Source organism: Sabethes cyaneus, chromosome 1 (assembly GCF_943734655.1).
Source record: "Sabethes cyaneus chromosome 1, idSabCyanKW18_F2, whole genome shotgun sequence".
In the NCBI taxonomy this organism is placed as follows: domain Eukaryota; kingdom Metazoa; phylum Arthropoda; class Insecta; order Diptera; family Culicidae; genus Sabethes; species Sabethes cyaneus.
In genome coordinates, this window is record NC_071353.1 from 113,700,567 (window position 1) to 113,944,359 (window position 243,793).

The window sequence follows — 243,793 nt, forward strand, 5'->3', positions numbered from 1 at the left end:
ATTGGATGAGAAGAACGCAGCGCGGGTACAAATGCTGCGCAGACCCTCTCGTAAGAATGTGGAGCGATACAAACAGAAGCGGAGACAGCAAACCCGACTCTTCTAGGGGAAGAAGCGCCACCAGGGAAGAAGCTAGGAGGAGGAGTAGGACACACGGAAGTTCTATCAGAGACTCAACGAATCTCGCAAAGGCTTTGTGACGCGGGCCAAAGGCTTTGTACCGGGAGTATCTTAGCTGACGACGGCGGAAGAACATGATAGCAGAGAAAGTGACCACATTAGTGTAACAAGCAACGAAGATGTGCCACTCTCATCGATAAGGGTTAATAAGTTAAAGAAGCCATCCAGCGGCTGAAGAACAACAAACCAGCTGGAAAGGATGGCAAGTTGGCCGGCTGTCTGCATCAACTGATTGTCAAGATTTGGGATACGGGACAATTACCGGAGGAGTGGAAAGACGGGATTATTTGCCCTATCTACAGGAAAGACGATAAGCTGGATTATGAGAACTACCGAGCGATTACTATCCTGAATGCCACATACAAAGAGCTGTCCCAAGTCATCTTCCATCGACTATCGCCAATAGCCAATAGATTTGTGGGAAGTTATAAGACGAGCGACAAGCGAAATGCGGGGCACGGTTTTCAATAAATTCAGTCAATTTATCTGCTTTGCTGACGACGTGGATGCTGTCGACAGAACATTTGAGGCAGTGGAAAATCAGTACACCAGACTAAAACGCGGAGCAGAGAAGATTTGGTTGATGATAAATATGTCTAAAACGAAGTAAATGCTGGCGGGCGGGACCGAACGCGACAGGGCCCGCTTGGGAAGTACCGTGGGAATTGACGGGGATGAGTTTGAGATAGTCGACGAGTTCGTATACCTTGGCACCACTGGCAACAGAGGACAACAGTACCAACCGTGAGATTAAAAGGCGTATTATCAGCGGAAGTCGGGCCTACTACGGACTCCACAAACACTTGCGGTCGAACAATCTGAGCCCCCGTACAAAGTGCACACTGTACAAAACGTTATTTTTTATAGAGACTTTGGCTATTTTAGCATTCGCCTCTGAAACGCTAATTAGACCGGCTGTACTCTACGGGCCCGAAATGTGGACACTGCTAGAAGAGGACCTACGAGCACTCGGAGTTTTCGAACGGCGGTGGATGAACCTTGAACTCGCACAGCTCTATGGCGAACTCAGTATTCAAAAAGTGACTAAAGCTGTACGGGTACGTTGGGCAGCACATGTTGCTAGAATGTCGGGCAACTATCCTGCAAAAATGGTTTTCGTATCGAATCCAGTCGGAGCTAAACGAAGAGGGGCAAAGCGATCGAGGTGGCTAGATCAGGTGGAGCAAGATCTGGCTAGCACTGAGTGCCCGCGAAACTGGAGACCAGCTGCTATGGCCCGAAATAGATGGAGATATTATGCTACACGAGCCTTGTTACAAGACGTTAGGCCTATTAAATAAGTAAATAAGTAACAGAAGAAGATTCGTTTGAGCTTATTTGGGATTGGGCTCATTAACCAGATTAGAAACCTAACTCATTTTGATCCGAAACCGAAAAAGAGAGTACGCGTTCCCTGTCGGATTGGGAGCAGTTCTTCTACAGTTCCATGGAGGTACTTCAAGAGTTGTATCATACGCTAGCATAAAACTCACGGATTTGGAAAAACGATATTCCCAAACGAAAAAAGAGGCTTTAGGTCTCGTATGGGCTGTTGAAACGTTTAAAGTTTATCTCTCCGATTTACGATTTGAATTAGAAACACATACGCAATCGAGCAGCCGAACGGTTCAGTCGCAGAAGTAGTCGTTGTGTGCTAAGTGGTAGTTAATCCAAATTAGCCGAGGAAGTGCGCGAAAGTGTCAAGCCAAAGGCTTGAAAGTGGCGAGTGATCCGGGCAACCTTACTCTCACCCATATTTGTTCTAATCAGTTGCATATGGGAATGGGATCGATGGAAGCGCTTAGCCTCGTGGAAACCGCGATCAATACTCCGCCGCCACGTGATTTGTTGCTATTGTACGAGCTCCGGTCACAGCGGAATACCGTGAATGTGCTGCCGAGCAACTGCGTAGAGTAGATTTTCTCGTCGAGCCAAGTTTCAGTGAGGACGATGATGTCAAAATTGGATTCCGCAATAGCAACGAAAAATTCGTCGATTTTAGTGCGCAACCCTCGCACATTTTGATAGTAAACCGACAAGCGCCCTTTCAGCGTGCTTTGAGTGGTTGTAGGTTGTACGTTAGCTGATGGTGAAGGGAAGCAGCCGCTGGAAGATGTGGACACTTCAGGCAGTAAAACATCACCAGACAGTGAGTACTTGCCTGAGTCCGGCGGGAAGACCCCTTCTCCAGTTCCGACCGCAGGACCGGGACGGCTATGATGAACGCAGGCTGCGAGAGGCTCAACTGGGTCGGACGGACAAGGGGCTTCCGAGATACTGTACACATTGCGTCCCGGTAAAGATGCGCATACAGCGTGAGAGTCGACAGCAGAGAGCATGCATGGGTTGGTACGAGCATTATTGCTGAAATTCGACGAACCATAAGGGAGCGAAAGATGTCCGAAAGCAAAGCGGTACTTGCCTGTGCAAGCATGATGGAAGACCTCCATTCCACCAACAACCACAGGACCGAGACGACTATGATGAGCGCTGGCTGCAATGGGCGCGACTGGGTTGAGGTTCATGGAGGCTTCCAAAATGCTTTCTGCGGTGCATCTCGGTTTGATGTCGTCAGCGTTGAAAGTTACATTTATTTCGTGTTCCACTGCTAGTTGCTATGCACTATAATCAATGGTGGCCTTCTTCTTGTATCTCATAGTTTGATACACGGGACATTTTTCACTCCATGCTGCATGGTCGGCGGAAGCAGAATTATCATTTTTGTGCTTGTGACAATTCGCGCATTTGAGAGTCGTTAACACGCACTCTTTTACCGAGTGGGCACCAGCGCACCGTGGACAAGTTTCAGTGCTTTCTTTGCATTCCGATCCCTTATGGTTATAACCGCAGCATTTGAAACACCTCAGAACATCCGAGCCATCGATTGCTCGACAGCTCTCCCAGTTACACAAAAGTTTCCCCTTTTCCATTATTTTACGGTATGTCACTGCGTCCACCTCAAAAATAGCATTATACTTGCAATCCTTTTCTTTAGTTGCAGCGTAGCACTTCCGCAATTTAAAATGGCCCGTATCACATAAAAAGTGGTTGTCTTGTATTAAAGTTCTTCCATTTTCTCACTCATGCCTAGCAATTTCACCGTAGGTTTTGGTGGCTCAGATTCTTGCACTTCATACAAATCGCCCATACACTTAACTACACTCCCTTTCAGCTCATTCATAGATCTTTCGTTGAGTAATTCAATTACTACAGCCCCGTCTTGTCGCGTGTTCACATCTTGAATATCCAAAGATTTTCTGTACACTTTTTCCTTCGAAACCTTATTTATACTCGACACATCATTTTGGTTTCTTGCTTTTATCACCAGTTTAGGGTTTGGCTTGCTATCTCTAACTGCCTTTGTTGTCCCACTGAGAGCCTTGGTCTGATCTCTTGTTTTGTTCATCTTCACAACTTCCGTGAATGAACCCACCACACTTGACTAAGGCGTTTCTTCCACAACCTCAAGACTTTCGCTGTTGCTTCCGACTGCGGCAACTTCAGAGGGTTCGGCTAATTTGTGTTTCTTCGCGGACCGTAGAACTCGGCCAGGTGTCACATTCTCGCTAATATCACTCTTCAATTTCGCAGAAATAATTTTGGTACACTCTTCTCTTACCATTTTATCTTACTTTTTTTCGAAATTCTCTACAAAATCGAGCACGTACTGTAGTTTATTCATCTTCGATGCCATATCATTCATAGTTTTTTCAAATATTACTCTATCGTCATAGCCGTGCAGTGCAAAGCAGAAATTAGCATCTTTGGCTCGAGCAGCACGTTCCTCACAATCATGTGGAAAGTTTGTGCCTCATCGCAGACATCGCAAACGTTCACAGCATTTTTGTTCTTCTGTAACACTTCGATTTCTTCCTTAGGAATATCCGGAATCCCTTGTCCATCTTCAATGAACGTCAGATATGTAATCCTGGAATTATGGCTAGATGTGGTGGATTCAGAAGCCTTTCAACATGCCTCCTCAGGAAAGTATATCCAAGAATTAGTTCATTCGCTGCCTGATATTGATCCAATTTACAGCACTGCGGGCAACGATAATCTCAGCGAAGATAGCTCCATCTTGACCAGGCCTTCTACTGACGTGAGGATAACGCAGCCCAACGACGATGGCGGAGGTTCCTTCCTCCAGCATTGCTAATGGACAGCATTCATCCGACATATTCGTAATTATTGTGCAAAATGATCGTCCGACCCCAAGTCGCAAGCAAGATGTCGTAGTCCTCTATCAAAATGTCGGCGAAATGGATTCCGATATTAAAGACCATATCGACTAGTTGTATCGGAACGGCGCTATGATATTATTGTCATATGCGAAATATGACTTAACTCTCGGACGATTTCCAGTCAAGTTTTTGGACCCAATTATGAAGTTTCCCGTTGTGATCGGATCCCTAACAACACACACAAATCTACCGGTGGTGGTGTTCTGATAGCTGTCCGTCGTGGATTGGAAGCGAGAAACAACTAATGTAAATGCGTAGAGCAGCTTTGGACGACCATCAGGTTTGTACAGCGCACCTGATCGCGTTTGCGACGACGATCTAATTGGCGCTCTCTGCCAGTCAGTTTACTTAGTTATGGGGGATGCTTCACCGCTTGACGAGATGGTCATATTGGGCGACTTCAATCTACCAAATATCTGGTAGAAACCCATCAATATTGATATTCACTGTCCTGATTCCGAAATTCATGCCGGTGCAATGAATCTTCTTGATAACTATAGTGCTGCAATGCTCCATCGTCAACGAAGACGATTCATTAGACCTGTGCTTCGTGAGCTCACAGAATGAAACCCCATCCACCTCAGCGACTCCATGTTCGTTAATCAAGGGAGTTAATCAACCTCCTCTGATCGTCTGTTTCAAAGGTAATCTCCTTCGAGACTTCGATGAATTTTCAGCTGCTATTTCCCATAACTTCCGTAAAGTTAAAGCAAGATAAGCGCAACGTAAGAAACTACCGAAGTATAACAAACCTTTCGACTGGATCCAAGTTGTTTGAGATTATTTTGGGCAATGTACTCTCTAGTCAAATTAAGACAATATGGATTTGTACCAGACCGCTCGGCTACCACCAACTTGCTGGAGTTCATATTAACTTGCATTACACACCTCGAGAACAAAACCCTAGTTCACGTCTAATCTGAATCACCGATCTGAAAGCTGCATTCGACTGAATTGATCGATCATGTAATCCTGTTGTGTAAATTAAAACGCCTGAGAGTATCTGATGAAATGACCCGTACGATTGGATTCAAACCCATCGGAACCATTCGTCAACGCATCCGATGTATCACAGGGTAGCAACTTGAGCCCGTTACTATTTATTTTCTATATCAACGACATTGTACTTATGGTTGGCTCAGGTCGCAAGTTATCATATGCGGATGATTTGAAGATGTTTTAAGAAGTTCGTTCACCTGATGATTGCATGCACCTCAAGAACTTCTGGATAGCTTCGTTAATTGGGGCAGAAGAAATTGAGTTACGAATGTTACGATTAGCATTCCAAAATGTGTCGTCATGTCGTACAACCGAAATCATTTTCCTATTATAATCGACTATAGAACCGTTGGTGCCGTACTGCAAAGGGCAAACCAAAAGCGGCGTGGTTTCGGACAGCGTTGCCAGATCAGCGGTTTTCCCGCTAGATTTAGCGGGATTTCAAGTCGGACAGCGGAATTTAATAACCAAACAGCGGCTAGCGGGAATCTAGCGGTTTTCTTAAACAACTCAGCGGGATTTTAGCGGGATCTCGATTTAGCGATTTTTGGTAGGCAAAAAGAGTGCTGAAAGAGAGGTTGACAGCAAAACACTTCGTTTATTGAGATTCTAATGTCTGCTCATGCATTGGCAGATTGTTCAGCATATTCTGTGGATTAGAAAACTCCGTGGTTTTTGCCTAGAATGGGATGAGTTCTGACAAATACTCATTAGAATTTACTGAATAAGAAGACGACCAAACCAATCCGTTTTTCGTATTCCTAATTTTTCCACAAACTAATTCGTTGCCGATGGTAAAATCCAACTTATTCATGAATTGGAAACAAAACAACACTTATGTATCTATATACATCATAGAGCCGTATTCTGCAAGTCACGTCGAGCAACTCGGCTCGACTCAGTCACTGTCGAGTGTCGAGTGCAAGAAGAACGGGCAATATAGCGGCTCAATGCACGACCAAAACAAAGCTAGCTCAGGCGTCATTTGCTAACCGTTTAGTCACTAGCTTTTTGGCGATAGACTCAGTCGAGTTAGTCAACAAAATTGGGTCGCGTGTGACTTACATGTTACGCTCGGCGTGACTTACAGAATAGGGCCCATAGTTTGGTATATACCACAATATTTGTACGATAACAAAACCAAAACAAATCGATGCTAAAACAAAATATAAGCGAGAACAAAGAGCCGATGCGCTTTATAGATATTTTTGATTTCTGGGTGCTTATGAAGATTGAAACATATCTTCTTTTGTCACCAAAAACCATAACCAGCGCCAGCGTTGCTGAAATTTTGCATGATTTTTATCATAGCTAGACACAGAAAAAGAATTTGTGCTAAAAGCTTCTTTCGAAATTTTCGCCTGTGTTCTTAGACTCTTTAATCTTATAAGTCTTGCGAAATTTCGTAGTAAACTGTCATTATATGAGGGATAACAAGATATTTCTTTTTCTGTTTCCTGAAGCCAAAAACTTCATCAACATGAATGCAGTAAATTTGCATAATGTTCAATTGCAATTTCTCAATTTCAGTAGATCATTTTAATTTAAATGCAAGCCTTACTGAAATGAATATATTTTTTATTCTGTACCAAAAACGAAAGAATAATATGACTTTTGATTTAGCGGGATTTCTAGCGGGAAATTGACTCTAAACAGCGGGATTTCAGCGGGAAATCGACCTCTAGGCAGCGGGAAAATGGGCAATCGACCTGGTAACACTGGTTTCGGATCAAAAATTGTCATTTGGTCTATTAAAGTTGTCAAAGCGATTTCACTAAAACTCCATTATGCGAGGATAGATAATTTATACAGGCGAGTCAGTCGCCGTCAACGCAGTATTCAACGAAGACTGAAGCCTTTCTGGAACTAAATAAACGAGCAACGCAAACCTTCCGTCATCAGTGGAATACAACGGGGAAGTTGCTGCCGCTCCACAGGATATATGCCGTTATTTTTCTAAGACCTAGGTGGTGCTACATTCCGTTATAGAAACTTGACCTTCTGTTTTTATACGACAGACTTCGCAGCCAGCCGTTGGAGTGCAGGACAGTTGCAGGGCCAGTTGCTACGATCCTATTGACTCGAACAGCCTCTCCTAGTCGAAATTCGAACATACAACGACTGGCTTATTAGGCCAGCGTCATACCTCGGAGCCAACTGGGAGCTAAGAAGTTCTTTTTCAAATTTTCGAGAAGAAGTCGAAGAAGGTGCAAATGAGGCCAATGAGCTCAAGCCGTCCTTCAATCCTGGACCCGAAGGAGTACCTTCCGTATTCCTGAAGAGACATATAGCCTGTTTGCTGGCCCTGTTCCTCCGCTTATTACGAATGTCCATCTCCAGGTTGAGTTTGCATTGTGTTGGCACGCCAACCTTTTACGATGGTTTAGCTCATATCTCACCGAGTTATCCAGCTTGGTCAAGGAAGTGTCACCTCAAGGAAGCCACCTAGGCCTCAGATTTTTTTGGTTTTATTTCAACGACGCTAATTTGGCCATTATGAGCCCACGACTTTCGTATGCAGATGACCTTAAAATTTACTTCCGGATCCGCCCGACTGACGATTCAACATTAATTCGAGGCCTTTTTCACCTGGTGCGACGTGAACTGTATGATAGTAAACCCGGAGAGCAATCACATTTTCCCGAAAGAAAGATCCAATCCTGTTTCGTTGTGAGCTCGAAGGCACAGTAATTGAACGTGACCTGGGTGTATCCTTAGATTCGTAGTTAATGTACAAGCAGCATATCTCGTGTGTTATTGCTAAAGACTCAAGGCTTTATCTTCAAGAAAAATTTGTCTGTCATATACTAAAATCGCTATACTGTTCTTTGGTGCGGTCAGTTCTGGAATACTGTTCGTCCGTTTGGAATCCTAACTACAACAACAGCGCTGAGAGAACTGAATCAGTTCAGCGTCGATTTCTTAGATTTGCTTTGCGAAAGCTGCAGTAGAGAAACCCATTCCGTCTTCCCAACTATGAAAGCCGCTGTCAACTGATATGGAACCTCTCCATCTTCGTAGGGTTACCTCCAGAGCACTGTTTATTGCCTATAACCTACAGGGGAAAATAGACTGCTCCGCGCTATTGGGACAAATTAACATAAATGTTCAACCATCATCGACGGTCTGCAGCGGGCCTTCAATCAAATGTCGTCGTTATTCGACGGATACTGCTCGCTTCGCTTTTTAGACAGAGGTAAACCTCAAAGGATATACATTTATTTAAGACCTATTTGTGTACGTTTGAAGCAATTTACTCACTTGACTGTTTATATGTAAACCGGATTACCTACGAATGGCCGAAACACGAATGGCCAAAACACGAATGGCCGAAACACAAATGACCGAAATAACAAATGGTATAATATATCTAATGGCCGAATCACAAAAAGCCGAAACAAGAATGTCCGAATGTCATATTTGGCTGAAGATATTCACGGCCTTCAACTTTGCACAAATATTGGGAACATGTTGTCCTTACTCGCCACCGAACTCGCGTTCGGACTTAACTAAGGGATAATCCCTATTAGTCAGTAAACCTAGGAAAATGCATGCACCTAAACGGAAGTGGTTTCTGCAGGGGGGCTGCCCCCCACCGCAGTGGCCGGCGCTTACGACGGCGGGTCACCAGCGAACACTCGCGGCTTGCGGCAGTTTCGCCCTGAATCATCTAGAAAACATTTGCTACTGACACGGTAAATAAGTATTGCACCTTATAATGATCGTAAATCATTTGAGCTTAGGGGAAGAAAGAACTTTCAATCGTCTATACCCTATAGTAAATAATTGTGTTTCTTATTGTGTTTTTATGTTTGATTAAAGTTATTTGTTAACTCCTCAAAGTTAACTCCAAGTTTTTTATTGAATAGTTATTTAGGCATTGCGAAAAAATTCGGACTTTCGTGATTCGGCCATTCGTGATTCGGCCTTTCGAGATTTGGCCTTTCGCGATTCGGCCTTCTGTGACTGTTGTTGAAATTCGGCCACTTGGATTTCGGCCATTCGTGATTCGACCATTTGTGTTTCGGCCATTCGGTACCAGCCCATGTAAACCTGACAGTTATTGGGGCTAAATTGAACGTAGACTAATCTCAAGTTTTTAGTCTTGACCTTGAAATGAGGTCATACATATAAATTAATATTTTTTGAAACGATGGTTCTACAATTGATGAAGGCACGGTAGGGGAAAGAAATGAATTTTTTTTTTTTTGGGAAGGAGGGGAAGGGCGGAAAGGAAGGGGGGGGGTATTGGTAGCTATGCTTGACAAGTAGTCATTACCTTTTGTCCAATGCTGGTTCGACTCATGCACCTTCCAGCATTGGACAAAAGGTAGGAGTCAAAATGACTACTTGTCAAGCATAGCTACCAATACTCCCCCCCCCGCCCCCTTCCTTTCCGCCCTTCCCCTCCTTCACAAAAAAAAAATAAAAAAAATTTTATTTCTTTCCCCTACCGTGCCTTTATCAATTGTAGAACCATCGTTTCAAAAAATATTAAATTGAACCTGTTAATTGATAAACAATAAACACTCTGCTGATTCCACTGCACTCCCATTTCAAAAGCAGGTGCGTTGGTCTCACTTCACCCAGATCGTGGGCTCCTAGCAATTGCTCGAGACCTGGATTCATCAGTTTTCATGTTTGCCAAGTAGAATTGCGTTTCAGCTTGCGCAAACCATATACATAGTTTTACAGAAATCAGATGGCACAGAAACTTGTCGTTGATTTTACCACATATTGAGGTAAAATGGCGCTTCCGGTAGTATTCGGGGTTTTATGTTTCGTAATGTCGTGCGTAACCACTGACTTTGAATTTCTCAGTCGCCTGTTTATTTTTTCCAGTGTTGCGAAGCATGCGCCAATATTAATGTTCTGCTTCGACCCATCCAAATGCAGCTTTTTCAACACGTTGATGTGAGGCCCATTTTTGCAGTAAACGGTTTTTCACTATTAAATCTGCCAGGAGTTTTTGTGAAACCAAAATTGTAAAAGTATATAAAGAATTTCGTATACACACGCATACAGAAGTGCCATCTAAAACTACACACTAGTTTTATGCGGATTTCTTTCGGGATTTTGTACATGCAACAAAAATTAAATAACAAAAAATAAATCATGAAATAATCTCACTCTTGCTTTTATTACATACCAGAAAAGAAAGCGGCCGTATTTCACAAAAAAATAAAGCTACGTCTTGTTTTTGCTCTACGATTTTCGATTAAGTTAAAAATATAAACAGCGTAAAATAGCAATAAAATAAAGCGAATAAATCTAGCTATACACAGGAAAAAAGGACTGCTACAGATGGATCATATAAGATACAAAAAAAAATAAACAAAATAAAACAGTCATTTTCAGTCGGACTGTGTTGTGTTGAGATTCTCCTTGCCTCGAGCGAGAGCCTATCGGTAATTTCCTATATTCTATGATACAGAGCAGCCCCGCAGTCCTTTCTCTGTCAGTTTCTCTTACCCACCACGATTACACGTACGTTCATACATACATCACACACTCACGCGCACACACGCACTCAAAGGCCCGTGTTACAGTACCCTACTCACTAGATGCGAATGTATTCTCACTGTTGTATTCTTGCTGTAATGTTTTGCTTGCATTATACATATCCCGTATCACTTTTTGCACTATTCCAAATCGTTGAATGTGCTCTCCTACTACTCTCCTCCATTGAATAATATCAGCCGTTTCGTTTTAAAAGGGGGTGTTTCTTTTATCTGTTTTCTCCGCATGTGTGTATGTTGTGTTTTCGTCAATTTGAAGTGTTGTAGTAGCACTAGTGACAGTGTGGTTGTAGTGTTGTAGCAGTAGTGGAAGTAGTTGCAATACTAGATTGTATTGTACACTAAGCAAAAAAAACGATCCTCTATCTATTGCTATTGTATAAAAAATCACATTGTTTGTCGTTTTATCTTTCTCTCTCTGTGTGTGTCTGTTGTTATCATCTATTCTTTTCACTCTAGCTTGGTTAGATGACCGAAAAATTAAGGGAAAAATTGTTTTTTAGTTTATAATTTTGGCCTGAAGTATTTTGTTTAAGTAACAATCCTTTTGTGTGGAGTATACTGCTGCTGATGTTTAAATTAATGTTTTTTTTTCTTTTCTCCATCCGAACTTAAGCCTACTTTGTATAAATGCATTCCTATAATCTCTCGATTCAGTTAGAAGTTAAATTATTTCGCTTAACTGTAGAATTAACATAAAAACAATATACAAAACAGTCACGGGGCATGCCACTGGAACTGGCACTGGCATCACTTTGCGTTCGATTGTTTGCTTTTTTTCTTCGTGTTTTTAATTTGAAAAGAACTTAAATATTATCAGATAAGTAGGTGCACGCATGTAAGATGCACAGCCGTGGAAATGCATCTAGCTTTGAACTGGGACCTTGGACAAGTCGATTGTTGTAGTAGTAGAATGTGTGTGAAATAGAAATCAGCAGCTTGGCTAGCTCCGATTTAGGTGTGATGTTTGGACTATAGTTGGTTGGTACGGTGTTGTCTAGCTTCTAGCTTCGGGGAGCGTGTTTCGTCGTCATGTGTCACTCGGTGAGAGAAGTCTGGTAGCGGATTCAATCGTAGACAGGCGTCTCTCTAACGGCGCCATTATATCGTAATTAAATTATGGTATCTATCTGTCGCGCTTGGTGCAGAATCTTTTTCTGGTGTCCCACAAGGGTGATACCCATATCGGACAACTGCTGGGCCGTTAGCCGTGATATCTGTGTGACGAGTGAGGATGGCAAAAAACGATTTTTCGTATAATGGAAATTGACATCGGTAAGAAAAAGATTGGGTAAAAGTCATTCAAAGTCGAGAATTTCATAGTCTGTTATTTTCCAAAAGTAATGTCTGGTCTAAATAGAAGCCAACAATCTCTAGGGATGTGTTCACGTCACTTCTTAAAAGTAACTCACCTGCTGAGCCGTGGCCAGTCCTGCTTCCTTGAAATGCTGTGAATACCTGGACATCTTGATGCTCTCCAGCCACAGATCGGTGCTGATAAACACACCACCGGCTGTTCCCGTGCCCGTCATCGTCCCGGTATTACTTAGTCCACCGACAGTGGACCCTAGCGTACCCATGCTGGCTGCACTCATCCCCACACTACCGACGGTGCCAACCCCACCCGGTATACCACCGGAACCGGCGCTGCCAGAACCACCGCCGCCATTGTTCAATATCCGCTCTGTTGTTCCCATACCACCGAGCATACTCCGCTGCTGTGCCGCAGCCAGCATTTCGTCGCTGAGATCGTTTCCGAGTCGCGTCACCGGGTTATCCGGGGAGTTCCGCGTCGTCAGCAACACCTGCGGCTGTCGTGCTAAATTGTCCAACGTTTGCGTAATGCTGGAAAACGTTGGCCGGTGGGTTCGCTGCTTCTGCCAGCAATCCAGCATCAGCTGGTACAGCGCCTCCGGACAATCCATCGGGGCTGGCAGCCGGTAGCCTTTTTCGATGCTCTTTATCACATCCTGGTTGGACCAGTTCCAGTACGGTCTTTCACCGTACGACATCACCTCCCACAGCACCACACCGTAAGACCACACGTCCGAAGCGGACGTAAATTTTCTAAACGCTATCGCCTCTGGAGCTGTCCAGCGAACGGGAATTTTGCCTCCCTGAAAAAAAAAAAAAAACAAGTCAAGTTAACCCACCGCACCCAACTGTTGCAACTGTCTTTACTCACCCTCGTCGTATACGCGTCGCTCGCGTTCTCGATCTCCCGCGACAGTCCAAAGTCGGCAATCTTACACACTAGTGAGGAATTTACTAACACATTGCGCGCCGCCAGATCCCGGTGGACGTAATTCATGTCGCTTAGGTAAGACATTCCGGCGGCGATCCCCCGAAGCATTCCGATCAACTGCAGCGTCTGGAACTTACCGTCGTTGGCCCGAAGGAACGTATCCAGGCTGCCATTTTCCATGTACTCGGTGATAATCATCACCGGATTCGAGCGCGTCACTACGCCCTGCAGGTAGATCACGTTCGGATGATCGAACTGGCCCATGATGGATGCTTCCGTCAGGAAATCGCAGCGGGCCTTCTCCGACGAACCCGGCTTCAGTGTCTTAATGGCAACGTCGATCTCCTGGACAAAGTTCGGCGGAATCTTCAACCGCCCTCGGCAAACGTCCCCGAATTCGCCTCCTCCTGCAAAACAAAAACCATCCAGTTAACCAAATCCGTATCGTCCCACCAACAACGCAAAGCGAACAAACCGATGATGGCCTCGATCGTAATGTAGCTGGCATCGATCTCCCGGGCGAACTCGCGAATCGCCTGGTTCGGATCCTCGTAGGTGTGCGGGTCGACGTAGCTTCTGCTGGTGCCGAACAGTGGCGTGGTCACTGCAAAATTGTTACGACGTGGTCGGTAATACCCGTAAGAACCACCTTCTCTCGCAAATTTGAGCCAATCGTCAAAGTTATTGGTTTTATTTTAAACACACACGCACACACAAATTAACGAGTAGAAGAAGTACAGTACCAATAATGTAATGTGCACAGGAAATGAACGGAAAATTCGCACAAAAAACGCAAACGTTAAAATGAAAGGAAACAATGAAGGGAAGCAAATTTTGATTTTACAAAACCGAAAGAAAAAATCGAAAGCAATTATATGTTTAGTTATGAAATTAATAGGAGCACAATGCAGCATTTTGTTTGTTTGTTTGTTTTTTTTTTGTAAAACGCGCAGAACGAGCAGTTTTTTGATTTGCGGTGGTTTCAGGCGTAGCAGTTAATAATCAAAGCCAAAAGAATGGTTTATTTTAATGGTTGTAATTTTTTTTTTTCATTAACAAAGCGCACATCATGCAGAAGTAGCCATCACACGCACACATAATAAGCGATTATACATATGAAAATAAAAAAGAAGAGAAAAAATAGTTTCAAATTAGTTGGTGTTTGTTAGTCGGTAAACCGTACTAAGTTTGCGTTGCTTTTTGCGGGGGATGATGGTGGAAAACACTAGTGAGAGGATTTTTTTTGTACACTTTTACAGAGATAATAATAGTACAACAGTAAACCGAGCGGTAGTAGGGGTAAACGAATTAATGAATGTGAAACAGTAAGTTCAATAAACGTTATACAAGAAGGCATTATCCTTGGATCTGCCTAGTCTAATTAGTTCGAAAGAGCCAATTGGATCTAATTTTAGATTACTGCGATTTGCAAGTGGCAATCACCATTGTAATTACAACACTGTACAAAAGCAATAACGTTGATAATAAGTTTAGTCGTTAAATTTTGGCCGAAAACACAACATATTCAAGACAAAAACTCACAATGAAAATTCGGTCAGTGTCCCGGTAGTAGAACGGCAAATGAGAGACTACAGTTTGCAAAAGTTGATCAACGTGATCAGCAGAAGCAGCAGAGTTGCATCTGTGATAGTAATGGTTGGCAGAACCACCCTACAAACCAACAATACACCACCTGAATGTCTGTGGACACGTCATCTGACAGCCTTGCAGAGCGATCGGCATCTACTACTGTCAGCCGACAACAACAGTATACCTAATAGCGAATTCATAAATTAACCTGCAGACGTGCTAACTCGAACCCGAAATTTATGAACGATACGGGCAGTTGGACAGATCGACCCGTAAACCGTAATGTCAGACCGTTGTAACCGTTGAACTGAATGCTGTCAGTTTAACCGACATGCTATCTCGGGTAATTTATGAACGCTTGGACAGCACTTCGATTAAAACTGAGTGCTAATCGACCACGTTAATTTATGAATTCGCTATAAGTACCATATGAAGAACAGCACCAGAACTTAGACTCAATCAGTGAAAACCACTTGGCGCTTTCACCTCTGTAAGTTGTCAGTTTTAATAAAGATTTCCATACCCATGTGAGTTGTATAAAACATCGGCGATTTATTACAACAAAATGGCGACGAGTATTGCCGGTTGGGCAAAAACACGGGGTAAATCACTTCTTGCACTCTTAAATGATTCTACCCGTAAAGAGGTCGGATGTAGCTAAAACTGGGTTGAAACTACTTAAAATGCCCTTAAAGTGTACAAACTCAAATTTTGGGTAAAAATTGTACCAATTTTGGCTACTTGCTACCGATAATTGAATTATTCTCTGTGGCAAATAACGCACTTTCAAGTTCCTACTACCATTTTTTTTTTTGGTAGAAAAACTACTCAAAATCTGAGTTTGTACGCTTTAAGGGCATTTTGAGTAGTTTCAACCCAGCTTTAGCTAAATCCGACTTATATACGGGTAGAATCATTTAAGAGTGTGCATAAATATTCAATATGTGATAAATATTGCTAATTGCAAGGAAAATTTTATCATCCAAAGTGCGCAATCGTTCATAAAAGTGCTATTTTGGCTTAAATCGTTTCGGTCTCTTCGGCGCACTTATTGCTTGGAATGAAACGAAAAAGTGCGCCGAAGACACCGAAACGATTTAATGCTGGATCGCAGTTTTATGAGCGATTTCGCACTTTGGATGGTACAATTTTCCTTGCAATCAGCAATAATATTTACTATTTTAAATGTGTCCACCTCATCATAACAACTCTTGCCACATAGGACTATTACACTCAAAAAACTCGACACGTCGCATCCACGTGAAAACTTATGTAAACTTCTGTACAGCAACTTACGTGAACTTCATGTACTAGTTAATGGGAAAACTGATTAAATTTACCGGGATCGTACGTAGACTGGTTAGTATGAGTGCGAGTTACCAACAATTCACGTGAATGTTACATGAAAAGTTTGATGGATGAGAATTACCTATGTTTTCACGTAAACTTGACGTGCGGATTTTTTTGAGTGTACGGAACTTGACAGCTCAAGCTCGTATGGAAAAAGGTGGAGACTTTCGTAAAATATTCATTAATACCGGTAAATAAATGCTAAATGGGTGCTAAATGGGTGCTAAATCTCGGGAAAAAATAAGTAAATATGCATAAATATATTTAATATATTTAATAAATTAGAAGTGATTCACCCCGTGGGCAAAAATCAATGTTTTTCCGTCACGTACCAGCCAGTTTTGTCGGTCGATCAAATTTCTGCGTGGGAAAAGTGAAAAATTGAAGTTAGCATAATGCCGGAACTAGTACAGTGGACCCCCGTTCGTTTGAACGATTCCCCATGCAAACTAACGGGGTCACTTTTTAATTTGAACAACTGGTAACCCGAAATATTCTGATACCTGTGTAAACTGACCACCCTGCTCTTTGTTATTGTTTTGGTGGTTTGTTTTAGTTGGTCGTTACAAGCGCAAATATTGCATTCTCCGATCGGACACGCTAGGTCAGTAAAAACAAATCGTGTTTATATGCATTGTCTGCATAAACAACTGATGAGAATGACATTTGAACCATTTTAAATTTGCACGTCGTGAAAACCAGCGGAAACGGGTGATTGGGTGGTGGCCAATCAATCCTCGAATGTGTAGGTTGAGAATTAAGGACCGATTCTTCAACATAAGCATTATCAACGTGCACAGCCCTCACCTCAGAAGTACCGATGACGACAAGGATGAATTCTACGCGCAGTTGGAGAGTGAATACGACCGCTGCCCAAAACATGATATCAAGATCGTCATCGGGGATTTCAATGCTCAGGTCGGCCAGGAGGAGGAATACAAACCGGTGATTGGAAGGTTCAGTGCACACCAGCGAACCAATGAAATGGGCCTAAGACTTATCGACTTTGCCGCCTCCAAGAATATGGCCGTACGTAGTACCTTTTTCCAGCACAGAATCCACCATAAGTACACCTGGAGGTCACCCAATCGGACAGAATCACAGATCGACCATGTTTTAATCGACAGTCGGCACTTCTCAGACATTATCGACGTCAGATCCTATCGAAGCGCTAACGTTGACTCGGACCACTACCTAGTGATGGTTAAGATGCGCCCAAGACTCTCCGTTGTGAACAACATTCGGTACCAACGCCAGCCTCGGTTAGATCTCGCGCGGCTGAAGCAGCCAGACGTCGCCGCAAACTACGCGCATTCACTCGAAGCTGCGCTGCCGGAAGAGGACGAGCTGGACGAAGCCCCTCTCGAGGACTGTTGGAACACTATCAAAACAGCCATCAGCAGTGTAGCGGAGAGCTCCATCGGGCATGTGGCCCGGAATCAGCGGAACGATTGGTTTGACGATGAATGTAGGAGGGTGATGGATGAGGAGAACGTTGCGCGGGCGGCCAAGATGCGCAGTGCCACACGTCAGAACGTGGAAAGACACAAACAGAAGAAGATGCAGCGAAACCAAATCTTTCGGGAGAAAAAGCGCACCCTGGAAGAGCAGGAATAAGCAGAGTTGGAGCGGCTGCATCGTTCTCAGGAAACGCGAAAGTTCTACCAGAAACTGAACGGATCCCGCAAAGGCTTTGTGCCGCGAGCCGAAATGTGTCGGGATAAGACTGGCAGTATTCTGACGGACGATCGTGAGGTGACGGATAGGTGGAAGCAGCACTTCGACGAACACCTGAATGGCGCCCAGGCGGAAAACCATGGCGGCGGGGAAAGCGATTTCGACGGTGCAGCAAACGGGGAAGAGGTGCCAGCCACAACGATAGGCGAGGTTAAGGAGGCCATCATGCAGCTAAAGAACAACAAGTCTGCTGGAAAAGATGGCATCGGAGCGGAGCTTATTAAAATGGGACCAGAAAAGCTGGCCGTTTGTCTGCACCGACTAATTGTTAGAATTTGGGATACGGAACAGCTACCGGAGGAGTGGAAAGATGGGGTTATCTGCCCGATCTACAAAAAGGGCGACAAGTTGGACTGTGAGAACTATCGAGCGATCACCGTTCTCAATGCCGCTTATAAAGTGCTGTCCCAAATCATTTTCCGCCGTCTATCACCAATTGCGAATAGATTTGTGGGAAGTTATCAAGCCGGCTTCGTCGAAGGTCGGTCTACAACGGATCAAATATTTACACTGCGGCAAATCCTCCAAAAGGGCCGTGAATACAGAGTTCCCACGCATCATTTATTCGTTGACTTCAAAGCCGCATATGATACCATCGACCGGAAAGAGCTATGGAAAATCATGGACGAGAACAGCTTCCCCAGGAAGCTCATCAAACTGGTTAAATCTACGTTGGATGGTACACAGTGCTGTGTTCGGATTTCGGGTGGATTGTCAAGTTCATTCGAATCACACAGAGGGATTCGTCAAGGTGATGGTCTTTCATGCCTGCTGTTCAACATAGCGCTACAAGGTGTTATGAACCGAGCGGATATCAACACGCGGGGCACGATATTCAACAAATCTAGTCAATTCGTCTGCTTTGCCGATGACATGGATATTATCGGCAGAACATCTGTGGCGGTGGCTGAACAGTACACCAGACTAAAGCGCGAAGCAGAAAAGATTGGGTTAAAGGTAAATACGTCTAAAACAAAATACATGCTGGCCAGCGGAACCGAGGCCGAACGACACTGCTTGGGCAGTAGTATATTGATCGACGGCGATGAGTTTGAGGTAGTCGATGAATTTGTCTACCTTGGCTCACTGGTAACGGCGGACAATGATACCAGCCGTGAGATTCGGAGGCGTATTATCAGCGGAAGTCGTGCTTACTATGGGCTCCACAAGCAATTGCGGTCGAGCAGACTAAGTCCCCGTACAAAGTGCACCCTGTACAAGACGCTTATTAGACCGGTTGTTCTCTACGGGCATGAAACATGGACAATGCTCGAGGAGGACCTGCGGGTGCTCGGAGTTTTCGAACGACGAGTGCTAAGAACGATCTTCGGCGGCGTACAGGAGAACGGAGTATGGAGGCGGAGGATGAACCATGAACTCGCACAGCTCTATGGCGAACCCAGTATTCAGAAGGTAGCTAAAGCTGGACGGATGCGATGGGCAGGGCATGTTGCAAGAATGCCGGACAACTACCCTGCAAAGATGGTGTTCGCCTCAAATCCGGTAGGAACAAGACGACCAGGAGCGCAGCGAGCAAGATGGTTAGACCAGGTGGAGCGAGATCTGGCGGAGAGTACTCGGTGTCCGAGGAATTGGAGAGCGGTAGCCCTTAACCGAGTTACATGGAGAAATTTTGTTCAACAGGCTTTGTCTTAGGACAAGTAAAAAGTAAGTAAAAGTAAGCAAACCAGCGGGGTTCAAATTAAAAAGTGTTCAGATTAAAAATGGTCAAACGAACGGGGGTACACGGTACAACCGAATTCCAACCAGATACAGCAGCAGCATTTGATGGCTGGTCTCACTCAGACAGCAGGTTTCAGTCATTCAGAGGATGCCATCGGTCGAAATTGTTTTGGATTCGTCTTCCAGGGCTGTACCCTTGGTAATAGCGATATGAAGATTTGTTCGACAAAAACGCCGAAAAATTAGACGATGCAGCAAAAGTCCGATTCTGCCGAAACTGTCGAAGGAGTTAACATTCAGTGAAACAGTTGCAAAGTTGAAAAAGACTTTCGAATCTTCTGTTTCTTTGTTTCACTGCCTTCAGACGGCAAAGGACGGTACCGAAGATCTTGTGTCGTATTCGTGCAAAGTGAATAAAGTGTAGCGTGTGTGGATTTTATGTTGCGAGGCTTATCAGAAGTTTCATAGTTGTGTGCGGTTTGAAATCACCCCGAGACTCAGACATTCATATGAGGTGGATAGACAAACTGAATGAGCCAGAAGACATCTAAAATCTAATAACAAACAAGATGGCGGAGATTGCTAGGGATTGCCCATTTCGTAAACATCGGTGCAACAAAAGAAGGACCATAAAGTGGGCTATTGTACCTGTTTTTCGTCCGGCAATAACAAAAGCAGTAGCAAGAAAAAGAAGGTGTACGGTGGGAAGAACCAGTATGTGAAGATAGCGTCGGTGAAGTAAGCAGAGGAAGTATTCCGAGATCGGAATCAACAAGCGAACCAGAACGCTTGCAGATCGACTCAACGTCGGATATTACGATCATCCTCGACAAAAGTTGGAGGCAAATCAGACAACCTCAAGAAATAGTACCCCCTTCTGCAATGCCAAATCTGCTTCTGGGGGATCACTTGATCTAGCCCTAGAGTTTTCTAGAACAATCTGGGTTCCAACAGGATTAAGTTTTTTGGATTATGGACGTGCCTTTCAGTTCTTTCTGTAACAAAATTAATAACCATCAGTCCCGTATAGATGTTTCTTCACAAGCCAAGTTGTTTCAAATGAAGCAAGACTTAACAGTGTTAACTGGCTAACTTCTCTTGCCAATTGAGCCAAATTGCCTTTTGGTGAAGGGTTAAGTCCATGTTTTCATGCTACAGGTTGTTACAAAAAATCCTGATCGATTCCTATCTTCGTTTTCTGTAAGTTACAAGTTAAGACAAGCCCTGACGCTCACAATTTTAGACTGACGCTAAATGGAGATCCTAAGCCAGTCTATCGTGCAAAGCGTTCAGTCCCGTAAAGTGTTTGAACACTTCGGTAGAAGATGAACTTTAATGGTTGCAGAATTTGGGAGTCCTCCAACCAGTCGATCATTCAAATTAAGCAGCAAGCATTAAGCACCGATCGTCGTTGTACGGAAACCGAGCGGTAGAATCCGCATCAAAACGCAAAACTTGGTATAAACGTTTCAAAGAACTTAGGACTTTGAAGAACTTCTTTATCGACAAACTTTGTAGCTGGTTCTAACAGTACAGGACAATTACGAGGCTAGTATGTACAACGATCCTCCTGACCCTATAGACGCCGATTCTGCGCCAATTTTTCGACGGGCCCTAACGATGTTTTAACGATGTTTTGGAGTCGAGTCAGTGTCCACTTCCGCTACCAGAAGACGTCATGATAGCCGGAAAGAAAGTCTTCAGTCACATTAATCTGTCCGATACCTATTGTGATATTCTGATGCATATATATACTCTGTATTGAGTGGTTTACCCGAAGTGTGTAATAAGGTGGTTTACACAATGTTTGAGAAGTCACCGGTAGTGTGTACCGGTCGTCAGACTGAAAGGTGACAAGTCGCAGAGAGCTGCCCGCGAAATAGTTGGTGAAAGATATCATGTTAAAACGGGATATAACTTTTGATTTTCAAGTGGAAGTGGACCCCCAAGATCAACCTCTCCTGACCATAGATGCCATTTACACAGATTTTTTCGCACGCAGTTCCTGTGAGATCTGGTTCTACAAATGTGTCTGATAATTAAAGTACTTCATAAGCTATGTATATTACAGAAAAAATATACTGGAAAAATTAAATATTGCGAAGGAAATGATAGGGTCGCTCATTTATGCGTGTGAAAAAATCTGTGTAAATGGCATCTCTGCTCCTGACAGTCAACACCAACAAGGGACTATTCCGCTGTACTCGCCTCACCACTGAAATCAAATCAGCTCAGCTCAGAAGAGCATTTGGATTTGTGGTACATTTGGATGATGAATTAGTTGGTGGCCGTACAAAACGAGAACATAACCGAAAGCTGAAACAAGTGCTTCAACGTGTTGAAGAATACGGATTTACAGTGCGAAACGAAAAGTGCAGGTTCAACATGGACAAAGTGGAATATTTAGGGCAAATATTGGATGAATGCCGCCGCCTTGAGATGATCCGTCACTCCGTTCATACCTTGGAACCGTCAACTATCACGCAAAATACTTTCCGGAAATGCGGAAGCTACGGTTCACGATGGATCGACTCTCAAAGTCTGAAGCAAAGTGAGTTTTGTCAGTGATCATTTAACTAATTCCATAAAATTCTGCAGTCACCGTTAGCGTTCACGGACTACAATTCAAGCATGAAAATCTTTGTGTCAACGGATGCGTTAAGTTATGAAATTGAAGCGCCAAATGCCCACAAGCTGTCAGATGGGTCAGTGAAACCGATTCGGTCTGCGTTGAGAAATCTTACAGCAGTCAAGTCCAACTAAAGTAAAATCGAGAAGGAAGGGTTGGCGTTGATCTTCGCAGTAACACGGTTCCATCGGATGATTGCAAAGATTGCACACACGTGGAGTCTAATTTTCTCATACACGCCGGCATAAGAAGCATCCCTTTTGGACTCTCGCTCCTATTTATTCATGTAGTGCGATAAGTTTTTGCGAGCGGTTATTTAGCTAATAGCCACGGTCGTCACTCTTGCTCGTCATTGCTGCCCGAACTGCTGACACCGATCACTCGTGAGGGATCACATTCCCACCTGTGAGTGGAATCGAAGGCGAATATGAAAAAGAAAAGAAAAACTCACAGGTAGCTGGTTGCACATGAGTTGTTTGACTCGCGAGTGGGCTATGCAGAAAAACGATATGAGGCCGTGCGTTCGCGATTGTTTAGGTAGCAAAATGTTTGCACACAGCAATGGGGGCTGTTTGTTGCATGCTTGCGGAAGTGGCGTAAGCGTTGAATGCTATGCTTATCCTACTCGCTCACATGAACGCAGGCATCGTTGGCTTTTCGCTCGGTTTTTTTAAAATTGGACATTTCTTTTTGAAAAAAAAACCACAAACCTTTACTAGCCATCTCTGGTTCGACGTCGCATCGATCGAGAATAATTCAATTATCGGTAGCAAGTAGCCAAAATTGGTTAAAATTTTTACCCAAAGTTTGAATTTGTACACTTTATGGGCATTTTGAGTAGTTTACGCGTGCAGGGCGCTATATCTCTGCATATTAGTGTTGATAGGAGGAAATGCTTATCAACTTAGGGATTATATTGGCACACTTCATTGTGCCTGATTTTTATTTTAATGTATAATAAATTTAAGTTTGTCACGAGGTTTTCAAGCCACCGTAAATCTCGCATGTGCTTAATATTTCTCGATATAAATTTTCAAACTATGGTTCATTATGTAGTACCATTACCATTATATTAGATTTATAAAAAAGTTGCATTTTTGATCTAAATTTTCTTAATTACTGGCTTTACACGAAAATTTCCGAATATCCAGGTTAGTCTCATACAACCGGTGCTTACATACTGAGAATCTTTTCGTATGGTAATTTAGCATCGTTTGCTTTCGTGTCTCACTCATTGCATTTTTCCGACAGCAGTTGTTTTAGAACGCTATTTTGAATTAATTTGAGCACACTTAGCAATGGTGCGTTTACAAACCGGAAGTTTTATTGAAATCTTATAAACGTGCATTTTAATCGTAAAATCGGTTACCTAGGAACATCGCGCGTTATTTCTATCATATGATTATCAAATATCAAAAACTTGATAGCTTTTATACAGCTCCCTAATAAAGTAATCAGAGTTTTTAAGCAAGTTCTATGATCGAAGGATGCCAAAAGGTATCTCGCGCAGTCAATGTTTTCGATTTAATTGCCAAAATAAACCCGTTTGTCTCAGGACAGCTTTCATGCATAGTAATAAATGTCTATCGGTATTTAATAACTGACTGCGCGCGATTTCGAACAAATTGAATATGTTGATAGCACATAACTTTCGGTGCGGTAAACTGACTTCTCATAGTTTCTTCCTATATCGGTATGTCGGATCTCCACTACCTGTTTCGCAATGGCCACGTAACCAAAAACGTCCTCAAATCGTACGCGAGCTCGAATGACTGTGATCGCACCACCTGCCTCGGTGGATCCAGATCAATTCCTTTCTACTAACAACAACTCCTTCCTGTGACACTTGTGGATGATGCAGAGGATTCCTCGGTCTCTAGTAGCAGCAAGTGTCGGACTAACATTCCTTTCCCTCCCAAATTGACCTGCATGGGCGTGGCCAGCTTTGCTATTGATCATCACAAAGAATTAGATCACCAGAAAATGCACACTGAGAATGATCTGCTACTCCCAAGCATCATTCTGATGGCTCTTTATGCAATCTCAGCTGACCTAGATCAATCGCGGGCAACTCACGGGCGGTCAAACTATGCTATGCTATGCTATGGTTATGGGCATTTTGAGTAGTTTCAACGTAGCTTTAACTAAATTCAACCTATTTACAGGTAGAATCATTTAAGAGTGTAGAATTCAGCATGAAGCAAGAGGCCTGAGAATAAGCCCATGCTTAAGTCATTTTGACATCGAGTGGCCTGATTCTACTAAGATTCGAAACCAAGACCCCTCGCTTGTCTAAGCGAACATTGGTAACCATGCGGCTACAGATCCCCCCACAAAGGGATAGACCGTCATGTATATTACTTAATATCGTTAATGAAGGTGTGATCCACGAGATGATCCTCGCTTACGAAAAAGTCGGATGCCTGGCAGAAATCGAACAGAACCAATATGGCACCGGCAGAGTTTGACATTCAGAACCGGTTCGACGTTTACATTTTTCATTCGATTCTCTTTATGTCAAATGTGACACTTTGAGGCAAGAGAAAAGCGGTTCATCAGTTTTGCAGTTTCGAGCAAAAGGTAAGAGAATAATATGGAACATGATAAAGCAGGTATAATTTAATTGTTAACCTGTTTATTGCAAGCTTCTTGCTGCTACAGTCCGCTGCTGCTGCCCTCCAAAAAAGGAGGGAAAGCTGAATCGGTACAAAACCGGTTTTTATTCGAAACCTCTGGCAGAAATCGAACAGAAATCCGGAAGAAAAACCGTAAGGCGAAATTTCTGCCAGAATCGGTTGTTGTATTTCTGCTAGTTTTCACGGGTGACGGCGGCCAGAAATCCGGCAGAATGTTTGGCAGAAAAAGTTTTTCGCTGCCAGATTTTTGTTCGATTTCTGCCGGACGCGCCTGAAGACCCGTCTTCAGCAAAAGTAGCCAACACCTAGCCTTCGCGGACGAGCTTAACATCATTACTAGAAACTTTCGGGCAGCGAAGGTAGAGTATGACAGACTAAAAAGGGAATCTAGTAGGATTCAGGTCAGATCGAGGCTACGGAGAAAACAACGTTTGCGTCCATGAACAGTGACCATTGACGGCGATGAACTCAAAATGTTGGTTGACGAGCTCATATATTTGGGATCTCTGATCAATACGGTCATCACCTGGTAATACGAGTAAGGAGATTCAACATCGCATTCAAGATGGAAGTCGGGTCTGCCTTTGCTTCCACAAGACGATTCGATCAAAGAGTATATGCCGCTACACAAAGTAAACGATGTACAAAACGCTAATTAGACCATCTTTTACAGACTGTAGCTTTGGTTACAGAAAATACACGTACACTTGCGGTATTTGAACGAAAGGGAGTGCGGACTATTTTTGACGGAGTACAGACGGAAAGCGAAGAGTGCCGCAAGCCTTTAAACCACGAATTACAGGCACTACATTCTACTGATTCCTACTGTATACCTGATAAAACCAGGAAGGTTACGGTGTAGTGACTGCGTTGCAAGAATATCGGACGAACGTGCAGCGAAATCTGTCTTCTTCAAGAATCCCACTGGAACCAGGAATAGGGTGACGCAGTGTGCTAGATGGCTCGACTAGGTTGAAACTAAGTTGCGGATGACGAGGTGCTCAACGAATTGGCGACGAGTGGCCGAGAACCGAGTGGAATGGAGACAAGTTCTCGATACAGCAAGAGCCTCCCCGGTTTTATGATACTAGAGGAGGAGACTACTCCCAGTTGCTAACACTTTTGCATCGAAACGTCACACAGCAGCTTGATTTGGTTTGTATAATGAAGTAGGAAAAGATGTTAATGTGTCTGTGGCAAAACAGCAACGAATTATGGCGACAATGAGCTGTTCAAAATGATGCTTGCAGTAGTTTCAATTGGCGATGTCGATATCAAAGATACATGAAGGACTGGAGACCTTTCTTAGTGGGAAATTAAATTGAGGTTCCTCAAATTGGCAATTTGGAAGCCACACGAAAGAAGTTCTGCTTTAATGAACACAATGGTGGCGTCACTGAAGGGGGCGGAGCACAAATTAATCTAGGCGTGGCCATGGAAGATAGTAGTGTTTCAGATCTCCAATAGGTTGAACGAGAAATCGGGTTGCTGCCAACAAAGCCGCCGATAAGAACCGACTACCAGCAAAGACAGAAAGTAGCTGGCAACGATACTATATGGGATAATTTCCAACATCTGGCAGAAGAAGGTGTTGTTTGTCCTATCTACAAAAAGAGTGATCTCTTTGATTTGACTATCAGAGCATAAAACTGATTAAACCTGGCTACAAAAATCCTTTAGCATATCTTGTTACAAAAGCTATCAACGATAACCCGTTCGGACTCGTAGGGAACTACAAAGTACGTCGTCTGAGTACAAACTGAAAGCGGAGCGTGGCTGTTGGATATGAATCACGATGTTCAGGAGAGATTCCCATCGTACATCTCGCGAAAATCGGTAGGTTACGATGAACCGGATAAATCGTAATGATGCCGGACAAATGCGTAAGGAAAACAATTGTTTTCAGCATCCCCACTGGTCAGTGGGAACACAATGAGCGACATGTGCGACATGGCTTGATCACACCGAGCCAAATGTGAGACATGCGCAATACTCGACCAGATCGAGAGGGACTTCTGAGAAGCCTAGGAAATTGCCGACGACGACTGCTTGAAATAGCACTAGCCACGCCTGCTCTACGCTGACGACGCCGTCCACGATGGATATCTCACCTAAGAGTGTGTGCAATTCGTGGTTCATCCACTTGCGACACTTTCCAATTCCATTTGAACTTCACTATAAATAGTGTATAATACCTATCGTTCGAATACAGCAAATGCACATATGTCTTCCGTAAGCAAAGTTATAGTCTCAAATCCGTAAAAAAACTACTGGTCTGTTCAACTACATGCACCTTTTTAAAGTTGGGTTCTTGCAGTCGTCACCTATTTTATTTAAAAAATTATCTTAAGAGCAGCTTTTTAGTTTGTCTGAAGCAGTAATGGCCGTTATATTTTTACAATTCCTATGACAATGCAGAACTAAATGTTGCTCGACGGGTTAAAAGATACCTAGTAACTGGGAAGATTTATACCCCCTACCATATCCAACAGATTTACCGAAATCTGAGCACCTTTTACAAAAAAATTAGTTTTTATTTTAAAAAAATCATAAATAATTAGGCGTTTTGTTACTCCAAGTTTTATCATGAAAACCAAATCTACTCTTTCTTTTCATATATCGTTACTTTTTCCAAGCGAAAACCTACCAAAAACAGAGACAAAATCGACGGTATTGTTTTTTATCGCTTTTCGGCCAGTACACATTGTTTGAACCTTCTGTTTCGTGCTAGGAGCGGTAACGCTCCATACAGTAATTTTCCAAGTTTTTAGAGACCACAGATAATTGGTTTTAGAAACAAAAAAGTTTTACTCGTGTCCAGCAATTTCGGGGCCCCCAACTGTTGAAGTCAGCTTCAAAGGAGGGGAATGCAAAAAAATTTATAGTGGCCAAATTAACCGTTCGAAATACGATGCTTATTTAAATTGTTCAAATCAATAAAGTGAGTACTGTGACCAAACTTTCCTGTACAATTTTAGTAAATGATTAAATGAAAACAGCTAACAGTACCGAAAGGACAAGTCATACCTAATATTGTCACGAATCTGGGGAAACAATTATCTAAGCTTCGATCGATCGCGTGTGTTAGCTTAGTTTGGCATGACGACAAAGCAAGAAGGAAGAATGGCATCTACATACAAGAGAGATAGAAAGAAAGGAAACTAAACTATATGGAAAGTGGGACTTTGCTAGTTTGGTTCAGTAGTGGGACAATTGGTTGATAGCAGGAAAGAGACAATTTTTCTAAGCAGGATCAACTGCTCTGCGCTAGAGAGTGTCAGTGAATGAGAGACAGGCTGAATGTCTACGCGCGCGCGATAAACAACAAATTTACCATTGTTTTTCATCGTTTTCACGATCGGCGTTGTGTCCATTGCGTGAACTATAATTGAGAAAGAAAGATATAAAAAAGTAGAAGAAGCACACAAACAATAGTGTATCGTCTTGGTTGGTCGGAATGATGATGAGTGTAAAGAGACACTTGGAGGCAAAACCAGCCACGGTCGGTTTTAATGATTATGTTGTATTAAAAAAAAACGAATAGGTAAGGATAGAAAGTGCTAGTAACACACAAAAAAACAGCTAGAAATAATTGTAGGTACTGCTTTTCATACTCAGGAACAGGCATCGAAAGAAGTAGTGCAAAAAACACACGCACAAAAAAACACATAAAAAAGCAAACATCAAGTAAATGGCAAAATATACACATGCGACACTACTGTTGGAGTTCTACGTCCAATTATCCCATCCTATATGGTCGGTGTTAAGTCAGACCAAACCAAGTGACAAAACTATGATTTCGAGAAAAACGCGTTCAAAGTTTGCTGCTCTGTATGGTTTATAGCTATCAATCGTTCGAAATCATCCCATAACTTGGCTGTTCGCAACATTTATGCAGTCTGATTAGAGTAAAATGTAGCTTAGAAATTTCTTGATCGTTTGCTGTCACTAACTCATTTTTTTTAAATTTTGCGGCTTAGTCCGATCTGATTTTTGGGAACGGGACAATTGGGTGTAGAACAACGTAGTTTACTTTAAAAGAGCAAGCTAATAACAAGTTGAATTTTGAAAAAGAATATATCATTATTCAGCAATCACTTGCTGTCTGTGCCGAGGTCAAATCAAATTTCAATCGGCTTTGCCACTTACTATAGGTCACTACAAGTCCTGCTCGGATGGGAACCCGAACCGAAATTTACGGAGGCAAATTGTTTGGGTGCGCGGTTGAGGGAAGGTTCACAAATGAGATGCACAATAGGAATAGAGAAAAATATGAGGTGAGGATTTCGTCACGGCTCGTATCTTGCACCTATGTCGATGCTGTGCTACTCCACCAAGGGAGTAGCAGCACGCACTCAGGTCAGTCACAATCTACTCAGGGGTTTCGGTTGCATGATCACCGGTTGGAGGCTATCGCATTTCTGCCTAGCGTTTGCGGATGAAGGAGTCTAGGATGGGGGGCGGGGGCGTTCATTTTTTTCTAAAACATAAAAACTCGGATCTCTATTGGTAGCAACCAAAAGTTGGTGGATTTGGCGAGGGATAACTAGCTTATACAGCAGGCAGTAACAGGTGGATGGGTGGAGCAGTAGAAGTTGGAAAACTTGACTCAAATTACCTTCGTTGCTGGCGTAGTCCAACGGCAGCGGTAGATGATTGTTGGTCTTTTTATCGATGTCGTCGTGGCTCTTCGAGCGCAGAAATAGAACGGTGACAACGATCACTACAATGGTTGACGTTAAATTACCATAAAAAGTTATTCGAGGGATAAGTTTATGAGCGACAACTTACCTAAGACTAAGATGAAAACAACTGCAACTGTTGAACCAGCAACAATTCGCATTTGAAAGGAATCGTCGTACACTAAAAAAAACGAAACAGAAACGGCGTTTGAACTCATGTTCATAATGATTTTAAATGAAGACAAAGATTTGCAGCAAAAATTCACCTGGACTGACACTCTGATGCGTCTGAGCGTACACGATGTTACTGAAGGTGCCCCAGCCGTTTAGCGTCTTACACCGCACCTGAAATCCGTACTCGGTGTTCTCCTGCAGTTCGCTGATATGAATCTTGGATTCTTTGGTGCTCAGCACCGATTTGTTCATAGCGTCCACCTCCGACTTCGGGAACCACCGTACCTCGTAGTACTCGATTGGTGAATCGCTGTGCATCGGTTTGTCCCAAACCAGATCGACCTCCCTGTTGGTGATGGCAATTACTCTGTCGAAGGAAAAATAAATAAAATTCAACGTAAAGTTTTGATAGAAAGTTCGACCGAAACTAAGTTCTTCATCATGATCATACTCACTTCACATTGAAGACCGTACTGAGGATGGCCGATTCAGTGGTAAACGTAATCTCCGCAAACTCGGTCTTGATGTCGTCCAGATCGGATGACGATCGAGCCTGGTTGGGTGCTTCCGTTGCATGATGATAATGATTTCCATTGAAACCTCCGCTGCTGTTGTCATAACCGGCACCACCACTAGCGCCTTGCGGCGGTTCGGGACTAATAAGATAGGACACTCCATGCTGGGAGTGAATCTGCACCGTGTAGGTGGTTACCGGTTCCAGATTTGTCAGCGTCAGCTTCGTGTCATTGAACGTTTCCGTGGACGGATTGAACACGACATTGGATGTGCATGCCGAACACTTTATCCGAAACACAATGTCACTTCGATACTTCGTATCCAGCTGTTCATCGACCGCTCGCTGCGGTGCGTTCCACGAAAGAATGGCACTGGTTTGATCGATAAACAGCAGGGTAAGATTTGTTGGCGGTCCTGGAGGTTTGTAACATGGCATGTGTTTCCCATCCCGCGGATGACGATAGTGTCCACTCAGGCAGGGACAAAATGGTGACCCGATTTTGTTGGTTTTCGAGTTCAGTGGACAGATCGTGCAGGTTTCCACTTCCGCCGAACGGAATTTGCCCACCGGGCAAACGTTGCAGGTCTGTTTTTCATGGTCCGGTTCGTAGCCAACCTTGCAGCGGCATCCACCGCTCAGAATCGTCCACTTACCGTCCCCTTTGCACAGATAGGTCGGTGTTTCGTATGCTTCCGCATTCTCGACGCAAATACCCGTCTGCTGCTCGATGATTGTAATTTCCCGTCCGGTCGGTGTCTCATTGAAATGAGCAAAATTTACCGTGACGGCCGGACACGTGATATAGTACACCTTCACGGCTAGCACGCTGATGCAGGCTCCTTGATCCCGGAAGGCAAAATAGACACCCTTCTTTGTGACGGCTATACTTTTAACTTCCACATTTATGTCCACATCGGAGTTTTGGTTGAACCGACCCTCACCGGCAGCGATCCGGCCGATCAATTTATAACTTTCCGGCTGCCAAGGAGGTGGCTCTCGCGTCGCTGCATCAAACTCGTAGAACAGCAAACTGAACGTCTCCTTACACGAGAGGGCATTACCCGGAAACAGTGAACAATCCCGGATGGTGAAGTGAATCTCGATGTACAGCCTGTTAGCCGGTCCCCGGTCGATGAACGGCGACCACAGCCAGTTGTTGACGTTGTTGTAGGCCACGTCGCACACCACATAACTGCGCCAGTTGATGCCCTTCACAAAATTGGTGAACGATTCCTCCACCCACTGCAACGAGAAAATAGAGAAGGAAAAATAATCGGACATTAGACGGATGTTTCAAAACGGAGCCGGCAGCTGCAGCTGCGGCTGCGGTGGCAGTGGCAACGGCGGTCGTTGACTAGCAATAAATTATGACTGACAAGCATTTCGGTGCAAATTAGAATCATTTTTATCGCTTTCTCCCTTCCCCCATGCAACTGTGTTCGCATGTGAAACTAACCCTAGATTGATAGGCGTGCAGGGAAAGTAGGCCTGCTGCTTGGTTGAGCAATAATCGATCGAAAACAATTGGATTAGAATCGGATTTAATTGATCGCTGCCAGTCCGATAAACGAACCGACTAGCGGTCCGCGGAATGGTGCTGCTACAATGTTGTTTACGATTATATTGGGCCTAGATTTATAGCCTATCACACTGTGCGTGCAGACAGGACTAGTTGCTTTACGAAATCAGCTCAGCCGAGTGAGGCTATTGGGAACCATAATGACCAGCATCGAACATAGTGTAATTATTTGAGAAAAAAAATCGTGTCACTCAATTTGCAATTTGTAATTTGCTCAATTCAAGTTCAGAGTTATTGCAAATGTGTGTCATCAAACCGGTGTAAAATTGTTCAATTTAGCGGAAGAAAATGTCCAACGCACCACGGTCCTACGGAAGGAAGGTTTTATTAGAGTAAATTACCCCAGAAAATCATAACCTTTGTTTGTCGAGTTGTGACCATTCCCGGGCAGCATTCATTCGAGCGAACATCAGGGACACATAGGTATAATGTTTACGTGCAATAAAAAAAGAAAACTTGACCACAGTACTTGCGGCACAATCAAACGAAATATCTCCTATTATTAGAGAGCTGCTACTGCTGTTTGTTATCCAGTCTTTCATAGTTAATATATAAAAATAAAAAAAAGAAGCAAAATAGCGCGGAACAAAAATTCAAATAAATTATACCTATCTATATGTTAGCTTTGATGACATACAGCAGGCGCATTCCTCAACACAACACATCTGTCTAGTTTCCTTTTTTCCTGAAAACCTGTTCTGGTAAATCGCAACTTTCGCAACCTTTTATTCCGAGAGTAGGTCCATTGTAAGTACGCCGTTCAATTGTGAAATGAGACTGTTGAGCTTGAGAGTGATGCTGTTTCTTTCAAACGGTACGATTGAAGAGCAACAGAGTACGATTTACACGCTACTACATGAGCAAGTTGTAGGTTTTCAAAGCAAACATTCAAAACTATTTAATAAATTATAATGTTTGCTTAATTTTACCCCTTGAAGGTGAAGGTACCGCTTTTAAAGTGTATTTACGACCTGTTGTAGACAATTGAACTGTTTTGTCACGGAAAAAGCGCATTAATTTTGAGTAACCATTTTGAAAAACTGGTCAACAACTTTTATTGTTTCAAAGTCTGGCTAAACGTAAATTTGGACGCCCCTCGTGCTTCACCGGTACCGCTCCTTGTGGTAGGAACTGGAACCATTTGATATAACTTTGTTTACATGTTTACAAAGAACAACTGGTGCAAGTTTTGTCAAAATATTCTACCACGTTGCGGAGCAGTATAGAATGGAAGTCGAACGACGTAAAAAAATCTTGCACAAACACCTTAAAAATCCAGAGTGGTCTGAGTCTGGAGTGGAGCAAAGTTGACTAAAGTGCTAAAAATACCAAAATCAACAGTGTGTAATGTTCTAAAAGGTTATAAGGAGAACCTAGGTGTAGAAAGGCGGCAAAGAACTTTTAAGAAAGCCGCAACTAAGGACCGAAAGCTGAAGGGGAAAATATTGAGGTGCGCTAAGTCTAATCTTACCCTCAAAAAAATCGGCACGTCAAGTTTACGTGAAAACACAGGTAATTCTCATCCATCACACTTTTCATGTAACATTCACGTGAATTGTTGGTAACTCGCACTCATACTAACTAGTTTACGTGCGATCCCGGTAAATGTTATCATCTTTCCCATTAATTAGTACATGAAGTTCATGTAAGTTGCGGTACAGAAGTTTACATGATTTTCCACGTGGATGCGACGTGTCGATTTTTTTGAGTGTAGCATCTCCATCCGGGATATGGCTAGAAGGTACGATGCCAACTATTACACACCGCGAAATATTCTCGCTCGAGAAGGCTATAGGTCTTACAGTCAGTGCCAGTAAATATCCGAATCGGCACTTGAAACAAAACTTGGTAGCCAAGGAGTGTGCTACTGTGTTACCTGACTCACTGCGAAATGCGTTGTATTCGCGGTATCGTGTTGGTTCGAAAGGTTTCGAAAAATATCGCCCTTGTATCGAAAATCTCGTTAATTTTGATCACTAAAAATAACGTACTTAAACGTTATATTTCATGTGCCAGTAGTACGCAATAATTGTATTGTGAAACTGAATTGTTATTTATGCAACTTTTTACAAATTAAATGCAATAACAAAAGCACAACTTACAAAAAATCGTTTGTTATCGATATTAACTGCATATGCGTTATAAACGAATAAAGCGTATGATTACGTTTTATTTCAATAATACGTATATTCGCAGTGAGTCAGGTAAAACAGTAGGTGTTTGTACGAGCAAGTTTTGACGAAATTCAACAGATGTATCTTAATGGTCGACGAAACCTACGTGAAAATGAATTTTAAGCAACTTTCCGGTCAAAAATTTTACATTGCAACTGGGTGCGGCGATATGCCAGGCAAGGCCATACAGTAACCGGCACAAAAAAAGATCCACCCCAGTATGAAAGAAATTTTCAACAAACTTGTTTTTTTTTCTCGAACAAACCATGATTTAAATTGAAGAAACATAAAAGCACTGACGAACTGACATGACACGTAGAAGAAAATCCATTACAAACCATCGTCCTACACATTTTGCTTGCACACTAGCACCCTCTGTTATGCATGTTGCGGAGTAGCTTGCATTTGCAGGGTTTTACGCCGTAGGGTTTTTACATTTATTTCGTTTTATACTGAAAACTCGAAGCAACACTCGCGTGCCGCGATGTGGTCATGTTGCGAAACATGCTTTTTTGAAATGATGAAATTAATGCGAGTGTCTCGTCTGTTTGTCTGTGATAAAAGTTAAGCTTCAAACTTCATTTTGGTATACAAACATTAATGGTATTTGTTTAAAATACATTTAAATAAAATTTTCTCAGAAAAAAGATCCACTTCATGTTTTTAAACGAAACAATAATTAAAACAAATTATTAGTAGTCAATATGACCTCCTTTGGCCTTAATCACAAATTAAAGACACATGTTTTCGATTAAGGAGGCATGTTTTCGACGAGGTGCTGTAGGTCCGAATCGTTCCAAACCTTTTGCAGAGCCGCAAAATACGTTTGTTTGTTTGTCACATATGTTTTATTCATCTTGTTGCCAAGTATAGCCCAAAGATTTTCAATTGGGTTCAAATCGGGTTTTGGGGTGATCATTCCATTGATTTGATGCGGGTTGACCAGAAGAATGCTCGTGTTTTCTTCGCTGTGTGCTGGGGTCGTTGTCTTGCTGGAACGTATAATAGAGGTTTTCCGTCAGATCGTACCCCTTCTTTTCTTATTTTTTCTTGAAAGTACTCCCAATACGAGTGACAATGGTGCAAAAATATATTTTTTTCATCGACTCTAGAATTTACTATGATTTTTTAAAGAATGCAAAATTGTAAGAATGTTTAATTTCTTCCAAAGCACGAATGTTAAGTTTTAAAACATGCGTTTCGGCTGCACTGTTAATTAAAACTATCAGATTTTCTGGCAGCATTGCACAACAGATTTTGACATATATGTATCAGCGGCTGAGTGAAGAGGGCAAAACGAATGAAAAGTTAATGCTTACCTTCTTTTTCCTTTTTGGGTGTTCCTTGCCACATGAGTAAAGAGTGGCACAAATGGTTTCGAAGTGGTGAAAATAGAGGACAATGGTACAAAAAGACTCCGCACTGTCCTGTATTCTAACAGCTGGTTGCGAAGTCTGTCGTATAAAAACCGAAGGTCAAATTTCTATAACGGAATTAGCACCCATGCTTTGCTTTTTGGTACAAAAAGGCGTGTAATACATAGGAGAAGTGACGGGTTGAAATATACGAATTTTATTTTTTTTAATTTTTACAGTATTAAAGAAAGTTTTATATGGATATCATTTCCAAGAGTCAAAACCCAACATTTAATGAAAAAAAAATTTTTGACGGAAAACCTCTATTATTCTCCAGTCCCATATTAAGCAACGACTCCTCCAAGTTCTCTCAAAATGTCGATATACACTTCTGCCGTAATAAAGCCGTTGATATGGGCCAAATTTCCTACGCTGAACCACGAGAAACAGCCTCAACCCATATTGTTTCCAACGCCGTATTTCATTGTTGGCTGTAGAGGTCTATCATAGTGCCCCTCATCGCTCTTCCGCCAAGCTCAAATTTTGGCTCATCTGACCAGATGACATATTTCCAGAACTCCAGGGGCTTGTTGATGTGGTTTCTAGCGTTTTTTTTTGTTGACCTTGCTGATTGTCGGTTACTTTTTTGCAAAATAGCTCTTCAAACCCCGCTCTGCAATGCATCGTCGAATGGTGCGATCAGAAATGGTCAACTTCAAGTTTTTCCTAACCGCACGCACGGTTGTGCGTGGATCTTTCTTAATCTCCCGGATGATCAGGTCGTCGGTTCACGCACTACTCTGGCGTTCGCTCCTCTTCCCGGTCGATCAGCGACATTTCCGAGCTGTTGCTGTTTCAGTATTATCGGCTCACTCCATACTTCTCCGCTATTATTCGTTGAGCTTCGTTGCGCTTAGCATCACGCATAATAAGGTTTCGGACCTGCATTGAAATTTTGCCTCCGGTCATTTTCCCACAGCTTCTACAGCTCTAAAACAAATCCTTTTTATCACTTGAAGTTGTCTTACGATTTCTACAATGAACAATGAAACTTCAAAAACAATGAAGTGTCAAAATCGGGGGGTTCAACAACGTGAACTACACGGAAAAAAATTACGATGGTGGATGGTTTTTTCTGCCATACTTAGAAAAACTGAAAATTTTATTCAAATGTTTTTTAAATAAACATCATTGATGTTTCCACAGCAAAATATAGTTTGGAGGTTAACTTTTATGTTCCTCAAATTGAAATCATGGCACAAGTTTGTTGAAAATTTCTTTTATACTGGGGTGGACTTTTTTGTGCCGGTCACTGTAATAGTGCAATCTGGCAAGGAATATGTGGCTGTGGACTGAAGACTGAGCCTTACAACACGTCCTCAACAATGACATAACGTGTATGCATGGAAGAATGCTTGAAGAAACGGATTTTTCCGTTCATTCATAAACATAAAAGTAACGTTATATATTGGCCTGATTTAGCCAGCTGTCATTACTCTAAGTCAAGTGGTGCTAGAGTCCTATGCAGCTAATGATGTCGATTTCGTTCCAAAAGAGATGAACCTTCCAAAATATGGAGTTTTGACCCATTGAAAGATTTTGGGCAATTGTCAAACAACGACTACGGCCAAGCGGTAAAACAGTCAACAGTAGGTAGTAAAGAAATGCGTTTAAAGTGGTAGAAATATGCTGATTCGGTAGCATTTTCATTTACCATGCAGAGTATGATGAGTTCTATTAAGAAAAAGGTACGAAATTTTATCAGAATCAGAGAAATACAGTAGTGTTACACTGTGAAACTGAAAAATACTGCAATCTTATCAATTATGGATTTTTCTGCGACACTCCAATCCCGAGTTATAGCCTATTATATGCATCCAAATTTACTTTTATCCATGCTTTAACAGTTTCGGTCAATCACGGATTTATGTAGGATGGTTGTGTGACCCCTCGTCAAAAATTCAAAGGAGCTGTAGTTGTTAACGAGCCGTTGGCCTTGCGAATGATTAATGCCAATAAAATTATTCCACTGTCGCTAACAACAATAACTTTCATTTTGTAATTTGTTATTTATTCGTACAATTCATCGGACAATTTGAAAATTACTTAATGATTAGTATTTACATTGTCATGTGCAAGAATTCGTTGGCAGCAAATACGTGATGGTTCGTCAAAATTAAAAAAGTCGGCAAAGCAGTTGAATTGTCTGGTCATGCAAGCGATGAGAGAGTTGACAGCATATTACGTTAAACAGGAGTCTTCCTGTAGCATCATTCTAGGTCGTAAAACTCTTGAAGGTGCGTGGGTTCCGATTTGCGATAGCAGGTCCGGTGCATCATATTCGCCAGTTAAAAGCTTGCAGACAAAGATTGATAAGATAAAGATTACGAAATCTGTCTATGTGGACGAAGTGTGCTTAAACCCAACAGATGACAGCGGTTTTCGTACGGCGTTAAGTACTGCTGATCCCTCCAGGGAAGATGACGAAGTGCATATCGAACCCTATTCAGTTTGACTCCGGAAATTTCGTAATCGAATTCTGTTGTGCTTCTAGTGCGATGAAAACTGATGACGCAACATTTCTTCACACTCAGTAACAAACATTTGATTTCTTACGCACCAGTCACTAAACAAATCCAGCAGCTTCTGCAACATCCTGCAGTCCTCGATTCTTCTGACTAAGATAGATTTTCAGATCATCAGCGAAGAAAAGCCTTCCACCTTCATTGAGTAGTATCGCTGCATCATTTCAACTTTCTGCAACTTTCTGAGGGGCTGGTACCGAATAGTCGAAACACAAGTGGCCGAATAACTAATAGGCAGAAGGCCGAACCCGAATCACGAAAGGCCGAACCCCTATTTAGCTGAGTCTGGAGGGGCTCACATGAGAAAATAATTTTTTTCGGAATGCCTAAATTATTATTCACCGGTGATTGGCCTTCTGAAGCACCTGTCGCAACTGCTCTGCAATTGCGATGCTCTTGCATTATCTAGTCATAACTACTTTGAAAGTTTCCTTCTTATTCAGTATCTAGTATGGAACCTAAATCCCAAAAAGGTCATTGGTTTGGTTTCATGAACTACTAGCTGACCCGACAAACTTTGTATTGTCACAAATTAAACTGTGTTGTACATAAATCCTGAATCTCGGATGACCTTTATCACAATCTCGAGTTTTGCAAGTTTCTGAGGAGTTCATGGGTGTTTTAATATACAAATTTTTCTCACAGTAAAATAGAAAACAACTCCCTCCATTTCTTAGCCTGATAAAATAAAGTGGATAGCAATTATATATTCCCCATCATTACAAACCATTTCGCCGAATACCATTTTGCAGACCACCAATTTTCGGTTGACCATAACGCGGAATATAGTTTCGCAGAATACCAATTCGCGAAAAACCTTACGCGGGATGTACCATTTCACGGAAAATCTTTTCATAGAAAGTACTATTTCGCAGGGGTGACCCAACTGAAGGAAAGTAATAGAGGTCAGTAGAACTAGGAAAATAAATAAACCTAGATAGAGGTGATCTTTACGGGGGGCTGAATTTAGTTCCATTTGCTTGATTAGTTCTCGAGTTATGAGGAAATTTGTATTTCATTTGTATCGGAGCCCGCTTCTTAATGGGGGGGAGGGGTCTCTTACCATCCTTAGAACCTTCCCTGGTCCTAAAAACCTCTACATGCAAATTTTCACGCCGATTGGTTCAGTAGTTTTCGATTCTATAAGGAACATCCCGACAGACAGACCGACAGAAATTCATTTTTATAGGTATAGATGTAGTACCGAATTGGGGTACAGGATTACAACTATTTAGCTCAACTGCAAGTGACCTTTTACCTTCTGGCATATAAACAAAAACGCTGTCTTCATCAAAGATTAACTTAAAGAAGACGGACCTTTCAAACGGAAGCGGAACCTTTTAAACCAATTTGTAGCAGATTATATAATCTTGTAAAAGAAAAATGAACGGAAAGTCATTTTAGTTAATCCCATAAAAACCGTAACGTCTTAATGAACAGATATTATTAAATAGAATGCGAAGTTAATCAAACATTATTTCCGGATTAAAACTGCAAAACAAACAACTAATCGCCAGGTCGATTGAGATCAAATCGTGCCGGTCCGCCAGCGCCATTCTTATTTCCTGTGCTGCTGCCCATTGATTCTTAACATCGTCGTTCATCGAAGTTTCCCGTTTTATTCCTTTCTTCCACCGCCGCCACCGCACCGCAGCAAAACGACCAGGCCAGAAACGAGCATAATTGTGCATATCGAATCCAGACACCTTCGTTCGGGTCTTCGTCGTTCGAGGTTTTGTAGCTTTTGATAAAATTTTAAGTTTTCCTCGAAAATTTTTAATGACCCATCATCCTCCTCCTCCTCCTCCTCTGGAGGTTATAATAAACTTCGGCACCAATCAAAAGGTGCCGTAAGCCCCTCCAGAAAGAAAGCCTATTTCCATTCGCACGGGTCTTAGATGCTCTCACGAGTTCGCCTTCCTCGCGGGCTGCCCCTCGATAGATTGTTTCGATGTTGTGTTTTTTTATTGCATGTAAAATGCTTGTGTCCCACATTTTTTTTTTTCTTCGTTCGTTCAAAACTGACAGCAGCCAGCCAGTCAGCCGAGCCGGGCAGGCAGGCAGTCCTCCATTGTGATCCATCACCTATCAAACCTTGCGCGCTGGCTGTGTGCCGATTTTGAATGCCTGTTTTAGAGCGGCCAGGCGTTTCTCTCGAACTGCACTTTGCCACGGTAGATTTTCGCATTTAGATAAAATTATCAGGTCTATTCTTCGAAGCGCTTATTTGGCCTTTTTCGGGCTGCTGGTGTTTTGGTTGTTGTTTTTTTTTATTTTTTGTGTTGCGCGCTGCTCAACGTTTCAGAGTTTCGATTCTTCAGTGGAAGACTCGCACTGTTTGATTCGGTTCAAAAGAGACGCTCTGCCTTTTAGGTGGATCGGTTTATACTGCTTCAATTATGGCAAGACAAACTTTACGACAACGTCGTCGATCAGCCTCGGATTACGGTTTTTAAAATTACCGATTATACTCTTAATTTTTTACACCTGCACCTCCCCTCACCGGAGGTGCGGCGTGCGAGCAGATTGCGACCCATCCACGATGGCAAGACATTTTTTTTCTTCATTTCATCTCTTGCTGCAGCACAGCCAGAAGTAGGGAGGCCAAAGAAAGCGACAAACAACAGGTTTCCAGCGTCTTGCAAGAGTTGCTTGAGAAAATTGCCAAACGCTTTGGACAGCACATCCCCAGAAGCCGTTGTCGGTTTCAAAGCGAAAGACAGCAGCAGCAGCAGCAACCCCCGCTGGTGGATGCTGCCACCCGTTCTGTTTTTCTGACCCGTATCCAGACGCTTTTCTTAGCATTGTTGCATTAAACAACAACAACAACAGCACGCCTCAATTGGTTGGTTTTGAAGTAAACAGCCGGAAGGAGTGTGCCAGTAGGATGTAGTCTACTGTGCTGCGAAACAGCTAATCTTCGGCCACCGTCTTGTGATGAAAATCAATCGAAAGAAAAGCAAGCGGCAACCCGATACCCGGGCCGGCTGCGCTCTAGAAATGGCTGAAAATGTCCCTCTGGGGCACACGACGCGCCGGAGAATGACTTGCACTGTATAGAGGTTCAACGGTCAGACGTTCAGTGAAATTTGCTGATAAATAGTTTCCTTTGCAACGCGAAGTGCAATCAAACAGCAAACAAATGGGAAAGTTGTAGAGAACTCGAGCCTGGATTGGGGGTGAGTTTCGATTATATGAAAGTTTTTTAAACTAGTTCAACATATTCTTCATTTTACGATTTTGTTTTGATTGATCGCTTGGTCGGTTCGCTAAATAATACCCAATTGCAGCATAACTGTCCTTGGCAAAGGAAATAAATAAAGTTTTACAGCTTGTTTTATTTTTTTCAATTCGAAAGCCATTTTTTCAATAATCTCGTTAAAGTTGTTATTGAGAAGTTAAGAATGGTTTGCCCGTAGCCTGTAGGCGATAGCACTTATACGTATAATTGTACACGGACAGAAGGACAATACGCCTCCACTCAATGATTACGCCGCATGGAGTCTAAACTGTCCTATATATCAAACTATGAAACATAAACAGATGGCGAATGACCAAATGGTTAATACCACATTAAATAAATAAAAAAAAATTAACAGAAAGTGGCCATTGATAATACTTTATAGCAATTAACGGTCAAGCGTGAAATAAATGCGCGAAATTACTCAGAGGACATTTGGAAACCTCCAATCACGGCAACTCAGTCGCGTCCCCCCAGCCAGCACTCATCGTAGTCGTCTCGGTCCGATCCTGTGATTGCGTGCTGATGGAGAGGTGATCTTTCATCAAGCTTGTCACAGATGTGGTTAATTGTGATAACAACTTGTCTGGATGGGACGCTTTATTCTGCGTTGAGGTTACTTATCTAACATTTTCTAACAGGCTCGAGTACGAACATTAGAACTACCCTGACACGTGTGGTGTTTCTTACTATATACTATCGGAATGTCAGAGGATTTACAGTGAAACTTAAAGAGTTTTTGAATGCGGTATAAGACAACGAGCCTCTCGACGCATATTTGAATTTGGACTGAGAGAAACTGTTATTGAGAAACCCAGCAGTTCTAGTTTCTCTGGAGCTGTAACACTAAACCATACCTTAATCTTCCGGACCTGCGCCGGTGTGCTACTAATGCCGATTTTTTAAAGCCCATAGATTCAACCTCCGGCTGGTAAATGGCTGGGTAATGCGTAACATCGGTACCCCGCGTACCTGCAGTTATAAAGTAGACCCCGCAGTGGTCATTAGCCTCTTATCCAGCAACTCCTCTCCCTACCTCCTCGTGGTACCAGACGGAATACGAGCAACCTTGGTGGAGATCGGGTAACCAACCCCGGTGGAAGCTAAAGTCGTATACCGACAGGGAAGGAGGCACTCATGCATCTGCTGAGCGTGTGGGCAAAAGGAACAGCCTTGCCAGCCGAGAGCGTCTGACTCCAGGTTAGGAGCGGCTCGCGACGGCGATTCCACTGCACGGTAAATCGCCGTTTCCGTACCAGGTATGCGCCTGTATCCCAGGTTAGGGGCGGCATACAACAGCGACTGATCCGGAGCGGACGGCTGACTTATGAAACGCTTTGTCTCGCCAGCTATACCCAAGACAGCAGCCCTGTCCGCGAGACTAGGCATCGCAGCCCAAGTAAGGCAGTATGCTTAAACAACTTTCGCTAAGAGAAATTCAGGAAAGGAACTACAACCGGATAATCGGCATGGACCCAGGCAAAAGAAAAAGGACAACGATTATTGGAAACTTGGTACTTGGAATGTCAGGAATCTACTTGAACCGGCACGCACGGGTATCCTGGCAAGAGAGCTGCAGAAAATGAAGGTCGAGGTTGCAGCCATCTAGGAAGCGCAGTGGCCGAAGACGGGAGAACGCGAATTCCGCGCAGTAGATCCTATTGCGGGCACAACATTCAAGTATTACATCTACTACTGTGGCGGCGATAAAGCAGAGCATGGAGTCGGATTCGTATTACATGGAAAACAAATGAAGCGTGTCATTAGGTGGAGGCCCATCAATGACCGTCTATGCGTGTTGAGAATTAAGGGCAAATTCTTCAACTACAGTCTGATAAATGTGTACGCACCGACGAACGACAAGCCCGATGACGTAAAAGAGGCGTTCTATGATCTTCTCGACAGAACATATGGAGAGTGCCCAAGACATGACATAAAGATAGTCATCGGGGATACAAATGCACAGGTCGGACGTGAAGAGTTCTTTCGTCCCGTTATTGGTAGAGAAAGCCTCCATTCTACCACAAACGACAATGGCCTGAGGCTAATCAACTTCGCTGCAGCCAGAGGAATGGTTATCTGTAGTACCCATTTTGCACGATGGAACATTCGGAAACACACCTGGAAACACCCTAATGGAGAGGCCTGCTCTCAGATCGACCACGTTCTGGTTGATGGCCGGCACTTTTCTGATGTCGCACACGTGCGATCCTTCCGGGGACCAAACGTTGACTCGGACCACTATCTCGTAGTAAGCAAGATCCGCGCCCGGTTGTCCAACGTATTCAAATCGAAGCCAACGAGGAAGATACGACTGAACATTCGGCGTTTATCAACGGGGGGAGTTGCTGCAGAGTACTCTCGGAAGACTGATGAGCGGATCGGTGAACCTCTCGGAGAGAACCTGAACGAACAGTGGAGACACATCCACGACGCGATCAGTACTACAGCGCGGGAAGTGTTGGGTTCTACTGCTGCAACCACTTCCAGTGAGTGGTTTGACGCAGAGTGCCAGCGAGTGACTGATGAGAAAAATCGAGCCAGAAGTCACATTTTGGCTACAACTGTGACACGCCAGAGCAGAGAGAGATACCGAGATGCTAGAGCTGCCCAAAAAAACTTCACCGTCGTAAGAAACGTCAGCACTGGGATCGCGATCTTGCGGAGGCGGAGAATTGCTTAGAGAGGCACGATACAAGAAGCTTCTTTAATACGATCAACGGAATCCGAACCGTGCCAACCCCTGTTATATGCAACGACAAGGAGGGGAATATGATTACCGAAAGATCGGAGGTGGTTAGGCGTTGGAAACAATATTTCGATGCATTGTTGAATGGTGAACAAGATGGAGCGGTCAACAGAAACAGGATAACGATTGAGGATGATGGACAAGCTGTGGATCCACCAACTTTGGACGAGGTTAGGAAAGCAGCGAGAGAGCTGAAAAACGGCAAAGCAGCTGGAAAGGACGGCATCCCCGCCGAACTTTTGAAAGTCGGGAGCGAACGGCTGTATTGTGCAATCCTTCAAGTTATACTAAAGGTATGGACTGAGGAGGAATTACCTACGGACTGGTTGGAAGGTCTCATATGCCCAATTTACAAAAAGGGCCATCGACTCGAATGCAGCAATTATCGAGGTATTACTCTCCTCAATTCTGCATACAAAATTCTCTCCCGCATCCTGTTTCTCAGACTGAGGCCGTTACAGGAAACCTTTGTTGGCGAATACCAGTGCGGTTTTCGAGAGGGACGCTCCACGACCGACCAAATGTTCACCTTGCGACAGATCCTCGATAAATTCCGGGAATTCAATTTTCTGACTCATCATCTGTTTATAGACTTCAAGGCGGCGTACGATTCAGTTAAACGAAACGAGCTGTGGCAGATTATGCTTGAACATGGTTTTCCAACAAAACTGATTAGGCTGATACGTGCTACCCTTGATGGTTCAAAATCAAGCGTCAGGATAGCGGGTGAGACTTCGGACTCGTTTGTGACGTTAGATGGTTTGAAGCAAGGTAACGGACTATCGAACTTGCTGTTGAACATTGCATTGAAAGGTGCTATTCGAAGGGCCGGCGTGCAGAGAAGCGGTACCATTATCACGAAATCTCATATGCTCCTAGGGTTCGCGGACTCGATGTCGTCCGCGTTAATCATCGGTGTTAACCGTAGAGCTGTGGAAGAAGCGTACACGCATCTTAAAGAGGAAGCTGCGAGGATAGGGCTTATCATAAATTTTACCAAAACAAAGTATATGATGGCTGGTAGAGAGCGTGGTAGCCCTTCGGGTGTTGGAACTGCGGTGGTGATAGATGGAGGTACTTTTGAAGTGGTCGACGAATTTGTTTACCTTGGTACGTTAGTGACATGTGACAACGATGTGAGCGGTGAAGTAAAAAGACGGATAGCGGCTGCCAACAGAGCCTTCTACGGGATTACGTAGCCAGCTGAGGTCCCGTAGCCTACAACTCCGTACAAAACTCGCGCTCTATAAGACGCTAATTCTCCCGGTGGTACTCTACGGCCACGAAACGTGGACGTTGAAAGAGAGCGACCGACGAGCTTTTGGCGTTTTCGATCGTAAGATGGTGCGATCAATTCTTGACGGCATATTAGACGAAGAAGTGTGGCGCAGGCGCATGAATCATGAAATATACCAAGTGTACAAAGATGCGGATATTGTGAAGCGACTAAAATACGGCAGGCTACAATGGGCTGGCCACGTAGCAAGGATACCGGATGAGAGGCCAGCGAAAACAATATTCAGCAGAGAACCCGACAGAGGCCGACGACTTCGAGGCAAACCCCGTACCCGTTGGATGAGCGCTGTTGACGAGGATGTTAGAACAGCGGGTGTTAGGGGCGACTGGAGAGTGGCAGCCCAAGACCGAATAATGTGGAGACGGCTCCTGAATTCGGCATTGATTCGATAAGCGGATTGTCGCCGAAAAAGTAAAGTAAGTAAGTAAGATTCAACCTCCAACGTAACACTCTAATTGATAATAATATGACTCAAATACTAAACATGAAACTAGCTGCTGAACTCGAGAAGAAATTTGTGCAAAGATACTATATTGATACGGAATTTTCAGAACCACTGGTTCCAATTGGTGAACCAAACTCGTAAGGGCTACGTACCTAAACCTGACATGTGCAGGGACGAGGGAGGAGATCTAATCACAAACGAGCGCGAGGTGGTCGACAGGTAGAAGCAGCATTTCGATGAGCACCTCAACGGCGATATAGCAGCAGGAGACGCAATGGAAGTTAACCTTAGCGTGCCGGCTATCCCGATCTCGAAGAGATCCGGCGAGAAATTCGTCAACTGAAGAATAATAGAGCCGCCGGAAAGGACCGACACCCTGCCTACAGAGCTCTGCCTACCAAAATGGCCAAGAACCGCTAGCAACGGCACTTTATTGGATAATTTCTAGGATTTGGGAGGAGGAGAAACTACCGGGGAAGTAGAAGGAAGGTGTAGTCTGTCCCATCTATAAAAAAGGTGACCGGCTAGACTGCTGTAACTACCGCGGCATCACGTTTACGTCAACGCCGCCTACAAGGTGCTCTCCCAGATTTTGTTGCGTTGTCTATCCCTAATAGCAAGAGAATTCGTAGAGCAGTATCAGGCGGGCTTTATGGGAGCCCGTGCAACTACGGATCAAATTATTACTCTCCGACAAATCTTCCAGAAATGTCGAGAGTACAACGTGCCCACGCATCACATTTTCGTGGATTTCAGGGCAGCATCCGATACAGTTGAACGAGAACAACTGTGGCAGATAATGTACGAGTACAGTTTTCCGGACAATCTGACGCGGCTGATCAAAGCTACTCTGGAGCGAGTGATGTGCTACGTGCGCGTTTCGGGGACACTCTCGAGTCCTTTCGAATCGCGCAGAGGGTTGCGGCAAGGGGATGGACTGTCCTGTATGTTATTCAATGTCGCTCTTGAAGGTGTGATCTTGCGAGCGGGCATCGAAACGATCTTCAACAAGAGTTGCCAACTCCTAGCCTTCGCAGAAGACCTCGACATCATTACTAGAAATCTTGGGACGGCGGAGGCAATCTACGCCAGACTAAAAACGGAGGTTAGGAGGATAGCGTTACAAATCAATACGTCGAAAACCAAATATATGGTAGGAAGAAGCTCCAGAGAAAGCAACGTTTGCCTCCCTCGAACAGTGGTGATGAACTGGAAGTGGTTAATGAGTTCGTATATTTGGGATCTCTGGTCACCGCCAACAATAATACGAGTAAGGAGATCCAACGACGCATTAAAGCTGGAAATCGAGCCTACTTTTCCCTCCGCAAATGCTTCGATCTGGGAGCATGCGCCGCCGCACAAAGTTGACGATGTACAAAACGTTAATCAGACCGGTAGTCCTCTACGGACTTGAGACAGTAACTTCACGGAGGACATACGTGCACTAGCCGTGTTTGAATGAAAGGTTTCGCGGATTATTTTTGGTGGAGTACAAACGGAAAGCGTAGAGTGGCGCAGGCGTATGAAGCACGAGCTACAGGCACTGCTTGAAGTTGGGAGACTACGGTGGGCCGGCCACGTCACGAGGATACCGGACGACTGTGCAGTGAAATCCGTTCTCTTCAAGAACCCCACCGACACCAGAAATAGAGGGGCCCAACGTGCTAGATTGCTCGACCAGGTTGAAGCCAACTTGCGTGTGTCGAGACGCGCAACGAATTGGCGACGAGTAGCCCAGGACCAATTACAAAGGAGAGGAATTCTTGATGCGGCAAGAACTACCCCGGCTGTCGGCTGCTGAAGTAGTAAGTTACAGTAGTCTGAAGTAGTTTAGTTACATGGTACGTACCTGTAGGTATAAAAAAGGCCCCGCAGAGGTCCTCAACCTCTTATTCAGCAGCTCCAATCGCTACCTCCTGCGTGATACTAGCTGGTATACAAGCAACCATAGCTGAGATCGGGTAACAAACCCCGCTCATTGCGATATAACTGCGGAAAGAACCACTGCGGAATAATCGGTATGGAACCAGGCGAACGAAAAGGACAACGATTATTGGAAACTTGGTACTTGGAATGTCAGGAAGGTTGAAGTACCAGCCATCCAAGAAGTTCGATAGACAAAGACGAGAGAACACAAATTCCGAGCAGTAGATCCTATTACGGGCACGACATTCAAGTATCACACCTACTACAGTGGTGGCAATAAAGCAAAGTATGAAGTCGGATTTGTATTCATGAAAAACAAATTAAGCGTTTTATTAAGTGAAGACCTATCAATGATTGGCCATGACCATGCCCATGCAGGACATGACCATACGTAGTACGTTTTTCCAGCATAACCTCCACCATCGACCTGGACCTGTAGATCATCCAACCAGACGGGTATGCTGTACGCACACAACATGTTTTAAGAATTACCCACGACACAAAACGACACATTTCCCATAACACAAAACGATACACGAAAAGACATTATAATGACAATTTCTGAGGTCAGACAATTCACCCATCTTACTGGTACCGAATAAAGCGCTGGATAACACAAAGAAATGGCGTCCAGTTGTAGATTTCAGGCAACTAAACAAAAAAATTTTAGCGGATAAGTTTCCCTTACCCCGCATAGACGACAAACTGGAGCAATTAGGAAGAGCTTAATTTTTCTCAACCCTTGATCTAATGTCAGGATTTCACCAAATTCCACTTGACACAGAATTCAGAAAGTACACAGCTTTCTCAACAAAGCACGGTCATTATCAATTACCGTTACTCGATTACCGTTTGGTTTAAATATCAGACCAAACAGTTTTCAGAGAATGATGACCATAGCAATGGCAGATCTAACGCCAGAATTAGCCTTTATTTATATTGACGACATCGTAGTAATAGGATGTTCGGTCAATCATCATTTTTCCAACTTAACACAAGTTTTCGAACGTTTGAGATTCTATAATTTGAAACTCAACGCTCAAAAGGGCAAATTTTTCAGCACAGTAGTAACTTACCTAGGTCATAAAATTACTGATCAAGGTATGTTACCTGATGATTCAAAATTTAATGCATTTTTAAATTACCCAATACTAGCAAATGCTGACGAAGTCAGACGATTTGTAGCTTTTTGCAATTATTATAGAAAATTTGAACCGAATTTCGCTGTAATAGCACACCCTCTCAATCAACTTTTAACGAAGAACACAAACTTCGTATGGGCAGCAAACTGTCAAAGAGCATTTGATACATTGAGAAATGCTCTGATTTCTCCAAAATTACTCCAATATCCAGATTTTTCAAAAGACTTCATAATCACCACAGATGCTTCCGACATTGGATGCGGAGCAGTTTTGTCCCAGGAAACGGAAATTTACCAGTAGCTTTCGCAAGCAAATCATTCACACCAGGCGAAAAAAATAAGCCTGTAATTTTGAAAGAATTAACGGCAATTCATAGGGCCATTAATTACTTCAGACCTTACTTATATGGAAGAAAATTCATCGTAAGAACAGACCAGGAGCAGACGCATTGTCACGAATGGTAACAACGTCAGAAGAATTAAAACAATTAAACATTTTAAGAGTAAATACGAGGTCTATGACTCGAAATTTACAAAATAATAATATTAGGGAAAATACAACCCGAGCAGGAGCGAAGAGCAAAATAATATCAAAATGTGTTATTGGAAATCGAATAACTCATATCAAAATTTGGTCTTGTTTTGGCTGACATAGTTGGTAAAATACCAAAAAATAATATCAAAATTTTGCTCCTTTAAGGCCAAAAGAATAACTACTTGTGTTATTTGAATAACAAAGCAATAACATGACTGTATTCAGAGTTTAGAATAACATATTTTAGTATTATTAAGGTATTGAATAACAAATGTAGTAGCATATGACATATTAAAAAATTGTTTTATAAAATATTTATAATTTAAAATCCCTTTAATCAATAAAAAGTTTTTTATGAAATATATCGAATGTCATTTTAAGGGGAAACCGAAAGTGGCTCAAAGATGGCTGGATAAATGGCTACCATTCGAAGCATGTATTGTTTTGCGCCTTAAAAATGCATCTGTATTGGCAGAGCACGCTTTCGCCACGTAATCAGTGCTTCCAGCGCTGTTATAATGTCCTAAAACTTGTAATTCAATTTATCGATCTGCTGTGTATCAATAAACGCTCAGCAAAACATAATTGCTAATGGAAAATAAATTAAACTGATCATATCGATCATTACGTGTTCATAAAAGCGACCAATGTATAATTTGGAATTAGTTAATAGATATTTGGTTACGCACATATTTCGTTGAACTAGCGATTTCCGAAAAAGCAGCAACACAGTATCAAACTTTCGTCACATCAATGAGCTTTTAAAGAGCTTTCAACTTTCGCCGCATCGATGAGCTTAGAGTGAAATAAACAAACAAAACGCAAACGCAGGAATCAAAAACGCAATCCGATGCAAGCGGATTAATTAAACATCCTAGTGATCTTACGCATTATTCAGTTGCTGGTGTTAATTTTGATTGAATCGGAATGCCTTGATAAAGAATGGGGGGGGATTCGGGATGTTTGTAGTCAGTGCGGTTGGCTGCGGATCAGCTGTTTATGTTTGCAAGCTCCGCTATTTGACATATATTACCAATACTAATGCAATATTCAAATAAACGTTTAGGTTTTTAACGAACACATGAGATGTACAGTACAGTGTTTGTCGCACTAACACAATAACGTTAGCCACTTTCGGTTTCGCCTTAAGATCACAATAAGATATTATAACAAAATCAGTTATTAAACTTATCTTACAATGTTTTAAATATCTACTCATTAACAAAATGTGTTATCAATGTATCTCAATATCTATTCAATAACAAAATATAGTATTATACCTTAGTTTGATATAGTTTTGATATTATTTTGCTCTTCGCTCCTGCTCGGGAAGCAAAGCTCAGAATCTGACAGACTCTGTATTTAGAGAGATTGATCACCTCTCGACGTACATGACGAACAACCCTTGTGAAACAAATAAATTACTTAAGCTCGAGACAAAAATTGATAGAATCATTTCATTGAAGTTTACGATAAAGAAAAATAACAAAATTGTAGCACAAGTGCATCAAAACATGAATGGAAGTCAGATATTAGAATCTGCTCTTCAAAAAATTAGAAAAAGAAATGAGAAAAATTTATCAACAAAAATTTGCACTGTCCACCAGAGACGATATATTCAATTTCATAGCGCTGAAAATTTTTAAAGCAATTGCAAACGCCGATAAGCCACGCCTCCAACTAACATAGAATAAGCCACACTAACACATTAGGCAATAAATTTGCATTGATTGTCAAGATTTGGGACACGGAATGACTACCGGAAGAGTGGAAAGACGGGACTATTTTCCCTATCTACAAGCAAGGCGATAAGCTGGATTGTGAGGACTATCGAGCAATCACCATCCTGAATGGCGCCTACAAATCGCTTTGCCAAGTCATCTTCCATCGACTGTGGCCAATAGCCGATGGATTCGCAGGAAGTTATCAGGCCGGCTTCATAGAGGGTCGGTCTACAATGGACCAAATCTTCCGAGTTCCCACGCATCACCTGTCCATCGATTTCAACGCCGCATATGATAGTGTAAGCCGAAAAGAGCTATGGAAAAACGGCTTTCCAGGTAAGCACACTAGACTTATCATGGCTACGATGGATGTGTGAGAATTTCGGGTGGATTGTCGGACCTATTCGATTCTGGCAGGGGACTTCGACAAGGAGATGGTCTTTTCTGCCTGCTATTAAACATTGCGCTTGAAGATGTTATAAGACGAGCGGTGATCAAAATGCGGGACACAATTTTCAAGAAATCCAATTAATTTATCTGCGTTGCCGATGACGTGGATGCTATCGGCAGATTATGTGAGGCGGTTGAAGATCAGTACACCTAACTAGAACGGGAAGCAGAGAAGATTGGGTTAGAGATAAATACGTCTTAAACGAAGTATATGCTGGCGTACGGGTGACGTAGTGATTCTCACATAGATCAGTGTGCATGTTGTAGTGATTCTCAAAGGGTTCATTATGATTTTCACATTGTTCAATATGAGTTTTGCAATGCACGGCCTTGCCACAAGGCACCGCACAGGTCGAAGGATGCGGATAGCGAGCGGCCTCCAAGTATGGTGGTTCTTGACTTCTTGAAGGCGACTACCGATGCGTTTGTTCTCCAGGAGGAGCAACCCAAACAGCGTCTGTATTCCAGAGAAGCGGTTGAGTTTCGAAATGCTGTGTCTCGGTAGCTGCCATCCTACCCCATCTGCGAGGCTAGGTAGCGCAACCCTGGTAAGGCGGCCTACTGAACAACCAACAAATAACCCAGAAAAATGAATTTAGGAAAACAGGACTGGACCATCGGCATAAGACACGGCAATGTTTAATGGACTCTGATTGGAAACTCGGTACTTGGAACGTCAAAGCCTTGTTGGAACCTGCACGAGTTGGCCTACTTGCTCGAGAGCTGCACAAAGTCAACGTTGAGGTGGCAGCCCTCCAAGAAGTAAGATGGCGAGGCTCAGGAGCACGGGATTCCGGGCAGCTGGACTAACAGCTGAAGCCTCGTTCAAGTACCATATCTACTACAGTGGCGGTGAAAAAGCAGATGACGGTGAGTGACCGTATCTGCCTGTTGAGGATCAAGGGCAAGTTCTTCAACTATAGATTGATCAGTACATACGCTCTAACGAACGACAAACCCGATGATGTGAACGTGAAGGAATCGATTTATGAATCCGTTGATAAAACATATGGAGAGTGTCCAAAATATGACGTCTAAATCATCATCGGGGATACGAATGCACAGATCGGAAGGGAAGAGTTTTTCCGTGCAATCATTGGAAAAGAGAACCTTCTCTCGACGACCAATGATAACGGCCTGAGGTTAATAAACTTCGCTGCAGCCAGAGGTATGGCAATCTCTAGCACCTACTTTGTACGCCAAAATATTCGAAAACATACCTGGAGACACCGGAATGGTGAAACGTGCTCCCAAATCGATCATGTCTTGACTGATGGACGACACTTTTCTGACGTCATAGATGTCAGGTCCTTTAGAGGGCCCAATATCGACTCTGATCACTACCTAATAGTATGTAAGATTCGCGCTAGGCTGTCAAGCGTAACAGTTTCCAGAAGACAGAGAACTATGCGGCTGAACATCTAGCGACTATCGGTTCAGGGCGTGGTCACAGAATATGCAGAGTATGCGGTCCCTTCACCCATGCGAAAGCTAAGTGTAAACTCTCCGCCCGCAAGACGGTTCTTGTAGAAGGTAACACTACTAAGAACCAAAGCAAAGGGTCCAAAGCCCCTAAAGGATGATGGTTTTAATAGCTGTTATCCATGGCTATTATGTAAAAACTTGAATGGGTAAACCCCTAATCCAAGGTGTGACGCGACCCGTGCCGAGGAATGAATGGTGGAGGGGGTTCTATAAATTCTCTCGCCGCAACGGAGCCTGTGGAGTACCAGTAATTTGCCCTTGCTACATCAAGCCGATCACTGATGCAGTGGACGATTTCTTACCGTGCATGCTCTCTCTGCCGAAAAACAAAGAAACGAATGCGATGAAGAGGAGAATAGGGGAGGAACAAGGCATGAACGATGCGCTAGCAGAGGTTCAGTCCTGATCATCATCTTTCCTCAACACGCCGACTCGTTGTGAGTCGACAAACTAAGATGTGGCTCCAACTCTCTACTCACGGGTCGAGATTCACTCTGCCTGATCTCTGACTGTGTGCTGGAGGGTGGGCGGAAGCAAAAGGAGAGCCGAACAGTTATGGACAGTAGGATGGCTGTACAATCGCTCAAACAATGTAAAAATATATAACGTCGAGTATGCACCCCTGGGTTACTCAAAAGTTGCTGAGTCTCAATAAGAGAGATCTCAGCATGCTTACCGGTCTTGCGACAGGACATTGTCCGAGTAAATATCATCTTCGGAATCTCGGTTTCGTACAAGATGATATTTAACCTCGGAACACCTGCTCTGCAATCGTGGAGCACAAATAGTACGCAGACTGCAGTATCTCAAAAAGGGGAGAACCTAGTCATCCCTGATTGGCACATGTCTCGCTCCAGCTACCAGCCTGTCACTTCCTCAATAAGTGATAGGTAAGCTTGAAGCGTATAGTAAAATAATAAAATGGGGCATACCACAATAGTTCAAAATACTGGACGCAGTGGTAAGAGTACCTAACAGAAGAGGGAAAAAGTATACTAAGATGCTCATATTGTAAGGAGACTAAAACACGGCAGGATACAGTAGGCTGGTCACGTTGCATGGATGCCGCATGAGAGACTAACGAAAACAATATCTAGCAGAGAACCCAATAAATGCTGACGAATTCGAGACACGCTGTCGACACTTTTACACATTGGTAGTGCATTCGTGTCGGCTTGAAATAGTATTTCGTATATTTACAATCTTATCCAGTCCATTTTCATTTCGGCACCAAAGACGATGAGAACTATTTTTTCCATCGTTTTCAGCAAAACACAATTAGTATTCAGATAAACTTAAGCCATTGACAGAGATCTTTCCTTCGTCGACAAAAAGCGAAATATCCGATTAAACAATAAATTTGATACCTTACAAAGCCCACATGCACACACACCGCACTTAATGCAACCACCCAACCTGACCTGACAGAGCCATGGATCCACGGCTGCAACAAAGTGTCCGGTGTTAATTCCACTGAGGTTGGAAATACTCATTGTCACCGGTCGGTCCTGTCGGTGAAAAGTTCACTAGCCGATTTACGGGGTAATTAGCCCAGCGAGCGGTTCGTCACTCGACACGAGCGTTTCGCCATATTTTATTTTATTTTTTTTTCTGTTCTTCTCTATAACAGCCCAGCAAGCCGCAAACCGAATGATGCAAATAATCGACAGTTACATTCCTGTCGTACTTATTGTGCGCTGCATTTTTCCTTTTCGGTTCTCCGAGTTTACTGCCGCGAGTTCTGAGTCCTACACACACACACGGCGGACACCGCGAACATAATCTGACATTCGAATCCCACCCTGTCAGTATCCCGCACGGAGACATAAACCAATCGCGTTTATTTTCCTTCGCAGTGAAATCCCAACCAGAAAGGTACCATCCGCAAATGATGCCCCCGAACACGCAACGCCCGCTCTTCCTGTGCCTTTGTTGGGTTGGATATTTGTTTTATGTGCGTAATCATTCCACCCATTAAAAGATCGAAAAAAAAGAGTGGCCTCAGAAAGTCGCAAAAAGGGTCGTAAAAGGTGACGAATGTTCCGCCCGCTCGCCGGACTCCGCACGCCTATGGCGGCCTGCTTGGTGGGACGCCATTTTAGGCCAGACCTAAAACGCCAACGGCCAGCGGAGGAGCAGCACACACTGTGTGCATCGCCGGTTGACTTGGCTGGAATGAATATATTAAACATGTATTTTTATCGATTTTGTATTTTACCCGATTTTATAGCCTTTAATTTGATGCTTTATAGGTTTCATATATTATTGAATCTACGGGCGCCCTCTCTATAGTGGGTCGACAGAATTGTTCGCACGCACGAACAAATCGCAATTTTTAAAACGGAACGAAAGTTCAAATTTTCCAGGGAGGGGAATAATCTGACAATCTCAAGTACCTACACGTTGATGCTAAGCCTTCATTAGAAAAAATAGAATGAGTAAGTTAGTTCTAGAACTTTGCAACGTTGCTTCTCGTTGGAACGGAATTTCATAAGGTTCAGGTTGATTGAATGATGCCACACAAAACGTCGGCGCTCAAAGTCCAGTTTGATTCGGAGCACCCACTAGAGGTCGGTGACACATTCGCTTTTCAGATGTTAGAGAATATCAATAAGCCAGACTCCATGGGGTGGCCACCACCTAACCCAAAACTATAATGAATTTTAAGACGATCATTTAGAGTGATAGTAAAATCTCAAGTTCCTGTCCTGTGTCTTCAGCTCAGACATGTACAACGCTGTAGACTCGAATACAAAGCATATGTGTCATTCGGTGGATGCCTCTAGCACATTATTGTTTACTGACGAGGACCACCCCCCGCCAGCATCGTCCCATTGACGGAAGGCTCATTTCTCAGCACTTTCGAAATTTTGATCACACTTCTACCTATACCAGGAGAGAAGAAGCGCCCCGGTTCCGTTTTCTTCGTCGGACTCACAAGACCAATTTGAAACGCGCTCGCGCTTCTTCCTAATGGACATTTATGAGATTTTAATAGATAACGACTTGAATATCTAATCAAGCGTGAACCAATCAAGCCCAGCAAGGAAGCCGCATCTGTTGTCACACTGACTAGCGATGGCGAATGGGCGAACAAAAAAAACGGTCTCCGAGGGATTTCAAAGTTGCTTCAAGCGTAGTGCTTTTTGCTGAGCTCCGATGTGATGTGTGTGACGGGACTTATGAAGTCCATTTCTTCCGCAGAGATTAGTTGTTTAGATGTTATGCCATATTTTTCGTTTTTTGCATAAACAGTCTACACTAAATGATACAATTAGTCACTGATTGTCCATTGGTTATACAAATAGGATACAAAAATTACATGAAAGTGATACGAAAAATGAATACAAATAGGTACGATACAAAAATGATGTTAAAATGGCACTACAAAAACACAAAAAATAACAGAAAAGAGATTCAAAAATGAAACAAAAATCAATATCAAAAATAACATTATAAAACTCCCATAAAACCTACGAAAAATATCACAAATTGCAAAAATGAAACGAAAATAATACAAAAATGATGTCGAAAATGATCAAGAAAACCGTAAAAAAGGGGAATAAACCTCAAAATATTATTCGGGAATTATCGTGTTATTAACTAAATTTCATAAATTTTTCCCAAAATGTAACAAGTCATTGATAATAGCTTTAAATAGTAGGATTTCATCTATCGAATTTTAAAACAGCCACAAAGGCTTCAAATTTTAAAGAAATTAGCCATAATTGGACATAACAGGATGTCGCAAATATATTCAGATAATAGAGAGAACACCTATTCTAACAAGGGTTTAGACCATAAAAAATGGTTTAACTAAGCCATCTTGCTTATCTTTTTTACTTGTATGACTCTATACGCGGTCTTGACGTAAGATCTTCTTTGGACAGGGAAGAAATATCTGATGCGAGGAATGATTAATTGGGTGAACTGGAAAATTACGATATATAGATCAAAGATCTATCTCACACGTTCGCACTCACGCTCTTTCGGTTGCCGGCCGAATGTTTTACTGAATAAACTACTGTCGCAGCCTTATATTAGGTAGCCTACCCGATCAGGAGGAGCTAACAAAATTATAACAAGTTATGTTACCAATGCACAGTGGTCCAAAAGGGCGAAAAGCGGAACTTTTTTCCTAGTGTCTTTTGCTTTCATATTATCATTTATGGTCTTCAGCATTTTTGTTCGTATGAATATCCCCCTTAATCTAAAACTGTCAAAAGTTAGTCATTGCTTACTATAACGAAAATAAAACAAATAACTTTTTGTGTTAGGAAATATACACATAGTTTCTTCGACAAAGTTATGGAAAATATAAAGGCTAACAACTTTGCTAAAGAAATGACATTTCAATCTCTATCGAATGCAGAGCTATAGAGCATTTTCCTGGGAAATTAGTTTTTAATACTTAGCTTATGTTGGTTGTATTTTACAAGAATATATGGTTCTAGGCGATTAATGCAAGACTCAAAATACACATTTTTGCAGAAGATTGCAAATCTCTAGAATCTTTCCTTACAAAGTTATCCCTTTTGGCTCGTGAAGTTAAGGAAAAATAAAGCTTAAATAAGCGATAACTTTGAAAGGAAAGGGCCTAGAGATTTGCAACCTTCTACAAAAACATGTGTCTTGAGTTCTTCAATAATCGCCTAGAACCATATACTCTTGTAAAATGCAACCAACATACGCAAAGTATGAAAAACTTATTTTTAAAGAATTTCCAAAGTAAATGCTCTATAGCACTGCACTCGATAGAGATATAAATGTCATTTCTTTAACGAAGTTGTTTGCCTTTATATTTTTTATAACTTTGCCGAAGGAACCATGTGTCTATCTACTAACACAATAAAATGGACGTATATCGAGCCTTTAGCGAACGCGGAACACTTAAAACGTATGCTTGCCGTGCCCTCATTTGGTTGGTTGGGGACAAGCGGAACCCATACAAGTTTATAGTACTCGACTTCAGCTTCTATATGAAATGCTGATTTCATAAATCCGCTTGCCCCATTATACCCCATGGGCTCGTAAAGCTATGGAAATTTAAAGCTTGAATATGCGATAACTTAGCAAGTAAAGGTCCAAGAGATTTACGGACTTCTGCAAAAACGTGTATTTTGAGTGCTTCGATAATTATGCCTAGAACATTGTATTCTTGAAAAATGCAACAAAGAAAAGCTTAGTATGAAAAACCAATTTTAAAAGAAGTTTTAAAGAATATGCCCTCTAGTTCAGCACACGATGAAGATAGAAATTTTAATTGTTCAGCAAAGTTGCTTGTTTTTACATTATTTACAACTTTGTCGAAGAAACTATGTCTATATTTCCTAACACAAAAAAGTTATTATTTTTATTTTCATTATAGTAAGCAATGACTAACTCTTGACAGTTTTAGATTAACATTCATACATTCATACGAACAAAAATGCTGAAGACTGAAGACGAACAAAAATGCTGACGTCAACAAGTGGAAATCACTCATACTAATGGTGATAGGACACCGTGACGTGGCTACAGTAAAAAGGGGCCCGCCACAATAGATCAAATAACTGGTCGCAATGGAGAGCGTACCCAACAAAAAAATAGTGGTGGAATCTAAATAGCTCATTCATAACTCAATGTGCTACTTGTATCTGAATCTGTTACAAACTTGAATTTGCCTTCTAATTGGTTTATAACATGATAGGGTAAAGAACTAGTTTTAAGCAGTCTAAGCGGGTCACTGATTGTTTTACCTTATTACAAGCGATGGGTTGACTAAGTGGGGGATATCAGCATACCAATCTTCTTGCTATCTTTAGTTCTTCAAGCTGTTACCATTGGAAGACACTATTGTTGAGCTAAACTTTTGATTTTTCGCTTTAAAAGTTGGAGCGACGGAACTAATTTTGAACACACCGAACCCATTTTCACCCGCAAGGTGCTATTTTAAGCAATCCTGAAATCTGAATTTTCTTACGTCCCGTTAAAAAATCCCTCGAACTTTTCCCCCTATTCAGTAAGTTCGCGTTCCTGTCCGCGACCTACTAATCGGCATCTGATGCGTAATCGGCATAGATGCGACAGATGCCATCTGACTAAATTGTTTATCGGGGCATACACTCACCGCACCGTTCGGCAAACGGTATTCGTCGTCTCTTTTATTCTCTGGTGTTCTTATGGGAAACTGCGAGTTTGACGTCTCACTCGCTGTTCATAAGGATGGTGGGAGAACAAAAGAGGTAAACATATGCAGTACACACGGTCCGACTCAGAACAGTGTTGTCAAAGCAAATAACATTGAAACACATCGTTGCTTTATTAAATCACTGAGAAAATCTTCGAAAATTATTAAAAAAGCTGTCTTTTGTTGTTGTGTTGTTTTTAATAAAGAAAAATTAATTATGAACATACATTTCTCTTGAAAGTATTGAACCACGTTTTCACCATAGGAGGTTTCAGTTAATTTCAAACTTAAAATTCTTATTTCCAGAACCGAAATAGTGTCTTGGCAACACGATAGTTCATCAGTTGTGCTGCAGCTGCTGCTTGTGGTGAACAGGTTCCGTCAATTCAGAATTTGTTTTCAGTTTTGTTAGAAAATAATAAAACTTTTGGCTAGTGACAAAGCCTTAGATAATAGAAAAAAAGAGACTGAATAATATGGTATGTGACAATTGAGTGCTTGACTTTCAGAGTGGTTGTAATCAGTGCTGAAAATTTGATGAATTCGTTAGTAGCGAGGTGGCGATTGCTGAAGAGCAGCTGAAAAATGTACGTTTTTGGACAACAATTTTTAATTCATCATATTTCTTGTCGGAAAGCCAGTAAATTGTGTTTGTGTGAATCAAATGTATGGTTAAGTGATTTGTGAAGATGATCCTATCAAAAGATTTTGAAAATATGAACAAAAAAGTGCATTTTCGGATCATTTATGTTCAACTGATTAAAATAGGTAACACTGCTTAACTCGTTCCTTACCCTACGTTAAAAATATCAAAATGTGTTATAAAACAGATATAATCTTGTTATGGCCTCCTAATCGGGTAGGTTGTTACCAACTTTTCTAACCACGGTTGTTATAAATAAGATAAATATTAACAACCGCTGTTATAAATGAGCGACGGTTAATTGTTAAAATAACAAAACATCTAACTAAATTCATTCTAGTCAATATCTCTTTCTGAACAGGCCTTGGTATGGTTTTATCTAAATTGTAACTAATTTTGTTAAGAATTATTTTTCAAAATTTCTAGATATTTAAATAAAAATATTTTGAACGTGAATGTGACGAAATTCATTTGCTATTGCAATAATCATATTGATTAGACTAATTTTTTTCCAAATAACATATTTAGTTATAAGAGTGATATTTAGCAGGTTTAGTGGCTAAACCCATATTACTCATTTATATTTAAATGAGTTATAACGATCAGAATTTGTTACAAATTTATTTTTTTTATTGCTTCTTGATCAATTTGTTGATGAAACCGAGTTGCCTGTTAGCTTTTGAGATGATCTCTTCAAAGTGCAAACGAAAGGTGAGAGCACAGTCAAGATTCACGCCCAGGTCACGAATATGATTAACCCGTTGCAGCGCATGACCCAGAATAGAGTAATCAAAGGTAATCGGGTTCAGTTTGCGGTAAAACGAGATAACACTGCATTTGAGTACCCTGATTGTTAACAGATTATTCGTACACCACGCCTCAAATAGGTCAACCAGCTGCTGCAATCTCAAACAGTCAAGTGTGGTTTTTATTGGCAGGTATATATCTCAACATCGTCCGCGTAAAACAGACGACATCCAGCAGGCAGCAGTATAGAGAGCTCGTTGATGAATAGTGTGAAAAGCAAAGGGTCAAGTTGCTTCCTTGTGGAACCCCTGATAGATTACAAAACAGTTCCGATTCTACAGGACCGAGTTTGACGCATAAACTACGGTCAGTGAGGTCCCAAGCAACATTGTGAGTTTTATTGTACCCTTATGGTGGTGTTCAAAGCCAATTTTGGTCTTAAATGCCATCATAAGAGTGTAATAAAACCCAAGTTGTTACTTGGGGTAGGACTGATAAAATCGACAGAAATTCCAAGTTTCTCCATACGATTCAACAATATCGCGTGATCAACACGATCGAAGGCAGCTTTAAGTCTGTATATATAGGTAACCTCCTCTTGCGCATTTTCCTCCATGACGTTTTGGCAAAACGTTAGATTAGTGGCAACTGATCTTCTAGGGAAAAATCTATGCTGATCAACGGATAAGTACTGCGAACTGCACATAAAAAGTGCATCGTGGACTATGATTTCCACCACTTTCGAGCAGGCACAAAGTGATGTGATACCCCGATAGTTTTCCACGTTCCTCTTATCTTCTTTTTTGTGTACGGGAAGCATGATGGATTTTTTCCATGACTCAGGAAATACATTTTGCCGGAGAGAAGTTTCGAATAACAACGCCAGTGGGCGAACGATAGCTGCAGCACATTTCTTCAGAACACAAGAAGGAATTCCGTTAGATCCAGCAGCGAACGAATATTTGAGCTTTTTGATCGCGGTTTCAACGAGTTGATCGTTTATATGGAACTAGCTGACCCGACAAACTTCGTATTGCCTCAAAATAACCTCTGTTGTACATAAATCATGAATCTCGGGTGATCTTTGTCACAATCTCGAGTTTTACAAGTTTCTGAGGAGTTCAACCTTAGATGATTCATTTTGGCAGTTACGTAACTATGAAAGCATCACAGGTAACCAATAAGCATCACCAATGCTATTCAAATGTAGGCCAATAAGCATTTAAGTCGCCTTAAATGCTACTTAAATGCTATTTTGGCAAAATATACAGCTACTTTAATGTTAACCTTCTTATAGTGCTGACAACGCTAATTTACAGCTAATTACCGACACGAAGAATTTGAATAAAATTTTGGATGCCAATTTACAACACCTATGCAGAAGATAATATGCAATACAACAACGTGCAGTATAAAATGCCAGATATGCTGATTTGCTGCTTATGTTAATGCTTATTAGTTACCAGGAATGGGTAGTTTAATATACAAATTTGCAATTTGCCCTCACACTAAAGTAGAAAACAACTTCCCTGTCCCCTCATTGCATAGCCAGAAAGCGGATAGTAATATTCGCTATGATTGTACAACATTTCGCCGAATATCATTTTGCGAAAAACCTTAAGCGGAATGTACCATTTCACGGAAAACTTTTTTGTGGAAAGTACCATTTCGCGATCCTGTCCTTACTCGCTATCGCTAGTTTCAGGAAACCCAGGTAGACCTAGGAAAACAAATAAACCTCGGAACCTAGGAAAACAATTCTGCGGGGAGTTGCCTCCCCCCAGTGGGCGGCGCTTCCAACGGCGGGTCACCGGCAACACCCGCGGCCGTTTCGTCCTGAATGATCTAGTGTTCTATAGTAACACTTTTTTTTAGCTTTTATGGTCTTGTTATTGACTAATGTTTTATGGAAGAGTCTCGAATTTCTCGAGTTCGATTAGTTTTTGAGTTTCGCAAAAAATTCTGTTTTATTTGTATGAGAGTCCAGATCCCCCTACCACAGGGGTGAGAGGTCTCTAACTATCATAAAATAAATTCAAGAATCCAAAATCTCACACATGCCAAATTTGTTTCCATTTGCTTGATTAGTTCTCGAATTATGGGGAAACTTGTATTTCATTTGTGTAGAAGCCCCCCCCCCCTCTTAAAGTGGGGAGGTGCCCTAATTCACCATAGAAAATATTCTTGCCCTCGAAAACTTTCACATGCCAAATTAGGTTCTATTTGCTTGATTAGTTCTCGAGTTGTGAGAAAATTTGTATTTTATTTGTATAGGAGCCCCCCCCCCTCCTTAAAGTGGGTAGGGGTCCTAATTCACCATAGAAAATATTGTTGCCCTCTAAAACTATTACATGCCAAATTTTGTTTCATTTGCTTGATTAGTTCTTGAGTTATGAGGAAATTTGTATTTGATTTGTATAGTATCCCCCCCTCCTAAAGTGGGGAGGGGTCCCAATTCATCATTAAAAAAAAGTTTTGTCTCCAAAAACACCCACATGCCAAATTTTGTTCCATTTGCTTGATTAGTTCTTGAGTTATGAGGAAATTTGTATTTCATTGGTACAGAAGCCCCCCCTTCTAAAGTGGGGAGGGGTCCCAATTCATCATAGAAAAAAAATTTGTCTCCAAAAACATCTCATGCCAAATTTGGTTCCAGTTGTTTGATTAGTTCTCGAGTTATGCAGAAATATGTGTTTCATTTGTATGGGAGCCCCCCCTCTTAGTGGGGGTAGGGGTCTCTAACCATCACTAAAAGCTTTCCTGGCCCCAAAAACCTCTACACGCAAATTTTCACGCCGATTGGTTCAGTAGTTTTTGATTCTATAAGGAACATCCCGACAGACAGACAGAAATCCATTTTTATATAGAAGATATATTCAAGTTGATCGCATCACATGGAGTATCTCGGATTGCAGAGGCAGTCTGCATTTCCGAAGCAACAGAAGTGATAAAAGAATTCTTGAAGGGAGTGGCAAAGAGCTTGCATTTTTCCACGGCAGTGTTCGCACAGACGGTACCCAGAAACATGTTTACAGGCAGTCCTACCTCGTTTTTTTTGGAATTCACGAACGACCAGAATGATCTAGGATTCCTGCGCAAGTTGGATTGCATTCGTAAAGTGTACCTTTTGTACAACAGTAGATTATAAGCTCGGTAATTGTTGCTGACAATGTTAAACTGTCGCTTAGAGAATGGACATCGGAACTTACTGTATTTTCGTAGAGCACCCCACGCTGGTTTACGAGGTGGTCTACGAGTGGGAACACTTCAGAACTTCAAACAATAACGTATAATAATGTTCTACAAAAACGTTGGTTTTAGCAAAATAAACAACTTTCTAGAACACTATGAACACGTAAAAGTTGACCAGAATAAGTCAGGGTTTAAAAACTGTTTTAAAGGGTTTGTCCACGTATAACACTTCACAGATAGTTTCCATGAAGATAAATAAGTATGTTGTCTTTGACAAAGTTGTTTGTATTGATATTTGCTACAACTTTGCAGAAAGTACCAAACCTCTATCTCGAATATACGAGAAAATAAATTTCGTATGTCACTTTTAAGGAAATTAATCAACCAAATATTTCTCTCACAAGAAGGGGCTTGTTATACCAAAAAATGTTCCTGAAGACACTACATGAGAAAAAACTTTACGTTTCGGCGCAAGATGACACGATCACGTATTTCGCTGTTTGGACCACTGTGCAGTGGGTGAAAACCCTGAGATTTTGCGGTAGTCTAATTTTCGCTAATCACACGACAGCTTCCGTTATTGACAGAATGTACTAAGAAAGTGCCAAGAACTTTATCTTTGGTTTTTGGCAATTGGTGGTCGGGTAAACTAACAGTAACAATTCATGATATTTTCAACTACCGGCGGAATGGATTTTTTTGCTCATTCTATGATGATCGATTGAGTAGCTATTATTTTAAGTATAGATACTTTATGATTATTTTTTCTGTTGTGGAAGAATAAATGCTTAATGCGAAAAATGTAGATTCAGGCAAACTGAAAAATTCTTGATATTAGGCCCAAAATATAGAATTAGCGAGGGTGAGATTCGTATTTGCATAATTTCTATGAATGAATCGGTCTAGCTTAAAGATAATAATCCATGATAATTTTAAGCTATTCTTCAGCAATTAAATTATCACCGAGTGCGTCTCGTTTTTGTAAATCGATAAACAGAAAGGGAAAAAAGTTGCCAGTTTCCCCTCAATCCGGCTTGTGCGCCGATGGTCGGCTCAAAACCAGCGCCGCCGCGCCAATTCCGGAGACCATCTTCAGCGCTTCACACACAGTTTGGGCGAACTCGGGGCGCACTTTAAGAGCCTGCTATACCAATAATAGGCAACACAAGAGGGCACTTACAAACGAGTCCGATGAGAGGCTAAGTCCCGCAGCTAGTGCGGATGAGACCTAAATGGAGAAGCCCTCATAATTCTGCGGACAGTGTGTACATCTTGTAGATGCTCCATTGTACTTGCTTGGGGTTTATCTGGTTGCTTTCATCTCGGTTGCTTTCCATGTGGGGCTGGATGGGCAGCACCACAACCTGGCTGGCTGACTGGCTGGTTGGCTAGCAGGCAGAGCAAACAAGGAACCCGGCGTCTGGCGGGGCGCGAGGGGGATACAGGAAGGAGAAGAACGCACATTGGTCGATAATAGTTTTGTGAAACTGAATGGGAGATGCAAGAGTAAAAGAGAGAGAGAGATGGGCAGGATTTCACGTGGAGATTGCTAGCAGCAACGACGCAGATCAGCAGCGAAATCGCTATAGACTACACACATCAAGAAGTGAATGTATTGGCGGCAGCAGGCAGCCAGCGCCGCCCGCTCTGGGGATGCCGGGGATAAAGAGAAGATTAAGGGTATTTGGTTTTAAATCGTTTATTTGATCGTCATAATAACAGAGGAAAAAATATAGCCCGCTATAAAAACTGCATGGATGCGAGCGAACGAATGAAGCGGCAAAAACAGACGAACCCGAACGAAAGGACGCGCAAACCGCACGAAAATGATAAAAAATGAAGTCGAAACCGGTGCGAAGATAAACCAGCGAAGAAGCCCACCAGAATCATCGCAAGATTGTCATGCAATACTCCTCCGGTTTCAGTGATCGAGTACTCGTACGTCTTTTTATTTTCTTCGTTTTATTTTGAGGAGTGGGACAAGTCACTCCAGGAGGCTTCGAAGATTCAACGATTCCCCGTCCCTCCCCCCATCATGTTCCTGCAAAAGCCCGCTACGGGCTGCGTTCGCACTGTGGGCGTCGGTTGATGAGTTTGTGTATAGTTTGTGCGCTTCGGAGCGAGCATTCGAATCGAACTTTTAGCTGAAATTTAAACCGTGATTGGTAATTTCTTGGAAGTAGTAAATCGTTCAAGTTGGACACGATCGGGAAAGTAACTTCCCACACACACATACTGGTACACACGCGCCCGTATATTATAGGGGGCAGTGAAAACGTCAGTGGAGTGGCGTAAATTCCTAACTTGGATGGCCTGGAACTGGAATCAGCATCAACTTCCTCCCAATCTTCTTGCCTTGAGCAGCATGATGCGAGAACGAGGCCAGCAAGTCAGCCAATCGTGCCCACCAGTCAGTCCAGTAGCGGCGGCGGAGGTCTAATTATCAAATCCATCAAATGGGAAACGACCAAATTAGCAAACACTTGGCCTGGCCTGGCTGGCTGGCCGGTCGGCCGTGAATTACCCTCTCCGGCATGCGTCGCTGTTGCAGTCTCCGCGGATGAAGCCACTTCAAACAAATTCAATTGGCCTGACTGGTCATCCATTATCGGTCCGCCAGTCTCGTGGCCACCACCGCACCACGCACCGGAGCAAACGGAACCCTTTTCCCCCCTTGCGCTGCTGCAAGCGGGGTGAATAGTACACAAATGGCGCGCTCTAATTATGACACTGACATGAAAGGTCGCTATTGAGCGGGCATGATGTTATTTATTGTTTCACAGGGTGTTATGATAGTTGTTATTGTAATCAATCAACCATTACGAACGAGTCGGATGGCGCCAAATTAGTGAGAGGCGACAGTTTCTCTATACGGCGATGCAAATGTGAGATGAGTTGTGTCGGTTCGAACTTCGGTTGGGCAATCACCGATTTTATTTTACCCTCTCCTGTTGTAAATGAGGGACTTATGTTTAGTATAAACTCGTTTTATGTTGAATTAATTGTGTAAAACGTTACATCACGGAATAATTTTGCACGATTGCGGTTTGATGTATTCAAATGCAGTTTTGATAGCCTAGAACAAGGAACTAAAGCATTAAACTGATGACTAACCTGGTTCGAGGATAGTGTCATAATATCTGTTAAAATGCCTGTTCCATTAAGAATTTGGTCGCACAAAATTTGCAGCACCCGCCACAAATAATGGTTTGAGTCAATGTTACCGCGAATGGACGCTCACCAATCGTTATAATTGAATCAGGCGTCAAAATGAATGCGATGTATTAACGAGAATGTGTTCTGGAGGCTGCTTTGAAGCCGTCGATAGACTATGGACGTTTCAAGAAGACACGACGTCGTGTCACACTGCGCGAGTAAACCAAGGAGGGCGGGATCTCGATACTAAAGGGGTAAAAGTGACGCCATCGACATAAAAAATCTTCGACCACGCTTAAAGAGAAAAAATAAAACCCTTCCCGTGAACCAGGTGGTCGGCCGAGCTATTGGGAATTGTATTCTGCACATGCTGAGAGCAGGATGCAGATTCTCTCAGTCGATCTCTTTAAAAATTCCGCTGCTGTTCTCAGTGGCACTACTCCGACTACTTTATCGTCTTCAGGATGCACCTCCTCATCTTTCATTTGAAGGACAGTAGATTTTCGTCGCGGATGACTACTAGCTGCTTCTCAGGAATAAATACCGGGAGATCGCCAGCGCTTGGTTCTACCCTGAAACTGTGTCAAATACTCCGACAAACTGAGCCAGCATTATGCACGTCTTCAATTGACGCAAAGCGGTCCCCGAGAACATGCACCAGGTGGAATTTCACAGATTTGACTACTGTTTCCCACAACCCTCCGAAGTGAGAATTAAAAGTTATTTCTTTCGTCTATGGTCTTACCGAACCATATCGTTTCATTTAGGGTAATGCCGTTATCGTCGGGCCACTGTTATGCTCGGGCCACCACGATTTTTTCAGTTTTAGTAACTCGGGATACGTATATACAAGCAATGTAAAACTTCTTACTGTGACAGCTAACTTTTCACAATATTGTGAGTTTCAATCGTGTATTCAAAACACGCGTACTGAATTCACTGATTGAATCAATACAAAAAAAGTTTTGCAGGTGCAGTTAACTTTTCTTCAAGAAATGATTCATGAAATGCAATTATTGGAATAAATATTGAAAATTTATTAAGTGTGTTGGGCTCTATTCGAAGGATATTGAAAAATCCCGTCCAGTTAGGACGTAAGGGGGTTAGGGGGTAAATGCTACAAAAGCGCTTATTGTAAAGGTCGGACCACTTGTGTAGTCATGGTTGGGCCACCATAATTTTAAGCACAGAAGCGCAATTTTCGCTAGAGAACGTCAGTCGCGGGAAATGGAATGAAATAAAGCTAAATTAGTATAATAAAAACCTAGATTGTTGTTGATTTTTCATTGCAGTAGTACCTTTCGGGAAACGCGATTGTAGTAATATTTATTTTACAAGATCACCAAAAATTTCGCAAAGATGTTATTAAAAATAGGATATTTATACTTATAAGGGCCGTAGCTCACGAAATTTATGCTTTTGATGTCTCTACATAGAATTTCAAAACGTATTTCTTAGATTAAGAGCGGTGGCCCAACCTGTACAACGTGGCCCAAGTATGACAACATTTTTTGTCTTCACGTAAATGTCAATAACTTTATTATTTTTTAAGCAATCAGTTCAAGATTTTCCAGAAATATAGCTTATTCTTAGACCTTTCCAACGACATATTTAGATTTTAAAAATTCTTTTTGAAACGGAAGTTATGGGCGAATGTCAAAAAGGCGGCCCAACCACGACGACATTCCCCTACCTATGGTCGTACCGAACAATATGCTTCATGCAATACTGATCGCACCGAATTGATTCACTTACAAATAGTCGTACCGAACCGTTTTACCAATCTTTGGTCGTACCGAACCACATACTTCACTCAACAATGATCGTACCGAATCATTTCATTCATCTATGGTCGTACCGAACCATATAGTTCATTTTACAATGATCGTACCAAATCATTTTACTTGTAAATTGTCGTACCAAACCATATATTTCATCTAATAATGAGGCACCGAATCATTTTAAAAGGTGTCCCACATCAAATTGCACCACGAAAGAAAGGCTGTAGCAAATTACCCATTGGGTATTTTATCTTGAAAATTTGAGTAAAAGTAGTTTAAAGTGTATTGTTTACATAATGTTTTTATTGCGATCAGTTTTTCAAAAATTGGAAAAAATGGCGTCACCCGAAAAGCAACGTCGCGAATTTATTTTGCGCAAACACCTGGAAAATCCTCAATTCTCTCATTATGAATGATGAGACTTACGTCAAGGCGAACTTCCGGGGCTACTGTACTTCACCGCCCAGCACAAGTTTGATGTTCCGGAGGAATTAAAGATGCAGAAACTTTCATAGTTTGCCAAGAAATACATGATTTGGCCAAGAAATACATCATGTGGCAAACGGAGTTCGCTGTTCGTGACTATCGAGACTGTAAACGGGAAGATCTACCTCAAGGAATGTTTACAGAACCATCTGCCTTCTCTGTCGAAGCAACACGAGGACCCTACGATCTTCTGGCCGAATCTACCTTCGTGCCAATATTCAAAGGATGTCCTGGAGTGGTACGAAGCCAACGGAGTCACTTTCGTACCTAAGGACATGAACGCCTCCAACGCACCGGAACTAAGGCCTATCGAAAAATACTGGGCTATTATGAAGCAGGCACTACGGAAGCATCCCAAGGAGGTCAAGTCTGAGGAAGACATGAAGAAACGGTGGATTTCCGTACAGATGAAGCTGCAGCTAGGTTGTACAAAACTTTTTGAATGGAGTCAAGCGTAAGGTGCGAGCATACGGTTACGGCATAGAAGTTGAATGAAACAAATTTGCCGAAAGCTTACTAATGGGTTATATTTTGTTGTCTGGAAGTTTGAAAAGGATCAGTCAATTAGGTAATTTTCTACAGCGTTTCTTCCGTGGTGCAATTTGATGTGGGACACCCTTTACTTACAAATGATCGCACCGAACCGTTTAAATAATCTATGGTCGTACCGAACCATTTGACACATTTCAGCATTACGGGATACTATGCCCACCACGCAAATCAGTTTCAACTTAACCAAATCTCTGGCATACAGCTCGAACGTAAAGTTTCTTTACGTCTTAGTGTCTAATTTTGCATGCTATTTGCCAAAAATTTGGTGAACCACGAACCGATTAACACAGTACACAGTGTGACTCGTAACGCTGGAAAATGTCATATTAGAGTGTCCCAAAATAGCACTATGTCAGAAAACCCGGAGGCTCACCCCTCAAATGATAGCTTAGAGTGTCACCAATTTAAAATTAAAATTAAAATTAAAATTTTCGAAATTTCATTTAAATAAACGTCAAAACATGATATCGAACAGTATCTCAGAGCAACGTAGCTATACTGTATAGATGGGAAATTTTATGACGAACAACTTTTCCGAAGAAAGTATGGACGTATCTTTAAATATCGCTGAGATATTTACCATTTTCTGAAGGCGGAACAAAACACATTTCTGTAATTTTCAAATTTTAGCAGTTTCATGTGAAAGAGGTAAATGAAAAAACTTGAACTATTTACTCTGAAAGTCACTTACGTTTTTGATAGGAGGACACATGCACCTTCCAAAGAATTTGGCACTATTTAGGCTCAAGAATCTCTTTTTAAAAGGGCGTATTTATTTTAATAACTATGTTTGAGAAATTGTATGTCCTGAAACTAGGTTTGCTCCATAATGAAGCCTAAGCGTGAGTTTTTGAAAATTGAGTTTTAAACATGAAAAAATAAACACTGAAAAAAATTCACTGTGTTCTAAAGTCAGCAAAAAATGTAAAATTAAAATATACAGGAAATAGCAACTCCGTTTTTTTTTGGAAAAATAGTGGTGATTTGATGCATTTTGAGACTTTTTCTGAAATGGTGCAACATTTATCTAAAGATTTTGTAGAACAACGACTTTTATGAATGTTTTGTAACCTAAGATTATTATTATATTTCTTATTATTATTCTTATATTTCTCGTTATACATATATGTAATTCGAATTTGAAGAACAACTTCGTATGTGCTTGACAACACGTGTTCAAAATAATAATTAGCTTCTAAATGCAGCCGTATTTAAGATATTAGAAAAAAAAAAGTTTAATATATTTTATTTTTTTATTTTAAACGAGACCTTTTCATATTTTATCCGTGTTATATTACCAAGTTTGCAATAGAATTTTATAGAAAAATAGAAAATAGAATAGAATAGAATAGAAAATTTCAGTGTTTATTTTTTCAGGTTTAAAAATCAATTTTCTACAACTCACGCTTAGTCCTTATTTTGGAGTGACCCTAGTTTCGGGAGATACGATTTTTCAAACATAGTACCTAATAAAATAAATACGCCCTTTTTTATAGTGATTCTTGAGCCTAAATGGTGCTAAATTCTGTGGAAGGTGCATAATTCTTCCTATCAAACACGTAGGTAACGTTAAGAATAAATACTACAAGTTTTATCATTTACCTTTTTCACATGAAACTGCTAAAATTTGAAAATTGCGAAAATATGTTTGGTCCCACCTTCAGAAAAACGTGAATACCTCAGCGAGATTTGAACATACGCCCATACTTTTTTCGGCAAAGTTGTTCGTCATTAAATTTCCCATCTATACAGTATAGCTACGTTGCTCTGAGATACTGTTCGATACCCTGTTCTGACGTTTATTTAAATCAAATTTCGAAAATTTAAAATTTTTGCCAAATTCAATAAATGTTTGTAACCAAATATGACTCTAGACATGCCACCATAACTTTTTTATGAATGTATCAGATCCCAATGCTTGTGAAAGTACCTTTTTTCACCTACTTTAGCATTTCTAAAAATATTTTTCTGAATTTACTCCTGAAAAATACCATTTTTTTCAGAAAACTCAAATGTGCGACCCCTAAATCACGGCAACCAATGTTGACGTCATTTAAAAGTTTTGTTGTGACACCCTAAGCTATCATTTGAGGGGTGAGCCCCCGGGTTTTCTGACATAGTGCTATTTTGGGACACTCTAATGTCATATAGTTCATTTAACAATAATCGTGCCACATCATTTTACTTGTTAATAGTCGTATCGAACTATATTGTGTAGATAATACCGAATCATTTTACTTATAAATGATCATACTGAACCGTTTAAATTATCCATGGCCGTACCGAACCGAACCAAACCAAATTTTAAACATTTTGTGGAGAAACCTTTTCTTTGTGTAAACATTTACGTAAAAAAAGTTATCACTTATGATATTGCAGAGTATCATATTTTTAAACATCCACACGTAATTGACTGCCATTTCGAAAGTAGTCAAAACAGTCTTGTTCGCTAAATTTTCAATGATTTTATCTGAATCCACCATAAAGCGCTAATAAAACAAATATTTCTTGCACAAGACAACTCTCAAACAATTCTTGGACGAAAAATCCGCAAAGATGATTCCATAACGTCAAATTCTCTTGCAATTCTTTTCTAACTGAGATGAGTGATGCTTCTCACCAGCTTTTGCATCGGTGATTCATCGCGAGCGAATAAGATAAGAGAATCAGATCCCAGCGGTCGAAATTTAAAGCGCTGATGAGCTCTCACCCCGATGAAAATTAACAACACTAAGTTACAAGATCACTATAAATTTATCTCCGCATCGTATTCTTGAGAAAATAAGTTTTACGCAAAATAGCCAAACACAAAGTTCAGTGCTTCCAGTATAAACAAAGAAAACGTCGACGAAGTGTCAAGTCCATAGGAAAAATTGGGGAAGAATCAGTGCTTAATGAGAAAAAAGTAGATTTATGCAAACTGAAAAATTCTGGATATTTTAAGTCAAAAATATAGACTTAGCGAAGGTGAGAGCCGAACTACCAGCTCTCAATCTCTAGTTGAGCGTGTTGTTTAACCAATTACAGCACTAATATCAAGAATTTTTCAGTTTGCCTAAATCTACATTTTTCACATTAAGCTTTTATTCTTCCCACAGAGAGAAGTAAGCCGACTGCTACATGTCAATAAAACGAGAAAAAAAGCTAGAATGTTCTTTCATAAGGGTATGACTTCTTTTTCAAAAATATAGGTTCGGTTTTCAGAAAGTTTTTGGTGGCTTTATTAAGAATGTCATAGAACTTAGCCAAAACTACTGTTAAGCTGTAAAACGTTGTATATTTAAACTGCAATCAAGTAACCATTAAAATAGCTAATAAGGTGAATTAGAATTACACTTATTGCTAATGCAGTTTTTTAAGTGTTTCATCTATTTTCTTCAATCATATTTCAGAACTGTTAATCAATTAAGACCAACTTCACTTCAGGAAAACCGGTATAAAACCTAATAGACTCTGTAATCTATACCTATAAAAAAGGATTTCTGTCTGTCTGTCTGTCCGTATGTTCTTTATAGAATCGAAAACTACTGAACCGATCGGCGTGAAAATTTGTATGTAGAGGTTTTTGGGGCCAAGAAAGGTTTTAGTGGTGTTTAGAGACCCCTCCCCCCACTAAGAGGGGGGGGCTCCCATACAAATGAAACACAAATTTCTGCATAACTCGAGAACTAATCAAGCAAATAGAACAAAATTTGGCATGTGGGTGTTTTTGGTGACAAGAATTTTTTCTATGGTAAATTGGGACACCTCCCCTCTTTAGAAGGGGAATTATGATTCCTCTCCCCTTTAAGAGTGGGGCTTCCATACAAATGAAATACAAATTTCCTCATAACTCGAGAACTAATCAAGCAAATGGAACAAAATTTGGCATGTGAAAGTTTTCGAGGGCAAGAAGCTTTTCTATGGTGAATTAGGACCCCTCCCCACTTTAGGAGGGGTGCACCTATACAAACGAAATACAAATTTCCTCATAACTCGAGAACTAATCAAGTAAATTGAACCAAATTTGGCATGTGGGTGTTTTTGGAGACAAAATTTTTTTCTATAATGAATTGGGATCCCTCCCCACTTTAGGAGGGGGGCTCCTGTATCAATGAAATACAAATTTCCTCATAACTCGAGAACTAATCAAGCAAATGGAACAAAATTTGACACGTGAAAGTTTTCGAGGACAAGAATATTTTCTATGGTGAATTAGGACCCCTCCCCACTTTAAGAGGGGGGCTCCTATACAAATGAAATACAAATTTCCTCATAACTCGAGAACTAATCAAGCAAATGGAACCAAATTTGGCATTTTGGAGGCAAAAATATTTTCTATGGTGAATTAGGACACCTCCCCATTTTAAGGGGGAGGGGCTTCCACACAAATGAAACACAAATTTCCTCATAACTCAAGAACTAATCAAGCAAATAGAACCAAATTTGGCATGTGGAGGTTTTTGGAGGCAAAATTATTTTCTATGGTGAATTGAGACACTTCCCCACTTTAAGAGGGGGGGGGGGGGCTTCTAAACAAATGAAATACAAATTTCCTCATAATTCGAGAACTAATTAAGCAAATGGAACCATATTTGGCATGTGGGTGTTTTTGGAGGCAACCATTTTTTTATGATGAATTAGGACCCCTTACCTTTTTAGGAGGGCGGGGGTCCCATACAAACGAAATACAAATTTCCTCATAACTCTAGAACTAATCAAGCAAATGGAACCAAATACAGCATGTGGGTGTTTTTGTAGGCAAGAATATTTTCTATGGTGAATTAAGACCCCTCCCCACTTTAGGAGGGGGGGCTCCTATACAAATGAAAAACAAATTTCCTTATAACTCGAGAACTAATCAAGCAAATGGAACCAAATTTGACATGCAAGTGGTTTTGGAGGCAAGATTTTTTTCTACGGTGAATTGAGACCCCTCTCCTCTTTAGAAAGCGAGTTATGACCCATCTCCCTTTTAAGAGGGGGGACTTCTACACAAATGAAATACAAATTTCCTCAAAATTCGAGAACTAATTAGGCAAATGGAACCAAATTTGGCATGTGGGAGATTTTGGAGTCTTGAATTTATTTTATGATAGCTAGAGACCTCTCACCCCTGTAGTAGGGGGATATGGACTCTCATACAAATAAAACAGAATTTTTGGCGAAACTCAAAAACTAACTCCCCGCTGAAATCACTACTGTCTAGGTTTATTTGTTTTCCTAGGTCTACCTGGGTTTCCTGGAACGAGCGACAGCGAGTAAGGAGTGGATCGCGAAATGGTACTTTCCACAAAAAAGTTTTCCGTGAAATGGTACATTCCGCTTAAGGTTTTTCGCAAAACGATATTCGGCGAAATGTTGTACAATCATGGCGAATATTACTATCCGCTTTCTGGCTATGCAATGAGGGGACAGGGGAGTTGTTTTCTACTTTACTGTGAGGAAAAATTGCAAATTTGTATATTAAACTACCCATTCCTGGTAACTAATAAGCATTAACATAAGCAGCAAATCAGCGTATCTGGCATTTTATACTGCACGTTGTTGTATATTAGCTTTTTGACTGCATTGCATAGGTGTTGTAAATTGGTATCTAAAATTGTATTCAAATTCTTCGTGTCGGTAATTAGCTGCAAATTAGCATTATCGGCACTATAAAAAGGTTATCAGTAAAGTAGCTGTATATTTTGCCAAAATAGCATTTAAGTAGCATTTAAGGCGAATTTGAATAGCATTGGTGATGCTTATTGGTTACCTGGGATGCTTTCATAGTTACGTAACTGCCAAAATGAATCATCTAAGGTTGAACTCCTCAGAAACTCGCAAAACTAGAGATTGTGACAAAGATCACCCGAGATTCATGATTTATGTACAACACAGGTTATTTTGTGGCAATACGAAGTTTGTCGGGTCAGCTAGTCTACACATATAAAAATGAATTTCTGTCTGCCTATCGGTCTGGATGGTCCTTATAGACCCGGGAACTACGGAACCGATCGGCCTGAAAATTTGTATGCAGGGGATTTTGGGGCCGGGAAACGTACTGATGACGGTTCGAGACCCCCCTCTGTGGAAGGAGGACTTCCATACAAATAAAACATAAATTTCTGCATAACTCCAGAGCTAATCAAGCAAATGGAACCAAGTTTAAAATTTGTGGGAGGTTTTGGAGGCAGAATTTATTTCTATGGCAGTTTGGGACTCGCCCCGCTCTGGAAGGGAGGGGCTCTCATAAAATAGAAATTTCTGTACAACTCGAGAAATAACCAAGCACATGGAACCAAATTTGGATATGGGGTTTTTCGGAAGCAGGATTTTTCTATGGTGGTTTGAGACCTCTCCCCTCTTTGGGAGAGTGGGGGGTCTCATGCAAATGAAACACAAATTTCTGCATAACTCTTGAACTGATCAAACAAATGAAACCAATTTGGTGTGTGGGCGGTTTTGGAGGCAGGATTTTTCTCTATGATGATTCGAGACCCCACTTCGCTTTTGGAGCGGGGGGAGGGGGGCTCTCATACAAATGAAACACAAATTGCTGCATAACTCGAGAACTAATCAAGAAAATGGAACAAAATTTGGCAGGTAGAGGTTCTTGAAGGCCAGAAAGGTTTCTGTGATGGTTCGATACCCCTCCCCCTCTGGAATATAATCGAAGTCACAAATTAGTAAACGAAAAAAAATTAACTCATTCCGAAAAACAACCATAAATTGGTCAGTTATATTAAATTTTCATTCATTTAGATGCAAGCGTAGCAACGCTCGCACTGACTGGGTTCAGCTACAGCTATGATAAAATTACTATGAGAAATGAAAAAAAAAAACAATTTGCAATTGGATTGCTATTTGGGTAATTTAGAATATCAAGAAGTTAGAAAGGCAAAACAAATCTATTCTAGGTCGCTGTCATTCGCTGACATTCGATATAATTGCGAAAATCAATACGTGCCATGGAAACAAGGTTAAACAGTGCATCTTCAAGATGCCAACGAAACCGACTTCTCAATGACACAGCTCTTGATTGTCATAAGACCATGCTTGCCAGATGCCAACCATTTGAGAAATAATTCTAGTATATCGATTCATTTACACAACAACAAAAACAATCAAGTGATACTTACACCGGGAGTCTGCGCTTGCGGTCCATAGGGATACCGGGTCCATTCCAAGGTCGCCTCCTTTGTCGTGTCCAGGAGAACAACTGTAAGGAAGGAAAACACACAGATTAGTTATTCTGAAACTACAATTGAACAATAATATCCAGCGAATATGAGTTGAAATCAAATATGTAGACCTCAATAGCAAGTGAAAACTAATTGGAGTGAACTTAAAAACCCTTCATGCTGCATTGCAATCTGCTGACACGCAGTATGCACAACTTCATTGAACTTCTCTCTTTCCTAACAACCAGATACGAAGATTCATGTTCGGTACACACAATCCAACCACTCTAACGTATAGTATAATTCCAACAAACAACGGAAAATAAAACTTTTCAAAGATATTGGTAGTCTATCCACTTCACATCCGATCGAGCTTACACTCACAGTGCATTAGAAAGATTGAAAAGAATTTTGATTTCCTCGCAAAGGCGTCCGCCGCCACGTTTGCCACCCACACAGAAACTTCCGCCTTGCAAGCAACTCAATGATTTTAACTGCCAAAATGCTCCATTGTCGTTTTGACGCCAAAGGCGAACTATGCTATGCCCTCTTCGCTTGTGCTCGTACCATTTTCAGCTGGGCGTGAGTAGCATTCAATAGCCATCAATAACGGGGCGGAGGTGGGCTCGTCCTCCGAAAATCATCTCTCGATTTACGCTCGTCGTTGCATGCCATCGAACGCCGAGAGCAATTAATAATTTTACGATGCACCGGGCGTAAGCCCATTGCCATTGCCTCCCACTCCTACTCATCCTCCTCCTAGTTCTTGCCGTCAATTCACTCGATGAATGGTACTTGCACATTCATTTCACCTCCCGCATCAACGCATTAGAGGTGCGTTCGGATGGAAACGATATGGTGATATGATGCGTATGGAGTGGAAAAGTATGGAAAATTGGGCGAATCGTAAAATGCCTGGTTAGGTAGGTAGGTGCTTGATATTTATTTCCCCTCGCCCATCCATTCTGTCTCCACCAACTAGTCCTCCAGAGTCGGTGTCGATTGCCTTTATATCGCATCCGTTGCGAAGCTGCTTGACAGACATATTTCAGTGACTCCACTTTTGCGATTCGGATGCCAAGCCGATTATACACGGGGGCACAAGAGTAGAGCACCGATAGCACCGAACTGTGCTCGATTCGAGCTGATACGATTGGAATTGTCATCGATTCGCTGGCTGGCTGGCTGGCAGGCAGGCAGGCATTTCAGTTTGCCGGAGGGCTGTTGTTGTTCGGAACAACACCACCAACCCGCCGCGTAGACTCGTGCTGGGAAATTTCCGGCGCGGAGGAAAGTTTTTTTTGCGCAAATCAAGTCAGTCAGTGTTTCATATGTTGGCCTAGTTTCATATGTGATCGACGTCTAGAAAATACGACTGTTTGATTGCACTGTCGAATTGACACTTTGAATTTCAGGATACATCCACAGGCCAAATATAGTGAGACTAGAGTATGCAACTTCAACGGAATGTGAACTAGAGCTAGAGTTCTAGAGCTAGTCTTCTTACTAAACATGAAACATTGTACAAAAATGCTATTCTAGGTTACACGGAGCGACTGTTTTAATTTTTATTGCGAAAACCCATTTCATAATCTAACCTAATCTAATCTAATCTCACACCAGCGCAGCCAATTCTTGAAGGCTGCCTGGAAAATGACGATTACTTGAATCAATCATTTTTCTTTTCAACGGCCAGGCCATCTGCGCAGCATGTACCGCAGAGAGAATTCCAAGGAATCAAGTGGAACCAGAATAAATACCTAATTCCATTAAACTCCTTGAAATTAAGAGGAAGGAAGAAAGCGTGGTCCTCCCGTACCAAACGCTTCCCATATACATAGATAATGATTTATTTACAGACGTTGGGAGTATCTTTGCTAATAAAGGTTAAGTGATACACGCGACCCTCAGGGAAAAACTAATGGCATTCAGACCAGAAGCCAGGCTGCAATTGGCCAAGGGTATAGCGCCTTATTCCGCTCTCTGAAAATAGATTAATTTGCCAAAAAAATATTAGTTTAAATCATATAATACTTGAAAATAAAGTCATGTGGTTCAATGGGCACCTAAAACTACATTTGTAAGGTTAGGACCTGAAAACCACAAGACTCCGCACCTCCTAGCTTGGCTGTTCAATTATACAAATTGAAGTACTTCCAGGTATGGCCACGTGGAGGCGCTAGGTAGGGGCTTGGGATGGCTTAGGCGCTTTTTCCTACTTGCCTTCCCCATTTCATACCCAATGCGAAGACCCATTTCTTAAAATGAAAAACTATTTTATTCAACATATTAAACATATTTTATTCAACATATTCAACTGAGTAAAATCGGGCACTCAGCTAGTGATCAGCTATTTCTCTCTCTTTATCAGTATCAGTCCATCTTTCATTGATATTCTAATTGTATGTTTCTTTATCTTTCAACCGTCTGTGAGAGAAATATATTCAATGTAGAACTACTATCTCTTACTCAGCAGTCGATTTGTTCTCTTACCGATCCTTTTTTCTTACGTTTGCGTTCAATTATGTTTTTTATTTCTCTCTTTCATATTATTGTTCCTTTCAATAATCTTTTTGTCACTTTTTAATTGCTTTATTTTGCATTTATCGATGATCTCTTCATCTCTCTGAATGCCTCTGAATGTTTCTCCTAATATTTTTATCTCTCGGGATCTTATCCCGAATTGGGAAATCTTATCCCATATTATTGAGGATAGAGTTGAAGAAGAAAGAGGCACGGAATGAAAGAATAAAAGTAGGAGTCACAGAACGGGTGAAACAGAGAGTCGTATAAAGGCAAAAAAGAGACAAATAAAAAATAAAAAACAAGAGTGAAAGAAAGGGTCTAAGAAATGGCCAGACAAAGTCAATTAAAAAATAAAAATCAGAGGGGTTGTGTACAAGGTACGACCGCATATGTAGTTGACGTCGGACTACGTAAAAGTCTCTTTGTAGTGATAGTAGCATGTATCCATGCATGTAATCATTCGATTCTTCATGTATACATACTATAAAGCAAAGCAGCAAGGCGACGACATTCCGTTATCGAAACTTGGCCTTCGGTTTTACGACAGATACGACAGACTTCGCAGCCAGCTGTTAGAGTACAGGACAATTGTAGGGCCAGTTGCTACGATCCTATTAACTCTAACAGCTTCTCCCAGTCGAGATTCAAACATACGACGACTGGCTTATTAGGCCAGCGTCATACCTCGGAGCCAACTGGAAGGAGATACATAGTATACATACTATATGCAGCATAAATACATGCTACATGCGTTGTATGTAACATTTATCAAAGTAGTAACATTGTATACGTCCAATCCTCGATGTACATCTCAGAGTTATTTCTACGTGCATTTGGAAATAATTGAGCAAAATTTAGAACACACACTATTGCTCTCCTGTTACCTTACAGAAATTGAAGATTATATTGCCAATCGTTTCACCACGCTGAAGGGATTTGGACAATTCAATCCTATTTTATCAACAGCACATCTTTTCACTACACTTCCAATGAAACATCAAACATGCGGATCCATACGGAATTAATTTATTACCGAACACCACAGCTGTAACGCACTTTTCTAACACAGATTTCAGATTCGCCTAGACTTAATCGACTCGCCGTAAAGAATTTGCTTTTCTGTTGAAGATAATGTTGAAGAATCTGTTGAGATAATGGGCTTTAGTCATTTTTCCTGGCACACTTCCCTAATACAGACATCAAATTGGACAAGGTTTAATCGCGTTCGAAAGAAAATTTTTTGGCACGAGGGGGCTTTGTCACTTATTCTGGCGTACTTCCCAAGCAAGGACATCAAAATGGTCTAGGTTTGATCGCGGCGTTAAGAAATCTTGTTGAGATGAGGAAACTTTGTCACTTGTTTTGGCTTACTTCCCAGGCATAGATATCAAATTATTATAGGTTTAGATCATCGTCAAGAAACTTTCAACCAGTCACGAAGCGAGGATTCGCAGTTGCATAATGCTTCATTATTTTCAATTTTTCAGTAGTACGCACTTTGAAATCAGTAGGTATCATTATTGGTGTAGATGCGTAGAAGATTTTCCGATCGATTGGCGTAAAAATATTTCAAATCGATCTGGAAACCGCTACACAATTAGCGCTCAAAATCTTCCATTTTTCGTCACGCTCGCATTTTTCGATTTTTTGGAATGACACCCTATCCCAAAGCTTGCTGTAAGACGTAGGTCTACGTCAAAAATAGAAGAAAGAGTCAAAGTCAAAAAAAGAGTTAAAGAAATAGTCAAAGAAAGGATCTAAAAAAGAGGCACGGAACGAGTCAAGAGTTAAAAAAGAGTCAAATAAAGATCCAGCGAAAAAGTTTAGGAAAGAGTAAAAGAAAGGGTCAAACAAGAAGTCAAATAGTGAATCAAACAAGAGGCCAAAGAAGAGTTTAAGAAAAAATTAAAGAAAAAGTTTTTGAAAGAGTCACGGAATGAGTCGAAAATGAGTTAAAGAAAGAGTTAAGGAGTCAAAGAAAGATTCAGCGGAATAGTTTAAGAACGAGCAAAACAAAAAGTAAAAAAAGGGTCAAATAAGGAATCAAAAAAGTCAAAGAAAGAATCATAAAAGATGCAAAAATAGAATCAGACAGCCAAAGAAAGAATCAAAAAAAAATATCAAAGGACAAATCAAAAAAAGAGTCAAAGAAGTAAAAAAAGCGTAAAATAGAGATAAAAGAGTCGAAGAAAGGGTTCACCAAAAGTCCAAAGAGACAAAAAAGAGTCAAATAAAGAATAGAAGAAAGTGTCAAATAAGTGAAAGAAAAAGTAAAAAAAAGAGTTGAAGAAAGGGTATAAGAAGGCGGCACGTAACGAGTCAAAAGAGTTGAAGAAAGAGTCAACGGAAGAACCAGCGAAAATATTTATGAAACAGCAAAAGAAAGAGTCAAAGAAAGGGTCAAATAGAGTCAAAAATAGTCCAAAAGAAGTCAAAGAAAGAATCACAGTCAAAAGAAAAAGCCAAAGAAGTGAAAGAGTGAAATTAAGAGTCAGAGAAGAGGTCAAATACAGTCGAAATAGACTAAAAAGGGCTAAAGAAAGAGACAAAGAAAGGTCCAGCGAGGGTCTAAGACAGAGCCAAAGGAAGAGTAAAAGAAAGAGTCTAGAACGCAGTCAAATGAAGTCAAAAGAGAGTCAAAGAAAGGTTCAAATAAAGAGTCAAAGAAAGAATTCAAAAATAAGTCAAAGAAAGGTCTAAGAAAGGGCCAAGGAAAGGGTCATACAACGAGTCAAAAAGGAGTACATGAAAGAGCACTCGAAACAGTCTAAGAAAGAGCCAAGAAAAGAATCAAAGAAGGGATTAAATAAAGAATCAGCAAAATAGCTAAAAAAAGCCAAATAGAGTCAAAAAAGAGTCAACGAAATAGTCGATGGAGTGAAAGAAAGATTCCAAAAAGTATCTAGAAATGTCTAAAACTATTAAAAGTTCAAACAGTCCAACGAGAATCTAGAAAAAAAATATAAGAGATAGAAAACAAAGAAAGAATCAAAAAAAATCTTAAAAATGAAAAAAGAGCCAAAGAAAGATACAGGAAGGAGTCAAAGAAGAGGTGAATTAGAGAAACAAAAAGCAAAAAATAATTAAAGAAAGAATTAAGTAAAGTGAAAAAGACTCAAAAAATTCAGAAAATGAATGAAAGTGAAACAACACAAGATCCAGCGAGAGTCTAAGACAATGCCAAAGAAAGAGACAAAAAAGTGCAAAGAGAGAATCAAGGGGTCAAATAAAGTTAAAAAAGAGTCAAAAAAGAATCATTGTAAGAGGCAAAAAAGGATCAAATAGAGTCCAAATGTGTCAAAAGAGTCTGAAAAGAGTTCAAAACTAATCCAAGCAAGAATCCAAAAGAAGTCCCAAAATAGTTGAAAAAGAGTTCGAAATGAGTCCAAATCCCGGAAGAATCCGAAACAATCCAAGAATTCAAGTCCAAGACGAGTTCAAGTAAACTCCAAGGCAGAGTCCAAAAATTGGATTTCGAACAGTTCAAAAGGGGCCCGGAAAGAGTCCAAGTACTGACTAGAGGTATTGACTCCAAGTATTTAAGAGTCCAAGAACATAAAAATGGTCAAAAAGGAGAAATGAAAAAATTAAAGATTGGAAAAATATAAATATGGAAGACTGGAAAAATGGACGAATTAGATAATGGAGGAATAGAATATCGTCAAAGAAAAGACCAATAATCTAAGAATCCATATATCTAGGAATCCAAAAACAGAAACACGGAAGACTGAATGACTGGCAGAATATAAGAATGGAAGAATTAAATAAGAAAAAGGAAGAATGAAAAATGGAACAGTAGTCAGTTAGTAATTGTATTTACTGTATCGAAAACGATGTGTTTATATTTTGAGATTTTTTCATTATCACTAGTCTTCAAAACCTTCTCACCCTCTAGGTACAGTTGGTACAGCCTGAAACAATCGTAGAATTTGTGTTTATCTTGGCAATGGTGGATTAACTGATTTCGTTTAACTTACCCATACGCTTACTTAGGGTTAAAAAATTACAAACAAAATTCACAGCACAGACTTCTCAACAATTTTACTACATGATACTGTAGTAATCTGACATAGAAATGCCGTCGATGGTTTGTGAAATAATGTGATTAGTTCGTTCGGCTGAATTGATGGTTAAGGTCTTCAGCAAAGTAGCTTGCAGTAGGTTTTTCTTACTGTCTTCAGCAAAATTATTTATAATGCAATATTCCGTAAGTTTTCTGCAGAGCGTAAAACTGTATTATAACCATCAATTACACCGAGAGAACGGTTTTTTGGAATGCAAAATTTTTATTTTCATGTTTTTTTTTCACAGGTGAATGGACCATTACGATTCAAGACCAATTTCTAAAACGGACGAATGTATTTTTTGAAAAATCGTAACTCGAGACATGTCGATTATTGCGGAACGGTGTTTGAGAAAAAGTGGTAGGGGTTTTTGGTGCCAGTTAAGGTTCTTATGATGGTTAGAGATCCCTCCCCCCACTAAGAAAGGGGGCTCCCATACAGATCTATACTTATAAAAATTTATTTCTGTCTGTCTGCGAATGTTCCTTATAAAATCGAAAACTACTGAACCGATCGGCGTGAAAATTTGCATACAGGAGTTTTTGGGGCCAGGAAAGGTTCTTATGATGGTTAGCGATCCCTCCCCCCACTAAGAGGGGGGGCTCCCATACAAATGAAACACAAATTTCTGCATAACTCGACAACTAATCAAGCAAATAGAACAAAATTTTGCATGTGGGTGTTTTCGGTGACAAGAATTTATTCTATGGTAAATTGAGACCCCTGCTCTCTTTATAAGGGGAATTATAACTCCTCTCCTCTTTAAAAGGGGGGGCTTCCATACAAATTTCCTCATAACTCGAGAACTAATCAAGCAAATGGAACCAAATTTGGCATGTGGGTGTTTTTGGAGACAAAAATTTTTTCTATGATGAATCGGGACCCCTCTCCGTTTTAGGAGGGGGGATCCTATACACATGAAATACAAATTTCCTCATAACTGAAGAACTAATCAAGCAAATGGAACAAAATTTGGCATGTGAAAGTTTTCGAGGGCAAGAATATTTTCTATGGTAAATAAGGACCCCTCCCCACTTTAAGAGGGGGGGCTCCTATACAAACGAAATACAAATTTCCTCATAACTCAAGAACTAATCAAGCAAATGGAACAAAATTTGGCACGTGGGTGTTTTTGGAGACAAAATTTTTTTCTATGATGAATTGGGACCCCTCCCCGCTTTAGGAAGGGGGGGTCCTATACAAATGAAATGCAAATTTCCTCATAACTCAAGAATTAATCAAGCAAATGGAACCAAATTTGGCATGTGAAAGTTTTCTAGGGCATGAATATTTTCTATGGTGAATTAGAACTCCTTCCCAATTTTAAAAGGGGGGGCTCCTATACAAACGAAATACAAATTTCCTCATAACTCGAGAACTAATCAAGCAAATGGAACGAAATTTGACACGTGGGTGTTTTTGGAGACAAAAATTTTTTCTATGATGAATTGGGACCCCTGCCCACTTTAAGAGGGGGGGCTCTTATACAAATGAAATTCAAATTTCCTCATAACTCGAGAATTAATCAAGCAAATAGAACCATATTTGGCATGTGGGTGGTTTTGGAGGCAACCATTTTTTCTATGATGAATTAGGACCCCTTACCTTTTTAAGAGGGGGGGCTCTCATACAAACGAAATACAAATTTCCTCATAACTCTAGAACTAATCAAGCAAATGGAACCAAATTTATCATGTGGGTGTTTTTGTAGGCAAGAATATTTTCTATGGTATATTTTCTATGGATTTCCCCACTTTAAGAGGGTGGGGGGCTCCTATACAAATGAAAAACATTTCCTCATAACTCGAGAACTAATCAAGCAAATGGAACCAAATTTGAAATGTAAGTGGTTTTGGACGCAAGATTTTTTTCTATGGTGAATTGAGACCCCTCTCTTCTTTAGAAAGCGAGTTATGGCCCATCTCCCCTTTAAGAGGGTGGGCTTCCATACAAATGAAATGCAAATTTCCTCTTATCTCGAGAACTGATCAATCAAATGGAACCAAATTTGGCATGTGGGAGTTTTAGATGGCAGAAATTTTTTCTATGGTGAATTACGACCCCTTCCCCTTTTATGAGGGGAGCTCCCATACAAATGAAATTCAAATTTCCTTATAACTTGAGAACTAATCAAGCAAATGGAACCAAATTTGGCAGGTGGGAGATTTTGGAGTCTTGAATTTATTTTACGATAGTTAGAGACCTCTCACCCCTGTGGTAGGGGGATATGGACTCTCATACAAATAAAACAGAAATTTTTGCGAAACTCAAAAACTAATCGAACTCGAGAAATTCGAGACTCTTCCATAAAACATTAGTCAATACAAGACCACAAAAACTATATATATTAATACTAGATCATTCAGGACGAGACGGTCGCGAGTGTTGCCGGTGACCCGCCGTCGGAAGCGCCGCCCACTAGGGGGCTTGCAAAACTCGAGATTGTGACAAAGATCATCCGAGATTCATGCTTTATGCACAACACAGGTTAATTTGTGGCAATACGAAGTTTGTCGGGTCAGCTAGTATGCCTATAAAAATGGATTTCTGTCTGTCTGTCCCTATGTTCCTTATAGAATCGAAAACTACTGAACCGATCGGCGTAAAAATTTGCATACAGGGGTTTTTGGGGCCAGGGAAGGTTCTTATGATAAGACCCTCCCCCCCACAAAGAGGGGGGTCTCCCATACAAATGAAACACAAATTTCTGCATAGCTCGAGAACTAATCAAGCAAATGGAACCATATTTGGCATGCATAAAATTTTACATGTAGGTGTGTTTGGAGATAAGAATTTTTTCTATGGTGACTTGAAACCCCTCCCCACTTTAGGAGGGGGGCTCCTATATAAATGAAATACAAATTTCCTCATGACTCGAGAACTAAATAATCAAATGGAACCATATTTGGCATGTGGGTGTTTTTGGAGGCATGAATTTTTTCTATGATGAATTAGGACCCCTTACCTTTTTAGAAGGAGGGGCTCCCATACAAATGAAATACAAATTTCCTCATAACTCAAGAAATAATCAAGCAAAAGGAACCAAATTTGGCATGTGGGGGGTTTTGGAGGCAGGATATTTTTCAATGACGGTTTGAGACCCCTCACCCCTGTGGTAGGGGAATAAGGACTCTCATACAAATAAAACAGATTTTTTGCGTAACTCAAAAACTAATCGAACTCGAGAAATTTTAGATTCTTTCATAAAACATTTATCAATAACAAGACCACCAAAAACTATCAATAGTTTTGGTATTGATAGTTTTGGTATTGATAGTTTTTGGTGGTCTTGTTATTGATAAATGTTTTATGAAAGAATCTAAAATTTCTCGAGTTCGATTAGTTTTTGAGTTACGCAAAAACTTCTGTTTTACTTGTATGAGAGTCCTTATCCCCCTACCACAGGGCTGAGGGGTCTCAATTCATTTCAGTTAAATAATTCTGCGGGAGACGGCCACAGGCCGCGAGTGTTGCCGGCGACCCGCCGTCGGAAGCGCCGGCCACTGCGGGGGGCAGCCCCGACTTATACAGGGTCCGGAATTACCAGAAACGTGCCCATGCATACGTTAAATGATCTGAAATGTCAAAGGGAATACAAAAGGCAACAAACGTCCTATACATTCCGCACCACTGTTGTCGGTCGGAAACGAACGGTTCCGTAAACATCCAACTTCAGATCCGGTCTCATCGAGGATACAAATTTCATTGATAATCGATGTGGAATGTTTCATGGTATTGATAAGAAAACAAGACCCAACCTGGCTGGCTGGCTGGCCGACTATTAGTACAGCAAAATCACTGACAAAACCGGAAGGGTTCTTTCAACAAAACCGACGATCTGTTATTTACACCGTAAGGCAATTGATACCTACCTATTTTTTTCCCATACACAGCAAAGCTGTCAGTAAGTTAAAAGCAGTTGTACCCCATCGAGAAGCTTTGTAATGTTCAGGAAATGCTGTGGAATTTTCCCCGACGAAAAGAGTCAGGACCTATTAATCTTCTCACGAACCATCGTCGTCGTCCTCATCGTTATCGTCGCCGTATTTGATAGAGCAAATCCGAATCCACCACGTCCGACGGCGGTACGACACAGCAGCAACAAAAACAAACCATCAACTCATAAAAACTTCAGTCGTGTGTGCATTACTCGATTATGGGATCGGTCCTTGCCCAGCGTGGCTGCCTGGTTGTACCATTGCTTGCTGGTCGGTCGTCGGTCCTCGTTCGTCGGAATACGTATCCTGGAGATTCCTGCTGCTGTGGGTTGAATAGATCGGATCCTCTTTCAAACGGAAGAAGGATTGACACTAATGGGACGCAAACGACGACGACGATACGATGCGGCGAGCCCTTTGCATCATGCGTCAATAAATTTCCAGTCCCATTAGGAGTACACTAGCGTACAGGCTATAGAATTGTCGTTATAACTCCCCTGCGGGTATTGATTGAAATCATCATTGTACCAGCTTAAAACTTCCGGTTCCATCCGGGTGCCGGGTTCATTCGAGCGGAGGAAGTTTGTTGATACTTATACGTGAAGAGAGTGTTAGACATGCTGCGTACGAGCTCGAACACATACATACGTACAGACCAAAGTTGAACAGAACCCGAACTAAATCCAGCCTCGCCTGGAGTTATTTAACGACGGAACGTGACTCCATTGCTCACGGCTATTCTTACTATTTAGTTTGCTAGTCTCAAAAACAGAACCGAGAACATCTGCCTGTTTCTGTTCGGTCCGGCGGGGTTTCAATTTTGGAAATCTTCTCGGAAGCTAAGACACAGAACATGAGAAAAAAAACCTCTTGTTAAAGATTACCAAGAGGGAAGAGCGCGACGGAATGGATGGAATTGAACGATTGTCGGTCTATAGAAAATGTGTCGTTTTCCTCTGCTTTCTTGTAATTTATTGACCATGATGGAATGGGCACAACAGAACGAAGATACGGTAAACGACCCTCACGTCCCGGCCGGGCCCGGTGCCAGTGCCAGGGCCGAGGACAGGATCAGGGGGAAATTTTCGGTCTATCAACTAATATACAACAAGCAAGCAACACGACGACGCTCGGGGTCGGTCGGTCGTCTATGGGATTTCGCTTTCGCTATGCTTCATATAAGGCAATTGTCATTTAACATATTTAGCAGCCTCATCAATTTGCCAACCGGCAGCAACAGCAGCAGCAGCAGGGTTGTATGTTTACAGGGGAAGGAGGAGAACGAAACAGTAACCTATTTGAGGGATTTTAATTGGCCTGTGTAGGTGCGTTGAGTGTCTGCCGAACTCGATGGTGATGGAAAAATGTCTGTAAAATGGTTAAGCTGAGTATAGGGTCTGAGAAGTTTTTTGGAATGGCATTTTTGTTTTTCTAATCTGCGCTGACAGTTTTTTTTCTATTTTTGAGATGGTGCGATCAAACGAGAGGAAGATATATTGCATTTATTCCTTATTATTAAAAAATGTTTTTACCGCTTTGCGTGGAGAATGAAAAATTCTAAGTGTTCCAAAGTCATTAGCAGCTGTTAAAAAAATCCTATAATTTCTTTGACGACAATAAATGGCCCATGATAATACAATTAACATAACCACTAAAAAGTTTGGTTGAAAATCTAAACAGACCCCTTGGCTTTTAAACGTATAGGAAACAACATTCATCAAAAATGATAACTCAAAGAGTGTATAGTCGATGGCGGAATAATAATTTTGCATGCATCGGCCTGTGCGTATAGACGATGAAACCTTTCTGATAACAAATCACAAAGTGAGATCAGGTCAATGACAAGACGACGACGGCCATGACAAGCACCTTTTCAGTGAAGAGTGTGCTGATAGAGTGTATTTATGTATAGTTCCATGCTTTTATTTCTTAGGCTGTTTTGAAGTTCGTTTCAAAGATCTAATGGAGAAAATAGGTTACATGAAAAAGCTAGCAAAAAAACATACGTGTCTTCAGAATGGCACACTTGCAAAACGATTAGACCATTACCAACTTTACTGACCAATAACCATCTGATAAATCCGTCAATCCTTTACCATCTGACCAATGTTTCCATCATTTCTGCGTCAAATTACCACAGTTTCATTTCATAAAAATTTCAAAACTTTTCTGTTTTCCAAAATTCGGTAATTTTTGTATCGTCAACCACACTGTTTTGCTCTTTACTAGCGTTAAACAAGATGTTAAAATAAATATTAAGTTTTTCTATTTTATTTGTTTTTGATTCTGTCACGGTCCAACGTAAACTACTTTCTTTAAGTGGGGGAGCGTTTGGTGAGAAGAATGGTAGACTGGATGAAACTGTGAAACTTCGATATGAGGCGAAAAATATATTGCGTAGTTTAATTGGTAAGTGGGATTCTAACCCATACTCTCTCGGTTGGCGCCCGAGTGTTTTGACAATCAAACTATCACCACACGACACACTATATTAGATAGTCTCACATCTAGTTTCCGTCCGACACTTGTTTCTCAATCGTAAATCGATCATAGAACTTGTAATTCAACGATACTCGACCAATAAAAGGATAAAACGGCCATAAAACTGTTATAAAACTAGATAGGTTTACACTACCCTAGTAACAATTCTAAAGCCACTTGGTTTTACTTGAATTTTATAATGGTTTGATTGCGGTGTCAATTACCTCTGGTTTTATATGTTCGAGAAACCGTGAAAAAAAATTCCGCGTAAAAAATCCGTTTAAAAAAAGAATTGCATGTACAACTGTTTTTGGCGAAATTTTCGAAAAACCGTGTTATTTCGAGAAACCGTGCTAAAAAAGTCGTGCAAAGTTAATCCGTGTAAAAAAAATCCGTGCAAAAAAGAATTGTGAGTAAAGTATTTTCAAATTGAGTTTAACATCGATATAACAATAAATATTTTCATTTCAATCATACATGGTCGGTGTTAAATTAGACCGGACCAAGTCGCTTTAAACTACACAGCAGCAAACTTTGACTTCGTTTTTCTCGAAATCAGATTTTTGTCACTTGGTTCAGTCTGACTTAACACCGACCACAATCAGTTTGAAATAAAATGAAATTTCGGTTTGTGCGGAAAACAACAAAAATGTGTTTGAAACTACATTTTTACCCTTGTTATACTAAATAACAAAGGTTTTATTCTCCGTAATGGAATAGGCCAACTGTCGAAGGTTTCTACAGTAAACGGAGGAAGAGGCACAATTTATGTCTGAAAATATTGCTCTTTGCATTGAAAGTTGGATTTTGAACACACTTGTTCAGTCACACATTTGTAGGCGAGAAAAGTTGGCAAAATTTCGTGAGAAAAAACCATGAATCTTGGTTGATTCCTATTTGAATTCTAATACTTACATAGAGTTGTTATCGATGCTAAGAATAATATAAAAATAGTTTCTAAATACATAATTCATAACTTGAACAAATATGCAGCATATGTGAAATAAATGAAAAATTAAATACTATTTGCTTTTCCTACAACTGGCACTGGCGCCACTGCTAAATCAAATGTCAGCTCAGATGTGAGAGTTGTAATGGTGGGAAATGCCGATCAAAATCTATAACGATTATTGATAAAGTTTTCTTATCGCTAATAATTAATAACGATAATATGGCAGTATAAGCAAAAATACGTAAGACATTGAACAAAAATGTTAAAATAATAACAAGCCAAGAAGAAGATTTCACTTTAAACCCTCCAATTTTCGATATTCTTCCATGACGATAAAGTTTGATGGTATTATCGATATAAGACTACTAGCGATATTATTAGTAGCACACTTTTCATCACAGTTTTGAAGGTTGCACTTTATAACTGTGCAGTCCAATTGAGTGCGAAGAGCGCAATAACTCAACCTGCCAAGTGTTGGTAGAGTTCGTAATACGTCGCACGCTTAATAAGGGGGTTGTGAAATCTTTTGTCCAGCACCTCTGTGGTTCAAAGGATCATTGCCACCGGCGAGCCACATGTCCTGGTGGGAGGAGTGAGTTCGAATCCGGCTGTAATGCTCCGATTACAGCTTGGTTCAATCCGTTGAATCCCTCAGTTTGGATAAAAGATTGTGGTACACAACATCTTAAGCATTGCTTCCTATGACCCTCCCTTACCCCCTCATCTTTCCTCTTCAGGCCTGGTTCTCTTCAGGCCTCAATCTGTCAGATTCTATCGACTCTTTGTTTTATTACTTTCTTTTACCGTTCCCTTCGTAAATTGTAAAATCAACCGCCATAAAAACTCAATTATATACAGTTTAACATTAACCGTTATGTGTTCGACAAAAAAAACACCTTTAAGTGCTCGACAAGGGTACCCGGGTACCCACAAATTGAAACACTTGTAACTTTGGCAATTTTTGACCGATTCGGACACTTTACCACCAAAAGATTCAGGAACTTATCCACTTCCAGTGTGGTTATAACAGAGCCGGAAGTGGTTCATCTGGTTCCCGGAAATCCGCATTCCGAGGATGTGTTCCGGAATTAAAGCACTTTTTATATTTTTGGATGTAATTATAGTAATATGGGTGTCCAAAGTTCTTCCAATTACTCCGACAGGTCATTCTTCATTGTTTTAAGACAATTCAATGATATATCCTTGGAATGGCCATTCTGCGACAAGTTCCCGTGGGACCTCCTGTGGCCATAAAACTGTTTGGTTTGTAACACTGGCAATATGGGTGTCTAAATTCATGAAATTACTCCAGAAGGTCATTTTTCATTATTTTGATTCTATCTGATGATTTTGCCACGGCATGGCCATTCCGGAGCATATTCCCGTGGGGCTTCACAGTTGTCCAAAACCAAAAATATGTGCGCATTAGAGTTTTGAGTGGGAAAACTTGATTTTAGGTTTATGGAACCTTTGGGAGAGTTTCTTGAAATTAAAAGTTCTATCGTATGGTGAAATTCAAATTTTGAATAATCCCCCTAAAAGTGAAATAAAAAATTTATTTTTCTGCAGCTTCAATATAATACATTGATGAGTTCTGCAAAGTTTTAGAGCATATTATTACAAGAAATTTTGCTGAAGACCGTAACCTTCTATCTCTTCAGCGAAGATAGAAAAGTCCTATTTCTTATATGTGAATCTTCAAAATCAGTTTTTCTATTTTAGCATTTTTTGTAGTTGTTGTATGATTTTTTCATGTTCTATAAAGTTGTACAAATAGCAAAGATACACAACTTTGCCAAATGTAGTATACCTCTATCTTTGCTTGTTTAGGAACTGTAAAACTTTTGATATAAAAAATACCCTAATTTTGATCCCCAATTACGCGACTATGCGCAGACGGATACAAATGAAACTTCCTGACTTTTTTGTAGTTTTTTATTTAGTTTCAGATTCATGTAATGTAATTTGTATCTGTTTGCGCATAGTTGAGTAATTCAGGGTCAGATTTAGGGTATTTATTATAACAAAAGTTTTACAGCTCCTAAATAAGCAAAGATAGTGGTATACTACATTTGGCAAAGTTGTTTATTTTTACTATTTGTACAACTTTATAGAACATGAAAAAATCATACAACAACTACAAAAAAAGCTAAAATAGAAAAACTGATTTTGAAGATTCACATATAAGAAATAGGACTTTTCTATCTTCACTGAAGAGATAGAAGGTAACGGTCTTCAGCAAAATTTCTTGTAATAATATGCTCTAAAACTTTGCAGAACTCATCAATGTGTTATATTGAAGCTGCAGAAAAATAATTTTTTTATTTCACTTTTAGGGGGATTATTCAAAATTTGAATTTCACCATACGATAGAACTTTCAATTTCAAGAAACTCTCCCAAAGGTTCCATAAACCTAAAATCAAGTTTTCCCACTCAAAACTCTAATGCGCACATATTTTTGGTTTTGGACAACTGTGAAGCCCCAAGGGAATATGTTCCGGAATGGCCATGCCGTGGCAAAATCATCAGATAGAATCAAAATAATGAAAAATGACCTTCTGGAGTAATTTCATGAATTTAGACACCCATATTGCCAGTGTTGCAAACCAAACAGCTTTATGGCCACAGGAGGTCCCACGGGAACTTGTCGCAGAATGGCCATTCCGAGGATATATCATTGTATTGTCTTAAAACAATGAAGAATGACCTTTCGGAGTAATTGGAAGAACTTTGGACACCCGTATTACTATAATTACATCCAAAAATATAAAAAGTTCTTTAATTCCGGAACACATCCTCGGACTGCCTGATTTCCGGGAACCAGATGAACCACTACCGGCTCTGTTATAACCACATTGGAAGTAGATAAGTTCCTGAATCTTTTGGTGGTAAAGTGTCCGAATCGGTCAAAAATTGCCAAAGTTACAAGCGTTTCAATTTGTGGGTATCCGGGTACCCTTGTCGAGCACTTACTTAAGCGGTAAAAAAAATCGAAGCCCCCCCATTCCACCCCCTTAAGTGCTACATGAAAACTTATTTTATGAAAAGTTTCAATTCAATTAGTTCTTAGATGTCACAGAGTTTCAGTATCCTTGATCAAAGAAAACTTTAGAATTTCGTACTTTGAAAGCTGAAAAGGTACTCGGGTACCCTGTCGAACACATAACGGTTAAGAATATTTTTTACCAAAACACATCGCAGATTGAAGATATTATGGTTTTGTTAGCTACTGCTGTGCTAATTTCATGAAATTAAACTTCGCACTTTTGCCCCGCTAGTGCGCGGTGATTTTATCCACCTGTCATATTCATGAAAAAAATTTAATGCGCAAATGCCACACAACTTCGGAGACTGCGGAAAATTTATTAATTATTCTATGGGATATTTTATAATGGTCGCTACAAACCAAATCGATCAGGATGACCTTACAGCAAAACTTTCCTTCATCTCTAATGGATGTATTTTCAAGTTAACAAAGTCGGCGGACTAATTTTACTTTTTTCCTGAGCAAGCTGTATGCTTTATAGTTTTGTAGCGAAAGCTCCATTAAATTATAACTACCGATAACTATCAAGCAGCGAAAAGCTTAATCGGTTCTATTACTGCTTTCTGCAGGATGTGATAAGACTGCTTGAGCTTATTAACTGATTCTTAGAGGTTATAAAAACCTTATCAAGAGCTTCCGACCGACTTGGTCGGAAGGCAGTTTTATAACGGTCATCAGAAAGTTCTGGTGGAGCTCATAATTTAATTAGCGGTTTTATGAAACTGATCATAGGCCACTAGAGAAACGTACCCAGCTAGCACCAACTCGTATATCAATGTACGAAAATTATCGTAAATATCTCTTAACAAACTCGAAACCGTAACTAAAGCTTGATAAAGTGGGTTCAAGTTGATTTTCTATCGTATATAATTTTGATAACTGACATACATACGATTTTCAGCACAAAATCGTATAGCACTACGAAGCGAGTCGCGCTTAATCGGATTTTATCGTACAAAAATACTAATATAGTCGTAAAACGCATAAAATTATTCCTAATCACGTATATCGCCTCCAAAATAGTACGGATATGCCAATTTTGCGCATCAAATACGATTTATTAGCATGTGTATCTGTACCTAGTGCTGATTTTTATCTTTTATCTACACCTATAAAAATGGATTCCCGACAGACAGATCGGGATGTTCCTTATAGAATCGAAAACTACTGAACCAATCGGTGTGAAAATTTGCATGTAGAGGTTTATGGGGCCAGAGAAGGTTCTTATGATGGTAAGAGACCCCTCCCCCACTAAGAGGGGGCTCCCATACAAATGAAACACAAATTTATGCATAACTCGAGAACTAATCAAGCAAATGAAACCAAAATTTTGCATGTGGGTGTTTTTGGAGACAAGAATTTTTTCTATGGTGAATTGAGACCCCTCCCCTCTTTAGAAGGGGAATTATGACCCCTCTCCCCTTTAAGAGGGGGGGGGGCTTCCTCACAAATGAAATACGAATTTCCTCCTAACTCGAGAACTAATCAATCAAATGGAACCAAATTTGGCGTGTGAAGCTTTTTGGAGGCAAGAATTTTTTCTATGGTGAATTAGGACCCCTCCCAACTTTAAGAGGAGGGGCTCCTATACAAATGAAATACAAATTTCCCCATAATTCGAGAACTAATCAATTAATTGGAACCAAATTTGACATGTGGGTGTTTCTGGAGGCAAGAATTTTTTTCTATGATGAATTGGACCCCTTACCTTTTGAGGAGGGGGCTGGGCTCCCATACAAATAAAATACAAATTTCCTCTTAACTCCAGAACTAATCAAATAAATGGAACCAAATTTAGCATGTGGGTGTTTTTGTAGGCAAATTTTTTTCTATGGTGAATTGAGACCCCTCCCCTCTTTAGGAGGGGAATTATGACTCCTCTTTCGTTTAAGAGGGGGGACTTCCATATCAATGAAATACAAATTTCTTCATAACTCGCATAACTTTGACATCTGAAGGTTTTTGAAGGTAAGAATTTTTTCTATAGTGAATTAGGACACCTCCCCACTTTAGGAGGGGGCTCCTATACAAATGAAATACAAATTTCCTCATAATTAGAGAACTAATCAATCAATTGGAACTATATTTGGCATGTGGGTGTTTTTGGAGACAAGCTCAGCCCACACCAAAAAGCTCAGAAAGAGCCCCCTGGTAGTGGACACTTACAAACAAAATATTAAAAGAAAAACGCGGAGATTTAATTAACAACGAAGTGAGAACCCAGTGGAACTTAGTTCCTTTGAAGGGTTTCACGTACAAAACGGAAAAATAATTTACAAAACATGAAAATAATTTAAACATTGATAACGTAAATTACAATTAAGAATGCAGGAAAAAACCAGCAGGAGCCAGAAAAACCTACATTTGCAAAATGGTCAACAGATCTATATAATATATTCATTCACGTTCCTGATTAAGTGATGTTTCAGTCTGTTTTTAAAGAGAATGTTATGTGTTATTCCTTTCAGTTCATTGGGGAGCGAGTTATACTTTGATGGACCATAATTTAGAATGCGCGACAGGCCTAGGTTCGTGCATGCCCTATTTCTCCAAAGTTCATTCACATGTCTGGTGTTCTGAGGATTGACCCTAGTGGAGAAAGAAATATTGTGATGGAATTTAGGGTTGTGCAAGACATTGTGTACAAACACGATCGTTTGAAATGGTATTTTGTGAAACTCTATATTCCGCTTTATGGTCAACCGAGAATCGGTGTTTCGCAAAATGGTATTCGGCGAAATGGTTTGTAATGATGGCGAATATTTAAATGCTATCCGCTGTATTTTATCAGGCTAAGCAATTGGGGGAGTTGTTTTCTATTTTACTGCGAGGAAAATTTGTATATTAAAACACCCATGAACTCCTCAGAAACTTGCAAAACTCGAGATTGTGATAAAGGTCATCCGAAATTCAGGATTTATGCACAACACAGTTTAATTTGTGGCAATACGAAGTTTGTCGGGTCAGCTAGTATACATATGAAAATGCTAGCTGGGTACCCAAGTAACAATTCTAAGTTTTATTACGTCTCTAGTGGTTTTCAATTTCATAACTCCATCATTCTAGTATAAACAAAACGAAATCTTTCAGAATGTCGGAGAAAATGTTTAGTTGGATTCATACTTGTGGCACTATGCATGGAGGTATAATGGACGTTAGGCATAATGGTAGATATAATGGACGATAGGCCTAATGGATGGTGAGTATATTAGACGATAATATTTTTAAGGTCAATGTTAAGTAGGATGAATTATCATCAAAACAATTAAAAGATACGTTCAAGCGCTTTGGAAAATATCAAATAAGAAGGAAAAAAGCATTTCGTAAAAGACGTGAAATTTCGTCTTTGAACAAGACTCACACACACACACACACTGCATCTTATGTTTGATTTGCATTTTATTTTGATAACTTATTTGGTGTACAAACAATAAAGTATAGTAAATGAATTACCCTCATTATAAGGTGCGAGACCTATTTACCGTGTCAGTAGCAAACGTTTACTCGATGAATCAGGGTGAAACAACCGCAGGTCGCGAGTGTTCACCTCAGAAATCACCTCTATTTAAGCGCACCTCTATTTTTCCTAGGCTTACTGGCTAGTAGGGGTTATCCCTCAATTGAGCGAACGAGCGGAAGCGAGTAAGGACAATATATACCCATTATTTGACTGCGAATATTCGAGATGACATTCGGCCACTCCGAACCATCCCTGGCCACTCGTGTTTCAGTCATTAGATCTACTACGTAATTTGTTATTTCGTCCATTTGAGTTTCGGCCGTTCGTGTTACGGCCATTTGTAAGTAATCCGACTCACCCTATATGTAATGCGGTCTAAAAATAACTGACTCGATTGTACTGCTCGCAAGCTAACGACAGAATACCTAACGTCCGTTATGCCTGCCATACATTATCGTCTATTATGCCTAACGTCCGTATGCTTAATAGGGTACACCCCTGTGCATCACTATCCTGAACAACATCGTTGTTTTGCGATTTCGTTGACTGTTCAAACGAAAGAGTATACACAATGTTGTACAGATTTTTGCTTAATCTACGTTGAAGATGTCCATTTTTTCTTCAATTTTTACCAGGATTTTACGTAGACAAATCAGTTGTTTATACTGCATATTAAATGAGGAAAGTTACTAGAACAAGTAGTTAAACAAAACTCTGGCCCTCTCAAGCCCCTACCTAGCGCCTCCTCGAAGATATAAGTCAAACTATGTCGATGACCATACCGGCAAATGCTTCAAACCATCCAGCACTACGCAAAACTTTGTATTAGTCACCTATCAGCAATCTGAAGCTGATTAGTCATATATCAGAAATCAGTTACGTCAAAAATCTATTGGCTTTGTATTGGCATCATTTCGGCATTCTAATGCGCCTTAAAAGCCTAATAACAGGGTTGAAAAAGGAAACGACTAACGTCAATTGTGCCATAAACATCTCTGCGGAAGTCTGATAGCTCGTATTCTGGTTGCTCCGACAACTTGCCAATGTGTACTCGACACTCATATAGGGCAGTATTCTGGCTACAGCGAGATGGCCATTTGGCACAGTCAACAAAAACACTGGGACTCAATGTCGGTTCGTAGTTTTGTCTCAACGCAAACTCCAAATTAACAGAAAAAAATCTCAATCGCAGCAGAGAGAAAGAGAACAACAACAGAACAAAGCAAATATGGCTACTTTTTTGCTCTTCTTTCTTTTTTGACAGTGACGGTAAAGAAGGGTGCACTAAATCGGTCAGAAGACTGGCACTATACCCGCTTGAAATACTGTTCAACAGCCAATTATCTGTTGAACAGTATTTCAAGCGGGTATAGTGCAAATAGCCTGACACTTTAGCATTATATACTTGTTATTGTTATATATGCTCATAAATTGCTATTTAAGTGTCACTTTTAATGTTGGAAGGTTACTTGGGTGTACATACTTGCGCAGCTAAGCTAGGAGAGGTGAACTTGAGCACCTGTTCCCCAGGTGAGGCGCGGCACAAACAGCATCTGCCATTTCAATTTTTCATTTTCATTTTTTTGCAGATTTTTTTTACATAAGAATCACTCATCGCTCCGAGGTATTCTTTGCCGATCCCGAGATACAGCGTTTTAAATCAAGCCATACCCCATTTTTAATGTAAAACTATAAACAAAATAACTTTTTTTTAAGCAGTGATCTTTCGCAATGTAAAACTACTTTGCCATATCGGGAAAGCAGTTATATATAGTAAAAGTTTTTCTTATATAGTAAAGTTTTTCTTATATAGTAAAGTTTTTCTTAACAGTGTTGCCAGCTTTTCACTTTTTCGTTTGATTTATAGCATTAGCTGAGGAAATGTTACTTCAAAAAGGCAAAAATATATGTTAGTTGTTTGATCATAGCCTTGTAAACTGTTTTCCATCTCGCAAATAGACATGAGTTCTTACCTTAAGGAATCCTTGTTTATTGCGTTTATTGTTGCTAGGAGACTAATATTCCCTTATTTAATGTAACTAATGATGCGGGAAACTGAAAAGTTGGCAACACTGCTAAGAAAAACCTTTTATATACTGTATAAATGCTTTTCCAATATGCCAAAGTATTTTTACATTGCGTAGAGAATTACTGCTTCAAAAAAAATTCTGCTCTTAGTTTCACATTAAAAATGGGGAATTGCTTGCTTTAAAACGCTGTATCTCGGGATCCGCAAAGAATACCTCGGAGCGATGAGTGAGTCTTCTGTAGAAAAATCTGCGGAACACGATGAAGTTAAAAATGTTGAGATAAAATTGTCTTCATTGAGAGAAAAATGAAAATATATTTTTCAAATTGAGTTTAAAAATGGTAGACTAATCTCAAGATTTTAGTCTTGACCTTGGAATGAGGTCATACATATATTAATATGTATGTATTAATATGTATGTAGAACCATCGTTCCAAAAAAAAAAAAAAATTTAAAAATGGTACTAATATCTTTTTCGAATTCCTTGGATGATTTTCTTTGAAAATGTGTAAATAGTGTCTTTTTAAACTTAATATTTCCGGAGATAGGGTATGTTGCTACATCCTCGTAATTGCCTATTCCCGTCCTATCCAACACAAATTATTAAAAATATCAGCATTTTTATGACACACAATGCAAAACTAGTTATTCCCTAATATTTTAGTTAGTTGTCTATCGTACGCGATCAATCAAAGTGAGCTGAGATCTATTTAAATGCTTTTTATCATTAACCTTCTGTCTGTACAAAAAAATACTTACGTTGTCTGTACATTGGGGTCAATTTGACCCCAAAATTCAAACTGCTATATCTCAGCGGAAAATAGACGGATTTCCGAATTTTCAATTGTTTTAGAAAGGTAATTTAATGTACTAAATGATAAAATTATGAATGGCGACTTGACGGGGGGGACGTTTTACAAGGAGGGGTTTTAGTGAAAACAAATCGAAAAAATCGGATTTTTCCAGATTTGTGACGTTTATATCACGAAATCCTTACCACCTAGAGCGATGGTTCCTTCTACAAAAATATACGCGTACATGGGATCTTCAAACGTGGTGGTATTTTACAGGATTTGCTCGCTAGGTGGCGTTTATCCAAAAAAAAAAAACGATATTTTCTGGTCTCAAATTTATGGTTTCTGCTCGTGTAAATCGTTCTCGCTGAAGTTGATTATATAGACAAGATACGAAGTATACAAAGTCCGGTGGTAGAAAAGACCTTGGTGAACGGTTCAGAATTCATCCACCAGGTGGTGTACGTGTACTATTTTATAAATATTGGTCGCAGTCAAACAAGTAGATGACTTGCAAGTTTCCTGTCTACGGCAAGATTGGTCAGGTCATTCTATGTCTAGCACAGCATTTAACCACCAGGTGGCGCTAGTATACCTTTTGTTTTAATTTATTTATTGTGTATGAACATATTGTTTCGATAAGAGATCGTCGTCTTCCACATTAATTAGCAAAAATAAACTAGTAACAATTATTCGCAATACTATATAGCCAATACATTACCGATTCAGCCAGGATGTATGTTAAAACGATCCGCAAAAATTGAACATACTACCGGAAGAAAATGAATACATCGTCAGCGTCACCTGGCGACCGAATTTTGTACCAAAATTTTCGGAATAGAGTGGTCTCGACTATTTGAACAATTACACCGTAGGCAAAAAATATTCTATCTAGTCAGTATACTAAGCTGCGATAAAAACATAAAAACAAATGGAGCATCAATGCCACCTAGCGATCAAATTCTGAATCACACTATTAGCCATAGATTTTATCTGTCACAAGACCATATTTACTGCAAATCTTGTCTATCTGTCTAATTTTCCGCGAGCAAGAACGATTTACACGAGTACCATTCATAAATTTAAGACAAAAAAAGTTTATTATTCTCGCCTTACCGCCACCTAGCGAGCAAATCCTGTAAAATGCAACAAGTAACTTTGAAGATCCCATGTACGCGTATATTTTTGTAGAAGGAACCATCGCTCTAGGTGGTAAGGATTTCGTGATATAAACGTCACAAATCTGAAAAAATTCGATTTTTCCGACTTTTCTTTACTAAAACCCCTCCTTGTAAAAGGTCCTCCTCGCCAAGTCACCATTCATAATTTTACCATTTGGTCCATTAAATCACCTTTCTAAAACATCTGAAAACTCGGAAATCCGTCAATTTTTCGCTGAGATATACCAATTTGAATTTTGGGGTCAAATTGACCCCAATGTACAGACAACGTAAGTTTTTCAATAAAATTGTCGCAAAACGTAAGCTTTCGAGATTTTTTTATCAATTAACTTCTATTATAAAAGATCTCCGGTAGACACACCTAGTCGCGAAAAAAGTAGATTAATTCATTGAAAAATAAAAAAGTTATAGCTACTCAAAGTGGCCTGGGGTCAAATTGACCCCAGTGTACAGACAAAGGGTTAAAGAAGTCCTACCAGCCAAATTTCCTACGTTTTTTCGTGACAATATCGACTAATCGTTTTAATTTCCGTCATTCATAAATGAAAATAACTCACGCAAGGCATTGTCGTTATTCTACAGCTAGAAAAACTTGCCTGACCTGCAGAAATTTTGTAGAATAACATTTGTCATGCCGTCCTACACAAATACATGTGCGTTAGCTTCGTAAACATTGTTGTGATTTTTAGTTCGGACGATGAAAAATTTTGATGGACGGAAACGGTACGACGAATTTTAGAAATAAAGTCAGTTCCGTAATTTCAATAATATGCTTTAATAGTCGCTTTTCAGTCATTTCAAAGTTCACGGATCGGAAGGTAAGCGTGTTTTAGTCAAATCAGCACAAGAACTTTTGGAGTATTCATTAAATCCATCAAGCAAATGATGAAAATTAGAATGGCTTTACTTATTACGACGGGAATTAGAAAAAGGCCCTATAAGCAAAAGCAAATTTGGGATTTTTACTCTCTGATCGAAAACGAATAATGGAAAATGGAAATACCGATCGGATTAATCGGTATAGGATAAGGCAAAGAACAAGAAAACAATAAATGGATAACGATTGGAAACTTGGTACCAGGAATGGTCGAATTATTCATGAATCACAACGAGTTGGTTTGGTATAGAGTCGGAGTAGAGATCGCTACTATTCAGGATGTTTAGTGGTCAAATGCCGGAGAAAGGGAGTTCTATGCAGTAATTTCTATTGCAGGCTCTTCTTTCAAGTATCACATCTACTACAAAGGCGCTAGAAAGGCAGAACATGGAGTCTGTTTCGTAGTGTTGGGAAAATAAAAGCAACTGTCGACCTGATCGACATGGTCTGTGGCTCAAAAACTTTGCCGGAACCATCGCCGGTTATCTGTGCACCTACTTTCCATGTCTGAATTTTCGGAAACATACCTGGAGGTATCCAAGTGGAGACTCAAGCTCTCATGTATTATGTCCTGATATTTTTCAGTACGGTCTTTTCGGAGACCCAATATTGACTTTGACCACTATCTCGTCGTGTATACAACTCGCGTAAGGTTTTCGAACGCAGCGAACGCTCACACAGCAATGTACTCTCCTGTTCTGTAAACTGGGATCGTTAGCGGAGTCCTTCGTCGGCGAGTACCGACTGCGTGAGATGTTTATCCTGCGTTGGTAACTAGACAAGTTCCACGAGTACAACTTGCAGACTCGTCATATGTTTACGGGCTTTGAGGCGGCGTACGATTCAGTCAAACGAAATGAGCTGTGGCAGATAATGCTGGAACATGGTTTTTCGATGAAACTAGTTGCGCTGATGCGTGTGACGTTGGATGGGTCAAAATGATCATGAGACCTCAGCCGCTTTCGTGACGTTGGATGGACTGAAACAAGGGAACGCACTCCCCAACCTGCGATGCAACATTGCCATGGAAAGTGCAATACGAAGAGGCAAACTTGGAAAGGAGCAGGACACGTGGGAGTCCAAATGGTGTTGGTGCCGAGGTAGAGCTGGATGGGGATCGATATGTAGTGGAGGAATTCATATATCTTGGTACGTTCGTGACATGTGTCATCAATGCAAACCACGAAGTATAACGAGGAATTGCAACTACGGTCCTGTAGTTTGAAAATTTACACAAAACTGGTGCTCTACAACATGCTAATAATCCCGGTGGCCCACTACGGACGTGAAACATGGACGCTAAAGTAAGCTGATCGTCGAGTGCTTGGGGGTTTAAGCGTAAAATTCAGCGACCAATACTTGGTGGCAAAATGAAAAATGGAGTGTGGCGCAGACGCATGAACCAGCACGCTGAGCACGTGGCCAGAATGCCCGACGAAAGAGTAGCCAAAACTATTGCCAGTAGAGAACTTGAAAGAGGTCGCAGACTTCGGGGCAAACCGCGCACCCAATGGATGTGCGCTATCGAGAACGACGCACATTCAGTTGGTGTTCGAGGGTACTGGAGAACGGCAGCCCAGGACTGATAGTACTGGAGGACCATAATTCGTTCGGCGCAGGATCGATAACGAACCATTAATTTTGATACTTAGCCAGCAATAAAATACACTTGTGGAGTTGCACTGATAATATAATAAGAATAATAAAATTTCATAGTTCAAGATCCATAAAGTGTTTTTTTTATATCTAGTACTTTTACTAGTGAATGGAATGCAGTCGAAATGTCATTGACAAAATTAGGCATATATTAAACGTGACTAAATTTTACTTGACGAATATTCTTGGCTGTGAGAAATGTTCTGCATGACGAAAATTAATATGCAACCAAACGACGGTGGATGTTCTTCGTGGCGCAGAGCAGGCAGGATGTCCCAAAACAACTCCTTTCACTGGGTTGCGAAGAGCCACTACCACCTACTACAGTTTAACCGCATCGCGTGTACATAGTTTAACTAAGCTTCAAGTTGGCTCTATAAGCAACCGCGTAGCACACCAACAACGCAAGGCGACAGGAAGAAAACGGAAGCACTCGTACCCGCTTCCGAAGCTACGGCGACCGGGGCGACAACGAAGACGACGACGTCGTGGAAGCGAAATTATCGGATTTATCCTTTGCCTGATGCGGGGCGCGGATGGTACCACCATCGCAGCACCGTGCGTCGTGAGTAGTCCGTGAGACACTTTTCGTGGAGGTGTTTTCCTTTCTTCCTTTTGAACGCTTGCTTGCTTGCCTGCTTGCCTTCACTCCCCCTTGTTAGGTATTCCGCCTGCATCAGTCTCATACTCGTAGCGTTTAGCAACTGGCTTCTTCTGTTCGGTGATTATGTGTTCTTCCAGTTTATCGCAGTTGGAAAGTTATGTGTATGTATGCCTAACCCTGTGTGTGTGTGCGAGAAAGTTGCGTCGGATTTGCAGACAGCAGAAGAAGTAGATATTAAGTTGAATTCCATGGATTTTTGGAATTTGTTGAAGATGTTGCTGTTGCGACATTACAGAGCTTGAAAGAAAGTTTGATCCTGGCGCAACCGGAGCGTGCAAAGAGCAACAGGATCCACCAGGAGGAGGCGGCGGGCGGAAAGCCGACAATCTACTGTTTCTGGAGCATACAGTCTAGATGTATGAAACAACGATGACGGTTCTACACTGATCCGATGTAATCCACTTGATGAGGGTTTATTACAGGAATTTACTAATATTATTCAACGTCAAGAGATAACATTTGAGTACGATTTCCATTCTTGTATTTTTAGTCAAGATGGATTTTGCCTGCAGCGAAGAGAACATCTGCTGTGCATTCCATCATAGCTATCATTTCATTCAACGCAGAACGAGCAACTGCAGGATAGAACTTTCTCCATTGCTCTTGGGAACCTTTTGAAAAGAAACTATTACAAAAGTGATGGATCTGTTTCCCGGCTGCCAAGTACTAAATTGATATCATTTATTCCTAACCGTTCGTTTGCCCTTTGTTGTTACATACGTTCCAGCTCAAAGGTTTCGCCTGCAATGGAAAGTAGAACAGGTTCAAGTCTTGGTATTTTTTCTTTTTTGGCGAAACATCAACTCCTTCCCCCTAATCGCAACAATCCCCGCCCGACCAAGCAATAAAACTAAACTCCAACTGAACCCCGACTTCGTTTCAAGTTTCGCTTTTGTAGTATTCTTTGACGTCAATCCTAAGCTTGCCAGCCAGCAACCAAGACTCCCCAAGATTGAATTGAGGATTATGTTCCCACTCTCTGTCTCTTTTTCTTTCTCTCTCTCTCTCTCTCTCCCTCTGCCATTCCCATCATTCTTCCTTTTTCTGCAAATCCTGTTTCAAAGGGAAAACAAATCTGCTCCGTTAGTTCGGTACCATCCATTTGCTTCTGCTCATGCAGGAGGCAACAGCAACATCCCGGCCGAGCTCAGCAACAGCAGTAGCAGCAGTCGTGCAATAACGTTTTCATGAATCCCTAATTCAAGTTATACTTGCTGGTGCTTAGTTATGGTCTTCTTTTACCACTCTACTGCCAGAAAGAGCATCATCACGCAGAGCAGCAACAGCATGTTTAGATAGATACCGATGGCTATAGAGAATTCCTTCGCTTGACCTGAATCTGCCATATGTATTCATGTGATCACTCAGTCTGTGCTGTGAAGTCTGGAACGGTAATCTTTAATGTGCCCCGGCAGTGAGCGAATTTGTCCCCTTCTAGCAGCTTCGGGTCGCCACCAGGACGAGAGATGGAAACAATGGTGAAGGTCGACTTGGGTATCTGTGCAAGACAGCATTGATGTAAGCGGTCGTTCGTTCCTGCTTTACGACCCGGCCCGGCTGGCTAGGGCTGGAGTGCGGATCTCGGAATCGAATTGCTTCCGAATGCGATGCTAATTGGGTGGAATGCTTTTACGAGCGCAACCGAGCGCCGGCAATAAGTTCAACCGATCGCTTTCGGACATGGTTCTTGCTTGCAAGTGTTTCCCACGAAAAATTCATCCTGCTGTTTCGGATGCTTTTCACTACAAAGGGAAAAAAGAACTCAATTTATTTTCGTCATGAAAAAGATGATGGAAATAATGAATTGTTACCTATTCAGGGGAGATTTTTTTTTGTAGTGCGAAATGAATGATTGACCAAGTTCAACTTTAGTCAGCTTTAGCTTTTTTTCCTGGTTGGGGACCTTGGACCACTGCGACCAGTTCTTTGAGCTATTGTGGTGCAGCTTTAGCTTTAGTCATACCGAGCTTTACTGTAGTACAGTCACGCCTAAAAATATATGGAAGTCTGTGCCTAGGGAAACGAACGAGGGGTTCACGTAGGACTACGAATGCGGATACAATTCGACAATTTGAAAATATTCAGCAGTTTGTTACGCAAATTTATAATTATACTGTATTGTATACTGTACTGTATACTGTACTGTACTGTATTATACTGTATACTGTATTGTAATAAATGACCTGGAACATTTATGTGCATTTGTTAAATGAAGTTAAGTTTAAATCTGGCCTGAATTTGGAATAGGTCATAACTCTTTTTGCGTCTCCTCTCTTACGTCTTTCACGACGCTGCAAATACAGTTGACGGCATCTTTTTCGCATGATATGATTCTTGGCATCATATGCTAGCTAATCATTAAGGGGACATACACGACTAAAATTTTTGGAAAAGTCATTAATCTTTTATTTCAGATTTTGATTCTGCAGTCTTTTTCGCTTATTTTGATACTAATTTTGTAATGATCCGATCACGAGAAGTGGCCGAAAAAGGATCGAATGCATAAGCGTTCCAGTGCGGCATGGAACAACTTCAACGGAATAAAACGCCGCTCCTGTAAAACCACGATTTTCAAACTTTATGTACCTTTTTCTCAGAAGCTACTCAACCTGTCGGAACAAACTTTTTTTTTGTTTTGTTGATAGAAGCTTGGCAAAGACTTTTATAACTTTTGAGCTTTGTAAACGAAACACAGCTGGAGAAAAAGGAAAAAAGAAGACAAATTTTAATTTTCTCAGCCATGTTTTTTTCTTCTTTTTCCTTTTTCTCAAGCTGTTTTTAGTTTATGCTTTCATGCACCCATAATAGACGTAAGAGAGGAGACGCAAAGAAAATATCTCATTTGCAGTTATGTTATGACCTATTCAAAATTCAGTTCAGAAATATCCTCAACGTCTGTACTCTGTAAATCATTCTTATCAGTTTCTTAGAGTTAGTAGTTCACTAAGCGTAGAACCATCAAGCTACAATAGGACACCGCCTCTAGTTTCTGATAAGAAATAACAGAAGTTGGCGCAAGTGTTTCATCATGCGCCGTGCGTGAGAGTATGCTTGAAACTATCAATGTTTCCCTGTTGAATACAACAGATGTCGTTACTTCGTAACGTATATTGTACATTTGCATAACAGCTGAATTTTGCGCGACAATAAATTTACTGAACACAACACCCTTACTCTCTTATGCATCTCAGTTTCTTTTTGTTTATCGCTAATCGCAACATAACCTTTGACACCTGAACCATTAAATAGTTGGTAAACATTGTATTTATTTATTGCGTTCATGTTCGAAATTTAATTTTTTCGAATTGAAATGTCGCAAACATATCAACTGCTGGCTCTCGGTCAGGCTTTTCATAAAGCCCTATAAATGTATATTTATAGGGCTTTAGCTTTTCAGGACTCTCGGATGACTGGTAGTAAGATGCTATGGAGAGGTATAGGAAATGTTTGTTTTTTATCAAAATTAGGCAGAAGTCAAGAAAATTAAGTATAACAGAGTAACTGTACCACTTGATAAAATATGAGTAGTGATTGTTTTTCAAGTAGGTAAACATAAATAAGTGAGCAATTTTGATTTTATTACCACTAGAAAAGCGCCATCTCTTGAAAAGCAACGGTTCGTATGGTGGCCTATTACACATGTTCTAATGGTTGGCGATGATTTCGCACTTTGACAAATTTTGCATTACTCGTATGTAGCACTAGTCAACTTTAAGTAGCTGACTTGCAACTGGTGTGCAGTCCCAATACCTAAGGAACTTGCTTACAACCACGGTTAAACCGAGAAAATAAAAAAGTATTCTGCGTTATCACTAACAACACTGATTCGTATTCGTCAATTTCCACGAAATTATTCATAGCACCATTCATTGTGATAGATTGATTTAAAGTATAATTGTCTTACAATTAACATGTGGGCAGCCAGTTAAAATATCAATTAGCTAACGTTCTCTGCAACTTACTAGTTCCTTTCGAAACTCTACTTTACAGCTATTTGCCTACTTGAGGGAAATACAATTGAAACTATGTAAAAAATTGCAATAAGTAACGCAAAGCAGCAAATGAAACGCTTAAAAACTATTTTCGGATAAGATAGTCGCTATTTTTTCTCGCATTGAAAATTGCTGCGTCCCGTCACTTGCACAAATATCCCATCATCACTGTTTCCGTGCAAGACAACAGTTCCGAACAAATTTTTACAGTATACGAACGCAATCTGGCAAAAGGAAAGGATAACCGCTCACTTTCCTATGACGTCTCACTTTTGGGACATCAAATTGGACTAGATGCAATGTTTAAAGATAAACACCCATATTCTATATTTCGAACGGATTACTATTTCGAACGAAAGTGGATGCTATTCTTCATTCCGCCAGAAAAATCGAATAGGCAAAAAACTCGTTCGAAACAAGTCGAACGAAAGTTATACCTATAAAAATGGATTTCTATCTGTCTGTCTGTCTGTCCGTATGTTCCTTATACAATCGAAAACTACTGAACCGATCGGCGTGAAAATTTGCACGTAGGGGTTTTTGGGGCTAGGGAAGGTTCTTATGATGGTTAGAGACCCCTCCCCTCACTAAGAGGGGGCTCCCATAAAGATCTATACCTATAAAAATGGATTTCTGTGTGTCTGCCCGAATGTTCCTTATAGAATCGAAAACTACTGAACTGATCGGCGTAAAAATTTGCATATAGGGGTTTTTGGAGCCAGGGAAGGTTCTTATGATGGTTAGAGACCTCTCCCCCACTAAGAGGGGGGCTCCCCTACAAATGAAACACAAATTTCGGCATAACTCGAGAACTAATCAAGCAAATGGAACCAAATTTTACATGTGGGTGTTTTTGGAGACAATTTTTTCTATGGTGAATTGAAACCTCTCCCCGCTTCAGGAGGGGGGGGGGGCTCCTATACAAATGAAATACAAATTTCTTCATAACTCGAGAACTAATCAAGCAAATGGAACCAAATTTGACATGTGGGTGTTTTTGGAGACAAGAATTTTTTTTATGGTGAATTGAAACTTCTCCCCACTTTAGGAGGGGGGCTTATATATAAATGAAATACAAATTTCCTCATAACTCGAGAACTAATTAATCAAATGGAACCATATTCGGCATGTGGATGTTTTTGGAGGCAGAAATTTTTTCTATGATGAATTAGGACCCCTTACCTTTTCAGTAGGGGGGGCTCCGATACAAATGAAATACAAATTTCCTCATAACTCGAGAACTAATCAAGCAAATAGAACAAAATATGGCATGTGGGTGTTTTTGGAGACAAGACTGTTTTCTATGGTGAATTGAAACCTCTGCCTGCTTCAGGAGGGGGGCTCCCATACAAATGAAAGACAAATTTCCTCATAACTCGAGAACTAATTAATCAAATGGAACCATATTCGGCATGTGGGTGTTTTTGGAGGCATAAATTTTTTCCATGATGAATTAGGACCCCTCTCCCTTTTTAGAAGGGGGGGGGGATCCCATACAAATGAAATGCAAATTTCCTCGAAACTCAAGAAGTAATCAAGCAAATGGAACCAAATTTGGCATGTGGGGGTTTTGGAGGCAGAAATTTTGTAGCCGGATGCGCCGGCCACTACGAGGGGCAGCCCCCCGTAGAGATCACGTCTATCTAGATTTATTTATTTTTCTAGATCTACTGACCTCTATTACTTTTCTTCAGTTGGGACACCCCTGCGAAATGGTACTTTCTACGAAAAGATTTTCCGTGAAATGGTACATCCCGTGTAAGGTTTTTCGCGAAGTGATATTCTGCGAAACTCTATATTCCGCGTTATGGTCAACCGAGAATTGGTGTTCCGCAAATGGTATTCGGCGAAATGGTTTGTAATGATGGCGAATATGTAAATGCTATCCGCTTTATTTTATCACGCTAAGCAATGGGGGGAGTTGTTTTCTACTTTACTGTGAGGAAAATTTGTATATTAAAACACCCATGAACTCCCCAGAAACTTGCAAAACTCGAGATGGTGACATAGGTCATCCGAGATTCACGATTTATGTACAACACAGTTTAATTTGTTGCAATACGAAGTTTGTCGGGTCAGCTCGCATTTTTTAATTTTTTAGAATTACTCCCCATGGTACACCGACCTTTGTGGCCACGAACCATAAAAAACCATTATTTTTATCAGGAGACATTTTTACCGTTAAAAGCTTAGGAATTGATAAACAGGAAATTTTTTTTGCATGATTTAGAACAAAAGTTACCCGACTTTCTTTGGAGTTTTGCACCACCATGAAAAACATAAAAGTACATAAACGAACTAACTGCTCATTCTGCCTTTCACCAAAGCAGAAATAAATATACTTTATTGTAAATCCAGAGGAGGAAAGCAGATATCAATCACTGGATATTGACGTATTCCAAACTTGCTGTTTACAGTCCAGTAGTATCAGGAAAACTGCATTCAGTTGATTTTTGATTATAGCATTTGTAGATTTAAATCGTGTGCTTTTGTAACTTAATCCATAAAAATATTTTAACCAAATTGCGAGAAAACATCATAGTTGCCCAGACGAAAATGTGCATTTGGAAACAATTCAACACAATCAAGAACAAAACTACTGCTGTTCTGTGTTACCTGAGTAAGGAGATTCAACGACGCTTTCAAGGTGGAAGTCGAGTTTACTTTTCCCTCCGCAAGATGTTTCGATTTCGATCAAAGAGCATACGCCGTCGCACAAAGCTGCCAATGTACCAAACGATCGTCAGACCTGCAGTCCTCTACGGACTTGAGACAGTAACTTTGCTTACAGAAGACATGCGTGCAGTTGTAATATTTGAACAAAAAATCTTGCCAACTATTTTAGACGGAGTACAAACGGAAAGCGGAGAGTGGCGCAGACGATTCATGTCGTACACTTGGCGATAGTTGGGAGACTACGGTTAGTCGGCCACGTCGCAAGGATGTTGGACGACTTTGCAGTGAAATCCGTTCTCTTCAAGAACCCAACCGGCTTCGAATAGAGGTATAGAGTGGCCCAACGTGCTAAATGACTCCACCAGTTGAAGCCCACTTGCATGTGTCAAGCCGCCCAATGAATTGGCGACGAGTAGCCCAGGACCGAGTACAACGGAGAGAACTTCTTATTACGGCAAGAACTACGTCGACTTTCTGCTGGTAGAAGTAAGAAGTCCTGTTACCTTACAGAAATCTAAGATTGGTTTTATTACCAACCTTTTTCCCACGTTGAAGACATTTTACCAATTCGATCCTATTATATCAGTAGCTCATCATCGATGCCACAACACAATCCACTCTCTTTTCACTACTCTTCCAATGAAACGACAACCTGCGCATGCATATAGAATTATGTTACAACCAACCACTACAGCTGTAGGGATGAGGGGGTTTTGTCATTTTTTCTGGCGTATTTCCCAAGCAGAGACATCAAATTGGTGTAGGTCAGGTTGCGGTAAAGAATATTCGATCTGTTGGGAGGAGGAGATTCTGTCTTTTTTTTTCTAAAAACATGTTAAAACTTTGATGACATCTTTTCAACCCAATCACGAAGCGAGGATTTCCAGTTGGACCATAATGCTTAATTATTTTCAAATTTTCAATAGTGCAACATTAAAAATCAATATGTTTCTTCATTTGGGTCGGCACATATTTTCGATGGATTGGAGCAAAAATATTGGAAATCGATCAGGAAACCGCCGAGTTATTAGCCTTCAAAACCTGCCCACTTTTCGAGAGATTTTTCGGAATGACTTCCTATAGGTACAAGCTACTTTCAGGAAGACGTAGTCCTACTTTAAAAAAGCATTCGTATAGGGCGATTCGGGTTACCCGAATCGGGTATGGCCGAATCACGAATGGTCGAAACACACATGGCCGAATCACGAATGGTCGAATGTGATAGAAAATATTCACAGTCTCTTATCTGCTCAAATGTTGGGTATTTACTGTTCTTACTTGTTCGGACTAAACTAAGGGATAACCCCTCTACTAGTTAGTAAACCTAGAAAAATGCATAGAGGGGCTACTTCTCCACAGTGACCGGCGCTTCCGAAGGCATTTCGTGTTTCGGGGGAAGTTCGACCTTTCGTGACTCGAGCCTTTAGTGACAGTTGTTAAAATTGAGCCATTTGGATTTCGTCTACCTCTTATTTGGCACCATTCGGTACGAGCCCGGTGAGTTGATGCGAGGGCTAGGAAAAACTAACAAAAGTCGGTAGACCTAGGAAAGCGGATAATCCTACAGTTTATAACCAGATGATAATTTTTAATAACGGTAGAATTTACAATTGACGCAGGGTACAGTAGAAGTTTATAGTAACCAAACAGAGTGGGACAAGACGTGAAAGGGAAAGAGCAGAAAATTAGGTAAGGAAGGCTTATTGATCAATGCTTATTAAGTATGTGTACCGTTTATCTTTTTCCAAGCTGGGGGATTCGCTGATCCGAATGTTATATGCTACGGCAGGTGAAAACGGTACCAGACTAAAGGGCCAAACAGAATGCTGTTCCCATGAGTTTACTGTCAAATTGACACTGACGGATACGTTGACGCAGCATTCTGTTTGGCCCTTAACGGTTGTATGCACACTACAACCATATGTCAACGTAACGTGCTGCAGAAACGATATAGTCACTCTAATAATACATTTCGCTGGGTAAATGTGTGAAGAATTGGAAGTGGCGAAAAGAACGTTGGATTTCAGACTCCCTGATGATATAAGCTGGTCGGTACGCGATGGTGTAATTGAATAACACATTCAACCGGAGGTTGAGTATTTTGGGCTCAAGTCCCACCTGTCCAGTCAATTTATTTTTCACGGTTCCGTTAGTGCGGATTCTTCTCAAAAATACATTTCCTCCTTCTATAAGAAAGTAAAAAATCCTCCATAAAAATTAAAAAGCTATAAAATGAAAGATGTTAGCTTCAGTGGAAATAGCATTCTGTTAACTGTAGTTATGACGACGTAAGATTTTTTATGTATTTTTCTAAATCTTCTGCCATCTTTAATTCAAAACGAAATCGGATAGGGTAACCAACGTATTTTGGACCCCCTCAACAGCTGTACATAATTTGGACACATAGCAAAATCAAATGGAAGTGTCCAAATTATGTACAGCTGCTGATGGGGTCCAAAATAGGTTGGTTACCCTATTACTTTTTCGATTTAAACTCGAACATTGATTGACCTTTGAAACAAGCATTATAGAACATTTTGTAAAATAGTTTCTTCTTGTTCGCCACTATCAAGTCTGGTCATAAACAGCCAAACTGATGGACAAGCAAAATGCGTACCTTTCAAATTAAGCGCGTAAATAACGAGCTTTTGTGTGAATTTTAATTAAAATCTATACCTATAAAAATGGATTTCTGTCTGTCCGTATGTTCCTTAAAGAATCGAAAAATACTGAACCGATCGGAGGGAAAATTTGCATCTAGGCGATTTTGGGGCCAGGGAAGGTTCGTATGATGGTTAGAAATCCTTCCCCCCACTAAGAGGGGGGGGGGCTCCCATACAAATCTATACCTATAAAAATGGATTTCTGTCTGTCTGCCCGTATGTTTCTTATAGAATCGAAAACTACTAAACCCATCGGCGTGAAAATTCGCATACAGGGGTTTTTGGGGCCAGGAAAGGTTCTTATGATGGTTAGAGACCCCTCCCCCCACTAAGAGGGGGGGCCCCATACAAATGAAACACAAATTTCTGCATAACTCGAGAACTAATCAAGCAAATGGAACAAAATTTTACATGTGGGTGTTTTTGGAAACAAGAATTTTTTCTATGGTGAATTGAGATCCCTCCCCACTTTAGGAGGGGGGGCTTCCATACTAATGAAATACAAATTTCCTCATAACTCCAGAACTAATCAAGCAAATGGAACCAAATTTAGCATGTGGGTGTTTTTGCAGGCAAATTTTTTTCCTATGGTGAATTGTGACCCCTCCCATTTTAAGTGGGGGGGGGTCCCACACAAATGAAATACAAATTTATGGTCAACACAGTTTAATTTGTGGCAATACGAAATTTGTCGGGTCAGCTAGTTAGGTATAAACACGAATAAAAGGACAAAACTCGCAAAAGAAAATTCTCTCAAAAACGTCGCTAGACATATTTTACAGGCACCCTCTGTTATACACATTTCGAAGCAACATTTGGCAATCGGGGCATCCCTCATACAGTAAAGTTTTTGACGAAGGACTACGTCTTACGGCAAGGTTTGGGATAGGGTGTCCTTTCAAATGGATGGATTTTGATGATTTGAATTACAATTTTAGTGAATTGTTCTGTAACCAACAACCAAAACAAGACAAAGAACGTATGAGTATCGAATGGATGAGATGAATCATTGAAGTTGCAATACTCAAGCGCCGCCATGCGGCGTTTGCTTGTCTGGGCTGTAACTGATAGATGACGAGAACAGGAAGCATCTAATGAAACAAAATGCATCTAAATTAGTATTTTATTTAACTTTAAAATGTAATTTTCAACCAGAACAGCCTTTTCTTGCTGTGTTACTTTGCTTTTATCGACGAACGTCACATGACCAAACTCAATCAAGCACAGCTCGATTCTTTCTTTCCACCTGCAGTGTCAAACCTGATTGCCCTAATCTTCCAGACCTTTTACGTTCCCATTCCGAATTTATTTTTATCTGAACCACATTCTACCGCACACGGCGAAAGTTCAAAATCCTCTCGTGTTGTCGACCTCGATGTACGATGTCCTCTTATCGTTACTGAACTATAAACGTATCTACCCAGAAAATAAGATAAAACATCCCCCGTCTTCAGCCTTCCCCCTCCCCCTACCACCCCGCTCTGTCACTGCAGCAGGTGATTGTATTCCGTCAAATGATTCATGCATTTCTCCGACCGACCGACCAACAAAAAAAAAGCGAGGGAAACCCACGCGAGAAAAGGTGCCATTGCTGGCTCAAAGAAAAGGCAAAAGCATAAAATTAAGAGCAACTACACGGGACAAAATAAGGACCAAGTAAATCTGCTTATCTGCTCGGCTAAAGCCAGAGCAAGTGCGGTGCTCCCGTTCGTGAACCGAAACAGAAGTCGTCGTCGTCGTCGCCGTCGTCGTCATCGTCCTCGGCGTAGCTTGAAGAACTGAAGCGGACACTGAGCTATGGAATGGCGGTTTGGGACGACAAAGTTCTGTAAATAAGCACAGAAAAAGAAAAGGAAGGGGCAAGGATCCTCCATGAATCACGCCATTTCCAATTGTCCAAAAAGTTATGCGAATTTGACGACCCAAACCCACCTGCCAGGGCATCATTCCGGGACAGTACCTCGGCCTCACTTGATGAATCATTCACCCTCGCTTGCTGTTCGTTCCAGTCAGCGCAGTTTAGTGTGGCAGTGAACCAAATGCTTGTCCGCTGCTCCCGTAGAGGCAGACACATACACAGGATCGACATCGGAAGTCAACTGCGGGAGGTGGCTGGCTGGCAGGTAGGCAGAGAGGACCAAAGCGAAGGGGCGCGCGCACTGTAGCACAAGTTTTCGGTGAGGGTTCCACCACCTGAAATACTGCGGCTGCGTTTTGGGAGATACAGACAGGGTAGCGCAATGCTCTGTTGACGCATCCGTTCTACACCGTCGTTTTGCAGCTTCTCTCGGATCGGAGAATATCTTCAACAAATTTTCACCGGCAGCAACAAGACGAAAAGTTCACTTTCGGATGTGGAAAGCGACAGCGCACGGATAAGAAGGTAAATTTTGAGGAATCACTCCCCCCTCTTGGTCCATGCGACGGAATGTATGATGGGACCAAGAACGGTTTAGGGCAAAGAGGAGAGGGGAGTTCCGTTATCCTTTGCCTTTTCTTTGCGTCGCGTGTTTAGCCTGGGTAAACCTGGAGACCTCCTTCCCCCGCCTCTTTCCACCACCTGCTTTCTACTTGTTTCAAAGCCCACACAAGATATGGCGCGATTGGCGTGTGGCTGCTTTGGTCGCGTCAAAGACATTCCCGCAAATTCGTTTACCATTCTGGTCGCAAAGTAAACGGTCGCGTCGGTGGTAGCGTGCACCGAGGAAACCCTGGCGCGTGTTTCGGGGTTGGATCGCGAATAGACTGTGTTTTGTTGGAATCCTCTCGTTCGGAAATTGTTGCGAAACATTTTAATTGGCGAAATCATGTGGAATGTTGCTGCTTCACATGGGATATATTTGCATTCTATACGAAAAACTTTTTAGTAGCAGACTCGCTACATTGTGAATATGCAAATTACACGAGTAAAAAATTATCTCAATTGTACTAGACAACCGTTTGTATCATTCTCCTAAATGTTCGTAACTTTTAGTAACCATTACTATTTTTCAAAATATTTTTACACCTTGAATTGCGATGGTTTTTAAGGGGTACATAGAATTTTAAAATTTAGAGAAAAAAAATTGCACGAAATGTTCTTTATCTCGAAAAAATTTCAATGCCAAACACTAAAAAACATTGTACTTTGAGTAATAATATTTAGCTTTGGAATGGGAGGAAGTGTCTTACGCGAAGAATTATTAATTTGATGAACAGGAAAATTTCGAAAGTGGGTTGTGCTATGGCAGGTGGAGCTCGTACCCACGCTTTTTCGGTTGGTACCCGGATGTTTTACTCACTAAACTACTGCTGCCCGCTATATTAGGTAGTATAATACCTAGTTTTGTTTTGTTGTCCGAACTCTATCTTTCCCGTATACGCATCACACATTCCTATGCGACGACATTATTTTTCTATGACCGCTCGTTGTTTCTACAGCCGAGAAGATAGACTGTTATCTACTCGGTCAGTGCGATAGAAACAAGCAGTGCGTTGCCGTTAGTCGTTTCGGCAAGTCTCGTGATTAACCACCACCGGGAGTGTTTATTTTTTCCTTTTTTATATACTCGTATATGACTCTACATGACGGTGGTGATGGTCATGACCACTGCGATCCCCCCGATTTGCTTAATTTTTTTTTTCAAAGGAGCATTTTCAGCTCAAAACGCTGAAAAACCATTTCCGACTTGACTATTTTTGATTGGAATACAATTTTGCTGAAGTACAAAACCTCAGATGGCAGAGGATTGTTTAGCAAATAACTTGAAAACTTGCAAATTCAAAACATCGGATGCATAATGGGATCATGAAATGACCAAAAACCATCGACGAAACTAGGCGAAGAGAGGGTAGGAGGAGGGCATCTCTTGCCGTTGCTAGAACAATTTTAGCCCGCATCCTCCTCTAAAAAATTCACCTGTAACTTTGAAAAAACTTACATTTATTAACTACTAGCTGACCCGACAAACTTCGTATTGCCGCAAATTATACTGTGTTGTACATAAACCGTGAATCTCGGATGACCTTTGTCACAATCTTGAGTTTTGCAAGTTTCTGGGGAGCTCATGGGTGTTTTAATATACAAATTTTCCACACAGTAAAGTAGAAAACAATCTCCCCCATTGCTTAGCCTGATAAAATAAAGCGGATAGCATTCAAATATTCGCTATCATTACAAACCATTTCGCCGAATACCATTGAGGAAATTAGTATTTCATTTGTATAGGAACCCCCCCCCCCCCCTCCTGAAGCGGGGAGAGGTTTCAATTTACCATAGAAAACATCCTTGCCTCCAAAAACACCCAGATGTCATATTTTGTTCCATTTGCTTGATTAGTTCTCGAGTTATGAGGAAATTTGTATTTCATTTGTATGGAAGCCCCCCTCTTAAAAGGCAGAGGGGTCATTATTCCCCTCCTAAAGAGGGGAGGGATCTCAATTCACCATAGAAAAAAAATTGCCTACAAATGCTTGATTAGTTCTTGAGTTATGAGGAAATTTGTATTTCATTTGTATGGGAGCCCCCCTCCTAAACAGATAAGGAGTCTCAATTCATTATAGAAAAAATTCATGCAAAAACACCCACATGCCAAATATGGTTCCATTTGATTAATTAGTTTTCGAATTATGAGGAAATTTGTGTTTCATTTATATAAGAGTCCCCCTCCTAAAGTGGAGAGGGGTCTCAATTCACCATAGAAAAAATCCTCGTCTCCAAAAACACCCACATGTCAAATTTTGTTCCTTTTGCTTGATTAATTCTCGAGTTATGCAGAAATTTGTGTTCCATTTGTATGGGAGCCCCTCCCCCTTAGTGAGGGGAGGGGTCTCTAACCATCATAATAACCCTGCCTGGCCCCAAAATCCCCTATATGCAAATTTTCACGCTGATCGGTTCAGTAGTTTTCGATTCTATAAGGAACATAGAGCAGACAGAAATTCATTTTTATAGGCATAGATTTGTATGGGATCCCCCCCTCTTAGTGGGGGGAGGGGTCTTTTGCCATCGAGAGAACCTTCCATAGGCCCAAAAAAACCCTACATGCAAATTTTCACGACGATCGGTTCAGCAGTTTTCGATTCTATAAGAAACATAGGGACAGACAGACAGAAATTCATTTTTATAGGTATAGACATGGAATTAAAACTCGAGTGCAATTTTCATTTGCAATGCTTTAAAAGGATTCCATATCCATAGGTTTGGTTGAATTTACATTTAATATGCTCACGAAATAAAACAGTTGAAAATTGGGGAGAATCGCCAATGATAAAACTGGTATAAAAGTGAAAAATAGTTGTCCGATACCATGTAAAATTAGAGACCGTGCATTACGAAGTAGGGTAGCCTGGGGTAATATGCACCGTTTAAGGGAATCGTGAGTTTTCCCTATTAAAGCTTAAAGCAAATATTAATTTTAAATACTGAGCATAATCTCATTAATATTAGTTAAAACTTTTTGAAGCTGTCATGCCGAAAACCTTTGTGAAAAAGGCGTGCAAAGTGATTTTTGATAGTGATAGTTCTTATTTTTTTACCGTTTTCAACCAATCAAGTGCAAAAGTTGCAATATTTGAAGACCTCGTATCAGTAGTGGCGCTGTTGCAGCGAGAATTACTCATAGGTCAGAATCACTAAACTCATTTGAAAGGTCAGAAAAGGCCGAAAAACAAAATGATCCCAAATTTAGCTCAGAATCGATCTAAACTCCATTTACAGGATAGGTAGTAATAACTGTCAGTCGGTTTTTTGGACGTCTTCAATTAAAAATGGGTTAATCACAGATGTGTCTACATATTTTTCGTTCAGAGTGTATTCCAATATCAACAAAGCTTGCAAGTTTGATTTGAATTTTCATTCGTTTAAGAGTCCTAGTAATCTTGGACGCAAAAAGGGAACTTGGGATAAATCTGTTTTTGAAATTTTCAACCCTGTGACACTTTAAAGAAGCTGAATCCACTCGGAATAAACGAAAGATTCATCTTTCGTGCCATCAAGCGATACAAGGAAATCGGTTCTTAGAAAACACTCCCCAGATCCGGTCGTAAACGCACTGTGAGGACACCGGAAGCCATCAAACGAGTAAGAGAGCGGATTCGACAAACGAAAAAAGCCAGCTCATTCTGGACGTAAGATGGCCAAGGAACTGGGAATTTCGCAGTCAACCGCGAAGAATATTTTGAAAGATAATCTCCGATTGATTCCATACAAAAAACAATGAGGGCAAGGTTTGACCGAAAAGCAGATGGTTGAAAGAGTCGAAAGATGTCGGTAGCTGCTCAAGCAGCACGGTAATCGTGAAATTCTGTTTTCGAACGAAAAAATTTACCTGCTAGAGGATCACCACAACCAACAAAATGATCGGATATATGCAGCACGTCTCTCAGAACACTCCTCGAGACAAATTGGCTGCTCAAAGGTTCCAGAATGTTTCCAGCGGAAAGGTATGGGGATGTTTCTCCAAAACTTGGAAGGTTTTATTGGTTTTCATTGAACCTGGTGTTAAAATCAACATTAAATATTGCACTGATAATATTTTGAAGATTCATTTGCTTCCCATCGTCAAAGAACACTACAATAATGCACCACTCTGCTTCCAACAAGATACTGCGCCGTCTCACCTGGCGAAAGCTACACAGACCTGGTGTGAGGACAATTTTCCGGTTTTAGTTTTTCGAAAGAGTGGCCTGCCTCTTCGCGTGATTTGAATCCTCCCGACTTCTATGTGCAGGGTTACAAGCTAGGTAAACTAGGGATCACCAAAGGATTGACTGTGGATACTTTCAAGCAACTTTTGGAAAAGATTAGGAATGAAATACCTTAGGATATCGTGCGTTTTCGCTGTAAGGCTTTACATCGATTGCGGTAATTAAAGCAAAGGGAGAAAGATTTGAATTTGTACATTTTTTCGGGTGATCCAGCTGGTCGCTTAATAGGGTGTAAAACTCTATGCCGGACCCTTTTGTGTTTCATTTGTATGGGAGCCCCTCCCCCTTAGTGAGGGGAGGGGTCTCTAACCATCATAATAACCCTGCCTGGCCCCAAAATCCCCTATATGCAAATTTTCACGCTGATCGGTTCAGTAGTTTTCGATTCTATAAGGAACATAGAGCAGACAGAAATTCATTTTTATAGGCATAGATTTGTATGGGAGCCCCCCCTCTTAGTGGGGGGAGGGGTCTTTTGCCATCGAGAGAACCTTCCATAGCCCCAAAAAAACCCTACATGCAAATTTTCACGACGATCGGTTCAGCAGTTTTCGATTCTATAAGAAACATAGGGACAGACAGACAGAAATTCATTTTTATAGGTATAGACATAGAGTTAAAACTCGCTTAATAGGGTGTAAAACTCTATGCCGGACCCTTTTGTGTTGTCATCATCAGAATATCAGGGAGACCTTAAACATCAGTTGTACCTGACGAGACAGGTAATGTCGGCTACTAGAACAAAAGCAGAGCCCCTGCGTGGTCGCCACGAAATGATTCTGAGATCTCTCCACTAAAGGCTGAAATTTTAAATATAACGATGATGATGATAATGATGATAAGGGAAAATGATGGTTGTAAATGAGCTTTGCCCTGGACATTTTGTATTACTTGAGTTGTATAATGTAGTATAGTGAAGAAGTGGAGATGCTGACTGCCCCGCCCAAAACCGGTTGTCCTCAACCGCGCACCCACCATAAATTTTCCAACACAAAGAGCCTCAAATCAACCAATAGGAAGTCAAATCTCGGACCATCAGTAGTTATCAACTTATCAGGGCTCTCGACCCATGGAATAAATGTCATCTTTCATGTCCGTGGCATTTATGCACGGTCCCGAGATAGGTCTACTAAGTGAATTGAGTGCACCACGACCTGGCCGTTCGCGGTAGTCGACAGAAGCTTTAAACCATACAGTCGCACCCTCTTACCAACCCTCGAGATCAAAGAGCTAGTGTGCAATATTTGTAACGGAAATCCGTCACCAAACTCCAAACTCCAAAGTATTTTGACATATACCCACATTCACAAGTAAGCGTGATCGCTGTTTATTTATTGATTAGTTAAAACGCGTTACACCACGTCAAGGTTCAGTTTTATCATAGGGATCAAAGGGAGAAAGATTTGAATTGTACTAATTTAAGACGAGTGTTTTGGAAATTATTTACACAAAATACACTCAAAATTAAAGTTTATGCAAGCGTCTTATTTTTGTGACTGTTTATTTTACTGATAGTTATTACTTCTTCTTCTTCTTCTTCAGCAGCATAGAGCCGGGGTGGCTCGTGCTGTTTCAAGCACTCGTCTCCATTCAACTCGGTCTTGGGCCACTCGTCGCCAATTTCCTAGTCGTCTCAGAAGTCGCAAATCGCTTTCGACCTGGTCGAGCCATCGTGCACGTTGGGCCCCCCTGTTCCTGGTGCCGGTGGGGTTGTTGAAGAGGACCGTTTTCGTCGCACTGTCGTCCGGCATCCTTACGACGTGTCCGGCCCACCGTAGCCTGCTAACTTTCGCTAGATGTACGATGGGAGTCTCCCCAAGCAGTGCCTGTAGCTCGTGATTCATACGCCTCCGCCACTCTCCGCTTTCAGTTTGTACTCCGCCAAATATCGTCCGCAGCACTTTCCGCTCAAACACGGCAAGGGCGCGTATGTCCTCCGTAAGCAGCGTTACGGCTTCAAGTCCATAAAGAACTACCGGTCTAATAATGGTTTTGTACATTGTTAGCTTCGTGCGGCGGCGTATGCTTCCTGATCGTAGCGTTTTACGAAGGGCAAAGTAGGCCCGATTTCCCGCTTGGATGCGCCGCTGGATCTCCTTACTAGTGTTGTTGTCCACGGTCACCAGCGATCCCAAATACACGAACTCGTCTACCACTTCTAGTTCGTCGCCGTCAACGGTTACCGTCCGTGGGAGGCGCGCATTTGTTTCCTTTGAGCCTCTTCCTTTCATGTATTTGGTCTTCGACGCATTTATTTTTAGCCCAATTCTCCTAGACTCCGCTTTCAGTCTGGCGTAGATTGCCTCCGCCGTCGCAAAGTTCCTGGCTATGATATCGAAGTCATCTGCAAAGCCTAGAAGTTGGCTACTCTTGGTAAAAATCGTGCCTCTCGTTTCAATGCCCGCTCATCGGATCACCCCCTCAAGAGCGATGTTGAACAGCATGCAGGATAGACCGTCACCTTGTCTCAACCCTCGTCGCGTCGCGAAGGGACTCGAGAGTGTCCCAGAGATGCGTACGAAACACATCACTCGATCCAATGTAGCTCTGATCAGTCGCGTCAGTTTGTCCGGAAAACCGTATTCGTGCATTATCTGCCATAGCTTGTCTCGATCGACTGTATCGTATGCTGCTTTGAAATCGATAAAGATGTGATGCGTGGGCACGTTGTACTCCCGACATTTCTGCAAGATCTGTCGGATAGTAAAAATTTGGTCCGTAGTTGCGCGAGCCCCCATGAAACCCACCTGATAATTCCCTACGAAACCTTGTGCTATCGGTGACAGCAGGCGTAACAGGATCTGGGAGAGTACCTTGTAGGCGGCGTTTACCAGCGTAATACCACGATAGTTGCAGCAGTCTAGCCGATCACCCTTTTTGTAGATGGGACAAACCACTCCTTCCATCCATTCCTCCGGTAGCTTTTCCTCCTCCCAAATCCTCGAAATAACCCAGTGTAGAGCCTTTGCTAGCGTTTCCCCGCCATGTTTATAAAGCTCTGCCGGTAGGCGGTCCTTCCCAGCGGCTTTATTGGTCTTCAGCAACTTGATTTCTCGTTTGACTTCTTGGAGATCAGGTTCTAGGACATCACTATCTTCCATGGGCGCTCCTAGCTTAATTTCCGTTCCGCCTCCTTCTGCGACTTCGCCATTGAGGTGTTCATCGAAGAACTGCTTCCACCTGTCGACCACCTCGCGCTCGTTTGTAATTAGATTCCCTCCCTCGTCCCTACACATGTCAGGTTTCGGTGTGTAGCCCTTCCGAGTTTGGTTCACCTTCTCATAAAACTTGCGCGTGTCATTAGCTCGGAATAGTTGTTCTAATTCTTCACGATCTCTGTCCTCCTTTTGGCGCTTTTTTCTCGTCAGGATCGTGGTCAACTGGTTCCTAGTTCGTCGGTACTTGGCCAGGTTCTCTCTAGTGGCAATACTTAGATAATTTTTCCAAGCGTTTTTTTTTCTCCTCCACCGCTTGTTGGCATTCCCCATCAAACCAATCATTTTGTGTACTCCGAGGCTCAATACCTAGTGCCGCGGTAGCGGCCTCTCCGATGGCCGAGCGTATTCTGCCCCAACCGTCTTCGAGGTTTGAAGCACCTAACTCCTCGTAAGAAGGCAGTGCCTCATTCAGTACTCGCGCGTAGTTCTCGGCAGCTTGTGGGTTATCTAGCTGCCTGATGTTCAGCCGAGGAGGGCGGCTTTGACGTGTCCGGTATACGGTGGACAGCTTTGAGCGCACATGTACTGCTACTAGGTAATGGTCAGAATCGATATCCGCACCCCGACGGGAGCGTACGTTCGTGATGTTAGAGAAGAACCGGCCCTCTATGAGAACGTGGTCAATTTGGTTCATTGTACGTTGGTCAGGTGATCTCCAGGTGGCTTTGTGGATATCCTTGCGCGGGAAAAAGGTACTTCGGATCATGATAGTTATTACTACTCACCCTATAAAAACCAAAAAAAAAAAACAAAATCAAAATTAAGTGCAGAATCGTTCTAAACCCCATTTAAAGGCAATAAAAACCGGAGAATAAAATGATCCCAAATTAATCCCAGAATCGCTCTATAAGGGCCTCTTTTAAAGGCCGGAAAATAAATTATTAAGTTTAGAATCACTCTAAACCCCTTTTCAAAGATCATAAAATGTCGTGATCGACTTCGAACACAAAAGGTCGAGCTCACTTACATTCCCTGTATTACTCGTATGCCAGTGATTGCCGCAGTTTCCAACAATAACGAGTGTCGGACTAACATGTGTTACCGTCCCACGAAGTATAACATTTTGTCCATGGTCAACATTGTTATTGGTCAGCATCAAAAGTACTTTAGCCAGCTTTGTTCTCATGGGTCATATTAATCATACCTACCACATATTGCATTTATGGAATGTTTATAATTTTTTGTTGTTATATTAAGTACCCAGTTCCGTAAATGACCTTTCAAACATACCATTTCGCAATATTACAGTCGTCCTAGGACTATTAAAACGAATGTGAATTAGTAAACCAATTCAACGAATGGTCAGTGGGTTTTTTTTATTTACCGCGGCATGTTTGTCCGATACTGATTCAGAGAGTGGCCAGGTGAGTTGCTTGAAGTAGTGCCATAAAAATAATCTTATATTGCCACATTCGAAGCACCCATGCGAGGTCGGTAACTTCTATCACGTACCCGTAGGTACGTTGCAATTTAGCGTGGCAGCAAAATTGTGTTAGATAATTGCGCCTGTTTCAAATTGCAATTAAGTGTCCATGGTGCGGTTGTAAAACTTCCAGAAAAAAAAATCGCTCATACTTGTTGTAATTAATGATGACCGATTGCAAGATGCTTGCAATGCTCGCTTATTTCTTTCGTTGTTCAAAAATTTGAAAATATGAAAGATAAACGCGCTTGTTTGCATAAAAGAAAAACAAAAAAGAAACTGTAAGCGATAACATACCCCAACAAGAGATGTGTGACCGTACCACCTGCGCACAGAATAAGGAGTTGAAGGCACCGAAATAGCATTCGGTTTATTTTTTTTTCTTTTTTGGAAGAATGTCAGTCAGTCAGGCCTACGACCACCACACCACCCAGCCACCCCAGCCCTACCAGTGGGCGGTTGGGTGGGTGGTGAAGATCAAAGAACCCCGGCGAAGAAAATAACCCCCGAAAATGCGCGGGCGGGATGGGAATAAAGGAAGACGCCAGCAATTTCACCTTTCTTTCGAGTGAAATTTGCCCCCGGCCGATCGTCCTGCACTATTTATCTGTGTTTCTGTATGTCTGTATGTATGTAGGAGTTGTTCGACACACGTGGGGAGCATGGGACGCTTGACAACGCCATCATCCTAGCACGATCCATGGCGTAGGACGCACCGGCGGAGAACCGGTGGCGAAGATGCGCTCGGAATAATAACGACGTCGGTTGTTGGACGGTGATGAAAACGACTCTGCGCTCAGTGCCGGTGGATGACGACGATGATGATGGCGGTATGACGACGATAAACATATCTTACTGGGATGGAACCTCATATAAATGATTACACCGCATACATAAAGTTAACCGAGCTCTTTGCCGTGCGCTCCGAAGGAATTGCGCTGAGCTGGCGGCGACCGGCCGGAGCAAAATGAAGAATGCCGCACAGAATGCTTCGGTGGTACGGATGCAGTAATGAGCAGCCCAGAGTAAATGAGTAAAATAAAATCGCATTATTATCATATGTGTGCTTAGAGACAAACCACCCTGTAGAAGTAGTTGAAATGCTACAGGATGCACGGTCTTTTCACAGGCGTCGCGAAGTTGCTAGCAATTTAGACAAATGTGTTTTTTTTCGCGTGTGAGCCTTAGTCATTAGAGTCGAAAAGTAAAATAACACAGCGGCTTGTGCAAGGATTTTTTGTGTGTGTGAATAACTAGGTACCAAGCAGTCATTAGTGGTTTTCCTAGTGAGCTGGAATAGTCAACAGGCATTCAATTCTAAAACTTCTAAATCCGTTCTCGTGAACCTAGAGACCTAAAAATGTGCTCTAGGCTGGAGTATCTACACGAGTTTCACAAGTATCGGAGTAGTTTTAGATAATCTAGCACAATTAGGATGACGAGATACTGAAACCAGAATGCGAGAGTGCAAAGCTTACAAGATGGTCTTCAACATATAGTGCACTCCATTCAGTGAATGAATGAAACTTGTTCGTTATCCATGCCTTTAAACGAACACAAAGTAATAAACATATATACACACACACAACGAGCATTTCCGAAGATAGGACACGGAGAGCACACGTACGAAACATCATCAAGACTTGCCATCTGAGCGCCAAGGAAAAATAACCTTTCGGCACTCTGGCACTTCTCATTAAACAGATTGAAGTGTGTCTTGCTAATACATTATTCTTTCATTTTTTAGAATGATCTCAAAACCTAAAACTGGCATGTGCCTTTTTTCCTAAATCCATATGACTAAATAGAAGAAGAACTGCTTTCCAGTTTTAGATGAAATATTCAGATTCAGGAGGGACGCCGCAAACGGCTGGAAAAATATTCTCTAGTTTTTTAACGTAGAATAAGTTTCCATTACGACCAGAAATATCTGTACCATGCATACGTGTGTTGCCGCAAAGCATATCGTTTTGATGCTACCCAATACTGTTCCGTTCCATCTGAACGGGATCTATCCTACTATCACAGAACAGAAGTGGAAGTCCGAACGATTCGGCGATCAAAACTGGTAACAGAGACTTTTTTGTTTTTCTTTTTCTTTGGGAAAGTTTAGGCTTAGAAGCGAATAACAGCAATATAAGCAGAACGCTCGCTGCCAATCGCTTAGCAGATTTCACATGCTTTCGTGTGCATTCGTATGCGTTCGTGTGTTTTCGTGGGAAAAAGTGACTCGCTACCGCCAGGTTCGCTAGTATCTGTAGAAAGTAGCATGTACGTGTTTGGATTTCTTCTTCCACTTCTGTTCTGTGCTACTATTCCTGATCTGCAACCGTCAAAGCGCGAAATTTGATTCACAGTAGCTAATCGGTGTGTGCATGTGTCGTCTGTGTTTGAGATAGTGGAAAAATCATGTCCAACTAGCTCCAAAGAAACCAAAGGATGGTAAATGGTTGAATAATGCACCCCAGAACCACCATGAGGTTCCACAGCCTCTTATTCAGCAACCCCTATCTCTACCTCCTCGTGGTACCATCCGGGATACATTCCTTAGTGGAAATCGGACAACCAGTGGAAACTAGGGTCGTATGCGGACAGAGAAGGGGGCACTTATGCGAAGGCTGAAGTGTAAACTCTCCGCCTGCAGGACGGTTCTTCTAGACTCCCAAGAACCAAAGCAGAGGGTCCAAAGCCCCTAAAAGAGATGGTTGTAATAGCTGTTATCCATGGCTATTATGTAAAAACTTGAATGGATAAACCCCTAATCCAAGGCGTGACGCGACTCGTGCCGAGGGATGAATGGTGGAGGGGATTCTATAAATTCTCTGGACACAACGGAGTACCAGGGCGCCTTCCACAGTAATTTGCCCTTGCTGCATCAGGCCGGTCGCTGATGCAGTGGACGTTTTCTTACCGTGCATGTTCTCTCTGCCGAAAAACAAAAAAACGAATGAGGTGGAGAAGACAATAGGGGAGGAGCAGGACTTGAATGATGCGCTAACAGAGGTTCAGTCCTGATCATCTATCAGTCTATCCTCAACACGCCGACTTTGTTAGTCGACAAACGAAGATGTGGCTCCAACTCTCTAGTCACGAGTCGAGATTCACTCTGCCTGTTCTCTGACTGTGTGCTGGAGCGTGGGCGGAAATAAAGGAGAACCGAACAGTTGTGGCCAGTAGGATGGCTGTACGATCGCTCAAACAATCTAAAAATATATAACGTCGAGTATGAGGGTTACTCAAAAGTTGCTGAGTCTCAATCTCAGCAAGCTTACCGGTCTTGCGACAGGACATTGTCCGAGTAAATATCATCTTCGGAATCTCGGTTTCGTACAAGATGATATTCAACCTCGGAACACTTGCTCTGCAATCGTGGAGCACAAATAGTACGCAGACTGCAGTATCTCAAAAAGGGGACATCTGGTTGGCGTCGCCGATCAGGGTAGTAGGTTCATCCAACTCAACTACCAGCCTGTCACTTCCTCAATAAGTAATAGGTAAGCTTGAAGCGTATAGTATAATAATAAAACGGGGCATACCACAATAGTTCAAAATAATGGACGCAGTGGTAAGGGTGCCCAACAGAAGAGGAGGAGGAGCTCCAAAGAAAACATATCAAATAATTCTACAAGAAGAATTTTATAGGTAAACCTTCCGAAAATTTTAAGTAAACTTTGAAAAATTTTCAAGAGTGTTTTTCTCTGCGATAGGGTTGACGTGGCGGAACGGAAATTAACCTAGGAGCGCCCATGGAAGATAGTGATGTCCTAGCACCTGATCTCCAAGAAGTCAAACGAGAAATCAGGCTGCTGAAGACCAATAAAGCCGCTGGGAAGGACCGCCTACCGGCAGAGCTTTACAAACATGGCGGAGAAACGCTAGCAAAGGCTCTACACTGGGTTATTACGAGGATTTGGGAGGAGGAAAAGCTACCGGAGGAATGGATGGAAGGAGTGGTGTGTCCCATCTACAAAAAGGGTGATCGGCTAGACTGCTGCAACTATCGTGGTATTACGCTGGTAAACGCCGCCTACAAGATACTCTCCCAGATCCTGTTACGCCGGCTGTCACCGATAGCACAAGGTTTCGTAGGGAACTATCAGGCGGGTTTCATGGGGGCTCGCGCAACTACGGACCAAATTTTTACTATCCGACAGATCTTGCAGAAATGTCGGGAGTACAACGTGCCCACGCATCACATCTTTATTGATTTCAAAGCAGCAAACGATACAGTCGATCGAGACAAGCTATGGCAGATAATGCAGGAATACGGTTTTCCGGACAAACTGACGCGACTGATCAGAGCTACATTGGATCGAGTGATGTGTTTCGTACGCATCTCTGGGACACTCTCGAGTCCCTTCGAGACGCGACGAGGGTTGAGACAAGGTCTATCCTTCATGCTGTTCAACATCGCTCTTGAGGGGGTGATCCGAAACGAGAGGCACGATTTTTACCAAGAGTAGCCAACTTCTAGGCTTTGCAGATGACTTCGATATCATTGCCAGGAACTTTGCGACGGCAGAGGCAATCTACGCCAGACTGAAAGCGGAGTCTAGGAGAATTGGGCTAAAAATAAATGCGTCGAAGACCAAATACATGAAAGGAAGAGGCTCAAAGGAAACAAACGCGCGCCTCCCACGGACGGTAACCGTTGACGGCGACGAACTAGAAGTGGTAGAGGAGTTCGTGTATTTGGGATCGCTGGTGACCGCGGACAACAACACTAGTAAGGAGATCCAGCGGCGCATCCAAGCGGGAAATCGGGCCTACTTTGCCCTTCGTAAAACGCTACGATCAGGAAGCATACGCCGCCGCACGAAGCTAACAATGTACAAAACCATTATTAGACCGGTAGTTCTTTATGGACTTGAAGCCGTGACGCTGCTTACGGAGGACATACGCGCCCTTGCCGTGTTTGAGCGGAAAGTGCTGCGGACGATATTTGGCGGAGTACAAACTGAAAGCGGAGAGTGGCGGAGGCATATGAATCACGAGCTACAGGCACTGCTTGGGGAGACTCCCATCGTACATCTAGCGAAAGTTAGCAGGCTACGGTGGGCCGGACACGTCGTAAGGATGCCGGACGACAGTGCGATGAAAATAGTCCTCTTCAACAACCCCACCGGCACCAGGAAAAGGGGGCCCAACGTGCACGATGGCTCGACCAGGTCGAAAGCGATTTGCGACTTCTGAGACGACTAGGAAATTGGCGACGAGTGGCCCAAGACCGAGTTGAATGGAGACGAGTGCTTGAAACAGCACGAGCCACCCCGGCTCTATGCTGCTGAAGAAGAAGAAGAAGAAGGGTTGACGTGGCGTAAGGCTTTTTTACTAATGAGTAAATGAACAACGGCCACGTTTAATTCTGGATGTGCGTATAGATTATAACATTTTTGTGAAATCAAGTGATATTCGGAGTATAAATTACCAAACGTGATTGTTGCGTTGTTCAGAAAATACCTTCATTCTGAATAAGAATAAGGCCAGAACGGGGATCTCTGATAGCTAATAGGGTAATTTGCCAATTATTGCACACCATTTAATTATTGCGCACTTCGTAGTGTTTGCGCCTTTTCTCTACTATTGATTATATTAAACTAGCTGACTCGACAAACTTCGTATTGCCACAGATTAAACTGTGTTGTACATAAATCGTGAATCTCGGATGACCTTTGTCACAATCTTGAGTTTTGCAAGTTTCTGGGGAGTTCATGGGTGTTTTAATATACAAATTTTCACAGTAAAGTAGAAAACAACTCCCCCCATTGCTTAGCCTGATAAAATAAAGCGGATAGCATTACAATATTCGCCATCATTACAAACCATTTCACCGAATACCATTTTGCGGAACACCAATTCTCGGTTGACCATAAGGCGGAATATAGAGTTTCGCAGAACACCATTTCGCGAAAAACCTTACGCGGGATGTACCATTTGACGGAAAAGCTTTTCGTAGAAAGTACCATTGCGCAGGGGTGACCCAACTGAAGGAAAGTAATAGAGGTCAGTAGATATAGGAAAATAAATAAACCTAGATTGAGTTAATCTCTACGGGGGGATGCCCCCCGCTGCGGCCGGCGCTTCCGACGGCAGGTCGTCGGCAACACTCGTGGCCTGTGGCCGTCTCGCGCTGAATTATCTAATGTTACTATTGATAATTTTTGGAGGTCTTGTTATTGACTAATGTTTTATGAAAGAGTCTAAAATGACTCGAGTTCGATTAGTTTTTGAGTTACGCAAAAATTTCTGTTTTATTTGTATGAGAGTCCTTATCACCCTACCACAGGGGTGAGGGGTCTCAAACTATCATTGAAAAAAATCCTGCCTCCAAAACCCGCCACATGCTAAATTTGGTCCCATTTGCATGATTATCCTAAAAAGGTAAGGGGTCTCAATTCATCATAGAAAAAATTCATGCCCCCAAAAACACCCACATGCCAAATTTGGTTCCATTTGATTAATTAGTTCTCGAGTTATGAGAAAATTTGTATTTCATTTGTATGTAAGCCTCCTCCCCTCTTAAAAGGGAGAGGGGTCATTATTCCCCTCCTAAAGGGGAAGGGGTCTCAATTCATCATAGAATAAAAATTGCCTACAAAAACACCCACATGCTAAATTTGGTTCCATTTGCTTGATTAGTTCTCGAGTTGAGGAAATTTGTATTTCATTTGTATGGGAGCCCCCCTCCTAACAAGATAAGGGGTCTCAATTCATCATAGAAAAAAATCATGCCTCCAAAAACACCCACATGCCAAATATGGTTCCATTTGATTAATTAGTTTCCGAGTTATGAGGAAATTTGTATTTCATTTGTATGGGAGCCCCCCCTCCTAAAGTGGGAAGGGGTCTCAATTCACCATAGAAAAAATTCTTGTCTCCAAAAACACCCACATATAAAATTTTGTTCCATTTGCTTGATTAGTTCTCGAGTTATGCAGAAATTTGTGTTTCATTTGTTTGGGAGCCCCCCCTCTTAGTGGGGGGAGGGGTCTTTAACCATCATAGGAATTTCTCTGGCCCCAAAAACCCCTATATGCAAATTTTCACGCCGATCGGTTCAGTAGTTTTCGATTCTATAAGGAACATAGGGACAGACAGACAGAAATCCATTTTTATAGGTTATAGATGTAATTTGACAACAACATCGGCTATACAATTCCATTATCTATCGAATGTTTCCGCCATCGAAATCCATCGATTTTTTCCTGTTAATCAATGAGATTTTGAAGCGTAATAATAAATTTTCTTACATGTGTCCCAATTACGCCTTCACCAAACGATTTGCTTGTCAAAATTAATAAGAAAGTTGAATCATAAAATAAGCTTTCACCGAATGTTTGATGCAAATAAACATGTTCTTCAGGCCTCGAAGCATTGATAGAACTTACTATACTCAATAATCTTATCTTATCTTATCTCACACTAACGCAGCCAATACTTGAAGGCATCCTGGAAAATGCCGATTGCTTAAATCGGTCATTTTTCTTGTCAACGGCCAGGCCAACTGCGCAGCATGTACCGCAGAGAGAATTCCAAAGAATTAAGTGGAATTAAAAATGATACTTAATTCCATTCAACTCATTGAAATCAAGGGGAAGGAAGAAAGCGTGGACCTCCCGTACCAAACGCTTCCCTTGAAGATATTGATTAATTTACAGATTACAAATTGTAGTCGTTGGGAGTATCTTTGCTAATAAAGGTTAAGTGATACTCCGGACCCTCGGGGATGAACTTATGGCATTAACCATAGTCTGGCTGCAATAGGCCAAGGTTATATCGCCTTTTTTTCGCTCTTTGAAAATTGAAAAATTCCGTCTACCTGGCATCATTTTAATTACTTAGTAAAAGAATAAAATTTAGAAATAATAAAATATATGAATGCAGGAAAATCAAATAGATAAACGAGTGAAGTTATGAAACGACCTCACCGGCATTTGTTTCTTCGTCCATTCCATTAAATCCCGCCACTGAACAGCATCTTCGATTAAACCTGAAACAGTCCAAAGTCCCATTCGAAAGCCAGGTTTTGGGTGCCTCCGGGGCAGAACCCCACAAACCGCAAAAGTCACTACCGTATGCACAAGCGTAAATTCGGACCGCTTCCAGTAACAGTTGCCTCCAGTAATTCCGTCTGCATCCAAACATGTAACTTGCTTGTCACTGTCTTCAAGGCACATGCCAATTCTATATCTGCTGCCGCTGGCCGAAAAACTAATCTGTTTGACTATTTCCAACTTCCCAACTCGTACGGAACCGATAATTCGTTTTATTAAATATTGCTTAAAATTTTGCTGCCGTCCACACGCGCTGTTTACTGCGATCCGTCGATAGAACTTACTATACTCAATAAATAAAAAAATTGGATCTTTATAACATAAATTACCGATAAATTCGCAAATTCAATAATTAGAACCACGTACGACACTCCTTTCAATTTTATTGCACACCTGGGGTGACATTGCGCATCTCGTTTCGAGTGATTTTGGTTCGAGGCGCCCATTTGTTTAACGTGGTCGAAACGAACCAAAATCACTCGAAACGAGATGCGCAATGTCACCCCTGTTTTTCTTGTCCTAACCCCTTTTTTCTGCAGCGCGCATTTGACAGTTCACTTTTCTGCGGTGTTGCTTTTTGTTTATCTACGCAAGCGGTGAGAGCCGTAGTTTTCGTATCGCGATTCCCGTTTTTAACCGTTTATGCCAAGTTTCCAGGTTGGATAAGGCTAAAACAATCCTAACGTATGTATATATGAGCCGTTCCGAATTATAGTGGTCTATTGAGCATTTTTGTCGAAAATGAGATTTTTGAATAAATCGCATCTTTTTTGATAGATGTACTATATAAACCTTAAAAATTACAAAATAGTAGGTTTCCAACCTGCTTTTTTTCATGTTGAATTTTTGGTCCGGAATAGAATGACTATTCTGTTCCGCATTATAGTGGTCTATGTGCATGGGAATTATTTGTGACAGAGATTGAGATAAAACTCCCATAATTTGGGCATTAGATGAAAGTAGTTAATAAGCGTAAGTCGACTATTGTTTTTTTTTTGGTGCCAATTGGACTCCCCCTCCATCTATGGGAGCCCCCCCCCCCCCCCTATCGGCAAAAGCCTTGTTTCCGCCGCTAATTTTCTTTTGCTTATATCTCCGGAAATATTAAGTCTAGAAAGATACTATTTTCACATTTTCAAAGAAAATTGCCCAAGGAATTCGAAAAAAGTGGTATTTTTTTAGCACCAGTGCTGCCAAATACTTTTTAATTCGATTTGAAAACTAAAGTTCTATTTTTCTCTCAACAATTGGGAATGAAGTGTGCAATAATAGGATTTGAATGTTATTTTGGCGTGCAATAATTGGGTGCAGAGTTGCTATGCAAAAAAACGTTTTTTAAACAGTTTTTGTAAGGAATTCCACACAGATGGCTATGGGAACCTATTTTATATTAGTCTGTTGGCGTAAGGACCGGTTTTGCTAAAAAAAATTGCTTTTATTTGCTCAAAATCATCAAATTGCTGTAGACGAGTGCTTAGCTGTGCAATAATTGGTAATTTACTCTTGAATATCCATAGTTCTCATAAAAACCGCCTGAAAGTTGCTATGAATTTAATGTTTTTTTTTGATAATGAGCAAAATCGCCAGTTCCGGTTGAATATAGAAGAAAAATCTTATCAATTTAATTATTGATTACAATACAAATATTAGGGGATGCAAAAATTCATGTTGAATTCAATCCTACATTTTACATAATTCATTCTTAAGATGTTCTCATTCAGGTCAAGTAAGATTACTGCTCATGTTGATCGAAGTGTTCGATAATGTATAAAATCATCTCGATAAGCAAGGAAATTCAGTTAAAGCTGAACAGGTAGAAAGTGAGAAGAGGTAAAGTGAACCTCTGAAGAAAGGTAGGAGCAAAATATTAAAAAATGGAGTTAATTTTATAAATTCAAAAGGGCGAGAAACACGTTTCGACGTCTTAACGTTGCATGATTGGTCATTCTACCGCATTACGCAGTTGCAAACACGGTACGGTAGGACACTTAGCAGCAATCGCTTTTTGGGCTTTGCCGACGGATTCCTGTTATAAATACTGCCCACTAGTTGTTTGGTCTCAAGCGTTAGGAGGCGGGTGCGACTGTATGGTTTAATGCTTCTGTCGATTACCGCGAACGCCCACGTCTTGCTGCGCTCAATTTACTTTGTAGACCTATCTTGGGACAGTACAAAAAAGCCAGGGGAATGGAAGATGAAATTTGTTCTATGAGTAGAGCCCATAATAAGTTGATAACCACTGATGGTCCGAAATTTGTCTTCCTATTGATTCATTTGTGGTTGTTCGTGTTGGAAAATTTACGGCGAGTGCGTGGTTGAAGAAATCCACTACAATATACTACTTTGTACAATTCAGGTAGTGCAAAATGTCCAAACCGCTTAGTTGGTTTCGAGGTACGATGTTGGTCTAACAAGCCAGTCGTCGTATGTTCGAATCTCGACTAGGCGGTGCTGCTAAATAGAGTCAGTAGGATTGATGCACTAGCCCCGTAACTGTCCTGTACTCTAATAGCTGGCTGCGAAGTCTGTCGATAAAGAAGGGTCAAGTATTAGAAAGTTAATCCCACGGCTGTGCTTTAATGCATTTATAAATTCGATTTCCACTATTCCACTCATCATCATCATCATCATCATCATCATCATCGACGTGTCGATGCTTGGGGCTCTACTTCTGTTTTAGTGGGCGGCATTGCCTGTCTTTTCAGGTAGAAGTGGCATTTGAGGTCCAATTCCAGTTCATTGCCGTCAATAGTCACTGTTCGTGGGAGGCAAACGTTATTTTTTATCCTACCATATATTTGGTTTACGACGTTATGATTTGTAACTCAATCATCCTAGCCTCCATTTTTACTCTGACGTAGATTGCCTCCGCCGTCCCAAGGTTTCTAGTAATGTTGTCAAGGTCGTCTGTGAAGGCTAGGAGTTGGTTACTCTTGCTGAAGATCGTTCCTCCCGCTTCGATACCCGCTCACACCTTCAATAGCAATGCTGAATAAGATATAGGACAGTTCATCCCGTTACCGCAACCCTCTGTGCGTTTCGAAAGGACTCGATCGAGTGCCCCCCAAACACGCACGTAGCACCTCACTCGCTTCAGGGTAGCTTTGATCAGTTGCGTCAGTTTGTCCGGAAACCCGTACTCGTGCATTATCTGTCATAGTAGCTGTTCGCACTGACTGTATCGTATGCTGCCCTGAAATCCACGAAGACATGCGTTGCGCACGTTGTACTCTCGACATTTCTTGAGGATATGTCGGAGAGTAAAAATTTGATCCGCCGGATACGGCCCTACGAATTCTCTTGCTATTAGGGATACATGACGCAACAAAATCTGGGAGAGCACCTTGTAGGCGGCGTTGACCATCGTATTGCCGCGGTAATTACAGCAATCTAGCCGATTGCCCTTTTTGTAGATCGGACAGACTACACCTTCCATCCACTCCTCCGGTAGTTTCTCCTCCTCCAAAATCCTAGAAATTATACAGAGAAGTGCCGTTGTTAGCGGTTCTTGGTCATTTTTGTAGAGTTCTGCCGTGACCCGGTTCATTCCGGCGGCTCTATCATGCATCAGCTGACAGATCACCCGCAATTTAGACAGGTCTACTTCCAGTAAATTTTCAAAATTTTGGAGGAGAAGAAGCTACCGGAAAAATGTACGGACGAGGTCATTTGTCCCAACTACAAAAAAAAGGGATCGGGTCCACCGCTACTCGTATCATGCCTAGTGAAGTAACAACTCTCCGCCTCCGCAAGATCGCGATCCAAATGCTAACCTTTCCTACAACGCTAGAGTAATTCTTTTCGCTTCGAGTCAAGGTACGTACTGGATATACCTATAGCCAAAGTATCCAATACTTCTGCCGTTATAGTACTGAACGTATCGTGAGTGTACTTCCAGAGCTTGGTGATGTTTTCTACAATGTGTTCACTGATCCGCTCATCAACTTTCCCGGAGTAGGGATTTAGGGCAGCAAACTCCCTCCGCTGATAAACGCTCGATGTTCATCTGTGTCTTCCTCGTTGGTTTAGAACTTGGGTCCAGTACATCGTCAGTGTTTAGCAATAAATCTGAAGTTCCTCAAGGTAGCAACTTGGGGCCTTTGCGTTTTTCGCTGTTCTTTGACGATGTGGCGGTTCTGTCGGAACTTGGCTGTAAGTTAGTTTACACTAGTGACCTGAAGCTGCGTGCTACGATAGGTAATGGAGACGACTGCCGCCGCTCGCCAAATTTGCTCAATCGATTCGCCGAATGGTGCAGACAGAATTGGCTTATTATAAGCATAGCGAAATGTTGAAGTTATGAGCATTCATCGTATTTGCTTCAATTATACTACCGTCAGCATCGAACTACGGAGAGTGATTCGAGTTAATGACCTTGGTGTCTCTTGTTGGACTATAAATTGAACGTCCAATTTACACCGCCAGTCTATTATTTCTAAGGTATCTCGGCACCTTGGATTTATTGCTAAGATTGGGCGTAACTTTAAAGATGTTCACAGCCTTAAATCATAGTATTGCGCCTTAGTTCGTCCGCTACGGGAAAACTCCTATTTAGTTTCGGTTCCCTGTCATCTTAGCTGGAACTTTCGGATTGAACGTGCGCAACGAAGATTTATTCTGCTGAATTTACGACATCGCCTATGCCGACATCCTGGTAACATGCCATCTTATCCGAATAGATACCGTCTACTTAACCTCGACACACTCGAGCGCAGGCGCAAAATACAGTCGACCATATTGTACCAGGACGTTCTCAAAGGTAGACGAGCTGTTTAACTTCGATATGCCTTCGCATTTATTCATGCAGAATATAAAAAGTTCTAACGGAAGGACCGTACGTCTGTGATATCTGGAAACTGCTGACCGTCAATCAGAATGTGATCGTTCTGACAGGATATCACTCCATTTGAATGATTCCAGCTGTGCTCTTGAAGTTATATAGTTACATATAACTATACCTCTAACAAATCTTCCCGATCGATTTATGCATTTATGTCGCCGATGTCAACCCTAATGTCATGTCTTGGGTATTGTCCAATCTCCATAAGTGTGAAATCATCCGGTTTGTCGTGCAAATGCACAGATCGGGAGGGAGGAATTCCGTCCTAACATTGGAAGACATTGAAAGCTATGTCTATCGACCAATGATAACGGTCTGGGCTCATAAATTTCACCGCGGCCAGACGAATGGCCATCTGCAGCAGCTACTCTCCACGTCTGAATATTCGGAAACACACCTGGAGGCATCCAAGTGGAGACTCTAGCTATCAGATCGATCGTGTCCGGATTGACTGGACGACACTTTTCGGATGTCATCGAAGTACGATATTTGCGAGGACCAAATATTGACTCTGACCAACATCTAGTGTGTAAGAAGCGCGCGAGGTTGTCGAACGCGACGAAGGCTTGCACTGAGAGAACGCTACGTTTTAACATCCAGAGGTTGACGGCAGATGACGTGTCAGCGAAATACGCCAGAAAGCTTGAAACGAATCGTAGAACAGCAGAAAGAAACGGAAGAAGATATGAGTGGATTGTGCAGGAACCTCAATGGTGCCATTGAAACAACGGCGACGAGAGGTGGTAGTCACGACGCGTGGAAAACAAACAAGCTGGTTTGATGCCGAATGTCAGAAAGTGATAGATGAGAAGAACAACGCCAGTTGTCGCATGCTCACTGCGGCTGCACGTCAGAATAGAGAAAAGGTACATAAAAACTAGAACTGCGGAAAAAAGAACTCGCTGTCGGGTACGAGGAGCAAGTGCTCGCCGGCGCAATGGAGAGATTCGCCAGCAATGACATACGGAGTTGTTGCAAAACGGTGCACAGAGGGACCGGCCCGGACAAAAATGCCAAAATCGATTTTCGATTTTTATTGCTTTTATATTTGTTCTTAAATGTACTATCATTGAATATATATTTGCCAAATTTTGAAGTAAATCGAGTAAAAACTAAAGCTTGCACAATTTTTTGAAGATTCCAAAGTCAGTGAAATTTGTTGAAAATCGTAATGCGAAAACTTTACTCCCTTTGATATTTAACTCGTTCTAGTTAGTTTAAAATATTGAACACCAGTACATGCAAAGATGTGTTTTGATAGGAAATTTTCTTGGGAATCCAATGGGATTTTTAGATTTCACAAAACTTCATTGTTATAAAAGTTACAATATAAAATACACATTTTTATTTGATTTTTAAACAGTGTTTCTGTCTGTAGGACGTCATCTACTTAGGAGTGCACACTAGTGCATCGACCGCTCATGTTTCATTTTACTGGAAATTTTGTCTAGTTTTCAAAAATCATAGTGGCATCTTGCGTCGTTCTGCGCCAGGGTCTCAAATTTGATGAATTCTGAATAGGGTTGGCGCGATCACTTTGACTCAATTCACATTCATTTGACAGCACCGTCTCAATTAAGCAGAATTTGAAAAAGTTGTATGACGTATTTGTAGAGCTAGCTAAAGTGTTCAATTTTGCTGAATAAAGCTAGGTTGTATCTTTTGTAATCACTGTGCTACAATGCTGCTGCCCCGTTGGTAGTTAAGTGAATGCTCATTTGGTTACCAACAAGGTAGCAACCGTATAGTACCTTAAATACAAAACATATAGATTAGCTTTATTCAGCAAATTTGAAGACAATAACTAGTTCTACAAATGCCCCATATGTAACTTTTTCAGATTATGCTTGATTGAAACGGCACGGTCAAATGAAAGTGAATTGAATCAAAATGATTGAGCTATGCCTGATTCTTTATTATTTCTTTATCATCTTAATTATCTAAAAGTGAACGAAATCTATCTCTGATTATGTAGCTTCCATATTAGGTTACTATTTTTGTTATCCATCAATATCTTTCAAACTGCTTCAAAATTCTAAGGATAGCAAGAAACACTATAGCCAAAAAACAGTTTTAATCTGCTATTTGACATACGTGAATATGAAATAATCGTTAAAATTGAAACACAGTTATGTTTTGAAAACATGAGCTTGCAAAATTTATTTTATTTTTAGTAGTTCAGCTTGTTGCAAAACACTCAGAATACATAAAATGTATATACAGAAAACAAAGTATATGATTTACAGTATTAATATTCTTTTAATCAACCCCAGACGTTCATATGATAATTTTAGAACATTTTAGATGCAAAAATCAGATTCAGCGACCCAAAATTACCCTTAGGAGGCATTTTCAGCATCTTTGGACAACTTTTTCATTTTTGTCCAGCTTTTGTATGGAGAGAATCCACTGTGCGGTGAGGTGCCATGTCTGTGATATGCACTGATAATGCGGGCAACCTGCTTACTGACAAAACGGTGGTAGCAGTCAGATGGAAGCAGCACTTCCAGACGAAGAGGTAAATATGGAAATCAGCAGGAACAGGAGTAGAATTTGTTTATTTATTTGCAGTCAATTGTGTAGAAAGGAATTGTGTCAAAGGAGTAGAATTATGAGCGATGGCCAAGCTCCACAGTCACCAACACATAAGGAGATGAAGAAGGTAATTGGTGAGTTGAAAAACGGTAAAGTTGCTGGGAAGGACGGTTGTATGAAACAATCCAACCAATCACTATCAGGATCTAGGAGGAAGAATAAATGCTAGTGGATTGGTTGGAAGATCTCATTTGCCCTATTTTTAAAAACGGATATCGACTTAAGATTCTGCCCACTCAAGATCCTGTATTCTGTTATGTAGACTAAGACTGTTAGTCGGAGTTCTTCGTCGGCAAGTATCGGGCCGACCCTGTGTCAGTTACTAGACAAGCTCCTGGAGGACAACTTGCAGGCTTCTTATCTGTTTGTGGACTTTAAGGCTGCGTACGATTCAGTCAAACGAAATGACCAGTGACAGATGATGCTAGAAGATGGTTGTCTGACGAAACTAATTACGCTGATTCGTGCGAATCTGGACGGGTCAAAATCATGCGTAAGAATAACAGGTGAGACCTCAGCCGCTTTCGCCCAGTCCCAATTACGGGCACCTTGAAGAAATATTTTGTGTTTTATAATTATTATAGAATTGTATGTAATATTGCTTAGCTTTCTTTGAAATAATGACGTTATGCGACAACACTGTTTTTCAGCTCAATTTAAAATTAGGTTCTGGATAATTTTTCAATCCTGTTTTTTCGAAAGAGTCCAATATTCTCTCATCCGAATGTTTTCTGATTAGAAATGAGATGGCAAAGTTTCACAGCGTTCGTTCGTATCAATATTTTATATTGCACAAAAATAAAAAAAAAACTTCCAACAATCATCTCTAGCAGTTAATTCGTACGAAGCGTACGAGCTGGCATTGTTATAAATTTTGTGTGCTTTTAATCCACAGAGAGAGAGAGAGAGTTTCCGGTGCATCGGAATTGCCAGCTTTCGGAAGTGGGTCGAACGTGCCAGAGCAACTGGAGAGCTAGCCGTTCAGCATAATGTTTTAGAAATGTATTCTAAATACTTTGAAGCTCTATTTGATCATATCGAAACGGTGACGCATGATGATGATGATGATGCTGATGATGATGTGGCCAAAGTGCTGAAACATTCCGCCCGGCGGAAGCTCAATTTGTTCTCGAAGATGAAAGCTTCTGTCGTAGTTGCCGGGTTTTTAAACTTGATTGCGCATTCATAGAAAGCTGTATCATTTTAAAATGGTACTCTAAACATTATCGTTGATTTGAAGCCTGGGAAATAGCTTTGCCGGTTCTCTCGTTGAATTACGACGCTCGTTGGGAAGTTTGCGAAACGATACGTTGAAATCTAGGCCAGTTCCTTGCCACCGAAAAGTCAGGAACAAGCCCGGTGGGAACCCGGCAGAAATGTTCGGTGGAAAGAGGAAAAACAAGTGGTTGTTGAAATTTACTGCAAACGTTTTTCCGCTCTGCTTCCCCAGTACTGCCCATGAATGTATGCATGCAGACGGTCGCATGCGGCGGGTGTTCGAGTAGCGGCGAAGAGGGCAGCGGCGGGGACGCGGCGGCTGTGCATGCGGCTACATTTTGCAAGCAAACTTTCCTGCCGGGTATGCTTTTTTCGTGCTTCGCTCTGCCAATATTTTTTGCCGGTTATCCCTGCTTTTCCTTGCTTGGGGCTGCATTTTCAAGGGTAATTGAAATTTGAGTCGCCTTAATGCCTTTATACATGACGGAAAGCGAACCAAGGGTCAGTGAACTGAACCAGGCGATGTTCGAAAAGTGACAGAAAGACAGCACAGGGTCGCAGCTGGGAAGGCGATTCATCGGATCAAGTCGGCATCTCGCGTCAGGTTCACCCTTCGTTCCGAACCTGAACTGCTCAGAGGGTGGATATTGTGATGAATTTCTTTTGAGTTTTTTTTGCCCAAAAACCCACTCGGGCTGCGAAAGATCCACTTTTGGAAAGTGGTTCCTTTTGAACTCTCCACGAAGGAAGGCAAAAAATGCGACCAAGTGCCCGGCAGAACTCTGAGGACGATGAGGGCATTTACGCCCAAGTCCACCACTACACTGCACTACCGAATACTGGCACACGGTGGTAATCCGCAATTAAGGGACTGCCTTGTTTTCGTCATTAATTTCCATGCGGTCCAGAAGGCACAGTCAGCCAGTCAGTCAGTCCGGGACTGAAGGAAACGGTGGCTGGTTCCTCTCGCTGTCGGGGGGCAACATCCAAATCGCTTTCGAGTGTTGACGAGGAGCATGTCCGTTTCAGGGCGGCAGAAGAGCGTACATCAAGGCTCCGAGAAGCTGAACACAAAGAGCACCCCTTTGTGCTATCGGTCGTCGTTCATTTTGGGGAGCAAATTTTTTGGGGCTTTCGAGTCGAAATATGGGGGGACTCAATATCAGAGAAATTCTGCTGTTTTGTGATTGAAGATGATTGAAGTGTCTGCAGAAAAGCATAGCTCTTTCAGACCCATCGGAGGGGAAGAAACAAATCTTGAGAGCATTGAAAAGTGTGCATTACCACGATCTAGCACTTTCGAAAGATGGACTAATGAATGTTTCACACCACCCACCGACGACGGTTTCATGGAAAACATTATCAGCAAAGTGTTATTTTCGGTTGTCTGACTATGAAATACTACAGAGGACAAAGAGGATACTCTCTCTCTCGCTGCATGGTTGAATTGTCATTATATGGACGAAAAGTTAAAAGCATTTTGCACTTTTCAAACATAGATCATAGCAAAAGCAAAAGAATCGAGTTGCAAGACAACAGTAAGTGTTTATCAAATGCAAAAAAATAATAAATTAAATGGAAACTGTAAGAACCGAATAAACAAAATAGTTTTCATAGGTTGTAATATTATTTATATAAATTGTTGAAAAATGAGAAAAACAAACACTGTCAGCAGTTCAGTAGTCATGTCCATGGGCTTAAATATAAAAGAATACTACCAATGGTAAAACAGCACGCGCTGAATGCGTTTTATATTTGCCTTCATGCAGGGCTATCAATTTTTTCGAGTACTGGTTATGATTTTCAGTCTGATCTACAAGAAAGGCAATAAGCAGTATTGTGAGAACTGTTGTGCGATCGCCGTTCTCAATGCCGTCCACAAAATGAGATCCCAAATCATTTTTCGGAAATTTCTGTCTTCATCTTTGTGCGGAGATATCAGCCCGGCTCCATCGATGGACGAACCAAATCCATACGCAAGAAAAAGGCCGAAAATACAGAGTTGAGCTCCCACGCATTATTCGTTCGTTAACTTCAAGGCTGCATATGATACAACGACCGAAAAGAGCAAAATTGATCACACTGATTAAACCTACGATGAATGGCACACAACTGGGTATTAAGACGCGGGACTCGATCTTCTACAAATCTAGCCAATAATCTGCTTCGCCGACGATACTGACAATGTCGAGAGAACGCAGACACAGCAGAAGGTGTAAACATTGGTGTTTCGTTCTCAGGAAACGCGAAAGTTGTACCAGAAATTGAACGCATCCCACAAAGCCTTTGGGCCAAGAGCCGAAATGTGATTGGGAAAAAAATGGCAGTATTTAATTTAGGTGACACTCATTAGGTCGTTTGTTCTCCACAGGCATGAAACATGGACAATGCTCGAGGACGACATAGAGAAGGATTTCTCTATTGTGGAGTACAAGAGAACGGAGTATGGAGCCGGAGAACACACGATGAACTAGTGCAGCTCTATGGAGAGAACCCAATCTACCCAATTCATATTAAAGGAGTTCAAGCGGGATCGTTCACAGAAGGAACCGCAATGCTGATCTGTAGAATCTTCTTTGCATAGCTTCAATCCTCGGGGATCACGCTTTATCATATAAGGACAACAAACCACTTCAATCGTTTCGAGGGTAGACCAAACTAATGAATAGTAAAGAGATCTCCAACAGTAAGGATCACAGAAATCCCTTCCAATCCGCATGATGAATCCCAGGTTTTTGTTCGCTTTTGGCAGTAATGTGGCTATAGAACTGGCACTGGAAAGTCAATTCGGTACCCATTATAAGCATGGGGAGCGTTAATAGTGTAGCAGAGGTCCAGAGGTGATTTTTTTCTGGTAAACGTAATCACTATACATTTTGCTACACTGATAGTAAGCCGTTTGTCAAATCAATTAACTATTGAAGCTGATCGCAGTTCTTTTTCGGTCGTACGACGAAAAATATTTTCAAATCGGTAGCATACAGGGGAGGGGGTATTGAGGAGAGGGGTCTCAATTCACAATAGAAAAAAAATTTGCCTACGAAAACACCCACATTAAATTTGGTTCCGTTTGCTTGATTAGTTCTGGAGTTAGGAGGAAACTTGTATTTCATTTGTATGAGAGCACCCCCCTCCTAAAAGGTAAGGGGTCCTAATTCATCATAGAAAAAATTCATGCCTCCAAAACACCCACATGCCAAATTTGGTTACATTTGATTAATTAGTTCTCGAGTTATGAGAAAATTTGTATTTCATTTGTATAGGAGCCCCCCCCCCCATCCTAAAGTGGAGAGGGGTCCTAATTCACCATAGAAAAAAATCTTGCATCCAAAAACCTTCGCATGCCCAATTTGGTTTTATTTGCTTGATTAGTTCGCGAGTTATGAGGAAATTTGTATTTCATTTGTATGGAAGCCCCCCTCTTAAAGGGGAGATAGGTCATAATTCCCCTTCTAAAGAGGGGAGGGGTCTAAATTCACCACAGAAAAAAATCTTGTCTCCAAAAACACCCACATGTCAAATTTTGTTCCATTTGCTTGATTAGTTCTCGAGTTATGCAGAAATTTGTGTTTCATTTGTATGGGAGCCTCCCATCTTTGTGGGGGGAGGGATATCCAACCCTCATAAGAACCTTCCCTGGCCCCAAAAACCCCTATATGCAAATTTTCACGCCGATCGGTTCAGTAGTTTTCGATTCTATAAGGAACATACGGGCAGACAGACAGAAATCCATTTTTATAGGTATTTGTTGTTGTTGTTTTTTATTTACGACACTTTACACTCGTTAGTGCATTCGTGTCGGTTTATAGGTATTGATTTATAATCTAAAATCTCTTTAATCAATAAAAAAAAATTATGAAATAGATCGAACGTCATTTGGCCAAAATAAGATATGATAACAAAATCAGTTATTAAACTCATCTTACAACCACTGTTTTAAATATCTTCTCAATAACAGAATGTGTTGTCAATGTATCTCCATATCTATTCAATAGCAAAATATACCATTATAACACAGTTTGATATTGTTTTTATATTATTTTGCTCTTCGCTCCTGCTCGGGTTATTCTTAGACTTGAAATTTTACTTCCCAATTTTACTGATAGAACGCGGTTGGAGAGAAACGATGCCAACAAACGCACGAATGAGAAAGATACTCCTAGTCGTTTCAACTTTGCTAAAAGCAGACGATGGTTGACGCGATCAAACGCTGCTTTAATATCGATGTAAACAGTATCCACCTGGGCTCCGTTTTCAAAATGCTGGATACAAAATAAAGTGAATTCAATCAACTTTGTGTCAATTGAACGACCAGAATAGAGCCTGTGCCGATCAGGTAAAATGTAACAAAAAACATTACGATTCTGCACACAGATTGTTAGTTAGTGAATACTTCTTTCAAATTGCTGGGAACGTTTCTTCGCGTAGATATCGATTAATTATTTTGCGGAGTGGATGCACGAGTGGACCTGCACATTTTTTCAATACGAGAGCGGAAATACCATCCGACCCGGGACTAGTAAACGACTTCAATTTATCAAAAACATTCATAACATTGTTGACGGAAAAATTAACGATGCTGATATGGGAACAAGCTTAATAGCCTCATCAATTTCTTTAACTGGTACATTTTTCTAGGTTTACTGACTAGTATGGATTACCCTTAGTCGAGCATATACCCAACATTTGTGCAGGTTGAAGGCCGTGAATATTTTCGGCTGAATATGACATTTGGCCATTCGAGTATCGGCCATTTGTGATTCGGCCTTTAGATATATTATGCACTGTACCAATACAACTTGGTAGTATTACCCAAGCTATAAGATGAAGTACTGATTTTATGTCTTCACTTGCCGCATTCTACCGTATTGACATGTAAAGTTGAGGAAAAATAACGCGTAAATATACGATAACTTTGTAAGAAAAGGCTTTACGGACTTTTGCTACCTTTCGCCAAACCGTGTGTCTTGCGTACTTCGATATTATCTAGAATTCTAGAATTCTAGTATTCTTGTAAAATGCAACTAGCAAAAATTAAATATGAACAACTAATTTTTAAAGAACTTAAAGAAAATGATCTGTAATCCTGCACCGGATGGAGATAGAAATACCATTTCTACGACAAAGTTGCCTACTTTTACATTTTCTACAACTTTGCCGAACAAAGGCTGTGACAACACTATATTCCTAAAATGAAGGCAAAAGACGTTAGGAAAAAAGATCCAATTTTTGCCGTTTTGGGCCACAATGCAGCGCCTCAGTTCCGATGTAGACCGAAAATATATTGGTTTGTGCAATGGCTGGTTGGTATCGCATCCTCGCTCTTCCGATTGGTACCCGAATGTTTTACTCACTAAACTACTACCGCCCATTATATTAGACAGTTTAATACCTAGTTTTGTTTCAATATTACAATTTTAGCGTTCCCGTATACGCACCAGATACTGCTATGCAACGATATTATTTCTGTATGACTGCTCTTTTTCCTACCACCGAGAACATAGACTGTTATCTTCTCGGTCAGTGCGATAGAAACAAGCAGTGCGTTGCCACCAGATGTTTTTTTCTTCTTTTTACTCGCAAATGCAAATTTTAATTAAACTCCAGAGTTTTTGACGTAGGACTACGTCTTTGTTTACTATACTGGAACTGGGTAGAACTTTGTGAAAACGAAAATAGAAGTGTAACGTTTGAATGAAAGATTTCAAATGCTAATAACTACTGAACTACTGAATGAAACTGAACAATTTATGTAACGTTGGATAGATGAAATGACTAGCAATTTTATGGGGAGAAGGGACTAAGAGAGAAATTTTAAGGAGAGCGTAAGAGGGGGGGGCTAGACAACCCGCGAACTGCCGAAAACTACGCGCGCGTACTGGATGCAGCTCTGCCTTCCTCTATGAAACTAGATGCTTCGAACCTCGAAAACGGATGGAGTAGGACACGCTCGGCCGTCAACGAGGCCGCAACCGCGGTGCTAGGTGTGGTAACCTCGAGTGCACGAAATGATTGGTTTGACGGGGAATGCCAAAAAGCGATAGAGAGGAAAAAAAGAGCTTGGGAAAACTATCTGAGCATATCCACGAGAGAGAATTTGGCCAAGTATCGACGAGCGAGGAATGAGTTGACCACGATCCTGAGAAGAAAAAAGCGCCAGAAGAAGGACAGAGATCGTGAGGAGCTTGAACAACTATTCCGGGCTAATGATACCCGCAAGTTTTACGAGAAGGTGAACCAAACTCGCAAGGCCCACACACCAAATCCTGACTTGTGTAGGGACGAGGGAGGGGATCTTATCACAAACGAGCGCGAGGTGGTCGACAGGTGGAAGCAGTTCTTCGATGAACACCTCAACGGCGATATAGCAGTAGGAGACGCAATGGAAGTTAATCTCGGAGTACCTACAAACGACAACAGCGTACCGGCTCCCGATCTCGAAGAGATCCGACGAGAAATCGGTCTGCTGAAGAATAATAGAGCCGCCGGAAAGGACCGACTCCCGGCAGAACTCTTCAAAAATGGCCAAGAACCGCTAGTAACGGCACTTCACTGGCTGATTTCAAGGATTTGGGAAGAAGAGAAACTACCGGAGGAGTGGATGGAAGGTGTAGTCTGTCCCAGCTACAAAAAGGGCGACCGACTAGACTGCCGCCTACAAGGTGCTCTCCCAGATTTTGTTGCGTCGTCTATCCCCAATAGCAAGAGAATTCGTAGGGCAGTATCAGGCGGGCTTTATGGGGGCCCGTGCTACTACGGATCAAATGTTTACTCTCCAACAAAACCTTCAGAAATGTCGAGAGTACAACATGCCCACGCATCACATTTTCGTAGATTTCAGAGCTGCATACGATACCGTTGAACGCGAACAGCTATGGCAGATAATGCACGAGTACGGGATTCCGGACAAACTGACGCGGCTGATCAAAGCTACTCTGGAACGAGTGATCTACTACGTGCGCGTTTCGGGGACACTCTCAAGCCCTTTCGAATCGCGCAGAGGGTTACGGCAAGGGGATGGACTGTCCTGTATGTTATTCAATATCGCTATTGAAAGTGTGATCCGGCGAGCGGGCATCGAAACGAGGGGAACGATCTTCAGTAAGAGTAGCCAACTCCTAGCCTTTGCAGACGACCTCGACATCATTACTAGAAACCGTGGGACGGCGGAGGTAATCTACGCCAGACTACAAACGGAGGCTAGGAGGATAGGGTTACAAATTAATGCGTTGAAAACCAAATATATGGTAGGAAGAGGCTCCCGAGAAAGTAACGTTTGCCTCCCACGGACAGTGACTATTGACGGCGATGAACTGGAAGTGGTTGATGAGTTCGTGTATTTGGGATCTCTGGTCACCGCCGACAATAATACGAGTAAGGAGATCCAACGACGCATTCAAGCTGGAAATCGAGCCTACTTTTCCCTTCGCGAGACGTTTCGATCAAGGAGCATACGCCGCCGCACTAAGCTAACGATGTACAAAACGCTAATCAGACCGGTAGTCCTCTACGGACTTGAGACAGTAACTTTACTTACGGAAGACATACGTGCACTTGCCGTTATGGAACGAAAGGTGTTGTGGACTATTTTTGGTGGAGTACAGACGGAAAGCGGAGAGTGGCTGAGGCGTATGACTCACGAGCTACAGGCATTGCTCGGAGATGTTCCCATCGTACACCTGGCGAAAGTTGGGAGACTACGGTGGGCCGAAATCCGTTCTCTTCAAGAACCCCACCGGCACCAGGAATAGAGGGGCTCAACGTGCTAGATGGCTCGACCAGGTTGAAGCCGACTTGCGTGTGTCGAGACGCGCAACGAATTGGCGACGAGTAGCCCAGGACCGAGTACAATGGAGAGGAATTCTTGATACGGCAAGAGCCACCCCGGCTCTCGGCTGAATAAGTAAGTAAGAGGCCCCCCCCTGTTCAAATAAAACACAAATTTCCTCATAACTCTAGAACTTATCAAGCGTATGGAACCAAATTTGGCATGTGAGGGTTTTTGGAGGTAGGAATTTATTTTATGATGTTTTGAGACCCCTCACCACTGTGGTAGGAGGATTAGGACTCTTATACAAATAAAACAGAAATTTTTGCGTATGTCCCATATTTTCTGCTGTGTAACAAGCGGTAAGGTGTGAAAGTAACCTAGTAAAATCTTCTCGGAGCAAAAGACAGTGAATCGACGCCGCTAACTTACGTGACTGTTGCCATTCATATCAAAAGAGGACATTCGAATGGCACGTCATATTTGCGATGAACGTGCTTTGGCTTTAATGTTATTTGTAACCAATGGCCCTTTTAAAGGCCACAAGGGAGTTAAAGTAAGATTATTGAAACATGTCAAGCTTCGCATAATCGTATTTAATACAATAATCTGTGGACTGGTCATTCATTACTATTTGAACCTTTATGATGCACACAAGTGATTTCTAAATGGTCTAAATGGTTGCAGGCGTTGTACCCGTCCACATATTTTCAAAGCCACCGTTGCATTCAATGAAGAATTGAATCTGAATATTTAGCTCTTCTCTTTTAAACATTCACTTAAACAATGGCACTCACAGATTCGAATAAACATGCATATGCCAGATATGCAGTTTACATTAGTCTTTGATCTAATGATCTGATATAGTCCTACGTCACCCTTTCGTACAACCCTTAGGGCTGTATACCTTGTAGTTTTACCTTTGTTATACTATATAACAAAGGTTTAGAAATTGGTCGAAAAACACGAAATAGATCCAAGGCCCGGAGGGCCGAGTCACATATACCAATCGATAGGGTTCGACGATCTGAGCAATGTCTGTGTGTGTGTATGTATGTGTGTATGTGTGTATGTGTGTATGTGTGTTCGCTCCGAATTTTCAATCGCCTGTTACTCAGAGATGGCTGAACCGATTCGACCGCTTTTACTCTTGGTTGAAAGGTATTATTGCCTAGTACATCACTGTTGAATTGTTTCGTGGTCTGACTTTTCGTTTAAAAGTTATAAGCAAAAATGTGAAAATTACGTGACACGATTTTCTCCGGAACCACACAACCAATTTTAACGATTTTAGAACCAAACGAAAGCTCTTGCTATTACTAAACATTCTACCAAGTTTTATTGAAAATGGACAAGCAGTTTAAAAGTTAGCCTTAAAAAACCTGTTTTGACGAGGTACAAATGAACGCCTGTTTCTCAGAGATGGCCGAACCGATTTATGCGCTATTAGTTTCATTTGGTATGTAATATAGCCGGATAGATCACTATTGAATGGTTTTTTGATTGGACGTTTAATTCGAAAGTTATGAGCAATCGAATACACCACACCAAAATTAACTATAATTTATAATGATTTTAACCAAGATAATTTACCTAATTTCAATTATTTTAATATCAAACGAGAGGTTTTGACACTACGAATATATATACAAAATTTCATAAGAATTGGTTTCACCGGTCAAAAGATATTAACCCTCGAACACTCGCGGCAACTTTTGTAACACGGTTACTTGCACGCACAATAGCCCAAAACCAAAGAAAACGTGCGTATAGAGTTTTGGCTAGGAAAACTTGACTTTAAGTTTATCGAACCTGTGGAAGAGTTTCTTAAAATTGAAAGCTCTATCGTCTGATAGAATTTGAATTTTGATTAATCCCCCTAATAGTGAAATTAAAAAAATATTTTTCTTCAGTTTCAATATAACACATTGATGTGTTTTGCAAAGTTTTAGAGCATATTATCACAAGAAATTTTGCTAAATACAGTAACCTTCTATCTCTTCAGCGAAGATAGAAAAATCTTATTTATTGTATATGAATTTGTAAAATCAGTTTTTCTATATTAGCTCTTGTTGTAATTGTTGTATGACTTTTTCATGTATTACAAAGTTGTATAAATAGTCAAAATACACAACTTTGCTGAAAATAGTACACCTCTATGTTTGCTTGTTTAGAAACTGTAGAACTTTGATTATAAAAAATACCCTAATTTTGACTCCGAATTTCTCGACGACCAACAGACGGATACATTTTAAACATTTTACATTTGCTGGTAGTTTTGCTACATACAGACACCATTTTTCCATATGAAGAAACGAGAGAAAACTCCAGTTGGGGCCAATTGTGGTACACCTCACACGCTGCTTGCTTCGTTTGGGTGATGTCGTTTATGCTGATCTATTTTCCTAATAATTTAAAGTATTAATGCATTGAATAGTTATGAAATTTGGCTTATAACAAGTTTATTGAAGAATAGATGTTAGTTAAAAAACGATTTGTAACTTTATAACAATATGGCGTTGGAAACCCTACACGTGTTGTACAAAATACAATAGCGTGAGTAACCGAAGGTTAATAAAAATTGATGAAATTTATTCAAGAAAACTTTATTGACGTGAATCAAATAGAATGGCATTACAAGAAATTATGCATAGTTCAAAAACCTATAAACTAGATCTTTACTACGCAATATATATGTTAAAGAATAATATTTCTTTTTACAACTTTTATTTGCACTTACTCTCATTAGTAACAACTTACTCAGCAATTACATGAGAAAAGGAACTATTGAAATTTATAAGTGCTTCTATTTGGTTCAAATTTTGTAAACTTATTCAATTTCCAAAAATTTTATGTAAACCAAACGTGTCGATTTCTATCTCAAATAGCAAGTAAGACCGTATAACAAAGGTTCCTTTCACCACTAGGTGGATTAAATCAGGTTTTTTCTTTTTATTTACTTGTATATGACTCTATACGCGGTCATGGCGAACACTATTTTGGAAAAGGAGGAAATGTTTGATGCGAAGAATGATTAATTGGATGAACTGGAAAATATCGACATAGACCAATTGCACAACCGTATATATTTCAAAATTTCCCAATTCCTCCAATCAATCATTCTTCGCGTTAGACACTTTCTTCCTTTCCAAAATAGTTTACGTCGTGACCGCGTATAGAGTCATATACGAGTAAATAAAAAGAAAAAAAATCTCGAGTTTAATTAAAATGATAAAACTGCTGAACAATTTTCAATTGTATACTAAAGTACCAAACCTTAATGATGCAATCTCGCCCGGGGAATGTTAAATCGTGACCCGACTGGAAAATTTCGTATCAATTTTCGCACAACGGAAAAAAATCCTTTGAACAATCTCCATCGACTAGACGTCTCGCCGGAGATCGAGTCGTTGTGCATTTCGCATGTAAATTGCTCTTTTTGTCTTGATGATATGCAATGGAAAAAAAACTATTATGTTGTTTTCCAATCGGTAAATACACACACCAACGACCGGGTTAATTTTCCATGCTCTTTGTAGCGAAATTCGGACGGGTTGTCCTGACAGACAGACAACAACGTGTAGGTCGTAGAGTAGACCATTTGACGCCACGAAATTATCATGGTGGCCGCTCGAATCGAAGTTCGACTGCTTGCTGCTGCTGCACGTGAAGCGTGTCGGTACCAAACGCCCGTTCCGTGCGGCAATAGTCCTTGCAAGCAAGCAATCATCCTGCTCTGTTCCTGCCTGGTGCAATGAATGCATGGTTGTGTTTGCGCGCTCTGATCATCATTGTGTATTTATGACCGGTTAGCTGCCGACCGACCGGTAACTAATTATCGAAAGAACCATTCCGCCGCCGCGCCGCAGAGGAGACAGCAGAGTCGGTGCATGTGAAATCAGATACCGTTTAGGTGGTTCTTTGCTGCACCAGCTAGCTGCAGCGTTCCACAATAATGGCCGATGAATCCATCATTCATGACGTACCGAGCAAATAACAACGCACGACGAACCTCGGTCGACGCGGGGCGAGAAAAGGATCTAATCGTTGTCACTGTGTGCGTGTATTGGCAGGGCGGAATGGGTCCGATCCGGATGGCAAGCAAAACACGAATACGCCGGATGCGCGTGCCTCTTGAATTTGTTATTATCTCGATGTACGAATCTTTCGCCATTTTCCAGGCTGTGCTAGGTCATTCTAGGCGTTTTGTTGCCGGGTTTGCGGATTGGTGGGAGGTTTAGAATATGATATTCGTGCATTGCCTTTGATTGGGGTTTTCGTGAATAGGGGATTGCCAATTAGCGGCAAGGTTGATTCATGTTTTCGTGCCCTTTTCCAGTAAAGTTGCACTTTACTGTGCGTGTTTACTGCTCTCGAATGAATCTTCAATAAGTTCGGGTTCCATACCGACAATCGATAAATTTCGACTGCAGCAGCAACCCCTCGAACTGTGCTAAAAACAATTGCACTCAATATTGTGGAACACATTCTCGGTTGGCTGTCAAATCGATGCATGCAACTGTGATGAGTGCCATCGGCTCGAAAGCAGCTTAATTTCACCGGATCGAATACAATATTGACGGCAATTAGGAAATGTGCCATGTTTTTCCGCTTGTCTCACGCTCCGCTGGGTCCTCCTGCCGAGGGTAAAACTGTTCTCGTTTTAATCCGAGCTTGAATCTGCGTGCGCCAAAACATCCCTTGAATCGGAGTTTTTTTACAACCCATTGTCAGTTTCCGCGACCTGCAATCTATCAAACTAAGCCCGCCATCATCAACAACCTTGTCATGGTGAACGGGACGGGCTGTTGAGCTGTCAGAGAGAGAGAGAAAGCGCGCGGCTGGAATCCGCCCCCATGCGATAGGTACGAGCTACAATAAACAGACAGTACGAGCTTAAACAACCGTTTTTGACGACCCACATAAGTTTTTAGATCAATGGGCACAGGCGGCACATGTTTGCTCATTGAAACTTCTGAAGGAATATCAAATCAATTCCGTGAGCCAAACTGTGTAAGTACCTGTTCAGCCAGCTGCACAAGCCGGCCCGGCCCGGCCGACGGTTTCGGCGGGCAAAAGGTTCGATTAGCTTTTTATGGGATCATTCGGTGAAACACTGCGTGAGCAGCTACACACAACCTACGACAGAATCGATAAGTGGTGGTGGGACCACCATGACAGTGAGTCTCTGTCAAAAAGCTTTTGGAACCAGGCAACGAACGGAACGTTTACTGTTGTCATACGTGTCCGGCACAACGAGTCCGATATTAGAACCAGGATGATGAACTATTTGCTTCGTCCTTCTAGAGGACCGATCCGGCAGAGCAAAGTGATGGCAAAATTTATTGGTAACGGAATCTGTTTTATCGAATGTATACTAATCTATTTGGACCGGATAAGTTTTAATGTCCTGCTGGGAATAGGTTTTCTGAAGGCTTGTGTTTCTATATAAATACGATTCGACGTTAAGCATCGCAGCCAAAAAGCCATCCTGTCAGTATTGCAGATGTCCGTGTAGCCATTTGTGACGCGTAGACATTTTCAAAGGCAATCGCAATCTTGTGTTGATCACCTTCCAGTATATACGGGTCAAACAAGTGACAGTGGAAAACGCACGGTGGTAAATATCCACAGGTCGCAAAATAAAACAGGTTCCAAATTACTGCCTTGTGGTACACCAGATTAGTTCGAGACTGGGGACGAGATAACCGTGAATCATGATCTTTTGGTTTTGTGACATCATCGTCGAAGCAGAGCGAATTGAAAATTCTACTGTTACACCTCGAAGTCAACTTTGCATAGATTATCATCAAGGTTAAAACACTTAAGGAAAACGAAAGCGAAAGGTTCGTTATAAATGATATCAATACCTACTAGCTGTACCGGGTGCTTTGTCACCTGGGACGCTAAAACGAACTGGTTGGTGACAAATTGCGGACATTTGACACTTTTGCTTTCGACCGGTCATGCGGTCATGCGACCTATTCGTACTATATACGCACCAAGAGAAAATGTCATGATAGCAATGAAATTTTTATTATCTGAGTAATTCTTGCGTAACTTTTCAAAACGACCTAAGTAACATTGAGAGACTCTCTTTGGCGTCCCTCTCTTCCGATTATTACAGCGACATGAATGCATTCCAACAAAAAATTTCCTCACGTTTAGCTAGATAATGACGCTAGCAACCAATTCATGCAAAGCTGGTGTTTTAAAGTACATTTGCATTACCGTGGGAGGTGAAAGAGAAGAGGCACGAAGAGAATCTCTCATTGTTACATAGGTCCTTTTGAAAAGTTGCGCGAGAATTCTCGCTGAAACGGGGCCACTACTGACACGAGGTCTTCAAATATTCGAACTTTAGCGCTTAATTGGTTAAAAATGGTTAAAAAATAAGAATTACACTTTTATTACCTCGAAACAGTGGACCCCTCGTTCGCCAAGGCGCCTAACAGTTTCAAGAAAAGCTGAATTTGGAGCAAACCTTGAGATCTACATCATGTGATATTTCATAAATTTGCAATGAAACAACTAACAAATGGCCCGATTCTGTAAAGAAGAAGAACAGGGCTTTCAAATGGAGTAAAATTTTTTTTGGTGGCCATCTTGGATTTGGTCACCGTATTGGGTTTTATCAAAAAATCGCCATTTTCACCAAGAACCCCTTAACCGATTTTCATTTTCAGACCACGATTAGAAAGCTGAGAATAAATGCTACAAGAAACATTCATAAAATTAGATGTGCAATGCCATTAACTGAATAAAACAACCAGTTATGTGTAGCAAGGTTCACAATTTTCTCATAATTATTGTGATATTAGCTGACCCGACAAACTTCGTATTGCCACCCATTAACCTGTGTTGTACATAAATCATGAGTCTCGGATGATCTTTGTCACAATCTCGAGTTTTGCAAGTTTCTGAGGAGTTCAACCTTAGATGATTCATTTTGGCAGTTACGTAACTATGAAAGCATCCCAGGTAACCAATAAGCATCACCAATGCTATTCAAATGTAGGCCAATAAGCATTTAAGTCGCCTTAAATGCTACTTAAATGCTATTTTGGCAAAATATACAGCTACTTTACTGATAACCTTCTTATAGTGCTGACAATGCTAATTTACAGCTAATTACCGACACGAAGAATTTGAATACAATTTTGGATGCTAATTTACAAAACCTATGCATTCAAAAAGCTAATATACAACAACATGCAATATAAAATGCCAGATACGCTGATTTGCTGCTTATGTTAATGCCTATTAGCTACCAGGAATGGGTAGTTTAATATACAAATCTGCAATTTTTCCTTACAGTAAAGTAGAAAATAGCTCCCCTGTCCCCTCATTGCATAGCCAGAAACCGCATAGTAATATTCGCCATGATTGTACAACATTTCGCCAAATATCATTTTGCAAAAAACCTTAAGCAGAATGTACCATTTCACGGAAAACTTTTTTGTGGAAAGTACTATTTCGCGATCCACTCCTTACTCGCTGTCGCACGTTCCAGGAAACCCAGGTAGACCTAGGAAAACAAATAAACCTAGACAGTAGTGATTTCTGCGGGGAGTTGCCTCCCCCCAGTGCGCAGCGCTTCCGACGGCGGGTCACCGGCAACACTCGCGGCCGTCTCGTCCTGAATAATCCAGTGTTACTATAGATAGTTTTTGTGGTCTTGTTATAGACTAATGTTTTATGGAAGAGTCTCGAATTTCTCGAGTTCGATTAGTTTTTGAGTTTCGCAAAATTTCTGTTTTATTTGTATGAGAGTCCATAACCCCCTACCACAGGGGTGAGAGGTCTCTAACTATCATAAAATAAATTCGAGACTCCATAATCTCCCACATGCCAAATATGGTTCCATATGCTTGATTAGTTCTCGAATTATGAGGAAATTTGTATTTCATTTGTGTAGAAGCCCCCCCTCTTAAAGTTGGGAGGGATCCTAATCCACCATAGACAATATTTTTGCCTCCAAAAACCTCCACATGCCAAATTTGGTTCTATTTGCTTGATTAGTTCTCGAGTTATGAGGAAATTTGTATTTCTTTTGAATAGGAGCCCCCCCACCTAAAGTGGGGGGTCCTAATTCATCATAGAAAAAATTCTTGCCTCCAGAAACACCTACATGCCCAATTTGGTTCCATTTGCTTGATTAGTTCTCGAGTAATGAGAAAATTTGTATTTCGTTTGTATAGGAGCCCCCCCTCCTAAAGTGGGGAGGGGTCCTAATACACCATAGAAAATATTCTTGCCCTCGAAAACTTTCACATGCCAAATTTTATTCCATTTACTTGATTAGTTCACGAGTTATGAGGAAATTTGTATTTCATTTGTATAGGAGCCCCCCCTCTTAAAGTGGGGAGGGGTCCCAATTCATCATAGAAAAAAAAATTGTCTCCAAAAACACCCACATGCCAAATTTGGTTCCATTTGCTTGATTAGTTCTCGAGTTATGAGGAAATTTGTATTTCATTTGTACAGGAGCCCCCCTTCTTAAAGTGGGGAAAGGTCCTAATTCACCATAGAAAATGGTCTTGCCCTCGAAAACCTTCACATGCCAAATTTGGTTCCATTTGCTTGATTAGTTCTCGAGTTATGAGGAAATTTGTATTTCATTTGTATGGGAGCCCCCCACCCCCTCTTAGTGGGGGAGGGGTCTCAAACCATCACTAAAACCTATCCTAGCCCCAAAAACCTCTACATGCAAATTTTCACGCCGATTGGTTCAGTAGTTTTTGATTCTATAAGGAACATCCCGACAGACAGACCGGTGGATTATATAAGACTAGCTGACCCGACAAACTTCGTATTGCCACAAATTAACCTGTGTTGTACATAAATCATGAATCTCGGATGATCTTTGTCACTTCTCGAGTTTTGCAAGCCCCCCAGTGGGCGGCGCTTCCGACGGCGGGTCACCGGCAACACTCGCGACCGGCTCGTCCTGAATGATCTAGTGTTACTATAGATAGTTTTTGTGGTCTTGTTATTGATTAATGTTTTATGGAAGAGTCTCGAATTTCTCGAGTTGGATTAGTTTTTGAGTTTCGCAAAAATTTCTGTTTTATTTGTATGAGAGTCCATATCCCCCTACCACAGGGGTGAGAGGTCTCTAACTATCATAAAATAAATTCAAGACTCAAAAATCTCCTACATGCTAAATTTGGTTCCATTTGCTTGATTAGTACTCAAATTATAAGGAAATTTGTATTTCATTTGTATGGGAGCCCACCCTCTTAAAAGGGAAAGGGGTTGTAATACACCACAGAAAAAAAATTCTGCCATCTAAAACTCTCACATGCCAAATTTGGTTCCATTTGCTTGATTAGTTCTAAAGTTATGAGCAAATTTGTATTTCGTTTGAATAGGAGCCCCCCCTCCTAAAAAGGTAAGAAGTCCTAATTCATCATGGGAAAAATGGTTGCTTCCAAAAACACCCACATGCCAAATATGGTTCCATTTGCTTGATTAGTTCTCGAATTATGAGGAAATTTGTATTTCATTTGTGTAGAAGCCCCTCCTCTTGAAGTGTGGAAGGATCCTAATTCACCGTAGAAAATATTTTTGCCTCCAAAAACCTCCACATGCCGAATTAGGTTCTATTTGCTTGATTAGTTCTCGAGTTATGGGGAAATTTGTATTTCATTTGTATTGGAGCCCCCCCCCTCCTAATGTGGGAAGAGGTCCTAATTCATCACAGAAAAAATTCTTGCCTCCAAAAACACCTACACGCCAAATTTGGTTCCATTTGCTGGATTAGTTCTCGAGTTATGAGGAAATTTGTATTTCGTTTGTATAGGACCCCCCCTCCTAAAGTGGGGAGGGGTCCCAATTCATCATTGAAAAAAAAAATTGTCTCCAAAAACACACACATGCCAAATTTGGTTCAATTCGCTTGATTAGTTCTCGAGTTATGAGGAAATTTGTATTTCATTTGTACAGGAGCCCCTCCTCTTAAAGTGGGGAGGGGTCCTAATTCACCATAGAAAATTTTCTTGCTCTCGAAAACCTTCACATGCCAAATTTGGTTGCATTTGCTTGATTAGTTCTCGAGTTATGAGGAAATTTGTATGGAAGTCCCCCCTCTTAAAGGGGAGAGGAGTTATAATTCCTCTTATAAAGAGGGGAGGGGTCTCAATTCACCATAGAATAAATTCTTGTCACCAAAAAAAACACCCACATGCCAAATGTTGTTCTATTTGCTTGATTAGTTCTCGAGTTAGGAGGAAATTTGTATTTCATTTGTACAGGAGCCCCCCCTCTTAGAGTGGGGAGGGGTCCTAATTCACCGTAGAAAATTTTCTTGCCCTCGAAAACCTTCACATGCCAAAGTTGGTTCCATTTGCTTGATTAGTTCTCGAGTTATGAGGAAATTTGTATGGAAGCCCCCCCTCTTAAAGGGGAGAGGAGTTACAATTCCCCTTATAAAGAGGGAGGGGTCTCAATTTACCATAGAATAAATTCTTGTCACCGAAAACACCCACACGCCAAATTTGGTTCCATTTGCTGGATTAGTTCTCGAGTTATGAGGAAATTTGTATTTCATTTGTATAGGAGCCCCCCCTCCTAAAGTGGGGAGAGGTTCTTATTCATCATAGAAAACATTCTTGCCTCCAAAAACACCTACATGCCAAATTTGGTTCCATTTGCTGGATTAGCTCTCGAGTTATAAGGAAATTTGTATTTCGTTTGTATAGGAGCCCCCCCCCCCCTCTTAAAGTGGGGAGGGGTCCTAATTCATCATAGAAAAAAATTTTGTCTTCAAAAACACACACATGCCAAATTTGGTTCCATTTGCTTGATTAGTTCTCGAGTTATGAGGAAATTGGTATTTCATTTGTACAGGAGCCCCCCCTTTTAAAGTGAGGAGGGGTCCTAATTCAACATAGAAAATTTTCTTGCCCTCGAAAACCTTCACATGCCAAATTTGGTTCCATTTGCTTGATTAGTTCTCGAGTTATGAGGAAATTTGTATGGAAACCCCCCCTCTTAAAGGGGAGAGGAGTTATAATTCCCCTTATAAAGAGGGGAGGGGTCTCAAATTACCCTAGAATAAATTCTTGTCACCGAAAACACCCACATGCCAAATTTGGTTCTATTTGCTTGATTAGTTCTCGAGTTATGCAGAAATTTGTGTTTCATTTGTATAGGAGCCCCCCCTCTTAGTGGGGGGAGGGGTCTCTAACCATCACTAAAACCTTTCCTGGCCCCAAAAACCTCTACATGCAAATTTTCACGCCGATTGATTCAGTAGTTTTTGATTCTATAAGGAACACAGGACAGACAGACAGACAGACAGACAGACAGACAGAAATCCTTCTTTATAGGTATAGATTTCCAAAATTTGCTATGAAACAAACTACAAATGACAGGAGTTTGTTAAGAGGAGAGATAGGGTTTATAAACAACGTGAAAAAAAATTGGCGGCCATCTTGGATTTGGCCGCCATGCTGGAATTTATCAAAAAATCGCCGTTTTCGCCATGATCCCCCCAGCCGATTTTAATTTTTAGACCACCGTCGGAAAGCTGAGAAAATATACTATAAGAAACATAGACTATATATTATATCACAGTTAAATACTATTATAACATTTTCAAAGAAAATTGCCCAAGCAATCCGAAAAAATATCTTTTTTTTTGTTGCAAAGCTGGCAAATGCTTGTAAATTCGATTTGAAAACTAGAATTACCTTTTTCTCGCAACGTGTACAATTTGATCTTACAAATTCTAACCATACATATTTTTGCATTAAAAGCACATCTCATCATAAGGTATGTTCCTTACCGATCCCGAGATACAGCGTTTTTAAGCAAGCAATCCACAAGTTCTCATCCAAAAGCAAGAGTAAAATTACATTCCCCAGGGAACATGTTTTGAAAAAAGAGAATAAGAGACTTGTCTGTAACCAAAAGCAGGTCCCCAACAGGACGCTATATTTTCGTGGTAAGAATCGCAGCTCATTACCAGCGCGCTCTGTACTAAGCTGAAGCTAATACATATGTCATCTAAATTACAACTGATGCGAGCATCTCATAAACTACTCAGTCATGCAGGGCAGAACAGGTTGTGGACCCGGAAAAGGAGTCCAAAATCGGTGTTAAAAATGCGTACTACAACAATGTACAGATGCCAGGAACATGCTTAAAACCCCAGCGCCTCAGTCTGTACTAAATAACAGTGTGCCTCATTCGATGTATTTAGGCAAGCGCTCTCTGTTGACTATTTCGTGTGTAAAGTTTATCGGCGAGATCTGCCTACTAACTGCACTAATAACTATATTTTTACATTTCCAGATAATTTTAGGTGACAATGATACCTGATGTTTAACTCAAGCGCTCTCCATAAGCATACGAAAGTTTGTAGCAGCGAAAGGGGGTTTGCGCTTTGCTGATAGAGATGGCTAATTTCTGGTTGTGTTAATGGTTTGTTTTCCCCCAGTTTGAAAAACTACAACAGCACGGTGGCGGAGGAAAAACCACCAACAGCAACAGCAAATCGCGTGTGCGCAAGGGGTTTCCAGTTAAGCTTATAAGTGCCTAGTAATCAGATTACTTTCGTAATAGTTTGCGTCTTAACCCGAGCAGACACGAAAGGCAAAATGATATCAAGCTATGTTGTGAAAATTGAATAACTCATATCAAAATTTGGTCTTATTTTATTTAGCTGACGAAGTTGGTAAAATAGCAAAAAATAATATCAAAATTTTGCTCTTTTAAGGCTAAAAGAATAACTACTTATGTTATTTGAATAACAAGGCAATAACATGACTATATCCAGAGTTTGGGTTGAAGGTCAATACGTCTAAAACAAAGTACATGTTGGCCAGCGGAACCAAGGCCGAACGACGGCGATGAGTTTGAGGTAGTCGACGAATTTGTCTACCTTGGCTCACTGGTAACGGCGGACAATGATACCAGCCGTGAGATTCGGAGGCGTATTATCAGCGGAAGTCGTGCTTACTATGGGCTCCACAAGCAATTGCGGTCGAGCAGACTAAGTCCTCGTACAAAGTGCACCATGTACAAGACGCTTATTAGACCGGTTATTCTCTACGGCTTGAGGAGGACCTGCGAGTGCTCGGAGTTTTCGAACGACGAGTACTAAGAACGATCTTCGGCGGCGTACAGGAGAACGGAGTATGGAGGTGGAGGATGAACCATGAACTCGCACAGCTCTATGGCGAACCCAGTATCCAGAAGGTGGCTAAAGCTGGACGGATACGATGGGCAGGGCATGTTGCAAGAATGCCGGACAACTACCCTGCAAAGGTGGTGTTCGCCTCAAATCCGGTAGAAACAAGACCAGGAGCGCAGCGAGCAAGATGGTTAGACCAGGTGGAGCGAGATCTGGCGGAGAGTACTCGGTGTCCGAGGAATTGGAGAGCGGTAGCCCTCAACCGAGTTACATGGAGAAATTTTGTTCAACAGGCTTTGTCTTAGGACGGCAAGCCACCTAAGTAAGTAAGTAAGTATTCTGAGTTTGGAATATCATATTTTATTATCAAGATATTGAATATCAAATGCAGTAGCATATACTATAATCAATGATAATATTAAGTAATCATTCGTAATCATTAACTCTTAGTAATAAAAAAAACATGTTTACCAAATATTAATGGTGATCATAGGTAATCAGCAAAGTAATCAGCAAAGTAATCAGCAAAGTAATCAAAGGTAACTTTTTTTCAAAGATGCGTTATAATCATAGTTGTTGGAAACTTCTTGCATAAACGTATACGCGGCAAAGTATGCGTACGGTAATTGTCAGCAATCTCTATATTGCTGTTAAAAACTGTAGCACCGGCGAAACTAACCTCACTTTTTTGACGTTTATCGGTGGTTCATGTATTCATGACTTAGAAGATGAATTAAAATCACAGACACAGGATTCTAGTTTGCTGTGATTAAATGTTTCACCAATACAGGCGATTCATAGGACCTAAAAACTACTTATATTCGTTTTAGGTTACGATTTTTTTTATGTACAACAACGTCTTAGAGCTATATTATTGTAATCGAAAGATCTTCGCATGCCGTGACACAACTAACATTAATGTGAAGTTCCAAGAAATATACTACGAAGAATAAACAGCATTGAAAAAACACTGGCATATGGAATGTATCAGCAGTTTTCTCGACAGAAATTTATATTTTCCGAATCGTAAGATTTGGGCTCAACTAGTCCTTCTGAAAAGTGACTCTTAACGGAAAAACCAAGTTTAATGAAAATGAATCCTTGTGTGGTATTCAGCATATCAGCAAAATTTTATTCTAAAAAATAGTCGAGATAAAAGTGGCTTTTCTTTGTCAGCGTTTTGAACGTCTTCTATAATTAGCGTTTTATTAATCCCCCTCACCAACCCATCCCGTTCCACGCCACCGGTCTCGAATGAAGACGCTGTTCGCTCGGTAATCACTTGAATTGATTTCATCTTAGTTTTCCTATCCTCGCAGCAGCAGCAGCAGCAGTACCATTCCCGCCGCCATTCGTTATAATGTCAATTCAAGCTCACTCAAAACGTATTTACCCCGAAAGCGGTGTGTTTCCGGTGCAGTAGGAATGGGAAAAAAATTCCCACCAATAGCACCAAACAAGATAGACAACGTAAACCGGTGAGGAGGCGGAGGATGGGTAGGCAGGTAATTGGTGGCGATTTGATTGGAATTTTCATGGACTAGTTAGAGAGCAGAGCGTTGGTCAAACGAATTATTCCCTTGAGATCGTCGTTGCTGTGCCAATTGCTAGCTAGCTTGCGTACATCAACCGGACCACGACTCGACTGGATGGAATATCGGATTTCACCTGTCTGTTTTCTGCCGACGACCGGCAGCTTCGCAGACAGGATCTACTGTCGCGTGGATTCTGACAAGGCACACGACTGCTGTTTCACTCCAGTAATCCCGAAGAAGACCTTTAGGCCGTTTCGGAAGATGAGTTTCACCACGCGAACAAACGCGTCCCGGCCGGTCCCGCCGGACGTGCCCCGTAGCGGAACGGAACAGGATGATGATGGTCGCGTACACTTTGACTCAGACGACAAAACTGCGCATTAAGCCGACGGATCTGATTACGAAAAAAAAAACAACCGGGAGAAATTGTTTTAAGTTCATCCGGTTAATGAATATTTGATGTGTAATAGTTTTTTTGCAAGCTACCAACTCGCACTCGGACGATGTGGTTTTTATCCAAAGCCTTAAAAGCTAACGGACAGTTGAATACCTTACAGGCAGGGAAACAGTAATTATTGTGTAAGGCAATTCGCCAACCGAGGCAGTTTTTTCTTTACAGTGCGGTTAAAGTTCAACCCTTAAAAACACAACAATACCGAATAAGTTTTCTTGTTTTTGAACAAAAAAATAACTACACAATCCCCCCCGTCCGTCATGCCACACGCCATTCGATGGCAGCGCAGCGGGAAAAGGTCTTCGCTTTGTTAGGCTAATGCTTAGCAATTAGTTGAGCAATCTGGATCACGATTTGGTTAATTGAAATGGATATGGAGTTAGCGCAGCAGCAGCAATGCTCGCGCGATTGTATCTTTTTCGGTGTGGCAATCAAGCTATCTCAGTAGTGCACGACGATGGGGTTTGTGCAAGTGTTTATCGGGTCGAATTTACGACGAAAGTGTGTTTTTTTAGTTGGAACTAATTCCAGGTAATTTGTAGAAGATTTCAAATCGTATCCCACCCTGACCACGCTCGCCATGATCAACGCCGAACCTAGGGCAGGCAGAGCAGAAGCAGATGAAGATGCTCGTCACGTTCTGTTATCTCGAACGACACGGTCGACTGATGGCTTCGGCTAGCCGCTACCTACAACTGAGTTAAGAGCTAAGGAAACTAAGGACGGACTGCGTCTACTCACCCTGATCACCGGCGACGCCATCCAGTTTGTGGTTGAGAATGTAGAACAGCACGAGCAGCGGCAGAAATTTATCCATATTATCGGCGGGTGGCTAAAGCTCTCCCGACCGGATTGCTATACAGAGGTCCGATATAGATTAGAGGCTCCTCCCGAACAGGGGGAAGCTAAATGAAAAATGATGATTACGATGACGACGAATACTACTGCAGCGGATTGCCAACCGATCTCCGCTGGAAATAGTTGACTGAGTGTTTTTTTTTGTTTTTCTTTTTCTCCTTTCTTAGCGGTTTCCCAACACACGGGTTCTTTCACCAGATCTTTTCTTTTTCCTCTTCCCTACGATGCTCTTTTTCGACGGCTTCTTCGCGGTTAGTCGTGATGAGCTGTTGAGATTCTCGATCCTGATTTCTTTCTTTCGGCAGCTTCGGTATTAGAGGAGAACGCGCCCGCTGATGATGATCGTTTATATTATCTTAATTTTTAATTTTATTTTTATTCTTCTCTTCATTCACTGGGGGCTTCTTCTTGCGCTTCTTCAGTGGCAGTCGCGTTGACGAAGCGGACATGATGGCATGACTTGACTATACACACATACACAGCACAACTCAACGATACCCAAAAGCTATACCACAGACAGAACCGAACCTGTTGGAATCCGAACTCATTAGCTTTGTTGCAGCTTTTGTTGTTTTTGTCGGCGTTGCTGTTGTTTCAGCAGCAGCGGTCGCCCACCATCAGAGAACAACTTTAAACCTATTCCATGACCACAGGGTTCGGACTTTAAGCTACTGGCAACGGTGGCCACTGTTTCCATGCTGGTTGTGCCACCGACCGCCGGATTTATCGGCTTCTTCCTCTTTTATCTTGTTTCTTCCACTTTATCAAAACCACACACACGCACACGATTCGCGGCAGAATGCGATTAATAACTCCACAGTACAAAATTGTGTAGCGAGCCAACGAAAACAACGAAAATTCACCACTTCTCACACGATCAACTATCAATTATGCTTCCACAATTTTAATATTAACTCTTTTTTTTTAAACGCTCAGCTCTGCCACTTCCAAGCCTACGACGACTGCGGGTTTAGCAACTTTACACCAGGTGCAGCAAACATTTCACAACATGCCTTCAGCTAGCGGAGCCCTCTCGCTCGGGGGGGCAATAGCTTCATGCATGCCTTAATGCCAGCCAGTGATCGCGAACAACGACGACGAGGACGACGACGATGACGGCGGCGCTGTCGATGAAGAAAAACGGGCAAACCTGTGGAAAAATGAAAAACAAAAGAAAAATATTAGCTATTTTGTTTGCTCCTAAATGGCAGTTGATTTGGTGAACTATTGACTTTTCCTTTCCCGCTGCTGGTGCCTGCTGTTGCTGCTGGGCAGCCACCCGATTGGGTGTACGCCATGCAGTCATGCTGATGAATGTGGCCCACCCCTCCCGACGCGACGCTCTAATATTAGGAGTGTGATGGCGAAATCGCATTTCCATGCGAACAACACAGTCACTGCAGCAGCCAGCAAGCTGAACTGAAATTGAACCGCGCGATTTGCCTCCCTAAAACGGGCGGGGGTACGCTGGGGTTGGTGGTTCGATTGGCTGCATCGTCCGACCGACTATGGCATGTGCTGCACACGATTCCGCCGTTCGATGGCTGGCAGATTGGTGGTGCAAATAAACTTTGCTCCCCGAAAATTAAGCGATATGGTTTATTCTTCTGACAACCGTGTGCACAAAGTTACCCAATCCGCGGTTCAGGGTTCCTAGTGATGTCCGATTACTTCTCGATTAATCGAACTAATCGATTATCCGCTAAAATAATCGATTAATTTTTAATCGATTGCTTTATGTTCCGATTATTAGATAATCGATTAACTGGCCGATCGATTATGCCGGATTATTTAAAATTTTATTCTTTGACAATTTGTAACAAATTTAATTATTACAGTGGCAGGCGCTTACCTTCTAAATTAACCAAACGCAATCAGCCAGTTCGTTGGTTTCGAGATACGATGCTGATCTAAGAAACCAGTAGTCGTATGTTCAAATCTCAGCCAGCTAGTGCTCCTAGATAGAGTCAGTAGGATTGTTGCAATAACCCCCCCGTAACTGTCTTGTACTCTAATATCTGGCTGTGAAGTCTGTCGATAAAGATGGGTCAAATCTTAGAAAGGATGTTTAACCCCAAGGCTTTGCTTTTAATCATCCAGTTTGCACGCAGTAGGCCGGTTTAAATACCACGCTGAAGCCTAAAAACCAAACTAAACTTTATCTAGATACTAACTGTGCCACCGTCAAAAGATAATTCGAAAATTTGTCAGTCTGTCAGACACGGAATTTTGTAAGGAATTTTTAGAAAACTGGGAAATACCCTTCGTCTTTTCTATACAAAAACCAAAAAATGCGGTCTCCTCGATTTCTATGTAACTAGCCTAAGTCTGACTGCACATTCCAAAACACTCGTGGACAGTACTACGGGACGCAAAACTATTTTTTGGTGTCGGGGATTGTAACGAGGTTACAAAATAAATAAGGTAACAAACCCTATTGTCCAATCCCACACACAACCGTCACTAAAAGCCTGTTCGCGCTACCTGCCGTTATCCCCGAAAAAAGGTTAGGGTACCGCGACAGTAAACAAACCCTGCTAATGCCCACCGGATGGAACCTGGCGAAACTAGCCGAAGCTGAATCGTCGGCCCCGTCGTAAAGTCCTGTCTCCTGTGCTTGACAGGACAGGCAAATCAGTCTGGGGAATGAGCGTTTAAAATAACCACCTAAGAGACGACTCGCAAGATTGGAAAGGGCTAGAAGTTAGAAGACGCAAAGTGATACATGAGAAGACGAAAAGCGAAGTAAACTAGTATTCGGAAAAGATACAATAAGTAGAAGTAACGTGGAAAAAAACACGGGTAGAAAATATAGCCGCTAAAGCGATGTTAGATTACCTAGTCGAACGAAGCAAAAGACCACCAGCACCCTCCTTCAAACGGAGATCTTCCCTTAGAGCTTGAGAGCGCGACCATCGATCGTAGGAACCGATCGCCGAAGAGCCAACCGTATGCTATACCCACCACATAACCAATTGTTACTGTCCGTGGATTCATCACCGTTCGTACCGGCTACCGGATGTCGGACCCGGTCGAACTGAAACATTCGATTCAACATTTGCCACCCACCACGTATTTGGTACGGGCTATCTGTAAGCGGTCTACGAAACCGCTAGTCTAGCACAGTCATCTGTTCATAGGAACATCAGAGACCCTTCGTCGACAAGAAGCAGCAGGCCGTAAGAAAAACTGAAGAAAACTAACCACTAGATTAAGCGAAACGTGTAAATGAAGATCTGTTAACCCTCGAAATGGTGTTTGCAACGATATGTGTCCTCGGAAAGTGTGAGTCCCCGAATGTGCCCCCCCCCCAGATCGGTTCGCGAGTTAGCCTCCGGTAGGTTAGTGTAGGATGCCTAGGGGACACTGCACTAGCCGATGGTTGCTCTTGTCCCCCTGTTGAGTCGGCCGAACGGATTCAACCGATGTTAGGTTAGTCGGCATTTCGGTCGTAAGTTTATAGTTGAGCGTTTGATGAACCTGCCCTGAGGTATACTAGCCGGACCGGGATTGTATCGCTAAACACGCTTCTTCACGGCAAGTTAATCCTTGCCTGGCGCTTAAGTGAAGATTGTCACTGCTCCCTGCCCCAAAACCCATCCCGCCCCGTTACAGGACGTAAAGGTTATAACCAATCGATTATTTCGATTAATCGATTATGCAGCGCCGATTAATCGATGTCGATTATTAGCCGCCCAAACAGTAATCGATTGTTAACTAATCGATTAACTGAAAAAATCGGACATCACTAAGGGTTCCCCCTGTTGTTGCTAAATTGTTGACGTTCACGTGTAAGTACGAGAGCAGGGAAAATGCTCTTCGCGGTTTGTGTGGAACTCTGCCAACAATTCGGTACCTGGACGAAAGCATAATAAAGCAATTTTTTGCTTACGAAAGAGTCTAAATCCATATTAATTGACTGCTCAAGATTGCATCGGTAAATTTCTAGACCGCTAATCCAGGATGGCTGCCGTGAAAAAAACACCAAAACGTACGATAAAGTTTGAAGTCACAAATTACTTTTTGATTACCCACCGCTTCGCTTGCTTTCGGCAATTTCCTAAGAAATGCCAACTTGTTGTTTGGGTGTACAAATTGGTTTGATCCATTTTTAACAGATGGCTCTGGCTAGCTTGTTTACGATGTTTGCACATTACTTACTTACTTTTTCGGCAACAATCCACTTATCGTATCTGGGCCTAATTTAGGAATCTTCTCCACGCTTGTCGGTCGTGGGCCCTTAACACCCGCTGTTCTAGCATCCTCGTCAACAGTGCTCGTGCTCATCCAACGGGTACGGGGTCTACCTCGAAGTAGGCGGCCTCTGTCGGGTTCTTTGCTGAATATTGTTTTCGCTGATGTCTCATTCGGTATCCTGGTTACGTGGTCAGCCTGCCACTGTAGCCTACCGTGTTTTATTCGCGTCACAGTATCAGCATCCTTGTATGCTTGGTAAATTTCGTGGTTTATGCGTCTGCGCCACACTCCTTCTCCCAATATGCCGCCAAGAACTAATCGCAGGATCAATACCCTTGCTATGTGGCCGTAGTGTACCACCGGGAAAACTAGCGTCTTATAGAGCGCGAGTTTCGCATGGAGTTATAGATTACAGGACCTCAGCTAGCTACGTAATCCGTAGAAGAATCTGTTGGCAGTCGCGAACCGCCTTTTTACTTCACGGCTCACATCATTGTTACATGCCTCTAACGTACCAAGGTAAAAAGTATTACCGCAGACTAGCAGACGTAACACTTCGAACAAATTTTCTAACAAAACATCGTTTCAATGACACCCCTAAAACTTGGGAAAAACACTAGCATCTCCTGGTGCAGTCTTCGCGCTGCACAGAGTAGCTCGCTATAAATTTCAGCAATGCTATAAATTTACTTATATATTATCTGACAACAGCGCCAGCGCAAGCGAGCGGCGCTCTCGCGCAGCGACTATTGTTTGAGTCTTGGCTCAAGTGAACATTTGAAACGATCGTTTTTATTGGCGATGGAATGAGGCTTCAGTGTTACGTGTGTTAGTCTGTGGTATCACCATCTATCACCCGAAAGGGTTACTACGCTCTCTACCAGCCACCAAATGATTCGTTTGTTAGAGTTTATGACAAGCTCTGACCTCGCAGCTTCCTCGTTTAGATGCGTTCAAGCTAAATCCGCCACAGCATATTTTGTTTCACTGAATCGTACATCGCCTTGAAGTCTATAAACAAATGATGAGCCTGCAAGTTGAATTTCCGGAATTCATTGAGGATTTGTCGCAAGGTGAACATTTGGTCCGTCGTAGAGCGTTCGTCTCGAAACAAGCACTCGTCCAAGGTTGGCGTAGATTCACAGCTTGCCCATTATCCCTCATAGTTATCCTGTTTCTGTTAACAACTCCATTTTGTTTCTTACGACGATGAAGCTTTTTACAGCTCAGCTCCAGCATTTCGAAATCTCTTTGTGCTCTGGCGTGACACAGTTGCAGCCAATATGTGAGTTTTGGCTCGATTCTTCTCGTCAGTCATTTGATGGCATTCTGCGTCGAACCACTCACTAAAAGTGGTTGCAACAGTAGCACCCAACACTTCTCACGCTATAGTACTGATCCCATCGTGGATGTGCTTCCACTTCTTGTTGAAGTTTTCTCCAAGTTGTTCACCGATCCGCTCAACAGCAACTCCTGCCGCTGATAACCGCCGAATGGTCAGTCGTATCTTCCTCGGTGATCTCGATTTGAATACGTTGTTGCCCGATGTTTTATATAAAAGCCTTTTTCCGTCTGTAAAGAAAACCAGACACCTGACAAGATATCTAGTTTTCGTGATATCGTGCAGTTCTTGCATTTCATCGACGTTAGAACCTATCGTGGTACAAACATCGATTCCGACCATTTCCTTTTGATGGTTAAAGTGCGCCAAAGACTCTTCATTGTTACCAACATTCGGTACAGTCCTTCTGAGCCACGGTACAATATGGAACGACTCGAGTTACCTGAAGTCGCTACTGAGCACGCGCAATGCTTTGAAGGAGAGCTAAAAGAACCCGAAAAAAAATCTACGGTAAATTTTGTAGTAAAAACAATGTGTTTTCAACAGTTTTCATTGTGAACATTGAAAGTTATGGTAAATTTATTGTAAAAGTGTCTCAAATTCAAATTTTTCTTATTTTGAGTAATAGAATTGGCAATATTCGATCACAAATCTACTACCTTCTTTAAATATATGCAGTTTTTTCGCTTAAAAAAATATCATAAAAGGACAATAACATTTACTATAAATGAAAATTTTTGTTCGGGAAAAAATAGATAGTTTTTATTGTTAAGATAGTTAACAACCCGTCATTTTTATCGTAGAATCTCTCAAAACCATAAAAGTTACTGTGGACTAGAATAAGTTTGATGGTTTGGTTATCTTTTCTGACAATAAAATTTTATTGTTTTTACTGTATTTTGAATCTTACTGTTACAATAATTTTTATTTTCGTGTTATGGTTATTTTTTCCGGGCAACCACCAACAGCGCAGCGGAAGGTGCCATTGGGTTCACTGAAAGGAGTTGATGTAACGACCGTTTAGACGAGGAATGCCGGAGGATGATAGAGGAAAAGAATGCAGCACGGGCGTCGATGCTGTAGCAGGGGAAAACGTGTCAAAACATGGAACGATATAGACACAAACGACGACAGCAAACCCAGTTTTTCTGGAGTAAGAAGCGCCACCTGGAAGAAATGGAGTGCGAGGACATTGAACACCTGCATCGTTCTCAGGAAACGCGTCAATTCTACAAGAAACTGAACGATTCCCGCAAACGCTTTGTGCCACGAGCCCAAACATGTCGGAATAAAGACGGAGGAATCTTGTCGGACAAACTTAGGGTGATCGAAGCAGCACTACAATGAGCACCTGAATGGCGTGGAGACGGAATACCAAGACAGTAGGGATAATGACTACATCAGTGCGACGGATGATGGTGATGTGCCGAACCCCACAATAGGTGAAGTAATCGAAACTGGATGGCAGCTGGTAAAGATGGCATCGCAGCGGAGCATGTCAAGAAAGGGCCCCAATAGGTTGGCTACATGTCAGCACCGGCTGATATTCAGAATCTGGGAAACAGAATAGCTACCAGATGAGTGGAAGATGGGGGTATCGAGCGAACACCATTCTCAACGCCGCCTATGAAGTACTTTCTCAGATCGCCTACCTATCACCGTCTAGCGCCGCTAACAAGTAGATTCGTGAAAAGTTATCAAGCCGGTTTTGTGGAACCTATGCATAGATTCCAAGGCCGCGTACGATGCTATCGACCGTGAAGAGCTATGAAAAAAAATTAACGAAAAGCGACTCAGCAACATCCAGTTTCCAGGCATTGTTAACTGGGCGGAAGAGGGTGATTCCACTTAGAAGTAATGGGATGTTCTTCTACGAAAATGTGCTCGGCTACTTTGGATTTGAAATGGTAAAATGCGTTCTCCTGTAGTTCTTTCCTCACCTTTGTTTTTTTTTCTGAAATATGCTCATTAAATAGGAGGCCAAAATTCCTTTTTGTTTGTTCGATATGGTATACACACAATTTAGGAACTAAGTTGATTTAAAACCTGTCAATCTATACCTATAAAAATGGATTTCTGTCTGTCTGTCCTTATGTTCCTTATAGAATCGAAAACTACTGAATCGATCGGCGTGAAAATTTGGATGTAGGGGTTTTTTGGGCCGGTAAGGTTCCTAAGATGGTTGAAGAGCCCCCCCCTACTAAGAGCGGGGGCTCCCATACAAATCTATACCTACAAAAATGGATTTCTGTCCGTCTGCCCGTCGGATCCTTATAGAATCGAAAACTACTGAACCGATCGCCGTGAAAATTTGCATGTAGGGTTTTTTGGGACCGGGGAAGGTTTTTATGATGGTTAGAGACCCCCCTCCCACTAAGAGGGGGGGCTGCCATACAAGTGAAACACAAATTTCTGTCTGTCTGTCCGTATGATCCTTATAGAATCGAAAACTACTGAACCGATCACCGTGAAAATTTGCATGTGAGGATTTTTGGGGCCGGGAAAGGTTCTTATGATGGTTGAAGACCCCTCCCCCCATTAAGAGGGGGGCTCCCATACAAATCTATACCTATAAAAATGGATTTCTGTTTGTCTGCCCATATGTTCTTTATAGAATCGAAAACTACTGAACCGAATACTGAAGTGGCGTGAAAATTTGCATGTAAAGGTTTTTGGGACCGGGAGAGGTTCTTATGATGGTTAGAGACCCTCCCCCACTAAGAGGGAGGGCTGCCATACAACTGAAACACAAATTTCTGTCCGTCTGCCCGTATGATCCTTATAGAATCGAAAACTACTGAACCGATCACCGTGAAAATTTGCATGTAGGGTTTTTTGGGACCGGGGAAGGTTTTTATGATGGTTAGAGACCCCCCTCCCACTAAGAAGGGGGGCTGCCATACAAATCTATACCTATAAAAATGGATTTCTATCTGTCTGCCCGTAAGTTGCTTATAGAATCGAAAACTACTGAACCGATCGGCTTAAAAATTTGCATGTAGAGGTTTTTGGGGCCGGGGAAGGTTCTTATGATGGTTAGAGACCCCTCCACTCACTAACAGGGGGGGGGGGGGCTGCCATACAAATGAAATACAAATTTCCTCATAACTCCAGAATTAATCAAGCAAATGGAACCAAATTCGGCATGTGAAGGTTTTTGGAGGTAAGATTTTTTTCTATGGTGAATTAGGATTCCTCCTCACTTTAGGAGGGGGGGCACCTGTACAAATGAAATACAAATTTCCTCATAACTCGAGAATTAATCAATCAAAAGGAACTAAATTTGGCATGTGGGGTTTTTGGAGGCAAGTAAACTGTTAAAATAAATCACCTAAGGTTGAACTCCTCAGAAACTTGCAAAACCGAGTCATCCGAGATTCACGATTTATGTAAATACAACACCATTTAATTTGTGGCAATACGAAGTTTGTCGGGTCAGCTATAGAAATGGTTTAGTTACAATGAAACTATTTTTACTGGAAGTGCATGAACTTTGGCATAATCTCACCCCTTCTAGGGGTTGACATTGTGTCAAAAACAGAAAGTTAAGGTAAATACCTAAACAGTGAACATTATCATGTTTATAAACAATACACATAAATATCAGTAAAGTAGTTCATATGGGACCGTCCATGAACTAAGTGGACTATTAGGGGCAGGGGGTCGGCCCAAAACAACACATCATATTAAAAGCATGAACGAAAATAACCCGGGGAGGTCTGAAATGACTGAAAATGAGTTCGTAGTCAATAGACAGCCTTTATATAGCCAGTAGCGTTTCTAGAGCTAACAAGGGGAAGATATAGGGAGGGCGTCTATCCTAAGGGAGCACACCTATTTGATCATTTAACAAAAGTAACCATTACTTCGTTTGAAAACCCGCGGCCGCAGGACATGTGGTTGAACGAGCCAGGTATACCCTGTGCAAAATTTGCGCACAAATTGTCATATCAGCTACCTCTAAGAATGGAAGTCTGATCCTGAAATTGAATGAAAAAGAAAACTTTTCCAATTAAATTCTACTATTTATATTTATTCGCGAAAGATACGTATTTTGCCTACGACTTGCAGGCTTCATCAGTGTCTGTGGTCGGAAACAATAGTTTCAATACTTTTCTTTTTTATTTAATTTCAGGATTCGTAGTCTACTAAGATGCTCCAAAAACTTCAGTCCTTCTCGAATGTAACATTAATATCTTCATGAACATTATTGATTATTTCCCAGAGATCGTCAAAGTCTCCTCGTTTCAAAATGCAAAAAATGTCGTCCACATATCTCTACCTGCGACCTGGTAGTGACATTTACTTCCCTTAATTTATTATCAATATTTCCGATAAAAAGCTCACATAGGAAAGGTGACATCCCATCGGGACTCCCTTCCTTTGTTTGTAATAGTTGCCTCGAAATGCGAAATAATTTTCTTCCAAGGGAAGGGAACAAGGCCGTTACATCAAGTGAAATAAATTTTGCAAAACAACAGGAACAACTGAAAATTTTACAAAAACTCAACACATTTCCAAATCTGGTATGTCTAGAGCACAATTAAAAGTCAGTTAAAATCAAGATTTCCCTGGAAAGCCCTCGTTTGAATAAAATCCACATGTTTCAAACAAAATTAAGATTTTTTTCCAAATTTGTCTTATCAATTTTGCAGTTCCTTAAAAATAACCGGAAATTTGACCACGAACTTGGCGGAGTTTCCATATTTGTTTTGGCGAAAGTTTTCATATTTGTTCAAAAAATGTAGTTTCAGCTTATTTCGGAAGCAACTCGTAGATTAACTGTGGACCTTTGTCACAAAAGTATTAAAAAATGCACCGTTGCTTTCCGTAGCTTTCTATACATAAATAAATAAATTTAAGCAACGAATCAAATAAAAATTCTTGCCGTTCCAGTAACAGCTCTAGTGCAGAACCAGTCTCATAACATATTACTTGCCTTGCATTTGCTTGCCAATCAAACAGTATCGTTTTAGTTCTTTGGAAAAATCTCAGCAAAACAGACACGGACACATATTATGTCTACCGAAACTATTTGCCTCCGTCGAATTTCAGCTGACCGAGCAACCGAGCATAAAAAAAACGTCAATTGACTCGAAACAAAACAAACATACACACTCACTGCTGCCTGCTTGCCAACGAGCGAACAAGAAAACTGCGAACCCATTTAGGAACGGACTAAACAAATTGAAATCCCAGTATCCCCGAGCCCATCAGCAGGTCGGTCAGGCGCTGCCTGCTGCCTGCCAGTAGTTAGGAGTGAAAACCATGGCCACGTCCTGCCGACGAAGTCTGAGCCTGATGAGATGAAATTGGGATTGGGTCGAGCAGCTCCAGAACAAGGCAGCCACCAATCCGGACCCGGATCGACGAGGCCGCGGGGGAAGGGACGAGCGCGAACCGGCAGAAAATCATTGATTATTAAAATTGCAAAATTTCAGCGCTTTTTTGGATGATCCGTCTCAGTTCTACCCGAGAACGGGAGTGCTTGTGCTTAGAGAGTTCAGCTTGTACAAGCACATGTTCCTGCTGTTGCCGCTGCTGTAGTCGTTGGCCAACAAAAGCGAATCGGTGAACTCCGGATGAAATATTGATAACACGAATATATACTTTTGTGTATAGCTTGCTGGACGTCGGCAAAACCGGAGGAAATCAGATCCCACGGTTAGGAGGAGGCCGCTTGTTAAACATACAACGAAATGGGAAGGCAACGGGTGCACTAGAGAGAGAGAGAGAGAGTAACACAAAACAGCGTCAGTTGATTAGATGGGCGGCAGCGGAATAGGGCAAGAATGGAACCCCGGACCGTGTGGTGCCTCGTGAAGGAGGAGGAACAGAACGCCAAATCAGTTGAACTGAACTGTTGCAAAAATAATAGCGCTCTCTGTGTTTCGGGTTATACCTCTACCTATGGCAATGGCAAATGGCAGGCAGGCAGCAGCAGCAGCACCCCTTCAGTGCGCGAGTCAAGTTGAAAGTAAATATTAGCTCAAAGTGGTTGAGAAGGCGAAGAGACTAGCGGCTGCCACGTTGTTTGGATGTATGTATGAACGGACGGAACGGAAACCTTGGGGATTTTGTGTCAAAATATTATGATTATTGTTGGGAGTGCACAATCGCTAAGACGGGATTTGATTTGAATCGGGACCTGTGTGTTGAAGGGCAGAGCCTTAATATCTGGAGCTGCAGATTAAACATTTTTCAAAATCATTTACAAAATTTTTCGATTGAAATCTGACGGATTTCGTACCAACGCGACCGGAGCTTGGCGAGACCCTCCTAGAATTCAGTGAAACTTTGTGTGTGTAAAGTGTTCATGTAAATAAGCAACTTTGCATACTTAGTTTTTTTTCCAAAATTGGTCTAGACTACTTAATCCACCTAATGGTTAAAGGAACCTTTGTTAAATTAACACATAAATGATTTAGGATAGAAATCGACACGCCTTAAAGTACTTAAATTCATGTTTAAAATAAATTGGGTAAATTATTCTAGAATTTTTATAACCTAGATAGCCTAGAGGAATTGGCACATGCATCTAATGATGGCAATGCAGATAAGAAATTCTTCTAATCCTCTAAGATTAGAAATGACTGGTCTCGAAAACTCTCGTCTGAATCATACCCGTAAAATGCTACGAGTAGCCACCATTTGCCTCATTTACTGCTAAGTTCAAATCCATTCAATACAAATATAAGCCTACTGTCAAAATCTAACAAACCAGAATTATCTCAAGAAGTGTGAGAACTATTATGTATTTGGATTGATGTTTGTAAAGTTACTACCTAGTAAAAACTTAAAAATATTCGCATTCGAATTGCTATCATACTAATTGCTATCTTGTTTGCATTTTGTTATTGCAAAAATAAACATACAGAACTGATCAAAAATAAGTAAAATATGTTTTTTGCAACGATCCTTAAGTCGAAATAAGAAAAAACATTTATTTAGAGAATGGCAATAAAAAATCCCTAGTAAAAGAGCTATTGAGTCATGAGTACTAAATAAATCAAATTGAAATTATTTTAATAAAATCGTTGATATACAACATTTAAGTGTTATTTAGGTTAAAAGAGACTTATTTTCGTCCATTTAAATGATACAGGCAATGTTGCTAATTTTCCTCGCGATGATTGCTCAGTGCCAGCTCATCAGCGATTTAAATTTCGACAATTGGTCGACAATCTGTCTTATCTTATTCGATCACGAAGAATCGCAAAAACCGTCGAGAAAAGTATGAATTGATTACGCTCGCAAAGACTCACTCAGTATCTCTGTCTCATGCTCATAGTTCATCGCTGTCAACAAGACGAAAATGTATTTTGCGAACGAAACGTGAAAACAACCATATTTAAATAGCATATTTGAAAATATAAGAAATTAATTGTTCGATCAAAGATAAAACGTTATTCGAGTCACATTTATGATAACTATGAAGTCGTCAACATATAGGTACTTGTGACGCCAGACATAGCCAGTGGAGAAACAAATAATTTTACGAAATCATAAGTCTTCTGAATGTAAAAGAATTTAGATGTTGTAAAGTATATTTATATATTAGTAGCTAACGCGACAAACTTCGTATTGCCACAAATTAAACTGTGTTGTACATAAATCGTGAATCTCGGATGACCTTTGTCACAATCTCGAGTTTTGCAAGTTTCTGGAGAGTTCATGGGTGTTTTAAAATACAAATTTTCCTCACAGTAAAATAGAAAACAACTCCCCCATTGCTTAGCCCGATAAAATAAAGCAGATAGCATTAAAATATTCGCCATGATTATATAACATTTCGCCGCACACCGTTTTGCGGAACACCACTTCTCGGTTAACCATAACGCGGAATATAGAGTTTCGCAGAATACCATTTCGCGAAAAACCTTCGGCGGGATGTACCATTTCATGGAAAATCTTTTCGTAGAAAGTACCATTTCACAGGAGTGATCCAACTGAACGAAAGTAATAGAGGTCAGTAGATCTACGAAAATAAATAAACCTATATAGAGGTGATCTCTACGGGGGGCTGCCCCTCCCCCCCCCCCGCACCGCAGTGGCTGGCGCTTCCGACGGCAGGTCGCCGGCAGCACTCGCGGCCTGTGGCCGTCTCGCGCAGAATTATCTAATGTTACTATTGATAGTTTTTGGTGGTCTTGTTATTGACTAATGTTTTATGAAAGAGTCTAAAATTTCTCGAGTTCGATTAGTTTTTGAGTTACGCAAAAATTTCTGTTTTATTTCTTCTATGAGAGTCCTTATCCCCCTACCACAGGGGTGAGGGATCTCAAACCATCATAAAAAATCCTGCCTCCAAAACCCCCCACATGCTACATTTGGTTCCATGTGCTTGATTAGTTCTCTAGTTCTGAGGATATTTGTATTTCATTTGTATAGGAGCCCCACTATTGAAGGAGGAGGGGATATAATTCCCCCCCTAAAGAGGGGAGGGGTCACAATTCACCATAGAAAAAAAATTACCTGCAAAGACACCCACATGCTAAATTGGTTCCATTTGCTTGATTAGATCTGGAGTTATGAGGAAATTTGTATTTTATTTGTATGAAAGCCCTCCCTCCTAAAAATCTAAGGGGTCCTAATTCATCATAGAAAAAATTCATGCCTCCAAAAACACCCACATGCCAAATTTGGTTTCATTTGATGACTTAGTTCTCGAGTTATGAAGAAATTTGTATTTCATTTGTATAGGAGCCCCTCCTCCTAAAGTGGGGAGGGGTCTCAATTCAACGTAGAAAAAATTTTTGTCTCCAAAAACACCCACATGTCAAATTTTGTTCCATTTACTCGATTAGTTCTCGAGTTATGAGGAAATTTGTATTTTATTTGTATGGAAGCCCCCCTCTTAAAACGGAGAGGGGTCATAATTCCCCTCCTAAAGTGGGGAGGGATCTCAATTCACCATAGAAAAAATTCTTGTCTTCAAAAACGCCCACAAGTAAAATTTTGTTCCATTCGCTTGATTGGTTCTGGAGTTATGAAGAAATTTGTAATACTGAAATTTGGAACTCACTACCAACTTCGATAAAATCGAGCTCAAGCACGAGAGTTTTTAAGCGTCAGTTGCTTGCACGGCTCAACAGCACATAGTTATTCCCTTAATTCAATCTAGAGGAAACACAATATCACTTAGAATAAATATCAATTTAGAGATAAGTTTGGTAGTCCAACTAAATTCACGATCAAATCTTATTGTAACAATTCAAAAGGCTTTGCCTTACGTTACATATGTCAATAAATAAATAAATAAATAAATTTGTGTTTCATTTGTATGGTAGCCCCCCTCCCCCCTCCTAAAGTGGGGAGGGGTCTCAATTCACCATAGAAAAATTCTTGTCTCCAAAACCACCCGCATGTCAAATTTTGTTCCATTTGCTTGATTAATTCTCGAGTTATGCAGAAATTTGTGTTTCATTTGTATGGAAGCCCCCCCTCTTAGTGGGGGAGGGGTCTCTAACCATCATAAGAACCTTCCCTGGACCCAAAAACCCCTACATGCAAATTTTCACTCCGATCGATTCAGTGGTTTTCAATTCAATAAAGAACATACGGGCAGACAGAAATCCATTTTTATAAGCATAGACTAGCTGACCCGACAAACTTCGTATTGCACAAATTAGCCTGTGTTGTACATAAATCATGAGTCTCGAATGATCTTTGTCACAATCTCGAGTTTTGCAAGTTTCTGACGAGTTCAATCTTATACGATTCATTTTGGCAGTTACGTAACTATGAAAGCATCACAGGTAACCAATAAGCATCACCAATGCTATTCAAATATAGGCCAATAAGCATTTAAGTCGCCTTAAATGCTACTTAAATGCTATTTTGGCAAAATATACAGCTACTTTACTGATAACCTTCTTATAGTGCTGACAATGCTAATTTACAGCTAATTACCGACACGAAGAATTTGAATACAATTTTGGATGCCAATTTACAACACCTATGCAGTCAAAAGCTAACATACAATAAAGTATAAAATGCCAGATACGCTGATTTGCTGCTTATGTTAATGCCTATTAGTTACCAGGAATGGGTAGTTTAATATACAAATTTGCAATTTTTCCTCACAGTAAAGTACAAAACAACTCCCCTGTCCCCTCATTGCATAGCCAGAATGCGGATAGTAATATTCGCCATGATCTTTGCCATGATTGTACAACATTTCGCCGAATATCATTTTGCAAAAAAACCTTAAGCGGAATGTACCATTTCACGGAAAACTTTTTTGTGGAAAGTACCATTTCGCGATCCTCTCCTTACTCGCTGTCGCTCGTTCCAGGAAACCCAGTTAGACCTAGGAAAACAAATAAACCTAGACAGTAGTGATTTCTGCGGGGAGTTTCCTCCCCCCAGTTGGCGGCGCTTCCGACGGCGGGTCACCGGCAACACTCGCGGCCGTCTCGTTCTGAATGCCCTAGTTCTAGTATTATTATAGATAGTTTTTGTGGTCTTGTTATTGACTAATGTTTTATGGAAGAGTCTCGAATTCGATTAGTTCGAGTTCGATTAGTTTTCCAGTTTCGCAAAAATTTCTGTTTTATTTGTATGAGAGTCCATATTCCCCTACCACAGGGGTGAGAGGTCTCTAACTATCATAAAATAAATTCAAGACTCCAAAATCTCCCACATGCCAAATTTTGTTCCATTTGCTTGATTAGTTCTCAAGTTATAACGAAATTTGAATTTCATTTGTATGCCGCCCCCCCTCCTAAACAGGGGAGGGGTCTTAATTCATCATCGAAAAAATTTCTGCCCCCTAAAAGCCCCACATTCCAAATTTGGTTCCATTTGCTTGATTAGTACTTAAATTATAAGGAAATTTGTATTTCATTTGTATGGGAGCCCCCCTTTTAAGAGGAAGGGGTCGTAATTCACCATAGAAAAAATTTCTATCATCTAAAGCTCCCACATGCCAAATTTGGTTCCATGTGCTTGATTAGTTCTCGAGTTATGAGGAAATTTGTTTTTCATTTGTATAGGAGCCCCCCTCCTAAAGTCGGGAGGGGTCCTAATTCACCATAGAAAATATTCTCGCCTACAAAAACACCCACATGCTGAATTTGATTCCATTTGCTTGATTAGTTCTGGAGTTATGAGGAAATTTGTATTTCGTTTATATGGGAGCCCCCCTTCCTAAAAAAGGTAAGGAGTCCTAATTCATCATAGAAAATATTTTTGCCGCCAAAAACCTCCACATGCCAAATTTGGTTCTATTTGTTTGATTAGTTCTCGAGTTATGAGGAAATTTGTATTTCATTTGTATAGGAGCCCCCTCTCTTAAAGTGGGGAGGGGTCCCAATTCATCATAGAAAAAATTATTGTCTCCAAAAACACCCACATTCCAGATTTGGTTCCATTTGCTTGATTAGTTCTAGAGTTATGAGGAAATTTGTATTTCGTTTGTATGGGAGCCCCCCCCTCCTAAAAAGGTAAGAGGTCCTAATTCATCCTAGAAAATATTTTTGCCGCCAAAAACCTCCACATGCCAAATTTTGTTCCATTTGCTTGATTAGTTCTCGAGATAAGAGGAAATTTGCATTTCATTTGTATGGAAACCCACCCTCTTTAAGGGGGGATGGCACGCTTTCTAAAGAGGAGAGGGGTCTCAATTCACCATAGAAAAAAATCTTGCCTCCAAAACCACTTACATGTCAAATTTGGTTCCAGTTGCTTGATTAGTTCTCGAGTTATGAGCAAATTTGTATTTCATTTGTATAGGAGCCCCCCTCCCTCCTGAAGTGGGGAGGGGTCATAGAAAAAATTCTTGCCTCCAAAAACACCTACATGCCATTTGGTTGATTAGTTCTAGAATTATGAGGAAATTTATATTTCATTTGTGTAGAAGCCCCCCCTCTTAAAGTGGGGAGGGGTCCTAATTCACCATAGAAAATAGCTAGCTTGTGACAGTTAACAAAGACGTGGTCACATGGCAAGAGATTGTTTTTCTGCATGATCTTTTTAATTGATGTAATCACGCTCGCTATTATTGCAAGAAAAAATTAACGAAGGAGTTGTAAAACATCAGCGACAACACTCTTCCGGCTGATTCCTAAAGATGAAGCAATGAGTTTGTTTCGGAAGCCGCACAAAACCCAACAAGACAACGGCAAAAACTACAATTTTTCCGCAACCATGAACTGAAATTAGCTTCGAATAGCCCAACACCCAAACGCGGACACTGTCGTTTTCCACATAATTACGGTTTTACTATCAACCAACGTAAAGACGTATTATAGCATAAAATTTTATTTCATCGTACAAGAATTTACTCCAGGAATTTTTTCTGGTGAACTGCTTTCACAGACACCTGACGTATGCGCTCACGTAAAAACAGTTGAAAGATAAAAACGTTTACGAAGTTTCACTCGGGTGTGCTCAGAAGTTCAGTCCATAAACCATTTGGACTGATAGACAGCGCAAGTCCTGGAGAAATGTTGCGATTTAATAGACGATTACCATTTCGAGTGCAGTGCGTGCGACACTAACAAAAGACACTTAGAATGTATAAATGTCATTTGCCTTCCAAATCACAATCGCGTACCATAAAATGCCATTCCTTGTCACGCGGGCGGGCGGGACCCATCGCACCCTCTTCCAGACAAACCTCTTCCCACCGTTGCTAGATCGTATTAGAGAAAGAGTGTTGTACTGCCTTAAATTACATGCTCCGGATGCAGTGAAAGCCGCGTGCAACAGAAACCTTCAATTTCCCTCCCAGCTCCAACATGAATCATGTCGACTATCCATGGGTTTACGATCGATTGTTTTCTGTTTTCCGAACAAGCTATCAACTTTTCCCGTTCGGTTCCGCCCCGTCCAGCTATCCGCATTCTCCCCCCGCTACGCTGCGCTGGGGAGAACTTCAAAGCCGCAGAAGATTAAACAGAGACTTCACAAATCGAATCCAAATTATTCGCTGCGGGCGTCGGGCAGCACGTCCCGATCAAACAAAGGCCCCCATTTTCCCAAAACTTGCTGCGGCGGTGGCGGTGGAGGCCCCCGAAGTGGGTGGCAAATACGTACCGCCGCTCGACGAGTAACATTGGGTGGAGGAAAACGTAAACATTGTTTTCACATGCTTTTAATAGCCACATCACACAGCCCAAATAGAAATGGGTAAACGAGCAGATAAAAAAAATTAACAAACCAGACCGTTTGTCTACAAATTTGTATTTGCGATAAAAATCAACCCTTCCAACCCGACCGACCCGGTTTGTGGTTTGAAACATATTCAAACCGAAATAGTTGGATTTAGTTGTTGGTGGGCTCAGCTGTCGGTTAGATTTTTATTTTTATTTTTCAAACAATCACCCAACGTAAACGAAATTCTTTTACTCCTCAACCGGGGATTGCATTTTTATTATTCCATAGTACACACAATCAAAAAAATCGAAACGGTTTAGATCCGCAGTTTATGGTTGCGTCCAGTTAGGAACAATAAAAACACCATTAAAGTCCATTTGTGGTCGTTCGTTGGTACACTCGCAGCAAACATTTTAATTTCCGTTCGCCAACTGTCGGCTGTTGATTTACACGTTGGTGGTGGTCTTTTACCTTGTTTGATTTCAAATCATCAAATTGAATAGCGATTAACTTTCGTCATGCTGCGAAAGGCTTTCGGATAATCGAGGAAGTCTCGCGTCACTTTTGATTTCGTCCAATGTAACAATTCCACCATATTGAGAAAAACGAGATCGAAGTTCTTCGAATTGAACTTTAAATTGTTTCAAAATGAAATAATTTTCAGTCATTCACTCAACGTGGTTGATGAATAATAACATTCAATATTTAACGGAGATTTTAAAAATCTAATTAAAACTAAGCAGTTTTGGTTTATTATGGAAAAAGTTACATTGGACTGTTTACCATCTCATGCTGTACTTTGGACGGTTTTATTTTTCCAGGCTCTTGCACATAAATTAAGCGAGATCACCGTAAAATACGTGCGTTGCCGTGCTGCGCTATTTTCGAGGTTATTTTTCAATATTAGACCGCTTGTTTCACTTAAAATGCATAAATAATGCGAAAAAAAACTTTCACTTGCTAAACGTCCAATGTACAGATTGGGTTTGTTTTGATTTTTTTTGCACTTTGGACATCAGATGAGAACGACCGAAGTAACAGTCAGTCATTCGTAATTCGAATGTGCACATTGGACATTTTGATAATGCTAATTTTTTCACCTCAAAATAATTCTATTTGGGCAGGTGTTTTTGTATAACATAGAGTTTAAAAAGAGCAATAATTTGTTGTGATAAACCGGATTTGTTTACAATTGTTACATTGGACGAAATGAAAAGTGACGCGAGAAGTATTCGCTTTTCGCTTTTCTTTTTTTTCCTGCCTGCATTGCATTGCCGGAATCGATGAGCTCATTTGGGATCAACGATGATTGCAATCTTCGCTCTTCTTGTTCGCGCAACCTCCCATTCCCATCTCCATCCAACACACGCGAAAATGGTACGACGAACGTGGAACAAAAGATTGAGGCGGTCGTGCTCCTCCGTCCGTGTGCCGTCTTCGGGCACGCATACCGACATAATCTGCTCTGCTTTGCACATTTTTCTTTCTTCAGCGCCGTGGAAAGACAAGAACGCCAACCGAACCGAACCGGTATCGGATGGTTAGGATCGCAACGGCAGCCTAGGTGCAACGAGTGCGGCACAAAAATATCAACGATGGCCACCGGGAATCTCGAACAGGACAGAGATTATAATTTTGGCGATCTTGCACTAATACCTGCACGCACACACTCACCCATACGGTCATTATCGCTCGAAAAATCACAAGATTGATAGGTCGGATGGTGGGTTAAATGCGATGGATGCGATGCAAGTATGCTGCGACGATCACGAACGTAAAACCAAACTTCTATACTGGTTCAGTTAGACTACAGGTTTATTAATCATTTAATATGGTCACGTGCTTCGCAAACATTAATGGTTGCAGAGATAATTATTTACAAGCATTGGCAACAATGTTGCTCATCGTAAGTTTCTGGTTATAACTTTTGTGTTTTTATAACTAGCATTTTTATGTCACTTGAAATATGACAGCCAATAATGTTGAAAACCAATCAGTAAAACCGTTCGGGCTTGATTAATGCTTTTCAAATATTTATTTCTACCCAGCTAGCATTTTCATATTATAAAAAAGTAGAGGGAGCGTTTATCGACTGTAAATTATTATGCTTTGACGGTTTTTCGGCTTTCAGTCAAGTGGATTTAGCAAACGATTGTTTTGCTTTTACTTATCCGACGTTTCGGTGATTTATTTCACCTTTTTCTAAGGATTCTGGAATTGTACAATAATTTAGGTGGTTTTTCTAGCTGTAACTTATGATGGGACTTACAAAAGCTTAATCGTTTTTTGTCATATCTTTGTGTCGTATTCCTATTGTGCAACCTACTAACATGGCGTCTACTTTGTACTATTTTTTTAAGGAGCTTGGGTTAACTTTCTATCACTGTGTTTGAGAATTTTACTTACTGTATTTTATTGAATTTGAAATTTAAGGTACGTTTTGCGTTTTGTTTGCATTTGAAGTCTGGTCCAGAAAGCGGGGTTTTGCGGTTTGTTTTATTCGGGTCACTGCGCGGATGGTGTGTTGCTTGGTGTGTTGGCTATCACTATTTCGAACTGACATCACTGTGACGTTTGTGTATTGAAATCTGATTATAACAGTTTTAGTTTGTGAAGGTTTTTAGTGTGTGTATTACTCCTGCATATATGGCGTTTAGTCCCTGTGTGTCTGTGCGTTTGTTTATGCTATTCTGTGTTGACATTATATGGCATACTTCTAAGTACGGTAGCGAACGTTGTTTTCTGTGTCTGTCTAAAATTTTTGTGTTATCGAGATCAAATCTATGGTTTAAAGTTATGCTGTGTTCCATTAGTGCTGTCTTTTCTTTAAGTGCGTCTATTTGAAGTTCCGTAGTTGCAGTGTCATTGGTGGTGTCTTCTGTTAGTAGTTTGTCTAGTGCATTGTAATGTGTTTTGTGTCCACTAATCCTGGTTTTGAGTTTGTTTGTTGTCATCCACTTGACTGAAAGCCGAAAAACCGTCAAAGCATGTATAAAAAAGGTAAAAATCAGCATTACGTACAGATATGCTTGCTAAATAAATCGTATTTCATGCGCAAAATTGGCATATCCGTACTATTTTGGAGGCGATATACGTGATTACGAATAATTTCGAGCGTTACGACTATATCAGTATTTATATACGACTAGCTGACCCGACAAACTACGTATTGCCACAAATTAACCTGTGTTGTACATAAATCATGAATCTCGGATGATCTTTGTCACAATCTCGAGTTTTGCAAGCCCCCCAGTGGGCGGCGCTTCCGACGGCGGGTCACCGGCAACACTCGCGACCGTCTCGTCCTGAATGATCTAGTGTTACTATAGATAGTTTTTGTGGTCTTGTATTGACTAATGTTTTATGGAAGAGTCTCGAATTTCTCGAATTTGATTAGTTTTTGAGTTTCGCAAAAATTTCTGTTTTATTTGTATGAGAGTCCATATCCCCCTACCACAGGGGTGAGAGGTCTCTAACTATCGTAAAATAAATTCAAGACTCCAAAATCTCCCACATGTCAAATTTGGTTCCATTTGCTTGATTAGTTCTCAAGTTATAAGGAAATTTGTATTTCATTTGTATGGGAGCTCCCCTCTTGAAAGGGGAAGGGGTCGTAATTCACCATAGAAAAAATTTCTGTCATCTAAAACTCCCATATGCCAAATTTGGTTCCATTTGATAGATTAGTTCTCGAGATAAGAGGAAATTTGCATTTCATTTGTATGGAAGCCCACCCTCTTAAAGGGGAGATGGGCCATAACTCGCTTTCTAAAGAAGAGAGGGGTCTCAATTCACCATAGAAAAAAATCTTGCGTCCAAAACCACTTACATGTCAAATTTAGTTCCATTTGCTTGATTAGTTCTCGAGTTATGAGGAAATTTGTTTTGCATTTGTATAGAAGCCCCCTCCCCCTCTTAAAGTGGGGAAATCCATAGAAAATATACCATAGAAAGTATTCTTGCCTACAAAAACACTCACATGATAAATTTGGTTCCATTTGCTTGATTAGTTCTAGAGTTATGAGGAAATTTGTATTTCGTTTGTATGAGAGCCCCCCCTCTTAAAAAGGTAAGGGGTCCTAATTCATCATAGAAAAAATGGTTGCCTCCAAAAACACTCATATGCCAAATAAGGTTCCATTTGCTTGATTAGTTCTCGAATTATGAGGAAATTTGTATTTCATTTGTGTAGAAGCACCCCCTCTTAAAGTTGGGAGGGGTTCTAATTCACCATAGAAAATATTTTTGCCTCCAGAAACCTCCACATGCCAAATTTGGTTCTATTTGCTGGATTAGTTCTCGAGTTATGAGAAAATTTGAATTTCATTTATATAGGAGCCCCCCTCCTAAGGGTGGTAGGGGTCCCAATTCATCATAGAAAAAAATTTTGTCTCCAAAACCACCCACGAGCCAAATTTGGTTCCATTTGCTTGATTAGTTCTCGAGTTATGAGGAAATTTGTATTTCGTTTATATAGGAGCCCCCCCTCTTAAAGATGGGAGGGGTCCTAATTCACCATAGAAAATATTCTTGCCCTCGAAAACTTTCACATGCCAAATTTGGTTTCACTTGCTTGATTAGCTCTCGAGTTATGGGGAAATTTGTATTTCATTTGTATAGGAGCCCCCCTCCTAAAGAGGGGAGGGGTCCCAGTTCATCATAGAAAAAAATTTTGTCTCCAAAAACACCTACGTGTCAAATTTGGTTCCATTTGCTTGATTAGTTCTCGAGTTATGAGGAAATTTGTATTTCGTTTGTATTGGAGCCCCTCTCTTAAAGTGGGGAGGGGTTCTAATTCACCATAGAAAATATTCATGCCCTAGAAAACTTTCACATGCCAAATTTGGTTCCATTTGCTTGATTAATTCTCGAGTTATGAGGAAATTTGCATTTCATTTGTATAGGAGCCCCCCTTCCTAAAGTGGGGAGGGGTCCCAATTCATCATAGAAAAAAATTTTGTCTCCAAAAACACCCACGTGCCAAATTTTGTTCCATTTGCTTGATTAGTTCTCGAGTTATGAGGAAATTTGTATTTCGTTTGTATAGGAGCCCCTCTCTTAAAGTGGGGAGGGGTCCTAATTTACCATAGAAAATATTCTTGCCCTCGAAAACCTTCACATGCCAAATTTGGTTCCATTTGCTTGATTAGTTCTCGAGTTATGAGGAAATTTGTATGGAAGCCCCCCCTTTTAAAGAGGAGAGGAGTTATAATTCCCTTTATAAAGAGGGGAGGGGTCTCAATTTACCATAGAATAAATTCTTGTCACCGAAAACACCCACATGCCAAATTTTGTTCTATTTGCTTGATTAGTTGTCGAGTTATGCAGAAATTTGTGTTTCATTTGTATGGGAGTCCCCCCTCTTAGTGGGGGGAGGGGTTTCTAACCATCAGTAAAACCTTTCCTGGCCCCAAAAAACCTCTACATGCATATTTTCATGCCGATTGGTTCAGTAGTTTTCGATTCTATAAGGAACATACGGACAGACAGACAGACAGACAGACAGAAATCCTTCTTTATAGGTATAGATAATGTACGATTAAGCGCGAGTCGCTCCGTACTACTCTACGATTTTGTGCTGAAAATCGTATGTACGTCAGTCATTATCATTATATACGACAGAAAATCAACTTGATCCCACTTTATCCAGCTTTAGTTACGATTTCGAGTTTGTTGGGAGAAATTTACGATAGTTTGCGTACATTGATATACGAGTTGGTGCTAGCTGGGTAGTTCCTCGAGGTATAAGTCGGGTTACGAGCAACCCTAGCGGAGATCGAAACTAAGGTCGTACGCTGACGGTGAAGGAGGCACTCATGTGAATTCTGAGCAATAGAGATAGAAATAAGACCATCAGTTCTTGTCTCAATCAGGGCATTCAGATACGTTACAAGGAACAGCTTTGTTAGCCCTGGGTGTCGTCTGTTCGCATATCATAGATATCCACAATATAGTGAGAGCTTGCCCTTTAGGTTAGGAGTGGCTCACGACAGCGTATGATCCAAAGGGGACGACTGAATAAAGAAATTTTATCTGGACATTGGTGATCTTCGATGAAGTGACCGAAAGATAGAAGCGACACTTCGATGAACACCTGAATGGCACCCAGGCGGAGAACCAGGGCGGCGGAAAAAGGCAATTTCAATTGTGCGACAAACGGAAAAGAGGTGCCAGCCCCAACGGTAAGCGACCCAAGCAACAATTTGAGTTTTATTGTACTCTTATGATGGTATTTGTGTCCAATTTTGGAAAGGAAAACCACCATAAGAGTGTAATAAAACCATCATTGTTACTTGGGCGAGGCTAAAGAACAATAAATCGACTGGGAAAGAGGGCGTCGGAGCGATGCTTATTAAAATAGGACCAGAGAAGCAGACCACTTGTCTACATCAGTTAATCGTTAGAATTTAGGATACAGAACAGCTACCGGAGGAGTTGAATGATGGGATTCTCTACATGGGGAGATGGGACTCGATCTATCATGAAGGGCGACAAATTGGACTGTAATAACTATCGAACGACCACCGCCGACTATCACCAATTGCGGACAGATTTGTGGGAATTTATCGAGCCGACTTCGTTGAAGGACGATCTACATCGGCTCGAGTATTTACACTGTGACAGATCCTGCAAAAGGGCCGTGAATACAGAGTTTCCACGCAGCATTGCTCGAGGAGGACCTGCGAGTGCTCGGAGGTTTAGAAAGGCGAATGCTAAGAACGATCTTCAGCGACGATGTACAGAACTCGCACAGCTCTATGAGCAACCCGGCATTCAAAAGGTGGCTAAAGCTGGATGGATACGATGGGCAGGGCATGTTGCGAGAATACCGGATAACTACCCTGCAAAGATGGTGTCGCTTCAAATTCAACAGAAACAAGACGACCAGGGAAGAGCTATGGAAAATTTTGGACGAAAACGGCTTTCCGGGTAAGCTTACTAGACTTATCATGGCTACGATGGATGGGATCCAGTGCTGTGTGAGAATCTCGGGTGGACAGTCGGACCCATTCGAATCTCGCAGGGGACTTCGACAAGGAGATGGTCTTTCCTGCCTGCTATTCAACATTGCGCTTGAAGGTGTTATAAGACGAGTGGCGATCGAAATGCGGGGCACGATTTTCAATCAATCCACCCAATTTATCTGCTTTGCTGACGACGTGGATGCTGTCGGCAGAACATTTGAGGCAGTGGAAGATCAGTACACCAGACTACAACGCGAAGCAGAGAAGATTGGATTGAAGATAAATACGTCTAAAATGAAGTATATGCTGGCGGGCGGGACCGAGCGCTACAGGGCTCGCTTGGGTAGTACCGTGGTAATCGACGGGATGAGTTCGAGGTAGTCGACGAGTTCGTATACCTTGGCTCACTGGCAACAGAGCACAACAATACCAGCCGTGAGATTAAAAGACGTATTATCAGCGGAAGTCGGGCCTACTACGGACTCCACAAACACTTGCGGTCGGACAATTTGAGCCCCCGTACAAAGTGCACACTGTACAAAACGCTAATTAGATCGGTTGTCCTCTACGGGCACGAAACGTGGACATTGCTAGAAGAGGACCTACGAGCACTCGGAGTTTTCGAACGGCGGGTGCTAAGAACCATCTTTGGCGGAGTGCAAGAGAACGGTGTATGGAGGCGAAGAATGAACCACGAGCTCGCGCGTCTCTACGGCGAACCAAGTATTCAGAAAGTGGTTAAAGCTGGACGGATACGTTGGGCAGGACATGTTGCTAGAATGCCGGGCAACTATCCTGCAATAAGGGTTTTCGCATCAAATCCGGTAGGAACAAGACGAAGAGGGGCACAGCGAGTAAGATGGTGGAGGTGGAGCGAGATCGGACGGAGAGTATACGGTGTCCAAGGAATTGGAGAGCGGGAGCCCACAACAGGGTAAATTGGAGAAACTTTATTTGTCATCCTGTGTTTTAGAACGGCAAGCCAGCTAAGTAAATAAATTAGTTAGCTTGACATTACAGGCTAAGACGGCTAAGAAATAAGGACATGAAATGAATGCTTGCTACTTGGAATACTTGGAACTACATGTTGGTTTCGAGAGTGCTTTGCGCCGACAGGGTGCTGCTCGAACAGCAAGAACACCGAAAGTTCGGCACGGTGGCATTGCAGGAAATTTGTTGCAAAGGTAAGAAAATGTAAACGAGCCGTAGCGGTAGGGCCCAATTTTGCTGGAGTTTTTAAGTGTCCACAGGAATTTGATGATTCTTTTTTCTTCTGATGGGCCCTGACCTAACTGGTCATTGCCTCCAGCTCCACCCAGTATGCATCTTTGGAGTGGGAGGACATTTTTTTCTTGGCTACTTAAATATAGTTACTTCAAATTTGTTGAACATTTCGGCATCAACTTTTCAAAAGGGTCAATCTGCAGAATGTAAACAAGCCGAGTGAGGGTTATTTTCTGCTGGACTAGCATAGCGAAAGAAGCCCTCACTCGGTTTGTTTACACTTTCCAGATTGGCCCTTTTGAAAAGTTGGTGTATTTGTAGTTTATTTCTGGGTATGAACAATGACATTTTGATTCCCTGTATCTGAGTAGGGTAGATGCTCCAGTAGTTGTGGTAGTACCAGTAGTGGTGGAAACTCGAAATATATCATAATTTTGGCGGATTTCGAGATAATTTCAGTTTTCTATTGTTAAATATTTATTTGTTAACAGTTTTATCTAAGATACACAGCTAAAATGCAAGAGCCTGGTGCAAAAATTACAAATTTCTTTTCTGCAGTCCAATAGAGTGCAATTTCTTAAGAAATTCGTAACAATCCATAGCATTTTAACAAGCCTACGTTGTTATCCACATGCTGCCATGCTCATTGCAAGCGTTGCTAAGGCGGTAAACAACATTCCACTATTATAGGCAAATTTTCCACTATTATAGGAACATTACCACTACTTTAGGAGCACATACTAATGTCAGGAAAATCAATATTTTAGATATATTAACCAGCAGAATGGTATAATTTTGGTATGTATTTAAAGCCAACACTATGGTGCATCATATTACCATGTAGTTCAATTGAAAACTGATAAATTGAGCGTTTAAATTGTCTTTACACACTACCCCCCGACATAATCCCTCCATTACTGGAGCATCTACCCTAATAATTTTCTTTATCTTATTTTGGAACCTTCACCTTTTGCAACCAACCAACCTTTTGCTAAGGCTTCACCTGGTGCTGAGACCAACAACCGTTGCGCAGTAATCGAAATGCGGAATAATTTTTATTTTTTATGATCATTCATTTTGTTTTCGATACGTTCAAACTTAGTTTTTTCAATTCCAAACAATGCGATCGGCTTGAAGTCAATTCTTGAATCGCCGTATCTAAGCAGTCCAATCCAAGTCCAAGAAATTGTCGCATCATCCGCAAATAATTTTGGTTTTGCGTGTCTCAAGCAGGTTTTTAGATCATTGATGTATGAACAAAAAAGTAAGGGTCCTAATACACTGCCCTGTGGTGCGCGCAAATCATGTCTACGTGAATTCGAAACAGTGTTTCCTTATTTAGTCCTTTGACATCTGCTAGATAGATCTATCAAATGTTTCAAATGCGCACGATGAAAAAATTCATTTAAAAAAACTTATCTAAAGGCGGTACACATAATTTACTTTGGGGATGTTTTTCACTATGTTGTTTTAAAGCAACATTGCGCATTTAAGGGTTAAGGGGACATAAACGACTAAAAATTTTGAAAAATCATAATTTTTTAACTGAAGTTCTTGTAGTGTCTTAGTAGAATACGAAGTTTTTTTAATTTAATTCCATAACTTTTTACTGCAGATTTTGATTCTGCAGTCTTTTTCGCTTATTTTAATACTAAATTTGTAATTATCTGACTACGGGAAGTGGCCGAAAAACGATGATACGCATAAGTATTCCAGTGCGGCGTGGAACAACCTTGACGGAATAAAACGCCGCTCCTATAAAACCACGATTTTCAAACTTTACGGCACGGGACATCAGGAATCGGTCGTCAGAGAAGCAATGTAAAGACCGGTGATCGTATCCCATAGCCTGGTAATCGAAAGCACTTTGTTTCCCCGCAAGAATATCCACAATGCCACCTGGAGATTTGAACCAAATCGACCATATTCACATCAACGGCCAGTTTTCTCGAACATTATCAACTGTACCTACGGGTCACGGATATCTGTTGAGACCATTGCCTTCCCAGATAACACAAGATCGTAATAGAAAGTTCACATTAAATCGTTATCATGTCAATTTAACATTGGAATTGCATAATGATTAGAGTAGGTCAAAACAAAGTGAACAATAAGTTGTTTTGCAGTCGTCCGTATCATCATATACAACTCATGACTGTGAATAATAAAGCAGTATAGATGATTGCAATATTTAGTTAAATCTCAATCATATATTCAGGAGTATAAAGTTGCGTGTTATAAAAACCGCTGTATAAAATGCAAGATAGAATTAAAAAAAATCGTTAAAATTTTCGCACGTATATTGCCTCTTATCTGACCTGAAATATAACTTTTTCGTTCAGATAAGTAGTCGTATTTCTCAGTTGCAATCGAGATATACAAACCAAATGGTTTACTGGGTTGTAACAGTACATGTAAAACTATCGACGATGTATACCTCGCATTAAAGCCGCCCTCCTTAGTTAAACATTCGGTAATTAGACAATCCATGAGTTGCTGAGAACTACGCACTTCTACTGAATGAAGTTCTGCCTTGCTCTCTGAAGCTAGATGCTTCGGCCCACAAAGACATATGGAGCAGAATACGCAGGGTACCCACTCCCGTCAGAACTTTACAAAAATGATAAGAAACCACTACACTGGATAATTCCCAGGCAACTATCGAAGGAATGGTCGCAAGGTGTGGCTTGTACCATCCACATTATCACGGCGTTAGGCTGATCAACGTCACATACAGGGTGCTCTCCCAGATCTTCCCAGAGTTACGTCGTCTATCGCCAATTGTAAGAGATTTCCTAGGGCACTATAAGGCGGGCTTTATGGGGTCCCGTGCTACAGTGGATCAAATCAAATTTCAGGGCAGCATGCGATTCTGTCGAGCGCGAACAGCTATGACAGATAATGCATGAGAACGGTTTTCAGGACAAATGGACGCAGCTACCGTAGTCCCTTTGAATCGCACAGAGGGTTGCGGTACGGGGATAGACTGTCCTGTGTGTTACCTAAAATGGGTATTGAAAGTGTGATCCGGCAAGCGCGCATAGAAATGAGAGCAACGATCTTCGACAAACGTAGCCAAACTCCTAGCCTTAGCCGACCTTGAAACAATTACTGAAACCTTGGGACGGTGAAGGCAATCTACGTCAGACTAAGACCGGAGACAAGGAGGTATGGGCGAATCCCGGCGAAATCCAGTGTTAATAGCACGTTCGAATAAGAGTTTGCTTTGCTTCTTTCATGGTTGGTTTTACATATCTTTACAGAGAGAAAACTAGGGTAAAATGCCCTTCGTTTGGCCAAAACTACTAGCAACAAAAGCAAGCCGTGAATATGCATCGTACAGCATTGGATTTTTTTATAAATATCTTTCTTTTAACAAAACTTTTTTCTAAAAGATTGAATTCAGTCCAGCGCACAGTAGTAACTTTTCTCCTAGTGTCTTGTGTTTTCACTTTATCATTTATGGTCTTCAGCACTTTTATTCGTATGAATATCCCCCTTAATCTAGAACTGTCAAAAGTTAGTCATTGCTTACTATAATGAAAATAATAAAATAACTTTCTTGTGTTAGGCAATGTAGACATAGTTTCTTCGTCAAAATTGTATATATTGTAAAAACAAGCAATGTTGCTGAAGAAATAAAATTTCGATCTTTATCGAGTGCTGAACTATAGGGCACATATTTTAAAACTTCTTTTAAAGTTGGTTTTTCATACTTAGCTTTTCTTAGTTGCGTTTTACAAGAATACAATGTTCTAGGCAATTATCGAAGCTCTCAAAATACACGTTTTTGCAGAAGATCGCAAATCTCTTGGATCCTTACTTGCTGAGTTATCGCATATTGAAACTTTAAATTTTCAAAGCTTCACGAGCCTGTGGTGTAAAATGGGGCAAGCGGATTTATAAAATCAGCACTTCATCTTAAAGCATAAGTAGAGTAATATAAACTTGTATGGGTTCCACTTGTCCCCAACCACCCAAATGAGAGTACGGCAAGCATACGTTTTATGTGTTTTGCGTTCGCTAAAGGCTCGATGCACGTCCATTTTTTTGTGTTAGTAGATAGACACATGGTTTTTTCGACAAAGTTATAGAAAATATAACGGTAAACAATTTTGCTCAAGAAATGAGTTTTCTATCTCTATCGAGTGCAGAGCTATAGAGCATTTTCTTTGGAAATTCTTTAAAAATAAGTTTTTCATATTTAGCGTATGTTGGTTGCATTTTACAAGAGTATATGGTTCTTGGCGATTATTGAAAGACTCAAACCCCATGTTTTTGCAGAAGGTTGCAAATCTCTAGGACATTTTCTTACAAAGTTATCGCTTATTTAAGCTTTATTTTTCCTTAACTTTACGAGCAAGAGCGATAACTTCGTAAGGAAAGGTCCTCGAGATTTGCAATCTTCAGCAAAAACGTGTATTTTGAGTCCTTCAATAATCGCCTGGAACCACATATTCCTGCAAAATGCAACCAACATAAGTTAAGCATGAAAAACTAATTTTTAAAGAATTTCCAAGGAAAATTCTCTATTCTTGTAAAATGCAACTAAAAAAAACTAAGTATGAAAAACCAATTTTTAAAGAAATTTTAAAGAATATGCTCTATAGCTCAGTACTCGATAAAGATAGAAATTTTATTTGTTCAGCAAAGTTACTTGTTTTTACAATATTTACAACTTTGCCGAAGAAACTATGTCTATATTTCCTAACGCAAAAAAGTTATTTTTTTATTTTCATTATACAGGTATACCTGATAGTACGTACCCTCGTTAGTACGTATCCTCGATAATACGTGCATTTTGTCTCGATAGTACGTACATTTTTCAGCAACATTTTATTTGCTTCATTCGAAGCTTTACAAAGGGCAAAATCTTTGATTTAAAAAAATTAAAAATAAACTGCTATATTAAATCAATACCACTAAAATATGTATTTATTCAATAGTGTATGCGAATTTGCGAATTTCATGCAATATTAAGCATAATACAACAATGCTTCAAAGCCTAAAATTGTGACTCGATAGTACGTACATTTCGGTAATACGTACGCTAAACGAAGCAGAGGTGTACGTCCTATCGAGGTATACCTATAGTAAGCGATGACTAACCTTTGACAGTTTTAGATTAAGGGGGATATTCATACGAACAAAAGTGATGAAGACCATAAATGATGAAAGCAAAAGACACTAGGAAAAAAGTTCCATTTCTCGCCTGACCTGCAGTGCAGCGGCATTTGAAGAAATTGAAATAAAAATTTTTGTTTTAAAAAAATCCACTGTGCACTTTAACTTTTTAGGCATTTAACCCTTAAATGTGCCCACTGAAAAAAATAATTTTAAAAAAAACTTGCTTATCTACAGGCAGTAAAATAATTTACTTTGGGGATGTTTTTCATTATGTTGTTTTAAAGCAACATTGCGCATTTAAGGGTTAAGCATTTTTTCAGGTAGTTCTAAAATTATAGAAATCTTTCTACTTACAAGCCAAGAGTGTCTGACCTCAAGCTGTGTTTCATAGAAAAGATTGAATGCCAATAAAGGGCCAAACATAATGCTGCGTCAACGCATCCGTCAGCGTCAATTTGACAGTAAACCCATGGGAAAACTGTCAGAATAACGCTGACGGACGCGTTGACGCAGCATTCTGTTTGGGCCTTAAGCATCATTATCGCTGTAGACATTATCTTCTATTTCTAACATTGCTCACAATGAAAAAGAAAACGAAACCAATTTCGAAGTAGGCGAAGTAGGCGGGGAAAACATTTCAATATAAATCAATTTTCAAACGTCCAAATTTTCAGCTGGCAGCAAAAATGTCAAAAATGTCGCAAGAAACGGAAAAAACTGCGGACCTACCGGTTAAAACTGGACCGGATGACGACGTTCAGTTGGAATCGTCGTCGGTATCGAATTCGGAACTTCCACGGGCATCAGGCGGTTCTACCACTTCCGTAACGGTGACCTCGATGGAGGTAGAACCGCAACCGCCGATGCCTCAATCCAAATCACAACAAGTGACCGTCGTGAATGATAAGCTAACCGAGGTGCGGCCATCGTTCGACGAAATCATTGAATCGGACGACAAAACTGCGGCTGTGACCACTGACAACGTAACTGGTCAGTGCGATCAGCTACCAATCGTAGACTTGGAGCCACCCTTCAAGAAAAATCGTCGTGTGCAGGTGCCTTCAAGCGGTGCGCTAAATAATTTTCCCAGTACTAGATATTTGTTCGCCCAATCTAATGTTTAACCTATCAAAACAGATATCACCCGTGGAATTTCAAGCATTGAACCTTCACCCAAAAAACCTCCTAAAAAGAAATTACACGATTCGACCCCTCAGAAGATTGGTGTTCTAGCTGGGATTCCGTGTCGACGAAGATCTTCCCATGTTACAGGGTATGTTAAATGAGACAAACTAATTGATCCAACTTTGAACCGATCCACTTCCAGTGGCAACGACAACGCGGATCAGTTGGATGCCATCAAACACCTCGCGCTTGTGTTTCTTTTCTCCCGCCTCAAGAAACCATCAAAATGGAGCGCGGAAACCTTCGAACAAATTAGATCCGTGGAAGCTACCATCAGCCCCGAAATGATTGTGTCGAAATTTTCCCTCAACTATGAGGATAAAATCTATCATCTATCACTGACCGGTACGATAGCTAAAGGACGGGTGCAGTCAGTCGAAGCACCACCTCCAAACTTTAAAAACGCTCTAATCGAGCACATATCCGGATACAGCGGTCTGGTCCTGAAGTGCGAGTCCCAGTACTTGATAACGTGGAAAATTGCCGAAGGTTACTACCTGTACGATCCTTGTCTGCATGACTCTTCCCGGTTGATGTTCTTCAACGGTCTCAAAATGCTGATGCAGTTTATTCTGGAGGTGAAACAATTGAACGACCGATCCAAATTCTACATGTCTAAGATCACTCTGAGTTCCGTTGAAGATGGCAACGTTGTAACGATCAAGCGGAAGTCCCGCGTGGCGAGCCGTTTCACACTGCTGAGTGATAGTAAAGCTCTACTGATGGGAGATAGATATTTGAAAGATGCCAGCTTCCGGCTGGAATCGCTGAGGATATCACTGAATGCGATAGATTTTGCCCAAAAACTCGAAACGCGCTCGTGGGATGCATCGATTTTGAACGAATTATTCAAAGGGGAAATGGCGGATAAGGTTATCAATAAACTAGGAATATTTTTGAGTGAAGAAGAATCAGATGGTGATTTTCTGCTGGAAAAATCAAAGCTAATTCGGATGGGTATTGCCTTTGGAAGCACTCAACGGGAGGACTTTGAACAACTGATCAACCGAATGCTGGTGATTCGAATAGCTGTGATTTTAAAAATCGATGAAGTGTACATGGCAATATGGAGTAGCGAAAACATTATCTATTGGTTCTGTCCCTTCCGGTACGACGAACTGGAACTGGATCCCGCGGAACTAGAGGATAAAGCCTGTTTTCTCTACGCTTTCAATTCACTGGCCAGTTTATCAGGCGTTCTGTTCGGTTACCTGACCGAACTAATGCTTCTTCCTCGTCATTCGATTCAAGTTCTAGCTGTGGACAGTGAGCCGTTCGGACAGGCACCACGGGTACCGCTGGTCGATAGTAGTGACTCGTTGAACCGAAGCGAGTTGGAAATCCGCATCGCCGAAGGAACACGCAAGCCGATTTTTGTTTCCGACGAAGATTTTCCTACGATGACGCTTTCCGAGGCTAAGCTGTGCCGAATCATGTTGCGAGAAATTATGCAAAATGCTGAGAAAAACTGCGAACAGTGAACAGTTGTGAAACGAATTGTCGGTTGTTGGGTATCACTACTTGTGGCTTAGGCAGCACGTTCTTCGGATTTATTGGAAGAACAAGAAATAATAAATTTGCGGTGTAGAGATTTTTTTAGCATTTGATGTGGTCATTGTCAAAGAGAAATCAACGCCCCTTCTTGAGGAAATACACTTGAGGTTTATCGTGTTTAATCAGTTTTTCTGTCTTTGCTATTGTATATTATGTAATTGATAAAAGTATGAGCTATCTATGGGTGCTTCGAAGAAGCCCAAAAAGAAAAGTCCCACAAGGAAGCAATATAAGGCCGTCGGATTCAAACTGTAGTTTTCGTTAGTACTTTTACTACATATTTAAAAATTATTAGAACTGCCTAATGAAATGCGGACTAACTCGGCCCATGGACGTTAGTTTCCAAATCCGTGGGCGCCCAGAACTTGCCGAATCTTGCTTTGGACTAGCCAACGAGCTTATTGCCGGCATTCTTAACACCCATCGTTCGAAAACTTCAAGTACCTACTCGCAAATCTGTCTCGTGCCCATAGACGACAACTGATTTAATTAAAGTGTTATACAATATGCACCGCCCAGCCTAGCTTCGAGGTACGATGCTGGTCTAACAAGCCAGTCGTCGTATGTTCGAATCTCGGCTAGGCGGTGCTTGCTAGTTAGTGTCAGTAGGATTGTTGCACTGGCCCCGTAATTTTCCTATACTCTAACAGCCGGCTGCGAAGTCTGTCGATAAAGAAGGGTAATGTCTAAAGACGGTATAAACCCATGGCTTTGCTTTTTGTTATACAATATGCATTTACTACAAACGCTCAGATTAGTCGACCGGAAATGCTGGTGGTGATCACAGAAGTCACGACGACTTCCAAGGTATACGAACTCTCCGGCAACCTCAAACTCGACTGTCCAAATCGATTGTCCAAAACTCTCGGCTTGCTGTTTTTTGTCTGGTGTACCAATCTGTTACTGTCTCAAATATTCTTCTGGCAGCATCCGTGTCATCTGCAAAACAGAAAAATTGACCGGATTGTTGAAAATCATGGCCCGCCTGTTGGTTGACGAACAGATATAAAAACCACCTTATCCATGTCCCCTGCGTGATTCGAATGGGTGCGACAGTCCACATAATCTCACACAGCACCGAATGTTATTCCCCAGAAAGCCGTTTTCGTTCATAATTTACCCTAGCTCCTGTCGGTGTACGCTATCATATGCGGCTTTAAAGTGACGCGCGATGGAATAAGGCATTCCTGGAGCATCTGCCGCAAAATAAACATTTGGCATGGTGTAGACCGCAGATAATCCCATCTTCCCACTCTCACGGGTAATCATCCCGTGCGCCGTGTCCCAAATCTTAACAATTAAATAATGCAAACATTTCTTATAAGCAGCAGTCTTTCCAATGGACGCTGGTAGAAGGAAGTAATGAAAACAAAGGTGTTTATCAAATCAAACAGAGTGGGACAAGACCTGAATAGGAAAGAGCGAAAAATTAGATAAAGAAGGGTCATTGAAGTAATGCTTACTTGGTTCGTAGTTCATCCCTTTATATCACTTTTGAAATGCCCATGGAGTATTTGCGACGCAAAAACTATGTAAGGAATCGACTAGTGATACAGTAAAGCAAAGCAAAGCCTAGGTGCTACATTCCGTTATCGAAACTTGACCTTCTGTTTTTATACGACAGACTTCGCAGCCAGCTGTTAGAGTGCAAGACAATTTGACTTTGAACAATTTGAATATTGACTCTAACAGCCTCTCCCAGTCGAGATTCTAACTTACGGCGACTGGCTTATTAGGCCAGCGTCATACCTCGAAGCCAACTGGGGGGTTAGTGATGGGGATTAGTGATACAGTAGGATTTCGAATTTGGCAACAAATGCGTGTCGCCTATGTTGCCAAAATCGAACCCGTGCCAAAATCGAGACCCTTTTTTGATATGAAAAAATTGAATGTAAATACACGGTGTTCAAAATACCGTTATTAAAAAATAAAATGGGCCATTCAAACGGAAAATGCCAGTTGGTTTGTATTTCCATCCTAGGGGGATTAGGGCCATAATGAGCACACGGAGCGAAATGGGCACCCCTCTTTTCTACAAAAGTACGCATTTTGTAACATCATATGGCATGCGAAACACTGCTGTAGGTACTACAGTATCAATTTATCAAAAAATGAGTGATCTCTACTTTTAAAACACGGAGTTATATTAAAAAACTTAACTAGGTTCTCAGACGCTGAAAAAATTATAATTTTGGTGTACTGCCAAATAAGCTTTTACGATCATTTAAATATCTTAATCTATCAAGTGCACACTGCAACATGATGCATACATTGTATCTCAAATTTCACCTTCATTGAAGTTTTGATTTTATACTATAATTAGTGTAAAAACCCCTTTTTACTTTAACGACTTGACTGGGGGCGAAATGGGCACCCTTAGGTGGGGTCAAACGAGCACTATGTCGCATTAACTAACCTGTCAGTTTCTTTGTTTATCGCGTCAATGCTTGTTTACAGTCATGGTATCAATATGCCAAGAGAATCCGGAAGACATAATTGGTCAAAAAAGGCCTTGCAAGTGGCCTTGACCACTTTAAGGCGAGACCGCCCAAGAAACATTTATACGCTGAATAAACATTTTAGCAGCCATAATTATTCAGCCATAGCTGGATACGCATCGAATAAAATTTATGTAAACAACTGTACAATACTTATTCAGCCGAAATTGGAGAACTTTTACAACCTATTTTGTTCGAGGCGGAAAAACACTTGTTAAGCCGTTATATCGCCTCTGTGCGCCTTGTTTTCAGCTTTGCGCAAATTGGTTATTTAAAAACGTTCAAAAGCCTCTATTAAGCTACATTACAGCTTCAAAGCAGCTATTATCAAGCCCGAAGCTTGACTTAGATGTTTAAGAGCTGAAAAAAAGTTTTTATTTCTAATACCAAACCATAGTTCAGCCACAGGTTGAATAAATTCGTTTGATCAGCCTGGAATTTCAAAGCTTTCAAAGCTGCAATGGAGCTTAATAGAGGCTTTTGCGTGTTTTTAAATAACCAATTTGCGCAATGCTGTCAATTCTATTTTTAGAACGAGAAATAGTTTTGCAATGCTTTTTCAGTCGCTTAACCAACGTTTTATCAACCTTTATGCAACCAAAAAATAATCTATTTTTAAATTAAAAAAAGAATAAAACGCGTCATATTTATTTTGCTATGGCGTCGTATACTATGTTTAAAATTTTGAATAACTTGAATTCGTATATGCAAGCTAATTAAAATTGCATGGCGTTATCTTTCGGGAATCGAACCGCCATCTTCTGATCCATAAGCACTCATCGTATGATCCGCCCCATCTGCATCTGCAGAACAGACAGTGAAAATATCTTTACACTTGAAGCAGTCAATAATGTCGATAACTGACATATATTTTTGCTGCCAGTCTAATTGCGAAACTCTATGATCTCACAATATATGTGCTGTAAACTGAATGAATGCTTGGTATTAGTTTGTAAAGCCACTTTAACACCTTTAAGCAACCGTAAAACGGTTCTACGTTTATGGCTGTTTAGAAGCGGACTGTTTAGCAGAAAAATCCGCTATTAAGCTTGTTTATCCGCTTTGGAGGAAAGCTGGTTTGGAAAAACTTAAAATAGCTTAAACATCGCTTGGTCAAACACCATTTGAGTGCTTACTTTATGCAGCTTGGATCGCCTTAAACCAACTCGTAAACAGCAATTGCTCATGCTGTTTACGAGTTAGTTTAAGGCGATCCAGTGTACAGGATTTCTCGAAAACAGACACTAATGAATCCTGCATGTTGTAGGCGAAATACGTATCTGTCACGAATAAATATAAATAGTAGAATTTAATTGGAAAGTTTTTCATTTCAGAAGATGGCGATTCAATTCCTGAAAGATGACGACTTGCATTTTTAATTAGCTGGCATATACGAATTCAAGTTATTCGAAATTTAAAATATAGCTTATGACGTCAAAGCAAAATAAATTTGACGCGTTCCATTTTTGAAATTTAAAAACAGATTATTTTTTGGCTGCATAAAGGTTGATGAGACGTTGATTAAGCGACTGAAAAAGCATTGTAAAACTATTTCTCGTTCTAAAAATAGAATTGACAGCATTGCGAAATTGGTTATTTAAAAAAAATCAGAGGGGTTGTGTACAAGACACGACCGCATATATAGGTGACGCAGGACTACGTAAATCTCTTTGTACTACAAAATTTGTAGTGATAGTAGCATGTATTCATGCTTGTAATCATTCGATTCTTCATGTATACATGCTATATGCAACATATATACATGCTACATGCATTGTATGTAACATTTATCAAAGTAGTAACATTGCATACGTTCAATTCTCAAAAGATTGTGCATTTGAAAACAATTTAACAAAATCAATAACACAAACTATTACTTTCCTGCTACCTTACTGAAATTAAAGATTGTTTTTATTATCCAAGGTTTCCCACGTTGAAAGGATTTTACCAATTCAATCCTATTTTATCAACAGCACATCTTTTCACTACACTTCTAATGAAACGGCAAGCATGCGTATTCATACACAGCCATGTTATAACCGAACACTACAGCTGTAGCACATTTTTCCAACACAGATATCAAATTCGGCGAGGTTTAATCGTCACGCAGTAAAGAATTTGCGATCTGTTGGGACAACGAACTCGTGTCATTTTTTCTGGCACACTTCCCTAACACAGACATCAAATTGGGCTAGGTTTAATCGCGTTCGTAAGAAATCTGTTGGCACGAGGGGGCTTTGTCACTCTCTCTGGCGTACTTCCCAAGCAAGGGCATCAAAATAGTCTAGGTTGAACCGCGGTGTTAAGAAATCTTGTTGAAATGAGGAAACTTTGTCGCTTGTTTTGGCTTACTTCCCAAGCACAGATATCAAATTGGTATAGGTTTAGATCATCGTAAAGAATTTTCCAACCAATCACGAAGCGAGAATTCTGGTAAAACATAGGTTCATTATTTTCAATTTTTCAATAGTTCAACATCAAGAATTCCATTTGGGTCAATTCTTAGAAGATTTTCCGATCGATTGGTGTAAGAATATTGAAAATCGATCGGAAAACCGCTGAGCTATTAGCGCTCAAAACCTTTCATTTTTCGTGACGCTCGCATTTTTCGATTTTTTGGAATGACACCCTATCTCAAAACTTGCCGTAAGACGTAGTCCTACGTCAAAACGCGCAACAACCTCTATTAAGCTCCATTGCAGCTTTGAAAGCAGCTACCCAAGTAACAATTTCAGGCTGATCAAACGCTTTTATAGCTGAATTTATTCTATCTGTGGCCGAACTATGGTTTAGTATTAGAAATAAAAACCTTTTTTCAGCTCTTAAACATGTAAATTTGGTGATTTTATCAAGCTTCGGGCTTGCTAATAGCTGCGTTCGAAGCTGCAATGGAGCTTAATAGAGGTTTTTGCGCGTTTTTAAATAACCAATTTGCGCAAAGCTGGAAACAAGGCGCCCGGAGGTTATATAAAGGGCGATATAATCACTTAACAAGTGTTTTTTCTGCCTCAAGCGAAATAGGTTGTATAAGTTCTCCAATTTCGGCTGAATAAGTATTGTAGAATTGTTTACATAAATTATATGCGATGCATATTCAGCTATGGCTGAATAATAATGGCTGCTAAAATATTTAATCAGCGCATAAATGTTTCGTGGGAGGGCTGTTTATTAAGATGACAAATCGTTTATTCAGCTAGTATAGCACAATTATTGAGAATAATGACGGGTTGAAGATGCGCCTAATCTGTTTGTGACACTATTGTGTGAAGCAGCTGATTTACAGCGCATTCGTTGGCTGCTTAATCATTTATAGAATACAGAAGCCTTTGCTTAAATTTATTCAGCGTCTACCACCTGTATTCAGAGTTAAATCAGCTGAGATCAAATCAGTAGCATTTTAATTCAGCTTCGGTGTTTGTTGGGCGAATATCCTCAAACAAGTCGCCAAGTACCACAGTATTCTGCGGCAGACGTTAGCTCGGTATGTGATGCTATACGAAATGCAACCTCGGGGTAGGAGGTGGACCAAATTAATTCCTTCAAAACTGTTTTCGCTCCCGCTGCAGAACAAGAGCTGGTGGTCCATATTTTGTATATGGAGGTTTAATACTACGGCATTACTACCCGTGAAATCAGAACCCTCGTATACCAGCTGGCAGAGAGAAATGAAAAAGCATATGTCTTCAACATTAAAACACAGTTAGCTTAAGCGCCATCCGATACTTTCCTTGTGTGCTCCAGAGTAGACCTCCGAGGCTCGCTCAATTGCCTTTAAGCGGCTTGCGGTCAATAGTTTTTTCGGCATTTTGACACGTCTTATCTTTGTGTAAGTATGGGTGTGTATGTGTATATGTGTATGCATGTGTTTATGTATGTGTATATGCATGTGTGAGAGTGTGTGTATGTGTGTGTAGTTATTGTTCTTATATACACCCTTCAAGCATATGTTTATAAAGGTGCTCATTATGCCCCAGGGGGTGCTCATTGTGCCCCACACATTGACCGATTTTTAGTTTTTGAAGCATAAGTTTAAATTGCAATTTTCGTCATCATATCAATAATTTTTCAATTTGTTAACAGTATGCCTTTAATTATCGATAGTAAATGTATATTTTGCAATGACGACACTTTAAAAATTCAGTCATTTTAGGTGCTTAAATCAGCCAACAAGTTAGGGTGCACATTATGCCCCTAATACCCCTACACCTCTGAGCCAATTTTTAAAAAAATCGAACGACGAATTTTTAAGTTACGCTCTTTTGAAGGCTTAAAGAGCAGATTGCTCATATAAAGTAAATAAAAATCTTCAATGACACTTCCAAAATGAACGTAAATCACAGTCGGTATTGATTTTTTATGCAGCATATGCCCATTGCCGACCATTTTAGGAGTTTTACGCTGTATTGGGGCTAACCGGAAATGTTCCGGATTAAGTTATTGCTGTGGAAAATACCCAAGTAACAATTTGGGTTTTATTACACTCTTATGATGGCATCTAAGGCCAAAATTGGTCTTGAAGGCCACCATAAGAGTACAATAAAATTCACATTGTTGCTTGGGTAGCCACCTTGTTCCTGTTTTACAAAGTATTTTCACTATTTGTACAACAATAGTGAAAATACAGAACATTGCTGAATATAGTGTATATCTCAATCTTTGCTTGTGTAGGAGCTGTAGAACTTTTGATCTAAAAATACCCTAATTTTGAACCCAAACTACTCGCAAAAAAGCATCATTTTGTTCAAATACTCTCTCCAGAAAACCAGAATAGTTTCATGCAGACTGCAAAATTTTATAAAACATATTTTTTTTTAAACCAGCGTTTTGAGTCCAGCGCCTCTGTGGTTCATAGGTACACGGGTACCAACGAGCCACATGCCCTGGCGGGTGTTGTGGGTTCAAATCCGGTTATAATCTCAGATTATAGCTTGGTTCGACCCATGCACCTTTCAGCAATGCACAAAAGGTAGGAGTCACAAAGGCAACTTGTTAAGCGTAGCTACCTATTACCCACCCCCACCCCCTTCCTTTCCACTCTTTCCCCTCCATTCCCAAAAAATCCTTCTTCTTTACTTTCCCTTACCGTCCCTTCATCAATTGTAGAACCATCGTTTCAAAAAAATGTTAATATATGCCTGGCCGCATTTCAAGGCCAAAAGACTAAAAACACGAGTTTGACCAATTTATAAAACATGTTTAAAAGCACAAAAGTTAAACAAAATTTTTAGGCTGACAAAATCGGGTAAAAAAGCTGATGAAATCGGGGGTAGACAAAGCGGGAGCTGACAAAATCGGAACATTACAGTATATGAAAAGCAAAATTAGATTTGTTTTTCACGTTAAAAACGCCTAAAACATTGACAATATTTTTTTTAAATTCCAATTGTTTTTCTACGAACTAAAATTTTTTCTTAGGCCACATTCGATATAGTGAATAATTTTCGTTGATTTATTTAACTTTCAAATGTGAAAGCGCATACGTTTTATAGAAAATTAGTCATGAGTCATAATGGTTAATTAACCGGTCAAAAACGGATGATTTTCCTCACTGAAGGTATTGAAAGTTTTATTCAAATCGGAGTGGAAATCAAGTTGAAGCGTCAATTCATTTAACTTGAATTCATATTTTGTTTTTACCTTTGTTATACTATAACAAAGGTTTAAAAATTGGTCGAAAAACACGAAGTTGATCCGAGGCCCGAGTCACATATACCAATCCATAAGGTTCGACGAATTGAGCAATGTCTGTGTGTGTATGTGTATGCGTGTATGTGACGGTTGTCTTTAGCCGTCTGTTTCTCGGAGATGGCTGAACCGATTCGTTTGCTATTACGCTTATTTGAAAGGTGTTAATCACCTTGTAGATCACTATTGAACTGTTTTGCGGTCGACATTATTTTGTTTAAAAGTTATAAGCAAAAATGTAAAAATTACGTGACATGATTTTCTCCGGAACCGCTCAACCGATTTCAACAATTTTAGTATCAAATGCAGGCTCTTGCTACTGAAAATTTTTCGGGAGAGTTTTATCGCAAACAATCAAGCGGTTCAAAAGTTATGCTTTTTCAAGGTGTCAATTAGTCGAACGTTTCTCAGAGGTGGCCAAACCGATTTATGCGCTATTAGTCTCATTTGGTAGGTAATATAGCCTCAAAGATCACTATTGATTTGTTTTTTGATTGGAGGTTTAATTTGAAAGTTATTTATAACGATTTTAACCAGATAATTAATCAGATTTCAATTATTTTAGTATCAAACAGGAGGCCTTAACGCTGGGAACATATCTGCTAAATCTTATTAGAATTGGCCTTATCAGACAAAAGTTATTTGAAAAACGTTGATGAAATTATTTAAGCAAACTTTACTGATATGAACCAAATATAAAAAAACGCGATCATGTGCTCTAGCGTAAAAATGCTTAATTTTCCAGGCGGTGTGTCTTTGGAAAAGTTTATTTAAAAAATGCGGCGTAACTTTTTACACTATTAGGGTGACCGTAAATCTACCTATTAGGGTGATACAAATTTTTGTTTTTTTTTTTTGAATGCGTCCAAAAAAGTACAGTGTCTCCACAAAAGTTATAGAACACAGTAAAATAAGCAACTTTGCTGTACATAGTAACCATCTATCTCTTACTGGTTGTGAAGTGTAACGATTTTTTTAAAAATGCAGCGAAAATTAAAAAGTTGAGATATCGAAAAGCGGTTACGTCACCATTTAGATAAGTAATTTTTACACGTCAAAAAAATCACCAAATCGATCCTCTAGATACTCCGATACACGCACAGTCGCTGAAAACATATGATTTCGAGGAGAGCGCGTTTTAACTATTGTACAGCACTGCACTTCACTTCAAGTGATCCAACAGTTTTACTGTAAATTCTCAACGAGACCACGTACCGAAAAATACTATGGGCTCAACACTTATAAAAATAAAAGCCTTCTGAAAATGCAAAACAAACAAGTTTTTCGACGTTCCAGTGAGGGTCCCCCTTAAATATCAATCCTGCCCAAGAACTTTGCACACGATTTTTTGATTGCTTTAAGGTATTCTACAAATCTGTCGGTATATTACATATGCATGCATATGTGTTGATGATAAATACCATTACTGCCTATAAATGTATAACAGTCCCATGTGATTTTCACCACTTTTGAGATGAGCCTGGGAATCATCTTTAAATTGTTCATGCTTTCAATATTTTAAACAGTAATGTTATGTTTGTTTCTAAAATTTTGAAAAAATATAAAACTATGTCAGTTACAAGTTACAAATAAACGCATAACAGTCTCAGTAGTGAAAATATAACAATAAATATCTGCTTTTAGAAAATTCCTGGACCGATTTGACTGAATAACTAACAAACGCCGAGTTTTGTGGCCTAGAAGAATTCTATTGAACAGAATTTGGATCGGATATACGGTTCCGAAAATATGTCCGGATGGACATTCCATCATGCGTTTTAAAAAAATGTGCAGCTGTTCTAATACGTCCGCTATGCCTGCTGTACAATTTGTCGCTTCAGCAAGGGGTATTCCCTACAACTTGGAAGCTTTCTGTTATGTTTCCTGTGCATAAAAAGGGGACAAACGTAACGTTAAAAATTACAGAAGCATTACATCTCTTTGCGCAGTTTCGAAAGTTTTTGAAATTATAATACACGATGTTCTATTCGCTAGCTGAAAGCACTACATCTCTCCAGAGCAACATGGTTTTTATGCAAAACGCTCTACTGCTACAAACCTTGTACAGTTTACTGCAGCGTGCATACAAAATATAAGCGCGGGTGCGCAAATCGACGCGATCTACACCGATTTAAAAGCAGCATTTGACCGAGTTGATCACAGTATACTGCTGGCAAAATTGGAAAAGCTTGGAGTTTGTTCTGCGCTAGTACAATGGCTTCGATCCTTTCTTTTAAATCGAATGCTCTATATAAAGATAGGTAATCAGCAGTCTGCATATTTCACGAACCTCTCCGGTGTTCCACAGGGCAGTAATCTGGGACCACTGCTCTTCACGCTGTTTTTAAACGACGTTTCATTGTTACTCCCGGAGGATTGCCGATTACTTTTTGCTGACGACGTGAAACTGTTCAAGATTGTCAACGATACTGCAGACTGTTTAGCGCTCCAGGGAATGATTGATATTTTTCTTCGGTGGTGTTCCAGCAACCTACTAACGGTTAGCACCGAGAAATGCAGTGTGATATCGTTTTATAGAAAATCTAATCCGATTACGTTCAATTACACCGTATTTGGTAAGATGGTAACTGGAGTAAACCAAGTTCGTGATTTGGGCGTTACTTTGGATACTTCACTCACATTTAAGCCACACTATAACGAAATAATTGCTAAGGTGAATCGACAGCTTGGATTTATATTCAAAATTGCTGACGAATTTCGTGACCCCATGTGCCTTCGATCACTTTACAATTCCCTGGTGCGTTCCGTCCTTGCGACCAACTCGGTTGTGTGGTGCCCATTCAATGCTAATTGGATAGCAAGAATTGAAGCCGTTCAGCGAAAATTCGTGCGATATGCTCTACGATTCCTTCCATGGCGAAATCAACACCAGCTACCACCGTATGTAGAGCGCTGCCAACTTCTTGAAATGCAGACTTTAGAGCGAAGGCGGTTCGAAGCTCAAGCTGTCTATGTGGGAAAGGTTTTGTCTGGCGTGATCGATGCACCTGTTATTCTACAACAGCTAAATATGTATGCACCCGAAAGGACTCCAAGGCCCAGAGATCTGTTGTACTTACCTCAGTGAAATGCAACGTACGGGCAACATGACCCTATCCGCTTCATGTCGACAAGCTTTAATGCTGTAGCTAATTTGTTTGATTTTAATATTACCGCAACAACGTTTAAACAACGGCTTCGAAGATGAATATATTTTTTTGTGTATATATACTGCTCGTTTTGTGCTGCTTATTAATCATTAAGACTACTATTGTCAGATGATATATTTTATAACAAATAAACAAATAAACAACACGTCCGGGAATGTTCCGGATCGGGGATCAGTTTCTGAATTGAGTTAAAGTACAACATATGACATCTTTAAGTACTCCGAATTGCAAAAGTAGCTCATTTGTCGACATATAAAGTGTCCAGGAACACATTGGCCACATTCTAGGAACGTTCCGAATACATCCAGGAAAACGGACAGTTTCTCACTTAAACCAAACCCCAGAATGCCACCCCGCTATTAACTCAAAATAACAAATCTATACCTATAAAGAAGGATTTCTGTCTGTCTGTCTGTCTGTCTGTCCGTATGTTCCTTATAGAATCGAAAACTACTGAACCAATCGGCATGAAAATATGCATGTAGAGGTTTTTTGGGGCCAGGAAAGGTTTTAGTGATGGTTGGAAACCCCTCCCCCCACTAAGAGGGGGGGCTCCCATACAAATGAAACACAAATTTCTGCATAACTCGACAACTAATCAAGCAAATAGAACAAATTTGGCATGTGGGTGTTTTCGGTGACAAGAATTTATTCTATGGTAAATTGAGACCCCTCCCCTCTTTATAAGGGGAATTATAACTCCTCTCCTCTTTAAAAGGGGGGGCTTCCATACAAATTTCCTCATAACTCGAGAACTAAGCAAGCAAATGGAACCAAATTTGGCATGTGAAGGTTTTCGAGGGCAAGAATATTTTCTATAGTAAATTAGGACCCCTCCCCACTTTACGAGGGGGGGAAGGGCTCCTGTACCAAAGAAACACAATTTTCCTCATAACTCGAGAAGTAATTAAGCAAATGGAACCAAATTTGGCATGTGGGTGTTTTTGGAGATAAAAATTTTTTCTATGATAATTTGGGACCCCTCCCCGTTTTAGGAGGGGGGGATCCTATACACATGAAATACAAATTTCCTCATAACTGAAGGGTTTTCGAGGGCAAGAATATTTTCTATGGTGAATAAGGACCCCTCCCCACTTTAAGAGGGGGGGCTCCTATACAAACTAAATACAAATTTCCTCATAACTCGAGAACTAATCAAGCAAATGGAACAAAATTTGGCACGTGGGTGTTTTGGAGACAAAATTTTTTTCTATGATGAATTGGGACCCCTCCCCACTTTAGGAAGGGGGGCTCCTATACAAATGAAATGCAAATTTCCTCATAACTCAAGAATTAATCAAGCAAATGGAACCAAATTTGGCATGTGAAAGTTTTCTAGGGCATGAATATTTTCAATGGTGAATTAGAACCCGTCCCCACTTTAAGAGGGGGGACTCCTATACAAACGAAATACAAATTTCCTCATAACTCGAGAACTAATCAAGCAAATGGAACCAAATTTGACATGTGGGTGTTTTTGGAGACAAAAATTTTTTCTATGATGAACTGGGACCCCTCCTCACTTTAGGAGGGGGGGCTCCAATACAAATGAAATACAAATTTCCTCATAACTCGAGAGCTAATCAAGCAAATGAAACCAAATTTGGCATGTGAAAGTTTTCGAGGGCAAGAATATTTTCTATGGTGAATTAGGACCCCTCCCCACTTTAAGAGGGGGGGGCTCCTGTACCAAAGAAACACAACTTTCCTCATAACTCGAGAATTAATCAAGCAAATGGAACCAAATTTGACATGTGGGTGTTTTTGGAGACAAAATTTTTTTCTATGATGAACTGGGACCCCTCCTCACTTTAGGAGGGGGGGGCTCCTATACAAATGAAATACAAATTTCCTCATAACTCGAGAGCTAATCAAGCAAATGAAACCAAATTTGGCATGTGAAAGTTTTCGAGAGCAAGAATATTTTCTATGGTGAATTAGGACCCCTCCCCACTTTAAGAGGGTGGGGGGCTCCTATACAAATGAAATTCAAATTTCCTCATAACTCGAGAAATAATCAAGCAAATAGAACCAAATTTGACATGTGTAGGTTTCTGGAGGCAAAAATATTTTCTATGGTAAATTAGGACCCCTCCCAACTTTAAGAGGGGGTGCTTCTACACAAATGAAAAACAAATTTCCTCATAACTCGAGAACTAATCAAGCAAATGGAACCAAATTTGGCATGTGGGAGATTTTGGAGTCTTGAATTTATTTTACGATAGTTAGAGACTCTCTCACCCCTGTGGTAGGGGGATATGGACTCTCATACAAATAAAACAGAAATTTTTGCGAAACTCAAAAACTAATCGAACTCGAGAAATTCGAGACTCTTCCATAAAACATTAGTCAATACAAGACCACAAAAACTATCTATAGTAACACTAGATTATTCAGTGTGTGCGAGTGTTGCCGGTGACCCGCCGTCGGAAGCGCCGCCCACTGGGGGGCTTGCAAAACTCGAGATTGTGACAAAGATCATCCGAGATTCATGATTTATGTACAACACAGGTTAATTTGTGGCAATACGAAGTTTGTCGGGTCAGCTAGTTATACAAATAAAAGGAAGACATTTTTTATTGCTTTGGAACATTATACAAATTTATGTAATATGTATAGACATGCATATGTATTGATGATAACTACCATAGTGTTATCAAAAAGTTGAGTTCCGAAGGCGTGTCGAATTCTAACTCAAATGACAAATGCGATGGTATAACAAAGGTTCCTTTCGTCAATAGGTGGATTAAATCGGGTTTTTTCTCTTTTTGAGGGCAAACTGAACGATTTCTTAAAACCCCATGTCCAGCTAACAATCACCTAACTGGTGCGATGAGCGAATCAAACGCCTGTCACACATTCTAGAATAAATAGAATATAGAATAAAAGCATTGCTAGTCATTGAACATGAATTATTCAGGTAAAATACGCACTGCGTTTTATATAAGACAGTTTTGAATAAATTTTAATAGATTGTTGGTACAAACGACTGTAAAGAACAATTTATCAGCCATTTTTACAACACGATTTACTTCCGGACATCATCTTACTCCAGGTTCAATTTTAGTCAACAATTCTCGACCTGTTGGGACGAGGAGACTGCCACATTTTTCCTTCTAAGTAATTAGTAAACGAACGATTCATAAAATTCTCGTCACGGAACCTAAGCAAAATCGTGCTTACATTAATCGTTGCATTGATCCTTGACAATGTTTGATTGCAAGTATTTATTTTTGAACAGTGACTTTCCGAAAATCTATTACATTGGGATTTCGAATTTGGCATGGTTCGATTTTGGCATGCCTCGATTTTAGCAACAAAAGTATCCGTTTTTGGCCACACAAAATACTTCACTTCCAAAGATATGCTTAAACATCCCTCAGTTTCCGCATACATGTCTTAAATGACGAAAACATGATGCCCTCAGTGTGTTCAGGAAAGAAAGTTTGCGGTTATAGAATGTTTCGAACAATATTTTTATTGCCGTAGGACTACGTCTTATCGCAGGTTGCCAAAGTTTACTTGCACCGGACGGATAGGTCTTGGCGGACTTTTGAAACAAAAAATGGTTACAGTCGTTGATTAATAAAATTTGTCAATTTGTCATTTGTTGCCAAATTCGAAATACAACTGTACCTATGATGTTATGCTATTTGCGTACTTGTTAAACGCAACCTAATATTGGCAACAGTCCAACGTTGAAAGAAAACATGAAAAATATTTAAGTTTGTCAAAGGTAAAACTTTTTCTCACCAATCACAACCACACGTGATAAGTTTTGTTTTTCAAGAGCAAAAAGAAAACATTAACTTTCCATGACAAACCAGATGAAAATGATGTTCAGCACCGGAGGTAAGTTACGTGATCTAACACCGATTTTCTAACTACGCAAACATTCATTAACACCACATTCCTTTTCGTCTCTCCGGCTCCGGCCAGCCAGTAAAGTGTCAGCCAGCATTTTGCCACATCTAGTTTTTTTCCATTTCAAAGCACTCCTCACTAAAATGTCACTATATCCTGTCACTTAATCAGCAATCCATGGCACCGTGCGGTTTCACTTTTTTTTTTGCGCAAACTACTAGGCTTCATCAGTTGTGTGTCGTTCTTCGTCGGTTCGTTCGACTACCTGCAATCTGCATCTCCATTCCAAGGACAGCATTTCAGAAGAAACTTTCCTTTTATACAGCCAAAATGATGCCTCACACAAAAGACCACCACCACCAGCAACCATCATCCTCCTCCTACCATGGTGCATGCACAGAACAGCACATATTGCTCTGGTCCTTGCTGTCACTTCGAACACGGGAGCAAAAATATCCTTCCACCCTATCCGATGGATGGATAGCAAAGCACCGAAAAATCTTCAACCCATCCTAAACAGAAATCCCTGCAAGCAAATTTATCCACCGCCGGTATTTCCATTCCACCCCGGGTTTCTCCCGTTCAACAACTCCGGCACGCTACAAGCCCGTCATCTTACCTTTCTCTCGGGAGTCGGGAACAGCCTTCAGGAGCCGAAAAAGACACACACACCCTCGCGCACAGCAATCCCGAGTTATTGAGCGATTGAACGAGACTGACTTCTTGCGCTAGTGGACGACGAATCGTACGTTGCTTGTAGCTGACAACATTTTTTTCTCTTTTTCCTTTTTTACTCAGTCCCGACGACCGACGACGACGACGACTCACTTGCTTACTTACTGCTGCCCTGCCATTTCTTTTCTTCTGTTCCGTTCGCTACTCTAAACTCTACTCGGCCGGTCGGTATGTGAACCATCGTGGCCAGCAGCGAGTCGGTCGGTCGGTCCACCCTCTCACGCTCGGCTGGAACACCTTTCCCATCGAACGGGACCTCCCGTTGATGGTTCCCTCTTGCGTGCATCAGCCAGCAGCAGCAGCAGCAGACGACGACAAGACAAAAAGGAATCCACACTCACACAAACGTTTTTGGCGAATTCACGCAAATCGAGTACGTACGTACGTACGTACGGTGGAAAGCTCAGACTGATTCCTGCCACCAACACACACACACACAAACATGTTCCGACGAATCCGAAGGTGCAACCGAATGGCAGGCAATGCAGCCAGACCAGGCCAGGCCAGCAGGCAGCGGGCGAGTTTCAGCATAAAACGAACGAAACGGAACGCCACTTCTTTTGTACGACGACGACGACGGCATGGGTTGCCAGGTGGTGATTGTGGTGTGGATTGTTTAGCTAGAGAATGAACAATTTATGTGTCCTTCTGAAATGAAATCGTTTTTCGGCTCAATTTGCAGAATCATTATGGCAAAATTATGTTATTAACCGATGGATAATGCAGAGACATCACTGACAGTTACGCCAAATTAATTCGGATGTTTTGTAGTGAAAGGACATTTAACTGTGCATGTCTCAATTCAATTGCCTTGGCTCTAAGTTCTTTTTAAATTGAACAAAACACACCAGCTAAACGGCCTAAAATAATTCCGTTCTCACTTGCTAATGTATTACAAAATTCATCTCAAAACATAGAACATTCATGCACCGTGCGAAAAAAATGGGTAAAGTACCAGAGGGTATTTTCAGCGTGCTTCTTAATTCAGACTAAATTCCTTGTTTTGCTGCGCTTTCCCAAATAAAACACGTGTTATAACTATTTTCACAAAAATATATGATGATTGCACAAATTTTTAGACTTCTGCAAAATGATTCCAATGACAGTTAAAATTTCGCAGTCACATAGGGTATGTTGCTGCTTCGTCGTAATTGCCTATTCCCGTCCTATCCAACACAAATTTTGGAAATATCAGCATTTTTGTGACTCACAATGCAAAACCAGTTACTCCCTAATATTTTAGTTTGTTGTCTATCATACGCGATTAATCTTCGGTCACTCGATATTTCAAAAGGCTCTGGACCCGATTGTCTCCCGCCCGTCCTCTTTAAAAACTGCGCAGAGTCCCTTGCAGCTCCTTTGAGCATCATCTATAACAAATCTCTCAGCGAAGGTGTCTTCCCTACTTGCTGGAAAACCGCTACGATAATACCTATTCATAAGGCCGGAAGCTTTCATGACGTGAAGAACTACAGAGCAATATCTATCCTTAGTAGTCTTCCAAAAGTCCTAGAGTGTTTAATCCTGGATGCAGTATACCCTAACGTTCATCATTTTATCAGCGAAGATCAACATGGGTTTATGAAAAAGCGTTCTACAACTACCAATATGATGTCATATGTCTCCTCACTAGTACGTAGCGTCGAAAAAAGAGTGCAAGTCGACGCTGTATATGTGGACTTCTCAAAGGCCTTTGATCGTGTACCGCATAGACTCGTCGTAGAAAAACTGAAACGGAGCGGTTTTCCAGATTGGTTGACAACGTGGATTTCTTCATACCTGAGTAACCGAAGCGCGTCTGTACGAATTGGAGGCATCTTGTCGCAACCGTTTAATATCTGCTCTGGCGTCCCACAAGGCAGCCACCTGGGTCCGCTGCTCTTTGTTTTGTTCGTCAATGACTTATGCAGCTTACTCAAAGCACCGAAATTTATGTTCGCCGATGATCTCAAGTTCTTCCGTGCGATTACTTCAGTTGATGATTGTATCGCACTCCAGGAAGACATTGATCTGCTTGTGGAATGGTGTGCAACAAATGGAATGGAAGCTAACGTTAAAAAGTGTCACATCATAACGTTCACTCGCCAGCGCAATCCAATCTATTTTAACTACACTATGTCATCAACTGACCTGGACAGAGTGCAGACCGTCAAAGATTTGGGAATTACATTGGACAGTAAGTTAACCTTCTCGGAGCATATCTCATCATGTGTGGCAAAAGCATTCTCCGTGTTAGGTTTCATCAAGCGCAACACTCAGCAATTTAGCAACATATACTGCTTAAAGTCGCTCTATTGCTGCCTAGTACGAAGCATCCTAGAGTACGGAGTTCAAGTTTGGGCACCATACCAAGCCATCCACATCAACAGGATTGAAAGAGTCCAGAAAATGTTCATCCGCTACGCACTTCGTTCGCTTGCTTGGAATAATCCCATTGCACTTCCACCGTATGAACAACGCTGTCAACTCATCTGTCTGACAACTCTCGAATCCAGACGGTTGCTGCTTCAACGGCTGTTCATATTTGACATTATCAGCAATAACATCGACTGCACGCACTTGTTATCGCAATTGCGGTTCAACGTCCCGCCAAGGAACACCCGATCATCAACTTTCTTCCGAACGGTTCATCATCGAACACAGTATGGCCAATTTAATCCTCTGGAAACCTGTTGCCGAAGATTTAACGAAACTTGTGATATGTATGATTACAATATAACTAAGTCAGTGTTTAGATTAAGACTTTTAAGATACGAACTGTCTGTACGACAAACTTGAGTCGAAGACTGAATAATAATCTATACCTATAAAAAAGGATTTCTGTCTGTCTGTCCTGTGTTCCTTATAGAATCAAAAACTACTGAACCAATCGGCGTGAAAATTTGCATGTAGAGGTTTTTGGGGTCAGGAAAGGTTTTAGTGATGGTTAGAGACTCCTCCCCCCACTAAGAGGGGGGGCTCCCATACAAATGAAACACAAATTTCTGCATAACTCGAGAACTAATCAAGCAAATAGAACCAAATTTGGCATGTGGGTGTTTTCGGTGACAAGAATTTATTCTAGGGTAATTTGAGACCCCTCCCCTCTTTATAAGGGGAATTATAACTCCTCTCCCCTTTAAGAGGGGGGTTTCCATACAAATTTCCTCATAACTCGAGAACTAATCAAGCAAATGGAACCAAATTTGGCATGTGAAGGTTTTCGAGGGCAAGAAAATTTTCTATGTTGAATTAGGACCCCTCCTCACTTTAAGAGGGGGGGCTTCCATACAAATTTCCTCATAACTCGAGAACTAATCAAGCAAATGGAACCAAATTTGGCATGTGAAGGTTTTCGAGGGCAAGAAAATTTTCTACGGTGAATTAGGACCCCTCCCCACTCTAAGAGGGGGGGGCTCCTGTACAAATGAAATACAAATTTCCTCCTAACTCGAGAACTAATCAAGCGAATTGAACCAAATTTGGCATGTATGTGTTTTTGGAGACAATTTTTTTTTCAATGATGAATTGGGACCCCTCCCCACTTTAGGAGGGGGGGTCCTATACAAACGAAATACAAATTTCCTCATAACTCGAGAACTAATCCAGCAAATGGAACCAAATTTGGCGTGTAGGTGTTTTTGGAGGCAAGAATTTTTCTGTGATGAATTAGGACCTCTTCCCACATTAGGAGGGGGGGCTCCAAGGCTCCAATACAAATGAATTACAAATTTCCCCATAACTCGAGAACTAATCAAGCAAATAGAACCAAATTCGGCATGTGGAGGTTTTTGGAGGCAAAAATATTTTCTACGGTGAATTAGGATCCTTCCACACTTCAAGAGGGGGGGCTTCTACACAAATGAAATACAAATTTCGTCATAATTCGAGAACTAATCAAGCAAATGGAACCATATTTGGCATGTAGGTGTTTTTGGAGGCAAGAATTTTTTCTACGATGAATAAGAACCTCTCCCCACTTTAGGAGGGGGGGCTCCTATACAAATGAAATACATATTTCCTCATAATTCGAGAACTAATCAAGCAAATGGAACCATATTTGGCATGTGGGTGTTTTTGGAGGCAACCATTTTTCCCATGATGAATTAGGACTTCTTACCTTTTTAGGAGGGGGGGGGGCTCCCATTCAAACGAAATACAAATTTGCTCATAACTTTAGAACTAATCAAGCAAATGGAACCAAATTTGGCATGTGAGAGTTTTAGATGGCAGAATTTTTTTTTCTGTGGTGTATTACGACCCCTTTCCCTTTTAAGAGGGTGGGCTCCCATACAAATGAAATACAAATTTCCTTATAATTTGAGTACTAATCTAGCAAATGGAACCAAATTTAGCATGTAGGAGATTTTTGAGTCTTGAATTTATTTTATGATAGTTAGAGACCTCTCACCCCTGTGGTAGGGGGATATGGATTCTCATACAAATAAAACAGAAATTTTTGCGAAACTCAAAAACTAATCCAACTCGAGAAATTCGAGACTCTTCCATAAAACATTAATCAATAACAAGACCACAAAAACTATCTATAGTAATACTAGATCATTCAGGACGAGCCGGTCACGAGTGTTGCCGGTGACCCGCCGTCGGAGGCGCCGCCCACTGGGGGGCTTGCAAAACTCGAGATAGTGACAAAGATCATCCGAGATTCATGATTTATGTACAACACAGGTTAATTTGTGGCAATACGAAGTTTGTCGGGTCAGCTAGTAATAATAATAAAAGTGAGATGAGATCTATTCAAATGCTTTTTGTCATTAAAGAAGTCCTACCAGTCAAATTTCCTACGTTTTTTCGTGCGACGAAGAAGAAAATGTCGACTTTCGTTTAATCGTCGAATCGTTTTAATTTCCGTCCTTCATAAATGAAAATAACTTACGCAAGGCATTGTCGTTATTCTACAGCCAGGAAAACTTGCCTGACCTGCAGAAATTTTGCAGAATAACATTTGTCATACCATCGTACACAGATACATGCGCTTTAGCTTCGTAAACATTGTTGATTTTTAGTTCGGACGATGGAAAATTTTGATGGACGGATTTTAAAACGGTACGACGAAATTCAAAAATAAAGTCAGTTGCGTAATTTCAATAATATGCTTTAATAATTGCTTTTCAGTGATTTCAAAGTTCACGAATCGGAAAGTAAGTGTGTTTTAGTCAAATCACCACAAGAACTTTTGGAGTATTCATTAAATCCATCTAACAAATGATGTAAATTAGAATGGCTTTACTTACTACGACGGGAATTAGAAATAAACCCTACCATTGAAAGTTTGCCATGACAATCAATAACATTGATCATGTTCAGATTTGTTTACCATTATCTGACAGTAGATGCAAACAGAACAAGTGTAAGTGCACAAAGCGCTTCAAAATCTATCCAAAATATGAGTGCAAAAAGTTTCACTGTGTAGATATTATTTGCACAGAAGGCCGAAAAAAATGGAAGCGACTATAACTCAAATTTAAAGCGTTTGATTTAGACCAAAATGCACTCAGATATTCAGTAAGTGTTACACAGCGAATTGGTATAAAAATCCTGTCTCGAATAAATACGTTTCAACGTAATTCATGAATTTTATTCAGGCTACCGCGTAATAGGTCGAAAATACCCACACGTACCCTCCATCATGCATAAAACCAGAGTTGCCATATCAAAATCGGTAAAACATTCTCCAACTTTCGAATCAATTTTTAGGTGCCATCTAAAGGCTGTACCACATCAAATTGCCTCACAGGAAAAATGCTGTAGAAAATTACCTAGTTGACCGATCCTTTTCAAACTTTCAGACAATAAAATATAACCCATTAGTAAGCTTTCGGCATATTTATTTCATTCAAGTTCAATACCATAACCGTATACTCGCATCTTGTGCTTAACTCCACCCATAAGATTCTGTACAATATCTGGCTGCAGTTTCTTCTGTGTGGAAACCCATTTTTTCATGTCTTCCTCAGGTTTGACCTTCTTGGGATGCTTCCGCAGTGCCTGCTTCATAACAGCCCGGTATTTTTCGATGGGCTTTAGCTCCGGTGCGTTGGGGGGTTCATGTCCTTGGGTTGGCTTTTTTTCTCCATGTGTGGACTCATCACTGCGACCAGTATAGTTGATCTATCGTGATATCGCCCGGGTGTTTGCTGTGTGACCTGCACTGCATTTCTTTTTGATATAATCGCTATTAAGTGAGCGATATGCTTATTAAATTTTATGTATGCTTGTGTGTATTGGGGTTTACCCTTAAAGCTTAATCTACTTTACCCACTTATTCCTCGCTGTCAGTATTATCCCATATTATAGCCGTCCCTGGCGAGGACTCATTCGTACCTCTGACCAGTACACTTAACTATTGGAGGGACATTTGCACTGTCAAGAGGCTTCAGAGGGTAAATATAGAATTCAGCATGAAGCAAGGGTAAATGAGGGGCCTGAGAATAAACCCATGCTAAAGTCACTTGACATCGAATGGCTTGATTCTACTAAGATTCGAACCCACGACCTTGGGTTGGCTTCGTAGTCGTACCACTGTAAACACTCCTTGAGGTAGATCTACCCATCCCGGTAGGTCCCGGTTCCATTCCAACAAAGTTTAATAAATTTTTCACCAAGTAGCGTTAATATTCGAGTGAATACTATTCCGTTTTAGCATAGCTATGAATCGAAGTTGGCGTAACGAAAGGTTAAGCAACATTTCCACAGTTAACGGGTGGCAACTAAAATTATGAATTTTTTCGATGCCCCTATGCACAACAACAAACGACCTCAGAGGGAAATGAGAGTGTGTATCTGTTAGCTCTCTCTCTCCTTTTTCCGCCAATATTTTTTGTTTGGTTTATACTTGCAATACTTATAGTTTTGCTCAAAATGGCGTCAAAGTAAGAAGCATTCCGTAAGCACATTGTACACTTCTACGAATTGCACAAAGATCTCGGCAAAAAGTATACAAAAAGTAAGTAAAAATATTGCGGCCTCGACTATTTACCATATCTCAAGAGCTCGTAGGCACGTAGGCAAAGTTGAGGAAAACTAGCAAAAAATTATGGACGCAGAAGGACTTCATTCTCTTTCTCGTGCCTCCAACAACAAGGACTCCGTGAGCCAACGCGGTGCTCCAAAAAAGTTCAACTGTTCCCACCAGTACATTTGACAAACATTGAAAAGAGTCGGAATAGAGTGGCGAAAGAGGACTAGAGCCCCGGAATACACTGAGGAACAGATTTCGACGATGAAATCCCAATGCCGCTAGTTGATAACAAATTATTCCGGAAAATGTTTTGTTTTGGACGACCAAAGTTAATTCCCTTTTTCGAAGATGCACATTCCTGGAAATGATCGATACTATTTCATGGATAGTTCTACTGCATTTCCGAACATTCCGATTTCTTCGGGATGACGGCCCTACAAGGCTCCTGTGCCGACATCAAACGGAAGCTTTGGACCGTTTTCAAATGCTCACTATTTTTTTCAACAATGGACAATGTATCTTTAATTTCAGTAAATCAGATCTTCTTCAAGTATCTTTGTCTTTTTTTTGACAGCTTGAGAAATAAATTCCAAAATTTTAGTTGCCACCCGTTAGTGAAAAAGATAAACAAAAGTGACAGATTCTGCGTTCATTGTAACGTCACACGGTGTTACTCAAAGAAACGTTTTTGTAATTTGCAACCAAAAACATAAAATTCGATAGAAAATTTAATGATCTAGTCGGATCTATACGCACAGTTGGACTCGATCTTGCTCTTCACTGTACTCTGTACTCTTTAACTATACCTGAATATTTTTCGTTAAGAGTATTCAAATGTCAACGCAGTTTGCAAATGGTGATTCTAAATGGTTTTTGAATGGAGGGGAAAGAGTGGAAAGGTGAGGGGGGGAGGGTTATTAGTAGCTACGCTTAACAAGTTGTCGTTGTGACTCCTACCTTTTGTCCAATGCTGGAAAGCTTCATTAATTGTAGAACCACCGTTTCAAAAAATAGTAATATATATGCTTGACCACATTTCAAGGTCAAGACTAAAAATACGAGGTTTGGTCTACAGCTAGCAAATTTGTGTTGAATTTTCATTCGTTTAAGCATCGTGGTAATTACTGACTGCCGAAGCCACTCGGAATAAACAAAAGAATCATCTTTCGTGCCATCAAGTGCTACAAGGAAACCGGTTCTTGGAAAATAGTCCCCAAATCCCCAAAAACTCCCCAAACGCACTGTAAGGACACTGGAATCCATCGATCCAACGAGTAAGAGAGCCAATTCGATGGAAACCAGATCAGTCTGGACGTAAGATGGCTGAGGAACTGGGAATTTCGCAGTCAACAATGAAGAATATTTTGCAAGATGATCTTTGATTGATTCCACACAAAAAAACAACGGGTGAACGGTTTGACTGAAAAGCAGAAAATTGTAAGAGTCGCAAGATGTCGACAACTGCTCAAGTAGCATGGTGATTGTGAAATTCTGTTGTCGAACGAAAAAAATTGCAGATTCTACCACAACCAACAAAATGATCGGATATACGCAGCACATCTTCCGAATCCGAATTTTCTCGGAACAAACTGGCTGTTCAGAGGTTCCAGAATGTTTTCAGTGGAATGGTATGGGGATGTTTCTCAAACAACTTGAAGGTTCCATTGCTGTTCATGGAGCCTGGTGTTAAAATCAACACTAAATATTACATCTCGATTGGTCGCAGTGGTCAAATCTTCCGACAAAAAATTACATCTCGATAATGTTTTAAGAACCATTTACTTTCTACCGTCAAAAAACACTACAAGAATGCATCATACTACTTCTTACAAGATTCTGTACCGTCTTACCACGCGAAAGCTACACAGGCTTGGTGTAAAGACAATTTTCCGGATTTTATTTCTTCGAAAGAGTGGTCTACCTCTTCGTCTAATTTACCGACCAGATACCGACGAGCTAGGAACCAGTTGACCACGATCCTGAGGAGAAAAAAGCGTCAAAAGGAGGACAGAGATCGTGAAGAATTAGAGCAACTATTCCGAGCTAATGACACGCGCAAGTTTTATGAGAAGGTGAACCAAACTCGAAAGGACTACACACCGAAACCTGATATGTGTAGGGACGAGGGAGGGAATCTAATCACAAACGAGCGCGAGGTGGTCGACAGATGGAAGCAGTTCTTCGATGAACACCTCAATGGCGAAGTCGCAGAAGGAGGCGGAACGGAAATTAACCTAGGAGCGCCCATGGAAGATAGTGATGTCCTAGCACCTGATCTCCAAAAAGTCAAACGAGAAATCGGGCTGCTGAAGACCAATAAAGCCGCTGGGAAGGACCGCCTACCGGCAGAGCTTTATGAACATGGCGGAGAAACGCTAGCAAAGGCTCTACACTGGGTTATTTCGAGGGTTTTGGAGGAGGAAAAGCTACCGGAGGAATGGATGGAAGGAGTGGTTTGTCCCACCTACAAAAAGGGTGATCGGCTAGACTGCTGCAACTATCGTGGTTTACGCTGGTAAACGCCGCCTTCAAAACAATCTCCAAGATCCTGTTACGCCGGCTGTCACCGATAGCACAAGGTTTCGTAGGGAATTATCAGGCGGGTTTCATGGGAGCTAGCGCAACTACGGACCAAATTATTACTACTATCCGGCAGATCTTGCAGAAATGTCGGGAGTACAACGTGCCCACGCATCACATCTTTATTGATTTCAAAGCAGCATACGATACAGTCGATCGAGACAAGCTATGCCAGATAATGCACGAACACGGTTTCCGGACAAACTGACGCGACTGATCAGGGTTACATTGAATCGAGTGATGTGTTTCGTACGCATCTCTGGTACACTCTCGAATCCCTTCGAGACGCGACGAGGGTTGAGACAAGGTGACGGTCTATCCTGCATGCTGTTCAACATCGCTCTTGAGGGGGTGATCCGACGAGCGGGCATCGAAACGAGAGGCACGATTTTTACCAAGAGTAGCCAACTTCTAGGCTTTGCAGATGACTTCGATATCATTGCCAGGAACTTTGCGACTGCGGAGGCAATCTACGCCAGACTGAAAGCGGAGTCTAGGAGAATTGGGCTAAAAATAAATGCGTCGAAGACCAAATACATGAAAGGAAGAGGCTCAAAGGAAACAAATGCGCGCCTCCCACGGACAGTAACCGTTGACGGCGACGAACTAGAAGTGGTAGAGGAGTTCGTCTATTTGGGATCGCTGGTGACCGCGGACAACAACACTAGTAAGGAGATCCAGCAGCGCATCCAAGCGGGAAATCGAGTCTACTTTGCCCTTCGTAAAACGCTACGATCAGGAAGCATACGCCGCCGCACACCAACAATGTACAAAACCATTACTAGACCGGTAGTTCTTTATGGACTTGAAGCCGTGCTTACGGAGGACATGCGCCATTGCCGTGTCTGAGCGGAAAGTGCTGCGGACGATATTTGGCGGAGTACAAACTGAAAGCGGAGAGTGGCGGAGGCGTATGAATCACGAGCTACAGGCACTGCTTGGAGAGACTCCCATCGTACATCTAGCGAAAGTTAGCAGGCTACGGTGGGCCGGACACGTCGTAAGGATGCCGGACGACAGTGCGATGAAAATAGTTCTCTTCAACAACCCCACCGGCACCATGAACAGGGGGGGCCAACGTGCACGATAGCTCGACCAGGTCGAAAGCGATTTGCGACTTCTGAGACGACTAGGAAATTGGCGACGAGTGGCCCAAGACCGAGTTGAATGGAGACGAGTGCTTGAAACAGCACGAGCCACCCCGGCTCTATGCTGCTGAAGAAGAAAATTTGTGGCTGTAACTAATTTAGCTATTAACCAATATGAATGAAACTTTTTTTCAGACAACTAGAAAGATATACGTTTTAAATGGAATAAAGAGATCGTTGATAACCAAAAAAATTTTAAAAATTTTGGAAAAACGTGTCTCAATGTAGACGTCTTTAACCTACCGTATACTTTTTGCCGAGATCCTAGTGTAATTCGTAGAAGTGTACAACGAGCTCACGAAATGTCTCTTATTTTGACACCATTTTGTGGCCAAACAAATGCCGCTTGTTTTGAGAGAGAGAGAGAGAACATACTCTCTCACTAACACTACACTAACGTAAGCAAAACTATACGAAGGCTCTACGGATCTGTAAAGCTTTAGGTATAACTTTAGACAAGCAACAGGTAAAAAACGGAGAATATTCCATTGGATCTATGTGTGAGATGCCGGAATTACCTAGGCCTATTTGGTTCGGTATCCAAAAACAAAGAGTTACCTACACGGAGTTTGTTTCAAACAAAATGATTGTTGCTTTAAGCCTCAATAAAATATTTTTATAAACAACCTGAAAATATTGTAGTTTCAAAACGAGATTCTGTTTGAATCAAGAAAATAACAGTTTTGAATTATATGTAAAGTATTTTTAAATTTGAAGTTAACATTGATATAACAATAAATATTTTCATTTGAATCATACACTTAAGTTTGAAACAAATCGAAATTTTTGTTTGTGCGTAAAACAACCACAAATATGGTTGAAACTACATTTTTATTCTCCGTGTAAGAAGGAACAGTTTTCTAGAACGCATCCACGCGCCCACCTGCCACAGCATAATCACTATTTTGGCATTCAAAAAATACGAGATACATCTTTAAATATACCTTAACCAGTAACCAAAATACCCCAACACTCAATTTTAACTCTAGCATCCGAAAAAATTTATGAAAACCCCTTATTTTTCGACCTTCTAGAGTAGGGTCCCCCCTTAACAAAAATTTATATGTACTTTTCATTTCAGAATGTAGTTGTTGTAACGATTCTGACCTGCACGCTATGTCCGAAGGTACTTATTATTTAACTTACATGCACCTCAGATTTCTCTTCACTGGATGTTAGTATTAATCAAAACAATTAATTTAGAAAAGGTCTTAAAATATTCTATCTTGGGTTTTTTGAAAAATTCAATTTTCAAGGTTATTTAGGGGTCATCCCCTCTCAAGTGATCATATCCGTTGTATTCGACCACCTCCGATTTTAACCAAATTTGGTATAATTGCTTATTCCGACCCCATATTTAATTTCTCAAAGTTTTGTATGGATTGAACAATCCCCCTTGCAGTAACATGCATTGAAAAATTAGTATTTTCGAAAATCTGAGAAAAATGGAAAAGTGTCACTGCAAGGGGGATTGATTAATCCGTATAAAACTTTGGGAAAATGAATGTGGGGTCGGAATGAGCAATTATATCAAATTTGGTTGAAATCGGAGGTGGTCGAATACAACGAATATGATCACTTGAGAGGGGATGACCCCTAAATAACCTTGAAAATTGAATTTTTCAAAAAACCCAAGATAGAATATTTTAAGACCTTCTCTAAATTAATTGTTTCGATTAATACTAACACCCTGTGAAGAGAAATCTGAGGTGCATGTAAGTTTAATAATAAGTGCCTTTGGACATAGCGTGACCTGATTTTTACATAGGACTTCGAGGAATTCGAAAATAAGGGCGAAAACTTTTGGAAACCCCAGAGTTTTTAGCATTTATTTTGTTTAATGCTCAAACACGGGTTATTGATTTCTATGGTTTCAAAAGCAGTTTTTATGCTTAAAATAATAGTTATGTTCATGAAATTTCAATCTTTATTAAAAGCAAGCATATAAAATTTCTCGACTATATCAATCATGTATAGACAAAAAACCAAATCAAAGACAAAGACAAAATCAATCATAAATACATAAAGGTTATCTGCATCTGTGGAAGGTGTAGCGGCAGTATTGCGAAAGCATCTTTTGCCATTTTTAGCAATTGTTATTCTAGAAACATGCTGGCCAATTCGATGTCACGCCTTTTATCCCCTAGACCAGAACAGAAACCTTTTATATTTATATTTATTAACTTCCTTCATCGGTGAAGGTTTGTACGGGAAAGGCCGGTTTGAGTTGAGATTAATAATCTCATTTTCAAATCGGCACAAGAACCCATTATCTTTTCACGATTAATCAATTTAACATTAACATTTAACTTATTACATAGAAATATAAACCAAATATTAGAAAACATTAAATTCGTATCACATTAAACTTGTCTTAATTCTATTTTCAAAAGTAATCGTCAAATCAAATTGGTCATACACGTCATTAAAAACACTGCACATCGCCTGGATTGGTTCGAGTTGTCCGTATTGCGTACGAGTAGGCCGAAGAAATTCTCGGGATCTGAGCGGACGAGGCATAATGTTAAAGTTAATGCAGGACAGAAGTTCAAGAGCATCGATTTCGCTCTTTAGGAGCTGAACAACGAAGACAGCTTTTGATACAAATCTCCTGCTACTCAGCGTTTCGTAATTAAGTAACTTGCATCTGTCCTCATATGGTGGGAGATTTCTGGGGTCCGACCACGGAAGATGTCTCAGCGCGTATCTGACGAATCTACGCTGCACGGCACCACACCATAGCAGCCATGTCAAGAATCGATCGCACCAACGAAAAGTATAAAGCCCGCAACCAATGTAGATCACGGAAATCGTTGGCTATGAACGAAATGATGTTAGAGTAGTGGTTTTGAAAGGTCATTCTAGAGTCCAGGTCAACCCCTATATCTTTAACCACACACACACACACACACATTCAATGCGGGACCATTCGATCTCGTAAGCGTACAGTATAGGTTTTGCATAGGTAATAGGTTTTCAGACAAAAATACTACTACCAATTGATTTTACCTAAGGGATAGTCATTTTACCATAGTTGATGATACAAATACAGTTCACGAGCTGGCTATCAATACAAGAAGGTACAAAAGCAGAACGTCGTATCTTGTGATAGCAGTCAGCACTCGAAAGTTATCGTAAGCAGTTGTTCCTCTGATTTTTAGGGTCGCGATTAAATCTGTGAATCAGTTACCGATTATGGATTGCAAGTGTTCTAACGACGCTCGGTCGCAGAAAAGACCGAGAGCATTCCTTGAGGAAGAAGCCGCTCTGGAGAGTAGCATACAATCGAAAAGGTCACGTACGAAGATATATTCAGGCGCCAAAGCTCGCCAACCGAGTGTACCGAAACTGTTCACCCTGGCAACTCGCTCGCTACAGGAAAACGTCGATCAGATCGGCGTATTGGGTGGCAGAATTCCATTCGATCTACTTCGACCAGTACTGGAAAAAGCTACGCCCAATCAGCTAACGAAGTTAGAGCAATTAAATCCCTACTTACTGGAAGAGACGTATGTTCTCTGGGAACAGCACTGCAGGCGCGAGTTTCGCAATCAACAGCGCAAAGAAGAGGAGTGTGAGTCCTGGCGAGAAATGTACGGCCGTTGCTCCCAAGAAAGGGACGCAAAACTTGCCAGTCTTGTACAGATCATCAAGCAGTCCACAGTGCAAAGAGAGGCCCCTGTACGGAAAACCCAGCTGCTACACATGGATTCGACTGTGAAGCCACCGCGCAATGTGATCAGCAAGCAGATCAAATACGGCACTGATCGAGTTGCCGTTGTGTCGCCGGCAGCTAGAGTGCCGGCGTTGCAGAGTACGTCCACTAATGTCGTCAAAGTTGGAGATTCACGCCTGAAGGTGGTTGTTGCTAGGGCAAAGGCTAAAGTTCCGGTGCAAGGGAAGCCGAAAAAGGCACCGTTGATGGCCAAGTTGTTGACCTCTATAAAAGGCTTGAAGGGTGGTTCACGGCGTTGAGTCCGTGAGCTCGATCGTACTAGTCGTACACAGTAGTTATTAGACATTAGATCTAGATTAGTTTAGCCGTAAACAGTATTAATATAAGACAAGTACATCAAATTGCTTGCATGCTACAATCACCTTTTTGAAATATCTTAAATGTAGAAGACATACTTTGAAGAATGTAAAATCTAATACAAACGTGATTTATTTTCAAGATAATTTAGTTATTTATTTTTTCGTCTTGTTGGATACTCCTTTCGATTCTGAAGCGTACTAATATCGGTCGATTTAACTGTATTTCTTATCCTTAGTCTTTGAGATATTCATTTCAGCATTGAACCTAAACCACCCAAGTAACAATTTGGGTTTTACTACACTCTTATGATGGCATTTAAGGCCAAAATTGGTCATGAAAACCGCCATAAGAGTAAAATAAAACTCACATTGTTGCTTGGGAAATTTGATGTCCTGAATGAATATGCTCGTAACATAAGGCGACCATTTCCTTCCGTCGCCCGATTGCGTCCATATGCTGCACGCATTCAATCAAAACCTGCCAAAACGAATGGTATTTGTTAACTGGCTTAAGAAACTTTCTCAAAACATATAACATTAGTCGTTGAACGCACAACTTTTGGTTGAATCGAGAAAAATATAGAATTAATCACTAATTTAATTTCTTCGAAAATAGCATTCATTCTGACAGATTGTTTAAAAGTATATTTATCAACTAACATATGGAATGCCCGCTAAAAATTATTCCAGAAAAAAAAGATCATGTTATCAGATAATGTTATCAGCAGCTTAGAAGATTTCTTGGCATTTTGCTCTTGGGTTATTTTCATACATTTTATAGCAATACAATCAAAAGTATGAAAAGAATTGTGACTCTTTGATTCTACACTTTGAGAATTGTTGCGAAAAAAATTACATTAAATTGTGTAGTAGAAATAAGGGGTCTGCAACAGTTTTTATTGTGAACATTGAAATTTATTGTAAAAGTACTACACATTCAAATTTTATTCATATTTTTGTTTCTCATTTTATGGAATGGAATTGGCCATATTTCATCACAAATTGACTTCCTTTTTTGATTATATTTTTATCAATTTTACTTAAACAAAATTGCCATGCAAGGGTGATAACATTTAACTGCTAATGAAAACTTTTGTTCACAAAAAATAGATTTTTACCTTTGTTATACTATATAACAAAGGTTTAGAAATTGGTCGAAAAACACGAAATTGATCCGAGGCCCGTAGGGCCGAATCACATATACCAATCGATAGAGCTCGACGAACTGAGCAATGTCTGTGTGTGTATGTGTGTATGTGTGTATGTGTGTATGCGCAGCTCATTTTCTATCGCCTGTTTCTCGAAGATGGCTGAACCGATTTGATCGCTTTTACTTTTGTTTGAAAGGTATTATTGTCTAGTATATCACTATTGAATTGCTTTGCGGTCCGACGTTTCGTTTAAAAGTTATAAGCAAAAATGTGAAAACTACGTGACACGCGTTTCTCCTGAACTACGCAACCAATTTTAACGATCTTAGTACCAAACGAAAGCTCTTGCTGTTACTAAACTTTTTGCTGTTACTAAACTTTTTATTGAAAACGGACAAGCAGTTTAAAAGTTAGCATTAAAAAACCATTTTTGATAAGGTTCAAATGATCGCCTGTTTCTCAGAGATGGCCAAGCCGATTTATGCGCTATTAGTTTTATTTGGCAGGTAATATAGCCGGATAGATCACTATTGAATGGTTTTTGGATTGGACGTTTAATTTGAAAGTTATGAGCAATCGTATACACCACACCAAAATTAACAATAATTTACAATGATTTTAACCAAGATAATTTACCTAATTTCAATTATTTTAATATCAAACGAGAGGTTTTGACACTACGAACATATATGCAAAATTTCAGAAGAATTGGTTTTACCGGTCAAAAGATATCAATCCGCAAACGCTCGCGCCAACTTTTGCAACACAGTTACTCGCGCGCACAATAACCCAAAACCAAAGAAAACGTGCGCACTAGAGTTTTGACTAGGAAAACTTGTTTTTAAGTTTATCGAACCTTTGGAAGTTTCTTGAAATTGAATGCTCTATCATCTGGTGCAATTTAAATTTGGATTAATCCCCCTAAAAGTGAAAACAAATTTTTTTCAGTTTCAATATAACACATTGATATGTTCTGCAAAGTTTTAGAGCCTATTATTACAAGAAATTTTGCTGAAGACTGTAACCTGAGATAGAAGCGAAGACAGAGAAATCTTATTTATTGTTTCTGTATTTGCAAAATCAGTTTTTCTATTTTAGCTCTTTTTGTAATTGTTGTATGACTTTTTCATGTGTTACAAAGTTATACAAATAGTAAAAATACACAACTTTGCTGAAAATAGTATACCTCTATGTTTGCTTGTTTAGGAACTGTAGAAGTTTGATTATAAAAATACCCTGATTTTAACCCCGAATTACTCGACTACCAACTGACGGATACATTTTAAACATTTTACATTTGCTGATAGTTTTGCTACATACAGACATCATTTTTCCATATGAAGTAACGTGAAAAAATTCCAGTTTGGGGCCAATAGCGGTACACCCACGGTTGCCAGTATGCCAGATAAATCTGGATTTTGCCAGATTTTTGATTGCGCGCCAGACCAACAGACAAAGCTTAAAACCTTCCAGATATTTGGCACTGTGCCAGATTTTCGATTATCCGTCTTGCAAAAAGGTCATACTTCTAATTTTGGACAAAATTTTGCATCTACGGTGAGCAAAACGAGCAAGATTTTTTCAGGAAAACGCCTCCCCGTCGGACTAATTTACCACCAGATTTTTGCCAGACACTTTTATTCGTGTTCGCTAGATTTTTGGGAAAACCAGGTGGCAACCTTGGCGTACACCTCACATGCTGCTTGCTTCGTTTCTGTGCTCTCGGTGATCTATTGCTGCTATCTATGCTGATCTATTTTCCTAACAATTTAAAGTATTATTGCATTGAATAATTCAGACATTTTGCTGAACATTTTTTTGAAGAATATACGTTAGTTAAACTCCGATTGGTAAATATGGCATTCAAAAACCTACACATGTTATTCAGTATACAACAGCGTGAGTAACCGAAGGTTAATAAAAATTGATGAAATTTTTTCAAGAAAACCTTATTGATGCATAGTTATGCATAGTTCAAAAACCTATAAACTAGACCATTACTACGCAATGTATATGTTAAAGAATAATATTTCTTCTTACAACTTACTTTTACTTGCACTTACCCACATTAGTAACAACTTACTCAGCAATTTCATAAGAAAAAGAACTATCAAAATTTGTAAGTGCTACTATTTTGTTCAAATTTTGTAAGCTTATTCAATTTCCAAAATTTTTATGTAAACCAACGCACAATGCAACGTTAACTAATAGATGAATTATGTTCCGAAGACGTGTCGATTTCTATCTCAAATAGCAAGTAAGACCGTATAACAAAGGTTCCTTTCACCAATAGGTGGATTAAATCAGGTTTTTATTATTAGGACACATAACTATCCGTCATTGTTATGGTAGAATCTTTCAAAACCATAAAAGCTATGGTGTACTTGGTCTTGGTCATCGCTTCGAACTTGTGTCCAGTCCAGAATCGCATTTCATCTCGCATCGCTGCACATCTCAACAAGACTTCGATCACGTCGCTTCGTGCAACTAGTATTCCAACCGGGACATCACTTTCATCGACCTCAGGGGACTCAGTTCAAGCAAATGTTTCACTGCCTCTGCAAAACCAGCCCTACGACGCCCGGTGGTACTCTAGAAGGAAGATACTTCTGGATAGCGAGACGCGCGGAGTTGTTCGCGGACATGTTTTATCGACGCCGGCTGCATAGCAGTTGACGGAGTCGAATTCGTGCTCCCGTTCTCGACGCCCTCGGTCCATACTGCAGAAGGGGATAACTTTGAAACCCTACGGCTTCCAAGGGGGGCAGTATGTTATGTTGGAATACTCCAACCAGTACTAAGCGTCGACTCGCTGTGAGCCAACGGTGAGTTCCTGCAAACCCAAGCGCATCAGTTCGCGCGCAATTGCTGTCGACAATTAAGTCTTTATTTGCTCTGCCAACAATACTGATATTGTGGCCGAAAGTTATAAAACCACTCTGAACAGCAGCAGCAACGTTAGTTGAAAGTGAGTAGGGTTCAGGTGCCGTATAGTCAGCAGGCATGTAGATGCCAAATCGTGCACGTCGTTCGGTGTAAATAGTGTACATAATTTTAACTAGTCGCTATGTTAGGATAAGTGTTCGATAAATGTAGACTTTGGACGAATACTCGTGTGTTATCTATTCCGAAGAAACATATCCATAGGCAGCGGCATAGACTCCTCCACACCTCTCCGCGCTGTACTGAGCCACTCGACATAATGGTCCTTCGAGCCGGATCCGCGTCGAACTCCGCGGACCGAAATCATCGTGCCAGCGCAGCTAGTGATGTCCGAAATTTTTAGTTATTCGATTACCGATTAATCGGCAAGAGTTGTCTGCACTAATCGATTAATTCAACTATTTGTACTAGTGGTATTCGATTAGAAATATTCGAATATTTTTTTTCATTAGTTCGATTAATCGAACGATTATGAACGGTTAGCGGCCATTATTCGGGGATTATTTGCATTCATATTATTTCCTTTGAACTATTCGACTAATTCAACTACTCGTGCTGGCAGTATTCGATTAAAAATTATTCGAATATTTTTGTAGTTATTCGACTAGTTGAATTAATCGAACGATTAACGGATATCACTAAGCGCAGCCGAAAACCGTCGAACTCCGGGGACCGGCTGCATTTGTTTGGAGTAACCACCGCTGCTGAAAAACGGGTAACACGTACAGCGAATAGTGAAATGCTGTACGGGTTGTTGTTCCAACCGGGACTTCAATCCCAACGACCCAAAGCGCCTTGGAGCATGCAGTAGTATTTAATCTCATGGATCAATTTCCCACAAAGTAGGGGAACTGACGAAGTGCGTAAGCCGCTATACTAACCGGGACTTCAATCCTAACGGCTTCCAATGCGTGAGAGCAGTCTGCGTTGGAAGTACTCATCCACCATTCTCGTCAGTGAATGCACTCATCTACCATTCTCATCGATTGTAATGTTAGCGAGCTGTGTGTACTCCGCAGACACGCGCAAAATAGCTTGGTCACCGATACGTCAGATTTACCAAGCTTACCCTCGGTGGATAAACGACTCACAATCAGTGAAACTAAACTAGTCAGGTTAAGTGTAAATTAAGCGACTACCGTACGTGCTAGTATTGATCTCAATTCTATATCGTTTTCTGGGTGTGTGCCGCATCTACGCACTCAGTAGCAAGCTCATCCACGCGTAAGATGCACTAAGCTTACCAGTGGATGATTGAATCTCCAACAATTAAGTGACTGAGTAAGATGTACTAAGCTTACCATCAGTCCGATCGTTGCTCTACGTGAAATGAGAAGATTTGCACTGTACGTTCTTCGTTACGACTTGATGAAAGGTCGTTATTCTTGCTATTCACTGCTTGACCATCTCCGTTACAATACAATGAACAATACATTCAAAACCATTTACTCCGCTCGGCGAAGTCATTCCAATTCGTCGAGAGAACAAACGCACGTCGAAATAGAAGCTTACCACGAGTTCTGTTCCGCCCACTTTACTAACCGCGACTTCACACTTGACAATCCAATGTGCTTCAGCAGAGACAAGTGTTTAAGTTGCACACTTCATCATGCTCAACCGCTATATAGGAGTAAGGTTACAGATGGAGAAGGTTTCACGGTGATCGATTCGCCTATCAGTCCGAACGCTAATCTCCGTACATGAAAAGTTTAAGGCCATAACAACTGTAGAGTCTTCAAACGTGTGGTTAAATAAAGCAACTCAACGCATCCGGCATTATTCCGGTGCCTCGTGATAATCAGCGCAGTGTTTCATACAAGAAATCTCGACGATGATTCTTGCTGCTTCAGTCATCTCCAGTTTCATCGAGCCACACGCCAAATGTGGCCAGGCGGTTCCTGCAACCCAAGCAAACAGGGATGGCACGTTTGGTCAACTGTGGCGACCGAACCGCCATCCGACCACCAATTTGAGATAAGTAGCCATCTATGTAATTTCCAATGCAACCAGTTTACGCGGTAGCCATTTCAGTCCTGCTTCAAGCAGTCGATTCTGCACAACTATTCAACATCTCACCAGCAGCACTTCGTTCAATCTACGAAAAACAATAGTAAACCTTCGTGGAACCTGCTTCCGCCATCTCAACCTGCGCAGCGACCAATCAGTAGCTCAACGTTCTGTCTACGAGAACCAGCAGCCAGCCTTCGCGGAACCTGCTTCCGCTATCTCAAACTGCGCATCGAATATCCAATCACAGTTCAACTTTATCATGCGGAGCGCCGAAGCGTCTCCTGTGCCAATTCCTCTCCAGTAAGTCACACGCCAAACGTGACCAGCAGGGCCCAGCAACAAAGCATGAGGGGCAGCGCGTTTCGTTCAACCGCGGCGACCAAACTGCTGCCCCACCTCCCACTGAAGCTAAGTAGTTTCTTGTATGCACTTCGTAAGATGTTAACACAGCTTACGTTACAGCTCTACACAACAGCCTTTCATCGTTTCGTTCTGCTCGGCTTGAACATTCTATCTCCGTACGTCATCGTTTCTGACTTGCACCGCAGCCTGCAGACACCACCTGACTTGCTCATCGCTTCGAAATTGTGTCCAGAATCGCATTTCATCTCGCATCGCTGCACATCTCAACAAGACTTCGATCACGTCGCTTCGTGCAACTAGTATTCTAACCGGGACATCACTTTCATCGACCTCAGGGGACTCAGCTCAAGCAAATGTTTAACTGCCTCTGCAATACCAGCTCTCGAAAGTTATCGTAAGCAGTTGTTCCTCTGATTTTTAGGGTCGCGATTACATCTGTGAATCAGTTACCGATTATGGATAGCAAGTGTTCTAACGACGCTCGGTCGCAGAAAAGACCGAGAGCATTCCTTGAGGAAGAAGCCGCTCTAGAGAGTGGCATACAATCGAAAAGGTCACGTACGAAGATATATTCAGGCGCCAAAGCTCGTCAAACGAGTGTACCTAAACTTTTCACCCTGTCAACTCGCTCGCTACAGGAAAACGTCGATCAGATCGGCGTATTGGGTGGCAGGATTCCATTCGATCTACTTCGGCCAGTACTGGAAAAAGCTACGCCCAATCAGCTAATGAAGTTAGAGCAATTAAATCCCTACTTACTGGGAGAGAGCGAGTTTCGCAATGGACGGCGCAAAGAAGAGGAGAGTGAATCCTGGCGAGAAATTTACGCCCGTTGATACGAAGAAAGAGACGCAAAACTTACCAGTCTCGTACAAATCATCAAGCAGTCCATAGTGCAAAGAGAGGCCCGGTATGGAAAATACAGCTGCTGTACATGGATTCGACTGTGAAGCCACCGCGCAATGTGATCAGCAAGCAGATCAAATACGGCACTGATCGAGTTGCCGTTGTGTCGCCGGCAGCTAGAGTGCCGGCGTTGCAGAGCACGTCCACTAATGTCGTCAAAGTAGGAGATTCTCACCTGAAGGCGGTTGATGCTGGGGCAAAGGGTAAAGTTCCGGTGCAAGGGAAGCCGAAAAAGGCACCGTTAATGGCCAAGTTGTTGACCTCTATAAAAGGCTTGAAGGGTGGTTCACGGCGTTGAGTCCGTGAGCTAGATCGTACTAGTCGTACACAGTAGTTAGTAGTCATTAGATCTAGATTAGTTTAGTCGTAAACAGTAACAGTAACAGCAAGCCAAAACAAATGACAAAGTCACCACATTTCAACAAGATTTCTTAGCACCGCGGTTCAACCTAGACCATTTTGATGTCCTTGCTTGGGAAGTACGCCAGAAAGAGTGACAAAGCCCCCTCGTGCCAACAGATTTCTTACGAACGCGATTAAACCTAGTCCGGGCATCGTAGAGCTGGTTTTGCAGAGGCAGTTAAACATTTGCTTGAGCTGAGTCCCTTGAGGTCGATGAAAGTGATGTCCCGGTTAGAATACTAGTTGCACGAAGCGACGTGATCGAAGTCTTGTTGAGATGTGCAGCGATGCGAGATGAAATGCGATTCTGGACACAAGTTCGAAGCGATGACCAAGTCAGGTGTCTGCAGGCTGCGGTGCAAGTCGGAAACGATGACGTACGGAGATAGAATGTTCAAGCCGAGCATCGTTCCAGCGCAGCCGGAAACCGTCGAACTCCGGAGACCGGCTGTTCTTTAAAAAAAACATGTCGAGTGGCTCAGCACAGCGCGGAGAGGTGTGGAGGAGTCTATGCCGCTACCTATGGATATGTTTCTTCGGAATAGATAACACACGAGTATTCGTCCAAAGTCTACATTTATCGAACACATATATATTTATATTTATACTAGCTGACCCGACAAACTTCATATTGCCACAAATTGACCTGTGTTGTACATAAATCATGAATCTCGGATGATCTTTGTCACAATCTAGAGTTTTGCAAGTTTCTGAGGAGTTCAACCTTAGATGATTTATTTTGGCAGTTACGTAACTGTGAAAACATCCCAGGTAACCAATAAGCATCACCAATGCTATTCAAATGTAGGCCAATAAGCATTTAAGTCGCCTTAAATGCTATTTTGGCAAAGCATGCAGCTACTTTACTGATAACCTTCTTATAGTGCTGACAATGCTAATTTACAGCTAATTACCGACACGAAGAATTCGAATACAATTTTGGATGCCAATTTACAACAGCTATGCAGTCAAAAAGCTAATATACAACAACATGCAATATAAAATGCCAGATACGCTGATTTGCTGCTTATGTTAATGCTTATTAGTTACCAGGAATGGGTAATTTATTATACAAATTTGCAATTTTTCCTCAAAGTAAAGTAGAAAACAACTCCCCTGTCCCCTCATTGCATAGCCAGAATGCGGATAGTAATATTCGCCATGATTGTACAACATTTCGCTGAATATCATTTTGCGAAAACCCTTAAGCGGAATGTACCATTTCACGGAAAACTTTTTTGTGGAAAGTACCATTTCGCGATCCTCTCCTTACTCGCTGTCGCTCGTTCCAGGAAACCCAGGTAGACCTAGGAAAACAAATAAACCTAGACAGTAGTTATTTCTGCGGGGAGTTGCCTCTCCAAAGTGGGCGGCGCTTCCGACGGCGGGTCACCGGCAACACTCGCGGCCGTCTCGTCCTGAATGATCTAGTGTTACTATAGATAGTTTTTGTGGTCTTGTTATTGACTAATGTTTTATGGAAGAGTCACGAACTTCTCGAGTTCGATTAGTTTTTGAGTTTCGCAAAAATTTCCGTTTTATTTGTATGAGAGTCCATATCCCCCTACCACAGGGGTGAGAGGTCTCTAACTATCATAAAATAAATTCAAGACTCAAAAATCTCCCGCATGCTAAATTTGGTTCCATTTGCTTGATTAGTACTCAAATTATAAGTAAATTTGTATTTCATTTGTATGGGAGCCCCCCTCTTAAAAGGGGAAGGGGTCGTAATTCACCATAGAAAAAATTTCTGCCATCTAAAATTCCAACATGCCAAATTTGGTTCCATTTGCTTGATTAGTTCTCGAATTATGAGGAAATTTGTTTTCATTTGTGTAGAAGCCCCTCCCCCTCTTAAAGTGGGGAGGGGTCCTAATTCACCGTAGAAAATATTTTTGCCTCCAAAAACCTCCACATGCCAAATTTGGTTCCATTTGCTTGATTAGTTCTCGAGTTATGAGGAAATTTGTATTTCATTTGTATGGGAGCCCCCCCATCCTAAAGTGGGGAGATGTTCCAATTCATCATAGAAAAAATTTTAGTCTCCAAAAACACCCACGTGCCAAATTGGGTTCCATTTTCTTGATTAGTTCTCGAGTTGAGGAAATTTGTATTTCATTTGTATGGAAGCCCCCCTCTTAAAGGGGAGAGGAGTCATAATTCCCCTTCTAAAGTAGGAAGGGGTCCCAATTTACCATAGAATAAATTCTTGTCACCAAAAACACCCACATGCCAAATTTTGTTCTATTTGCTTGATTATTTCTCAAGTTATGCAGAAATTTGTGTTTCATTTGTATGGGAGCCCCCCTCTTAGTGGGGAGAGGGGTGTTTTGCCACCGAGAGAACCTTCCCTAGCCCCAAAAACCCCTACATGCAAATTTTCACTTTTTTTGAATATTTAAAAAACAAAAGTTCGTATCACCCTAATATGATTGTCAGGAACGTGCTGCTCGAGCCAAAGATGCTGCTCACCCTAATAGGTTAATTCACGGTCACCCTAATGGTGCAAAAAGACGGGCTACATTTTATTATTAAATTTCTCCGAAGAGACCATCCTTGAAAAATTACACATTTTTCACACCATTGCTAATGTCCGCTTTTTTCAAAATCGGACCACCGTGGAATGTTTGTTCTCTTCTACAACCTCATTTTACGTTCAGAACATCAATTTGGCCTAGTTTCAATATTCAAATGATAAAATTGATTTGAGAGAAGGGTTTACACCTTCACAAAATTGTTTGTAGTGATGTCCGAAATTTTCAATTATTCGACTACCGATTAATCGGCGAGCGTTGTCTGAACTAATCGATTAATTCAACTATTCGTGCTAGTGGTATTCGATTAGAAATATTCGAATATTTTTTTCATTAATTCGATTAATCGAACGATTATGAACGATTAGCGGCCATTATTCGGGGATTATTCGCATTCATATTATTTCCTTTGAACTATTCGATTAATTCAACTACTCGTGCTGGCAGTATTCGATTAAAAATTATTCGAATATTTTTATAATTATTCGATTAGTTGAATTAATCGAACGATTAACGGACATCACTAATTGTTTGCTTTCAGGACATCAACTTGGTCTAGGCTCAATCGAAACAAATAATTCTTTACGTATCGGACGGGAAGGCCTAGTCTCTTTTTTGTGTTATGTGTTGGTTGTTAAATTTAAATTAAAGTATATAAACTTGCCGTCGCGGGCTTGGAAAGCAATATCATGCTTACGTGTGAGTGGTTGATTCGTTAATTCTTGACTGTGATTGACATTTATGACTATTTCAATGGCGATTTGACAAATTTCTAATATGTTTGCTAAACCAATCAAATTTCTTTAGAATCAATTGAAAAAATGAATTGAAAACGTAACTACTTTTCGTTACAAGTTTATTGCTCGTACTGCTAAAATGCACCCCAATATAGAAAACAAAAACGTAGTTCTACGTTAAAAATCCCGTCCAATTGAAATTTTATTGTGTTTAAAAGTACCTATACATACAAAAAAGACTTGTTCAGCTATATACTGGGACCTGTGATACTGATTTCTCCATTGAATTTGTATTTTTTCATGTAAAAAGAAATTAAATAGCTTTAGATTTAGCACCCCGAAAGAACCCGAAACAATTTCTGCAATTATTTTGCATTCCTATGTAATTTATTGTATTTTTGAAAGTGAACTATTTGTGTGGCCAGATTGAAACCGAATACTTGAGTCTTGCAAAAATCAGAGCAGGTCAAAATCGAAACATTATTCTGGCTTTGCTATTTATACACGTAGAATAAGCTTTAAGCAAGTTTAATTTAACCCAATATGCCGCAGTCTCATTTCATTAATCGAATTTTTTTTCTCAGCCATAACAAGAACGAGCAAAATAATTTCTAAGTTACTTACCTACGGGCGTATATCAATCTCATAATAAATCAAGCTGCTTTTTAATATTTAACGTAAAATTTTCCCATACAAGACACCTCAAAAATCCTTATTTAACAACCTAACAGTACCACCGGACCATTTCCCGGCTGGCAACTCGGTTGCGTCCTGAGCTTGTGTTGTTGGCTTTTCCTTCGCCCGCTTCGTGTGCATGCAATGCGTATCACGATTGTGTTTGTGGACGGTCGGCGATTGAGTGAGCGACAGATGAAAATTGGTGTCCTCCCCCTTCACGTCAACCAAACCGAGCCGACTCAACCCAACAACAACATAACACAAGCACCTTTATCAACACACCACCAACCAACCCAACCATCCAGCCCCGCAATTCTCAACCATCGGCGGCAGCGACGACGACGGTGTTTCTCACTTGCCAATCTCCAACATTCTTCAACTACTGAAACTTCTTCAGCGCTATGCTACCGATTAACACCAACACAGCCACACCGGTCGGTCGTCGGTGGCCTGTCTCTGCTGCGCGGCGAATGATTCCAGCAGCCACAGCCAGCCAACCAGCCAACCAGCCAGCCAGCCAGCAAGCAGGCAAAGGAAAATCAAAACCAAAGGAAGGAAACCTACTTCTTCATAAACACGCACACACCGACAGAGTCGACTGCTCTCCTTCTTTTCTCCTCCTTGCACCCAACAACCCAGACTCTTTAGTCTAGTCTCAGGGGTCTGGTTTGATTAATCCAAAATTCCACTCGAGTTGGGTTCCAGGCCACTTTTCACCACTAAATCACGCACGGTTACACGTTACACCTGGCAAAAACGGTTCCAACAGGATTCACAAAGTCGTTGCGCAAACGGCGAACACAATTTCGGTCACTTTTGCACCGGTAATTTGAAATCAAAAGTCACTTTTTTCTGAACAGATTTGCAATGGGGGATCCAAAGAGACAACACACTGGACACTCTACACACAACAGTCAGGAGCCCGACGTTCGGTGGACGTTCGATACGCCATCTTCCTTCGTTCTGAACGAGAAGAGCAGCAGGCAAGTTTGATAGAGCGCTCGCTGTTGTACACCGCTTGCGTGTTTTGGGCATGCAGGTTAACGTGAAGCGAAACTCCTGCTGGAGTTGGTTCGGGTGCGCGGGTGCAAGAGAGAGAGCGATGTTCAAACTTTGCGAGAGGTGAGAGTAATTTTCGCTATATTTTGGGAGAGTGCATTTTGACAGC

At 41.0% G+C, this 243,793-nt stretch overlaps 3 protein-coding genes across 6 annotated transcripts; 2 read left to right on the forward strand and 1 right to left on the reverse strand.

The window, feature by feature from the left end:
• Window positions 1-10,559: 10,559 nt before the first annotated feature.
• LOC128732307 (ephrin type-B receptor 1) lies at window positions 10,560-243,551 on the reverse strand. 4 transcript variants are annotated; one of them, XM_053836532.1, is made up of 12 exons: window positions 243,190-243,551; window positions 165,414-166,680; window positions 76,698-76,777; window positions 30,121-31,424; window positions 29,758-30,032; window positions 29,601-29,672; window positions 29,428-29,532; window positions 28,144-28,191; window positions 13,660-13,788; window positions 13,125-13,591; window positions 12,352-13,056; window positions 10,560-12,156 (listed from the first exon to the last, which is right to left on the reverse strand). In XM_053836532.1, the coding sequence occupies exons 2-12, from the start codon at window positions 165,487-165,489 to the stop codon at window positions 12,052-12,054; spliced, it is 3,366 nt and encodes a 1,121-aa protein (XP_053692507.1). In that variant the 5' UTR covers window positions 165,490-166,680; window positions 243,190-243,551; the 3' UTR covers window positions 10,560-12,051. The 4 variants fall into 4 exon arrangements, with proteins under 4 accessions (XP_053692507.1, XP_053685475.1, XP_053698910.1 ...); XM_053829500.1 differs by having other exon boundaries at window positions 13,660-13,833; XM_053842935.1 differs by lacking the exon at window positions 28,144-28,191.
• LOC128746126 (uncharacterized) lies at window positions 198,182-200,152 on the forward strand. The gene is made up of 3 exons (XM_053843175.1): window positions 198,182-198,554; window positions 198,624-198,759; window positions 198,814-200,152. The coding sequence occupies exons 1-3, from the start codon at window positions 198,182-198,184 to the stop codon at window positions 200,150-200,152; spliced, it is 1,848 nt and encodes a 615-aa protein (XP_053699150.1).
• LOC128746127 (transcription elongation factor B polypeptide 3-like) lies at window positions 230,062-230,841 on the forward strand. Its single transcript, XM_053843176.1, has one exon. It carries the CDS (start codon window positions 230,062-230,064, stop codon window positions 230,839-230,841), a length of 780 nt encoding a protein of 259 aa, XP_053699151.1.
• Window positions 243,552-243,793: the final 242 nt, after the last annotated feature.

Coding starts and splice junctions, on each gene's coding strand:
- LOC128746126 (XM_053843175.1), top strand. CDS start 198,182: ATGTCGCAAGAAACGGAAAAAACTGCGGACCTACCGGTTAAAACTGGA. Junction 198,555..198,623: donor TGTGCAGGTGCCTTCAAGCG/GTGCGCTAAATA, acceptor CTATCAAAACAG/ATATCACCCGTGGAATTTCA. Junction 198,760..198,813: donor AGATCTTCCCATGTTACAGG/GTATGTTAAATG, acceptor ATCCACTTCCAG/TGGCAACGACAACGCGGATC.
- LOC128732307 (XM_053829500.1), bottom strand. CDS start 165,489: ATGGATAAATTTCTGCCGCTGCTCGTGCTGTTCTACATTCTCAACCAC. Junction 29,673..29,757: donor GCATCAGAGTGTCAGTCCAG/GTGAATTTTTGC, acceptor CGTTTTTTTTAG/TGTACGACGATTCCTTTCAA. Junction 13,592..13,659: donor TACGATCGAGGCCATCATCG/GTTTGTTCGCTT, acceptor TTTGTTTTGCAG/GAGGAGGCGAATTCGGGGAC.
- LOC128746127 (XM_053843176.1), top strand. CDS start 230,062: ATGGATTGCAAGTGTTCTAACGACGCTCGGTCGCAGAAAAGACCGAGA.